This window comes from Lithobates pipiens, unplaced genomic scaffold (assembly GCF_037356315.1).
Source record: "Lithobates pipiens isolate NorthernLeopardFrog02 unplaced genomic scaffold, aLitPip1_a1.2 Scaffold_13, whole genome shotgun sequence".
NCBI lineage: Eukaryota > Metazoa > Chordata > Amphibia > Anura > Ranidae > Lithobates > Lithobates pipiens.
The window spans coordinates 165,964,783-166,208,575 of record NW_027507718.1 but is presented as its reverse complement, the minus strand read 5'-3'; the positions used below and the strand labels follow the sequence as shown (position 1 = coordinate 166,208,575).

The following is a 243,793-nucleotide window of genomic DNA, read 5'->3' as shown; positions in this document are numbered from 1 at the left end:
TGATAATTTTACAGCTTGGCTATAAATGTGCATGGTGGGGCTCCCTCCAGCGGCTGTCGTGCTGGCATCTGATGAGCCCGTTCGACCACGAATGTAGCGGAGAAGGCGTCTCTGCCGTATGTTTTAATCAGGAGTGTTTCCAAAAAGGAGGCCAGTTCTGTGCCCTCGGGGAGACCGATGAATCTAAGGTTGGACCTGCGGGCTCTGTTTTCGAGGTCGTCCTGCTTCTGGGCAAGTTGTTGGAGTCGCCAATGCATGTCCTCTTGGGAGTGTTGCAAGGGAAACAGGACGTCCTCAGCCTGACCGATATGGGTCTCGGTCTCCCTCACTTGGTCTGTAAGCTTGGTTAGGTCCTGGCGTATTAAGTATATGTCTACTTTGATCTCATCCATCTTAGAAGTCAGGGTAGATTGACAGGTAGATATTGCCTCTAGCACTTTAGCCGTGTCCGCCGCAGCGGGCTCCGTGATCGAGGACACAGGGTCGCCATGTCCCTCGTGTTCCCGGTCTTGCCGCCGATACTTGTCTAGCGCTGCAGCAGCCGTGTCGTTCCTCTTCGGCAGGGACATATCCACAGCTTTGGCAGAGTGCTTAAGGCCAAGATTATGCGGAAGGGTTGCCGGTGGGCACTCAGGATAGTCGAAGGAGGATAAGGTAAGAGCAAAGCTCAGCTCACGCATGTCTTACACCATCACCGGCCAGGTCACGCCCCATGTGACGGCTTTTTAATATGGTGGATGATGCGTTTCCTCTTTTAGGTGGGATGAGTCCTATCTCAGGCGCTTTATAGGAGCTATTTTTAGCACTAAAATGCCTGAAAACTGCCTCAGTGTGAAAGGTGCTTAAGTGGTGTCCCTTGTGCTGATTTATTTCTGTTATATATATTGTGGCTGCACTTAGGCCTGGTTCACACCTATGTAGGTTGCAGTTTGCATATTCCAGGTGCATTTTACATTTTTAATCCAATCCAACAGCAGTGTCATTTCTATGGGGGGGGATGGTGTCCATAATTTTTTATTTTATATTATTTTTTTACCCATCTTTATTTCTTATCAAACTTTTTTACAATTAAATTTCGTAATAAGTATTGCAATATTTTTTTTTATCAGCCCTGTTGGTGGGCGTTGGTTAGATATCAGGTTTCTAAACAGACCCCTGACATCTCCCCTTTTAGACAGGGAAAGAGACTGAGGACACTGATTCCCCAGTCCCTTTCTCAGCAGCTTCAGCCTTGAAAATGAATGGACAGGAGACAGAGGCACCAGTTCATTCATAAATTAAAGCAGAGTAACACAGTTTACTCTGCTCAGTTATCAAAGGACACCGGAGCAAACGCTCACTGTGTCCAATTCAGAAAAGGAAGGAAGCGGTAAATTACATATTTACCGTCTCCTTCCTCCACTCTCCATCCTGGCACATAGCCACCGCAGCCAGCGGGAGAGGAGGGAGCCGGCTGTGGGGGGAAGAGGGGGGGCAGAGGATAAGCAAACAGCGGGCCGAAGGAAGAGGATGCAGGGGTCCAGAGAACATGGGGGCTGAAGTAGGAGAACGACACAGCGGACATTGGGGGGGGGTGATTGGTGTGAAGGGGAAAAGTTGCAAGCACCCATCTCCCTGTATGGTATTTTAGCTAACAGCCGTGGGAGGGAGACGAGGTAAAGCTGCTGTCTGAAAAGCCATGCAGGGAGATCGGCGCTTTCAACTTTCCTCTGCCACACTGATCATCCCTGGCTGTCGAGGGACAATCTTCCATGTGTGCAGGGTGGGTCGCAGTGAACACCCTGCACGCATGGATGATATGCCACCACTGACAGATGAGGGTGCCCAGGGCCTCCGCACCTTTAGGCCACCCCCCTTTTGCTGGCCCTGCTTACTAGTACTTTTTCCCATGCAGCTGCTGCTGAGTCACACTTCACAACAATGAACAGCACGTTATTTTTTATGTAGTTGTGAAGTTCATTAACCCTATATACATTTTAAAGAGGAAGTAAACCCTGATGGGTTTACTTCCTCTTTCATTCCCTGCAAAGGCAAAGCATAATGGACTACTATGCATCGCATAGTAGTCCATTATGTGTCACTTACCTGCCACAGGAGCTAGCGATGTCACCGCTGTCCCCTGTAGTCCAGGGCATCCATCTTCTCGGTGGGGTCTCGCAGCTCCGCCGCTGTCATTCGGTGAAGCCGCGATGATGTCACTCCCGCGCATGCGCACAGGAGCCGGCACGCGCGGCATCTTCGTCGTTGACGATGCCGCGTTCAGTGCGCCTGCGCCTGTCTTCGGGCAAATATCTCCTAAACCATATAGGTTTAGGAGATATTTCTTGGACCTAATCTAGGCTTACCTGTAGGTCAAAGTGTGTTGTAAGGGTTTACAACCACGTTAAATAGGCAAAAATATGCTCAATTCATTAATCCATCAATGTAATAAAAAAAAAAAAGAAAAAGCGTTTATTTTTTCAGCTTATAAAGTTCAGGTCAAATTAATGCTTTTCCATCTTGAGTGATTCACAGACCTGCGGGGGGCATGGCTGGCTGATGAAGCTGCCATCAGTCAAGGGAGGAGGGATGGGCAGAAGCGTGGATTTACACTGACCACAGAAGATACGGGCACACTGTGCATGTGTACAGCCAGTCTGTATCTCTGAATGAGATGCCAGGGCACACTAGCATAGTTCAGCTTCTGTGCTTGGCGTGGTCAGTTTACTAATGGGAAGAAGGGAATGGACAGGAGCAGTCTGGTGATGAAGAAGTAATGAAGGACAATACATTTTTTTAATATAAACTTGGACATGTTAATACCCTAAAGAGACAGATAGATAGATTTTGATTCTGAAGGTTACACTTCAAAATCTACCTTAGTTTTTTCTCTTTTACATTAGCCACCCGCCACGTACTGCAAACGAGTGGCTGCTGTAGGCAAATCGACGTACCTGTAAGTTGCTGCCTACATTGTGGTTTAAAGAGCGCCCCCCCCCCCCCAACCCCTGCTGTGAGTGTATACAGCGGGAGCCTTCCAGCAAGTCCTGGCCCATGATTCACGCCAGGGACATACTGTTCAACTATGTAAATTCAAAACACAAAACCTACATCAGGGGTAGGCAACCTTTTGAGCACAGTGTGCCGAGAAATGTTTTCAGAGATTTTGAGCGTGCCGATTTTATAAAAAAAAAGTAAACTTAACACGCTCAATCACAACAAGGATTTTTTATAAAGTAAATGCTGTAATCTACTTTAGTAGCGAGAAATTTGCACTCACACCCTCAGATCAGCCCCAATTCCTGCAACTCTCACTTCAGATTATTCCCATTTCATGTACCCTGACACCTCAGATCACTGCCCCCCCTGCAAATCTGTTTCACCACTGTACCCCCCAGCTCATCTGCCCCACCACTGCTCATCTGCCCCACCACTGTACCCCCTGCTCATCTGCCCCACCACTGTACCCCCTGCTCATCTGCCCCACCACTGTACCCCCTGCTCATCTGCCCCACCACTGTACCACTCTGCTCTTCTGTCCCACCACTGTAGCTCCCTGCTCATCTGCCCCACCAATGTTCCCCCTTTCTCATCTGCCCCACCACTGTACCCCCATGCACATCTGCTCCACCACTGAACCATCATCTCATCTGTCCTAACACTGAACTTATCTGCTCATCTGCCCCACCACTGTAACCCCTTCTCATCTGCCTCATGACTGTACCTCCTGTACATCTGTCCCACCACTGTACCCCCTGCTCTTTTGCCCCACCACTGTAACCCTCTGCTCGTGTGTTCCGCTGATGTACCTTCTTTCTCCTCTGCTTCCCTCTGCACATCTGCCCCACCTCTGTACCCCCTGCTCATCTGTCCCACCAATGTACCTCCTTTCTCCTCTGCCTCACCACTGTAACACCCCCTGCCCATCTGCCCCAACACTGTACCCCCTGCTTTTCTGTCCCGCCGCTGAACCCCCCTTCTCATCCCTCCCACCACTGTAACCTCCCCATCAATGTACCCCTTTCCTCATCTGCCCCACCACTGTACCTCCCTGCACATCTGCTCCACCACCGCACAGTGGGGATCGAAAGTTTGTGCACCCCAGGTAAAAATGTGTATTAATGTGCATAACTAAGCCAAGGAAAGATGGAAAAAATCTCCAAATGGCATCAAATGACAGATTAGATATTCTTATAATATGTCAAAAAAAGTTAGATTTTATTTCCATCATTTTCACTTTCAAAATTACAGAAAACAAAAAAGGCGTCTTTATATATACACCATAGTTTGTAGGGAGTATAACTTTCAAGTAAACCAATCAATACACGCTTATTGGGTTTTTTTTTAATCAAAAGCATGCAGCAGAATACATTTCGGTCAAAGTTTATGAAGAGATTACATTTTTTTTATTGGATGTGTTTTATAGCAGAAAGAAAGAAATATTTGTTTTCTTTTTCAATATTTACGGTCTTTTTTCCGATATACAGTGCCTTGAAAAAGTATTCATACCCCTTGAAATTTTCCACATTTTGTAATGTTGCAACAAAAACATAAATGTATTTTATTAGGATTTTATGTGATAGACCAACACAAAGTGGCACATAATTGTCAAGTGGAAGGAAAGTGATAAATGGTTTTCAAACTTTTTTACAAAAAAAAATATGTGAAAAGTATGGCTTGCATTTGTATTCAGCCTCCCTAAGTCAATAATTTGAAGAACCACCTTTCACTGCAATTATAGCTGCAAGTCTTTTTGGGGATGTCTCTACCAGATTTGCACATCTAGAGAGTGATGTTTTTGTCCATTCTTCTTTGCAAAATATTGCAAGCTCTGTCAGATTGGGATGGTGTCTGTGAACAGCAATTTTCAAGTCTTGACACATATTCTCAATTGGATTTAGGTCTGGACTGGGCCATTCTGACATGAATATGCTTTCATCTAAATCATTCCATTGTAGCTCTGGCTGTATGTTTAGGATTGTTGTCCTGCTGGAAGGCGAACCTCCACCCCAGTCTCAAGTCTTTTGCAGACTCTTAACAGGTTTTCTTCTAAGATTGCACTGTATTTGGCTCCATCCATCTTCCCATCAACTCTGACCAGCTTCCCTGTCCCTGCTGAGGAAAAAGCATCCCCACAACATGATGCTGCCACAACCATGTTTCACAGTGGGCAGTGGTGTGTTCAGGGTGATGTGCAGTGTTAATTTTCTGCCACACATAGTGTTTTGCTTTTAGGCCAAAAAGTTCAATTTTGGTCACCTCTAACCAGAGCACCTTCTTCCACATGTTTGCTGTGTCTCCCACATTGCTTCTTGCAAGCTGCAAACGGGACTTCTTATAGCTTTCTTTCAATGGTGGGTTTTTTCTTGCCACTCTTCCATAAAGGCTAGATTTGTGGAGTGCACGACTAATAGTTGTCCTGTGGACAGATTCCACCACCTGTGCTGTGGATATCTGTAGCTCCTCCTAAGTTACCATCAGCCTCCTGGCTGCTTCTCTGATTTAATGCTCTCCTTGCCCAGCCTATCAGTGTAGGTGGATGGCCATATCTTGATAGCGTTGCAGTTGTGCCATACTCTTTCCATTTTCGGATGATGGATTGAACAGTGCTCCGTGAGATGTGCAAAGTTTGGGATATTTTTCTTTTTTTTATAACCACTCCCTGTTTTAAACTTCTCCACAAATTGAACACCTGAAAAACTAAATACCTGACCTGTCTGGTGTGTTCCTTGGCCTTCATTATGCTATTTGTTCACTAAGGTTTTCTTTGGCTGTTGTCACACTGAATCGCTTTACAGGCGCTAGAGCGCTAAAACTAGAGCCTGTAAAGAGCCTCTCCTGTCACTCCAGTATGAAAGCCTGAGTGCTTTCACACTGGAGCTGTGCGTTGGCAGGACGCCAAAAAAAGTCCTGCAAGCCACATCTTTGCAGCGATGTAGGAGCGGTGTTTACACCGCTCCTAAATCGCCCCTGCCCATTGAAATCAATGGACAGCGCCGCCGAACCGCCAGAATAGCAGCGATTCGTGGACAATTTTAACCCTTTTTCGGGCTGCTAGTAGGGGGTTAAAAGCACCCCGCTAGCAGGCGAAACTCTGCAAAAAAGACTAAGGCGCCACAAAAAATAGTGGTGCTTTACCGCTAACGCCCCAGTGTGAAAGTAGCCTAACAAACCTCTAAAGGGGCTTCACAGAACAGCTGTAGTTATAATGAGATTAGATTACACACAGGTGGACTCTACTAATTAAGTGATGGCAATTGGTTCCACTAGATTTTAGTTAGACCCCTTTCACACTGAGGTGCTTTTTAGGTGCTTTCACACAAAAAAAAAAAACGCCTGAAAAGCTCACGAAAACCTATTTTCATTAAAATCAATGAATGCTTTCCCACTGAGGCAGTGCGTTGGCAGGGTGGTGAAAAAAACACTCCTCTCCAATGAAATTAATATAAAGCGCCTGAAAAGCTCTTCAAAAGTGCTTAGTGTTTTACTGGCAGTTAAGGACGAGCTCTGGCGTGTTCATAGACTCCACGTGCAGAGCCCGCCTGGAAGTCGGCACGGCGCTGCGCTAATCACAGGCAGTGAGACGTTTCCCAATCTCTGCCACCACACATCGGGAAATGTCTCCCTGCCTGCAATTAGCTCAGCGCCGTGTCGACTACCTGGCGGGCTCTGCACGTGGAGTATATGAACACGTCGGATCTCATCCTTACTGGCGGTGAACAAGTGCCTCAGTGTGAAAGGGGCTTTAGGGGTATCAGGGTAAAGGGGGCTGAATACAAATGCATGCCACGCTTTTTACATTTTTATTTGTAAAAAAATTAGAAAACCATTTATAATTTTCCTTCCACTTCACAATTATGTGCCGCTTTGTGTTGGTCTGTCACTCTAGCACATAAAATCCCAATAAAATGCATTTAGGTTTTTGGTTGTAACATGACATAATATGGAAAATTTCAAGGGGTGTGAATACGTTTTCAGGGCGCTCTGCATGTATGTTTGTGTGTGTATGTGGGTGTATATATATATATATATATATATATATATCCCCACACACACACACACAGTGGGGACAAAGTATTCAGACCCCCCTTAAATTTTTCACTCTGTTATATTGCAGTCATTTGCTAAAATTATTTAAGTTAATTTTTTCCCTCATTAATGTACACACCACACCCCATATTGACAGAAAAACACAAAATTGTTGAAATTTTTGAAGATTTATTAAAAAAGAAAAACTGAAATATCACATGGTCCTAAGTATTTAGACCCTTTGCTTTGACACTCATATTTAACTAGGTGCTGTCCAATTCTTCTGATCATCCATGAGATGGTTCTACACCTTCATTTGAGTCCAACTGTGTTTTATTATACTGATTTTACTTAATTAGAAAAGCCACACACCTGTCTATATAAGACCTTACAGCTCACAGTGCATGTCAGAGCAAATGAGAATCATGAGGTCAAAGGAACTGCCTGAAGAGCTCAGAGATAGAATTGTGACAAGGGGCACATCTGGCCAAGGTTACAAAAAAAAATTCTGCTGCACTTAAGGTTCCTAAGAGCACAGTGGCCTCCATAATCCTTAAATGGAAGACGTTTGGGATGACCAGAACCCTTACTAGAGCTGTTCGTCTGGCCAAACTGAGCTATTGTGGGAGAAGAGCCTTGGTGAGAGATGTAAAGAAGAACCCAAAGATCACTGTGGCTGAGCTCCAGAGATGCAGTCGGGAGATGGGAGAAAGTTGTAGCAAGTCAACCATCACTGCAGCCCTCCACCAGTCGGGCTTTATGGCAGAGTGGCCCGACGGAAACCTCTCCTCCGTGCAAGACACATAAAAGCCTGCATGGAGTTTGCTAAAAAGAAAAAAAAAACACCTGAGGGACTCTAAGATGGTGAGAAAAAAGATTCTCTGAGACCAAAATAGAACTTTTTGGCCTTCATTTTACGTTCTGTGTGGAGAAAACCAGGCACTGCTCATCACCTGTCCAATACAGTCCCAACAGTGATGCATGGTGGTGGCAGTATCATGGGGGTGTTTTTCAGCTGCAGGGACAGGACGACTGGTTGCAATCGAGGGAAAGATGAATGCGGCCAAGTACAGGGATATCCTGGACGAAAATCTTCTCCAGAGTGCTCGGGACCTCAGACTGGGCCAAAGGTTTACCTTCCAACAAGACAATGACCCTAAGCACACAGCTAAAATAATCAAGGAGTGGTTTCACAATAACTCTGTGGCTGTTCTTGAATGGCCCAGCCAGAGCCCTGACTTAAACCCAATTGAGCATCTCTGGAGAGACCTAATAATGGCTGTTCACCAACGTTTACCATCCAACCTGACAGAACTGGAGAGGATCTGTAAGGAGGAATGGCAGATTATCCCCACATCCAGGTGTGAAAAACTTGTTGCATCTTTCCCAAAAAGACTCATGGCTGTATTAGATCAAAAGGGTACTTGTACTAAATACTGAGCAAAGGGTCTGAATACTTAGGACCATGTGATATTTCAGTTTTTCTTTTTTAATAGATCTGCAAAAATGTCAACAATTCTGTGTTTTTTTTGTCAATATGGGGTGCTGTGTGTACATTAATGAGGGAAAAAATTTACTTAAATGATTTTAGCAAATGGCTGCAATATAACAAACAGTGAAAAATGTAAGGGGGTCTTGAATACTTTCCGGCCCCACTATATATATATATATATATATATATATATATATATATATATATTCGCAAAAAAAAAAAAAACAGTGGGGGATATCAATTACCACTAGGGAAAGCTTTATCTACATTGTAAAGCGCTGCACACACTGTTTGGCGCTATATAAATCATGTATTAGAATAATAATTTGTGTGAGAAAAAGATAAAAAGATATACATTTTGTTTGACTAATGTGGCGACCGTACAGAATAGCAAAAAAAATGCCTTGGTCGTGAAGGGGGTAAAACCGCCCGGAGCTGAAGTGGTTAAAAAGAAAGTTGGCGAAAGTGATTGCACATGGTGGGCTGCAATCACCTGCTATACAAGATCGTGTCTGATTTGCAGTTGCTATTTAAATGACAAGGTGATAGCAAACTACAAGAGATGTATCAGCTCCTGAATCAAATACATGCTAATGTGTCTCTCCATGTCCCTCAGACTACCTGCTTCTCTCATTGAGAAGCTGAGCTCTTTCATGGAGGAAGGTGTCCCAATATATAAGTGTACTCCTTTCCCTCCCACCCCCTTGTCTCTCCCCCCACTCCCAGCTCCCAGTCTCCAGCTTTCCTTCGTCATTTCCAGCATGTTGTCATATCCGGAAGTCACACGATGAAAAGCAGACATCCCTGGCACTCCTTCGGCTGCGCATTCTTCCTATGAGAACGTCCATTGCCAGATAACGAAGAGCTGACAGATCAGGAAGCTGTATGTTTATCTATGTTTGTTTTCTATTTCTCTATGAAAACCCTTGTACAGTATTCCTATCTATAGATATTGCATAGTCTGCACTTTCAGGTTTGCATCAAATAATTGTTTAGCCATTGAAAGCATTGATAAGGTTGTGTGTTATACATAGGTGAATTATATACACTATGTGCAGTGTTCTGTGTTTTTTTTTTTGTGCACTGGATAAAAGCAGCTCACCACTAGGGCACATACAGAACAAATTATTATTATACAGGTCTTATATAGCGCCAACAGTTTGCTCAGCGCTTTACAACATGAGATAATATTAATGTGCTGCAGTGATGTGGTGCTGATTGGCACTGCACATAACTCCACAGCAGCACATTGCACCATGCTGCTGTGCAATGGCATGAAGGAAGTGTCACTATGTAACACTTTAAATAAAGTAAAAAAAAAAAAAAAGAAAGCAAGCAATACACTAAAGCTAGAACAGGATAAAATGCTGTATTATAATAACTGCCTTAAAGCTAGATTCGCAGGCTACTGTGAATCTAGCTTTAAAGCAATACTGTGGTGTAGTGGTTAGCACTTTCGCCTAGCAGTAAATAGAGTCACTGGTTCAAATCCCAACCAAGACCCTACCTGTCTGTAATTTGCTTGTTCTCCCTGTGCCTGTGTGGGTTTCCTCCGGGTACTCCCGGTTTCCTTCTGCACTCCAAAGACATTCTGGTAGGTTAATTGGCTTCTGTCCAAAATTGGCACTAGTATATGAATGGGGACCTTGGATTATGGGCTCCTTGAGGGTAGGGACCAATCTCAGTGTGCAATGTTACACACTCAGGTTGGACTGGTGTCTTTATTTAACCTTACTAACTAAGTACTGAACCACTAGGTGACCCCCACCCCTGACCAGGAAGGTAGCACATTATGTTAAACTTACCATGAAAATTAAGCCTTCGGACCCAGGCAAAAATGAAAGCGGCCTCCAGCGATGACAGTGCATCTCTGTAGGCCGCTTCCATCTTCACCCAGGTCCGCCAACTCAGACTGTGTGACTGGCCGGAGCCGCGTTGACGTCACTCCAGCACATGAGCGGGGGAGTCGCCGTTTACAGCACAGGATTCTGAAGGAATGCCCTGGATGTCATCAGCTGCATATATAGTAAATATCCCCTAAACGCAAGTTTAGGAGATATTTACAGTACCTATGGGTAAGCATTATTATAGGCTTACCTTTTTAGCTAAAATTCAAAAAAATTGAGTTTACAACCACTTTAACTACTTGCCGACCAGCTGCCATCATTCTACCGCGGCAGGTCGGCTCATTCCCACAAATTGCCGTAGCTGTATGTTGGTCCCTTTTTGACAGCCAAAGCAGGCGCGGGTGCCCGCTGCACAGTGGGGGAGCTGATGTGGGTGGCCAGCAGCTGCGATGTCTGCCGGCCAGATGCAATAGGTCCACAGAGCCATAACAGGAATCCGTTGATGTAAACAAACAGATCCCCCTTCTAACAGGGAAGTACAGAGTGATCGTCTGTTCCTAAATGTCACTGGTCCCAAAAAAATGTCTGATCTGTCTGCCGCAATGTAGCAGTCCCACTAAAAATCATTGATCACCGTCCTTACTAGTAAAAAAGAAAGAAAAAAATGAACAATAAAAATGCCATAAATCTATCCCCTTTTTGTAGACGCTATAACTTTTGTGCAAACCAATAAAGATATGCTTATTGCGATTTATTTTTATTTATTTATTTTTTCCCAAAAATATGTAGAAGAATACATATTGGCCTAAACTGTTGAAGAGTTTTTTTGGGTATATAATAGTGAAAAGCCTAAGGAAATCCCTTGGGGTCCCCCAGGTCACAGAACTAATGTCCTCATTTGAAGATTTCCCCTCTATTACTTTTCTGGGGACAACCCAAAATTTGTGATTTTCTTTTATTTTCAATTATAAATGATGAACAGAACAAATAGAAGGCGAATCTCCTTAACAGGGTCACAGACAGCAATAAAAACTGATGGTGGTTCTAATCCCTCTCTACCAAAAACTATTAGTTATACTTTAAACCACATGATGGCAAAACTGGGAGCACAGGGAGTAAGGTTTGTTTTTCAGGCAGATCTGATCGGAAGCTTCATGCAGCTCTGTGGATTGATCTATGGGTAGGTTGTTTACACCTGTCTGTCCAGGTCCAGAAAAAGAAAATGGAAAAGGACTGCGTTGTTTTCAGTTTTTCCAGATTGTGACAGATCAGAGGTAGCCTGATGTAAACAGACACCCATAGAGCCATCATGAGGAAGCCCATGTCTATTGTATGTGGATAAAGCCTAAACAGCACAGATGTAAAAAAAATATGACACCTGTCCTGTTTCAGTATTCAGCAGGGGATCTGCTCATGGATCCCGTGCTGAACAGAGTGGCTCCTTGTGAAAGAGCTCTTAAGGTGGTCAAAAATGTATCAAAATTTGGCTGGTTCAGCAGTGGCCAGCTTAATTTCAATCCATGTATCCATCCACTACAGTTGAACATAAGTTGTCCTACCGATCAACTCCTATTCACCTGTCCTGTACGATAAAAGCAGATTAATCGTCTGATCTGATAGCGGTTTCCCTGCAGTCAGAATACAATAGTGCAGCGTGTAGGATTCCCCCATCCACCTCGAATGTGTGGGTGTGAGAAACCGGGTATGGCCAGTTTTTGGGAGTGCTAGACATGGACTGTAAATTCAAGGAGCTGTGACATCACCGATAGGCTCCAATGGCCCATCTGTTGTTGGTGCTTCCTCCTCTCCCCTGCAGCAGCCGGAGCTGCTGGATCACTAGACTGGACCAGATTAAGGCTGGAGTCACACCTATGCATTTTTAGTGCTTTTTGCATTTTGCAGATTTGCACTACAGAACGTGTTCCATAGGAAACCATGTTAAATGGACTGTAGTGCAAATCTGCAAAATGAAAAAAGCATTAAAACTGCATAGGTGTGAATCCAGCCTAACAGAGTAGGTAAGTACACAGATCATTTTATATAGGCTATTCAGGATTGATGTTTTTAAGAATAGGTATATTATCTTCTGCTTTTTAATACCTTCTGGAGGCCCTTGAGTGCATATGGTATTTTTTTGAAAAAGTTGAACTTAACCTTTAAATTCCCTTTAAAAGTAAATAAGAAGTAAATCAGAAATTAAATCAGAAAAAGTAGATCACATGGAGAGGCGTAAATGGTACAAACTGAGGATATCCACCTAAGTGGAGTGCCCAGATCTCACAGGAAGATGTTTCAGTACTGCGCAAGAGAATCTTCTCATAAGATTTGGGATCCTCAGCTTTCCTAGGATCTAATGAAGTCCTAGTCTAGGCATCACAGGTGTTTGGACGTTCTTTTCTTGATACCAATGTGTATAGTTAACTTTTATGAGGGCTTATTTACACCAGTATGAACATGCAGTGATGGAAATACAAATGGTGTTTATTTTTTATTTTTATAGAAACATAGTTGGTAAGATAGTCTATATTTTATGAAAAAGAATGATACATTGGCACACTAAACCGTGCATGGTGCGTTACCACCTGTTTCACTGTGTGTTATTGCGGTCCATTAATGTGAACAAGCCCTAAGGGCCCATTCACACTAGTCTGTTTCCCCGTGGTGTATTAAATACACATGCTTTAACATGTTCTAGTTTATGATGGTTCATTCATTTCAAGCAAAAACGTTTTTTTCTTTTTATTTTGGATAGAGTAAAGGAGAGCTCTAACCCTTGTCAGGTTTATTTCTGTCATCTGTGTCCAATTGGGGAGATTTTCACTTCCTGCCCAATAGCCAAAACGGTAATTAAGTGGAAATCCCTGCAAAGTGAGCGAACATTTGCTTCTCACCGGAACCAGTGTCTCCATTTTCCACTTTATTCCTGTTTTGGTACCCACTCAAAATGTGCCATTTTCTTTCATTATCAGTGATAATTAGAGGAGTTGAATCTCCTAACAGGGACGCACAGCAATAAAAACCTGACAAGTGTTCTAATCCTTCTCCACTTTAGCTAAAAGTAAAGTTTGCAGTTTGTTATACTTTTTATTTTGATACATCTTGTAATAGTTGTGAACTAACAATTCCTTATTTATTTTTATTTTTTTTATGTATATTTTTCCTAGAAGTGGGCGCAGAAGAGTAACCAAGAACCTGTGAGAAAACTGATAACCAGCCTGCACAAGTCTACACAACCCAGAGCAAGGAACATGCACATATAAAGGAAGGCAGGGGATGCCTTTTCATGTAACACAAGCACCTGGAGGTAAACGGCCAGAGACATCCTGGAGGTGCACACGAAGGGAATTTCTCCTGTGAGTGCTAATCAGTGACTATTGCACTTCCTTATAACATTCCGTTCTGTCATATGGGCAGCGGACAAGCCAGGTTTTACCCTGACGGAGGCCATGTAGAACAACCGCGCACGGATTGCAATACTCCCTACCCTTTGGCTCTGCAGCACTCGGTTTTCTGGTTCCCCTGGAAAGGACATAGAACCATAAATAACACGACAAGGACAGCTTGATCATCTTGTTACTGGAAGTGCTTTTCTTCAGGGTTAAGAGACACATAAGTATTTTTCCTTGCGATCTGTGTATTGAGACTGTTCGGTCCACTAGACTCTTTCACTTACAGATTTTTGTTTGAATTCACATCTTATTACCATTTAACTTCAAGGCATTTTGAATGTGCGCTGAAGCTATAAAACATTGTTTCAAGAGATATGCCTACGCACACTTATATTTGTTTTGCTCATCAATTATATTTATTTTGTGAAAATGGTTCGAGCAAGCTGTGATCTAAATGTTGGCATGAAGTTATCTTACTTTGGATTTGTTTTTTATAATATGGTATGTTACGATCAATGCCTATTTTAACTGAAGAGCAAAAAAAATTAAATTTCCACCAGTTTTAACTGCTGTGCTTTTTTTCCTGTGAGATGAACGGATTTTCCATTAAGGAGTTGTGCTGCCTCTTTTGTTGTCCACCCTGTCCGGGCAGGATTGCTGCAAAATTGGCATTCTTGCCCCCGATACCGACCTATGCGGTGTTACCGGAACAAGATGCCTCCGTAAGGGTTGGTAATGGAAGAGGAGGAACAGGTTTCATGGGACGATGGAAACTTCACCTTACAGATCGTGCTGACTTTCAGTACAGTCAACGTGAGCTGGACACCATAGAAGTTTTTATGACCAAGAGTAGCCGTGGCAACAGAATTTCTTGCATGTATATCCGCTGTTCTCCTGGTGCAAGGTATTTTTTCCATTTATTTTTATTTTTTTTGTTTCAGCCAAACTGAAAATATATTGTTTTCCTATTCTATAGTAGATGTTTAGGTTTGCTGAATATAATACATATTGTATATAAGGCCTCGTGCACACTGGACTTTTTTTTACAGCTGCTTCTAGGGGCATCAGTCTCTAAACTCCCCTGCATGTTAGCCAATGTGTCCTTGCACATATAGGCTTTTAGCAGCATTTAGTGGTAGGAAAAAAAACGACTGTCAGTGCGTCCAGGAGCAGCAGCGTTTTTCCAGAAACAAATGCTTGACACTGCTAAACTCTAGGCGTGTTTAGCACTTTCAATAATTTCAATGGCCAGAATAAATTAAATGATTATTCTGGCCAATGAAATTAGTTAACACCCACAATCTTGATGCCTGTATCTGTATCAGCTTTAGACACTTTTACATGCATGAAGGATTTTTTTCATGCCAAAATGCTGCTGCCAGGAGGAAAATCTTCTAGGAAAGTTTGCAAAATGTCCTATTGTCCAAAGCAGGGGTCTCAAACTGGTGGCCCTCCAGCTGTTGCAGAACTACAATTCCCATGAGGCATTGCAAGACTGACAGTTACAAGCATGACTCCCATACCCAGAGGCATGATGAGACTTGTAGTTCTGCAACAGCTGGAGGGCCGCCAGTTTGAGACCCCTGGTCCAAAGGCTCTGTATTGTACAACTTTTTCAGCAAACCAATAAAAAGTATTTAAAATAAAAAATGCAGTTTGTACATGAGGCCTAAATCTTAATAGTTTATTGTATAAAAATGTTCATACTTAAGAGAGAAATGCGGCCAAAGCTTTTTTTTGGCCATTCTTTTCCTATGGGTCACAGGAGTCTTATTAATTTTGTGACCCATTTTCAACCAACGGCGAGCTAAAAACATATGGTCGGGATACACCCAGATGCCTGGATCTGCCAAGAGCCTGAGCCAGCCCCTCCTGCCCCCTTCACAGCCCTGCGCTCCAGTGAACGCTGGCGCAGAGAGCCACTCTCTGCTCAGAGTGGAGGGGTAGAGCTGAGTGATCAGTGGTGCTTGATTGCTTCGTTTTCACTGCAGAGCCGGCAGAGGACAGATGTAACCTAGGTGAGTATAATTGTTTTTTTGTTTTGTTTTTTAAATTCCGAGCTTCTCTTTTTTTAAATTTTTTAAACAATATAAAATTGTCCAAAACCATAAGGGCCCATTCACACCTATGGGTTGCAGTAGCCTCCTTTAAAATGATCTGTGTGTAACACTGCCATTTATTGCCACCAGCACCCAATCTCACTGTGCAGTGGCTGCCAGGGCACAGCAGTGCACCACAGGGAAAACACGACTATCATTGCGCTGCAGTGCGTGAGCAAAAAAGGTTCTTGTCTGTTAATTATAATGACCATAGGTTGTGAATGGGTCATAATAAATGCCCTTTAAAGAAGGAGGTTTCATTATTGGGTGTAAAAACAGATGTAAGAGTCATGTCACACTTCAGCTGTGTCACAGGACTGTAACTGATCATGTTTTGGATTTTGCTGACTTGAAGGGCAACATTCATATAGCGTCTGTGGCTCTGAAAGTTAAAACAGACAGATGACAAAGAACCAAATGAGACACATGGAACTATTAATAAAGTGCATGTAAAACCATACCTTTCTTTTTCTTTTTAATTCAGCTATAGTGGGGTTGGGATCATTGTCTCAAGTACAGAAAGTGTTGGGAAATCCAGAATTGTATAGTTGTCACCAGAACAGAAATAAAGGTGAACTCTTCCAATAGGGGACCCCTTCTCTGAAGACTTCAGACTGTGTGTTCTGTTAATGCAACATGTTTGTCAGTTAAAGCAGCCCATTCATATTGCACATTTCCTCTTACTCCCTTGTATTTCTGGGACAGATGGTAAAGGAAAACCTCCCAAATAAGACACAGAAGTCAAAAGGCCTTACAGGTTTCTTAACTATTCCCCACTCTATCCAATACTAAAAGTTTTGCCTTTACATAAACTTGAAAGCATTATGCATATAGATCAGCAGAGAGATGATTGGCTCCTCCCTCTGCAGGAATTGCAAGCTAAACCATGAAAAACGCCTCATATCCCCCCTGTTCCTCAGATTAAATTGTGTTTTTGTGTTTTAAATGTGTAACTCTTAAAACATGCTGGTAGGTTAATTGGCTTCTGTCCCAAAAAATAAAAATAAAAAAATTGGTTGGGGACCTTGGATTGTGGGCTCCTTGGGGGTAGGGACCGATGATACTCAGGTTGAACTGGATGGACTGGTGTCTTTACTCAACCTTATTATGTAATTTTATACAGTCCAGGTGCAGCACAACAGTTGTTGTTTTATACCAGGCATATCTTCATTGCTTTAACCACCTCGCGCCCGCCCTATAGCCGAATGACGGCTGTAGAGCAGGCGCTTTAGTCCGGGTGGCCGTCCCTGGACGCCCTAATGTTTAATTCCGCAATGCGCGCCGCCACGGGCGTGCATCGGGGAAGTTCTGTGTTTGCTGTGTCCCCCGGGGACAGGCAAACACAGATCGCTGTAAACGGCCAATCACAGCGGCCGTTTACAGCGCGATCGGCGTGTCCAATGGGAGATGATCTCATATGTAAACATATGAGATCATCTCTCAGCGCCGCTCTCCCTCCTCACACAGACAGCGTGTGAGAGGGGAGAGATGAACGGCTGCAGCAGCCGTCAGTGTAAAGAAGAAAAAAAATGTGCCATCCTGCCCCAGTGCCACCTGTTGTCAGTGCCACCTGTCCCCAGTGCCATTTGTCCCCAGTGCCACGTATTAGTGCCATCTGTCGTCAGTGCCACGTATTAGTGTCATTTGTCATCAGTGCCACCTGTCAGTGTCACGTGCCATCTGTTGTCAGTGTCTCATGTCATCAATGCCACGTATTAGTGCCATCTGTCATCCGTGGCACGTATTAGTGCCATCTGTCATCAGTGCCACATATTAGTGCCATCTGTCATCAGTGCCATCTGTCATCAGTGTCACGTATCAGTGCCATCTGTCATCAGTGTCACGTGTCATTGTCCTGGTGCTTCAAAAGTGTAATAAGTAGTCAACAAGTTAGATGTGTAATTTATGTTCCTAGAACACGTGATGGCGCTCCCTGCATGTTGGGCCTCTCTATGTGGCCAAGCTGTGAAAAAGTCCCACACATGTGGTATTGTAATACTCAAGAGGAGTAGCAGAATTTTTTTGGGGGTGTCATTTGTGGTATACACATGCCATGTGAGAGAAATAACCTATTACAATGACAATTTTGTGGAGAAAAATAAAAAAAATGAAAAATCTTAATTTTGCAAAGAATTGTGGGAAAAAAATGACAACATCAAAAAGCTCACCATGCCTCTTACTAAATACCTTGGAATGTCTACTTTGCAAAAAGGGGTCATTTGGGGGGTATTTGTACTTTCCTGACTTGTTCAGGTCACCAGAAGCGAGATAGTCCACCAGTACATCAAATGTGATCAATTTTGTGCGATTCGCACCACAGCTTGTAGACTCTATAACTTTCACAAAGACCAAATAATATCCACTAATTTGGGTTATTTTTTACCAAAGATATGTAGCAGTATAAATTGTGGCCAAATTTTATGAAGAAAAATTAATAATTTGCATAATTCTGTCACAGAAACAAATATGCGGGTTTTTTCTAAATTTTCAGTCTTTTTTCATTTATAGCGCAAAAAATAAAAACCCCAGAGGTGATCAAATACCACCAAAAGAAAGCTCTATTTGTGGGAAAAAAAAAGGACAACCATCCTCATGTCTCCCTCTTTCTGGTCTTGATCTCTGCCTCAGGTTAGGAATGCCACACGTGGACTTTCTGGGTTTCCAGGCTCAGCTATAAACTGACTAAGTTTGTCTCTTGCAGAATATGCTGTGGTGACTCAGTGGGGTCTGTTTGACTTGATCTATGCCTTCTTTTTACTTGGAAACTTCCTTAAAGGATACATCCAGCATAACGCAAAAATCGCTACATCTATAGACATCCAAGATCTAACACCAACCTATCTAGCCCTGTAAAGAAGAAATTGTTATAAATATCTTTTCTGAAGCTGATTTGACCTGATCTTACGCTGAGCTGTCAGATGTGGCTTCGTTGTGCAGGTGGGTGCAGAAGAGGCAGCCAACAGAAGCCCCATAGTAACTCTATAGGTGATGTCACTTCCTATTTATTTCACAGCCCTTGTCGGCTGTGTCCTCTGCAAAGTTTCTGCCGCCGGAGACCGTACTGGAGCAGCTTAAAAAAAGATATGTATACTGATTTCTTCGATAGGTTGGTGTTAGATCATGGATGTCTGTAGATGTAGTGATTTTAATTTTAGGGTGGAATTCCACTTTAAGTATGGGTCTGTTCTGTTTTTTTGTTATGCTTTGAAGTGATTGTAAACGATCACCTTGTAAAACAACCCATTCAGTTTAAAATAGAATTGAAAGGCAAAACATTTTTGTGTGTGTGAATATATATATATATATATTGTGAAGTTTGGGGATACTAGCTCCGCGGGATTAACTGCATAAACCGTTATAAGGTGAAACCAAAATATATTTATTTATAATCAAATCAAAAATAAAGCTTTTCTTCAGCATATAAAAAACATAAATCAAAGTCCGCTTATCTTCAGCACAAATAATACGAAAAGAAAAGCACCTACAGTTCTGTAGACAGGTCTTCACCAAAAAGTTTCTTTAGAGTCCTTGCAGAGATCTTTTTTGCAGCCTCCAAAACAGCAAAACAGCAAATACAACACAGCCAGAAAGCTCCTCAGACAGGTGTTCATCTCCTTCTCCTCCTCACCACCACCTCTCTACTACTTCCTGTCTTATAGGCTGTCTGTCTTCCTGGAGGCTGTTAACCCCCTGTGGGCTGAATCCCTGTGGTCAGGGAGGGAGGCTCTTTCCCACCCAAATGTCACTTCAGAGCCTCCCAAATTCCGGGTCCCAACTATCTCTCTTAAAATATAGAGAGGACCGCGAGTCCGTCTTCTCCCGAAACTATCCCCGGAATTTGTCACCCATTTGGGTGACCCCCTGAGGCCTACCATGATTCCCTTAAAGGGACCACATCCCCAATATAGGTGCCACATAGCACCTGTCCAGGACCCAACCTTGGCGTCCTGTACAATATATATATATATATATATATGTGTGTGTATATGCATTCGCAAAGTATTCACAGCGGAAAATAATGAATCTAATCAATTTTGAAATAAGGCTGTAACCTAACAAAATGTGGAAAAAGTGAGGCGCTGTCAATACTTTCCGGATGCGCTATACCTTCCCCCACCCCCTTTTTTTTATAAGTGATCACATTGTCTCTGTTCTTAACTGCATAAGAGCTGGGGGCAGGAGAAGCACCAGCACACTGAGCTTCCCAGTGAATGGCTGTGTAGCGGTGGCATGTCCACACAAGTCTGATCATTGGAGGAGAGCAGGCTGAGTTCCCAGCACGGCTAGAGAATTGACCTCGGTGTGCTCTCCTGCTTGGTGTTGTCAGTTTTTAATAGGAACACCAAGGATTTCACACAAAGGAAGAAATTCAAAGAGAACAGGCTACTTTCTCACACAAGTGCATGGTACAGCAGGCACATATCAGGAATATGAAGTGTTAACAAACAGGGGTAAAAAACACATTAAGCTTTTGTAAGTTAGGTAAATGACTTCTTGCATAGTATACCATTACCATCACACCTGGAAAGCATATTTCTCATGCAGCAAGGCAAAGGAATCCCATCCCAGGAAAAGCTTTATCGTCTTCATGTTCTTTTCAGCTGTCTAGACTGGTTTATTGCCTGGCTCAGTGTATCTTCAAGGTCCAGGTTTGGCCTTAACAATTCTCTTTTCTAGACTTCTTGTCCTTTTGCTTCAGAATTGCTGACTTTATTGGCACAGTTGGAAATCCACCTCTCCCAAGGTCTACCTTTTTGCTAATTAGACTAAGTTCTTCTGGCAGGGAATTCAAGATATTCTTGGACTCTACAGCTCTGGGCATCTTTTTTCCAGACAAATTCTAGAGCCAGATTCTATGCGTTTATCAGAGGTACTGCTTTGTTTTGCAGGATCCAGTAAGCTAAGAGAATGCTTCTTTCTTTAAACGTTTATGGATGCCTCGTCAGCTATTTGGACACTTTCAGAGATTTCAGAAGTTTTTACCATTTTTTTTGCTTTACAGTTGTGCTCATAGGTTTACATATCCTGGCAGAATTTGATTTCTTGGCCATTTTTCAGAGTATATGAATGATAACACAACACAAAAAACATTTTTCACTCACGGTTAGTGTTTGGCTGAAGCCATTTATTATCAATCAACTGTGTTTACTATTAAATCATTAAATCATAATGGCAACAGAAACTACCCAAATTACCCTGATCAAAATTTTCCATTCCCCAGTTCTTAATATTGTATATTGCCCTTTTTAACATCAATGACAGTTTGAAGTTTTTTGTGGTATTTGTGGATGAGGCTCTTTATCTTCTCAGATGGTAAAGTTGCCCATTCCTCTTGGCAAAAAGCCTCCAGTTCCTTTAACTTCTTGGGCTGTCTTGCATGAACTGCACGTTTGGGATCTCCCCAGAGTGTCTCAATGATATTGAGGTCAGGAGACTGAGATGGCCACTCCAGAACTTTCACTTTATTCTGCTGTAGCCAATGACAGGTCGACTTAGCCTTGTGTTTTGGATCATTGTCATGTTGGAATGTCCAAGTACGTCCCATGCACATCTTCCTGGCTGATGAATGCAAATGTATTTTTTGATAACGTACTGCATTCATCTTGCCAACCATTTTGACCAAATTTCCTGTGCCTTTGTTGCTCACACATCCCCAAAACATCAGCGATCCTCCTCCGTACCTGTCATCATAGGCCTTGTTGACTCGACTCCAAATGTAGTGTTTATGGTTGTGGCCAAAGTTATTTGTGGGCTTTTCTTTGCATCCCGAACAATTTTCCTGACAGTTATGGCTGAAATTTTAGTTGATCTACCTGACCATGGTTTGGTTTCAAAAGAACGCCTAATTCCCCACTTGGCACTGTTCCAATTGGTGCGACACCAATTTTGCGGCACTGCACAAATTTGCAAAAGTAATGCCTGTACTACTTTTGTCGATTTCAGGCGTTACTTCAATAGACATCTATGCATGAAGCCGAACAGATGTCTATCAAGTAGCACCTGAAATCACGCTGACCCTGCTACTTTTAATAGCCATTCAAACCCCTTTGTGTCAACTTTTGTGCATGTTATCGGGCCAAAATCACCAGGGTAAGTAAACTTTTGATCAGGGTGATTTGGGTATTTTCTGTTGCCATTATGATTTAACCACTACAATACAGGGCACTTTCGCCCCCTTCCTTCCCAGCCCAATTTTCAGCTTTCAGCGCTCTCACACTTTTAATGACAATTGCGCGGTCATGCTACACTGTACCCAAATACAATTTTTATCATTTTGTTCGCACAAATAGAGCTTTATTTTGGTGGTATTTATTCACGACTCCGTTTTTTATTTTTTGCGATATTAGCGCAAAAAAAGCGGAAATTTGGAAAAAAAACAATATTTTATTTTTTTCTATTTTAAAAGAAATCCAATAAAATCTAATTTTTGTCATAAATTTAAGCCAAAATGTATTCTGCTACATGTTTTTGCTAACAAAAATTCCTTTAAGTGTATAATAATTGGTTTGTGTGATCACGGACATATGTACGCAAATGATCATGTACAGATGTGTGCAGGTGATCACGTACATATGTGTGCATATAATCATTGGAACATGTGATTTTACATAGTTACATAGTTACATAGTTAGCCAGGTTGAAAAAAGACACAAGTCCATCCAGTTCAACCTTAAAAACAAATAAATAAAATAAAAAAATAATCGTACAATCCAGATACCCAATTTTATGCCCACAATTGATCCAGAGGAAGGCGAAAAAAAAACCCAGCAGAGCATGCTCCAATTTACTACAGCAGGGGAAAAAAATTCCTTCCTGATCCCCCAATAGGCGATCGGATTTTCCCTGGATCAACTTTACCTATGTTAGTACCTAGTTATATTATGTACCATCAGGAAAGTATCCAGGCCTTTCTTAAAGCAATCTACTGAACTGGCCAGAACCACCTCTGGTGGGAGTCTATTCCACATTTTCACTGCTCTAACTGTGAAGAAACCTTTCCGTACTTGAAGCTGAAATCTCTTTTCCTCTAGACGTAAAGAGTGCCCCCGTGTCCTCTGGGTTGACCGTACAGAGAACAACTCAACACCAAGTTCACTATATGGACCCCTAATATATTTGAACATGTTAATCATATCCCCCCTTAATCTCCTCTTCTCAAGAGTGAATAAATTTAGTTCCTCCAATCTCTCCTCATAGCTGAGTTCCTCCATGCCTCTTATCAGTTTGGTTGCCCTTCTCTGCACTTTCTCCAGTTCCCCGATATCCTTTTTGAGAACTGGTGCCCAAAACTGAACGGCATATTCCAGGTGAGGTCTTACTAATGATTTGAACAGGGGCAAAATTATATCTCTTTCTCTGGAGTCCATACCTCTCTTAATACAAGAAAGGACTTTGCTCGCTTTGCAAACAGCAGCTTGGCATTGCATGTTGTTATTGAGCTTATGGTCTACCAAAACCCCCAGATCCTTCTCCACTATGGATTCCCCCAGTTGTACTCCCCCTAGCATGTATGATGCATGCATATTCTTAGGCCCCAAGTGCATAACTTTACATTTATCAACATTAAACCTCATCTGCCACATAGTCGCCCAATTAGACAGTGTATTGAGGTCGACTTGTAAATTGGAGACATCCTGTAAAGACGTTATTCCACTGCATATCTTGGTGTCATCTGCAAAGACAGAAATATTACTTTTGATGCCAGACCCAATATCATTTATAAAGATGTTAAAAAGTAAGGGTCCCAACACTGAACCTTGGGGTACACCACTGATAACCTTAGACCATTCAGAGTAAGAGTCATTAACCACGACTCTTTGAATTCTGTCTTCTAGCCAATTTTCTATCCATTTACAAACTGATATTTCCAAACCTGTAGACTTTACCTTACACATGAGCCGTGTGTGCGGAACTGTATCGAATGCTTTTGCAAAATCCAAGTATACCACGTCCACCGCCACCCCTCTGTCCAAGGTTTTACTTACCTCCTCATAAAAAGAAATCAGATTTGTCTGACAACTTCTGTCTTTCATGAATCCATGCTGTCTGTTGCTTAAAGTGTTATTGTTCAGCAAGAACTCGTCTATGTGGTCTTTTATTAAACGCTCCAGTATCTTCCCAGCTATAGAAGTTAAGCTAACAGGTCTATAGTTACTTGGTAAAGACTTTGATCCCTTTTTAAATATAGGCACCACGTTCGCCCTGCGCCAATCCAGTGGGACTATTCCCGTCATTAATGAGTCCCTAAAAATTAGATACAATGGCTCTGAAATTACAGAGCTCAATTCTTTTAGGATCCGTGGGTGGATGCCATCAGGTCCAGGTGCTTTATCCACCTTTATTCTGTCTAAGTATTTCTGGACCATATCCCTTTTGAGCCATTGTGGATCATTTGGGGCTGTGTCACTACCACCCCCATTATTAACATGCGCTCCCCCATGCTCTTTTGTGTACACAGAGCTGAAGAAAGTGTTTAATAAATTAGCCTTCTCTTTGTCCCCAGTCACCAACTCTAGATTGTTTTGTAAAGGGCCTACATGCTCAGACTTGACCTTTTTACTATTAATATATTTGAAGAATTTTTTGGGGTTTGTCCTACTATCTTTTGCAATCTGTCGTTCGTTTTGAATTTTTGCATCCTTGATTTCCTTTTTACATATACTGTTAATTTCTTTGTAACATTTAAATGACACTAGTGATCCTTCATTTTTATATTTTTTAAAAGCTCTTCTCTTACAGTTTATAGCTTTTTTAACTTTGGCCGTGAGCCACATAGGTTTTGTTTTTAGCCTTTTAAACTTATTGCCCATGGGAATATACTTTGCAGTGAGGTCCCCAACAGTCTTTTTGAAGAATTCCCATTTCTGTTCTGTGCCCATTGAAGTGAATATTCTCTCCCAGTCTAAGTCCTGGAGAGTAGCCCTCATCCTTGGAAAATTAGCTCTCTTGAAGTTAAGTGTTTTTATCTTACCCGTATGTATTTCTTGTTTAGCGCTAACATCAAAGGAAATCATGTTATGATCACTGCTACCCAGGTGTTCCTTTATCTGGACATTAGTAATAAGCTCTGCATGGTTTGAGATTACCAGGTCCAACAGAGCTTCATTCCTAGTTGGGGCCTCAATAAACTGGACCATAAAATTGTCCTGTAATAGGTTTATCATTTTTTGCCCTTTAACTGTCCCAGCAGTGCCATTACTCCAGTCAATTTCTGGGTAGTTAAAATCCCCCATTATTATCACTGTCCCAGCCCTTGCAGCCCTTTCCATCTGTGCAAGGAGCTGAGTCTCCACCTCCTCATTTTAGTGGGACATATGTGGGGGACATGCGTATTGTGGTGACATGTGTGTTTACACTGTGTGGGGACATTGTGTTTACACTAGACTGGTGATCAGTTAGTAAAAAGCTGTAAAAACAGCTCATACTCACTGATCACCAGCCGGCTGCAGCGATCTGCTCTCCTCTCCTCAGCGATGACTTCTGTGTGAGGAGAGGAGGAGCCGATTGCCTAGCAACCGGCTGTTTGTTTACATCACATGAGGGCCGTGATTGGACACGGCCGTCATGTGATCAGGAGGGCCAATCACAGAGCTCCCCTGCCGATCCGAAATGCGCCGTGTCCGGGTGACACGAGCACACGGGATCGCGCCGCTGTGCGGGCACGCACACGATCCCCCTCCTTCTGAAGGACGTTCAGAAGTAGAGAGCTCCCACCTGGCCGTATATGTACATTGGCCGGGTGGGAAGTGGTTAAAGAGAGTAAACGCAGTTGATTGATGATAGATGGTTTCAGCCAAACACCATGAGTGAAAAATGTTTTTGTTATCATTCATATTCAATGAAAAATCATAAATTCTGCCAGGGCATGTAAACCAATGAGCACAACTGTTAAGTATAAGGGGGGGGAGCTGCCCCCAAAAGTGTTTTTTTTTTTTTTTTTACCTTCTGCTTTCAGAACCACTTTAACTTTCTCTCAGTATACTTTAGCCCCCATTCACACTGAGACGCTATAGTGCTAAAAATAGCGCCTGCAAAGCACCTCTCCTTTCACTTCAATGTGAAAGCCCGAGGGCTTTTACACTGGAATGCTGCACTGTTAGGACGGCGCTTTTAACCTTTTATTTTTTTTGCCCACTAGCGAGGGTTAAAAGTGCTGATTCCCGGGCACTGTGAGTGTGAAAGTGCCCTTATAGTCATAAGCAGATTGCATAGTACTGGCTCCTAGTTCTGTAGCTTTGTCAAGGCCTGAATTATTATCCCAATCAAAAAATCTTTTAGGGTCCATGTACACTGAGCATAAAAAAAGAGCTGCTTATACAGACTTTTTGCATTATATATAATTTTTTTTATTATTTTTTTTTTTCAGAGGCGCATTTTCACACGGAAAACAATCAGAATTGTGTTTTTGAGTGGCAGAAAAAAATGCTTGCTGCGCATCGACATGGCATTTAGGAGCATTAAGAGTTTCCAAGAGTAAATTTATTAAAGTGAAAAATGAGCAGAGGGGAATGTTTTGGAAAGAAATGCTTATAAAAACAAATGCCCATAAACGCTCAAACTCTGTGAAATCCGAGCCACTGAGAGCATTTTTTTTTTAGCCTGCTTTTTGTGCTAGAGGCTCTGGCATTTTTTCATTTGCATTGATCCTTGTGCAGGCCTTACAAATTTCTTTCCTGCAACCACAGACAGAGCTGACAAGAATCCCTTCCGCAGAGCCATTGTGTTTCCCAGCAGGAGGGGGAGCTGTCCCTGTCGGGAGAAGAGAGTGATTATTGCTTTGTCAGCTGCTAGCGATAATCGCATGCAAAATCCAGCAGGCTGGTTGTACCCAAGTTAATAGAGGGATCAACTAGGTACATTCAGCCTGCCCATACATGGTTTGAATCGCTGAACTGGCCAAGATTCACACTGTCTATGGCCCACCTTAATCTTTTACAGTAATCAGTTACCTTTCAGTTTAGAACCCCAATATCTACAGTTCAATCAGCAATCACCCTCGCTCAATCATTTTAGCATTGCTGCCAGTCTTTGGTCAATATACCATTCAAAAGTACAGTGCAGATCTAGCTATAGAATTAAATCTAGAGATGTTTTAAAGATGTCCATTTATCCTGTTATTTTCAATGAATACCATCCCACGTAAACCTGCCAGAAAATAAATGTAACCAATAGCGTTAACATCAGGGTTTAAACTATTGTGGGTGTAGGAGCATGTGTAAATCGCACCCGTTGTCACACGTGCAGTCAAAACATGCTTCTCTTTAGCAGATGCGTGGGGGTTCAGTTAATTCCTAATGGCGCCCCAATGCATCTGAAAAAGTAGTGTGTTTTGGGCTGCATGAAACGCATGATGCAGGAGCTTCATGCGGCTGCCCTCCGGAGGCATTTTGAGAAAGGGGTCAGGGACTTTTTTAGAGCTGCAACTAACGATTATTTTCATAATTGATTAGTTGGCCAATTATTGTTTCGATTAATCGGTTAATAACCTTAAAATACAAAAGTGGTGTATAATTTAGTTAATATGTAACGTTAAAAAAAAATAAAGCAATTTATTCTTAAATATCTCTGTGCAGTGGTAAATATAAATAACCAACTCTACTTCCTCTTTAACTTTCCTCAAGTTGCTGAATTTTTAACTTAACTGATATAATCTTTGCCTATTTATTTGCCATATTCTCCCACCAATATCACCTATGGTATGTAATTGTGTATTTTGTTACACTATACATCCATATCCGTTCTCACAAGAATCCTCCCCCGTCTCACCTGGCTTTTGTTTATCTCTTTTAATAATAAGGCAAACTGACACAATTCTTTCTCAGCTAAAAGGAATATATGTGCCTTTGGATTTAAGTATAGTTAACTATTACTCCCTTTTACTTTCTGCAGGTTCACACTCCTCTTCTCTCATGGCAATGCAGTGGATCTGGGCCAGATGAGCAGCTTTTACTTGGGTCTAGGAACACGTATCAATTGTAACATCTTCTCATACGATTATTCTGGGTACGGGGCTAGCTCAGGGCGTCCATCTGAAAAAAACCTATATGCAGACATTGATGCTGCTTGGCAAGCTTTACGTACAAGGTGAGTTATTGACGTAATTCGATTATTTTTGTGTAAGCTTACTAATTCTAGCAGAAATATAGTATATTAGTTGTTGCTTAGTTTAGATGAACTAAAGATTCATAAAAACATTTATTTTCATATTATCATTAACCAGCATGCCAGTATACTTCCACTTTAACAAATACATTTACTTTTGCCAATGGCCGCCTTTATTTTATTTTTATTTTTTCAGTAACCCTTCCTGATCCTGTAAGTGAATGTCTTTCCAGCAAGTTTTGCATTACAGAGGGGCTTTACATTCCTTGCTGCTGCACAGCGTCACACAATAGAGATCACTGCAACCATTTACAGTATCTTACAAAAGTTAGTACACACCTCTTATTTTTGTAAATATTTTATCATATCTTTTCATGTTTCAACACTGAAGAAATGACGCTTTGCTACAATGTAAAGTAGTGAGTGTGCAGGTTGTATAACAGTGTACATTTGCTGTTCCCTCAAAATAACTCAACACACAGTCATTAATGTCTAAACCGCTGGCAACAAAAGTGAGTACACTCCTAAGTGAAAATGTCCAAATTGGGCATAATTAGCTATTTTCTCTCCCTGGTGACATGTGACTCATTAGTGTAACAAGGTCTCAGGTGTGAATGGGGAAGCAGGTCTGTTAAATTTGGTGTTATTGCTCTCACTTTCTCATACTGGTCACTGGAAGTTCAACATGGCACCTCATGGCAAAGAACTCTGAGGATCTGAAAAAAAAATATTGCTCTACATAAAGATGGCCTAAGCTATAAGAAGATTGCCAAGACCCTGAAACTGAGCTGCAGCAACAGTGCCCAAGTCCAAGAGAACAGGCCTCGCCATGGTCGACCAAAGAAGTTGAGTGCACAGGCTCAGCGTCCTATCCAGAGCTTGATGAGTGCTGCCAGTATTGCTGCAGAGGTTGAAGGGGTGGGGGTTCAGCCTGTCTGTGCTCAGACCATACACCGCACACTGCATCAAATTGGTCTGCATGGCTGTTATACCAGAAGGACGCCTCTTCTAAAGATGATGCACAAGAAAGCCTGCAGACAGTTTGCTGAAGACAAACAGACTAAGGACATGGATCACTGGAACCATGTCCTGTGGTCTGATGAGACTAAGATAAACATATTTGGATCAGATGTTGTCAAGCGTGTGTGGCAGCAACAGGAGTGAGGAGTACAAAGACAAGTGTGTGTCTTGCCTAAAGTCAAGTATGGTGGTGGGAGTGTCATGGTCTGGGGCTGCATGAGTGCTGCCGGCACTGGGGAGCTACAGTTCATTGAGGGAACCATAAAAGCCAACATGTTCTGAGACATACTGAAGCAGAGCATGACCCCCCCCCCATTGGAGACTGGGCCACATGATAATGACCCCAAACACACCTCCAAGATGGCCACTGCCTTACTAAAGAAGCTGAGGGTAAAGGTGATGGACTGGCCAAGTATGTCTCCAGACCTAAACCCTATTGAGCATCTGTGGGGCATCCTCAATCAAAAGGTGGAGGAGCAGAAGGTCTCTAACATTCACCAGCTCCATGATGTCGTCATGGAGGAGTGGAAGAGGACTCCAGTGGCCACCTGTAAAGCTCTGGTGAACTCCATGCCCAAGAAGGTTATGGCAGTGCTAGAAAATAATGGTGGCCACACAATATATTAACACTTTGGGCCCAATTTGGGCATTTTCACTTAGGAGTTGTTTAGACATTAATGGCCGTGTGTTGATTTATTTTGAGGGGACAGCAAGTTTACACTGTTGTACAAGATTGTACGCTCACTCCTTTACATTGTAGCAAAGTGTCATTTCTTCACATGAAAAGATATAATAAAATATTTACAAAAATGTGAGGGGTGTACTCACTTTTGTGAGATACTGTAGATGTTCTAACCATTCCCTACTGTATCCAAAACAGAATAAAAGGTTTTTCCACAGTTGGACTTTAACTATTGTTACCATAAAGGAAACCCTTTGTAAGAGAATTGAGAATTCTTTCTTCCGTGTTACTGATGTCCTTGTCCTTTTGTATAATCTTTGAAATATAAACTTTCTTTGGTCATTATTGTGTTCCTGTGTACAAGTTGGCTTTATCGCCCTCACTAGCACACTTTTTTGAATAGTGTGAATCTCATTGGTTGGTTGTAGCATCTTTCGTACAGTTCTGTTTGAGCCCATTGCACCTAGACACTGGACGTAGAAGACGTGTGATGCATCAAAAATTAATTTTCAGCATCCATATATGGCTCTGGTGCCACATTTTCAGTAACAAGTCTCAAGCTACCTCGAACCTGAATAAGATCTGAAATTTTCTCACAGCCACCAGATTCAAATTTTAAGGGTAAATCTGATGCTGATTGTTGGGTGAAGAGGAGTAACTAGCTTTTAACTACTTGACCTCCGGAAGATTTACCTCCCTTCACGACTAGGCCTATATTTGCTATTACTTTAACTGACAATTGAATATGACAAGTCTATTTCCCAAACATTGAAAGGTATTGCCTCAATAAGTTTATTAGGGGAAGTAGGGGTGGGTACCATCATCCTATAATTTGTATAGGGAAGAATGGGGAGATTAGTCAAGGGCTACTCCAAAAATTGCCCTCGATCGCCAATAGGGACTTGGACTATCTCGGTACCCAAATAGGCAGTAGAATATTTATAAAAATAGCATTTATTACAAAATATACAAAAATATAAGTACACAAATTACAACAAAGACAACTCGGTAGTTGTTGCAAAGGTTCCATATGATTATAACATAAGGTAGTTTCGAAGCCCCCAAAGATAGGAGGAGCCACTGTGATGTAGATGTAGACGTAGTCCTCAACAAGTTTCGCAGCCAATGCCGCTTCTTCAGGAGGTGTCAAACAAAGATATCTTGTTTCTTGTTATCTTGTTCTATAGAAGATATAATTACATAGGTACAATATCATGTAAATCTGAAGTATGGCTATATTGCTATTAACACATTTGTATTCCAGTATTAAAGGAAACCAGCATGACTCACCAATTGAGGCCCAATTGGGCAACAGATGGCATAAATTGGTTCACCCGCCGACGGGTGATCACCTCCCGGGGGGCAGACACAGGGGGGGGGGGGCTATTGGGATGGACTGGAAAAGTATATGGAAAAAGATATCAGTTGATGGAACATAGGTTATGGCACAGGGCAAGTGCACTAGCAGAAAATGGGGGGGGGGGGGGGGGGCTGTGCAAGTGAAGGGGGGGGAAGGGGAAAGGAAACAAGAGGGGGGGAAAGGAGGAGGGTGGAAGGGGGAGGGGGGAGAAGGTAGGGGGAGGGGGGAAGGGTAAGGCTCAGGGCATTGACAAGGAGGTGAAGGTGGAAGAACAGGATTAAGAGAAAGGAGGAAAAAGGGGAATCAAGAAGGAGAGAGAGAGAGTGAAAGAACCAAGGACTAAAGTCACCCATGACCAGAGGGAAACCTAGTGCAAGGGCTAAGTTCTGAAAATAACCCACCCAATAGTGTAATTAAATTGATGTGACAACTGGGATAATGCTGGAAACCTCAGGAACGGTCCAAAAGAGCCGACTGCTGCATGGATCAAGTCAGCACTGCTGGTAGGGGCCAAATGGTAAATTGGGAAAAAAATGATCTAAGAAGAATCATTAACAAAGGTTAATCCATGTCAGATGGGGCGTGGCTTGGCTATGGCGCGGTAGAGACGTGCTTCCAGGGAGCTCTGTGCTGGGACCGGGCTGACCACCGCATACAGCCGGCGAATCCACGGACCAGCTTATGTCAGCAGCAGACCCCGCTCCCGGGACACCGACCGCCCGCAGACAGATAGATATCGCGGCATATTTCCTCCGCACTCCGGCTGCTTCACTACAGGCCGCAGCCGCCAACATGGCGCCGCCGCGCTCTTGCGCGGCGTCTGCAGCTCAAGGTAAAAAGAAGGGGACACAGCAGGCGCAGCTGGGACAGCGCTCCCCGGAGCTGAGCGCGGACTCGCCGATCCCCTCCCCGGACATCCCGAGCTCCGACGGACTGTGTGTGGTGCCCGGCTCCTCTTCACAGGGGCAACCCCCAGCGGAGGCCTGGAAAGAGCTCATGGCACTTCTCCCCACAAAGCAGGACATCGCTGAATCCACAGCCACAATAGTGAGTACTAGTGAGTACCCTGTCTAGAGAGATTAATGACCTGAAGCAACACATAGACTCTGTTGATACCAGGGTGACTGCGGTGGAGAATGTCACAGGCTCCCTTAAAGCTAGGGTGCTTGCACTGGAGAACACTCAGCTGTCCCATACACGGCGCCTGGTCTCCCTGCAGCTATCAGTGGACGATGGGGAGAACCGAAGCCGACGGAACAATGTGAGAATCCGTGGCCTCCCGGAGGCTACCACGAGCAGGGACTTAAAAGCTACGGTGACAGCCATTTTAAATACGTTTTGTGACAAACCCCCGACGGAGGAGCTGGAGTTGGACCGGGTCCATCGCGTGCAGGGCCCCAGAGGCGGAGACCCTGCAGCTCCAAGGGATGTGCTAGCCAGAGTACATTTTTACTCCATAAAAGAAGACATCCTGCGCCAGGCCTGGACGAAAGGTCAGATAGACTTTGATGGTGCCACAGTGCAAGTGTTTCTGGACCTGTCCCGTACCACATTGCGTATGCGAGGTGCATTGCGTCCGCTCTTAGACGCCATCAGGAGCGCAGGGGCCACATACAAGTGGGGCCATCCCTTCCATCTGATTATCCTTAAGGACAATGCCTCTTACATCTTGCGATGGCCAGAGCAACTCCCGGACTTGTTTGCTTTCCTGGGGGTGCCTGAGACTCCCGTCCCGAACTGGTTGGACTGTCTACCCCTGTCGGATAACCCCCTGATGTTGCCGTCCAGATCCCAGAGGATCAGTAGAAGACGCCGTCGTTCCGGATCTCGGCAGAAACCCAGGACCGACTTTGCCTCCCCCGAACCTTGACCCACCCCGGTTGGAGGAAGATACTCGGGATAGGTGAACTTTACGTGCCTCCCATCTAGGGAAGGGGTTCTGTTTTCACATATGAGACTTGTTCCAGTTCTTGGGGGGGAGGTGGGGACTCTTTTGGGTAATGTGTGTTCGGGCTATTTCTAGGGTTTGGGCTGATGGCTGGTGGCCTAGGGTACTCGGTCAGGCCCTTGCCTGAAGGGGTTGAGAGGAGACCTCTCGGCTTACTATGTGGGAATGATGCTCCCCGTTCTGTCCCCACTGGTGACATTTTGTGTGTTCAACTTGAACAGACACGTGCGACAGGTTGCTTGGTCGCCAGGGGGGAAGCAGGACCGGGGACTGCCTACTTGCCCGGGGACAAGCTGAAGACTGGATAAATAGCAGGTTGCTTTCTTTTCTTTTTTTTCTTTTTGAACTGACCCCCGTTCCCCCGGGAGCAGGGTATGGCAGACAGGAGTGGTAATGAGGAGAGATAGTGGGGTAGGGGTGGTCACACGGGTAGGTGAGGGTGGTTATTCTCCCTGAGCGGAATTGTTTTGATTAATGTTGGTTTATGGTTTTATTTAATGTGTATTTGTTTAACTTGGTGGGTCGGCCTGGCCCGCACGTCTCCCAACTTCTAGACTGAGCCAGCCTTTCACGTTCCACTACTAGATTGCGCTAACTTGCGCGTGCACGTTAGTGTTTTAGTAAGGCGCCTGCCTCTGCACTTCTTTGGTGCCAACTTCTCTCACTATTTTATTTCTCTTTCCTTTTTCTTTACCTGCACTTCGTCTCCTCTCTCTCCCCTCTCTTCCCCCCCCCTTTTTTTTCTTCCTGTCTTCTACCTAACTCCCCCTCCTTGACGCAACATTATGTCCGCAGCGACACATTCCACAGCGGGGGGACCCCCACAGGGGGTCAAATTCACCTCCTTAAATGTCTGGGGTCTCTCCACCCCCGAGAAGAGGTTCAGGCTCCTCTCCGATCTTAAAAAAATCAAACACCCAGATCGCGTTCCTACAAGAGACATACTTTAGGCAGCAGGCGGTCCCCAGGCTTGGTAACCGCGGCTTTCCCACAGTGTATCACGCTTCCTCCCCCATTGCTAAATCTAAAGGGGTCAGCATTTTAATAGCAAAATCAGTCCAGTGGACCTTATTGGAGACGAGAGCAGATCCCCAGGGTTGTTACTTACTGGTCAAGGGTAGGCTCAGGAACACTATTATCACTATGTTGAACGTATACTTCCCAAACACGGGCCACTTAGATTTCATGAGAACTTTGACCCCAATACTCCTGGAAGTGGGCAAGGGGGTTCTTTTGATGGGGGGGTGACTTCAATTATGCGCAGGAACCACTCCTGGACGTATCGAGAGGAGCATCCCACCTCACATACCCCTGCCTTAAAAATCCCAAGGCGGAGCTGCATGGCCTGAACTTGGTCGATCCTTGGAGGGTCCTGAATCCGGAGGAGAAGGACTTTACGTACTTTTTCCCAGTTCACCATACTTACTCCAAGGTCGACTTCTTTCAACTCCAACACAGGGACCTCCCCAGGGTGACTTCGGCTCAAATTGACCACATCTCTTTTTCTGACCATGCCCCAATCCACCTGACGCTGACGTGGGACTTGGACGCCCGCTCTCTCCCCATGTGGAAGCTTAATGAATCCCTCCTGCAGGACCCCGAGGTCCGAAAGGAGGTGGAGGAGGTGCTCAGACTTTACTTCAGGGACAATGTAGATCCAGCCCTCAGTCCCTCGTGTATCTGGGAGGCCCATAAGTGCGTGGTGAGAGGGACGTTTATCCGAATTGGGTCGCGGCGGAAGCGAGAGAGGGACAGACAGATCGAATCGTTGATGCGGGAGGTGCGCTCGCTCGCCTTCATAAAAGGTCCCTTGCGGCGTCTCACCTGGAGGCACTAATTGGCGCCAGGGGGAGGCTGCGGTTCTGCTATATCAGAAGACGGTTCATCGCCTTGCCTGGGCGAAGCGTTCGTTCTTTGAATTCTCAAATAAGCCTGGAGCGATGCTAGCGAGGGCCTTGCGGGGTCCGAGACAGCGCACCTTCATTCCATTTAACACCACTAGACAGGGTACCAAAGCCAACACATCGACAGAAATGGCACAGGAATTCCTACTACCATCAACTCTACAACCTTCAACCGGGGGCAAGTGCGGAGATCATAGCGTCTAAGAAAGCGGCGGCGGGGGAATACATCAGGGCTTCCGGTATGCCTACTTTGTCCGCGGAGGTTCGCGACGCTTTGGAAACGGACATTACAGCTGAGGAGTTCCAGGTGGCCCTTGCCCAAATGGAACCACGGAAGGCACTGGGGCCTGATGGCTTCACCTTGACATACTACCGTACCTACACAGAACTACTGACACGGCACTTCCTTAAAGCATTTAATATGGTGAAGGCAGGGGGTGACCTACAAGCTGACTCACTGCGGGTGTTCATATTCCTAATACCCAAGGAGGGGAAAGACCTATCACAGCGCTGGAATTTCCGCCCCATTGCACTTTTAAATGTGGACCTGAAACTTTTTGCTAAGATCCTTTCGAACAGATTAGCGCCGCACATCCCTAGCTTGATACACCTTGATCAAGTAGGGTTTGTCCCTATGCAGGAGGCACGGGATAATACGACCCGAGTTCTTAACCTGATACATGCTGCCCGTGGAGAGGGGAGGCCCTTCCTCCTTCTCTCCACGGACGCAGAAAAGGCCTTTGACAGGGTGGCCTGGCCTTTTTTACAGGCCACCCTGGCACATGTGGGCCTAGGCCCCAACATGCAGAGTTGGATCTCGGCGTTGTATTCTAAGCCTACAGCAGCGGTGCGGGTGAATGACTGGCGCTCGGACTACTTTGCGATCTCTAACGGGACACAGCAGGGGTGCCCCCTGTCCCCTTTAATTTTTATCCTGACACTGGAACCTTTTATGTGTCATGTACGCAAAGACCTAAACATAACGGTCCTCTGAAAATCCTCGGCTCACCACAAGCTCACAGCCTATGCGGACAATCTTATTTTTTTGTCTCCAACCCCGTCGTCTCCCTCCCAAATATTCTAGAGGCGCTGCGAGTATATGGGACTCTCTCCAACTATAAGGTCAATTGCGCCAAGTCCGCGGTTTTGAATGTCTCTGTCCCGAATGCCGAGGCCCAGGGCCTTCCCTCGGCTTTCACATTCCGTTGGGCAACCGACTCCATCAGATACCTGGGCATTAATCTCACCGCAGACTTGGCGCAGTTGTATCTACACAATTATGTCCCTCTGTTGCGGAAACTAAAATCAGACCTAGAGGGGTGGCACTCCCTGTCATTGACTTGGTTTGGGCGATGCAACGCCTTTAAGATGACGGCACTGCCGAGAATTCTATATGTCTATCAAGCCCTACCGATTTACGTCCCCCCAAAATTTTTTATACAATTGAAGTCCCTCCTTAGGAAATTCATATGGGCGCGGAGACCACCTAGGACAAAGCTTCAGACCCTTACCAAACCCAAGGATTGGGGTGGTGTGGGCCTGCCCGATATGCGTAGGTACTATAGGACGAACCTACTGACTAGAGTTGTGGACTGGCATTGTAATGCATCGCACAAACAGTGGGTGGAGATGGAAATTGAGGACGCATCTCTCCCCTTGTTGACATCCCCATGGCTCCTGACGTCCTTACCAAAAGACATGCGGGATCACCTGCTTATTGGGGCAACATTGTCCGTGACAAGGAGACTATTCCGCACCACCGATCTCTCGCCTCTTCCATCCCCCATGACCCCGATCATCGGGAATCCAGAATTTCCCCCAGGGTTTACCCACGCCAGACTTCTTCGGCTGGTGGGAATGGGGAAGCACAGACTGGGGGAGGTGTGGCCTTCTGGGACATTTCCAAGTTTACAGGCGGTGGGGGGGTTGGCGGAACCGCCACTTGACGTTTTCAGCGCTTACAAGCTTTGTCGTTTCTTGGTGGCGGTTCGGCGGGCCCCCTGCACGCTGAGGGCCTTGACCTCATTTGAGGCCATCTGCCATAAGACTGAGCCTGTACGCCATACTCTCTCTACTGTATAATCTCTTGTCGTCAATGGACGTTGCCCCCCCCCCCCCCCCAGCGTTCATTCGTCAGTGGGAAAGGGACCTGGGACTATGCTTTACCCCCCAACAGGTAGGGAAGATCTTCGCACTGACACAAGGCCTCACTCACAAACTGTTTCCAAGAATCTGGCTACAAAATAGTATCCCGTTGGTATAGGGTTCCTTATCTCCTACATAAGATGAACGACTCAATTTCGGATGAGTGTTGGTGTTGTCAGTCCGCGACGGGGTCCATGATCCACATCTTCTGGACGTGTCCTATGCTGGCTACATTCTGGAGGGATGTGGTGGAGACGATTAAGCAGCTTACCTCGGTGGATCTTCAGGGTAACCCTGCCGCATGCCTTCTTCATTTGACAGACCGGCCCGTCCAAAAGTATAAACAGACTCTGACGATGCAACTACTGAACGCGGCGCGCGTATGCATACCGGCGATGTGGAGGCAACCCCAACCCCCTACGAAAACCTTATGGTATTCTAAAGTTAATTATGGTCTCCGGATGGAGGAACTGACCGCCACCCTTTACAATACTGAGGAAAAGTTCTGTGAGAAGTGGAGACCCTGGAGGTACTTCACTGGCACTCAGACATACCTGCGCGAGGTTGCATCTGTGGCCGACCTGGCGCCCGCCTGATGCCTATGTTGGCGCGTTAATCTGGGAAGTTGGACGCGGGCCCTTGGCCATCTTCCATGGATGGAACTGGAGTCCCCCTGTGCGGTCCCTTCTGATGCCCACTCTCCTATCCCTCTCCCCCCCCTTTTTTTTTCTCTCTCTCTTTCTTCCCCTTTCCTCTTCCGCTTCTCTGTATCTATCTCCTCTTTCTTGGGCCACGGCCATGTGGGCCCGCGGTGCTGGTACGGACCTGCATGGACCGAATAGCTATGAAACAGCTGATCTATAATGCTGCCCTCTGGGGGGTGTCACTAGGATACTGGAGACCCCCTGGTTGCTAGCTCTCTTGCTAAGGATGACACGGTACGTCCATGCAGATTAGCACTTGTGTACGTTGTATAGGTGTCTAAACATTTTCAACATACGATTCCATATCTTTTACTGCTTGTACATTGAATTGAAAGTGTATGACTGAGCCAAATTGTTGTGTTTTTTGCGACTAAGTCGAGCGCCGACGTCACCGGGTCCGTCTCTCCCAGTGCGCACGTGTAATTGTCAATATGCGCAGAGTCCTCAAATGGATGACGCACAAAGCATCATAAGAGGAAAGGGAGGGGAGGACCAGACTCGATAGAGAGTCTGTCCCTACCTGGAGAGACGCACGTCTGCCACCGGGGGGAAAATGAATTCCTCAAGCCGCTGGCGCCATTGGAGAATCATGCTGAAAATATAATTGGTTAAACATTTTCGTCAAACTAGCACATTCCTCACGCTGCTAATTCTGTGATATTTTAATGCAGCGCATTCTTTTCTTTAGAATGCTGGAAGAATGAAGTTGTTTTGCTGCTCATATTCACACAGAGTTCTCACAAACTGATTTCTTCATTATTTATCCTCCTCTCATGACTAATATTCTATTTTTTAAAAGCCCGATCTCCATAATAATGTTTACAATTATTTTTTATACTCTATTATTTAATAATCCTCTTTTATAATTTTTTTATTTCATCAAGATTTATTTTACAATTACTTAAAAATTATTTTCTAGTGATCTCCATATAATTAGTTTTTTTGGAGTGTCAAGTTACCACAATAACATTATTATCTTATATTTTTTATTAACTTCAAGGAGATTGGTGTCCCTTGTTAATTTGACATTGTCTTTTTGAAATGTACGTGCCTACAAACTGTACTTTGAATAAAAACACATAGGAAAGTATTTTGTGAAAATAAAATATCCATTTATTCTGGGCAACAAAATAAAGAGGTAGTCAACGCTGGAATTTGCAAAGCCTTTTGGCCCCCCAGGGCACACATCAAGTCTGTGGAAAAGAAACTTGGTAGCTTGAGGAGTCCATATACTAGGGAGCCCAATCTGGTCCAAGAATTCCAGAGATCATGAAGAGCAGCAGATGACACATCTGTCCCCAGTTTGTGGTAATACAACAGCCTGCATCTTCTGTCAGACCAGACTGAACCCAGGCCATCACTTTCTTCTCTTCCCTGCAGCCTTCCTTGGAGGCTGTGGCTCTGGTGGTGGACTTGTGGCAGGAGGAGGATGGGCGAGCTCACATAATGTGGCTGTTCTCAGTCAGCTGGCCCCTCAACCCCTGAGGGGGGCTCCTGAGGAAATGGCTGGCTTCCCTAATGAGGCCCAGTGCTGCCTCCTCCATCATTGTTCCCTTCTTGGGCCTCTTGGTGGTAAGGCAGAGGGGAGGCACCTAGGATTGAGAGAGGCTCCTACTGGGAATGGCCTCCTCCTGGCTGCCACTGGCCACGGCCTCCTCCTGGCTATTGCTTTCCAGATCCTCCTCCTGGCTGAGCTTATCCTGTGTATAAAAAAGGGACATAGTTGTAGTTTTTGCTTCATCAATCGCACACAATTTTCAGCTCATGACTTGCAAATTGAATGTTAATAAATAGAAAAGACCATCATTCTGACCCCAGCATTTTTCAAGCTGGTCCCAAACATTTTTGGCCACTACTATCTAGTGATATGTATACCTAATTTTTTGGATAAAATCATTGATTTCTAATCAATTATAACATTTAGTTAACATCATTAATATTAGGACAATAAATATATCAAAAAATAATATTCATGGCTCCAGCTGGGCGCATCCACTTCTTCCAGGATGGAAGGCCCAGGTTGTTCCTGATCAGCCTCTGCTGGGTTTGAGGGTAGGGTGGAGGGAAGTCTGCAGGGAAGGGTCAAAAGAAATTCCTTGGCTTCAATCTGGTCATCCAGAAACCACAGTTTGTTGAAGTACCACAGCCTAGGGACATAAACATTCTCTGCTGATGCTCCTGATCGGAGTGATTTCTGGATCTTCTTATGCTCCTTCTTGTACATGTTCCTCAAGATCCCAATTTTATTTTCCAAAAAGGTCATGTTTGCTTCGGGGACCCGAGTCTTACAAATTCCAGGAGTTTCTCCAGCGATGACCTCCTAGATTGTTTATTATAATATAAGCTGTGTTTCATCTCCCTGTATGTGTCTATGAAACTACCCATGAATTCTGGGTCCTTAAACTGATTCATCTTTGCTATAAGACAATACAGAAGACCAAAACTCTGTCAGCCTAAACTCTCATTATCTTATCCCAATATAGGCCTCAATCTTGAAGCAGTATAGGCCACTGTGATGGGGCAAATTCAAATTTTACCTTCGTTTAGCACGCTCGCCACTTCCGTTCCTTCGTCCTACACACACAGATTGTACGTACGACACATGTGTGTTAGCTTTATATACACTGCGCGTGTGTGAAACTCCGCCCGCTTCACCCGCCCCTGACGTTCTTTTTCATGAATATTCCCCGCCCCTTCTCTCTTCGGTGCGCAGTAGGAGCAACATGGTTATGTGGGATAAGACACCGCTCAAACCGACCCAGTGGTTCAGATGTAGATATGGCTGTGTATGACCTCAGCCAGCGCTGCGTCGACCACCCCCCCTGGCATGTTTCACCCCACCTGCCGGGGCTTGGTCACAGAGTCTGAATTAGTGCCTGATGCCTGCTTCCACTTTCTGAATATCAGTAGGGACACCAGTTATCTTCCAGCTTTGAGTGGCGCTCCAAGTTTACACCTGATCACTGTGTGTGTGTAGTCACTTTTCCTGCCCATGCCTGTAAAAAATACATAAAACTACATACTGAATTTAAAGAGGCTACGTGGGAGTGTTTCTTGGAAACCTGTTTTGTTTTTATTTCTTGTAACTAAGTACCGTATGTACTGGAACTGGCCTCTGAACCTATATTTTCCCTATGTTTGCATCAAACGATGAATGTCTTTTGATATCATAGCAGCCTTTTGTGAACATTTTTACCCCACTGGAGCCCTTAAAATAGTTTCTAAAAACTATGCATTATCAGTAAGTTGTAGAAAATGGTGGTGTGCCTAGAGTATTTGACACCCAGGACAAAACATCTTTCTTTTGTATGTAAAGAATTATTTTCAGTATTCATCTTAAAATGTAACAAACAGTAGGAAATCAAATGTAGACAATGCAAATTGTGGCATCCCCTAACATTTGTGCTCAGTGTAGAAGCCATACAATGCTTACTTTTTGTAGTGTTGTGTTTTTTGTTTTGTTTTTTTCTTCCCTTTTTACCAGTAGATCAACATTTCTCTCATATTTTACACATTTCAGTTCCATCTTGAATTTACAGTTTAGAAATACTTGACATTGCTAGGTACTTGTTTCTGCTTGCTATCTTACCAGAGTTGAGAAAGTGAAATCCTGTCAAGTTTACAAATTAATATTTCCCTTTCACAATAAGCATGTTTTTTCCTGTTCACAGAGACAGAGCCATTTTATGCAGGATTTGAATAATTATTTTTAGTCTGCATTGCAGACATCCCCATCTAAAAAGATTAGTTATCTGGCTCTCATGTGGATCCTTTGGTTTCAGCGATTTCAGTAACTGACCCAGACTTAGGCCCCTTTCACACTGGGGCGGGAGCGGCGTCGGCGGTAAAACGCAGCCATTTTTAGCGCCGCTTTACCGTCATTTCAGTTGCGGTATTCGGCTGCTAGCGGGGCGGTTTTATCCCCCTGCTAGCAGCCAAGAAAGGGTTAAAACCACTGCAAAGCTTTGTCGGCCTCATAGCTGTGCTACGCCATTGATTTCAATGGGCAGGAGCAGTGTATACACCGCTCCAAAGATGCGCAGTAGTGCCTGCAAAATGACCCAGTGTGAAAGGGGTCTTGGTAAATATTGAAACCATAGACAGTCTGATAAATTGCATTTCTCCCACTGCTCAATGGGGGACACAGTCTTCTACACTCGGGTATATGCTCATGTCTTTGGGAGTGCACATGCTCAGCGTCATATCCAGAGGTTGTCTTTGGGAAATGGACGTATGAGTGTTACCAGCATTTCTGCAGAGGTTGAAGGGGTGGGGGATCAGCCTGTCAGTGCTTAGACCATACGCCACACACTGCAAATTGGTTTGCATGGCTGTGTTGCCTTATGAGTTTATATGAAGTCTCTGTTAATAGCTGTAAAATATTGTAATTAGGAATATAGTTCATTTAGCTTGTATCTATGTAGGGCATATCATTATCTTCATAGAAATCTCTGGTAGATCAAACAAGTTGACACCTAGGCTTGTGTATACAAACAGTGGGATCCAAACCTCATTGTTTTACACAAATTTACACTGTTATACAAGCAAGCTGTACATTCGCTACTTTTTTCCACCCTCATACCCCCTAATCGCTCCTCCATTTCACCCCCCCATTTCACCCCCCCCCTTTTACCCCCCATTTCACCAAGTACTTCCTTCCTCTAAGTGCTAGTCGTCTCGATATATCTCTTTGTCCGTTTAAACCTCTTCCATTTTTCCCATCTATTTATAAATCTTTCTCTATTTTCTTCACCACTATATCTCAAATATTCCATATTATATATTTCTTCTACTTTACTAAACCAATCACTTACTTTGGGGCTTTCTATTTCTTTAAACCTTTTTGGTATCTCGCTTTTAGCGGCGTTCATCATCAAATCTTTATATTGCTTTATTGGACACGGCCATGGCTCTTCGAGTATTCCTATGTTAGTAATCTCTTTTATGTATGATAAGATCTCCTTCCAGAATATCTTAATCTTGGGACAACCCCACCTCTTCACAACCTCGCCAACAATCTGAAGTTTGCCTTATTTGATATTTCCCTATTTTATCTGGGGTTCTATACCACCTAATTAAACATATATAGTTCATTTCAACCATTTTAATATCAATTGATGAACCATGTATGGGTGGTTGCCTAGTTACAAACATCCAACTTACAAACGACTCCTACTTACAAACGGATGGAGACAACAGGAAGTGAGAGGAAATCTACCCCTAGGAGGGGAAATTCACTCCTGTAAGCCCCTGTACACACGGTCGGAAATTCCGGCGGAAAAAGTCCGATTGGACCATGTTGTCGGATAATCCGACCCCATGTGGGCTACATCAGACTTTTTCCACTGGAATGTTCCGACCAACAAAGTTTGAGAGCTGGATATAAAGTTTTCTGACATGATCCGATCGGACTTTGTCCGATCGTTTGCAGAGAATTCCAATCGGACAAAGTGCCATGCATGCTCAGATCAAATTACGAGACCAAAGATATTGGATACTAGCCACAACATAGTCCTGTCGCAACAAACGAACACCATCACCTTCCAAACGATCGGATTTTCCGACAACTTCGTCCGACCGTGTGTATGCAACGGACTAAATCCGTCGGAAATTATCTGACGTATTTGGTGATCGGAATGTCTGACCGTGTGTACAAGGGCTAAGAGTTATCATGGGTAAAAGGTGTTTCCACTGATGCTTTGTCACCAAGGCTTGTTTCCACAACAACCCAAAATTTTCCAAATCCAATTGTCATTGGGACAGAAAGTGAGGTGAAATCTTCTGAACAGGGGCACAGACAGCAAAACAAATGTTACAGGAGTGTTAACCCTTTCCTATGCTATCCAAAAAACTTAAACATATTTTTTTTGGCTGAAGCTACAGTTAAAAAACGTACCTGTCCGGACTTGCAAACAGATTCAACTTAAAGTAGTGCCCCCCCCCCCAAAAAAAGTATGATTAAAATTCCTAAAAAAAAAATCCTTTAACTCACCTCTAAATGCCTGTTGCTAGGGGGTCCCTGGTAGTCTGCCTCCTTCAGTGCCCGGGCACCTGACGTCATTTCCCCTCGGTGCAGTCAGTCATCTGGGACACGTGACGGATCCCAGATGACTGCGCGGTGTATCACAGGACTCTGCGCCACTTGCGCATGCACAGTGGGTGCTCGGCTGTGAAGACACAGCCGGGTGCCCACAGTAAAAATGCCGGCACCGCCGAACGGGGCTTTGTTCCCCCGCATTGCTGGACCCTGGGACAGGTAAGTGACCGATTTATTAAAAGTCAGCAGCTGCAGTATTTGTAGCTGCTGACTTTTAATTTTTTCTTTAAGGGGCACCCCACTTTAAGAACAAAACTACAGTCCCTATCTTGTTTGTAACCCGGGGACCGCCTGTACAAGTTTCAAAATTGTTCCTACTTCCTGATTCTTTCCTCATATCCCCAGTTCGCTCTCCCATTTTTTTATATATATATGTCGAAATTTCCAACCCCCTTGCATCCAACAAGATCTTATATATCTGGGATATACTCCCACACGTTTTTTTTCCCCAATACATAGCCGTTCAAAAGATGCAAGTTCTTCTCTGTCTCTTATTGGTGGCCATAAGGCTGTTACATAATGCTTTAGTTTGAAAAACCGCCATTCATCAACCTCCATCAGGTCTTTTTTATACTTTATTTCTCGTAGTGAACAGATTTTCCCCTCTTGTGTTATATCACGCAATTGTGCATTGTCATTTTTTTATCCAATTCCCTCCCACCGACCTTTTCCCAGGTGCAAAATAATTATTATCTTAACGCAATTAACAGTGAATTGTATTTCCATTTTTTTCCAAGTCCCAAGTTTTAAATATGTTCCATGTCAGTGTATGTGTGTTTTTCTCCTAGTGCCCTGTATTGTGTCGGTATCCATATATTCTTACCTGTGTATTAAACATTGCGTGTTCTAATTTTACCCACCTCTTCTCGCTTTTTACATTCATTCAATTCACCATTCATGATAATAAGACTGCATCATAATATTTTTTTCAAATCTGTTACATTTAATCCCCCTTGTTTCTTATCTTTCCCTAATATTACAGAAGCAATTCTTGGTTTCTTATTTTGACAAATAAACGTAGTGATTAATACTTTAAAGTATCCCGAGGGGAAAAAATCCGGGGAGCATCTGAAACTTGTACATAATTTTAGGCAACAGTTACGTTAATTGGTCCCATCCATGAAAAAGGTCTTATTGCCATTTTTTTTTTATTTCACTTTTTATTTCCTCTAAAAGTGGAATATAATTTGTGTGATATATTTTCCCCAATGGTGTTGTTAATTTTATCCCTAAATAATTTATTTTGGTCTTCCTCCAAGGAAAGGGAAATTCCTGCTGTAAACTCTGTTCATCTTGTTGGCTTACATTTATATTTAATATCTTACTTTCTCGTAGAGCTGCATGATCTGGCCAAAATGAGAATCACTGTTTTTTTTCTTGGAATAAAAAGATCAGGATTCTTTCATGATTCTCGTGGCGTAAAATCTTTCACATTATACAAAAAAAATGGGCTAACTTTACTGTTTTTTTTTATTTTTTATTCATTAAAGTAATTTTTTTTTTTTTATTGCATTTGAAAGACCGCCGCGCAATACAGTGGGACATAAAATATTGCAACAACCACCATTTTATTCTCTAGGATGTCTACTAAAGATATATATATATATATATATATATATATATATATATATATATATATATATATACACACTGTTTGAGGATTCCAAGTAATTTTCTAGCGAAAAAAATGATTTTAACTTGAAACCAACAAGGTTAAACTTTTTTCACTTACACACAAAGTCTATTCCATTGACAAATTGTTACAATGTTTATACTTAAGTTCAACTGATAAAGAATGTTTTGATTCTTGGCAGACTGTTCAGTTTTTTTCTTCCTTTCTTTTGAAGGCTCTGGCTTCAGAAGAGCAGAGAGAATTCTTTGCATAGAAAGAATTATGAAACACTTTAGTCAAGATCGCAATAACGATTCTTGATTAATTGTGGAGCTCTACATCCCTAGGTTAATTTTGAAATTAGAGACTTCTCCATATTGCTTTAGTTCTTTTAAGAGTTTAGGCATTGAGATTCGAGGGTTTGATGTATAAAAAAAAATACATAATTTGCCAATGCAGCCAACTTGTGTTCATCTCCAATCCTAAAGCCTCCTATATCTGGATTCTTATGTATTATTGCCAGGAGGGGTTCTAATGCCAACGCAAACAAAAGCAGTGACAGGGGACACCCCTGCCTAGTCCCATTATACATTTTGAAGTGAGTGGACTCTTTTCCATTGACTTTTACAATTGCTGTTGGATGTTTGTTTAATGTTTGGATCCACTGCATCATCCTTGGACCTATTCCCATGCTTTCCAATGTATTCATCATAAATCCATAGTCTACTCTCTCAAATGCCATTTCGGCATCTATTGACAGAAGTAGACCCGGAATCTTTCCCTCCCAAATTTTTTGGAGTAAGAGCAATGCTCTCACCCCATTATCTCTCCCTTCTCTTCCCAGGACAAAACCTACTTGGTCAGCAAAGACCAGTTCAGTCATTAGATCTTTCTTCCTTATTGCCAAAACTTTAGCAAACTATTTCTCGGCTGCTGCCAGCGCCATTTTCGGTGAGGGAATCGAAGTGAAGCATTGTGGCTTCGTTTTCCGGTTCCCTACTGTGCATGCGGGAGCCACGCAGCGCAATGGGAATGGTCCACGCTGTCTCTGGGCCCCGTGTTTGTCCCAGCAGACAGCGCGCCGGGACAGGAATAGGCATAGACTCCCACGGGAGTCTATGCCTGGAAGTGGGTGCAAATACCTGTGTTTGACAGATATCTTCACCCCCCTCTCCCCTGAAAGGTGCCAAATGTGACACCCGAGGGGGGGGTTCCCGAAAAGCGGAGGTTAAATTTTTGTGTGAACCTCCGCTTTAACTGCTCTATTCTCGGCTATTCAGTGCTATCTTTGCTTTTTTTAATTATTCTTTTATCCTCTCTATTTTTCTCCACTTTCTATTGTCCCTTCTGGTTTACCGAATATAAAGACCCGTAATACTTTTGAAAAACGTTTAGCTATTTCTTTTGTCATATATATTGTTTCCCCTTTTTTTTTGTATTTTTTCTATATAGTTTGCTGATTTTTATTTTTTTTTCTCAGCATCCTTGCTAAGTATTTGCTATTTTTGTTTCCTCATTGGTATCGTTCTTTTGAGAGTCTGTTAAATGTCCTTCTCATCTCTTGTTCTATTCAGTCTTTTAATTAGTCTCTTTTTATTGCCAACTCTGGATATAGAGCCTGGTTTTGCCCTCTATATTTATTATGAGAAAAAAGAGAACTGCGCTAACCACGAATACCCAAAATGAGTAGGGTATATATATGTGCCAGACCCAAAAATGGGTCTTAGTATCTTAATGTCTCTGAGACCACCTCCAAAATATAGTGCAAAACGTATACAAATAAGTGAAATTAACTACAAAAGCAAACCATAAATGCGTGTCAATAATGTGAATTCCCCAAACACAATATGAGTATGTCAAACTCTGTGCATATACCCCTAAAAATTAAAAATAAGTAAGATATGAAAAGATATTTGCAATTTTTACATAAATGAACTATCAAAAAAATTCGTATTTAGAGACACTCTATATAATGTCCATATAATCATATATCAAAAGATAATAATAGAATGTCCATATGGTAAACGAACACCAGTGAGGTAAGACTTCAAGTGAAGTACAGCAGTGAAAAAAACTTCAAACAGCTGAGTTATAAGTGCACAAATTAAGAATCTTCTCCAAAGATGTAATGTGCTTTTCCCATCACCGAATGAGTGAATTGGCTCCTTACCAGATCCAAGCGACCCCCCGTTACAGAGGGTCACCACAGGCGACAACAGTCAAAGGAAATCCGGATAGCGCTTCCTCCTCAGACGATCCCGAATCTTTCACGCGATAGGGTTATGGCTGTTATTCCACATATCACTCCCAACTCAACGTAGTATCACATAGGGAAAAGACATAGGCTCCAGATAGTGTAAAACCAAGTGACTTTAATTTGCAAAAACGAACGTATACACTTACATAAAAGACTTTAAAAGCAGGTTCAAAACAGAAGCGTGCACCGGCCGGATACACGCCAACGCAAAGACCAACCCGTCCTTCCTGGTCCAAAAAGAACGAACACGACTGGGGTGACGTCGACACGTTCGCACCGCCCTACGCGTTTCGTAATAATTTACGTCGTCCAGGGGCACGGGCGGCGTGCGACGTCACCCCTTTTATAACCATCAACTTAACCAAGCCTCGCTTTGGGTCAGCGGCCATCTTAGATATCACATAAGCATTAAGAATCAATGACCATAGGCCAAGCCTCACTGTCAATCACGAACGTCAGACGTGCATATCCGCACCGAACGTCCTATGATTGTGGACCATGCCTCGTTTCCATACGAACGTCATATGGTCACAAACCAAGCCTCATTTCCAGGTAATAACCCTATTGGAAAAGAGACGTGGCAAATACCCTCATTTTAAAGTACCCTTCCCATGTCCAGAAACAGGGCATAGTGTAGGTCAAAAAGGAGGGTAAACTAAAATAAAAAATTAAAAAAATTCATAAATTAAAAAATAATAATAAATTGTAATAAAATAAAGCAAAAATAAAATGAAGTAAAATATCACAAATTGGTATAAAGATACACCAAAAATTATGCGTTTCTTGATGTATTTATATGTCCATCAAATTCAATTAGAAACTAGGGCTACTGTGAATATGTATTTCAAATACCTTACTGACTCGCGTATTCCCCAGGGATTAGCCTAGGGCATCCCAAACAAATATCAAGGAATGCAATTAAACATGAATCCCCAAATCTAGAGGGCCACCAAACCCAAAACCAGGCCTGCCATCCAAAGGGGGCCAAAAAAGGAGAAAAACAGGGATATGTTCTACAATAATATGTACCAAAAGAAACAGCAAGAAAAATACAGTAGAATGGTATTTCACAATAACTGATATAAGAACCGTGGTAAAGAAGAATTACATCAAACAGGTCACCTCAAGAGTTATTAATGAAGGCATTTACATCGGTGTCCACATTGAGGCCAAACGGAACATATGTTTTTAATTTATGGATCCAGGCCATTTCGAGCTTGGATATTTCCCTAACCAGGGACCCGACCAGCAATTTTATCGCCAGGACAGGGGTGTGGCCATGGGGGCAAAATATGCCCCCAGCTTGGCCAACCTTTTCATGGCCAAATGGGAGGAGGACGTCATCGATGCCCCTAGAAGGTCTGAGATAGTCCTGTGGGCGAGGTATATCGATGACGTCCTCCTCCTTTGGGAAGGGACAGAGCCAGATTTGCGGTCGTTTATGGCTAGTTTAAATGAAAACAATAGAGGGATCAAATTTAGCTTTGAGGCTAGCCAGGATGAGGTCAACTTCCTTGATCTTAACGTCAGGAGGGTTGGAGATGAGTTTATCACATCTACATATTTTAAATCCACCGATAGGAACTCGTACATCCCTATCGACAGTTGCCACTTTCAACCTTGGCTAAAAGCTGTTCCCCTGGGGCAATTTTTACGCCTCAGACGGAACTGTTCGGATATTGCAAAATATGATGAACAGGCAGCGATTTTGGCAGACAGATTTCTGGAAAAGGGATATGATCCCGTTTCCCTTGATGCAACCATGAAGACTGCCCGGACTAGAGATAGATCTTCACTACTGGCAGACAGACAAAGTGCTAGGGTTATCATACAGGGTGGCGTACCGTTTGTCACGACTTTCTCAGTCCAACATCGCGGTGTGAGAAATTTGATTCAAAAACACTGGCACTTACTCACTAGTGACCATGTTTTGAATCCAATTCTACCTGTTAAACCCCAAATAATTTTTAAAGGGGCCTCTTCACTGGGAAACAAGATTGCTCCCAGTGTACAAGACCCGCCTAGGGCCAACAGATGTTTCTTTCAAAATTTTATTGGTTACTATAAATGTAAGAACTGTCAGGTTTGTACCCTGAATTCACATAGGGGCTCTAAGATTTCTAGCATCGTATCCTCAAGCACTTCTAGAACATACGAAATAGAGTCTTTTATTACTTGCTCCTCGGAGGCTGTGGTTTACCTTTTACAGTGCCCTTGTGGCCTCCAGTATATAGGGCGGACCAAGAGGGCACTCCGCGTCAGGCTGAACGAACACATAGGCAACATCAGACGTGGGTTCGATAAACACCCTGTGTCCAGACACTATGACCAGACGCATAAGAGAGACCCATCAGGCACCCTATTTGTCGGTTTAGACAAATATAGGCCCCACTGGAGGGGAGGGTCCCTTGTTAGGGAAATATCCAAGCTCGAAATGGCCTGGATCCATAAATTAAAAACATATGTTCCGTTTGGCCTCAATGTGGACACCGATGTAAATGCCTTCATTAATAACTCTTGAGGTGACCTGTTTGATGTAATTCTTCTTTACCACGGTTCTTATATCAGTTATTGTGAAATACCATTCTACTGTATTTTTCTTGCTGTTTCTTTTGGTACATATTATTGTAGAACATATCCCTGTTTTTCTCCTTTTTTGGCCCCCTTTGGATGGCAGGCCTGGTTTTGGGTTTGGTGGCCCTCTAGATTTGGGGATTCATGTTTAATTGCATTCCTTGATATTTGTTTGGGATGCCCTAGGCTAATCCCTGGGGAACACGCGAGTCAGTAAGGTATTTGAAATACATATTCACAGTAGCCCTAGTTTCTAATTGAATTTGATGGACATATAAATACATCAAGAAACGCATCATTTTTGGTGTATCTTTATACCAATTTGTGATATTTTACTTCATTTTATTTTTGCTTTATTTTATTACAATTTATTATTATTTTTTAATTTATGAATTTTTTTAATTTTTTATTTTAGTTTACCCTCCTTTTTGACCTACACTATGCCCTGTTTCTGGACATGGGAAGGGTACTTTAAAATGAGGGTATTTGCCACGTCTCTTTTCCAATAGGGTTATTACCTGGAAATGAGGCTTGGTTTGTGACCATATGACGTTCGTATGGAAACGAGGCATGGTCCACAATCATAGGACGTTCGGTGCGGATATGCACGTCTGACGTTCGTGATTGACAGTGAGGCTTGGCCTATGGTCATTGATTCTTAATGCTTATGTGATATCTAAGATGGCCGCTGACCCAAAGCGAGGCTTGGTTAAGTTGATGGTTATAAAAGGGGTGACGTCGCACGCCGCCCGTGCCCCTGGACGACGTAAATTATTACGAAACGCGTAGGGCGGTGCGAACGTGTCGACGTCACCCCAGTCGTGTTCGTTCTTTTTGGACCAGGAAGGACGGGTTGGTCTTTGCGTTGGCGTGTATCCGGCCGGTGCACGCTTCTGTTTTGAACCTGCTTTTAAAGTCTTTTATGTAAGTGTATACGTTCGTTTTTGCAAATTAAAGTCACTTGGTTTTACACTATCTGGAGCCTATGTCTTTTCCCTATGTGATACTACGTTGAGTTGGGAGTGATATGTGGAATAACAGCCATAACCCTATCGCGTGAAAGATTCGGGATCGTCTGAGGAGGAAGCGCTATCCGGATTTCCTTTGACTGTTGTCGCCTGTGGTGACCCTCTGTAACGGGGGGTCGCTTGGATCTGGTAAGGAGCCAATTCACTCATTCGGTGATGGGAAAAGCACATTACATCTTTGGAGAAGATTCTTAATTTGTGCACTTATAACTCAGCTGTTTGAAGTTTTTTTCACTGCTGTACTTCACTTGAAGTCTTACCTCACTGGTGTTCGTTTACCATATGGACATTCTATTATTATCTTTTGATATATGATTATATGGACATTATATAGAGTGTCTCTAAATACGAATTTTTTTGATAGTTCATTTATGTAAAAATTGCAAATATCTTTTCATATCTTACTTATTTTTAATTTTTAGGGGTATATGCACAGAGTTTGACATACTCATATTGTGTTTGGGGAATTCACATTATTGACACGCATTTATGGTTTGCTTTTGTAGTTAATTTCACTTATTTGTATATGTTTTGCACTATATTTTGGAGGTGGTCTCAGAGACATTAAGATACTAAGACCCATTTTTGGGTCTGGCACATATATATACCCTACTCATTTTGGGTATTCGTGGTTAGCGCAGTTCTCTTTTTTCTCTATTTCTGTTTGGTGTATTCTTGGTGTACATTTGAATTGCAGCTTCCGTCCAATACCATTTGTATTCCGTAGCGCAGTTTTTTTCCCTTTTTTTCATTATATTTATTATGACCCTGCTCTAACTCAAATACTTCTTTTATTAGTCTTTCCATGTTCTTTTTTCTTTCACCTAGCTCCCAACGCGATCAGAATCCCCCTGTTATATAGGCTTTGTGTGCCTCCCACAGGGTGCCATCTGATACCTTGTTAAAGAGGAGCTGCACCTAAAAAAAAAAATATTAAAAGTAGAGGTCGACCGATATATCGGCCGATATTTGCCGTTTTTTAAATAATCGGCATCGGCCGATTTGTGCTGATAAAAAGCCGATTTAGAACTACAGCGGGACTTTGAAATGATTTCTGTATAGAATGGTCTAAGTTGCCTGAGTCGTCATAGCAACCCTTTCCTCTTCTCTGGGCAGGCTGCCAAGAAAAGAACAGAAAGATACAATGTTTACACTTGAATGAATTAAGTCATCTCAGTGTGTAGAAGTTCTCAGTTTAACCATTTAAAGACTAAATCTTTTCTGACACTTGTTGCTTACAAGTAAAAAATCCTGTATTTTCTGCCAGAAAATCACTTAGACCCCCCCAAAAAGGATATATATTTTTTTAGCAGAGATCCTAGGGAATAAAATAGCGGTTGTTGCAATATTTTATGTCACACGGCATTTGCACAGAGGTCTTTCAAATGCATTTTTTTGGGAAAAAAATACACCATTTAAAAAATAAAAATAAAATAAAAACAGTAAAGTTAGCCCATTTTTTTTTTTTTTGTCCAAAAGTTTTGACTACCTGTTTTTATTTAATATATATATATATATATATATATATATATATATATATATATATATATATATATATATATATATATATATATATAATTTTTTTTTTTTTATCTAAATCATACATACAAGTAAACTGATTGGAAGTTTGTTTTGTTTAATAAATGTTTAAGTGTAAGAAATTTTCTGTATCACGTATGAAGGCCGCTTTCACACTGGAGCGGACAGGCGTTGATGGTAAAACGCAAGTTTTAGCGGCTCTTTACCATCATTTTAGCGGTGCTATTTGGCTGCTAGTGGGGCACATATAACCCAGCTAGCGGCCAAGGAAGAGGTTAAATGCGCCCATGAAGCACCGCTGCCAAATTGCATTGCATGCGCTTCGGCAGTGGTGCCCATTCATATCAATGGGCAGGAGTGGTGGAGGAGCGGTATACACCACTCCAAACGTGCTGCTTGCAGGACTTTTTTTTAAGATCCTGCCAGTGCATCGCCTCAGTGTGAAAGCACTCTGTCTTTCACACAGACTGCAGGGGAGCCATTTTACAGGCACTTTACAGGCGCTATTTTTAGCCCAAAAGCGCCTTAAAACGCCCCAGTGGGAAAGGTGTGTTAGATCAAGGGGGATTAAAAATAAATAAATAAATAAATAAAATAAAATCGGCCTAACATATCGGCCCAAAAAAATCGGCATCATATATCGGCTATCGGCCGCCATGATTTCTAAATATCGGCATCGGCCAGAGAAAAACCCATATCGGTCGACCTCTAATTAAAAGCCAGAAGCTACTAATATTGCAGCTGCTGACTTTTAATAATATCACACTTACCTGTCTCAGGTTCCATCGATATCGGCGGCAGATAACGAGCGATCGCTCGTCTCGCTGCAGCCACCGCCGCCATCCTCTGTCAGGGAATCGGGAAGTGAAGCATGAGGGCTTCACTGCCCGGTTCCCTACTGCGCATGCGCGAGTTGCGCTGCGCTTCTCTTATGGTCCCCCGCTGTGTCTCTGGGAACTGTGTGTTTCCCAGAACACAACGGGGGGGGGGGGGGCGGAGCCATGCAGGGGTGGGCGGAGCCATGCGGCGGTCTGGCCGGAAGTGGGTGCAGATACCTGGATTATCCAGGTAACTGCACCCCCCTCCCCCCCGAAAGGTGCCGATTGTGGCACCGGAGGGGGGAGGGATAATACTAGCGGAACTTCCCCTTTAGGGTGAAGAACCGCTTTAATGTCGTTTAAACTAAAATATTGTTCAATTTCCTTTTTTATTGTTTCTTCCCCTTGTTTATACTGAATCAAATCCTAGTTTAACCTCCATGAGTAGGATTGTTTCTGAGCCCCTGGTACCCTAATTTTCATGGTCAGTGGTGCATGATCTGATAAAGTAGTTATTTCTGTGTTTGTTGCAGTTACCAGGTCCAAGAGCCTATGCTCTGCTATTATATAATCAATCCTGGAGTACATCCCATGCACAGGGGGAGTAGAACTTATAACTCGTATCTTAGGATCTTTTATTTGCCATACATCTATCATCTGACATTGATGTAATTTCTGTTTTATCGCTTTTAATTGAATGTTCCTAGTCCACTGTGCACGGGACGTACTAGCCAGGCCAATGTCCGTACAAAAATTCAAATCTCCAGCCATTATCACTTCCCCTTTTTTTAAATCCGTTAACTTTCCCATAACCTCTTTCAGGTAGTTTTTGGGGTTTCTCTTGGTGCAATATATATTTGCTAATGTGCAGTGGGGATCGAAAGTTTGGGCACCCCAGGTAAAAATGTGTATTAATGTGCATAACAAAGCCAAGGAAAGATGAAAACATCTCCAAATGTCATCAAATTACAGATTAGACATTCTTATAATATGTCAAAAAAAGTTAGATTTTATTTCCATCATTTACACTTTCAAAATTACAGAAAACAAAAAAATGGCGTCTGCAAAAGTTTGGGCGCCCTGCAGAATTTATAGCATGCACTGCCCCCTTTGCAAAGCTGAGACCTGCCAGTGTCATGGATTGTTCTCAATCATCGTTTGGGAAGACCAGGTGATGTCAATCTTAAAGGTTTTAAATGGCCAGATTCATCTGACCTTGCCCCAGCAATCCACACCATGGGTTCTTCTAAGCAGTTGTCTATAAAACTGAAACTGAAAATAGTTGACGCTCACAAAGCTGGAGAAGGCTATAAGAAGATAGCAAAGCGTTTTCAGATGTCAATATCCTCTGTTTGGAATGTAATTAAGAAATGGCAGTCATCAGGAACAGTGGAAGTTAAAGCAAGATCTGGAAGACCAAGGAAAATATCAGACAGAACAGCTCGCAGGATTGTGAGAAAAGCAATTCAAAACCCACGTTTGACTGCACGATCCCTCCAGAAAGATCTGGCAGACACTGGAGTTGTGGTACACTATTCCACTATAAAGAGATACTTGTACAAATATGGTCTTCATGGAAGAGTCATCAGAAGAAAACCTCTTCTACGTCCTCACCACAAAAATCAGCATTTGAACTTTGCAAATGAACATATAGACAGGCCTGAGGCATTTTGGAAACAAGTTCTGTGGACCGATGAGGTTTAACCTCCTCCCGCCCGCCCTATAGCCGAATGACGGCCTTAGAGCGGGCGGCTTCCTTCGCCTGGCCGTCCCTGGATGGCCTGGTGTTTACTTCCGCAATGCGCGCCGCCGGGGGCGCTCATTGCGGAAGTATTGTATTTGCCGTGTCTCCCGGAGACAGGCAAATAAAGATCGCCGTTAACGGCCAATCAAAGCGGCCGTTCACAGCGCGATCGCAGCTGCCAATGGGAGATGATCTCATATGTAAACATATGAGATCATCTCCCATTGCCGTGTCTCTCCCTCCTCACACAGAGACAGCATGTGAGGAGGGAGAGCGATCTATGTGTCAGCCCCAGTGCCAGTGTCAGCCCCAGTGCCAGTGCCATCTGTCAGCCCAGTGCCATCTGCCAGTAGTGCCAGTGCCACTTGCCAGCGCCTGCCGTCAGCCCCAGTGCCGCCAGTGCCACCTGCCAGTGCCGCCCGTCAGCCCCAGTGCCTGCCGTCAGCCCCAGTGCTGTCAGCCCCAGTGCCACCTGCCAGCACCAGTGCCACCTGCCAGTGCCATCCGTCAGCCCCAGTGCCGTCAGCCCCAGTGCCAGCGCCAGTGCCATCCGTCAGCCCCAGTGCCAGTGCCACCTGCCAGTGCCACCTGCCACCACCAGTGCTGCCAGTGCCACTTGCTAGTGCCACCTGCCAGTGCCACCTGCCAGCGCCAGTGCCATCCGCCAGCCCCAGTGCCGCCAGCCCCAGTGCCACCTGCCAGTGCCACCTGCCAGTGCCATCCGCCAGCCCCAGTGCCGCCAGCCCCAGTGCCACGTGCCAGTGCCACCTGCCAGTGCCAGCGCCAGTGCCATCCGTCAGCCCCAGTGCCGCCAGCCCCAGTGCCACGTGCCAGTGCCACCTGCCAGTGCCACCTGCCAGTGCCACCTGCCACCACCAGTGCTGCCAGTGCCACTTGCTAGTGCCACCTGCCAGTGCCACCTGCCAGCGCCAGTGCCATCCGCCAGCCCCAGTGCCGCCAGCCCCAGTGCCACCTGCCAGTGCCACCTGCCAGTGCCATCCGCCAGCCCCAGTGCCGCCAGCCCCAGTGCCACGTGCCAGTGCCACCTGCCAGTGCCAGCGCCAGTGCCATCCGTCAGCCCCAGTGCCACCTGCCAGTGCCACCTGCCAGTGCCACCTGCCAGTGCCACCTGCCAGCGCCAGTGCCATCCGTCAGCCCCAGTGCCACCAGCCCCAGTGCCACCTGCCAGTGCCACCTGCCAGCGCCAGTGCCATCTGCCAGCCGCAGTGCCATCTGCCAGCCCCATTTGCCAGAGCAATTAGCCAGAGCAAATAGCCAGCACCATCTGCCAGTGCCAGCCCCAGCCCTATCTGCCAGCGACATCTGCCAGCGACATCTGCCAGCCCCATCTGCCAGCCCCATCTGTCTCCAGTGCCATCTGCCTCCAGTGCCATCTGCCTCCAGTGCCATCTGTCAGTGCCACATGTCAGTGCCACGTGGGGTCACTTTGTGGGCATTTCCATTGTCCTGGTGCTCCAGGGCCTTCAAAACTGTAATAGGTGGTTGAGAAATAAGATGTGTAATTTATGCTCCTAGAACGCCTGATGGTGCTATTTCAATATTGGGCCTCTGTATGTGGTCAGGCTGTGTAAAAGTCTCACACATTTGGTATCGTTATACTCAGGAGGAGTAGTAGAACGTATTTTGGGGTGTCATTTTTGCTATGTACATGCTATGTGTTGGAAATATCTTATAAATGGACAACTTTGCGTAAAAAAAATGCGTTTTCATTTTTTTTCCACATTTTCCCAAAACTGGAAAAAAAATTAACCATTCAAACGACTCATTATGCGTTGGGGTGTTAGCTTTCCAAAATGGGGTCACTTTGTGGGCATTTCCATTGTCCTGGTGCTCCATGGCCTTCAAAACTGTAATAGGTGGTTGAGAAATGAAATGTGTAATTTATGCTCCTAGAACGCCTGATGGTGCTATTTCAATATTGGGCCTCTGTATGTGTCCAGGCTGTGTAAAAGTCTCACACATTTGGTATCGTAATACTCAGAAGGAGTAGCAGAACGTATTTTGTGGTGTCATTTGTGGTATACACATGCCATGTGAGAGAAATAACCTATTACATTGAAAATTTTGTGAGAAAAAAAAAAAAATCTTCATTTTGCAAAGAATTGTGGGAAAAAGATGACAACATCAAAAACCTCACCATGCATCTTAGTAAATACCTTGGAATGTCTACTTTCAAAAAAGGGGTCATTTGGGGGGTATTTGTACTTTCCTGACTTGTTCGGGTCGCAAGAAATGAGACAGGCCACCAGTACATCAGGTGTGATCAATTTTGTGCGATTCGCACCACAGATTGTAGACTCTCTAACTTTCACAAAGACCAAATAATATCCACTAATTTGGGTTATTTTTACCAAAGATATGTAGCAGTATAAATTGTGGCCAAAATTTATGAAAAAAAAATTATAATTTGCAAAATTTTATCACAGAAACAAAGAAATATGCGTTTTTTTTCAAAATTTTCGGTCTTTTTTCATTTATAGCGCAAAAAATAAAAACCCCAGAGGTGATCAAATACCACCAAAAGAAAGCTCTATTTGTGGGAAAAAAAGGACACAAAATTCATTTGGGTACAGTGTTGCATGACTGAGTAATTGTCATTCAAATTGTGAGAGCACCAAAAGCTGAAAATTGGTCTGGTCAGGAAGGGTGTTTAAGTGCCCAGTAAGCAAGTGGTTAAAATAGAACTTTTTGGCCGGAATGAGCAAAGGTACGTTTGGAGAAGAAAGGGCACAGAATTTAATGAAAAGAACCTCTGTCCAACTGTTAAGCATGGGGGTGGATCAATCATGCTTTGGGGTTGTATTGCAGCCAGTGGCACAGGGAACATTTCACGAGTAGAAGAAAAAATGTATTCAATAAAATTTCAGCAAATTTTGGATGGTAACTTGATGCCATCTGTGAAAAAGCTGAAGTTAAAGAGAGGATGGCTTCTACAAATGGATAATGATCCTAGACACACCTAAAAATCCACAGGGGATTACATCAAGAGGCGTAAACTGAAGGTTTTGTCATGGCCTTCACAATCTCCTGACCTCAACATTATTGAAAATCTATGGATAGACCTTAAAAGAGCAGTGCGTGACAGACAGCCCAGAAATCTCAAAGAACTGGAACACTTTTGTAAGGAAGAATGGGAAAAGATACCTCAAACAAGAATTGAAAGACTCTTGGCTGGCTACAAAAAGTGTTTGCAAGCTGTGATACTTGCCAAAGGGGGCAGTACAAGATATTAACTCTGCAGGGTGCCCAAACTTTTGCAGACGTCATTTTTTTGTTTTCTGTAATTTTGAAAGTGTAAATGATGGAAATAAAACTTTTTTTGACATATAAGAATGTCTAATCTGTAATTTGATGCCATTTGGAGGTTTTTTCCATCTTTCCTTGGCTTCGTTATGCACATTAATACACATTTTTACCTGGGGTGCCCAAACTTTCGATCCTCTCATATATCTCCCCAGATATCTTCCTTTCCGGGTCTGTCAACCTGTCACCCTTACCCATTTTCCAGTTGCAACTCCCTTTTCCCTTTTTGACATCGAATCTCCGTAATACCATATACCATTGCTTTGAATATAGCTTCATATTTGTTTCTTTGGATAAATGTGTCTGTTGGAGGAAGACCACTCCGGCCTTATAGTGCCCAATCTGCTTCAAAATTGTATTTCTTTTTGTTGGTGTATTTAATCCTCGTACATTATATGTCAAGAAATTAATTGATGTCATGATTTACTCTTTAAAGCCGCGTACACACGGGCGGACTGTATGGCCAACTTAGTCCGTCAGACAATCCGACGGACAGTCCGTCCTACTTTCGAATGAACGGACTTGACCACACACGGATGCAAAACAGTCCGTCGAAAGTTTGCGCGATGACGTGTACAGCACGTACAACGGGACTAGAAATAGGAAGTCCAATACACAGCAATGCAACCTTTCGCCGTGTATATCCTTTCTGAGCATGCGCCATACTTAGTCCGTCGAACTAGCCTACTCACGAGCGGATTGTCCGCTGAAACCAAAGTCTGACGGACAATATTACGGAAATTCCGAAATACTTAGTCCGCCAGACTGCACGCTGAAAAAGTCCGCTGAAGCCCACACACGAGCGGACTGTCCGCTGAAATGTGTTTCGACTGACTAAGTTGGCCAGACAGTCCGCCCGTGTGTACGCGGCTTAAGATTCCTACTCCTCTTTCTGAACGCTTCCACCATTATTCTTGGCCTACTCTTATAATAGTGGAATTCATCCCCATAAGTTCGGTCTTGCCACTGGAGAATCAAGGTTTTATCTTGGGTTACAACTATTCTGTCTTGTAGGGTAGTCCACCTCCCTCCCCTCTTCCACCCCCCCCCCCCCCCCCCGATGTACCTTTCCTCCCTTCCCCACCCCCTCCCCTTCCCCTGGCCACTCTCCGGCCCCAGAATCGCAGATGGAGTCCCTCTCCATTTCCTTCCTGTGAGTGTCCTATCCTAGGGTGTATCTCTGACCATGGCCATCCAGCTCTAAGCCCCCACCTCCCCCTCAAAAAGATGTTGATGTTTGCAGCTCTCTTTTCTTCCAGTAGCAGTTTTAGAAGTCTTCTGGCCAGTGTTTCTGCAGATAGGTCTGCAAAGATTTGGCAATTGAAATCTTACTATAACATCCTCTGGGGTATCTGCACTTAAGTTTGGAGGTTTCCTGATCATATGTACTCATTCAATCTTTAAGTCATCTTCCTCTCTTCTGTCTGATAGGGGGGTTAAATATTTTATTCATTATTTTTTCAGCTCTTCTCCCCTTTCTTCTGGGAGTGCCCAGGTCCTTAAGTTCTGACGTCTACTTCGATTCTCCTGATTTTCCAATTTATATAGCATTTCCCATTGGCCAGTTTCCAGGATTTTGACTTGTTTTTAACTCTTATTTCTTGGGCTTGCTTATAATTTTTTTCCTCTGTTTCTTCTACCCTCTTCAACAACTGGCCTCAATTTGCCTGCACTGTGGAGATTTCTGTCTTGATGGAATTCTCCAGTCTTGCAAACATCTCCTGTTATTTCCAGTTTGGTTGGCATTTGAGCGCTGATACTTTGTTCCTCCATTCTGCTTGTCTCTACGTCACTTTCTATCGTGATGGCTTCTCTGGATTTATCAGGTAGTTCTCCTTTCTTTTTCTTTGGTCCGCTGTTGCTGTTTTTCAGGTCCCAGACTTTTTGGACTTCCGTCTTTTTTGTTCATAGTTAGTAAGGTTGAATAAAGACATCAGTCCATCCAGTTCAACCTGAGTGAGTGTCTACCCCTATCCCTGTACATTGTACACTCACAGTGGTCCCTACCCCAAGTGGGGTAGGGACCCACATTGCTCCCTGCCCCAAGTGTTAAGTATTTCTGAATTGTGCTTGTCGTATTCAAGCTCTCTTTTGAAGTTTTGTGCCCTTTTAAAGTTCTACCTCTCATAATAGGTCTCTTGTTTACAATTTTTTTGCTCCCCAGGTTGATTTCCCTTTTTAAGTATAATATCTTCTTTCCAAAGTCTTTAAGTACTCTGTGTGCGGTACCTATGTGTTTCCACGTGTGTTAATATTACGTTCTTTTTATGTCCCTCTCTTGTTAGTAAGGAGTCTTATCTAGTTCTTTTCTGTATTTTTCTCCTCTCCTCCTGCAATATTTCAAGGGAGCAACAGAGGGGCGACTTTCATGCAAACCTGTAATCCCCTCCAAGGGGGCCTACACCTGGGAAGAGATCTAAACAGGCCTAAACTCAGAGATAGGAGGGGAGAGTGACAGTGGGTTTCAATCAGTCCAAAAGGCTCCTCATTATATTTGATAGGCTCCCAGATCTTATTTGCACTGTATTTATGTTGCAATAAATTTTCATCTATTTCTACCACTTTCCTGCTCCTCATCAATAGGTTTATTGGTCCGCTGCAATAGTTTATCTTATAACTCTGATACTTCTAATCACTGGGCAAACAGTAGATTGCAATTAACAAAGTGGTGTTAAATGATGGACGGACAGGTGAAGCACTTCAGGACTTGCTGAGGACCATCGACCTGGGAAAGCATGTTGACACGCATACAAGCTTTAGCGGAAACACTGCGTACCAAGCAATCCAAATGTATGTTTAATATACATCAAGGTCTTGTCAGCACATTTCCTCTTGCCCTCCAATCATGTATGATTTATACACCATTCAGAGAGCTACCTTTATATGCGTTTAAACAGCGACTTGTTGCGACTTTCTTTAGAGCTCACACATATATTGTAACCTTAGTCGCGTACACTTCCACTGCTTTCCTGCTATTTTCCATAACTTTAATTACATATTTTTATCAATTTCCTTGCCGCTCAAGTGCTGTTCCAAACTGATACAACTAGCAGTACATAATATGCAGATTAGTCTTTAAGGTACATAAAACGGGCAGTTAGGAGGCGGCTTAAGGCAGTTGCAGGTTTGCAAAATCTGTATGGTATGTTTAATTCAGTTAATGGTACCTTAATTCAGCTTATAGACGATTCATCACTTTTATATGCGTTTAAACAGCGACTTATTGCAACTTTATAGCCCTCACATATATTACAATCTAATCACATACACTTCCACCGCTTTCCTGCCCCCGGTTTTTTAGCTTTGTTACATATTTCCATACGTTTTTTTGGGGGTTTTTTTGCAACGCAAATGCTACTCTCATGCTGCTCCAAACCACATGTGGAATAGACAGTTTATCTAGTGCACTTCACCGCAAACACGGGTCCTTCAACCTGGGGAGGTGGACTAGAGCAGGTACAGGTTTGCATAGTCATTGAGGTATATTTAATTAATTTAATGGTACCTCTGGCTTTACTTCCATCTTTGCTCCTTGTTTTTGCTCACCTCTCCTCCTGCACATTTTCTCCTGGGTCCAGAGGGTCCGGGGATGGGGTGAAGGCAGATGGGCCGGCGGGAACAAACTTTTAAGCGTGCACCTCCGATCCACTCTCTGCACTTGGCGCTCCTATTGCTCCACCGATCCTGTGTCACATTCCTCCACTCCTGGCCTCCACACTCGTGTCCCATCATGTCTGCGTCTCAGAGGCCGTCACTCAGGGAGCTTGATACGGCCTCTCACGCTGTTTGTCTTCCACTGGTCCACACAGTGCTTCTCTCATGCGCTCTCATCCGGCATCATGGTCAGGCCCCTTCCCTAACTCAGCAGCATCACGTCCTCCCCAAAACATGCCTGTACGCGACGCGTTTGCAAGGGCTATGTGTATGTATATTTTTTTATATAAGAAGAACAGTATGGTGGTCTGAATTTATGGGAGGGGGGTATACCGGGGGGTATTTTAGCAGCCCACTTACCTGTGTTTATTGGTTCTGGTGCACGATACGTCACTAGGACAGCTCTTCCCAGCTCACTTTGTGTATGCGATTACCAGTGTGTTGTGGCTTCTCCATTCGTGACCTTCAGCGGTTCTCCCTTGCTGTTGCTGTTGCAGGTAGGATTCTAACCTTTTTTTTTGTAACATACGCATCATTGGGCACAAGCCTAGTACATTTGTAGGTTCTCTCTGCCTTGTTTGTCATCCCATCTACAAACATACAATTTGTTCGTAGATCCAAGCCACCGAGTTGCTGTTGATCATTGTACAACTTCACTCGGTATAGGATTCACAGTCTATGGCAGCCTTTCTCAAACTTTCCAACACAGAGGAACCCTTGAAATAGTTCTCCGGTCTCGGGGAACCCCCGGATAAAAATTTGAAATCTACAACTCATGCTATATTAGTGTGATGGTCAGTGGGAAGAATGCTCCCTACATTTGTGTTCATTGGGAAGAATTACCTCCTTACAGATAACTAAAAGATCAATGGTGTTGGTGGGAACTTATCCGAGAGGCAGAAATGGCCCAGTGCTGAAGGAACCCCTAGCAACCTCTGGAGGAACCCTGGTTGAGAATCACTGGTCTATGGGGTTGCCGCCTTGTCCCGTTGGAGCCGAGCATATATTAATGGCATAGATTCTGTGGCTGATTGAGGTGGTAATTAGACTCACTTGGTGTCTTGTCTGCATTTGATTAGCCTCGGGGGCTGGGTGGTTGGTATGTGTTCGGTTTTGGTGGGGTGAGGTGGCAACCTCAACACCCTATCACAGCCTGAATCGAATCCCGGTCGTGATGGCGACATAGCAATTCGAATCCTCGGTACAACATAACACGGTTTTATCTTTCACACACACCACAGCTTCCTGCAGCTCGGTCTCCCCCCTCAAGGCACCTGCCTCAAGCACACAGGCGTTACTCATACCTTTTTCATACGTACATTCACACTAATTTACAACTCGTACGATACACCAGGTTGGCTTCTCCGATACAAGTCGGCACAATTCTGTTCATTGCCACGATCACAACCTACAATTAAACATGATCATGGTTCATCCCAACACATGCTCCAATCTCCCTGCTGTCCTTGTTTTCGCCTCCCTTATGAGGCTACTGTCTTGCAACACGCAATTGCAAGCACGGCTCCAGTGGCACATGATTTGGCCACTCATCGTCTTAAGTGGCACACAACCCACTAGATTGGACTTGCTTTCTACAGGAAAAAATTTATAAATAAAAAAGACGATCCAAAAAAAAAGAAAAAACAGGGCCCGCACAAGTTCACCCATTGGGGAGGGGGTCAGTCACATTTAAGGGGGTGGGGCTGGGTTAGGCATCTATTCATGCCAGGATAAAAAAACCTGGACTCTCGTGTCATATTTTCCACAGGTTCCTGGTCGACTGAGTATTCTCGTACTCAACCCAGACTTTCGCAACCAGGGCAGAGAGTCAGGTGCGTAGTACACAGGTTCCACCCTTACATCACCCCGCAGCACCCTTTTCACCAGGTTGACTTCACTTACACGATTTGGGCTGCTCAAAACTTACTTTCTTGTTCATACATCATGAGACACAGAGCCTTAATTACATAGTGGGTTAGATAGGCACCTTCGGTGATTGGACACTGGTTAACCCTAATTAAGGAGAATTCCTCCCCTATATAATAACCCCTTCCATTTGGGAAGCACCTCAGTTTTTTCGCCAGTGTGTAAGGTGGTTGGTCATGTGAAATATGTGCTATGAAGAAAGCGCTATTCAGGTCTCTGCGGGGGCTTAGGGGCTATGCTTACCGGATCCATATGTTGAGCCGATATTTCGACTCCCAAGATCGTATGGTACCCGGGCCTCGTTATCTGAAGAAACAAGGTTTTGCCTGTAAGTCTCTCCTTGGAGGCCTGGTCTCTGGGAAAACCAGGCTTGGTGTACTATTAAAACAGTGGCACGAAAGTCTTTTATAGGTCCAGGTGGAAGGCTCAAGACAGATGGGTAGTCTCCTCAGTATCTCTGGGCTACAAGCTAGAGTTCCAAGAGCTTCCACCATCTCGATTCATAAGGTCAAAGGCCTGCAGAGATCCAGTAAACCGAAAGCCGCTTCTTCTGGCCTTAGATCGCCTACTATCCCAGAGGCTGATAGTAGAGGTGAAGATCAGGGTTTTATTCTAATCTCTTCACGGTTCCAAAACCAAATGGGGATGTCAGACCCATCCTAGATCTAAAAGACCTGAATAAATGCTCAGTGGTCTCCACCCTTCTCCATGTGACAATTTTTCCCGCTCATCAAAAATATCTAAGGTTCGTGGTAGGCCATTGCCACTTTCAATTTGTGGCCCTTCCTTTCGGTCTCGCTACAGCTCCTTGAGTTTTTACAAAAATTCTTAGCGAATCTAAGAGCCCAGGGCATAACCATAACCATGATAGCTTATCTGGACCTAAACCACAGTGTTTCCAAGACAGTGAAACATCTGGAAAGCCTAGGTTGGATTCTCAATCTAGAAAAGTCTTCCTTGCAACCGTTAGAGGTTGGAATATCTAGGCATGATCATAGACACCGCTCAAGGCAGGTGTTGCTGCCAGAGGCAAAAGCCAAAGCCATAAGAGCTCTGGTCTCCCTAGTATTAAGCAAAAAGAGTCCCTCCATTCGGCTATGTATGAAACTATTAGGAAAGATGGTCGCCTCTTTCGAGGCTGTTCCATTCACCCAGTTTCATTCAAGGCCTTTTCAGAGAAGTATCCTCGTGGCTTGGAACGCATGCTTCATGCCTTACTTCTTCCTATGTGCTTCTCCCTAAGGATACGCCAAAGCCTCGATTGGTGGTTACGGACCAAAAATCTTTTGAAAGGCAAGACCTTTCTTCCACTACCATGGAAAATCGTAACCACATATGACAGCCTGATAGGCTGGGGAGCAGTTCTGGAAGAAACATATACTCAGGGAAGATGGTCCGCGGCCGAAAGGCTCTTGCCCATCAATATCCTAGAACAGTGTTTCTCAACTCCAGTCCTCAAGGCGCCCCAACAGGTCATGTTTTCATGCTTTCCATTACTTTGCACAGGTGATTTGATCAGTTTCACCGCCTTAGTAATTACCAATTCGTCTGAGGGAAATCCTGAAACACGACCTGTTAGGGTGCCTTGAGGACTGGAGTTGACAAACACTGTCCTAGAAATTCGGGCAATTTATTTGGTTCTCATGAGCTGGTCTTTAAGACTACAATGTCTTCCTCTTCGGGTACAGTCCGACAATGCCACAGCAGTGGCTTACATCAATTACCAAGGTGGCACCAGAAGTCTGGATGCCCAAAAAGAAGTGAATTGCATTCTTGCATGGGCAAAAAGACATGTACCCTGCTTATCTGTGGCCCTCATTCCAGGGGTAGAAAATTGGCAAGGGGATTTTCTAAGCCGCCAGCAGCTTTTCCAGGGGATAGGTCTCTACACCCAGACATATTTCAGATCATATGTCAAAAGTGGGGAACCCCGAATGAAGACCTGTTCGCATCCAGATTCAACAGGAAACTGGACAACTTTGTGTCAAGAACAAGGGATGTACTTGCTTAGGGATCAGATGCTCTGACAATTTCATGGGATCAGTACAATCTAATCTATGCCTTCCCTCCAAATCCATTTTTTCTCTGCGGTTCCTGGGGAGAGTCAAAAGGGAAGCAAAGTCGGTCCTTTTAGTAGCTCCGTCTTGGCCCAGATGACCTTGGTATACAGAAATCGTAATGATGGCAGTAGGCAGGCCTTGGGTCCTTCCCCTCCAGCAAGAGCAACTCTCACAAGGTCCAATATACCATCCTGCCTTACGAAGTCTAAATTCGACGGTTTGGCTGCTGAGACCCACATTCTGAAAAACTGTGGGCTCTTGGATTCAGTCCTTTCCACTCTGGTTAATGCCAGAAAGCCGGCCTCCAGGCTTATTTACTATAGAATCTGGAAGGCATATGTTTCCTGGTGTGAACCCAGGGAATGGCATCCTAGAAAGTATGTCATTAGCAGGATCCTGGCCTTTCCCCAGTCAGGCTTAGAGATGAAATTGGCCTTGAGCACTATCAAGGTCCGCATTTCGGCCTTGTCCGTATTTTTTCAGAAGCCATTTGTTTCACATTCCCTTGTCCGGGCCTTTGTTCAGGGGTCACGGCGCCAATCAAACCTCTGTTGTGCCCATGGGATCTGAATTTAGTTTTGTCTGCATTACAGAGACAACCTTTTGAACCATTGTACCATTGTACTTCTTTAGCTCTTTTGACTAAGAAGTTGGACTTTTTGGTAGCTATATCTTCTGCTAGGAGAGTATCGGAGTTAGCAGCTCTTTCTTGCAAAGAGCCGTATAAGATTATTCACAAGGACAGAGTAGTGATGCGTCCGCATCAGTCTTTCTCACCCAAGAAGGTTTCAGGATTCCATTTGAATCAAGATGTGATCCTACTATCCTTTTTTCCAGATCCACAGGCTGCGGAAGAAGAATCTTTACACACTCTTGCTGTCGTAAGTGCAGTCAGTATTTATCTGCAGGAAACCGCTCAGATAAGGAAGACTGATTGATTGTTTATTCACAAGTTATTTTTGAGGCTTATGGTATAAAGAGGAAGACTCCTCTTTTTCAAGTTAAAGCGCACTCAACTAGGGCTGTTAGTGCTTCTTGGGCAGTGCATTACCAGGCCTCCATGGCTCAGATCTGCAAGGCTGCGACTTGGTCTTCAGTCTATACATTCACTATATTCTATCAGGTGGATGTAAAGGCAAGAGGATGCCGGCTTCCTGCGCAGTATACTGGAGGCTGCAGTTTAGTTCCTCTGGTCCATTTGCGGTCTATGTTTTTGATCTGTGTCTCCCTCCCCTCAAGTTGAGCATTGCTTTGGGACATCCCACTATGTAATGAAGGCTCTGTGTCTCGTGATGTAAGAAAAAGAAAATAGGATTTTTGAATACAGCTTACCTGTAAAATCCTTTTCTTGGGAATACATCACGGGACACAGAGCTCACGCCTTTCTACAGGTTTTTACATGGTTACTTATTGCTTTTCTACAAAACTGAGGTGCTCCCCAAACGGGAGGGGTTATATAAGGGAAGAATTCTCCTTAATTAGGATTAACCAGTGTCCAATCACCAAAGATGCTTATCTAACCCACTATGTAATGAAGGCTCTGTGTCCCATGATGTATTCCCAAGAAAAGGATTTTACAGATAAGCTGTATTGAAAAATCCTATTATTTTCGAAGGACATCACCTTAACTTACACAGACACGGTTGCTATACGGTGGACTTGTAGATGATGCAAGCGTTGGCATCCTGAACAAGCGTCGCATACTACAGAACGCAACATTCCTACTTGGGCCATACCATACTTCAGCTTCTCGTCCCTTTATGCCCTGGGACTCTGGTTTCACAGGTTTGTGTTTGACACAGACCAGACACCTAAGCTATCGGTTACCCAGCCAGTCACCTCTTGGCTCATCTTGGTTGCCCCACACTCTTTGGAGTTTTCCAAATTTCCACTCGTCAACGTTCATCGCCCAGAATGCAATCAGCTTCTTCACTGCGCCTTTCGTTTTTTTTCCCTTCATGTTCCTTCCTTACCTGTTCTTGTGTTCGCAACACTTTTCTTCCATTCTTATCTTTATGACTCTTAACACATACTCCCGCCCCTCTGTCACCCTCTGCGGGTCACACCTTGAGGGCATGGACCATCCCTAAACTTGCTGTGGAGCTGCAGCGTAGAAGGCCTCGTCACAGTCGGTGGGTCAATTCCGCTCACCCACCATAGCCTGATTCGAATCCTGGACGTATCTGAGACGGTTGTTATTTGAATCCAGGGCACAATTTGACATATCCTGTCTTACTCATACATTGCAAGCTTCTGCAGCTCGGCCTCCCTATGGAGGCACCTGCCACAAGCACCCAGTCGCTACTCATACCACTCATTCGCACGTTCGCGCTCACTCCCAACTCATACAATGCTTTGGTTCGCAGTTCCGACACAAGTCGGCATGTTCCGTTCTCATTTTACAAACATACGACCACGACAAACGATTAGTATGGTCTAGGGTTCCTTCCCAGACACATTCCGATTTTATCTGCTTTCTTGTTTCTTGCCTCCCTTATGAGGTTCCTTTTTGCAACACGTTATTGCAACTTGTGTTCCAGTGGCACGCGTTCACGACCACTCATCGTCTACCAGTGTCACACGTTCACGGCCATTCATTCGCATGTCTGTCTTTCCTCTCTCTTAGGTCAGTTGAGTGCCAGTAAACTGGTGTTCCAATGCGAATTCCAGACATTTCCTGGCCCTCCTCTCCACCTCTAGTACTGCCAAGGGCATGTCTGACCCCATTCAGCATTTTCAGGTGGATAAGTTGGGGCGGCCTGTCCAGTTGCTGGGGATAGCACAGATCTGCAACAATTATAACTACGGTACCTCTATGTACAGCCATTGCGGCCTGCTCTACAGCTGCATCATCTGCGACAAAGCAAATCCCAAGACCGCATGCACCCTCAAACACCCCAAAGCTTCATGACTAAACTGAGTGGACGTACAGTGGTTGGGGTTCTACCTCCCCCCTCACTTGCACCCCTCCTGGTGCGCAGATTCACCTTCGTGTTCTACACCGGGCTCATCACCCTGCCTCAAACCACCCATGAGTGCAGGAATCTTCTCTCTGCTTCCACCGATGAGCAAACCATAGACACTGCTACAGACCAGACCTGATCAGGGGTTTGTCATTGGCCCCTTTTTTGTGTCTCCATTCAGCACCTGGAGAGTCGGCTCTATTGGCCTGGTTAAGGGCAAGTTCTCAAAAAAAAGTTTGCTTGGTTCATGATTTGTCAGCACCTCATACATCCCACATTCCTAGGTTAAACTGCTTTCCATCTGAAGACTTCTCCCTTAAGTACGCATCTGTTGACCTAACCATGCAGGCCATCATTAGAAGGCACAGGTGCGTGGCTGTCCAAGGTGGACATTTGATGCTTTCAAACTGTTAACTGTCGAGTCGTCCTCATGGCAGTGACATGACATCACACTCTCGACACCCGCTCCATGCAGCCTACCTCCTGACAAATTGGCCCGAATCAGGTCGGTCATTCATGCCTTCACCATTTTCACAAGGTTGTACCAAGAGTCAGCTACAGTCCCTGTTAGGGATTCTTAATTTTGCTATGAAGATTGCCCCTCACATGCATTTCTTCATTTCACGCCTCCTAGTTTTCCTCTCCCAGGCACAGTACCCCGATCAAGTCCTCAGGCTGGACCAAGCCGCAGTTGCTGATCTGGCAATGTAAGCCCTTGTACACACGGTCGGACATTCTGACAACCAAATCCGTTGGACGGATTTTGTCCGAAACTGTTGCATACACACGGTCGGACAAAGTTGTCAGAAAATCCGATTGTTCATAACGTGATGACGTTATTTCGTTACGATGGGACTACGTTCAGGCTAGTAGCCAATAGCTTTGGTCTAGGAATTTGATCTGAGCATGCGTGGCACTTTGTCCGTCGGAGTAGGCTACACATGATCGGAGTATGTACGATCGGAGCATTTTGATGGAAAATTTTACAGGCAAGTTGGAAAACTTGGTCCGTCGGATACTCCGACGGAAACAGTCCGATGGAGACCACACACAGTCGGATTATCCGACAAAACAGTCCGATAGGACACATTCCGTTGGAATCTCCGACCGTGTGTACAAGGGCTTAGACGAGTTCCTCAAACTGGAATGGCGTGCCCATGTTTATCCCAGTAGCATTGGCTTTGTCGCCTCACGTAGTCAGACGCAGCAGTCTCCACAGGCTTTGCTGCAATTTTTGTCCCTCATCGCTTCGCAGGCCCATGGCCACAAGAGATTCTTCTGGTCCCCGGGTTTAGCGAGTCATCCTCCCTATTTGAGCTCTAATCCATCATTGCTGCAGCTCAGGTCTGGGGCCACACCTGGATAGGGCAGACGTGGTCTTCTCCATAGACAACCTAACCAGGGCCAAAAATGGCAACAAAGGCAGGTTCAGGTCCTTGGCCATCATGTCCTTCATACGCAGGCTGGTGCAGATATCCTATCAGTACAAATTCAATGTGCATTCCTGGCAATGCAACCTCGCAGTGTACGTGCTGCCCTGCCTTAACGTCCCATTGTTTCCTGCAGAAACCCGGAGCTGACCCGACCACTTCTCTTACCCCACTCTGGTCGCAGCTGACGATGGGCTGAAGGACCACCTTCACAACGCAAGCCAACAATAAACCGAACACGGTCTTGCAACACACTGAAGGCCTACCACACCGCCTGGAACACCTACTGCAGGTTTCTAGCCTTGTTCCCCGGGTCGGGGACAGGTGACATCAAGCACGTCCTGGCCTTCATGTCGTATTGTCACACGCAGCTGACTTTGCCCCACAACACAGTGGCCCCAGTTGCCAGGTTCTATACAGGTGCCACCTGGCCTGCCTCCAAGACCATTTCAGTCTACACCTAGCCATGTCCAAGACCCAACAGTCCGGCACCGGGGTCGACATCAAGTTCTTCCAGACCCACAACGATTGGTGCCCAGTAGCGATCCTTGACCAATTGTTGTCAAACATGCCTAACCAGTTTAGCTCCAGCCCGTTGTTTCCTTTTCCTACCAGCTCCCTGAGTGCTAGCCAATTCATTAGACGTGTTCGTATCCTCCTGGCTAAATTAGGCCTCAACCCCAGCCAGTTTTTCAGGCACTCCTTTTGTATTGGAACATCCTCAGACGCCTCTTACCACATCATCATAAGGTTTGGCAGGTGGAAGTCTGCCTGATTTGCCCGGTATATTCCGAACCCTCAGTATTTTTGCCCCTTTTTTTGGCATACCGATCAGCTGACCAGGGCACACCTTAAGTCTATTATGTTGTGAATCGTGTGGCATCTTTATGTGGTTCCACGTCTGTCTCGGTTGGAGGGCTTCGACTATATATATATATATATATATATATATATATATATATATATATATATATTAGTGGTGCACTAAAATGATCAGTAGAAAACTATTTCTTTATCATACATCATAGGACACAGAGCCTTAAGTATTTACTTAGTGGGTTATAGCTACCTTCAGGTGTTGACACTGGCACACCCAATACAGGAAGTTGACTCCCCTATATAACCCCTCCTTCCAGGAGTACCTCAGTTTTTTTCGCCAGTGTTTAAAGGTGTTGGCACGAGTGAAGATGTGCTATGTGGAGCTCCAGGAGTGATCCATGCTGCATTTAAAAAGCCTCCACAACCGGATCCATCCCGCCACTGCGGCTCCAGGATGGTACCCGGGCCTCGCATAGAAGAACAAGGTTTTCCCTATAACTCTCCTCTTTGAAGGCTGGACCCTAGGAGCCAGGACTCTCTTTGGTCTTGCTACATTACCTAAAGCTGTCCTGAGGGGTGCTATACATGGTCCAAAGGAGTGGAACCCCTATTAAAAGGGCCACAGTCTTTGAAGGTTTAACCACGCTGCCCACTGTGATGGGTGAAGTTTGGATCTGTCTGTTTACAGCAGTATCCTGCATCGAGGAAAATGTAAGAGGAAAGCATAGGAACTGCAAAGTCCACCTAATGACTTTGCTTTCAATTATATTGTAAAATATATGGCTGCCAATCCCCAGACGACGTCCTATCGTGATGAAACGCGTAGGGAGGCGCTTGTGGTACAGAGAGCATCACGTTTTCCTCTTCGGAGGTAATGGTTGACGGTGAGCAGAGGAAGTATTACGAGACTCCGCTACTGAGATTTTCTGTGATACACTACGCATAACAAGTTATATTCTGTAAGTGTAATCTTTTTGAGCATATTAAATTTTACTAAAATACTACACTATGGGAGCCTTTCTTATTTGATTTCTGAGTCTTACCGATCCAGGATTGTACATACACCGGTATAGGTTTTTGGGAGACCGAATTCCCTGGGCTTGGTGAGACCTGTTTGTTGGTCTTTTAAGTCAGTAAGGAGATTATTTGCTCACTTCGGGTGCTCTGTTGCTTGGAGAAGAGACTTCATTTCACGAATCTACGTTGGGAATTCACAGATGATTCAATATTATCACAATAGGACTGTTCATTTATCATTTTATCACTTGCGACTTTGCGTTCATTTTCCATTTTAGTATTTTTTCACCAATTATTTGAAACTTAAATTTTTGAGTTTTTTATAAGATCACTTATGAATAATTTAATTATTTATGCTTGTATTTCTAGTGTGATTTCAGCATCATTTAGAGCTGTTTTAGATCTATTAATTTAGCACACCTCATTTTTTCACCCATATTCATTCTTTTGGTAGTGTTTCACTCATATTTATATATTATGTCTTTTAAAGGCTGAGATTTCTATTATTTGATTTCATATTGGGATATTGTGTGTTTAGCGCTGCACCCGCTTTTTATTTTCACTATTGTGGGTTTTGTATTCTAAACTTTAGGTGCTGGCTACTTAAAGTGGAAGTAAACCCTCCTATCATTTTCAGCCAAGGAAGCTGCCATCTTGACTTCTGTTTAATCTTCAACTGCCATGTTGTTGCACATGTGATCAGTTAAGACACCAGCCATTGGATGGTTTAACAGTTTGGTTGAGAGCACAACCAATGTGACAGTTAGATTTCTGGCAGGCCGGGAATGTAACTGTTTTTTTAAAACTGTTAATTTAATGGGTTTACTTCCACTTTAATTTACCTGATTTTCTCGGGCTTTCAGATTTTTTTCTAGCGCAGCGTTTGGCCTCTGGCTGTTTACTATATGACTATTTGGAGATGATTTGGATAAATACATCCAGACAGTTTCCAGTGGAAAAATTACTCTTGCCAATCAAAAGAAAGTATAAACATCCTTCATTTAACCAGTTGCCGACCGCCGCACGACGATGTACGTCGACAGCATGGCACGGGCAGGCATATGGGCGTACCTGTACGTCCCTGCCTTCCCGCGGGTCGGGGGCCCGATCGGGCCCCCGCCCGGTGCCTGCAGCGGTCGGTTTTCGTCCGGGAGCGATCCGGGACGAGGGGGCGGCCATTCATTCATGGCCACCCCCTCGCGATCGCTCCCGACGAATAGAAATCCCCCGTGACATCACTTCCTCTCCTGTAATGTAAACACCGGAGAGGAAGTGATGTATTCTCTCCTCCGTGTCGGTATTTTTCGTTCCGACGCGGAGGAGAGCGGATCGGTGAGTTGCACCAACACTCTACACACACAGTAGAACATGCCAGGCACACTCACACCCCCCCCGATCACACCCCCAATTACCCCTGCCCCCCAGTCACAGTGACACCAATGTCATTTTTTTTTATTTTTATTTTTTGCATTGGTGTCATTTGTGACTGTAATAACTGTTAGGGCAGTTAGGGTTAGCCCCCTTTAGTTCTAATGTACCCCCCTAACCCCCCCAATAAAGGTTTAACCCCGTGATCACCCCCCGTCGCCAGTGTCACTAAGGCCCGCACACCGATCTCTGTGCGATTCGAGTTCAGCCATTCGCCGCACCCGCTGCACCCGCCGCAAATTCGCACGGGACCCTTTTTTTTGCCCGCAGCAGAATCGGATCGCATGGGTGTTCACACCATGCGATCCGAGTTTGCAGATCGCACTGCGATATGCGAACTGATCTGGGGGTGTCAGTAACATTTCACTGACACTCCCAGCAGTTCGCATAGGGCAGTGTGAACTGATGCCAGGAGGCATGCGATGCGGGAACCCGCCGCGGATTCGTGGCGTTTCCGCATCGCTCCAGTGTGAACCCAGCCTAATAAGCGATCATTTTTCTGATCGCCGTATTAGTGTCACAGGTGACGCTAGTTAGGCAGGTAGGTATTTTTGGCACCCGCCATTTATTACCTAATAAAGGTTTAACCCCCTGATCACCCGGCGGGTGTCATTTGTGACTAATAACTGTTAGGGCAGTTAGGGTTAGCCCCCTTTAGTTCTAAGGTACCCCCTAACCCCCCCAATAAAGGTTTAACCCCGTGATCACCCCCCGTCGCCAGTGTCACTAAGGCTGGGTTCACATTGCAGCGGTTTATGAGAACGGATGTGATTCGCACCGCACTGCAGTGCAAATCACATCCGATCTCTGTGCGATTCGAGTTCAGCTATACAGATAGTATGGCTGAATTCGTGTCGCACCCGCCGCAAACTCGCACGGGACCCTTTTTTTGGTCCGCAGCAGAATTGGATCGCATGGGTGTTCACACCATGCGATCCAAGTTTGCAGATCGCACTGCGATATGCGAACTGATCTGGGGGTGTCATTAACATTTCACTGACACTCCCAGCAGTTCGCATAGGGCAGTGTGAACTGGCGCCGGGAGGCATGCGATGCGGGAACCCGCCGCGCATTCGTGGCGTTCCCGCATCGCTCCAGTGTGAACCCAGCCTAATAAGCGATCGTTTTTCTGATCGCTGTATTAGTGTCACAGGTGACGCTAGTTAGGCAGGTAGGTATTTAGGTTCGCCGCAGCTTTTTATAGCGCCAGGGACCCCCATATACTACCGCATAAAGCCCCCTGATTGCCCCCTAGTTAACCCTTTCACCAGTGATCACCATATAACTGTTACAGGTGACGCTGGTTGGTTAGTTATTTTTTATAGTTTCAGGGCACCCGCCATTTATTACCTAGTGTCACTAGTGTACCCCTAAATTTAGGGGTGTCTACTTTCCAAAATGGGGTCATTTGGGGGGGGTTTGTGCCATCTTGGCATTTTATGGCCTTCAAAACTGTAACGCCCTTAGAAAGCCTGAAGGCGGTGCTTGGTTTTCGGGGCCCCGTACGCGGCTAGGCTCCCAAAAAGTCCCACATATGTGGTATCCCCGTACTCAGGAGAAGCAGCAGAATTTATTTTGGGGTGTTATTTCACATATGCCCATGGCATGCGTGAGCAATATATCATTTAGTGACAACTTTGTGAAAAAAAAAAAAAAAAAGTTTGTAATTTTCCCGCAACTTGTGGCAAAATATAAAATATTCCATGGACTCAACATGCCTCTCAGCAAATAGCTTGGGGTGTCTACTTTCTAAAATGGGGTCATTTGTGGGGGTTTTGTGCCATCTTGGCATTTTATGGCCTTCAAAACTGTAATAGGTAGTGAGAAGTGAACTCAAAAATTTACGCCCTTAGAAAGCCTGAAGGCGGTGCTTGGTTTTCGGGGCCCCGTACGCGGCTAGGCTCCCAAAAAGCCCCACATATGTGGTATCCCCGTACTCAGGAGAAGCAGCAGAATTTATTTTGGGGTGTCATTTCACATATGCCCATAGCATGTGTGAGTAATATATAATTTAGTGACAACTTTGTGTAAAAAAAAAAAAATATTTTTTTTTTGTCATTATTCAATCGCTTGAGGCAAAAAAATAAAATTCAATGGGCTCAACATGCCTCTTATCAATTTCCTTAGGGGGTCTACTTTCCAAAATGGGGTCATTTGGGGGGGTTTTGTACTGCCCTGCCAATTTAGCACCTCAAGAAATGAGATAGGCAGTCGTAAACTAAAAGCTGCGTAAATTCCAGAAAACGTACCTTAGTTTGTAGATGTGACAACTTTTGCGCAAACCAATAAATATACAATTATTGACTTTTTTTTTACCAAAGACATGGCTGAATACATTTTGGCCTAAATGTATGACTAAAATTGAGTTTATTGGATTTTTCTAATAACAAAAAGTAGAAAATATCATTTTTTTTCAAAATTTGCGGTCTTTTTACGTTTATATCGCAAAAAATAAAAATCGCAGAGGCAATCAAATACCATCAAAAGAAAGCTCTATTTGTGGGAAGAAAAGGACGCAAATTTTGTTTGGGTACAACATTGCATTTACCAGTTAAAGCAGCGCAGTGCCAAAGTGTAAAAAGACCTCTGGTCATTTACCAGCAAAATGGTCCGGTCTGAAAGTGGTTAAACTGACTTTCTCTCCTGTGCCAAGCGCAGTGGCGACGGCTTCCACCGTCAAATTCCAGAGGAAAATTGCAGGGTCAGGCCCAGGCTCAAAGGAAGACCTGGAGCCGCAAGACTACAAAGCAGAATACTAAGACCTCTTCATGAAGAGGCATCTCCCCTCACCAAGGTGGGGGGAAGACGTCTGCATTTCGCAGAAGTCTGGCAGAGGGAAACTCAGGACAGATGGACTCTCTCCACAGTGACTCTAGGATACAAACTAGACTTTTGGGAGTTTCCACTATCACTTTCTGAGATCAAACGTTCCCATGGATCCAGGGAAAAGACAATCCCTGTTTCAAGCATTAAACCGATTATTGACTCAAGGAGTAATCGTACAGATCCCCACAGAAGAACAAGGTTTAGGTAGACAGAAGATAGGAGAGGAAGGTAACGGGCCAAAAATGGGGGGGACTAAAGAGATAAGCCCCACTACACAAAGCTCAGCAAAAGGATGAGGAGAAGGGGAGAGTAATAGGAGAACTAGTGTCCGAGGATGAGATTTTGCGACCAATTCCCCAGGTAGAATCCTCCCTGATAAAGGAGATGCTTGGGGAAATGTTCGCAAAAATGGAGGCGGCACTAAAGATAGAAATAGCTGAAGTTCGGGCAGATATCGGTAGGGTGCTGGAGAGGGTGGAGGAGATAGAGGACAGAATGGATAATCAAGAGCTTGGGATAGATGAGATCGCAGAACAAGCACAGAGTCTCCAGAGAGCAAATAGGTCCCTCCTCTACAAATTAGAAGATCAGGAGAATAGGAGCAGGAGGAAGAACGTACGCATCAAAGGTCTCCCCGAAAAGTATGGTACCGCAGAGCTTGATAAAATAGTGCAGCAGGTTTTCAATCTGTTATTACAAAGGGAGTCCACTGAAAGCTTAAAGTTAGACAGAGTTCATAGGATTGCAGCTCGGGGGGCAGTAAGTCGAGAAGCCACACGTGACGTGATAGTCAGGTTCCACTATGCAGAAGAGAAAGGGCAAATAATGGAGAAATTAAGGACATTGTCGGAGATTTCGTTTGAGGGTGCAGAGCTACGGGTGTTCTCAGACTTAGCCCCGGAAACGTTGAGGAGAAGGAGACTATTAAAACCCTTAGCGGAAGTTATGAACGCCTCGGGAGTCCCCTACCAGTGGGGCTTCCCAGCATGCTTGAGGGGGAGAAGGGACGGCCGCTCCGCGGTGCTTCGTTTTCCTGAAGACTTGAGAGAGGGTTTTGTGAGAGTTTAGAGATTACTCCCCCTCCATTACCTGGTTGGCAGGAGGAAATCCAAACGAGTTTCCCCCAAAGGAAGCTTAGATGGCAGAGAGGGAGAAGTGCGGAGATGAATGATAGGGAAAGAGAAAATAGAGACAGGGTGTAGGAACGCTGAGGCTTAGAAGGGTCCGGGGAAGAAAGAGGGGGGAGGGGGCAGGGATGAGGGAGCCGCCGTTGGGTGGGCGCCACCAGGTGTGAACCCCAGGGTAAATATGAAGAACAGACGTTATCAGAGAGATAAAAGTCGGGTTCATATATTCACAAAAGAGAAAGGGAGGAAAAAAAAAGAAATGGGGGAGAGACCCCAACCAATGGCTGCAGATGCAGAGTTGGGAAGAAGGGAGGGTGGAGGGAGGAAGGGGGGAGAGAGGGTAATTTGGGTTTTTTATTTTTTTATTTTTTTATTGGTTGTTGTTCTGGTTCTTCGCGTCCTCTCTGTCCCCCGGAAAGGGAAAACCCCCTCTGGGTCAGCGCTCGTAGATCGACAGACCAATAAAGCAGCAGTAAATGGTACCTATTAACGTGATAACCTATAATGTGAGGGGTTTAAACACAAAAGAAAAAAGGTATAAAATTAACAAAGAACTCCAATTTATGGGGGGAAACGTCATATGCCTGCAAGAAACATACATTACCAATAACTCAGGGATTAAACTGACATCATCCCAATTCCCAGTTTGGTTCTATGGAGATTCACCCTCGGTCCATTCTAGAGGAGTAGCTATTGGTTTCGATAAATCAGTAAGGTTTGAACTCGAGGAACGATCGGCTGACCCGGAGGGGAGATATCTATTCTTAAAGGGTAAACTAGGAGTTATGTATTGTACTATTGTTAATGTATACGCACCAAACAGAAACCCAGATAAATTTTTAATGAGAGTATTAAGTAAACTGGTAGAGTTTAGAACAGGCAGGGTGATATTAACAGGAGATTTAAACTGGTGTATTGACCCCAAGATGGATTCCTCAGGGGCCAGTACACGAGTGGCGGAACAGAGATATAGAAAAATAAACATAGCATTGACTAGTGCCCAGTTACATGATTCATGGAGGATCAGCCACCAGAGAGAACGGGACTATACTCACTTCTCAACCCACAAAACCTTTACAAGATTAGACTATATACTTATAGGACAACAATTAGTGGCCAACTTAAAAAAATCTGAAATTAAATCCATTACCTTGTCCGATCACGCCCCTATGAAAACCCAACTAGAAATACAGGGCTACATGGGGACAGGAAGAACCTGGAAACTGAACGACTCACTCATTCAAGAACAGGACGCAAGCACAAAAATTTTACAGGAATTGAGCTATTTTTACGAGGTGAATGATATAGGAGAATGCTCAAAGGCTACTATCTGGGAGACACACAAGGTTGTTATTAGAGGGATCCTGATTGGGATTGGAGCAGGGAAAAAGAAAGAAAGGGAGAAGGAGAAGGTCCATCTTTATTCGGAGATTGCGGAATTAAAACAAATGACCAGACCCAGAGGAGACCCAGGATCTACAAAAAAAAAAGGGAGTTGGAAGAGTTCCTAGAGCAAGATAGGAGAACAGCTTTTTATAAAATAAATAGGGAGAGACATCAGTGGGGCAATAAGTCAAGTAAGTGGTTGGCAAGAAGAGTAAAGGAACAGAAAAATAGGACCTACATACCGAAGATCAGGAACAAAGGGGGGGAGATGAAGTTTGCAACCCCTGACATTGCAGAGAACTTCCATGCATATTATAGCGCCTTATATAATATAGGTACAAGAAGGGAGGATGGGGGGAAAAGGAAAAGAGCCATTCAGGAATATCTAGGGAAGCTCGACTTCCCAAAAGGAACACGCGACGAGATGAAGGAATTAGAGACCCCTATCTCAGTAATGGAAGTAGAAAGAGCAATCAAAGATACAGCCCTTGGGGGAAGCCCCGGTCCAGATGGCTACTCCATATTATACTATAAAAAATTTCGAAGCTTCTTGGCACCAAAACTCTGCGAATATTTCAATGAGGTGGTTGACGGGGGGGCCTTTCGTGAAGAGGCCCTGCTTGCACACATCTCACTGATTTTAAAGGAGGGTAAGGATTCAGCAGCACTGGAGAGTTATAGGCCGATATCATTATTGAATACGGACGTGAATATCTACGCAAAAATCTTGGCCGAGCGACTGAAAACACTCCTCCCCGATTGGGTTCACACCGATCAGGTGGGATTCGTTTGAGGACGGGAGGGGAGGGATAATTCCTTGAAGTCAATTACACTGATCCAGGAAGCAATTAGAAGAAAGACTCCCACTCTGCTCTTGTCTGTGGACGCCGAAAAGGCCTTTGATAGAGCAGACTGGGAGTTTATAAACGAAACCTTAAAACATATGGCCCTGGGCGAGAGAATAATGAGATGGGTAAAAGCGCTGAACACTAAGCCGACAGCCAGGATCAAGGTGAATGGATCCCTGTCTCGCCCCCTTGAACTGTTCAACGGGACGAGACAGGGATGCCCCTTATCTCCGATTCTCTTTGTGATTGCCTTGGAGCCGCTCCTCGCAGCGATTCGAGGCAACCGGGATTTGCGGGGAGTCGAGGTGGGAGGTAGAGAGTATAATGTCTCTGCATTCGCCGATGACCTGCTGCTTTATATTACAAATCCCAGAATTTCGATTCCGTCGGCACTTAAAGAAATGGATCGGTATGGGCGACTCTCAAATTTTAAAATCTATTTATCCAAGACAGAAATACTAAATTTGAATTTGTGCGAATCAGAACAGAGAGATCTGTCCGCTAGCCTACCTTTTAGGTGGAGTAGAGGGGAATTGAGCTATCTGGGGATAAAACTTACGGCACAAAGGGCTAATTTATATGAAGCTAACTATATGCCCCTGCTAAATAAAATTAAAATGCAAATGAAAAGTATGAAGTACAAAGCAATATCTTGGATGGGTAGAGTAAACGTAATAAAAATGTTTATACTACCCATGGTACTCTACACATTCCAAATGATCCCCATATCACTCCCGGGAAGCTTCTTATTAAAATTAAAATCTATGGTCCTCTCATTTATATGGTCCCCAAAAAAAACGCGCATTGCGTATAAGGTCCTAGTAAAGGAAAAGGAAAGAGGAGGAGTTGCACTCCCAGACTTCAAAAAATACCACGAAGCCATAGTATTATCTAGGATAGCAGACTGGATACATAACTCAAAGGAGAAGAGTTGGGCGGAGTTGGAAACCAGATTAAGTGGGACGGAATTAGCAAAAATGATTTGGATACCTGCTCAGGTGCAAGGCCCCTACGAACAAGTGCCACTATAATAACAGGACATACACTTAGAATGTGGGATAAAATAAATAAGATACACAATTGGACATGTAACTCCCCATTAATGTCACTATTAGACACAAAACATTTTTTGCCAGGGATGGAGGAGCGGTTGTACTACAGTAGCTGGGCACAGAAAGAAGAAGTAACATTAGGAGAGGTGATCAAAGGGGATAGGATACTTACGTATAGGGAAATCACTTTAAGAGTGGGGTCACAGACCATTAGATAGATGGAGACACTATCAATTGGCACACTTCACACAGGGGCTCCCACAGCCCTTACGAGGAATGAATTTGTTAAGGCCATTAGAGAAATAACTTAAAGCGGGAGTCCACCGGGACTCCGCGTTTTTTTTTTTTTTTTTAAAAGCCAGCAGCTACAAATACTGCAGCTGCTGACTTTTAAAATAGTGACACTTACCTGTCCAGCGCCCCCGCGATGTCGGCACCCGAAGCCGATCTGTAGATCGTCACTCGGGTGCTGCCGCCGCCATCTTGGGTATGGGAATCAGGAAATGGAGCCTTTCGGCTTCATTTCCCGGTTCCCTACTGCGCATGCGCGAGTTGCGCTGCGCAATAAGGACGGTCCCTGCTGCCTCTGGGATCTGTGTGTTTCCCAGCAGGCAGCGGGGCACTTGCGGAAGGGGGCGGGCACTTGGGGAAAGGGGCGTAATCTACGCCCCTTTCTGCAGAGAGCTATCCCGGAAGTGGGTGCAATTACCTGGATTATCCAGGTAACTGCACCCCCCTCCCCCCTGAAAGGTGCCAATTGTGGCGCCGGAGGGGGGGAGGATTCCGATGAGCGGAAGGTCCATTTTAGGGTGGACCTCCGCTTTAAGGACGCACAGTGTTTAGTGAAAAGGGTATCTAAATTATATAAAATATTAAGAGGGGAGGGAGGGAGTTACCTGCATACTTAGGGAAATGGGAAGGGGAACTGGGGACACTAAGAAATGATGAGCACAGAATGAAACTATTAAAAATGACATATTCACTTCCAAGAGACTCACGAACACAAGAAATGGCATACAAATTAATAGCGAGGTGGTATATGACGCCCATAAGAATGCAGAGGGGGAGAGGAACCAACCTGTTGGAGAGAATGCAAGGAACAAGGCTCTTTTAAACATATATGGTGGGATTGCCGGAAAATAATGCCTTTCTGGGACAAAATAATAGAAAATATATTTTTGATAACTGGAAGGAGGATTAGGAAATGCCCATGGGCTTGCATGTTTCACGACACAGACATGGGAGTAAGGCAATATAAAGCTACTCTTATCCCCTATCTTTTAAATGCAGCCAAAGCCTTAATCCCAAACCATTGGGGAGATCCACAGGCGCCGACAATTCTAGAATGGGTGAGGAGGGTGGAGCAGATCAGGCTGATGGAAGAGTCGATCGATAAAATTCAGGAGACAGAAGGGGAAATTCAAGGGAAATGGCAAAAATGGCTGACATTCTTAGAGATTGGGGACTGTCGTGATTGATTAGCAGGTAAGGGGGACAGAGGAGGACGAGGGACACGGGGGGAGATAGGGGGGCACATCTCCTCCTGCCCTCTTTTTTTTTTTTGCCCCGGGGGGGGGGGGGGGGGGTAAAGGTTTATATTGTATTTTGTAAGAAGAGGGGTGTAAGGAGACTATGTAACAAATTGTATAATCGCCTCCCTTTATTAATTGCACAAATGTATATGTATAATCTGTCAAAAAGAAAAATAAAGAATATATATAAAAAAAAAAAAAAAAAAAAAACAAGGTTTAGGTTTCTATTCAAACCTGTTTATGGTACCAAAACCAAATGGAGATGTCAGACCCATTCTGGATCTAAAAAATCTAAATCGGTTCTTAAAAATGAGCTCATTTTGAATGGAGTCGATCAGGTCAGTGGTCTCCATCCTACAAGGCGGAGAACTTCTCGCGTCCATCTACATCAAGGTTTCTGCGATTCAAAGTGGAACAACGTCACTTTCCGTTTGTGGCCTTACCCTTCGTGCTAGCCACAGCACCACGGTAATTCACAAAAATACTGGCCACACCTCTAGCCAGGTTAAGGGCACAGGGCATAACACTGTTGGCCTACCTAGACGATCTATTCTTAATAGACCAGTCAGTGACTTGCGTAAAGCAAAGCGTACCCATTACAACCAGTTACCTGGTAAGTCTCGACCTCAACCTAGAGAAGTCTTCCTATAAACCAGTAAGGAGGCTGGATTACTTAGGCCTGATCATAGATACAGCCCAGAAAAGGGTGTTCTTGCCCCCAGCAAAGATCAGCTACATACAAGAGTTGATACGGATGGTCAGGTCAAAAGCAAATCCTTCAATTCGGCTTTGCATGAGGTTGTTGGGAAAGATGGTAGCTTCATTCGAAGCAGACCCCTATGCCCAGTTCCATTCAAGACTGTTGCAAAACAGAATCCTCTCTGCTTGGAACAAGACAATCCAAGCTTTGGACTTGGCAATACGGTGCTCCCCAAGAGGGTCTCAAAGCCTCAGTTGGTGGTTACGAAGCCAGAATTTGCTGAAGGGGAAATCCTTCAGACCAATAATCTGGAAAGTCTCAGGCTGGGGAGCGGTACTAGAGGAGACGACTATCCAGGGACAGTGGTCAACACTCGAAAGAGCCATGCCCATCATCCTAGAGATTCGGGCAGCGTATTTTGGCTCTGAAAACCTGGACCTCCAGGTTAAAGACTTCTCCAGTCCAGATTCAATCTTACAATGCCATGGCTGGGGCCTATATCAATCACCAAGGGGGCGCCAAGAGTCTCTCAGCTCAGAGAGAGGTGAACCATATCCTAACTTGGGCAGAAATCAATGTCCCATCTCTATCGGCATTTTTCATTCTGGGAGTAGAAAATTGGCAGGCGGACTATTTAAGTTGCCAGCAGTTATTCCCAGTGAAGTGTTTCGGGCTGTTTACCAAAGATGGGGGACTCCAGACATAGCGTCCAGATGCAACATGAAGTTAGTCAACTTTGTGTCCAGAGCAAGGGATCCACTTGCATACGGAACAGATGCACTGGTAACTCCGTGGGATCAGTTTTCACTGATCTATGCTTTTCCCCAGATTCAGTTGGTGCCTCAACGACTTTGCAGGATCAAGCTGGAAAGAAAGCCGGTAATTCTAGTAGCACCAGCATGGCCCAGAAAGTCATGGTATGCAGAGATTGTAAAGATGGCAGTGGAGGGTCCTTGGCCTCTCCCACTAAGGCCACCCCTGCTATTGCAGGGGCCGATATTCCATCCTACTTTACGAACGCAAAATTTAACGGCTTGGCTATCGACACCCACATTCTGAAGAAGCGTGGGCTTTCCGTGTCTGTTATCTCAACTTTAATCAATGCAAGGAAACCAGTTTCCAGAGCTGTATATTAGAGTTTGGAAAGCTTGCGTTTCCTGGTGTGAATCCAAGGGTTGGCACCCTCTGAGATATATTATAGACAGAATCCTTGCCTTTCTACAATTGGGCGTAGAGATGAAGTTGACGGTAAGTACTATTAAGGGCCAAGTCTCAGACTTATTGGTTTTATTTCAGACCGCTTGCTATGCATTCTTTAGTCTGGGGTTTTATACAAGGAGTGATGTGGATTAATCTGCCAGTTAAATCACCTTTAACCCCTTGGGAATTGAATTTAATCTATTTAAAGAAAACTGCTCAGATTCGTAAGACTGATGTCTTATTTATTCTGCCAGAGGGTCCTAAAAAAAGGACGGGCAGCGTCGAAATCCACTGTTCCTAAGTGGATTCGGCAAGTTATAATTCAAACTTAATTTAAGGGGTAAGATTCCCCCTATTCAAGTTAAGGCACACTCTACCAGAGCAGTTAGTGCTTCTTGGGCAGTGTGTCACCAGGCCTCCTTTGCTCAGATCTGCAAGGCCGCAACTTGGTCTTCGATCCATACATTAACAAAATTTTACCAAGTGGATGTAAGAAGGAATGAGGATATCGCCTTCAGCACAGTGTGCTGCAGGCAGCAGTATAAGTCCTCAAGGTCTGGGGGTGCCCTATGGGTTGTGTCTCCCTCCCCTTAAGTAGCATTGCTATGGGACGTCCCACTAAGTAAATACTTAAGGCTCTGTGTCCTATAATGTACGATAAAGAAAATAGGATTTTTATAACAGCTTACCTGTAAAATCCTTTTCTTGGAGTACATCATAGGACACAGAGGTCCCGCCCCTCTTCTTTTATGGGGTTTAAGTATATTGCTTGACTACAAAAACTGAGGTACTCCTGGAAAGAGGGGGGGACCTGAAGGTAGCTATAACCCACTAAGTAAATACTTAAGGCTCTGTGTCCTATGATGTACTCCAAGAAAAGTGTGTGTAGACTTTTTATATCCACTGTGTGTGTGTGTGTGTGTGTGTGTGTGTGTGTGTGTGTGTGTGTGTGTGTGTATATATATATATATATATATACACATACACACACATACACATACACACACACACACACACACACACACAGTCATGGCTGAAATTGTTGGCACCCCAGATTTTTTCCCGGAAAAGAAAAGTATTGCAGTAACACATGTTTTGCTATACACATCTTTATTCCCTTTGTGTGTATTAGAACAAAACAAAAAAATGGAGAAAAAAGCAAATTGGACATAATTTCACACAAAACTCCAAAAATGGGCTGGTCAAAATTCCTGGCACCCTTAACTTAATATTTGGTTGCACACCTTTTGGAAAAAATAACTGAAATCAGTCGCTTCCTATAACCATCAATAAGCTTCTTGCACCTCTCGCCCGGAATTTTGGACCACTCTAACTTTGCAAAATGCTCCAGGTCTCTCTTATTGGATCGGCGCCTTTTCCCAACAGCAATTTTAAGATCTCTCCACAGGTGTTCAATGGGATTTAGATCTGGACCTATTGCTGGCCACTTTAGAACTCTTCAACGCTTTGTTGCCATCCATTTCTGGGTGCTTTTTGACGTATACCCTGTGTGAACAATGTCCTGTGTGACATTGTCCTGCTGGAAGACCCAAGATTTCGGACGCAAAACCAGCTTTCTGACACTGGGCTCTACAGTGCAACTCAAAATCTTTTGGTAAACCTCAGATTTAATGATGCCTTGCACACATTGAAGGCACCTAGTGCCAGAGGCAGCAAAACAACCCCAAAACATCATTGAACCTCCACCGTATTTCACTGTAGGTACTGTGTTCTTTTCTTTGTAGGCCTCATTCCTTTTTGGTAAACAGTAGAATGATGTGCTTTACCAAAAAGCTCTATTTTGGTCTCATCTGCCCACAAGACATTTTCCCAGAAGGATTTTGGCTTACTCAAGTACATTTTGGCAAACTGTAGTCTTGCTTTTTTATATCTCTGTATCAGCAGTGGGGTCCTCCTGGGTCTCCTGCCATAGCGTTTCATTTAATTTAAATGTCGATGGATAGTTTGCACTGACACTGATGTTCCCTGAGCCTGCAGGACAGATTGAATTTCTTTGGAGCTTGTTTGGGGCTGTGTATCCACCATCCGGACTATCCTGCATTGCAACCTTTCATTAATTTTTCTCTTCCGTACACGCCCAGAGAGATTAGCTACAATGCCATGGGTTGCAAACTTCTTGATAATGCTGCGCACTGTGGACAAAGGCAAATCTAGATCTCTGGATATGGACTTGTAACCTTGAGATTGTTAATATTTTTCCACAATTTTGGTTCTCAAGTCCTCAGACAGTTCTCTTCTCCTCTTTCTGCTGTCCATGCTTAGTGTGGCACACACAATGCAAAGACTAAGTGAACTTCTCTCCTTTTTATCTGCTTACAGGTGTGATTTTTTATATTTCCCACACCTGTTACTTGCCCCAGGTAAGTTTAACCACTTGCCGACCGCCGCACGACGATATACATCGGCAGAATGGCACGGGCAGGCATATGGGCGTATATATAAGTCCCTGCCTTCCCGCGGGTGGGGGGCCCGATCGGGCCCCCCCCCCGGTGCCTGCGGCGGTCGGCATTCGTTCGGGAGCGATCCGGGATGAGGGGACGGCCATTCATTCATGGCCACCCCCTCGCGATCGCTCCCGACGAATAGAAATGCTCCGTGACATCACTTCCTCTCCTCACAGGAGAGGAAGTGATGTGATCTCTCCTCCGTGTCGGTATTTTTCGTTCCGGCACCGAGGAGAGAGGATCGGTGAGTTGCACCAACACACCACACGTACAGTAGAACATGCCAGGCACACTCACACCCCCCCTTTACCCCCCGATCACCCCCCAATTACCCCTGCCCCCCCCCCAGTCAGTGACACCAATTGCATTTTTTTTTTTTTTTTTTTGCATTGGTGTCATTTGTGACTGTAATAACTGTTAGGGCAGTTAGGGTTAGCCCCCTTTAGTTCTAATGTGCCCCCCTAACCCCCCCAATAAAGGTTTAACCCCGTGATCACCCCCCGTCGCCAGTGTCACTAAGGCTGGGTTCACATTGCAGCGGTTTATGAGAACGAATGTGATTCGCACCGCACTGCAGTGCAAATCACATCCAATCTCTGTGCGATTCGAGTTCAGCCATACAGATAGTATGGCTGAATTCGTGTCGCGCCCGCCGCAAACTCGCACGGGACCCTTTTTTTGGTCCGCAGCAGAATCGGATCGCATGGGTGTTCACACCATGCGATCCGAGTTTGCAGATCGCACTGCGATATGCGAACTGATCTGGGGGTGTCATTAACATTTCACTGACACTCCCAGCAGTTCGCATAGGGCAGTGTGAACTGCCGCCGGGAGGCATGCGATGCGGGAACCCGCCGCAGATTTGTGGCGTTCCTGCATCGCTCCAGTGTGAACCCAGCCTAATAAGCGATCGTTTTTCTGATCGCTGTATTAGTGTCACAGGTGACGCTAGTTAGGCAGGTAGGTATTTAGGTTCGCCGCAGCTTTTTATAGCGCCAGGGACCCCCATATACTACCGCATAAAGCCCCCTGATTGCCCCCTAGTTAACCCTTTCACCAGTGATCACCATATAACGGTTACAGGTGACGCTGGTTGGTTAGTTATTTTTTTATAGTTTCAGGGCACCCGCCATTTATTACCTAGTCTCACTAGTGTACCCCTAAATTTAGGGGTGTCTACTTTCCAAAATGGGGTCATTTGGGGGGCGTTTGTGCCATCTTGGCATTTTATGGCCTTCAAAACTGTAACGCCCTTAGAAAGCCTGAAGGCGGTGCTTGGTTTTCGGGGCCCCGTACGCGGCTAGGCTCCCAAAAAGTCCCACATATGTGGTATCCCCGTACTCGGGAGAAGCAGCAGAATTTATTTTGGGGTGTCATTTCACATATGCCCATGGCATGCGTGAGCAATATATCATTTAGTGACAACTTTGTGAAAAAAAAAAAAAAAAAGTTTGTAATTTTCCCGCAACTTGTGGCAAAATATAAAATATTCCATGGACTCAACATGCCTCTCAGCAAATAGCTTGGGGTGTCTACTTTCTAAAATGGGGTCATTTGTGGGGGTTTTGTGCCATCTTGGCATTTTATGGCCTTCAAAACTGTAATAGGTAGTGAGGAGTGAAGTCAAATATTTACGCCCTTAGAAAACCTGAAGGCGGTTCTTGGCTTTCGGGGCCCCGTACGCGGCTAGGCTCCCAAAAAATCCCACATATGTGGTATCCCCGTACTCAGGAGAAGCAGCAGAATTTATTTTGGGGTGTCATTTCACATATGCCCATAGCATGTGTGAGCAATATATCAATTAGTGACAACTTTTTTAAAAAAAAATTAAAAATTTTTTTTGTCATTATTCAATCGCTTGAGGCAAAAAAATAAAATATTCAATGGGCTCAACATGCCACTTATCAATTTCCTTAGGGGGTCTACTTTCCAAAATGGGGTCATTTGGGGGGGTTTTGTACTGCCCTGCCATTTTAGCACCTCAAGAAATGAGATAGGCAGTCGTAAACTAAAAGCTGCGTAAATTCCAGAAAACGTACCTTAGTTTGTAGATGTGACAACTTTTGCGCAAACCAATAAATATACAGTTATTGACTTTTTTTTTACCAAAGACATGTGGCTGAATACATTTTGGCCTAAATGTATGACTAAAATTGAGTTTATTGGATTTTTCTAATAACAAAAAGTAGAAAATAAAAATTTTTTTCAAAATTTGCGGTCTTTTTCCATTTATATTGCAAAAAATAAAAATCGCAGAGGCAATCAAATACCATCAAAAGAAAGCTCTATTTGTGGGAAGAAAAGGACGCAAATTTTGTTTGGGTACAACATTGCATGACCGCGCAATTACCAGTTAAAGCAGCGCAGTGGCAAATTTTAAAAAGACCTCTGGTCATTTACCAGCAAAATGGTCCGGTCTGAAAGTGGTTAAAGGAGCAACACATGGTTGCAACAATCTTATTTATCCACAATTTTAAAAGGGTGCCAAGAATTTTGACTAGCCCATTTTTAGTTTTGTGACATTATGTCCAATTAGCTTTTTTCCTCCTTTTTTGTTTTGTTGCAATATACACAAAGGGAATAAACGTGTATAGCAAAACATGTGTTGCTGCAATGCTTTTCTGTGAGAAATACTTGATTTTCTGGAAAAATCTCTGCAGTGCCAACAATTTCGGCCATGATTGACAAAAGTGAGTACACCCCTTACACTTTTATGAATATTTTATTATATCTTTTCATGTGACAACACTGAAGAAATTACACTTTGCTACAATGTAAAACAGTAGGTGTACAGCTCGTATAACAGTGTAAATTTGCTGTCCCCTCAAAATAACTCAACATACTGACAGCTGATATATAGTAACCGTGAGTGTTACTATGTATCAGCCTGTAATTTTATGAATGAATGAAGAATTTCATTCATTCAAGTGCTGCAGAGAAAGGGACTTTCTCTGTCTCAAAAAAAGAGATTTGGGGATCTCTTTAGACCAAAGACCCCCCCCCCCCTCAAAAAAAATACAGAAATATTAAAAAATATAACTGTAAAAAAGATTTTAAAAGGAAAAAACAAAAAACCCATAGTGAGAACCACCCCTCCACGGTGAAGGTCTTCCACTGCACTCAAACCTCTTCTGCTTCCTCTGGAGAAGCCGCAAAAGGAAAGCGAATATTAGTTCACTATTGTCACAAGTGGGTGGGTTTGGGGTGCAATGCTCTGCGCCCCGAGCCCAACCTTTTTCAAACCAGTTAGAGTCTCAGGCTCAAATCATGTGGCTTTAAAAAACAAACTCGTACAAATGTGTGAGTCCGGCACACTGCAGGGGGGCAGTGCCCTAGCTCCCCTAATGGACCAGCCACTCCTGAGCTCACTGCATGTCCCTGAGCTCACAATGCCTGCGTTCAGGCTCATGTACCCACACGGATGTCAGATTGGGAACAGTAGCCTGTGCAGACATTGCATCCCAATTTGCATAAATGGGACTGCCTGTACGGGATGCACGAAACACCTGTGCGGGTAAACATGGCTCCCCATGGGCATACACTTTAGTATGCCAAAAATGCGAATAAGGCTTTATTAGTAATTTAGCAGGAATTTTGTTATGTTGTGATTTCTGTGCACTATTGATGAATTTAGTGTATTTTTTGTGAAAATGTTGTTTTGATAAACGTTTGTGCAAATATTGCACGTTTTATTCTACTGGCCATGTGTTTTCAGAAAATGTATGGTCTGGGGGGTCTTTTACAAATTCTGAAAGCTGTAAGTGAAAAAGGAAAACCTTAAGCTTTTATAATTAGTAGGAATTTACCAGGAATTTTGTCAAATCTGCTGCGTTTGTATCTGCTAATAATGATTTTAGTGCATTTTTAGCAAAAAATATTGCTTTGGTAAACCTTTGTGCAAATATCATGGGGCCTTAAAAGTCCAAAGCACCTTCTTTTTATTCTACTGGTCCTATGCTTTTAGAAAATATATGGTTTGGGGTGGTCTTTCACAAATTCTGAATACTGTAAGGGAAAAATTAAAACCTTCAGATTGAGAAATTTGGATATTTACACTTTTGCATCTGGTCGATTTTCACCATTTCGCAAAAGGTTGCAATTTAAAAGTTACAAATATTTGTTGCTTATTAACTCAATACAGGTTAGGTTTTTCTATTTAGTAGGATTTTTTTTTAATTTTCTGTGTATTTATCTGCTAATCATGTTTTAGTGAATTTTTAGCAAAAATATTGTTTTGATAAACATTTGTGCAAATATCATGGGACCTCAGAAATCAGTAGAACCTTCTTTTTATTCTACTGGCCATGTGCTTTCAGAAAATGTATATGGTTTGGGGGGGGGGGGGGGTTATTTTTACAAACTCTAAAAGCTATAAGTGAAAAATATAAAAAAAAGCAAAGATTGAAAAAATAGGTTTAATGGCATCCCAGTTGAACTAGATGGACTTCTATCTTTTTTCAACCTAAACCTTTCAACTGACTATGGAAGTCTTAGTCCGTGGAGTTCAATATTGAGTTGGCCCACCCTTTGCAGCAATAACAGCTTCAACTCTTCTGGGAAGGCTGCAAGCCAGGTCTTCTCATCTGACATCAGTGCCTGACCTCACAAATGTGCTTCTGGAAGAATGGTCAAACATTCCCATACACTCCTAAACTTTGTGGACAGCCTTCACAGAAGAGTTGAAGTGTCAGAGTTGGCCTGGTAGGCAAGTGGTTAATCTCAGTATAAATACAGCTGTTCTGCGAAGCCCTCAGAGGTTTTTTAAAGAACCTTAGTAAACAAATAGCATTATGAAGGCCAAGGAACACATCGGACAGGTCAAGGATAAAGCTGGAGAGGTTTAAAGCAGGGTTAAGTTATAAAAAAATCCAAGCTTTGAACATCTCACAGAGCACTGTTTCAATCCATCATCCGAAAATGGAAAGAGTATGGCACAACTGCAAACCTACCAAGATATGGTTATCCAATTAAAACCAGGGGTAGGCAACCTCGGCCCTCCAGCTGTGGTGAAACTACAAATCCTATCATGCCTCTGTCTCTAGGAGTCATGCCTGTGATTGTCAGGGTCTTGCAATGTCTCTTGGGACTTGTAGTTTCAAAACAGCTGGAGGGCCAAGGTTGCCTACCCCTGACCTAAACTGACAGCCTGGGCAAGGAGAGCATTAAAGAAAAAGTAAACCCTGCAAAGGTAAATCATAATGGACTACTATGCATCGCATAGTAGTCCATTATGTGTCACTTACCTGGCACAGGAGCCAGCAAAGTCACCTCTGTCCCCTGTAGTTCCAAGCGTCCATCTTCTTGGTGGGTCTCGCTGCTCCGGCGCTGTGATTTGCCGGAGAATGCGCACGGGAGCCGACACTCGCGGCATATCGCAGCGATCTACGGCTTACCCAGTGCGCCTGCGCGCCGCTGTCTACGGCGCATGTGCCATAGACAGCGGTGGCCGTCTTCAGGTAAATATCTCCTAAACCGTATAGGTTTAGGAGATATTTCTTGGACCTACAGGTAAGCCTTAATCTAGGTTTACCTGTAGGTCAAAGTGGTTTGTAAGGGTTTACAACCACTTTAATCAGAAGCAGCCAAAGGGTCCATGGTTATGCTGGAGAAGCTGCAGAGATCCACAGCACAGGTGGGAGAATCTGTCTACAGGACACTCCACACTCCAGGATCTTCTTGAAGAGTGGCAAGAAGTAAGCCATTGTTGAGCGAAAGCCTCTTATGCAGTCATATTTGCAGTTTGCGAGAAGCCATGTGAGGGACCCAGCAAACGTGGAAAAAGGGACTCTGGTCAGATGAGACCAAAATTGAACCTTTTGGCCTAAAAGCAAAACGCTATGTGTAGTGTAAAACTAACTCTGCACATCATCCTGAACACACCATCCCCAAATCATCCTGTGAAACATGGTGGTGGCAGCATCATGTTGCGGTTATGCTTTTCTTTAGCAGGGACAGGGAAACTGGTCAGAGTTGATGGGAAGATGGATGGAGTCAAATACAGGGCAATCTTAGAAGAAAACTTGTTAGTGTACGAAAGACAAAATTGGGAAGGCGTTACACCTTCTAACAGGACAAAAATCCTAAACATATAGCCACAACTAAAATGGAATGGTTTAGGCCAAAGCATATTCATGTGTTAGAATGGCCCAGTCAAATTCCAGACCTAAATCCAATTGAGAATCTGTGGCAAGACTTCAAACTCGCTGTTCAGACGCTCTCCATCCAATCTTACAGAGCTTGAGCTGTTTTGCAAAGAAGAATGAGCATGAATGTTACTCTCTAGATGTGCAAAGCTGGTAGAGACATCTCCAAAAAGATTTGCAGCTGTAGTTGCTGCCAAAGGTGGTTCTACAAAGCATTGACCCAGGGGGTCTGAATGCAAATGCACACCACACTTTTTAGATTTATTTGTAAAAAAAAATTGAAAACCATTTATCATTTTCTTTCCACTTCACAATTATGTGCCACTTTGTGTTGGTCTTATACATAAAATCCCAATAAAATACATTTACGTTTTTTGTTGTAAGATGACAAAATGTGTAAAATGTCAATGGGTATAAATACTTTTTCAAAGCACTGTAACTCTGCACTTGTACTAGTAAAGCCACTAAAATGGTGGCAGCTTTAACTATACATAGAAGAATGTATCCTGTGCCCCCCAGTGAACTACTATAGATTTTTTCAAGGCCCAGCTACTTTGTAGACTTAAGAGGGAAAATGTGTAAACATTAAATGGTCTGATGAGATCACCACTATTCAATCCATCATCCGAAAATGGAAATAGTATGGCAAAACTGCAAACCTACCAAGACATGGCTGTCCACCTAAACCAGGGGTAGGCAACCTCAGGCCCTCCAGCTGTAGTGAAACTACAAGAAGAATTTTAAGTTGGGCAGAAATAATAATTTGGCTGTGAAGAAAGGGGGGGGGGGGTGGTGTTGCGCTCCTTATAATGTATTTTTCTTGTGATGTGTTACCACAATATTGCCAAAATATCAATTGTATACCCGACTGTTCTTTATCACAATTATCGGTAAGGTGCATAAGTGCAAAATCAATAAATAAACCAAATTACTTGGCAAATATGTTAAAAGAGCATAGTAGTTTTTCACTTGTGCAAAAACAATAAAAAACTAAATAAACAATATCTAAGTGATATAAATATTATCAACGTAAACAGTGTAGCTATAGGTGGTTATATCGCTGTGCAATATATATAGAACATAGGTGAATGGTTCATACAATGACTGGTATATAAACGAATAAAGCAAAACAAAATATAGTTAAAAATATATAAATGGCGTATACAAAAACTATTTTAAATCATCTAACTAAACAAATGTTCAGTGCGGTATTGGACTTTTGATCCTTAGTCCAATGCAATATTAGTGCAAACGTGCAAAGTGTTTCACTGGAACACTGTGTATAACTGTCTTGGCATTAAAGTGACACTGTGCCTTTAAGTGCAAAAATTAGGATCAATCTTCAGTGTCACTGACACCCGTGGTAAAAGTAAATGATTACCTTACTGCTGTAAGGTAAACAGCATGTAGCAGAATAATTAAAGGAGGAGGGGGGGTCCCTTCAACTCGATCCTTTCCTAGGCATTCGTTCACTTTTAAGTGGAGCCAGGAGAATGGGGGGGGGGGGAGAGGTATGGATGATCCTTTTCTTCCTCTCTTTCCACTGGGTGCTTCAGATCATAGGGTTCTCAATGTACGTTTAAAAGAGATAAAAGAGGCCCACCATAGTGTAGTATTTTTGAATGGAAATAAAACTTTTATTTGCATATATAAAAAAAACACTCACATTTTGTGGGGTTATGATGGCGTTGTAAAAACGAGCGCCGAGCTTGTGTCTCAATGTCTGAGCGTCTGTTCCGGTATCTGATTAGCCTCGGGTCCTACGCGTTGCGTCACACACGTGACTTCAACTGGGATGAGGCTTGTGGGAAATGTAGTGTGTTTAAATAGGCTCAGCTCGTTATATTTAATTTCCTCCGGCGGCCATTTTGTTGTAGATCGTGTAGGAATGAATGGGGCGGCCATGTTTTTGTAGACCATATATACAACAGTTGTAGTGATCTTTGCTCTTTCGTCAGCATTTTCGATCATGATCAACTCCCTTCGTTGGAGTATATTTAATTCTAATAGTGTGGAAAAGTACTTTCGATTTGCATAACACAATGAAGTTTGTACTGCCGGCAGAGTATGTTGCACTGCTGGTGACTGGGAAAGAAGGCAGTATGTAGCCTTGGATAACTCAGCACAATTTGTAGTGTCAGCAGGGTATGTTACGCTGCTGATAGAGAGGGGAATATAGGCAGTATATAACCGCAATCCTTTATGGCCAAAAGATGTTTTTATTGGATAGTGGGAAGTGCACTAAAAAAAATACGATGTGAGGTATTTATATTGTATTGAAAGACCAATAACTACAAAGATGTTTGTATACATATATGTGTATTAAATTACAGGTATATATGCACCAAAAAAAAATTTGTAACCACTATTCAGAGATGTTAAATCAAAAAATTAAAAATATATTTAGAAGAGTTTTTATAGAGAGATATTCTTTACTAAGTAAGGGGAATTTTTTGGATATCAAACCAGTATATAAAAAAAATTTCAAGAATGATCAGGTATTCAAGTGGCAAAGCAAACTTGACCAACTTGGCCCTATTTCCACTTATTCCACACCAGAAAAAGTAATACGGCCACAAAACACGATCAGACCAAAAGATACAGCCCCTAACCGGAATGTTACATATAAACCCATTCCACCATAAGAACAAACAAACGGGAAGAGAAACGAATCCCCTCGACGACTTAGAACTAATGACGGGAATACCAACCCCAAACACTCTACACCCCAAGCAGAAAGGAAAGGGACCCAATATAACCAATATAACCAAACACCACGTAATGGCTGGAAGAAACCATATTGGAAAAACAATAAAAAACCTTATTATGGGACAAATTGGAACAGACCACCATATGAACAGAGAGGACCCCATCACACTACACAAGGCCCTCAAACTAGAAACAATGTACCTTACCATGAGAATAACTACAGGGATAGAGACTATTGGGGCCCACCACAAACATATAATCGTCCATATGAACAAGGCCCACCACAAGCCTACAGTCGTCCACATGATCAATATCATATACCTACACATAACTACTACGCCCCATTACGAGACTACCCCGAAGAGGACAGAGATGATAGATATTTCCAGACCTACCACCCAGACCCTGAGGACAACAGGGCTTTTTTAGGCAGAGGAGCAGAACACTATCCAACAAGACGGATGGAAGAACAGAGAGAAACAAGGAGGAGCCCAAAACGAACGGAAGAACCCAGAGAAATAAGAAGTCCAGGAAGAAAAGAGGTAGAAGAGGAGGAAAGAGAGAACAAGAGAAAAAGAGAATGAAGGGAGAAGGAATTTTTAACCTCAGTGGAATACCGTTGACAACAGAAGAAATTGGTGTACTTGACAAAGGATTGAAATATGCCCCTATTACGAATCTGGATAAATTCCAGACCTATATAGGTATTCAAAAATATGTTAGGAATCTCAATATTAAAAAATATATCGCAAGTAACCCAATCAAGACCCGGAGCACTACAACTGAACAAGGAATCATACACCGCACACTGAGGAACAGATCTGTTTTTAACCCCCAAATTAGTAACAACAAATTTATAGATGTTTTTAAAAAAACTATAGTCGAAGATCTAAAATCACTTAAAATCAAGAAACAAGAAGAACCGAAATTTATGAGATGTGGCATCAAAAAACTGAGTAAAAGACATCGTAATACGTCCCGCAGACAAGGGGGGAGGGATAGTGATTTTATCTAAAAAACAATATAACGATGGAATGGAGAATCTACTCTACTCAACATACCCATCTTAAACTTTTAAGCAATCTAGTTTTTAAATGCAGGAAAGAACTTGAACTCGTCGTACATCTTGGCCTAAAGAAAAATATTTTAAATAAAAAAGAAGCACAATACCTGATCCCAGAGGCATGTCGCACGCCTGTGATCTATGCCCTCCCAAAAATTCATAAAAATAAAGAGAATCCCCCCATATAGACCAATTGTCAACGGAATAGACTCTCTTACTGCAAGAATTGGGGCCTACATTGATAATTTCTTGCAACCGACAGTAAAAAATACTAAGGCATACCTACGGGACACAAAACAGATATTACAAATCTTGGAGGATCTACCCAATCATGAAGAATCATTGATTCTAGCAACGGCCGATGTGGCATCACTTTATACAATTATCCAGCATCATCAAGCATGTGAAGCTACTAAATGGGGTTTGAGGAAACACTCTGAGTTACCATGCTCACAGAGGAAATATTTAATTAAATGTTTGGACTTCTGTCTCAAGAATAGCTACTTTTGGCATAGTAAGAACTACTGCCATCAAAAAACAGGCGTAGCAATGGGCGCAAAATTCGCACCCAGTGTAGCTGGCCTGTTCATGGTGAAATGGGAAGATGAAACAGTGTTTACAAACACACCTATTGAACTAGTAGTGTACAAAAGATATATCGATGACATCTTCATCATATGGAAAGGAGAAAAAGAAGACTTGATTAATTTTCTGAAAAAACTAAATACAAACGATCGTAACATAACCCTTAACTGGGATATTAGTCAGAAACAAGTAACCTTCCTAGACCTAGATATCATACAAGATGATAATATCCTAAGCACCAAAACACACTTTAAAAACGTTGACAGAAATAGCTATCTTCCCATGACGAGCTGCCATCACCTTAATTGGCTATGGAACATACCAAAGGGGCAACTACTAAGACTTAGAAGAAACTGCAGTAAAAAAGAGACGTTCCTTGACCAAGCCAAAATAATAGGGAACAGATTCATAGAAAAGGCCTACAAGACTAACCACGTTGAAGACAGAATCCGCGAAGTGAGCGAAATCGACCGAAAAGAGCTAATTAAAGATAAAAGTAAAACAGATATGAAACATAATAATGCAGCCATTATTCTGGATTACAATGCACAATATAAAAAAGTCGAAAGCATTGTCAAGAAACACTGGCACATCTTACTGAATAATATACACCTCAAATCCATTCTTCCGTCTGTACCGAAATTTATTTACAAACGCGCCCCGACACTAAGAGACAGAATAGTAAAAAACGTACCAGATCCTCCAACTAAAAACTTTACCTTCTTTACAGGGAAAGGCTTTTATCCGTGCAAACGTTGTTTTGCATGTGTTAAAACAAAAAAGCCAGTACAAAAAATATTCAAGTTCACGTCCACGAGCACTGGAAACACATACGAGATCAATGATTTTGTCAGCTGCAACTCTGAAGGCGCAGTATATGCGCTGGAATGCAGTTGCGGTTTGCAATACATCGGTCGTATGAAAAGAACCCTCAGAATTAGAATTAAAGAACACATACAAAATATTATAAAAGGCTTCGACAAGCACAGTGTTTCTAAACACTTCACGACACACCACAATAAGGATCCCACACAATTGAAATTTTGGGGCATTGAGCCGTACAAGAAACACTGGCGAGGTGGACACAAGGTTAGGACCCTCAGCCAGATGGAATCAAAATGGATCTTCACTCTCGATACACTTACCCCTCGGGGGTTAAACATAGAATTTGATCTTAACTGTTTTATTAACGATTTTTAATGTGTAATTTTTTTCCGTGTTGGTTGCTTAGACCTCCACTGCCTGAACGTCTCTTCCGGAGTCTGTTTACACTGAACATTTTACATATTTTAATCATTTTAAATTAATGAATTAAAATTCCTTTTAAAAATATATTTTTTTATATAAATATTTTTTCTCTATTTTTCATTATGTACGTAATGTAAATTATACAGTCTTTTATATATGTGTATATATTTTTCTACAGTCTTTTATATATATATATATATATATATATATATATATATATATATATATATATATATATATATGAACAAATATACACCTTTGCTTTGGGTAACCTCCGCCCGTTGGCCAAGCAAACAAAAAGCGCTAGCACTAAATGGTGTGCTTCCTGACTGGGAGCTGTGGAATTTAAGCAGCTGTATTAAAAGGCATTAAATAAATAAAACCACTGAAAACGTCAAACAAACATCTACAAGATAAATGAATAAATCAATTCACCCATAGAAACAACAGCGCATATTAATCTATAGAAGAAAAATTGTTCTGGTGCAAACTCTAATTCTACGGAAAACATATATATACTCCAAAAATTAGTCATACAAAATTGTTATTGTCCATAATGACTATCCATATGTCCAGATTATGCTAAATAATCAAGATGGTTTCAGTGAAAAAGGGACTGAAACAAAGTTATCTATTCCAGTCCATAGAAAGCATAAGAAACAAAGCTGAAACAAAGTTTTCTGTCACAGATCATAAGGGGTATATAATGCAATCCTTCCTTAATGTGATTAAACTTCCAGCAGTGAAATAAAGTGATCCCAAATTTGCTGGGGGGTAATCCCAAGCGCGAGGCGACCCCCTTTAGTTATATTCTTACCAGATCTGCCTGGTTACACGAGCTTTCAGATATCACTCCTCATCAGCTGGATCTCATCCGCTTCATGAGTGCCGGGTAATTCAAGATCTCGGAAAAAAGCAATTGCGGAAAACACACATAGCGTAATACTGTCTCGTAAAAACACAATTTATTTAAATGAAAAATATTGCACTCACAAAAAACAATCCTTTAAAAACATTGGTTCACTCAACGTGCATAGTTCTTTATAATAGTCTGGTACAGGGAGAAATATTAGCATCAGCCGCTACTGGTTGTCACCATATAATAGCTCACGGTTTTAGCTGTGCGTCTTTTCCTCCCTCCTGTCAGTTCCTCTATGCTGCTAACGTGTACTACCACCCTGACGCGTTTCGTCGTATTGACATCATCTGAGGGTGGAGGCAATCAGTCCTGACCACTTTTTTATATGTATGCTATTAACCCTTCATAGACATATATAAATGTATAGTGATTTATCAACCTTTATTCTATACGCAGCTCTCTTTGCAGACCACCTATCAAAGGTTTTTACGAATGCTTTTTTAAAAAACTACACTTCATTTATCAGAGGAATTAAAAAATCAGAAGAATTAAAAAAACTACAAAAAAAATTTTAAAATCGTATTCCCCTCACACACTACACCGATGCGGGAATGTCAGATCACTAATAATATACTATCATTCTCAGTACCCATAGTATCCGGCGAATATATCATAATTTCTTTCATTTATTTGCCAGAAGGAATCTCAATCCTGCTGATCCAGGTGCTCCGAGTTTAGACTGTCATTTTCATTATAAAGAGTATTAATAAAGAAACCGGATCCACAACACTTTATGACCTGTCTCCTGTTTCTCCCTGCTAGTAGACTCAAGAAACAGCCTCCGCTAAAACTAGCATATGTTCTCACGCTTCTCTTACAGACATAGCCACAGCGTCCACCAAATCGCTCCCATTGAGCACGTCGCTGTTTCAATGAATGGACCATACACGACCCGATCTCCGTAATACGACGGGGATTTTTAGTAACTATCTTTGGCTGCTTTGAATACCGCTATTCTCAATCTACCTTACATGCGATGTTGTGGCTTATACACTGTGCAAACTTAAACTCTTTGATTGTTTAGACATCCAATTATTAGGTATGAGTGAAAAAACTAATATAGCGGTTATATAAAACCTAAAGTTGTATTCAATATTCAGCTGACTAAGCAACTGAACCTCCCAATAACTTAAATTTAAACATGCCGATACCTCTCATATATAAGCCAGATACTGAAATTAGAACTAAAATACAATTAAAAGTAAATCAAAGTTACTGCCCATCTCCACTAATTAACTCGTGGTAAAAATACCGCATTACAGAGGGCAATTGCATCAAAGAAACACAACCTTATGTGTTTATCGGACAGTCTACATCAACCTACACATTTAAATGTTCATGATGTTTTTTTTAAAAAATATTTCCCAAAAATATCTTTATTAAAAATTATTTTAAAAAACTACTATACTCAGCATAGATGTATGATTCTACCTATATTTGCACCACCATAACTGGATCTCTATTTCATATATGAATATCTGCAAAACTATTCTTACTCACTCTCCTATTGTAGTCTAGCTTCCCCATATAATGACAACCTACATAAAATAATACTTCCCACTTGATGACTACGTATATATAAAATATAACTGATCCCCTCTCTTCACATACGACTACTATTTTCTTAAAAGAATATACATTTACCACTTATAAACTCCATATATAGTGACCTGCCACAATTATTCCGTTGTAATACTCAAGAATACCCAATAAAACCCAATATTTCCAATTAAAACTGTAATAAAAAAGTCACTCTTCGAGTAATCTGGCTACTGGAACCCCTACTGCATCAATCCTAAAAATCACTAATGAAACAGTTTACGTCTAATTCGACGTTTAACCCATTGGGAGTCAGAGTGTTCATCCGATATATCCATTGGGATTCTTTTTTAGAAATTTCCCGGACCATGTTCGATCCCCGCCAATTGGGGTACACTCTGTCCACTCCCCAAAACTTTAATAAAGATGAGTCTCTATTGTGATGTTTCTTGAAGTGGAGGGACACGCTATGATCACTAAATCCGATTTCTATGTTATACATGTGTTCGGATATGCGCTTCCTCAAGGTCCTTTTTGTTCTTCCCACATACATGAGCCCGCATGGGCACTGTAACACGTATACCACATGCGTAGAGCTACATGTGATCAATTCTTTTATTTCCATTTTCCTATTATTGCCTGTGGATATAAACTCCGTTAAGCCTCTAATTGGGTTATTTTGTTTCATACAGGGTTGGCACCTTCTACATGAAAAAAATCCGTCCCTATTCCAAAAGGTTTCTGTTTTTTTGGGGGGGTTTAGCAATTTCTTTACTACCTGATCTCCAAAATTCGGGGCTTTTCTGTATATAAATGCAGGACGAGGTGGAAGGACCTCTCCCAGCACTTTATCTAGACGCAATACATGCCAGTGGCGATTTAGTATTGTTTCCACTTCTTTATACTGGGCATGAAAGTCTGAAATGAATCCCCATTCTTGATTAGGGGCCTTGTCTTGCAATTTATTTTCCAGACATTCGTCTCGGGGAATTTTTGCTATTTCCGATACTGTTTTATTCAAAGCTACTTCATTATACCCTTTTTCTATGAAACGTTTCTTAATAATGTCTGATTGTGGGTAAAAGTCACTATCTAAAGTACAATTACGCCGTATACGCATAATTTGGCCTTTAGGGATATTTTTTAGCCACAGTGGATGATGTCCACTTTTTATAGGTAAATAACTGAGATCCAGCTGATGAGGAGTGATATCTGAAAGCTCGTGTAACCAGGCAGATCTGGTAAGAATATAACTAAAGGGGGTCGCCTCGCGCTTGGGATTACGCCCCAGCTAATTTGGGATCACTTTATTTCACTGCTGGAAGTTTAATCACATTAAGGAAGGATTGCATTGTATACCCCTTATGATCTGTGACAGAAAACTTTGTTTCAGCTTTGTTTCTTATGCTTTCTATGGACTGGAATAGATAACTTTGTTTCAGTCCCTTTTTCACTGAAACCATCTTGATTATTTAGCATAATCTGGACATATGGATAGTCATTATGGACAATAACAATTTTGTATGACTAATTTTTGGAGTATATATATGTTTTCCGTAGAATTAGAGTTTGCACCAGAACAATTTTTCTTCTATAGATTAATATGCACTGTTGTTTCTATGGGTGAATTGATTTATTCATTTATCTTGTAGATGTTTGTTTGACATATATATATATATATATATATATATATATATATTTAAAAAAAAATTAAATATATATTTTAAGTATCTCATATGAAATTTTTTTTATATACTGGTTTGATATCCAAAAAATTCCCCTTACTTAGTAAAGAATATCCATAAAGGATTGCGGTTATATACTGCCTATATTCCCCTCTCTATCAGCAGCGTAACATACCCTGCTGACACTACAAATTGTGCTGAGTTATCCAAGGCTACATACTGCCTTCTTTCCCAGTCACCAGCAGTGCAACATACTCTGCCAGCAGTACAAACTTCATTGTGTTATGCAAATCGAAAGTACTTTTGCACACTATTAGAATTAAATATACTCCAACGAAGGGAGTTGATCATGATCGAAAATGCTGACGAAAGAGCAAAGATCACTACAACTGTTGTATATATGGTCTACAAAAACATGGCCGCCCCATTCATTCCTACACGATCTACAACAAAATGGCCGTCGGAGGAAAAAAATATAACGAGCTGAGCCTATTTAAACACACTACATTTCCCACAAGCCTCATCCCAGTTGAAGTGACGTGTGTGACGTAACGCGTAGGACCCGAGGCTAATCAGATACCGGAACAGACGCTCAGACATTGAGACACGAGCTCGGCGCTCGTTTTTACAACGCCATCATAACCCCACAAAATGTGAGTGTTTTTTTATATATGCAAATAAAAGTTTTATTTCCATTCAAAAATACTACACTATGGTGGGCCTCTTTTATCTCTTTTAAACGTACATTGAGAACCCTATGATCTGAAGCACCCAGTGGAAAGAGAGGAAGAAAAGGATCATCTATACCTCTCCCCCCCCCCCATTCTCTTGGCTCCACTTAAAAGTGAACGAATGCCTAGGAAAGGATCGAGTTGAAGGGACCCCCCCCCCTCCTTTAATTATTCTGCTACATGCTGTTTACCTTACAGCAGTAAGGTAATCATTTACTTTTACCACGGGTGTCAGTGACACTGAAGATTGATCCTAATTTTTGCACTTAAAAGCACAGTGTCACTTTAATGCCAAGACAGTTATACACAGTGTTCCAGTGAAACACTTTGCACGTTTGCACTAATATTGCACATTGGACTAAGGATCAAAAGTCCAATACCGCACTGAACATTTTTTTAGTTAGATGATTTAAAATAGTTTTTGTAGGGGCGTGGCCTGACGCGAGTTCCGGATGGTCGCATAATCCCGGAGCTCCGGAGACAGGGGATCTAAGCGGCTAAAAGCGACATCATCCGTGCCCTTTGGAAGCCTCACCTGGCAGCGGAAGACCTTCCCAACACTCTGGGACCATGCCCGGTAAGCGCCGAGGCGCGGGAAAACCGCAACGGCTCATGGACTTCTATACTAGGCTCCCTGACAGGGAGGCCCAAGATGGCGCCCGGGCCTACTCTCCGCAGAGAGCTTCACCATGCACGAGGGGAGCAGAAGCAGGTAACCGGCGACACAAACAGACCCCCACCAATGGCCAGCACTCCTACCCTTCCTCCCTTTCTACTAGCAGCCCGGTTAAATCGAAACCCCAGCTGGATGGCAGCGGATTGAGTGGGGAGGGCAGCCCATCCGCAGACTCAGGGGATGACACCCGGGAGTTACCCGAACCCATCGAATCCTATCCCACTCAGAATCAACCGGTGGTTGATACTGTTCTGAAAGACATGTTGTTATCGCTCCGCAGCACCATTCAGTCGGATATGGCAGCCTGTATGCACGGTTTTCATAAAGATCTTAATGCTATTGGAGTTAGAGTGGATCACATAGAAACTAAGATGGGAGAATATGCTCGGACTATAAACGATCTAGTGGATGCACATGAGGAGAGAGAAGGGGAGGTGGAGAAACTTAAGGAGAAATTAGCGGACCTGGAAGATAGATCACGAAGAAATAATATCAAAATTAGGGGTATCCCCGAAACGATCGTACAGGCCGACCTACACACACACGTGGTGACGGTGTTTAAACAAATACTCCCAGAGGCGTCGGATCTTGATGTGACGATCGACAGGATCCATCGTCTTCCCAAACCGACTCACTTGTCTGATCAGGTCCCGAGAGATGTACTTTTAAGGCTACACTTCTTCCATGTGAAAGAGGACCTTATGGCAGCCATGCGTCAAAAAGAACGTATTCCGCCACAACTTCAGCACTTGCAGTTTTTCACAGACCTTTCGCAATACACTCTTCAGAAGAGGAGAAACCTGAATACCATTACCAAAGCTTTGAGAAACCATAAGATTGTATACAAGTGGGGATTCCCTACGAAACTGTCTGTGACTAAGGATAATCGCACATACCACATTACCTCGTTGGAAAAAGGCATTACCCTCTTACGAGAGTGGGGTATACTTTCAGACTTGGAAGTAAGCGCAGCACTGTCTTCTGCTCCGAAAATGGTTGACCAGGATTGGAAAACCGTCACCTCAAAGAACGCCAAATCGCATTCGTGAGGCGGGACGGATGTATCCCTTTAAACTTGGGTTCCCATGGTCTCAGTTACTGAGGAGCCTCAGGCTGAACTCTTCCCCCCAGTTACCTTTGCAGCACCCGCTGCCCACGGTTGTTCTTTGTTAGACCTGCTCTAGAACTCATAGAGCGGCCGTTACTAATTCGTTCACTAATTAATGTGCTCTTTTAATTTCTTCTGTTACGTTCTCTTGTTTTTTTTTCTTTTTTTTTTTGGATGCTATACCACTTGCCCAACCGTAGCCTACTCACCATATGGAGGATGGGGGCTTCGACGGACATCACAGGTTGCTTCATGGACAGAATCATAGAACCTACAAGGCACCAGGATCGGATCATTCCTCCTCGCAATAGTGATTACTGTTTACCTAACAGCCCTTGTGGCATACTTGAAGGGGACTTGGACCCCCCATGGAGAGGAGAGCTCATTTATGGTGGGGCTGATCAGCACACTTCTCGGCATCCCTTGCACCCACTCCCTCTATGGCTCTAAATATCTTATCTATTAACGCTAAGGGGCTCAATCACCCCGTGAAACGTCACTCGCTCTGGAAAGAAGCGGAATCGCACAAATGCGACATTGTCTGTGCCCAGGAGACTCACTTCGTGACTGCCAAAGCTCCCAAATGTTCACACAAAAATTTTCCGCACATATTCACAGCTAACGCAACCACCAAAAGGAAAGGGGTCCTAACGGCTATCAGGGACTCTGTGGCTTTTCAATTGCACGAAGCTATTAGTGATCCCCATGGCAGATTCTTGATACTAATCTGTGATGTGAACTTAACTACCTACACGATTGTAAACGTATATTCCCCTAACAATCACCAGGTGAGATTTTTTAACAGCCTGATGCGAAAAATACGGCAAATTCAAAGGGGAATGCTGTTAATGTGTGGGGATTTCAATTTGACCCCGGACCCTGCTTCGGATTCTACATCTCAGTCCACACGACTGCGCCCAGCTATGCAGCCCGCTATACATCAATACGGCCTATATGACGCTTGGAGATGCCTGCACGCAAACGAGCGGGACTATACCTACTTTTCCCCTCCACACCAAGTTTATTCCAGAATAGACCTGTTTTTGGTTGACCAGCAGTCTGTTGCGGACATCTTCGGTGGCTATCAAGCCAATGACTTGGTCTGATCATGCACCGGTGGTGCTATCCATGGAGGGCTCGGCAACTGTTAATGCGAGCCCGCTATGGAGAATCAACACCTATGTGCTTCAGAGAGAGGAGTGCAGGGAGGTCCTCCAGAAGCATCTGACTGAATTTTTTACTGATAATGTTAATTCCGTTACAGATCCATTTGTGTTATGGAATGCCCATAAGGCGTTTATGAGGGGAATTTGTATTCAAATGGGAGCGAGGTTAAAGAGGCAGAGGCAAAGCAAACTTACAGGCTTATTGTCGGACATCGAGAAACTAGAATCGCTTAATAAGGCTAAACCGACAGTCCTTCTTTCCCAGAAACTAGCTCAGCATAGACATGACTTGCGTGTACTGCTACTCGAAAACTTTGAGAAATACAGCAAACGTAGGAAAATGACGTTTTATACCTCTGACAATAAGGCTGGTAAACTCCTAGCCCATAAAATCAAGGGCCACAGATATAAATCTAAAATTCCATTTATCTTCCACCCCACTTCTAACATAAAAGAAACCCACCCTAAGAAAATTGCGGACGCTTTTAGCTCCTATTATAGCGCGCTATATAACCTTAAAGACGACCCCTCGATTCACCAGCCAAATCAGGAACACATTGTGGACTTCCTTTCCCGACTACCAATCCCACGACTTACCCAGGAGCAAGTGGATTTGCTCAATGCCTCATTTACTGATGCTGAAATTCAGTCATCAATTAATTCCTTACCGCCCAATAAATCCCCTGGACCGGACGGCTTTAGCGGTGAATACTATAAACTGTTTAAAAACACTCTCACCCCACACCTTACTACAATTTTCAATAAAGCTGCTGCCTCTGCTTCTTTCCCGCCAGAGATGCTGGAAGCTCTGATCATAGCTTTGCCTAAGCCAGGGAAGGATCCGATTTCTCCGCCAAACTTTAGACCAATTTCTTTACTCAATAGTGATTTGAAGCTATATGCCAAAATAATTGCCGCTCGTATGATGGATATACTACCTACGATCATTCATCCCGATCAGACGGGCTTCACAAAAAATAGACAGGCCTCAGATGCGACCCGTAGACTTGTTAACTTAATTCACCTGGCCGAGACGGAGGGGTGGCCTTCTCTGCTTCTATCTCTAGACGCAGAGAAGGCCTTTGACCGCATTCATTGGCAGTATCTCGGTGAGGTTCTGAGGGCCTTTGGATTTGAAGGCGGCATCGATTCGGCTATTAAGGCATTGTATTCTAAACCATCGGCGAGAGTTTTTGTATCAGGGGTTATGTCCTCCCCATTTTCTATTTCGAATGAAACACGGCAGGGGTGCCCTCTCTCTCCATTGATATTTAATCTACTGATGGAACCTCTGGCAATCCACATTAGATCTCATCCACGTATAGTGGGCTTCGGAGTTGGGTCAGGGAGTCCTAGTATCAGCCTGTTTGCTGATGATGTGATATTGATGTTGACTAATGTGGAGACTTCCCTGGCTGAGGCACATGAATCTTTAACACTGTTCAATAGGGTTTCGTATTATAAGGTAAACGAAGGAAAATCCCAGATACTGGGACTGGGGATAGATGGTGGAACTAAATCCAGAATACAGCGATCCTTCCCTTATGCTTGGAGCTCTACTGGTATCAAATACTTGGGTATAGTGCTCTCTGAGAGAATAGGTAAATTGTACAACGACAACTATGTGCCATTCCTGGAGGATCTAGAATTCAAACTGTTGTCTATTTCTAAAAAAGAATTGACTTGGTCAGGTAGGTTGGCTGCTTTTAAGATGCTGATATTACCCCAAATATTATATATATTTAGGACCCTTCCTATTCCGGTTCCAAACGACTTTTTCGCTAAAGCACAATCTAAGATGAACTCCTTTTTATGGCAAGGTAAAAAAGCTAGGTGCGCCTTCAAGAAACTGATTCAGACGAAAAGAGCGGGAGGGGTGGGACATGTTCTGCTGCGGGATTACTATCTGGCGGCTATTTTGGCTCAGGCAAGGTACTGGTTTGTTCAGGGCAAGGGTACTAGATGGTTAGAAATAGAACAAGCTCAATGCCCACAGCATTCCATGGCAGATTTATTATTAACAAGCTCACTCTCCCCGAGGTTGGGGGGTATCCTGTCTCCTTCTTTGAAAGCCACGCTGATGGCCTGGAAAATACTTCTAGACAATGCCACCCCAGATCAACCCACCAAGGCAATCCCTTTAACACTATCAAGTTTAAGACTCCTTATTCCTCAGATATCCGTTGGAAGATGGTAGAGGAGGGGGATTCTATCAGTGCAAGATATTATGTTAGGCCCAGCTATTAAAACATTCAGAGCATTACAACTAGAGTTTGGGTTGGAGACTAGGGACCAATACACTTACATGCAGATAGCACATCTCCTTAGTACAATCCCTACAACCGAAATACCCCTCCCGGTGAGATATATATATTTGTATTACCGAAATGATCAGACAAAAATTAAAGGCATATCATTGTTTTATAACCTCTTAAACCACAAGTCGGAGTTCCGGAGGTCTCCGTCTATGAGATCTTGGGAACTAGAGTTGGGGTCTTCCTATTCTCAGGAACAATGGGAGGAATCTATAAAGGTCGTGTACTTGGCGACTAAATCAGCAAATCTGTGGGAACTTTGTACTAAAATCTTGCTAAGATGGTATCTAACTCCGGTGAGGCTGGTGGGTTTTCATCCCCGAGCCTCACCGCTATGTTGGAGACTTTGCGGTTATAGGGGGTCGTTGGGCCACATACTTTGGATGTGCCCAAAACTGAATACGGTGTGGCGCCAGGTGTTCAACCTGATTTCCACAATAACTGGTATCCTCACGAGTGGAGATCCTGGCCTAGCGGTGTTATCACTAGGGATTGATAGATTTCCGAAAAAGTACAGACTGGTAGTTTTTCATATATTGGCGAGCACTAGACTAGCGATACTAAGACGATGGAGGACCGTTGACGTACCTCAGATAGGGGAGATCATTAGAGAGGTGGACTTACACATACGGTATGAATTGATGTTCGCAGCATCTCAGAGCAACCTAGCAACCAAACGAGTCTTATGGAAGCCCTGGTTAGATTGGCATAAATCTGCTTCTTACTAATACCATTGCATATATCTGGGTTAAACTATTTTCTTACAATTCTTGTGGTAATGTTTTTGCTGATATCATATGTTTATACGCACATACACTAAATATAGTATATATTTCTTGAGAGGAAACAAAACAAACTTAAGAGAAACAACACAAAACTAATTATGCATCCGGTTTTCTTATCTTCTTTTATTTTAATTTTTCTTGACTTTCTTTTCAAAGTTTTTGTGTTACTGCACATCACTGATTGCTACCCCATGATGGGTTCTTGTAAACTTTGAATGTATAAACATCTGACTTTTGTATTATACTGTGACTTTGTGACATTCAATAAAAATCGATTGAAATTAAAATAGTTTTTGTATACGCCATTTATATATTTTTAACTATATTTTGTTTTGCTTTATTTGTTTATATACCAGTCACTGTATGAACCATTCACCTATGTTCTATATATATTGCACAGCGATATAACCACCTATAGCTACACTGTTTACGTTGATAATATTTATATCACTTAGATATTGTTTATTTTGTTTTTTATTGTTTTTGCACAAGTGAAAAACTACTATGCTCTTTTAACATATTTGCCAAGTAATTTAGTTTATTTATTGATTTTGCACTTATGCACCTTACCGATAATTGTGATAAAGAACAGTCGGGTATATAATTGATATTTTGGCAATATTGTGGTAACACATCACAAGAAAAATACATTATAAGGAGCGCAACACCACCCCCCCTTTCTTCACAATTTACACAAATTTGGACACGAGTTTGGTCCATACCGTGTATGCAGCACACACTATTTGAATATATCATAAATTCCTTTTAGCGCAGGAGTACCTACCTTACATTAATTTGGCTGTGCTGCCATGCTCATCTAACCGTGCTAATGGTAACTCCATAACTTGCAATAAGTAAATAAGTATAACCCTTTATTTTTATACTCCCAAGGTATGGAATATGCCCTGAAAACATACTCCTTTATGGACAGAGTATTGGCACTGTACCAACCGTGGACTTGGCATCTCGTTATGAATGTGCAGCTGTCATCTTACACTCCCCGCTGACCTCTGGGATGAGAGTGGCATTTCCAGACACGAAGAAAACATACTGTTTTGATGCGTTTCCCAAGTAAGTGTCTCAAGAAGTCATCCTAATGTTATGTAGTCCTCTTAGGATGGAGTTATGGCAAAATAAAAAATGATGTATAAGATGTAGTCAATAGCATTAACACAACAATCTTTGTTTTTTCTGCATCCCCCAGTAACAGAGTTGTATTACCTGTTGGTCATGTGAAAATGCTGGCTATATACTGATTCCTCCACCCATGCTATATAGTGGATATCTCCTGGTGTGGCTGCTATATTTTGAGAGCTGTCCTCACTGGCAGCAGCTGGATCTGACTAGATGCAGCTGTTGTTCAATTGAACATTTTAAAGTGAGCACCTTCTACAAAAGACAATGGAACAATCAACATTTGAGAAAGGATGCATGGCCACATGCTGAGCAAATTACAGCCAGTTCCTCAGGAATTGTCCAAGATTCACACTGTATACGGATAGCTTAAAGCGGAGCTCCACCCAAATTCCTACTCCTATGCCTATGGGATTATCTTGTTCTGTAATCGCTGGATATCCCCCTTACCTAGCTGCTGTCATCTTCTCTTTTTTTCTTTTTTTAAATCTCCTGCTCCTGGAGATTCCGGAAAGGGGCGGTGCTTCAACGGCAGGTCAACTCTTCCTGTTGGCTGCACGGGCTCCTGGGATCGTTTTTTCAATTTCCCAGGAGTCTGTGCGGCGCCCAGGAGATCGGAGATTATACGGGCGATGCATGCTGGAACATTACCAGCACAGTGTCCTGGAAGACAATGCCTGTGGGCTTCACATGCCCACAGGCAAAATGGAAAACATCGGGAGACATTTTTATAAAGCCTTTCTAATACCGAAAAATGGCAGGAAGACACTTAGCAAAAATAAAAAAGTAAGTAACATAATTCTTGCAATTAACCAGAAAAAAAAAAACACGACGGTGGAACCCCGCTTTAAGCCTGTTATTTTTCAACTTCCGCAGAGGTGCGTACAAAAGTCACATTTTATTCATCACTAAAACTTTTATCCCAAAAGGAAAAACAATGTTTCTCTAGCTACTTAAGAAGTATTACCTGGATTTGGCCTTTAATTTGTTTGTCTTCTATGTAAGTTCTTCTAACATTACCCTCTCCTTGGGTTAACCATGCTGCTGTCCAAATGTGACTACGTTGCTCCTTCCGCCCTAAAGCAGGCAGAAGGTTATTGGCTGAATCACTAGATGGAAATATTTAAAAAATTGTTGTATTCCGCGCTTAGGGTTAAGATAGGCTGCTGCCTCCCCTGGAATGCTTTGATTTAAAGATCCCGAATTAGAGGTTGTGTGTATGTAGGGGTGGGTGGCGCTGCCCGAAGAGTGATCCTCTACAGTGAATCACTCCTCCCAGGTGAGTATGCAATAGGTGGTTTATAATTGCTACAGGTAGCTTTTCGTCACCTGAAGAGTGATTCTCAACAGTGAATCACTCCACCCAGGTGAATATGCAATGAATGGGTGGTAGTTATATCAGTCACCTCAAGGGTGATTCTCCAATGGGACACTCTTCTCAAATGGGTAATGATTCCCCAATAGTAAGATAAGTCATAGGGAATGTGTTCATCTTGTTACCTATATTGGGTAGTGTACTATTGTTGCTCTGTTAATTGTGCTTTTTGCAACCATATACCCAACAACCAGTTGAAAATAAATGTGCAAAAAGTGGTGAGCTCATCAGATCATGTACAGCACCAAATTTCATCCTTAATAATTCATCCCAAACAGTATATGATGCTTGTGCAAATTCCTCTATAATAAATTAAAGAAAAAATTATTATCATAAAAAAATAAAAAATAAACAAAAGTCCAGTGAAAAAAAAAGTGTCAAAATTTGAAAAGATGTAAAAGATAAATAAAGTCAACATTAAAGTTCAATCTCAAGTAGTGCAAAAATAGCAACATTTTAGGTGAGGTGCTTGTCCAAAGTGACTCGTGCCTGGGTTTAGCCGCAGGCGTGCAATTAACCACTTCCCAACCAGCGAATGCTGATGTACGTCGGCAGAATGGCATTGACTTTTAAATGTGTAATGTAAATAAGCATCTGCCCGTTTGGCCTAGTGACAGTGTCACTGATCTCTGCTCCCTGTCTCTTCCGAACGCTGTTCCAGCAGGAGCTCCGCCTCTTCATACACTGTGTATGGAACAGCGGTCGAGGTGTCTGCTCCAGATACAGCCAGTATACTCATCACAGATGTTTTACCCCTTCAGGGGTGCAAGAATCTGGTGAGTGGGGAACTGAAGGGGAGCATGGACGTCACTTGATTGCACACCTGTGGCTAAACCCAGGCACGAGTCACTTTGGACAAGCACAAGTCACCTGAAATGTTGCTATTTTTGTACTTGTTGATTTTATTTATCTTTTACATCTTTTCCATTTTTTTTACACTTTTTTCACTGGACTTTTGTTTAATTTTTTTTTATGATAATCAATTTTTCATTTATTATAGAGGAATTTGCACAAGCATCTTATACTGTTTGGGATGAATTATTAACCACTTCCCGACCAGCGCACGACCATGTACGTCGACAGAATGGCACGGGCAGGCACATTGGCGTACAGGTACGTCCAATATTCAATGCCGCCCTACCATCGGGAGCGCGCCGCGGACTCGATCGCCGCGGGCATCCCCGCGATCGTCTCACGGAGCGGCCGAATGGAGGAAATGCTGTGTAAACAACATTTCTCCATTCTGCCTAGCAACTAGTGACGCTGATCTCTGCTCCATGTGATTGGAGCAGAGATCAGTGTTCACTAAATGAAAGCCCAACCCCCCCACAGTTAGTAACACACCCCTAGGAACACTTAACCCCTACACTGCCACCCACTGGTTAATCCTTTCACTGCCAGTGTCATTTACACAGGAATCACTGCATTTATATAGCAGTGATTACTGTATAAATGACAATGGTCCCAAAAATGTGTCAAAAATGTCCGATGGGTCCCCCACAATGTCGCAGTCACAATAAAAATCGCTGATCGCCGCCATTACTAGTAAAAAAAAAAAATAATAAAAAATTATTAATAAAAATGCTATAAAACTATCCCTATTTTGTAAACGCTATAACTTTTGCGCAAACCAATCAATAATCGCTTATTGCGATTTTTTTTTACCAAAAATATGTAGAAGAATACGTATCGGCCTAAACTGAGGGAAAAAAATGTTTTTTTATATATTTTTGGGGGATATTTATTATAACAAAAAGTAAAAAATAATGTGTTTTTTTCAAAATTGTCGCTCTATTTTTGGTTATAGCGCAAAAAATAAAAACAGCAGGGGTGATCAAATACCACCAAAAGAAAGCTCTATTTGTGGGAAAAAAAGGACGTAAATTTTGTTTGGGAGCCACGTCGCACGACCGCGCAATTGTCAGTTAAAGCTTTTGACCAGCAAATTGGTCCGGTCTGCAAGTGGTTAAGAATGAAATTTGGTATTTTAGATGATCTGAGATTACCACTACTTTTTGCACTCTTTGCATTTATTTTAGGACTGGGTGTTGGATATATGGTTGAAAAAAGCACAATTAACCACTTAAGCCCTGGACCATTTGGCTGGCCAAAGACCAGAGTACTTTTTGCAATTCGGCACTGAGTCGCTTTAACTGACACTTGTGCGGTCGTGCGACGTGGCTCCTAAACAAAATTCACGTCCTTTTTTTCCCACAAATAGAGCTTTCTTTTGGTGGTATTTGTTCACCCCTGCGGTGTTTATTTTTGCTCTATAATCAAAAAAAATAACGACAATTTTGGAAAAAACGCATAATTTTTTTACTTTTTTCTATAATATATATCCCCCAAAAATATATAAAAAAAAAAAATTTTCCTCAGTTTAGGCTGTTACATATTCTTCTACATATTTTTGGTTAAAGAAATCGCAATAAGCGTATATTGACTGGTTTGCACAAAAGTTATAGCGTTTGCTAAATAGGGGATAGTTATATGGCATTTTTATTAATAATTTTTTTTTATTAGTAATGGCGGCGATCAACGATTTTTATCATGACTGTTAAATTATGACGGACAGATTGGATACTTTTGGCGCGATTTTGGGACCATTCAAATTTATTCAGATATCAGCCCAATTTCATTTAAGACTGCTACAACACATCATCTTGTTGGCATGGAACAAGCAAGATCCCATCTATGCTTCTGTCCAGCCAAACAAGAAATTCCCTAGCTTGGTGGATCTCCAGCCCAGTCTTAAAGCGGTAGTAAACCGCTTTTTTTTTTTATTTGAACCACTTCAGCCCCGGAAGGATTTGCCTACTTCCTAACCAGGCCATTTTTTGCGATATGTCACTGCGTCACTTTAACTGACAATTACGGGGTTGTGCAATGCTGTAAACAAACAAAATGTATGTCTTTTTTTTCCCCACAAATAGAGCTTTCTTTTGGTGATATTTGATCACCTCTGCGTTTTTTTTTTTTTTTTTGCGCAATAAACAAAAAAAGAGTGACCGTTTTTGGAAAAAAAACACAATATTTTGTACTTTTTAAAATGTAAAAAAAACTAAATTCTTCATCGGCTTAGGCCGATATGTATTCACAATAAGCATATAGTGACTGGTTTGCACAAAAGTTATAGCGTCTACAAAATAGGGGATACATTTATGGCATTATTTGTTTTATAACTGTGGGGGGAATGTGGCTGACAACTTACAGCGCGACTTTGCAAGGCAATTTGGAGGCGACTTTAGCCTGACACTATATTGAAGTCGCTTCAATATAGATGGAGATCCGACTTGGAGGCAACTTCCATTGAAATCTGTGGGTACAAGTTGCCTAGAAGTCGCCTTGAAGTAGTACAGTAACCTTTTCTGAAGTCAGAACAACTTCAGTTGTGCACATTAAGACAGCTCTCATTCACTTCAATGGAATTTCTTGTGTCCAGCGACTTGGCGCAACTTGAGGTCTGACTAGTCAGATCCCAAGTTGCTGTAGGGTGAACCGGCACTTACTGTGTTGTTTATTATATCCCACCTTTTTGTTGTTAGCAAAAGAACAGTTGCCTGCTCCCTGTCATATGTGGCCAACTTCTATTTATCATTTTTTTTTTTAAACTCTCCTTAGCAGTGTGTCTCTCCTGTCCAAATTGTGCTTTCGTATTTCTTAGTTGAATCTTATTTTATTAGACGATAAAGCAAAATAGGACAACATTACACAATAGTGTTGTCATGTATACGTATTTTATGAAGGATAACTGATGCAAAAAAAAATCTTTAAAAAAAAAAAAAAAATTTGTGTTAGATTTGAGTTCTCTAGTAAGGCACAGTAAAAAAACATATGAGAACGAACATCTTGAGTAAAGGTAGGGTAATTTTCAACATTTCTTTGATAAAAGTTTAACCATAATGGTAATCAGTGAAGCATCATATACTAACTCATTCTCTAAGAGTGGAATCCACATGGCAACAATGATGCTGTAAATCCTTAGACCCCATTCACGTGATTTTACTGCTTTTTTGCGGCATCTCTACCGCATTTTTTGCCATGATTTTGTGCAGGGCAAAAAGTCTCCAATGTAAAAATAAGAAAAACGCCCATATCTGCCAAATTTGAGTGTCAAAAAAGGGTCCAGAACTTGTTTGAACTTCAGGCGTTCGGCTGGCTTCAGGCAACATGGAGTGGAGATGTGAACCATCTCCATTGAGAATAATAGATTTTTTTCCCCTCCAGCGTTTTGTAGCTTCAGGCTTCAAGCTACAAAACGCTCAGGTGTGAATGGGGCCTTAGAGTGAATGAGTATATCGTCCCAAGTAGACAACAAAAGTATTGAGTAGATCCCTGAAAAGGTCATTTATGAACTCTTGGAACACAGCGGGGACTTTGCAAACACCGAATGGATCATGCGACACTCATAATGCTCAGTACGAGTATTGAAAGCTGTCTTCCATTTGCCCCCTACTTTGATTCTGACGAGATTGTAGGCAGAATGAAGATCCAGTTTGATAAAGATCTTAGATCCTTGAACACGGTCAATCAGCTCAGTAATTAAAGGGAGAGGATACCGATTTTTTTTTTTTTTTTTTTTACAGTAATTCGATTAAGAGCCCTGACTTAGGGGTGTCCAAACTTTTTTTTAAAGAGAGCCAGATTTGATGAAGTGAACTTGCGTGAGGGCCAACCATTTTGCCTGACATTCTTTGAGCCATTAAAATTCGGTCTAAGTGTGTTCGTCCGAGCACTAATACACTGCCCAACAAGTGTATGGTGAAGGTGTGTGTGTGGTGAAGAGATGAGCTTGGACGTGTTATTTGGATATACTGTATTTATTGACATATAACGCGCATGTTCAATTTTAGAGGGAAGTTTCAGGAAAAAACTTACATTTTAAATAAAGAACTGTGAGGCAAAATAAGGGTCAGTTCCCATTTGCAGTCTCACAAGTGCCATCAGTGCAGTACCCCATTGCCAGGAATGCAGACTCACCATTGCTATCAGTGAAGCCTGATTGATGCCCATCCATCTACAGCCTCGGAGGGGACAGGGAGGGGGCGGGACGAGTGCCAAAATATTACATACAGGAAAAACTCCTGTTTTCTCAGAGGTCTCTTTAATACCAAGTCCCATCTCCTATGATGGAAAGAACAGTCGTCCAGTGGCAGCGCAAGAGACGGGACTTCCCACAGCAAGCAGCTTGATATGAGGGCACCCAAGATGAGCCGCAGCTCTGTGTGTCCATTCACGCACAGAGTAGCGATTCGGCACCGCCCCCTCGCTCTGCTCATTGGCTCACTAACGCTGATTGACAGCAGTGGGAGCCAATGGTGCCCACTGTGTGTCTCAGCCAGTGGAGAGTCACCATGTTCACCAGGAGCCTGGCGGACAAGATGGGTGAACTAGAGATACTGTTGAAAGAGGAGGATTTAGATTTTGTCAGGATTTCAGAGACCTGGTTCAACAACTCATGATTGGCTGGCAACCATTCAAGGGTATTCCCTTTATCGCAGGGATAGAGAGGGTAAAAAAAGGGGGTTGGGTATGCCTATATATCAAGAATAATGTACAAGTGAATGTGAGAGATTACATCAATATGGGAGCTAGGGAGGAGAGGCAATCTCCAAAGGGATGAAGCTAAGGGGGAAATAATACTGGGAGTATGCTATAAGCCCCCTAATCTGAGGGAGCAGGGAGAGACGGATCTCCTATCACAATTTGGATTAGCCGCAAGGATGGGAAGTGTTATCATAATGGGGTATTTTAATTATCCAGACAGACTGGACGGAGGGAACCACGCATTCGTGTAAGGCTCGCCAGTTCCTAATTGTCTTGCAGGACAATTTCATGATTCAGATGGTAGATGCACCAGCTATAAACAAGGCTAGATCTACTGATTACCAATAATACAGACCTGATCACGGATGTGGAAATACGGGGCAATTTAGGAAACAGCGATCACAGGTCAATTGGCTTCAGTATAAATAACACAATTCGGAAACACAAGGGGAACACAAAGACACTGAATTTCTAAAGAACCAACTTCCCTAAACTACAAACCTTGCTAGAAGATATAAATTGGGATAAAATCTTAGAAACAAAGGAGAGATGGGTTTGCTTTAAGCGCATATTAACCACTTTAGCCCCAGACCAATCTTCAGCCTAAGGACCAGAGGTCTTTTTACAATTTCGCACTGCACTGCTTTAACTGGTAATTGCGCGGTCATGCAATGTTGTACCCAAACGAAATTTGCGTCCTTTTCTTCCCACAAATAGAGCTTTCTTTTGATGGTATTTGCTTGCCTCTGCGATTTTTATTTTTTGCGATATAAATGGAAAAAGACCGAAACTTTGGAGAAAAAAATATGTTTTCTACTTTTTGTTATAAGAAATATCGAATAAACTCAATTTTAGTCATACATTTAGGGCAAAATTTATTCAGCCACATGTCTTTAGTAAAAAAAAATTCAATAAGCGTATATTTATTGGTTTGCGCAAAAGTTATAGCGTCTACAAACTAGAGTACATTTTCTGGAATTTACACAGCTTTTAATTTACGACTGCCTACTATATCATTTCTTGAGGTGCTAAAATGGCAGGGCAGTACAACCCCCCCCCCCCCCCCCCCAAATGACCTCATTTTGGAAAGTAGACACCCAAGGAAATTGCTGAGGGGCATGTTGAGCCCATTGAATATTTTTTTTTTTGTCCCAAGTGATTGAATAATGACACAAAAAAAAAAAAAGTTTACAAAAAGTTGTCACTAAATAATATATTGCTCACAGATGCCATAGTTATATGTGGAATTGCACCCCAAAATATATTCTGCTACTTCTGAGTACGAGGATACCACATATGTGGGACTTTTTGGGAGTCTAGCTGCGCACGGCACCCCGAAAACCAATCACTGCCTTCAGGGTTTCTAAGGGTGCAAATTTTTGATTTCACTCCTCACTACCTATCACAGTTTCGAAGGCCATAAAATGCCAAAATAGCACAAACCCCCCCCCCCAAATGACCCCATTTTGGAAAGTAGACGCCCCAAGCTATTTACTGAGAGGCATGTTGAGTCCATGAAATATTTTATATTTTGCCACAAGTTGCAGGAATATTACAATTTTTTTGTCACTAAAGTTGTCACTAAATGATATATTGCTCACACATGCTATGGGCATAAGTCAAATTACACCCCAAAATAAATTCTGCTGCTTCTCCCAAGTATGGGGATACCACATGTGGGGGACTTTTTGGGAGCCTAGCCACGTACGGGACCCTGAAAACCAAGCACTGCCTTCTGGATTTAAATATAAAACGCTACCAAAAGAAACTGTTAGCGATCGCAGGGATCAGGCCTGACTCTGCGATCGCTGCAGTTATGTGTTTAGTAAGTGACAGTGATTGATCGATATTGCACTTGGGTGGGCTGGGCGGAGGGGCAAATGCAGGTGCTAGCAGGTATCTGGGCTGATCCTGCTAACAATGCGTTTTTTTGGAACCCTAAACTGCTGGGGACGCTAGTATAGATCTGATCAGATCAGATATTGATCTGTTCAGATTCTATACCACTACGGGAGGTTTATGCTTTGCGCGTGGGTGTTAGTGGTGCTGGCACTAACCTAGCGCTGCCTGGGGCGACGCAGACCCTGACCCTAAAACCTAATTGATATCACCCGCCGGGTGATCTGGGGTTAAACCTTTATTGGGTAATAAATGGTGGGTGCCCTGATGCTATAAAAAGCAAACTAACCAGAGTCACCCGTAACACTTACACAGTGATCACTGGTGAAAGGATTAACTAGGGGCAATCAGGGGGTTCAATTTTTTATTAGGTAGTATATGGGGGTCCCTGGCGCTATATAAAAACCTGACGGGGAACCTAAATAACTAACTGGCTAACCAGCGTCACCAGTGACACTTATTCTGTGATCGCTGGTGAAAGGGTTAACTAGGGGCAATCAGGGGGTTAAAACCATTATTGGGTAGTATATTAGGGTACCTAGCGCTATAAAAACCTGGCGGTGAACCTAAAAAAATAACTAGCTACCTAGCGACACTAATGCAGCGATCAGAAAAACGATCGCTTAGTGACACTGACAAAAGGGGGTGAAAGGGTTAACTAGGGGCAATCGGGGTTTAAACCATTATTGGGTAGTATATCGGGGTACCTAGCGCTATAAAAACCTGGCGTTGAACCTAAAAAAATAACTAGCTACCTAACGACACCAGTGACACTAATGCAGCGATCAGAAAAATTATCGCTTAGTGACACTGGCAAAAGGGGGTGAAAGGGTTAATTAGGGGCTATCAGGGGGTTAAAACCATTATTCGGTAGTATATTGGGGTACCTAGCGCTATAAAAACCTGGCGGTGAACCTAAAATAATAACTAGCTACCTAGCGACACTAATGCAGCAATCAGAAAAATGATCGCTTAGTGACACTGGCAAAAGGGGGTGAAAGGGTTAACTCTAGGGGCAATCAGGGGGTTAAACCTTTATTGGGGGGTGGTAGGGGGCTACCCTGGACCTAACACTAACTGCCCTGACAGTTTTTACTGTCACAACTGACACTGAATGCAGGGATCAGTAAATAAATGATCACTGCAATCAGTGACACTGTGACTGGGGGCGGGGGGGCGAGGGGCGATCGGGGGAGTGATCGAGGGGGTTTGTGTGCCTGTGTGTGCCTACGTGTTAGTGTAGTGTTGGTGCACACTTACTTTCACTTCTCCTCGTAGTCCGGTCAAAAAGACCGCCCCGAGGAGAATGACATCACTTCCTCCCTGCCTGTGTTTACTATACACAGCGGGAGGAAGCTTCTCATTCGCCAGGAGCGATCGAGAGGGGATGGCCAGAAACCAACGGCCATCCCCTCATCCCGGATCGCTCCTGCAGCGAAACGGACAGCCGCATCCAGTGGGAGGGGGTCCGATCGGACCCCCACCCACTGGAAGGCAAGGGCGTACATGTACGTGCTTGTGCCTGTACATGCCATTGTGATGACGTACATTGGCATGCGGCGGTCCTTAAGTGGTTAAATAAGGGCATTAGCCAGTGCATCCTATTGGGAAATAAATTTAAAAGAGCGAACAAAAGTCCTGGATGGCTTAACTGTAATGTAAAAATGCATATAAAAGCAAAGGAGAAGGCCTTCAAAAAAATACAAGGCTGAAAGATCATAATCAGCATTCAGACTTTACAAAGAATGCAGCAATATATGTAAGGGTACAATTAGGGCAGCTAAGATAGAACACAAAAGACACATAGCGGAAGAGAGCAAAAAAAAAATCCCCAAAAATTCTTTAAATATATAAACGCTAAAAAAGGGATGACAGACCATATTGGCCCCATAAAGAATGAGGAAGGACATCTGGACAACCATAAAGGATGGGTAGATGACGAAGGTATTGAATTTGTTCTTCACAGGAAGCACCATCATGGCTAACAGAGTACAGAATTAGAAATAGACTTGGGAAACTTAACATTAGTCACCGGGACCAGATGGCTTGCACTCAAGGGTACTTAGGGAACTCAGTCAAGTAATTGCCAGACCATTGTTCCTAATTTTTACTGACAGTCTACTGACTGAAATTGTACCAGCTGATTGGAGAAAAGCCAATGTAACACCAATAATTAGAAATGGGCCAAAATACATCCCTGGGAATTAGACCAGTTAGCCTAACATCAATAGTATGCAAGCTCTTGGAGGGGATTATAAGGGACGATATACAAGATTTTAGGAATGAAAACTGTATCATTAGCAGTATTCAGCATGGATTCATGAAGAATCGTTCTTACCAGCCTTCTATGAGGAGATGAGCTGCAATCTAGATAAAGGAAGGCCTGTAGATGTGGTGTATCTGGATTTTGCAAAAGCATTTGACACAGTTCCCCGTAAACATTTATTGTACAAAGTAAGGCCGCGTACACACGCGCGGACTGTTCGCCCAACTTTGTCCGCTGAACAGTGTTTGGGCGGACAGTCCGCTCGTGTGTGGGCTTTCAGCGGACAGTTTCAGCGGACAGTTGGACGGACAAGATTTTTCGGAAATTCCGTAAAACTGTCCGCTGAAACCTTGTTTCAGCGAACAGTCCGCTCGTGTGTAGGCTTGTTCGTCAAACAAAGTTGCGCGCATGCTCAGAAAGGATTTTCACGCCGAAAGCTATAATGCAGTGTATAGGACGTCGTATTTTTCGTCCCGTCGTGCGTGCCGTTCACGTCATCGCGCACGGTTTCAGCAAACTGTTCGTCCGTCGTGTGTGGCCATGTCCGTCCATGCTAAGTTTGAGCGGACTGTTTGCCGAAACTGTTGGACGGACAAAGTTGGGCGAACAGTCCGCGCGTGTGTACGCGGCCTAAGATCCATTGTCATGGACCATAGGGTGAATACATGGATTGAAAACTGGCGAGTTCAGAGGGTGGTGATAAATGGGGAAAACTCAGAATAGTCAGGGGTGGGAAGGGGGTCCTCCAGGGTTCTCTGCTGGGACAAATCTTGTTTAATTTGTTCATAAAAGACCCCGGAGGATGGGATAAACAGCTCAGTCTGTATTTGCGGACGGCACTAAGCTAAGCAGGGCAATAACTTTTCCACAGGATGTGAAACTCTTGCAAGAAGATCTGAACAAATTAATGGGGTTGGCAACTACATGGCAAATGAGGTTTAATGTAGAAAAATGTAAAATAATGCATTTTTGTGGCAAAAATATGAATGCAATCTACCCACTTGGGGGTGAACTAGGGGGTCCTAGTGGATGATAGGCTCAGCAATAGCATGCAATGCCAAGCTGCTGCTAACAAAGCAAAAATATTGGCATGCATTAAAAAAGGGGATTAACTCCAGGGATAGAGTGATAATTCTCCCTCTCTACAAGACTTTGGTCAGGCTTCACCTGGCGTATGCTGTCCAGTTCTGGGCACCAGTCCTCAGGAAGGATGTACTGGAAATAGAGCGAGTATAAAGAAGGGCAACAAAGCTAATAAAGGGTCTGGAGGATATAAGTTATAAAGAAAGTTTTGCGAGCACTGATCTTATTCTCTCTGGAGAAGAGGCGCTTGAGAGGGGATTTGATTTCCAATTACAAATAGCATACTGGTGACCCCACAATAGGGATAAAACTTTTTCAAGGGAGGGAGTTCATTAAGACACGTGACCACTCACTAAAATTAGAAGTAAAGAGGTTTAACCTTAAACTGTTTAGAGGGTTCTTTACTGTAAGAGCGGCAAGGATGTTAATTCCCTTCCAGTGGGGGGGCATCGATAGTTTCAAAAAAACTATTTGATAAGCACCTGAACGACCGTAACATGCAGGGATATACAATGTAATACTGACATAATCACACACATAGGTTGGACTTGATGGACTTTTTTCAACCTCACCTACTATGTTACATTAGCCACCCAGGTTTAACTTTTGTTCTTTTATATTTGTTATCCAGTGAGATGTACTGTTTGTTTATTATGTCCTTAAAGCACTTCCACTTTTCTTCAGTGCTCTTTGTTTCAAGAACTTTATTCTGTTTAGTATCATGTAGTGTAGACCACAGCTTAGTAGCGTTGACAGTTTGAAAATCTAGTGTACTTCTCCTTTCCTCCTGTGTCCCTTTCCTATAATTTACGGTTTACATGTATCCATTGCGTCAAAGCATGCATGTCAACGTGTTTTATTGCAACCCACTCCATTGTGGTCAACACCACACCATCACCCTTCTTTGTAACTAGAATGCACAGTAGCTCATTTAATGCAAATTTAGTCTAGGTGAAGGTTAAAGAAAAAGGAACACTTTACCTTGTTCTCGGCACCCTCAGCAGCTAGTGCTCTGCTCATGCTATGTAGGCAAGCCATTGATGTCCTCTTGTACTATGCTTAGGGTGGGTGGCCACAAGACAGGCAAAGAGGAGGGCTTTGTGGACAGTATATATATATATATATATATATATATATATATATATATATATATATATATATACACTATAGAAGCTGACTGCGAACTTAAATACTTACAGTGGGGATCGAAAGTTTGGGCACCCCAGATAAAAATGTGTATTAATGTGCATAACGAAGCCAAGGAAAGATGGAAAAATCTCCAAATGGCATCAAATTACAGATTAGACATTCTTATAATATGTCAAAAAAAAGTTAGATTTTATTTCCATCATTTACACTTTCAAAATTACAGAAAACAAAAAAATGGCATCTGCAAAAGTTTGGGCACCCTGCAGAATTTATAGCATGCACTGCTCCCTTTGCAAAGCTGAGACCTGCCAGTGTCATGGATTGTTCTCAATCGTTGTCTGGGAAGACCAGGTGATGTCAATCTCAAAGGTTTTAAAAGACTCCTCTGACCTTGCCCCAACAATCAGCACCATGGGTTCGTCTAAGCCAGGGGTGCTCAACCTGTGGATCTCCAGCTGTTGCAGAACTACAAGTCCCATCATGCTTCTGCTTTCGGGAGTCATGCTTGTGTAACTGTCAGCCTTGCAATGCCTCATGGGACTTGTAGTTCCTCAACAGCTGGAGAGCCACAGGTTGAGCACCCCTGTTCTAAGCAGTTGTCTAGAAAACTGAAACTGAAAATGGTTGACGCTCACAAAGCTTGAGAAGGCTATAAGAAGATAGCAAAGTGTTTTCAGATGTCAATATCCTCTGTTCGGAATGTAATTAAGAAATGGCAGTCATCAGGAACAGTGGAAGTTAAAGCAAGATCTGGAAGACCAAGAAAAATATCAGACAGAACAGCTCGCAGAATTTTGAGAAAAGTAATTCAAAACCCACGTTTGACTGCACGATCCCTCCAGAAAGATCTGGCAGACACTGGAGTTGTGGTACACTATTCCACTATAAAGAGATACTTGTACAAATATGGTCTTCATGGAAGAGTCATCAGAAGAAAACCTCTTCTACGTTCTCACCACAAAAATCAGCGTTTGGACTTTGCAAATGAACATATAGACAGGCCTGAGGCATTTTGGAAACAAGTTCTGTGGACCGATGAGGTTAAAATAGAACTTTTTGGCCGGAATGAGCAAAGGTACGTTTGGAGAAGAAAGGGCACAGAATTTAATGAAAAGAACCTCTGTCCAACTGTTAAGCATGGGGGTGGATTAATCATGCTTTGGGGTTGTATTGCAGCCAGTGGCACAGGGAACATTTCACGAGTAGAAGGAAAAATGGATTTAATAAAATTTCAGCAAATTTTGGATGGTAATTTGATGCCATCTGTGAAAAAGCTGAAGTTAAAGAGAGGGTGGCTTCTACAAATGGATAATGATCCTAAACACACCTCAAAATCCACAGGGGGATTACATCAAGAGGCGTAAACTGAAGGTTTTGTCATGGCCTTCACAATCTCCTGACCTCAACATTATTGAAAATCTATGGATAGATCTTAAAAGAGCAGTGCGTGACAGACAGCCCAGAAATCTCAAGGAACTGGAACACTTTTGTAAGGAAGAATGGGCAAACATACCTCAAACAAGAATTGAAAGACTCTTGGCTGGCTACAAAAAGCGTTTACAAGCTGTAATACTTGCCAAAGGGGGCAGTACAAGATATTAACTCTGCAGGGTGCCCAAACTTTTGCAGACGCCATTTTTTTGTTTTCTGTAATTTTGAAAATGTAAATGATGGAAATAAAATCTAACTTTTTTTGACATATAAGAATGTCTAATCTGTAATTTGATGCCATTTGGAGATTTTTCCATCTTTCCTTGGCTTCGTTATGCACATTAATACACATTTTTACCTGGGGTGCCCAAACTTTCGATCCCCACTGTGTGTGTGTGTGTATATGTGTGTATATATATATATATATATATATATATATGTGTGTGTGTATATATAATATATATATGTGTGTATATATATATATATATATATATATCTATACATATACAGTGGGGAAAATACTTATTTGATCACTTGCAGATTTTGTAAGTTTGCCCACTTACAAAGAAATGAAGGGTCTATAATTTTGTATCAGGTGTTTTTGAAATGGTAGAGACAGTATATTACAAAAAAAAATCCAGAAAAAACACGATACAACTGTTATAAATTGAGTTGCAGTTTAGAGACTAAAATAAGTATTTAATCCCTAAGCAAAACATGTCTTGGTACTTGCTGGAGAAACCCTTGTTGGCAAGCGCAGAGGTAAGCCGTTTCTTGTAGTTTCATAGTTTCATAGTTAGGTTGAATAAAGACACCAGTTGATCCAGTTCAACCTGAGTGAGTGTCTACACTATCCTTGTACACTCACTTTGGTCCCTACCCTCAAGGAGCTCACAATCCAAGGTCCCCATTCATATACTAGGGCCAATTTTGGACAGAAGCCAATTAACCTACCTGCATGTCTTTGGAGTGTGGGAGGAAACCGGAGTACCCGGAGGAAACCCACGCAGGCACAGGGAGAACATGCAAGCTCCAGGCAGGTAGTGTCATGGTTGGGATTTGAACCAGACCCTTCTTACTGCTAGGTGAGAGTGCTAACCACTACACCACTGTGCTGCCCTGGTTGATTACCAGGTTTGCACACATCTCAGAGGGAGTTTGATCCACGCTTCTCTAAATCATTAAGATTTCTTGGCTATCACTTGGCAACTTGAGGTTTCAGCTCCCTCCATAAATTTTCTATAGGATTAAAATCTGGAGACTGGCTAGGGCACTTCATGACCTTAATGTGCTTCTCCTTAAGTCACTCTTTTGTTGCCACTGTTTTGGGTCATTGTCCTGCTGGAAGACTCATCCACAAACCATCTTCATTGTTCTGGCTGAGGGAAGTAGGCGTAAGTGGTTAAAATACACCTGTGATAAAAAATTATAGACCCTTCATTTCTTTGTAAGTGGCCAAACTTACAAAATCGGGGGCGTGGCTATCTGGCAACTATCTTTTGACACACTAAGGAGTAAAGCTAAGGCGGAGGGAGGAGGAGACACAGGAGAGAGGACTGGACGTGATTGTTTGGCGCTGATTTCAATTTGATGTCCTGCTGTCAGGTACCACACAGCAATCATTAATAGAGACAGTGTTCATACTGTTAATTCTGCCAGTATCCAGTGTGCTCACCGATGCCTCTGAGGAAAGGAAGCTGTTGTTGAGAAGTGAAGTGTTTTTTTGAAGTGCCTTCTTTCAAGTTTGGTTCATGTGAGTGTAATAATGATTTGTTTTTATTGAGATTAAAAGAGTTTTACAGTATTACACTATGGAAAGTCTTTCTGTCTCCCCGAGGTATTTTGAGATGAAATTCTATTAATATCTGATGGGAATTATACTGCAAGCGATTGCTCGATACTGATCAAACATCATTCATAAGATCTTAAAAACGCTTTTCTGGCTCAACACGAGAGTGCTGAGCAGTACAGCTGGTGAGTGCTCCAAACGAGGGGGGTCACGAACACCAAGGGTGTGGTGAAGGCTTTTTGATATATGGACACTTTATTTTTCACATAAAAGAGAGTTTTCCGTATTCTGGATTTTTTGTGGACTATATATATATTCTTTGCTTTTTATTTAGTTCACTATTTTTTCACATTTGCATTGTATTACAGTATAACTTAATACTATTGAATCATTGATTATGCACATGTGAAGGTACATAATTTTGGGGTTGATATAGTTTTGCAATTAATGTGCACAACTCTTGTCTATTCTAGTAGTAGTTAAGCACTACAAGGTGATTATTTTTGATTTCTCTGATTCATTGTATTTTTGTATTCACCTTCTGATTTATATATTTACACTTTTAAGTAGCAGCTGGAGGGAGGGTTTGTTGAGCGCTGTGATGATACACTAAGGGGGCGGTTTCGTAAAGTGTGTATCCAGGTTTTTACATCTTCATTGTTCTGGCTGAGGGAAGTAGGCGTAAGTGGTTAAAATACACCTGTGATAAAAAATTATAGACCCTTCATTTCTTTGTAAGTGGCCAAACTTACAAAATCTGAAGGGGATCAAATGTGTATGTGTGTGCGTATATATATTAAATATACTTTTGTGAACCAAGTATTTTGAAATTTGAATGAGCTGTACAAAATAATTTGATATTTTGACTCATTTGCATTCTGTATCCTTTTCTTTTTCTGGTAGCATTGAAAAGGTTTCCAAGATAACCTCGCCAGTGTTGATCATTCATGGAACAGAAGATGAAGTGATTGATTTCTCCCATGGTCTGGCCCTTTTTGAACGTTGTCCCAAAACCGTTGAACCTCTTTGGGTAGAAGGTGCTGGGCATAACGACATTGAGTTGTACAGCCAATATTTGGAACGTCTGAAACGATTCATCGCTCAAGAGTTGACTCCACAAAACAGTAACTGACAATGAGGAAAGTAGTCTATACTCATATCTTCCACTGATCTTAGAAACTTCAAAAATAGAAAGGATATACTTGTTTTTACATTTTGCAAATGACTCATGGCCAATGATGTTTCCATTTTTTAAGTTTATATGAAAATTTTTGCTATTTTGTGGCACAACTGACTCTGTAAGCATATTTGTTCTGTGTTGACTGCAAAGTAAAAATAATGTAGCAGGTTAGTCAGAAAATCCCACAAAAAGACGACAAGCAGTTTAGATTTATAGTTACAAATTATGTAAAATATGTCATGATTTATGATAATAGCTCCTTCTGGCTAAGGAGAATCTTTTGAAAACAAATATATACTCCTCTATATTAACTGTATAGAAAATAATTGAATTACGTACAAATATGAGATGAAAATACAGAGGGGCATTTTATTTACTAAAGGTGGGGGACAGGAAATATTAGAGGAATTCAGTAAAGTCTTTGAAACAGTTTTTTGTGATATGGACCCTTTAAAATGGCCTATGCAAATTTCAAGAAAGTCTTGCAACTGCTTTGGTAATTTTAGCAACACTTTCAGAAGATTCAGGTAGTTTTTAGTAGCGGTGCTTTAAGAAATTCTTAAAGTAGCACTAAACCCTTCTATAGTTCGCTTCTGTTTGATCAGCAGCAGTAATTTGGCCTGACAGGTCGGTTGAGAGTACAAGCAACTGTGACAAACTGTTATCGTTCCTGGCATGCCTTCAATGTAACTGCATTGAAACTTTTAAACTTGTGGGTTTAGTTCTGCCATAAGGAATTTCCTCTAATTTGTGGATTAGCGAAAGTACAGACGTACCTCGGTACTAAAAGTGAGGCATTTTGTGCTAGTATGCTGTCCGCAATGTTGGCCAGCATCATAGCAATCGATAACGCATCCCTAACCTCATTCAATATGCTGGCCGGAAGACTCCCCAGCTAACAGCTGAAAGTAAACAAAATGGGTGCCTCCAAATAAAGTAAAAATAAAACACAAAGTGATAATTTAGCACTTCTCCTGTATGTCAGCATCTGTCACTCAACTGCTGCTGCAGTGTTCCCTGTGTTCAGTGTTGTTTTTCTTTACTCATTCTTTTCCAATACAGATCTGTGACTTCTGAGTAGGAGCGATGTACTAATTATTGCACAGCAGTCAAGATTTGCTGGGAGACAGTGGGATTAAAGCTAAGGCTGAGTGGGGAGAAGCCACAACGAGCACAAGGAAGACTGCAGCGCTATGAGATAGATACAGAAATGTCTGGCATAGAAAAGGGTGAATTATCACTTTTTGTTTGATATTTTTTAAATTTGGATCATCGTCCCTTTGTTTATTTTCAGCTGTCAGCCAGGGAATCTCCCACCCAGTAGCTGACTAGGGCTGGGAATGAGTCATTGGTTGCTATGTGTGGTTGGCTGTACAGACCACGTCGTCTTAGCAACCAATGCTGCTAAACCCTGCGGTGGGGTCGGAAGACCAGTCCAGTATGGACAAACTGGCCTCCGTGCCAGCACCCACCAGGCCTTCATGCAACAGATTCAGGTACCTGTTTCTGACAGGTACCAGAATTTGTCACTGGCACTGACATTTGTTGTTTTGAAGGCACAACCAAATTTTTAAGAGTGTCCATGACACATTTAATTGCATAGCTGCAGCCCATTAAAGGGACATTCCTGCTTATATAATGCTATAAAGGTACCCGAAATAGCTCATTAGTGTTTGTGTAATTGTATGGATATATTAGATGCATTACATGGCATTATGGCTTTCAACTGCCTTCAAAATCAAAGCTTTTACTTAAAGCAGAACTTAACTGCATCTGAGCGCCACTGAAAACGCTATGTAATTAATTTATAACATTCAAAGTAAAGTCATCCATGTCTCCATGCTTTATTTTGTTGGGTAATCCCTTTGAAAAACACTCCCTTGCATTTCTAGCCATGGTCATCCTGAGTAGGAACGATTCATGTAGCATTTACTTCCTGCAATTCATCTGCCCTTACCTCAGGCAGGAGGTGTGCTTAGATGAGAAAACCAATTCTCCCCCCCCCCCTCCATACATATTCCTGGGATATATGACATAATTTTGGCCTAGACCAAAAACCAGCAAGCAGCTAAAGAAATGTGTTTTAAAGAAAAAAAAAAAACCTTTTTGTAAAACCAGTAAATTTACTATAATTTCCTATTTACTAAGGCTAGTAGCATAAGGATTAAAATAGTTAATGTTGATTAACCACTTCAATACCGCCCATTGTCATATGATATCGGCAGATGGGATCTGCCATCCTGGGCGGGCATCATATGGCATCCTCGGCTTCCCGGCGGAATAGGGGTCACCGAGGAGCCGATACGTGTGCCCGGCGGTCGCGATGTCCCCTGGGTACTCGCGATCACTCGTGACAGAGCAGAATGTGGATCTGTGTGTATAAATACATAGATCCACACCCTGTCAGAGGAGAGGAGACAGATCGTGTGTTCCTAGTATATAGGAACACCGATCGGTCTCCTCCCCTAGTCAGACCCATCCACCCACAGTTAGAATCATTCCCTAGGTAACATTTAACCCCTTGATCGCCCCCTAGTGTTAACTCCTTCCCTGCCAGTGACATTTATACAGTAATCAGTGCATATTTATAGCACTGATCGCTGTATAAATGTCAATGGTGTTAAAAGTGTCTGATATGTCCACCGTAATGTCGTAATCTATCCCCTATTTTGTAGGCGCTATAACTTTTGCGCAAACCAATCAATATACGCTTATTGCGATTTTTTTGTTTGTTTTGTTTTTACCAAAAATATGTAGACTACATATTGGCCTAAACTGAGGAAAAAAAATGTTTTTGTTTTTTAAAAAATTTTTTTTTTTTCTAGCAAAATGTAAAAAATATTGTTTTTTTTGTTTTGTTTTTTTTGTTGTTTTTTTCAAACTTGTCACTCTTTCTGCTTAAAGAGCAAAAAGGAAAAACAGCAGAGGTGATCAAATACCACCAAAAGAAAGCATTTGGGTACAGTGTTGCATGACTGTGCAATTGTCATTCAAAATGTTACAGCTCTGAAAGCTGAAAATGCCCTGTATTGAAGTGGTTAAGAGTAAAGTTCTGCTTTAACAGCAACATTGCCTAAAGCCATAAAGGTCATCTTCTGAAAACAACAAAAACAACCATTATTTATGGCATCCTATGCTTCAGCCGCCTGCCCCATAATTTTGAAGTAGAATCTTAGTGTGCAAACCCTATCTGTACAACATTTAGTTTGCTAAAACACTTTGTTTTAAACTCAATTGCACTTTTCTTCTTAATACTTTGTTTTTTCATCCTTTGCACCTCTGTGCTGCTGATATAGCAGCCCTTAGCCCTTTTGGAACCACTTTTGTCTATATGCATACCCCTAAGCAATGGCTGCATGGTAGGGTGGGTCTCCTTATGGTGGAAACAGTAGACTATGCCTTTGCAATGTTTGCTGTAATAGTCTGCAGTGAAAGTCCATGAAACAGAGTGATAATGCAGGATGGGGTTTGGAAAACGGGGACAATATGTTGTCAACCCCTGACAGAAAACGCAAACAAGAACCTTTAATGATAAGGTCACCAGGTATTATTTTCATGAAATCTGCACATTTTTAAAATATTGAGAAATTACTATTGAAATGAACATGTTAAAGCTTATGTGAGACTTCAGTGATTGGGTTTACATACAGTATACTTTAAAAAGATAGTAAGTCTTCTAGATTGATTACAATTTGGGAACCTTGTACCTGTACAGAAAGAAATCATTTACGAGACATTTTTGATGATGGGATAAATCTAGGGTTAAAATGGAAAAACTCCCTTAATGTGAGATCGGAAGTCTGAAATTGGGTCTTGTCTGTATTTGGATAGTGTTGGAAATGCAATTATAGTTAGTGTATCTGGGGCAATTCTTAATTAAATGAAACATGCTCACCTGCTTATCTTGGTATCTACAGATCAGCATTTAAAAAAAAAACAGAATTATGTTGTGTTTTTGTTTTTGTTTTTTAAATCTGGATGCATTTTTCATTCTTTGGTTTACTTCATATCTAATCTTATGGTAACAGGTTAATATGTTTGTTTTTTTTTCTTAAAAAAATGCTGAGGACTGTTGAGCAAGGACTGTGTATAGTCAATAAAAGATAAAACCTGAAGAGCAATAAATAAAGACATGTCTGTATTTATTATCCTAAGGGAAACTGTTTTGGGTCAATTTTATTTTTCTCTTCATACATTTTAAACTAATGCATTAATATACAGTATATGTTCCAGGTAAGTTGTCATGGATATAAAAGAAATGTATGCAGAATGCACTCTGGACTTCTGATTCCTCAAACACTATGGGAGAGAGCACATCAGAAGTTGTCACCTTGTAACTGCACTGCTAATTCTAGGGAATGCATTTTCACTTAAGCTATACTGAAATTTTCAAGGAAGCAAAGGCATTTACCAAACAAACGTAGCAATTACAGAACGTTATGTAGTGTAAAAGTGTTTAGTAAAAATCTAATATACACATATAGATTGGGTCAAACGAAAAAATATCTATACCCTGCTCAAAGTATCTAATAAAGCAACATTTATCCACACTTTTAGTACTTAAAGCGGAGTTCCACTCTGGTGCCACTTTTGGCACCTTTCGAGGGGGAGGGGGTAAAACGGGTACCAGTTTTTGACAGGTACTCTTCCCCACTTCTGGGAGATGAAACTACAGCCCCGTCCCTCGGAAGTTCCAGCCCCTTCTTCCACCAGACTAATTAGAAAGCACAGTGTGCTCCGCACATGTGCACTAGGGAACTGCTTCACTGCTGGGTTCCCTTACCAGGAATGATGGTGGCTGCACCCGACAGCCGATCAAAGATCTGCCGGGGTGCCGACATTGCGGGCTCCCTGGACAGGTAAGTGCCCATATATTAAAATTACAGCCCCCACCACATTTGGGAGGGGGGGCTGGGCCTCCTCTTTAACTTTGTGAATTAAAAATTTTCCTTTGCAGTGTGGCTCCCTCCACACTGCAGGAGTTAAATGCTTGTTTAAGCCTAGGCGACAGGAAAAGCAGCTTTACTTATACAATCTCCTGCTCCCCTATACTCCTGTGGAAGACTGTTCCTTAGTGTCCCCTCTGAATGGTGATTCTAGCATAGGGCAAAAACTATTCAGTCTTGGGTCACTTAAGAAGTCACGCGGCCACTCAATGAAGTTGAATGAGGAGCAGTTTAACTTAAAATTGTGTAAGGGGCTCTTTACTGTTAGAGCAGTAAGGATGAAAAGCAGTAATGACTCCCTTTCACAGTTGGTGTCAGCGGGGAGTATCTATAATTTCAGGAAACTTTTAGCATTTTAGCGAAGGCAATATACAGGGATATGGGATCTGTAGTGACATAAACATATATATATACACACACACCCAGGTTGAACTGGATGGACTGGTGTCTTTATTCAACCCTTGTGTCAACTATGTAACCTTGGCGTGCTGGGGCTGCCCGACTACATGGGAGAATTTTTACTTTCCCAGAGTTGAGCTTTAACTTAAATCAGCAAATTTGGAGTTCTAATGGCTGATGAATGATGATCGATGGTCATAATGGTGTCTTCTCCCCCAGAAAACGCACAGCGACTTGTTCTTCTCTTCCTCTCCTTGCTTTGTTTTGCTCCCCTTCTCCTTTTCTTTTGTTTTCCCTCTTACCCGCCCCCTCCTTCCCCACGCCCTTCATGTCTACATACTCTAATGGTGCATCAAAAACTTCAATAGAATTTAAATAGATGGAAAATGAAACTTGCTGAAAACATTTTTAACTCCTTAACCCTTTCACTGCCAAGTCCGTAAGCTGCACAGACTTACAGAAGTGCCCGCAGGTGGCCAGGTCAGTACAGCGTACGGGCCTCCTTTCTCCCTCTCCTATAAGCTTATGGTCACTTCAATGACCATAAGCCTATATCAGAATTGTTCAGCAGACTCTGAAAAAAGTAAAAAAAACAACCAAAAAACACAAACTTAGTAAGACCCCCCCCCAGGTCCACCCACACTCACCCCTCCAAGGTGACGGTACCTCAGCTTCTTCTCCCGGCCAACCCGATCCATCCTGATTGGCCAGGAGGAGAAGCCAGAAGACTAATCATGTGGCTTGAAAAGAAAAAAACCTTACAAACTTATGAGTTTTTTTTTTCTGGCACCTCTAAAAGCTCCTGGTAAGACAAGAAGTCATGGAGCGGACTCTGTCAAGCAGATCCGCCTGCTCAGCAGGGGATCTGTCTGCTGATCCCCGCTGAGTGGGCGGATGACAGGTCTGTGTCCGCTCTGCTGATTGGACACACACATCTCACTATTCTCTATGGGATGGTTGAATGGAAACAGACCACCTATCCAGTTCCATCGGATACCATCCGATCCGATCTGCTGGATGGATGGGGAATGGAATCCCCATCCGTCTGTTTTTAGCTGACTGGATCGGATGCAGGCAGGTATATTACATCAGCCTCTCCATAGAGAACAATGGGTGGTCCCAATTGGGCCCACCTGAAAAACAGACAGCCAGACCCGAACGGTGTGCTTGTGTGAAAGGCACCTAAGGCCTTGTTCACACAGGGCATACACAGCGTACCTTTACAGGTATGCACAGGTTTTCCATGCATCTCTGTGCGGGCAGTCCCAAAGGATGACATTTGGGATGTAGCAACTGCACAAACAGAGCCGTCACTCCCAATTTTACATCCATGCAGGTCTGCATGCATGTCCCTGAGCTTATACTGCCTACATTCGGGGTCATAAACCCACAGATGTCAGATTGGGAACAGCGGCTATGCCTATACAGCCGTTGCATCCCAATTCACATAAGTGGGATTGCTTGTACGGGGATGCACGGAACACCTGTGCAGATAAACCTGGCCCCGCCATGGGCGGCGTACACTTTAGTATGCCACATGTGAACGATGCTTTAGTACCAATTTAGCAGGAATTTTGTAAGTTACTTTGTGTTTATGTGCAATCTTAATGATTTTAGTGAAAATAGCTATATGATGAACATTTTTCGCAATTATTGTGGCGCCCAAAAAATCTGTAGCACTTTTTTTATTACTCTACAGGTCATGTGCTTTTAGAAAATGCCTAGTTTGAGGGGTCTTTTCAAATTCTGAAAGCTGTAAGTGAAAAATGAAAACCTCCAGATTTTTGGAGAAATTTTTGGGTACGTTTTGATTTTCACCATTTTGCAAAAAGGCACAATTTAAAATGTACAAATATTTGTTTTTTATTAACTCCATACAGATTAAGCTTTTATATTTAGTAGGGATTTAGCAAGAATTTTGTAAAATTAACTATGTTTTGATCTGCTAATAATAATGGGGTTTTAGTGTATTTTTTGCAAATATATTGGTTTGATAAACATTTGCGCAAATACCAAAGGGCTAAAAAAAAAATCAGTAGCACCTTTTTATTCTACTGATCCTGTGCTTTCCGAAATATATGGTTTGGGGATCTTTTGCAAATTCTGAAAGCTATAAGTGAAAAATAAAAAAGCAAAGGAAATATTGCAAAAATGGTTTGGCCACCTGAGTGTACAAAACGGGGAGCACAGAGCCTGGCAGCAAAAGGGTTAAAGGAGTTTTCCAATTTCAATTTATTATTGCAAAAAGAATAGCCATACAATCTCTGCCTCTGAAACTTCAGACACCACCGACCAAAGTGGCACAGATTGAGAGATGGAGAAGAACCAAGCAGATGTTTGTAAATTTCCATTCTATCTACTGTTCTTTTTTTAACTATAAACTGTTTACAACAGCAGGTACAGCTAAACAAAAAATTGCAAAAAAAAAAAAAAAGTAATCTCAAGCATCACATACTGGTTGGAAATGAGCATATAAAAATATATATATGGTATAATTGTAGTCGGAGTCTTCATTTGGAAATGCGATACCCTAAATACCAAGACCTGAGGTGTGCTTTGGCCTAGCTGGTCAGTACGCCTAAAAGAGGGCATACCCTGAATGTATGAATATAAAATATACGATGTTTATAAGTATATATGAAGGTTTGGGGGAAACGGGAGGGTGGGAACCATGAAGACGAGCCAAAGCAGGATCAGAGGAGGAGGGATATATATCCAGACTCCTCCTACAAATGCAGGCTAGCATCCGGCCAGCCTTCTTACTTGTAGTCAGGGTATCGCATTTCCAAGTGCCTACTACCAAGACCTAAGGTGTGCCTTGGCCTAGCTGGTCAGTACGCCTAAAAGAGGGCAAAAAGACACAAAAATAGGTGTGATAGGAAAGCTTGATGAAGGGTAGGTAACAATCAGTCTAGTAAAGTAGCGAATGTCCGAATGGCTTCAGTATACAGATCCGGTATGTATCAGCTATAACAGGAGGAATTCCAGCGTCCCATGAATTTGATAAGAAGGGTCCCCCTGTTTGGAACCTGTGAAACTGCCCAGATCCCAAATAAATGTCCCGCAAGGATTTGGATTAAGCCTAATTTCCGAGTAAACAGTCATGATAACGAACTGCTTGTAGTGAGAGGATACATGGGGGAAAAGGAGCAAGTGCTGACCCGAGAAGCCCCTGCAAATTAATTGCAGAGAAGTTCGAGCATTTCAAAACGGACACCAGTTAAAGTAGTACTGTAAAATTCTCACGAACCTCTGTCTATTCTTGGTATAAGGAAGTTTTGAGAGGGTGAGCCTCAAAAAATAGACAAAATTTCAGAAATTTGCAGGGGTCTGAAGTGCTGGACACCTGATAGATATGCTTGATAGTGTTAGTGCAAGGCCAAAACGCTTTGGCAATATGCATCGAAAGCCAGAATCAGGAGCCTGAAAAATCAACACCCTGATCCACCTTATTAAAATTATGGCTGAAACCAACTGAGTCAGCGGTGACTGAGACACTCCGAGAGCCCCGCTTATGGTTGTGGAATAAACATGGACAAACCATACCAGACACAGAAAACTGGTCCCACATGATTTAAGTTGGGTTGTGCTTCTGGTTGTAATCTGACAACCGAGTCGGAGTTCTGAAACAGGGGAAGGAGGGCCCGACTCCATCCTGAGGAATAATTCTCATGGCATGATTCAGCATACCCAAATTGACTGTAAGCCCCCCTTGGAACAGGCTGGGGTTGCAGCCAAAAGATGAATGATCTGATGTATCTGACCAGTTCTGCAGGCAAAGAGATTAGAGCCGATAGTGCAACCCAAAATAATGATGACTTGTGGCCCGGACCTACCACTTTGTGAAAAAGTTTGGGAAATTACTGCTCTAAACCAATCATGTGCAAAGCTGCTAACACTAAAAGTAAAAAATAATGTAAAAACACAGTGTTGCGTTAAAAAAAAAACATCAAAGAAACAGCATAATATAGTGCATTAAAAATGTAAGAAACAAAGAATAATGATGTATACTGAAAAAATTATATTAATACAGTCCAGTGACTATAAATGAGTGAAAATGTGAATTCACCACTGTAGTGAGCTTATTAAAGCAAATGTCCATAAATGTGAAGGACTTATGATGCACTCTTCAAGTGACACTTGAAAATGGAAAAAAATGGCTGGCCGTTAGAACGCCAGAGATAGTATATCTTCCGCCAAGGAAATGGGATATGTACTCTTATCGTATTCACAGTGTCAATCAATCAGGAGTCAATCACGCTTGTATTGGTCAAAGCCTGGGAGTCCAACGCTTCACGGGACTTGGATGGAACTGAAACTCAATTGGAGATCGATCCGGACATGCATGGTGGGTAAAAAAATGCTCTCACCAGGACCTGGTCTTTTTCATGCTTGGCCCACAGCTGAATACCTGCCCCAATGCCTCCTTCACAGATCTTGCAGAGATTGTGTTTGGGATTGAACGGTCCACTTTGTGGGCTGTCAAGGGGACGTTGGCTCAACACACACTATGAGAGAAACTGCAGATCCGTGGGTGGGTCTACACGCAAGAGGAAATCAACTAAATTATCCCTGACCCCCTGCAGGTACCCAAGATCCAATAGAATTCTTGGCACAGGTGTCAAAGCAAGGACTGCTTTTGACCCAAAGGTTAACCCAGTAGTGAAATGACTGCACCATTTATCATGCCCTACCAACGGGCAGGTCTGATGGAAGTAGCTTCAAAGCATTGGTGATATCAGCTTTGATAGCCATTACCCCCCTAACTGTAGAAAATGCTTAATTGCCAGATCCACGATGAGCACTTCGATTAAAATTAAGTAAATACTGTTGCGCACAACCTAGCCAGACGGGACCAAATAAAAACTTTGATTAAAATACTTTTGCAAGAAACAGGGCAGCCAAAATGTAACAAACGATACTGCAAATTTGCCACTGGACACCCTGGTGGGCCGACCCACCGCCTTCAGAACGAAGGTGAGGAACCAGACCAAGCACTGCCTCCAGTAACTTATTGACAAGGAAAGCATGACTGCTGAAGCCAAGAATATTACATATGAAAGACTCCTCCGTGATAGTGATGAGACCCGCATGCAGGCCTGAACATTCCTCCAGCAGGAAGACCAGGGATGGGAGATTCCAACACAGCACCTGACAAAGAAACATTACATGGCTCAGACATATTTAACCAGAAGGCTTGACAATATCGGTGCACTAAGTTGATGCTGACCTTGCCTGCAGAACTGTAGGAAGAGCAGGAGCTGGGGGTGCATTGACACCCCGCCTCTGACCAAGCGAGCTTCCATCACGCAGAGAGCATATTTAGCTCACAGTTAAAGAATAATGCCCATAAAATGTTCCATGCTGGTGGATGCTAGTAGCTGGGATGGAATTGGAAACCACAATTTTGCCTTCCTGGCTGTGGCGGGGAAAGGAAAACCCCTGTGACGAAGCTCCACTGTGTGCTTAGGTATAGACCAACTCTTTAATGATGGAGTGCCACCATGCTCTGAACCCCCCACATGAAGTTGAAGGGATGAATGTCAATTAGTCGCTTCCGAAATGTGCGGCATGTCCAAACCCAAGGAAACACAAACTAGAGAAAGTAACAACAGAGAACAACACCTCTCTGCCTACCTAAGTATAAGGATTTAAGCAGAAATGACAAGTCCACAGCGTGTGAATAACCCTGAATGATGACCCCCACCCTAGTGTATGTAGTAAGTGAGCCCAAGTAACTTGCAGCTCAAAGACAGGTAATTAAAACTGAATACTCAGGGCTAGTGTACCCACAGACCATGGTGGGTAGTCGTACAGGTGTAATGAAATGAACATGCATTGTATGACGTATGGTATACAGGTGAGAAGATTGTGGTCAACAATCATTTAAAAACAAAACCTCAGCCCGTATGGCTCTGTAGACTTGACAGATCCTGATATATGAGCACTAGCTAAATAAACCCAGGTATACAAAGAAACCTGAACGAAAGGTATGAGACATGGAAACAAACAAAGATGAAACGGCTATTGGTGTATGCCGTAACTGCATGGCACCGACATGCTATGACAAAACGCGCTGTGGCAGAAACACGCTGTAACAGAACCACTATGCCAGAACATGCTATGACAGAACCGCTGTCACTAAACGTTATGAGCGAAAACGCTATGACAGAACGCTAATGTGACAGATCAAGCAAGTCTCAGCCCCCCGCAGACCAGCTGGTTTGCTCTCCCTGCTCCAAGACTATGCCAGGACAGGTGGCATGCTGTGGCCCCCTACCCCCCGGCCCGTACATACCAGGACTGAATAGGTATGATGCCATCGTGAGCACTGGGAGAAGTGAGTGAAGAACCGGGCATTGGACACCGGGCATTTTATTCTGGGATATGGGGGTGTGCCTAAAGTATGTTGCCCGGGGGATACCATGCTCTGTTGCATCCTAATTTTAAGAGATGAAGAGTACCTTACCATGTGTGAATCAAGCACAGCTTCACTCTTAACAGTCATATGTTTCTATTAAAAGAAAAATGATCTGCGCAATTTCTTAAAGTGATAGAATCCATAATTCCGCTGAATAAAATAATGAAGAGTACAATAATGTAAGAATGTTATTGAACCCCCTCCAACTAGAGGCTACACTTTTTTTCAATGGCAAATGATTTTATCCTTGTAAATATTGTTTTGCATGTCAACATTCCAAGAAGCCACAATTGAAACGCACAGAGTTTACATCTATAAATACTGGACAAAAACATCCCATTAAAGATTTTATCAGTTGTCACACTGAAGGGGTAGTTTGTCATTTAATGCAGCTGTGATTTACAGTATGTGGGCAGAAGTAAGAGACCCCTCATGGTTAGGATTAGGGAACATGTTCAGAACATTATAAAAGGCGCCCCGCTCGGCACCTCCGGGGGAGGAGTCTGTAATGGTGCGTGTCTGCACCTAGCGTCCTGGTGTGCTCCATGGCCCCCACCGCACGGATAATGCCGCTGATTGCGGTTACCTTTTGATCTTCCCCCTCCGACCCGTACCCCTGGCTGTCCCCCTCCGTTAGGAGCATCTCCCCTACCTTCCCCCTTCGTCTCTCTCCCTCGGACCGGGACGCATGACAACGGGCTGAGCGGTTCCCTCGGTGGTGACTTGGACCCCCCTGTGAGTCTTCGGAGATCCCAGTGTTGGAGCGCACGTACACCGGCGTGGCCGGTCTATTGGTATTGCGGGCAGTGCAGGGCTGCGCTCGGTAAACTTCGGTAAGCCTCGGAAGGTTTGCTTAGAGCTCCGGACGCCATCTACTGGATAAAGTAAGATACTGCTCATTGAATATATAAGAGTGTATTGTGCTTAGAAAAAGGGAAAAAAAAAAAAAAAAAACTGAATCTGCTGAATCTTGGATAGAACCAAAATAGGAAGATAAGCCATACTCCAAGTAATCACGGGGTAAGTGGATATACAAATATAAAGTATTAAAAGTACTCCGTATCATATTCTCTGTCAAATATTGGGACTGTCTGGAAAATCTGCTAGACCAATGTTAACATATAACCAGGAACATACATTTTCTGTGGCGTAAATGTATTGGCAAGCAATTAAAGCGGCAAAGTAAAATTAAGTGATCTACCTTAATAAAAGGGAAATTTTGATGCCATGCGATTTCGCTAGATCATCAGTAAAAAAAAAAAAAAAAAAACTGTGTGGAAAAATGAGTATGTAGAGGCTGAAATAAGGGTTCATTTGGGCCATACCGAAGGTAATGCAAAAACACAGTGATAAAAAGAAACTTTAAAACCATATCGCAGTGGCTAAGGAAGATCGCTGATATCCGTGGATAATAAATAAAATATAAAAAAAGGAGTAAGAAGGGGGAAGAGGCACACTTAACAAAAGCAATAGAGGCGTTTAACTATTGCTGTGCTAGATGAAGGGAAAAACGGCAAAAGCAGGGGCTACCCCGAAATCCCCACGCCGGAGCTTAGTGGCCAGCCCAGGTGCTATGAATAAATATGTTACACAGACGGCAGTCACAGAGAAGCAGCATGCAGAAAAACCTCAATCCCAATACATAAAAACCCAACAGACAGAAAGCACCGAAAAAAGGGAAAGAGAAAAGAGCAGAAAAGAGAAAAGAAAACTTCAAACGCAAAATATCTCCACACAAGATATGGAAGTATTACTTGACGTTCCATCAGAGGAAGGAACAGGCTTAATAACTGAACCTGATCATAGTGTTGAATTTTTAACATCCCAACAGACACAACAAGATAACCTTCAAGTATTGCCCACTAAAAATGAGATAATCTCTGTTTGCAGCTCTGGAAAATACCATGAAAGCTGAAATGGAAAGACTACATAAGAACCTCGGACATATACTTGAAAGGGTGGTAGAGGTGGAAAAAAATGTGGAAAAAGACACGAATACAATAAAGAACTTGGAAGCAGAAATACAAAGTTTAAAAATGACACAACAAGATCAAGCATATAAGATCGAAAATCAAGAAAATAGACACAGAAGAAAAAAATCTAAGAATACGTGGTGTCCCAGACGCACAACAACGAGAGGATCTGACGGATATAATTAGGAAGATTTGCAATCCCTTAATGAACAAAGAAAGTACTAATGAGATAAAAATAGAAAGGGTGCATAGAGTAAGGAAACCTAAAGGTCTCCCACAAGAAACGCCACGAGGCATTATAGTGCGATTCCAAAATGAAGAAGAAAAATACCAAATATGGAAGAACATAAGATCAAAAGCACCACTAAGATATGAAGGAAATGGTATTCAGATATTTCAAGATATCTCACAGGAAACTTTGAAGAGGAGAAGAGCCCTAAAACCGTTATTGACAGTACTGGTCGAGAACGAAGTGCAATATAATTGGGGCTTTCCTGCAAGTCTAATAGGGAGAAAAGATGGCCGGACAGCAAGACTAAGATTTTTAGAAGAAACCGCAGAATTTTGTGGAAAATTGGGGATCCCGGTTCCGGGGGGAGGGGTTGAGGGGAGGGGATGGAGTAGAGACGAAAATTAGTCCCGCCCCTTGTTGTGAGGAGATAGGGGGGAGGCGAGAAAGATAGAGACGTAAATTAGAGAGAGGGGGGAGTTCCACTTCCAGCAGGGTGGGACGTTTTCCTCTCTGGTCGGAGAGGGGGAGGGAGGGTGCGGTGGGGGTAGGGGAGCCCCTAGTATGCGGAATAACCACCCCGCCAAAGAAAGACGGGATGGGTGATGGCACCATTGAGCAGAATTCCACCCTAGGGCCAAGGGATAACTGGAACGAGGGCGTTCCAGATAAAAGGTCCCGGACCAGTTGGTCAAATATACATCTAATGGGGGGACAGGGAGGGGGGCGGGATGGGAGGGTAAAGGGGGAGAGGGTGGTGGGCAGAGGGAGGGGGGGAGGGTTAAATCTGTTGACAAGAAACCACTACTCCTAGTAAAAAATGATAGAAAAAATGTTAAATATGTATAATGTCAGAAATCAAAATAGCAACATACAATGTCAGAGGAATGAATTCTCCAAAAAAAAAGGTACAATATACTAAGGGAGTTGGAGGGTTATTCAGTAGACATCGTGTTTTTAAAAGAAACGCATTTGGCTCTAGACTTAAGTATTAGATTAAATACACAGAATTTTCCAACGTGGTATTATGCAGACACCCCAGCCAGGGGCTCTAGGGGAGTGGCAATTGGGATCTCTAAAAAAGTCAATTGGAAAGTGGAAGAAATAAAAACGGATCCACGGGAGGTTTCTATTCGTAAAAGGACTAATAGAAAGAATTAGATATACATTGGTAAATATATATTGTCCCAATAAAGGCCCAAAGAAATATCTAAACAAAATTCTGAACATACTAGAAACATGCAAACAGGGCCATATAATCTTGGGTGGGGATCTAAATTTTGCCATGGATCCGTATACAGATAGCACTTCACTGGGTATGGTACACGAAATCAAACAACATAGAACCCTAAAAAAGAAGATGCTGCAGCATCAATTAATGGATACTTGGCGAATATTCAATTTAAGGAAAAAGGATTACACATACTATTCCATAGTACATGACATGTATGTTAGATTGGACTATATATTTGTAGATCATGAACTATTAGAAAATATATTAGAAGTTAAAATAGGATCTATAACCCTCTCGGATCACGCACCTGTAATAATAAAATTAAAAGATCTAGGAAGAGAATATAGTAAAGGGTTATGGAGACTAAATGAGTCCCTCCTGGAAAATGTGGAAACAGAAAATACCATTAAAAACGAAATTGAACAATATTTTTTAGTCAATGACTCAGAGGAGATCCCAAGGGCTACACTCTGGGAGGCCCATAAAGCCCTAATTAGGGGGAAATTAATATCCATAGGATCCTGGGTAAAAAAGGAGAGTGAAAAGAAGCTAAACGATTTAAAAAAAGAATTTTATTTATTAGAACAAAAACACAAGTGTCAACTCGATAAAAACATATATAAAGAAATAATACATAAACGTACTCAACTAAACAATAGATTGGAACAAGAAGCAAGAAAAACCTATAAACATGTAGCTAAAGAAAGATACATGTGGGGTAATAAGCCGGGGAAACAATTGGCCAGAGTAGTAAGGGATAAAAAAGCTATTAATTATATAGAAAAGATCAAAAACGCGAAAGGTGAAATAAAATATAGAACATCAGAAATAGCAAACGCGTTCAAAACATATTATAGCGCCCTATACTCAATTAGGAACAAGGAGACTGAAAGTCAGAAGGAGACTAGGAAAATTAAAATACAAGAATACCTGAGGGAGGCAGACCTACCAAAGATAACCCCCGAAATGTCTAAAAGCTTAGAGGACCCGATTACTCCAGAGGAAATTGAGCATGCAATAAAGGACATGCCCAATGGGAAAAGCCCAGGACCAGATGGTTTCACCATCAGGTATTATAAAAAATTCAAACAGCAGTTGGTCCCACAGTTATGTAAACTTTGGAATAAACTGCCAGAGGATGAGCTCCTGAGGAAAGAATCACGCCTAGCAAATATTATACTAATCCCAAAACCTGGTAAAGATTGCTCGAGTTGCTCTAATTACCGTCCAATTGCATTGTTGAATACAGACATTAAATTGTATGCAAAAGTGTTGGCAACGAGGATAAAAAATCTACTCCCAGAATTGATTAACGGAGATCAAGCAGGATTTGTACCAGGGAGGGAGGGCCGAGATAACAGTCTGCGAACGCTGTTGTTAATGGGGAAGGATAAGGAAACCAATCCTCCAATGATTTTGGTCTCGATCGACGCAGAAAAAGCTTTTGACCGAGTGGATTGGAGCTTTATAATGGAAACATTACAGACATTGGGACTTGGCCCAAAAATGCTGAAATGGGTAAATAATCTATATACGTATCCATCAGCTAGAGTGGGGGTAAATGGGAGTATGTCGTCCGCCTTTGACATGCAAAATGGTACAAGACAGGGGTGTCCCCTCTCGCCATTGCTATACGTGCTAGCTTTGGAACCCTTATTAGCAAAAATTCGTAACAATCCAGTCATAGAAGGAATAAGAATGGGGGGGGAAGAACATAAAGTGGCGGCATACGCGGACGACATACTCCTATATTTGATCAACCCCCAAACATCTTTACCAGATATGATGAAGGAGATCAGAGACTATGGGGCCCTTTCTAATTTTAAAATAAACCCAATTAAAACAGTTATCCTGAATAACGGACTAGATTCGTACGAAGAAGAAAAGATACGGCACAAATTCCCTTTCACATGGGAAAAAAAAGAAATAACATATCTAGGGATAAAAATAACAGACAATTCGGGGATTATATCAGGCTAATTATATCCCGTTGATAAACAAAGTCAAAGCGTTATTAATGAAGATGAATAAAAGAATAATATCTTGGATGGGTAGAATCAATGTGTTGAAGATGGTGGTATTACCAAAAATTATATATAAAATGCAAATGCTTCCGATAAATATCCCAATAGGTTTTTTTAATATATTAAGAACATTATTTTTAAAATTCATATAGCAAAATAAAAATTCACAGGATAAAATTAAATTTATTAACTAGGAAAAAAAATAGGGGAGGAATGGCACTACCAGATATTCACAGATATTACTTAGCAATTATTTTTACGAGATTGGTTGAATGGACAAATCAAAACACGAAAAAGAAATGGGTAAAAATGGAGGAGATATTGACTGGGTCACAATAAAAAAAAAACATATGGATTCCACCAAAATTTAGAGCAATTAGTAGTAGGACGCACGAAATCACTTTAACGGCACTGAAAAAATGGGACACAATACAGCGTAAAAATAAATGGCAATATAATTCACCATTAATCCCTCTCGAGTGAACGAGTTTTTTTACACCAGGTCACGACACACCATTAGGGAAACGAATGAGGGATTTACAATTAAAAGACATCATAAGGGAGGGGAAGTTAATGTCAAAACAAGATTTAATGACGAAGCATAATTGGCAAATATTAAAGGACTGGGAATACCTCCAGATTCAGCACTTCGTTAATTCCATCCCAAAACCAATAAGAAATGAAAAAAGGTTAACAGCAATGGAAAAATTATGTATAAAGAAAACAGCAGTTAAGCATTGTGTCTCACAGCTATATGATTGTTTATCGGAAATAGAAGGCCAAGGAAATATCCCATTTATAGCTAAATGGGAGAAGGACTTGGGCTATAAAGTCGATGAGACCCAAATGATTAACTCAGTATATGATTCCGTATTTGATATAAGATCAATGGAAGTAAATTATAAATGCCTAACGAGATGGCACTTAACACCAGATAAATTACATAGAATGGATCTATCCAACTCCAAGTTATGTTGGAGAGAATGTAGGATACCAGGAACGATATTCCATTTCTGGTGAGAATGCCCAGTAATAAACCAATATTGGAGTAAAATAACAGAATATATAGAGAAAATAACAGGGCAAAAAATACCTTTAACCCCAGGGGAATGTTTGTTTTTAGGGGTAGATGTAAAAACGAGTAAGCATTTCAAAAGAAGAATACAAAACTCATTAATACCCGTTTTACTTAACGCCGCAAAAGCTATAATACCAAAAAATTGGTTACAGGTGAAAAAACCCCAATTCTGCCACAATGATGTTAAGAATAAAGGAAAAGATTCTGACAGTTAATCTGATTAGAATCCATTAATAACAAATCTTACTGAGTGGAAAAAAAAAAAAAAAAAGAACATTATAAAAGGCTTCCCTAAACACAATGGGGGTTATTTACTAAAGGCAAATCCACTTTGCAAAGTAAAGTCACTGTAGATCCGAGGGGGATATGCAAGGAAATAAAAAACAGCATTTTAGCTTGCAAATGATTGGATGCTAAAATCGGCAGAGTTTCCACTCGTTTCAGATCAACCCCTTAGATTTAGAGCGACTGCACTTTCAGTGCAAAGTGGATTTGCCTTTCGTAAAATAACCCCCAATGTCTCTAGACATTTAGAACAGGTACACAACAATGACCCCAAACATTTACAATTTTGGGGAATTCAGAGATATAATAAACCATGGAGGAGGGCACACAAGGTTAGAACCATTGGTCAAAAGGAATCTTTATGGATACACATTCTACATACTCTCACACCTGATGGCCTCAATGTTGAATTTGATTTGAATTGTTTTTTAAGTAATTTTTAATTTTAGTATCGGTACTTATTTTAATTACATCCCTTTATGAATATAGTCCACTCCTTGGCTTGCTTAATCAATGATATTTCTATCATTATCCATGTATTATTAGTCGCCTTGTATTAATATGCATTTTTTCACTATTATCCATCCATATATTCATTACATTTTTATATGAATGATTTTATATAGATAGACAGATCGTGTGGTTCATTGTCTTATTGTGGTGACTGGTCCATGTTTATATTATTGTTTCCCATTGATTTATATATTAATTAATCTATACCTTATATACTGACTGCCTGAACAGTGCAGCCAAGTATTACAATTTATCACCGTTTTTAATTTCACTTTTCCCACCTATCTAATGGCTATAGTAGTGGAGATGTTTTCTCCAATAAAATGACCGCCAACATTTACTTAGTATCATTGTTTTAGCCTATTTTTCCTACCCATAATATGGCTGCCACTGTGTTGAAGACAACTTATCAGAATCACTGCAGTAGTCTATTTTATCCTACCTATAAAATGGCTGCCGCCATGTTGGAGACTATTTCTCCAACAAGATGGCCGTGACTACACTTCCTGTTTCTGGGCATAAATAGAATCGCCTGACAACCAATCCATTACCCCTGATAATGTCATGAGCCATGACACAACGCGTAGGGCATGGTCAGATTTTGAAACTAACTGGAAGTGACATAAATATCATATTTTATTGCAATTGCCTTCTTTTCACGGTTTTTATGTAAGGATCCACTTGGAATTTGAATAAACCAATTTGTTTTACATACTGCACTATGGGAGGCTTACCTTTTATCTTTTTTTTAAACGGTCGGAACCGGAGTGGCATCCAGTTACTGTAGGGTCTGAAGGAGCAGCGGACCATCAATGTAGCGAGACTACAACCTGGCTGAACACCACTGGCACCTTGAAATACCTCCCAGTACAGCCATCAACCGGAGTCCTACTGCGGTGTACCCACCCCCACCACAGGATACTCAAGGCTTGTTATACTCCTAATGGAGGTAAGCGCTCTGTGAGCATTTAGCTTTTTGCAAAGATCCACATATTAAGAAGAATTTGTTATTACCTTTCAGAAGAACAATTGTACTTTCACTTGCTTGAACATTTTGGTTGCATTTCACTTTATTGGACTTTTTTATTGTATTCATCGGAATTTCGGATTCTATCGCTTTAAGAAAGATCGCTTTTCTTTTAGTTATATCATTTTGTGCATTGTGTTCACTTTAGATCTAGCAGCATTTTCACGTAATTAGTAGCGTTAGGGACCAGGTTTTATATACATATGTTTCTATTCCATTGGGTAAAAAATACCCTAATGTCACATGTTTGGTTTGAGGCCCCTTTCAGCAAAGTTTAACCACTTCAATATCAGGCACTTAGACACCTTCCTGCCCAAGCCAATTTTCAGCTTTCAGCGCTGTAGCAATTTGAATGATAATTGCGCGGTCATGCTACACTGTACCCAAACACATTTTTTATCATTTTGTTCCCACAAATAGAGCTTTCTTTTGGTGGTATTTGATCACTTCTGCGATCTTTATTTTTTGCGCAACAAATAAAAACAGACTGAAGACAGAAATTTTTTGAAAAAAAACGTTTTTCTTTGTTTCTGTTAAAACTTTTTGTAAATAAGTACGTTTTCTTCTTCAATGATGGGCACTGATATGGCTGCACTGATGGGCACTGATAAGCTCCAATGGGCACCAATGAGGTGGCACTGATGGGCACTCATAGGCGGCACTGATGGGTACTTATGGGTGGCATTGCTGGGTATCATTGTTTATTTTTGCTACATGATGGTGCCAGTCAGTGCCCATTTGTGGGCACTGACTGGCACAGATTCGGCATCATTTGCACATGTGGATAGCCATCGGGTACATATCTGGCCATCCACATGTTGCCCACTTCTCTGGTGGTCCAGACGGCTTCCCTGGTGGTCTAGTGTGGGCATCTGAGGGGGGCTGCGCTGATAAACAAATCAGCGCAAACCCCCCCTGTCAGGAGAGCCACCGATCGGCTCTACTTGCGTCTGTCAGACACGAGTGAGGAAAAGCCGATAAACGGCAACCGCCGGAGGCTCTTTACCAAGATCATTGTAGCGGTGTGTCAGACTCACATTGCTCCACCAATCACCATGATACGTGCCCCCGCGGGTGCGCGGCGGCATGTTATCCTGAAGGACATCATATGATGCCCAGTCAGGATAACAGAACCACTTCCCGGATATCAATTTGCTATTGACTGGGCGGGAAGTGGTTAAAGAATATCTAAACCCAAAAACAAATATGATATATTGCAGCTTACAAATCCTTAAATATGGTGGATGCATTTGTTTTCTTTTTTGGGGTTTTTTACATAGTGATTTGAACAATAACACATTTCCTGTCTTTAGTGGCTCTGCTCTATGGAGGAGCAACAGAGCAACAGACAGCAGCTTTGTCAATCTGGGGAGAGGGTAGTGTTAGAGGTGCACTAGCAGATTTATAAGAAATTGACTAACAAATAAAAGCTGAATGCTACTTTTTAAGCAGTCACAGCAAATGTTTTTGTTCCTTTTGTGATAAAGGTTTTATGGAAATGAAGAAAAACTGAAATGAAGAAAAACTGAACCCTCTAACTGCCACTCTTGTGGACAGCTTGGTCAGTTATAGGAATGTGAAAAATGTTTGGCTCATCAAGTGAAAATGATGGTAACAAGCTTAAAAAAAAAAAAAGAAAGAAAGAAAATGAATGCAGCCATCACATTTGAAGATTAGTAAGCTGCAATATATTAAATTTTTGCTTTTAGTTTTAGAGACATTATGTTACCAAAACAATTTGGACGCCTGCTTTTACATGCACATGAACTTTAATGGCATCCTAGTCTTAGTCCGTAGGGTTCAATAGTGGATTGGCCCACCCTTTGCAGCTATAACAGCTTCAACTGTTCTGGGAAGGCTGTCCACAAGGTTTAGGAGCGTGTCTATGGGAATGTTTGACCATTCTTCGAGAAGCACATTTGTGAGGTCAGGCACTGATGTGGATGAGAAGACCTGGCTCGCTGTCTCCGCTCTAATTCATCCCAAAGGTGTTCTATCTAGGTTGAGGCCAGTCAAGTTCCTCCACCCCAAACTTGCTCATTCATTACTTTATGGACCTTTTTGTGCACTGGTGCACGGTTATGTTGGAACAGGAAGGGGCCATCCCCAAACTGTTCCCACAAAGTTGGGAGCATGAAATTGTCCAAAATGTTTTAGTATGCTGACGCCTTAAGAGTTCCCTTCACTGGAACTAAGGGACCAAGCCCAACCCCTGACAAACAACCCCACACCATAATCCCCCCCTCCACCAAATGATTTGGACAAGTGCAAATTTGTAACTAAGATGGCAGGATCCACTACCGAAAGACACCATTTTTTTCATAAATTCCTTTTCCATAGCTAAGAGTTTGAAAACTACATGAAAAACTGAGGAAACTCCTTTTGCAAAGCATAGTTGAAATTGCAAATGAGGGGAGGTCTTTTTAGATTTCGCCGGCTGTTTTTGTTTAAGATGCTGAGCTACAAGGACTGGGATGCCACCTTGTCTCAGGCCAGAACCAAAGGGAATCTTATGAAAATTGATAACGCCTGCATATCATTCTACCCAGATTTCTCTGTGGAGCTACAACGCAGGAGGGCTAAATTTACCAAAGTAAAACAACGCCTCTGAAAATAAGCTTAGAATCGCAGCAAACAGTGAAACACAATTTTTTGATAATCCTGCAAATGCATCTCACTGGTTGGATAGAGCGGAACATACCCTTAAGAAGGATACAGCACCTATGGACTGATTGTGTTCTACATATTGTTATTGTTCCTGCTGGCCGCGCTCCTCCCAAGGAACCAAGGAAATCTTTACATTTCCTATTTCTTCCTGTAAGGCAGAGAGATAGATGTACCTTTGTTTGCACCATACTTCACCAATAAGTAAGTCGTAAGTCCTTCTGAATCAGTTGAACTGAAACATTGCCCCCCCTCATAACAGTCCTGTGTGGACATGCTCACTATAGTTGAGCTCATTAATTGTCACCAGGATACAAACTCCTTTTTCTTTTTTTTTTAACCTTTTTTTTCTACCCTGGTCCTTTTTTACGTTACTTCATGTTGTGGTTATACTCTCTAAAACCTGACCCCTGCCGGTTGCAGGGAATATGATGTTTTTTCTCTCATCTGCTGGTAACTCTAATGGAGAAATGCGGATTAGACGAACCCCACCCTATGCCTCCCTGAGTCTCAACTGGAAAAACAGATTTCATGGTCACACTATATGGGAATGTGGAGAATCTTTTGACATGCCCATATACCTGTATAGGCTCCTGGCAGCTACATGCCAACTTGTTAATAGATGTCTACTGAATGTACTTTATGTACTTTTATGTCTACTGAATGTACTTTAGTGTCCTGGAACGTAAGAGGGCTGGGTGATGGAGTGAAAAGGGTAGCCTTTTTTTAAACGGTAAATGCTCACAAGCCCTCTGTGGTGTGTTTACAAGAAACTCACCTACCGGCTGCCTCTATACCCACACTTAAGAGTCGTAGTTATCCCACTCAGTTTAACTCAACCCACGCAACCTACTCCAGGGGAGTCAGCACACTTATCTCACAAAATGTCTCTCTTCAGTTGCTGCAATCACTGATTGATGACCAGGGGAGGTACATTTTCTTGTTATGTAAATTGTCAGGTCTGACGTGTATTATTGCTAATGTATACGTCCCTCCAACTTTCTCCTTTGATAGCCTGAAATGTTTGGCACAATTTATAGCACTCCACCCTAACACCCCTGTTTGGGTGTTGGGTGATTACAATAACTTAATAGACAAATTTAAATCTGGAGCTAGCGGCAGTCCCACGCCGGGGGGCCCTACCCCCTTTGCTAGATTCCTTGTAGAAATTGGCCTACGAGATGTGTGGAGGTACGTGAATCCCATGGTGTTATTCCTGCTACTCAATATCGTATAAATGTTTATCACAAATTGATCTGTCTGGTAAATGGCCTGGCGCACTCACTACTTCTGTGGTGTATGCGCGACGTAACATTTCAGACCACTCTCCCCTATGTGTTAAGGTCATTACTGCCCCCAGGCTTTGGAAGGTAAATCCTTTTTGGTTCACAATTTTTCCAGAGTCTGATCCATCTCCCAAAGCCTTGAATGAGTTTCTGGGTTTTAACCGGAGCCCGGCAGGGTCTGCAGCGATTTGGAACGCTATGAAGGCCCACTTAAGGGGTTTAATTATTACACAGATTACCTTCATCAAAACTAAAACTAAAGAATGGGAGAACTTAGTGATGAGTGAGGCTGCCAAGGCTGAGGAAAGGTATATCTCTGCCCCTAGTTCTGATTCAGAACGTAAATGGCAGGAGGCACAGGTCCTGTATCAGCAGGTTTCCATTACTGCTGCGGAAAATAAACACTTCTTTCTTCATCAAAAATACTTTAACAAAGGGGAAAACACAGGTAATTTAGTTGCCGTCATAGCCTAGGATACTACACACATTGATGCTATCCGGAACGCAGCAGGTGACACAGTTACAGATCAGACTTGTGTCCCTGGTGTAGGCTCAGATTTTTAAAAATATTTGTACATGTCTAAGGTACACTCCACGAAAGAGGAGCTGGACCAATTTTTGGACCAGTGCTCTATCCCCCAGTTATCGCAACAGGGCCTTGCTGCCCTCAACAAACCATTAACTTTAGAGGAACTTACTTTGGCGGTGGCACAAATGGCTAACAAATCTCCGGGAGCCGACGGTCTGCCCACAGAAACATATGGAAAATATGGCGATATCCTTTTACCCACCCTAACAACCCTGAATGATGCCCTCCAGGTAGGTGCTCTCCCTGTCTCCGTGAACAAGGCTATCATAGTTTTCATCCCAAAGCCCGGTAAAGATCTGTTACAACCTGACTCATACAGACTTATTTCACTTCTTAATACAGATGTGAAATTACTAGCTAGGGTACTAGCCACTAGACGGTGGGAAGTTGTGGCGGACCTGGTTAATGCTGACCAGTCTGGTTTTATCCCCACCCGCTCTACGGCACTGAATATCCTTTGATTATTTCTTAATACTCAGATTCCAGTCGACAACTCCAATAATAGAGCCGTCTTTTCCCTCGACACTGCCAAAGCTTTTGACAGCTTGGAGTGGAATTATTTGTGGGAGGTGCTGTGTCGTTTCAGACTAGGGGACAAATTTATTTCCTGGGTAAATTTGTTGTACGCTTCCCCCACAGCAAGGGTGGGGATTAACGACACTCTTTCTGAGGCATTTCCTTTGTTCCCGAGGCACACGGCAGGGGTGACCATTGTCTCCCCTGCTGTTTACACTTGCATTGGAGCCTCTTGCGGCTATGGTAAGGGCCTCCCTTAACATTGCTGGCTTCCGGCATGGACAAACTGAGGAAAAAATCTCATTGTACGCAGATGATTGACTGCTGTACTTGGGAGATACTGGGGAGTCTTTGAGGGCAGTTATGTCCCTCATCGATCAATTCGGGCAGCTCTCTGGCTTTGCCATTAACTGGCGTAAATCGGTTCTCTTACCATTAGACCCTTTATTAACCCCTCTATTGGAAGATCTCTCACATATAACAGTTGTTACCTCCTTCAAATATTTGGGTATTGTAGTGACCAAAGAACCAGGAGACTATATTACACCGAACCTAAGACCGATCTTGCAGAAATTTCAACAAAAACAAGCTAGTTGGAGTAGGCTACCACTATCAGTTACTGGGCGTGTAAATCTTATCAAGATGATCTGGGCAACACAATTATTATACATTTTACATAACACACCAACCTGGATACCACAATATTGGTTCAGACGGATTGACTCGCAATTCAGGGCCACCCTTATTTGGAGAGGTGGAGTGGCATGTATTAAGCTTTCCACTCTACAGCTCCCAAAAGATCAAGGTAGAATGGCTGTTCTGCATCCGCAAATGTATTACTTTGCAGCGCAGTTACAGCACTTTATGGGGTGGGAACTGGCAGCTGTCAGAGACCCCTCCAGGAACCTTCTTGTTGGCATGGATGTAGCTTACACAGCCCTGTCTCACATAGAAATGGGATTCCTTAAACCCCCTTTAATTGCCCCACAACCCAACTACTAATGAAAATATGGAAGGGAGTTAGGAGTACACTTATAGTGACAGGATATATGCGTCAAACCCCCATCTGGCGCAATCGTCTCTACACGGACCTTGCTAAGGTTCCCAAACACCCAATTTGGGGGAGAGCGGGGATTAGATTCCTTTATCAAATTCTGAATGGCTCCATACTAAAGCCATACTCTCAATTGCTAGAGGAATTCCCTGTGCTCATAGGCCACCACTTTTTAATATGTTCAGCTACACTATGCTGTCAGATGCCAAGGTAGACACTCTAATTTGAAACTAGACCACTCGGCATTGCTGGATTCTATATTCTCTGAACCTGAGAAGACAATAGAGTTCACGGGACCCGCGACCGGACTCATGCAATGGCACGGCGGCAATTTTAAATGGACGTACCTGTACGCCAATTTGCCTGCCCGTGCCATTCTGCCGATGTACATCGTCATGCGCCGGTTGGGAATTGGTTAATGAACTCAGAGAAATGGATTTTACGATAAGTCAAAAATCCTATTATTTCAGTAATTCACTTCTGAAACTCCTATATTTTATATAGATGCGTTACACACAGAGTGATATATTTCAAGCAATTCTTTCTTTTAATTTTGATGAATATGGCTTAGAGCTAGTGAAAACACAAAATTCAATATCTCAGAAAATCAGAATATTACATATGACCAATAAAAAAAATAAAAGATTTTTAATAGCAAAAGAGGTTGGCTTACTGAAAAGTATGTCCATGTATAGTATGCACTCAATATTTGGTCAGGGCTTTTTCTTTTGCATGAATTACTGCATCAATGCGGCTTGACATGGAGGCGATCAGCCTGTAACATTGCTGAGGTGTTATGGAAACCCAGATTGCTTTGATAGTGGCCTTCAGCTCATCTGTATTGTTGGGTCTGATGCCTCTCATCTTCCTCTTGACAGTACCCCTCAGATTCTTTGTGGGGTGTAGGGCAGGCAGTTTGCTGGCCAATGAAGCACAGTGATACCGTGATCAATTAACCAGGGATTGGTACTTTTGGCAGTGTGGGCAGGTGGCAAGTTCTGCTGGAAAATGAAATCAGAATCTCCATAAAGCTGGCCAGCAGAGGGAAGCATGAAGTGCTCTAGACTTTGCTGTCAAGGGTCTGTGCGGACTTTGGACTTGATAAAACACACGGACCAACACCAGATGATCATCATGAACTGTGGAACATTTTGAATTTAATTTGGAAATCAAGGTCCTAGAGTCTGGAGGAAAAGTGGAGACACACAGAATCCAAAAAAGTTGCAAGAGGTCCAGTGTAAAGTTTCCACTGTCAGTGATGATGTGGGGAACCATGTTATCTGCTGGTGTTGGTCCACAGTTGTTTAAAAATTTCTACAGGTTACCAGTTTTGAGTTGCAGAAGAGGTATTTTGCTAGAATTATTGCTCTCGCGCTAATGATCGGGACAATATCTCACATGTGTAGTTTGAACACATTCCACATATGCAGGTGCTACTTACGTAGAAGCCCAGGTTGCTTTGATAGTGGCCTTCAGATCATCTGTATTGTTGGGTCTGGTGCCTCTCATAGTATTTTACTTTTACACTGTCCCTTTAAAAAAAAATGTGGATCACTTGTATTCCTATTTTGAAATGTAGTGTTAATCACTTACCCACCACCGGCTGTCATATGACGTCCCTGACTTTGTGGGGGTATATCTGAATGATGCCTGTAGCTACAGGCATCATTCAGATATCGGCTTTTTCAGCTGTTCCGCCCCTTGATCATTCTTACGGGTGGCAAGAGGGGACGGGGACTCCCCTCCCTCCCGCTGCCCTCCATTGCTTCTTCCGACTCACTGCTTCCATTAGTGAGTTGGTGACAGGATCTGCCAGCCCCAGATGGTGACCATAGAGATTTCTGACAGACCAGATGGTCGCCAGAGTCTCTATGATTGTTCGAAGGCCGGACGCGATGTTATGACATCACGCCTGGCCTCTGCATTCAAACAAACGGCGCCGCCTCGGCTGGGAAGCCGAGATCGTTTCATTTATTTTTTGAATTTCAGTCTTCCCAGCCTAGAGGTGAGATGTGGGGTCTTATTGACCCCATATCTCACTGTAAAGAGGGTCGATCATGTAATTTTCCTATTACAGGGGATGTTTACATTCCTTGTAATAGGAATAAAAGTGATCAAAAAAATTTTTTTTTTAAAAAGTGTCAAACTAAAAAAAAAAGTAAAATTAACAACAATAAAAAAAAAAATTAAAGCTCCCCTGTCCCACTGTGCTTGCCCGCAGAAGTGAATGCATATGCAAGTCCCGCCCACATATGAAAACGGTGTTCAAACCACACGTGTGGTATCGCTGCGAACGTTGGAGCGAGAGCAATAATTATAGCCATAGACCTCCTCTGTAACTCTAAACTGGTAACCAGTAAAAAAAAATGAAAATGAAAGAGTCACCTATGTGGATTTTTAAGTACCGAAGTTTAGCGCCATTCCATGAGCGTTTGCAATTTTGAAGCATGACATGTTGGGTATCTATCTACGTGGCGTAACTTAATCTTTCACAAAAATTCAGCAGTTTTTTTTTTTTAAAGCACATAAGTTTTTTTTTTTTTTTTTTTAAACATGTTGAAAAAATTGTTGCGCAAATATCATGCGAGACAAAAAGTTGCCACTACCGTCGTATTCTCTAGGGTCTTTTCTAAAAAAACATAAATAATGTTTGGGGGTTCTATGTAATTTTCTAGCAAAAAAATTGTGCTTTTTACATGTGGGAGAGAAATGTCAGAATTGGCCTGGTTGGCAAGTGGTTAATAAAAAATAAAAAAATGTCCCTTTAAGGCCGTTGGGCGGACGTGATGTTTGACGTTGCTTCTGTCATTGGGTAGTCAACTCCCTCATTGGGCCATAATTCCCTCACTCAGAGTGCCTCAGAGGGGAAAGGATCGGATCATCTCTGCCGTTACTGACGGCTCTGGTAAGGTGGCGGAGGTGACCGCAACTTGGCAGGAGGGGTGGGAGCGTGGGCACTTCTCCCACCGCCGAGACCATTTTTAGCTGAAAATGGACTGCCCGCCATTCAAGAATATACCGGGGTCCGGGGTCATGGCAGCTATCTGCTGCCATAACAATGGTGTTCAACATCAAGGCACGTATAACGACTGCGAGCAGTTCGGAAGTGGTTAAAAAAAAATTTTTTCTTTTTGATCTTCTGTAATAATAACATTTTCGGAGATACAGAATTTTGGGTTTTCACTAGCTATAAGCCTTAATTATTAAAATTAAAAGAAAGAAATGCTTGAAATCTATCACTCTGTGTGTAACACATCTATATAAAATATAAGAGTTTTACTTTTTGTTCTGTAATAAATTAACTTTTTGATGATATTCTAGTTTTATGAGATGCACCTATATGTATGTGTATATATATATAATCTAAAATATAGAAAATCGGGTGCAAATAGCGTGTGCGTGTTATACGCCAATACTTCCATTTTAGCTGCCTTGGAGGGGACAGGGAGGGGGGGGGGGGGGGGCAGGACGAAAGCTGTCAGATTACATAAAGTGAGTACCTCCTCTTTACTTGGCGGCCTTGGCAATAGGAAGTCTTGTCTCCTGGGCTGCCATTGGACCACTGTTCTGTCTATCATAAGAGATTCTCACTGTATGTAATCTGTTGCCGTTCATCCCGCCCCCCCCCCCCTCCCTGTCCCCTCTAGGTTGCAGATGGGCATTGATCAGGCTGCACTGATGGCAATGGTGAGGCTGCTGCATTGATGGCAATGGTGAGGCTGCTGCATTGATGAGCCTACAGATGGGCATTGATCAGGCTGCATTGATGGCAATGTTGAGGCTGCAGACCCTTATTTTGCTTCAAATTTCCTTTTCAAATTTAATTTTTTTTCCTGAAAACTTCCCTCTTAAAATTAATGTGCGTTTTATACGCCGATAAATACGGTATATATCTCAGGGATATGCAGTTAGCGGACCTCCAGCTTTTGCAGAACTACAATTTCCATGAGGCATGGGAGTTGCCAAGCAAGACTCTGAGAGCCACAAGCATGACACCCAGAGGCAGAGGCATGATGGGACTTATTGTTTAGCAACAGCTGGAGGTCCGCTTATTGCATATCCCTGATATATATATATATAAATATACATATCTATATAGACAGTGGGGAAAAATCATTATTTGATCCCCTGAAGATTTTGTAAGTTTACCCACTTACAAAGAAAGGAAGGGTAAATAATTTAGTATCATAGGTGTATTTGAAATGATGGAGACAGAATATCAACCAAAAATCAAAAAATATATACAAATGTTATAAATTGAGTTCAGGGAGTAAAATAAGTATTTGATCCCCAATCAAAACATGACTTGTTACTTGGTGGAGAAACCCTTGTTGGCAAGCACAGAGGTAAGCCGTTTCTTGTAGTTGGTTACCAGGTTTGCACACATCATAGGAGGGATTTTGGTCCACAATTCTTTACAGATCTTCTCTAAATCCTTAAGGTTTCTTGGCTGTTGCTTGGCAACTCGAAGTTTCAGTTCCCTCCATAAAGTTTGCATTAACTAAGGTCTCGTAACTGGCTAGGCCACTCCATGGCCCTAATGTGCTTCTTCCTGAGCCACTCCTTTGTTTCTTTGGCGGTATGTTTTGGGTCATTGTCATGCTGGAAGACTCACCCACCACCCATTTTCAGTGTTCTGGCTGAGGGAAGAAGGTTCTCATCCAAGAACTTAAAGTCAGCCTGTATCGTTAGCAGAGAAACAGTCCAAAAGCATAATGTTTCCACCTCTTTGCTTGACTGTAGGGATTGTGTTCTTAGGGTCATAGTCAGCATTTTTCTTCATCCAAACACAGCGAGACGAGTTAATGCCAAAGAGCTCAAATTTGGTCTCATCTGACCACAGAACTTTCCAATAATCCTTCTCTGAGTAATTTAGATGTCAGATGGGCCTGTACATGTGCCTTTTTAACCACTTGCTTACTGGGCACTTAAACACCCTTCCTGCCCAGACCAATTTTCAGCTTTTGGTGCTCTCACACTTTGAATGACAATTACTCAGTCATGCAACACTGTACCCAAATTAATTTTGTGTCCTTTTTTTCCCACAAATAGAGCTTTCTTTTGGTGGTATTTGATCACCTCTGGGGTTTTTATTTTTTGCGCTATAAAAGAAAAAAGACCGAAAATTTTGAACAAAAACGCATTTTTCTTTGTTTCTGTGATAAAATTTTGCAAATTATACATTTTTTTTCATAAATTTTGGCCACAATTTATACTGCTACATATCTTTGGTAAAAATAACCCAAATTAGTGGATATTATTTGGTCTTTGTGAAAGTTAGAGAGTCTACAAGCTGTGGTGCGAATCATAAAAAATTGATCACATCTGATGTACTGGTGGCCTATCTCATTTCTTGCGACCCGAACAAGTCAGGAAAGTACAAATACCCCCCAAATGACCCCTTTTTTGAAAGTAGACATTCCAAGGTATTTACTAAGATGCATGGTGAGGTTTTTGATGTTGTCATCTTTTTCCCACAATTCTTTGCAAAATGAAGATTTTTTTTTTCCTCACAAAATTTTCAATGTAATAGGTTATTTCTCTCACATGGCATGTGTATACCACAAATGACACCCCAAAATACGTTCTGCTACTCCTTCTGAGTATAACGATACCAAATGTGTGAGACTTTTACACAGCCTGGCCACATACAGAGGCCCAATATTGAAATAGCACCATCAGGCGTTCTAGGAGCATAAATTACACATTTCATTTCTCAACCACCTATTACACTTTTGAAGGCCCTGGAGCACCAGGACAATGGAAATGCCCACAAAGTGACCCCATTTTGGAAAGCTCATACCCCAACGTATAATCTATGAGGCATAATGAGTCGTTTGAATGGTTCATTTTTTTTCCAGAAGTTTTGGGAAAATGTGGAAAAAAAATGAAAACGCATTTTTTTTACGCAAAGTTGTAAATTTATAAGATATTTCCAACACATAGCATGTACATAGCAAAAATGACACCCCCAAAATACGTTCTACTACTCCTCCTGAGTATAACGATACCAAATGTGTGAGACTTTTACACAGCCTGGCCACATACAGAGGCCCAATATTGAAATAGCACCATCAGGCGTTCTAGGAGCATAAATTACACATTTCATTTCTCAACCACCTATTACAGTTTTGAAGGCCCTGGAGCACCAGGACAATGGAAATGCCCACAAAGTGGCCCCATTTTGGAAAGCTAACACCCCAACGTATAATCTATGAGGCATATTGAGTCGTTTGAATGGTTCATTTTTTTTCCAGAAGTTTTGGGAAAATGTGGAAAAAATATGAAAACGCATTATTTTTACGCAAAGTTGTCAATTTATAAGATATTTCCAACACATCGCATTTACATAGCAAAAATGACACCCCAAAATACGTTCTACTACTCCTCCTGAGTATAACGATACCAAATGTGTGAGACTTTTACACAGCTTGGCCACATACAGAGGCCCAACATGCAAGGAACACCATCAGGTGTTCCAGGGACACATAGCCTGCACATACCAAGAATTACACCCCAAAATACATTCTGCCGAGAAAAGAGTAAACAAAAGATTACCTGTGGTTTTAGCAGCGCAGTTGTCCACAGGATGATAGCACTGGTCCAGGCAGCAGACAGGGACTTGGTCAGCAAAAGTGAACACAATTTTCCAGGCAACAGGCAGGTATACTGTCCATAGTCAATATTGGCAGCAGGCAGGGAATACTGTCCATATACATTCCAAGGTCAGTGCAGGCAGAGATCGTCAGCATTGCCAAAATATTGGTCCTGGTTGTAGGCAGGAACATGGTCCATCCATGTGGTGTGGTCAGTTCATGCGACAGGCAAAGGCATTATGGTATAGGTCCTACAGGCAGCAGGCAGAAGTAGGGCCTTGTTCAGGACAGAATGGGGATAGGGGTAGAGGCTTCTCCCACCCAAATCTCTTTGAAGCCTCCGAGTCTCCAGACCCTAATCTAGGAATGAGAAAACAAAGGAAATTGTCTTCTTCATCCAAAAAATCTATTCTGGAGCCCCTCACATATGTGAGACCCCTGTTATGAATCCCACTAGGCCACTGAGAGGGTACAAGATCAGTCCAAGAGGCAGGCAAAAGGCATGGTCAAACAGTCCAAGGTCAGTTCCAGATCAGGCAGAGGCATAAACAGAATCAGTAGGCAGAAGCGTGGTTGAATAACAAGCCAGGGTCAGTTCCAGATCAGGCAGAGGTATGTACAAAATCAGTAGGCAGAAGCGTGGTCGAATAACAAGCCAGGGTCAGTTACAGAGCAAGCAGAGGCATAAGGGGTTTGAAGGTAAATGGCAGGAAGTGAGGGTTAGGGTTACCATACTTCACTAATAATTCACTAAAGTATGGTAACGGCGGAAACAGTCACCTATGCAGAGGCCTGGTTGGGAAGGGCATTGGGCACAATGATAAGTGGTGTCTCTTCTCACTCCTCGTTTGCTGCACACCCGACATTTTTTCTGATGTCTTCGGCCTGTTGGTTTGGGAGGGATTTTGTCAGGAAAGTGGCGTTCAGAGAGTCTGCTAATTACATCGGATCGAATGTTTTGTGGCGGGCCGTTGGGGTATATAAGGGCAGTGGTGATTTCCTCCTGGTAGCCAAGGAAGGGTATGGGTCTTTCTGTGGACTTACGATAAATGACATATGTGTTGTATATGGCCAAATTAAAGAAATAAATTGAAATTTTTTTATACCACTTGTATATTCTTCTCATGGCAAGATAGGGTTCGAGCATCTGGTCGTTCAAGTCGACACCCCCCATGAACATGTTGTACTCATGGATACAAGTGGGTTTTTGTATTGGGCCATCCCTCCTGGTGATCTCAACAAAAGTGTTGTTGTGGATCGAAGAAAGCATATAGACATCCCTTCTGTCCCTCCACTTCACAGCCAAAATTTCCTCATTCCGTAAACTCGCCGCTTCGCCTTTTCTTAGCCTTTTGTTGACGAGGCTTTGAGGATAGCCCTTCCGGTTCGTTCTTACGGTGCCACATGCTGGAGTTTGCATTCTATGGAGGTTGCGGAACAGGGGTAAACTTGTATAAAAATTGTCCACATACAGATGGTAGCCTTTCTCAAGGAGTGGGTTTATGAGTTCCCAAACAACTTTTCCACTCGATCCGATGTATTCGGGGCAATTAGGGGGATGTAGCTGGCAGTCCTTCCATTTGTATACCATGAAGGAATATGTATACCCTGTGGCTCGGTCACACAACTTATACATCTTCACTCCATAGCGGGCCCTTTTGGAGGGAATAAATTGCTTTAGCCCCAGCCTGCCAGAAAATTTTATCAGGGACTCATCCACACAAATGTGTTGGTCTGGGGTAAACAACTGGGGGAAAATCTGAGAAAAATAATTTATTAGTGGCCGAATTTTGTAAAGTTTATCAAAATTTGGGTCATTCCGGGGAAGGCACTGGGTATTGTCATTAAAGTGTAGGAATCTCATTATCGTTAGATATCTGGTCCGGGACATTATTGAGGAAAAGATGGGCATGTGATAGATGGGGTGGGATGACCAATATGCACGTATTTCATTTTTATTGTTTAGTCCCATACAAAATGTGAGGCCCAAAAATTTTTTAAACTCCTCCACTGTTAGGGCTCTCCACTCGTAGGGACGGGCATAAGAGGACGTTGGGTTGCTTGCAATAAATTGTTGGGCATATAGGTTGGACTGGACCACAATGGATTCAAGCAAGTCCTCTGTAAAAATTAGGTGGAAAAAGTCCATCAGGGAAAAATTTTGTGTGTCCACCTGGACTCCTGGGTTGGCAGTGAAAGGGGGAACGTTGGCTTCTCCTGAGTTAGGAGGAAGCCACAAGGGGTTCTGGAGGGAATAGGGAAAGCTGGCATGGGACCTAACCCTTTGGGGCCGAGTTGACACCCCACTGGTACGTGGCCTTTGCCGAGGTACTGTGGTGCCGGTGGATGGCACTGGGTTGCTGGTGGATGGCTCTGCGGTGCTGGTGGATGGTACCGCCTCCTCACCAGTGCGCCTTCGTCTGACGGGCGGACTATCATCTTCCTCCTCTGAGGCTGTCATGGTACCGCTGCTGAGGACAGGCTCGTAGTCCACGTCAGAGTCACAATCTGAATATGAGGAGGAATCCGAAGCGGAAACCTCCCCGTTGCTCTCGTCGGCTGCAAGGATATCATATGCCTCCTCAGCTGAATACAATCTTTGTGACATTTTTTTGATCACAAATGGCACTGACAGGCGACGCTGATGTGGCAGGTGACACTGACAGCACTGATCACAGGTGACACTGACGACACGTGGCACTGACGACACGTGGCACTGACAACACGTGGCACTGACAACACGTGGCACTGGAGGCAGATGGCACTGGAGGCAGATGGGGCTGACAGATGAGACTGACAGATGTGGCTGGCAGATGTGGCTGGCAGATGTGGCTGGCAGATGTGGCTGGCAGATGTGGCTGGCTGACAGATGTGGCTGGCTGACAGATGTGGCTGGCAGATGTGGCTGGCAGATGTGGCTGGCAGATGGCACTGGGGCTGGCACTGGCAGATGGCACTGGCTATTTGCTCTGGCTAATTGCTCTGGCAAATGGGGCTGGCAGATGGCACTGCGGCTGGCAGATGGCACTGGCGCTGGCACTGGCAAGTGGCACTGGCAGGTGGCACTGGCACTGGCGGCACTGGCGCTGACGGCACTGGCGCTGATGGCACTGGGGCTGACGGCACTGGCGCTGACGGATGGCACTGGCGCTGGCAGGTGGCACTGGCGCTGGCAGGTGGCACTGGCGCTGGCAGGTGGCACTGGCACTGGCGGCACTGTGGCTGGCGGCACTGGGGCTGACGGCACTGGGGCTGACGGCACTGGGGCTGACGGCACTGGCAGGTGGCACTGGCGCGTGGGACTGGGGCTGACGGCACTGGCGGCACTGGGGCTGACGGCACTGGCGGCACTAGGGCTGACGGCACTGGGGCTGGCAGGTGGCGCTGGCGCTGGCACTGGCAGGTGGCAGGTGGCACTGGCGCTGGCACTGGCGGCACTGGCACTACTGGCAGATGGTACTACTGGCAGATGGTACTACTGGCAGATGGCACTGCTGACAGATGGCACTGGGCTGACAGATGGCACTGGGCTGACAGATGGCACTGGGCTGACAGTTGGCACTGGCACTGGGGCTGACAGATGGCACTGGGGCTGACAGATGTTAGTCACAGTATAATTCACAGTGTTACACTCACAGATCCTCTCTCTCCTCACACGCTGTCTCTGTGTGAGAAGAGAGAGACACGGCAATGGGAGATGATCTCATTTGTTTACATTTGAGATCATCTCCTATTGGTAGCTGTGATCGCTCTGTGAAGGGCCGCTTTGATTGGCCGTTCACGGCGATCTGTATTCGCCTGTCTCCGGGAGACACGGCGGATACAAAACTTCCGCGATGCGCGCCCCCGGCGGCGCGCATTGCGGAAGTAAACACAAAGCCGTCCAGGGACGACCGCCCGGACGAACCCGCCTGCTCTACGGCCGTCATTCGGCTATAGGGCGGGCGGGAGGAGGTTAAGGAGGGGGACCTTGCAGGCACTGCAGGATTTCAAACCATGGCAGCATATTGTGTTATGAAATGGTTTGTTTGGTGACTGTGGTTCCAACTGCCTTGAGATGATGCACAAACTTCTTCCCTGTAGTTCTGGGCCAATATCTCTCTTTTCTCATGATCATCCTTACCTCATGAGGCAAAATCTTGCATGGAACTCCAGACCAAGGGCGATTGATGGTTATTTTGTATTTCTTCCATTTGCGAAAAATTGCTTCTTGCTTGTGCAGGTCTACAATCTTGTCCCTGACATCCTTTGAAAGCTCTTTGGTCTTGCCCATTATGGTGAAGTGTGACTGGAAGAAAGAGATTCTGTGGACAGGCTTATATACACATAACGAGTTGTCGTTAGGAGCATCTTAAATTGACAGGACTAATCTGTGTACCACATGAGCACATACTGTACTCAGTCTGTGGGAAATAGAAGTATTGTTGGTTGGTAGGGGATCAAATACCTATTATACTCACTGAACTTCAATTCAATGTATAACATTTGTATTATGTTTTTTTTCTGGATTTTTGGTTGATATTCTGTCTCTATCATTTAAAATACATCTGTGCTAAACATTATAGACCCTTCTTTTCTTTGAAAGTGGGCAAACTTACAAAATCTGCAGGGGAGAAAATAATTATTTCCCCCACTGTGTATATAGATACATACAGTGTATATATATATATATATTTATATATATATATATATATATATATATATATATATATATTATTTTTAATTAAATGTACATCTTTTTGCCCAAAAAAATAATCACAATTCTTTTTGTGTTGGGAGCCTGCAAAGCCTTGTCAGGCCCCTGGACACACTGGCTAGAGCTCGCTGCCTGTACCTCTGTACAAGCAGACAGTTTCTGAGCTGTAGACAGTGTGAATGAACTATGAGTGTGCTGGTCAGCATGCTTAGTTCATTGATACTACAAGTCCATCTGCCACTTTCGGATGGGACTTGTAGTTTATTCATTCACAGATTCCTGTAAATGAATGAGGCAGCTGTGTGGGCGAAGCTGTGTTGTATTCAAAAGGTGACAGCAGTTGTTGGGAGAAAAACAGCCACCCACTGTCATAGGGGAGTGAGGAAAAGGATGCTGCATAGGAATGTTACATCCTAAATATATAAAATTATTAATATTGCACAGACACAACGTAACTTACAAAATTCCTACTAAAGCCTCTTTCACGTGTGGCATACTAAAGTGTACGCCCATGGGTGTTCCGGGCATCCCCGTACAGGCAGTCCCATTTATGTCAATTGGGATGCAACGGCTGCACAGGCTGCTGTTCCCAATCTGACATCCGTGTGGCTACATGACCCCAAACACAGACAGTGTGAGCTCAGGTACATGCATTTGGACCTAAATGGGTGTAAAATTGGAAGCAATGGCTCTGTTCGTGCAATTGCTACATCTCAAATCACATCAATGGGACTGTCTGCACAGATATGCATGCAATACCTGTGCATTCCTGTAAAGGTACGCTGTGTATGCCCTGTGTGAACAAGGCCTTAGGCCCCTTTCAAACAAGCACACCGATCGGGTCTGCCTGTCAATTTTTCATTGTTCTGTATGGAGAAACTGATGTAAATGGACATGTGTCCATTTACACCCGCCTGCATCTTATCCACTCCGCTAAAAACAGACGGATTCCATTCCCCATCCATCTAGCAGATCGGATCGGATGGCATCAGATGGAAATGGACAGACAGTCCGTTTCCATCCGACCATCCCATAGAGAGTAGTGAGCTTTGTACGCTCTGCATCAGCGGAGCGGACACGGACCCATCAGCCACCTGCTTAGCGGGGATCAGCAGACAGATCCCTCACTGATCAGACGGATCTGCTTTTTCAATCCACGTGATCCACCGGGTTCTTACCAGGAGCCGCCGGTCCATTAGGGACGCCACTCCCCCGTTTGAGTTTTTTTTTTTAAGCCACACGATTAGAGCCTGAGGCTCTAATTGACTTGAAAAAGGTTGGGCTCGGGTGCAAAGCATTCTACCCCGAACCCATCCACTTGGGACAATAGCGAATTAATATTCAATATCATCTTCTGGCTTCTCCTCTTGGCCAATCGGGACGGATCGGGTTGGCCAGGAGAAGTTGAGGTATCTGTGGAGGGGTGATTGCGGACTGTCACCATGGAGGGTCTTACTGGGATTGTTTTTTATTTATTTTTTACTATTTTTTTTTACAGTCATTTAATTTTTTTTATTTTTTGGAGAGACAGAAATCTCTTTTTTTGAGACAGAGAAAGGGACTGAAGATAGTCCCATTTCTCAGAGAAAGGGACTGAAGATAGTCCCATTTCTCTGCAGCACTTTACTTTTATCTGTATAGAGATTCCATTCATTCAGAAAATGGCAGTTTGGTACATTGTAACACTCGAGGTTACAATATATCAGCTGTCAGAGGGCACATAGCAGCGATCAGTAGTGATCGCTGCATGTGCCCTCTCTTCTACAGGGGGGAGCTTGGTAAACACATGTTTACTAAATCCCCCCCCCCTGCCCCAACTTTGCCCGCACTGCTCCCCCGCTGCAATCCCCAGCCTGACAGATCACGGACATCTGTGCAGGGAGAAGCTGCAGGCGGAGGGAGGGGAAGGAGAGATGCTGCTCAGAGCTGCCATAGATGGGGGGGTGCGGGGGCAGTTCGGGGCAATCTGACTGGCGGGGGGACACATCTGGGCCCCCCCAAGCCAGCGGGAGTGGAAGAGGAGGGATGCCAGCTAATGATGGAAGCTGTGGGGAGCGGGTTTGCAAGGGCCAGATCGGGTGGAGGGGGCATAAACAATGCTGGGGATGAAGAAGAGAGTGAAGGGGATAGGAGAGTGGGGGGCAGTTTTAGATGGAAGAGTGCGGTGGGGGTGGAAAGGCAGGGGACAGGGAGGTGGTGGCGTGGGTTGGGGGGGTGGTCACATTATCAGTGGGTTGTAATCCGCTGATCATAGTTATATCGGAATTGCTCAGCAGACTCTGCTGAACAATTCTATAAGCTTATGATCACTGGAGTGACCATAAGCTTAAGGGCCAGGGAGAAATGAAGTCTGTACGCCGTACTGCCATGGCCACCTGCAGGCCCTTCTGTACATCTGCACGATGTACAGACCTGGCTGTGAAAGGGTTAACACAGCTCAGGCCTTCCAATTCTAGCTCCTTTTAAAGTATAGGTTCACCTTTAGTAACCTGTTACACCCATATTTAGGATATTTTTAGTGAAAATTGCGATATGTTGAACATTTGCACAATTCTTGCAGGGCCCAAAATAACTTTTTTTTTATTTTACTGGCTATGTGCTTTTAGAAAATGTCTAGTTTGAGGGGTCTTTTCAGATTTTGAAAGCTATAAGTGAAAAATGAAAACCTCCAGATTTTTTGAGAAACTTTTGGATACTTCGATTTTCACCATTTTGCAAAAAGGCGCAATTTAAAATTTACAAATGTTTGTTATTTATTAACTCCATACAAATTAAGCTTTTATATTTAGTAGGGATTTATTAGGAATTTTGTAAAATTAACTGTGTTTTTATCTGCTAATAATGGTTTTAGTGTATTTTTTGGCAATATATTGGTTCAATAAACATTTGCGCAAATACCCCAGGGTCTAAAAAATCAGTAGCACCTTATTTTTATTCTAGAGGTCATATGGTTTCAGAAAATATATGGTTTTGGGGGTCTTTCACAAATTCTGAAAGCGAAAAATTAAAACCTTTCGTTTTTTTGAGAAATTTGGATTTTTACACTTTTGCATTCAATTTTCACAATTTCTCAAAAAGATGCAATTTAAAAGTTACAAATATTTGTTATTTATTCACTCAATACAGGTTAAGCTTTTATATTTAATAGGAATTTTGCTGTGTTTGTATCTGCTAATAATGGTTTTATGCCGTGTACACACGGCCCGACTTTTCGACAGCAAAGGTCTGACGGAACGAATCCGTCTGACAATTCCACCGTGTGTGGGCTTCATCAGACCTTTGCTGTCGAAAAATCAGACGGACTTTAGATTTAGAACATGTTTCAAATCTTTCTGACGGACTCGAGTCCAGTCGAAAAATCCGTTCGTCTGTATGCTAGTCCGACGGACGAAAACCGACGCTAGGACAGCTATTGGCTACTGGCTATGAACTTCTTTATTCTAATCCGGTCATACATCATTACGGTCAAATCCGTCGGACGTTGGTGTGACTGTGTGTAGACAAGTCCGAATCGACGGAAGTCCGTTGAAAAGTCTGATGGAATTCAGTCCTTCGAAAAAAAGTCCGGTCGTGTGTACACGGCATTAGTGTATTTTTTGCAAATATATTAGTTTGATAAACATTTGCACAAATACCGCAAGGTCTAAAAAATTAGTAGCACCTTCATTTTTATTCACTTATCATGTGCTTTTGGAAAATATATGGTTTGGGGGGTCTTTCACAATTATAAGTGAAAAATAGAAAACAAAGGAAAAATTGCAAAAATGGTCAGGCCACCTGAGTGTAAATAGGGTTAATATGACCTTTTTTTAAATATCACCTTAAGAGATTTTCTGCTTTTCCTCAGTGTCAGCTATAGCCTGAGTGGTATTGGGTCCCCGCAGCTCCTGTGTACATTGTCTCTGCCATTGCTAATTGAGATCCTCTGTGGGGTATTCATGAAAAATATGTGGAGGGGGCAATTTGCGTGTCTGGGCAGGAAACCCCTATAACCCAGACCAATTTCTTGTGTCCCTGGAGAAGTAGGTTAGTGCACAGCAGATGTGCTTCTTGCATTCTCAGTGAAAATGATAGGTAGGTGTTCACAACTATGTCACCACACTGACACGAATATTTTTAAAAAAGTAAGCGTTACCTTTAAAAAGAATTGGTGTAAAAATTTCTTCAGAGAAGAGGTCCATCACCTAAGAATACTAGCAAAAAACTTGAGTCCCTTGAGTCCCCTAGTGAAATAGGGGTTTAAATTCAGCCATTGCCTTCATCTGGCAAGTGTGTTTAACCACTTCAGCCCCAGAAGGATTTACCCCCTTCCTGACCAGAGCACTTTTTGCAATTCGGCACTGCGTCGCTTTAACTGACAATTGCGTGGTCGTGCGATGACATACCCAAGCCAATTTGACAGGTTTTTTTTCCTCACAAATAGAGCTTTCTTTTGGTGGTATTTGATCGCCCCTCTGCGTTTTTTATTTTTTGCGCTATGAACAAAAAATTATTGACAATTTTGAAAAAAAAAAAAATTTTTTTTCACTTTTTGCTATAATAAATATCCCCCAAAAATATATATAAAAAAATATTTTTTCCCTCAGTTTAGCCCGATATAAATTCTTCTACATATTTTTGGTAAAAAAAAATTGCAATAAGCGTATATTGAAAAAAAATTAAATTATAGGGTCTACAAAATAGGGGATAGATTTATAGCATTTTTATTATTGATTGTTTTTTATTAGTAATGGCGATGATCTGCAATTTTTATGGGGACTGCAACATTATGGTAGACAGATCGGACACTTTTGACACTATTTTGAGACCATTGTCATTTATACAGTGATCAGTGCTATAAAAATGCATTGATTACTGTGTAAATGACACTGGCAGTGAAGGGGTTAACCCCTAGGGGGCGGTGAAGGGGTTAGGTGTGTCCTAGGGTGTGATTCTAACTGTGGGGGGAGAGGGGCTACACCTCACATGACAGCGATCACTGCTTTCGATGCTCTGTCACTAGGCAGAACGCATTACAAAAGCATCTCCTCGTTCTACCTCTACCTCTCCCCGCAGCACTGCTTCTTAAAGGGGACGTACCTGTACACCCTTTTGCTCACCAGTGCCATTCTGCTGATGTAATTTTTCGATTGTAATTGATCTACTGAACTGTGTAATTCACCTAACCCCTGTATTTTATGCACTCCTGACCCCAACATGTTATACATATTTTTGCTAGACGCATTTTGCGGAGGTGTGCTGCACACCTATTTATTTATTTTTTAACTCTAGGTCCCCATACCCCCAGGAAAGAAAATGATCTATGTTTCTGAGGATAGCAAAGCCTTTTCTGCCCGTGTCCACTCACCTGAAGGTAACAGAAAATAAATCATGGTCTATGATAACATAGATCAGCATCCTGTGTTCATCTGCAATGTATGATTAAGGTATAGCATTATATTACGCATACATAGCTCCCAACTGTCCCTGATTTGGAGCAATGTCCCTCTTTCCCCTTCATTTTGGTCTGATCTATATAGTTGTATATAAAATGCACTTTTTATCTTTCAGAAAGTGTTTCCAGTGCTAAACCTTTCATTCAAATTCTAAATGTCTGTATTTGTAAATTGTGGTAAAGAAGCCTCTGTGGATTTAATTAACCTTTTTTTTTTTTTTTGGTTAATTCTCCTTTAAGGGGGTTTGGCAGGAAGCGTGTCCCATGCCTACATACGTTTGCTAGTAGGTGACCCTCATTCTCATCTCAAAATGTTGGGAAGTATGATTATAGTATCTTTTTTCAGATATAGGTGTGCAACACAGTTACATAACAAGGGCTGTAATTAAACAACTGGTTCCTGAATGAAGCCATGTTCCTCAATTAACAAAAAAACAAGAAATTGTCAATGTACAACTCTCTTCACTTTTGTCTATTGGGCTTCTTTCAGGAACTAGTTTTATCCTACAATCCTCTTCATGATGGTTCCTTAATCTGGCTATGTCACTGAATTGGCATGAAAGAGAACATAATTTGTAATGAATGCATAATGGTATTAGCTGTTTTTTGTTATATCTCACTGCAGCTTAGTTTAAAACCAAAAGAAAATTAATATGGCAATTGTACAAACTGAAAAACAAAATGACACACTGTACAATTGACCATGTTCTAGGGATTCCTGTCTGAGCCATTCCTTTGACTGGCAAGCAGGGCCAGACTGGCCTACCGGGATAACGGGAAATTTCCTGGTAGGCCGCCAGCCCTGGGGCCACTTTGAGCGGCGACTGCAGCGCTCTCCCCCCTCTGTCCTCCAGTGCTTGTATATCACAGAGCTGGGTCTGTGTGCAAGGTCCCGCCCCCCTAGACTGGCTCGTGTGAGAGTAGATTGAATCAGTGTTCCACCTATCACACGAGCCGGTCTAGGGGGCCGGGACCTTGCACACAGACCCAGCTCCGTGATATATGAGTGCCGGAGGACAGATGGAGGGTAGCGCTGTTATCCAGAAAATGGTGAGGCTGACAGTGATCACAGAGGCTGCAATTGGTGGGCAGAGAGGCTGCAATTGGTGGATACAGAGGCTGCAATTGGTGGACGGCAGAGAGGCTGCAATTGGTGGACGGCAGAGAGGCTGCAATTGGTGGGCAAGGCGAGCCTGCATAGGTGGGCACAGAGAACCTGCATAGGTGGGCACAGTGAGCTTGCAATGAAGTGAAGCTGCATCGGTGAGCACAGCGAGGCTGCATTGGTGGCCATGGTGAAGCTGCGTTGGTGGGCACAGAGAGGCTGCAATTGGTGGCCATGGTGAAGCTGCGTTGGTGGGCACAGAGAGGCTGCAATTGGTGGCCATGGTGAAGCTGCATTGGTGGGCACAGAGAGGCTGCAATTGGTGGGCACAGAGAGGCTGCAATTGGTGGGCACAGAGAGGCTGCAATTAGTTGACACAGAGGCTGCAATTGGTGGGCAAAGTGAGGCTGCAATTGGTGGGCAAAGTGAGGCTGCAATTGGTGGGCAAAGTGAGGCTGCAATTGGTGGGCACAGAGAGCCTGCATAGGTGGGCACAGAGAGCCTGCATAGGTGGGCACAGAGAGGCTGCATAGGTGGGCACAGAGAGGCTGCATAGGTGGGCACATAGAGGCTGCATTGGTGGTCACAGTGAGGCTGCAATGAAGTGAAGCTGCATCAATGGGCACAGCGAAGTTGCATTGATGAGCACAGCGAGGCTGCATTGGTGGGCACAGTGAGGCTGCATTGGTGGGCACAGCGAGGCTGCATTGGTGGGCACAGCGAGGCTGCAATTGGTGGGCACAGAGAGGCTGCAATTGGTGGCCATGCAGAGGCTGCAATTGGTGGCCATGCAGAGGCTGCAATTGGTGGCCATGCAGAGGCTGCAATTGCTAGGCACACATAGGCTGCAATTGCTAGGCACACATAGGCTTCAATTGTGGGTACACATAGGCTGCAATTGTGGGTACACATATGCTGCAATTGGTGGGCACAGAGGCTGCATTCATGGGCACAGAGAAACTACAGTGGGTGGCACAGCAAAGCTGCATTGGTGGGCACAGCAAGGCCGCATTGGTTTGGCACAGTGAGGCCACATTGATGTGCACCATGAAGTTCTGATGATGGGCACAGTGAGGCTGCACTGATGGGCACAGTGAGGCTGCATTGATGTACACCATGAAGCTACGATGATGGGCACAGTGAGGCTGCGTTGATGGGCACAGTGAGGCTGCGTTGATGGGCACAGTGAGGCTGCGTTGATGGACACAGTGAGGCTGCGTTGATGGGCACAGTGACGCTGCATTGGTGGGTACAGGGAGACTGCATTCATGGGTATGGTAAAGCTGCCTTTGATGGGCACAGTGAGGCTGCATTGATGGGCAGAGTGAGGCTGCATTTGATGGGCACTGATGAGGCTGCATTGATCTCTTGTATCATGTCTGCAGTCTCTGGCCATCTCTTGCACTATATCTGCAGTCTATGACCATCTTTAGTATGATGTCCTCGGTCTCTAACCATCTCCTGTACCATGCCCGCAGCCTCTTGACACCTCCTGTATCATGTTTGCAGTCTCTGACATCTACTGTATCATGCCTGCAGCCTCTAGCCATCTCTTGTATCATGTCCGCAGGCTCTGACCATCTCTTGTATCATGTTCTCAGTCTCTACCAATCTCTTGTATCCTATCTTCAGTCTATACCCATCTCTTGTATCCTGTCCTTAGTCTCTAGCCATCTCTCTTGTATCATGTCCTCAGTTTCTAGCTATCTCTTGTATCCTGTCCCCAGTCTCTAGCTATCTCTTATATCCTGTCCCCAGTCTCTAGCTATCTCTTGTATCATGTCCTCAGTCTCTAACCATCTCTTGTATCATGTCCTCAGTCTCTAACCATCTCTTGTATCATGTCCTCAGTCTCTAACCATCTCTTGTATCATGTTCTCAGTCTCTAACCATCTCTTGTAACATGTCCTCAGTCTCTAGCCACCTCTTGTATTCTGTCCCCAGTCTGTAAACATCACTTGTATCATGTTCCCAACCTCTGACCATCTCTTGTCTTATATCATGTCTGCAGTCTCTGGAGGGGAGTCTGGAGAGGAGTTAAGAGTGGGAGTGCTGCCAGGATGGGAGTCATGGGAGAAGTCAGATGTGTGTGGACTGTGGAGAGGAGACTATAGGATAAAACCAGAGCCACCAACCTGGAGCAGTCTAACTAAGCCCTACGCAGTGCACCTGAGAGGAGGTCAGTGACAGTGCCACCAGGCAAGTCTGAGGGGGTCACTGATGTAAGGGGGGAGTGAATACAATAATATAAAGGGGCACTGATATAAAGGTTTCCCCCTTATATCAGTAAACCCGCCCATTCTTTCTGCAGAAGGTGGTCTCTGGAAACCAGAGCCCCCCCCCTCACTTTTAACTGGAATTTGCTTATATATATATATATATATATATATATATATATATATATATATATATATATATATATATATACCTTTTCCTTTGATGAATAAGGAAATAATGACGTTATGATGTTGGGCTGGTATAATAATGCTATGGGGCTGGTATGATATTTTTTCCAGGGCTGTTTTTTATTCCCAGTCCGGCCCAGCTGGCAAGTGTGCATGCATCAAGAAGGGTAGATCTGTATAAAGTAATTCTATTGAGAGTTGTATAGAAGTGCTAACCACTAAGCCACTGTGCAGCACAAACCCACTGGTGTTTCCAAATACTTAGGATACTTGTGTATCAAATTGTTGTAAGCCATTTTGGTGAATGCTGCTAAACCATAAGCTCATGCATATAGGCCATTAAAGTATACAGCAAGCCCAAGGTTAATTTAGGAGTAAAATATAATTACCACAATGATGGGTAATGCCTTCCTCTTGGATTCAGGCATTCAATGAGATCACTTCTGGGTACCCTCAGTGTCAATGACACACCAGCTACATGAAAAAGAAGCCCAACAACTGATCAAAAAGGCTGCAGTGAGAAATATTTTCACAGACAATGCGATTTTACCCCACATAGTAGCTCCATGGTGCAAAAAGTTTAGGCAGGTGTGAAAAATGCTTTAAATTAAAAATGCTTTCAGAAATAGAAGTGTTAATTTTTTTGTTTATCAATAAACAAAACTAAGTAAATGAATAGAAGAGAAATCCAAATATTTGGTGTGACCATCCTTTGTCTTCAAAACAGCATCAATTCTTCTAAGTACAGTTGTGCACAGTTTTTGAAGGCAGGTAGGTTGATCCAAAGATCTTGGAGAACTAACTAAAGATCTTCTGTGGATGCAAGCTGCCTCAAAACTTTGTCTCTTCATGTAATTGCAGTCAGACCCGATGATCCTGAGATCAGGGCTCTGTGGGGGCCAAACCATAACTTGGCTACATGTGTGGGGTCGTTGTCCTGCTGCAAAAAATACATGTGGGACCAATTACAAGCCTCCCTGATGGGATGGCATGATGGATAAAGTATCTGTATTTCCTGGCCCACCTCACGTCAGCACACAACGAGTTAACACCTCCTCTGGAGCCCCACATGACTATTTGTTTCTAGCTAAATAAGACAGTCCCTCCCCCGACCAAGGTGATATATTTTGGTCATGCTTCAGGCCACCTGTTGATTGCAGTTGGTAAGTAAGAAAGACCTTGAATGTTGGATGGCAAAGCCTCCTAAAAATTGGGTGCAATTTGTGCCAGGGCCATGGACAAAATTAGAGTTAAACAGCATTTATATTGTACAGATGTCGTATTATAAAAACTCTGCAATGTCTTCATTGCCTCTCCCTTGTATTTTTTTTTCTGTTTTTTTTTTTATATGCAGCTCGTCACACTGCTCTCCTGGCTTTATTGTCAGTCTGAGAGTGGCTGTGAATGATGTCACAGGGGGTGGGGAGATGAGCAGCACAGGATGCTAACCACCAGTTGCCATGCAATAGCATAAATGATCTTGGAGGTCTGCAGTTGAGAGGGCTTCTCTCCCTCTCTCTGCAGTCCTGCCAAGTAAAGGACTTACCTCAGATTCTGACAGAGTCCCATCTGTCTCTGCATTTGCTGTCCTGGCTCCCCTGCTATGCTGTGTACTTCTGTGGGTTTGACAGTCTAAATGTTGCCCGAGCTCACCTGTTGCTAATTCTGAAGTGAGTGGGTTATGGCAGATGGGTCTTAGGCTGGGTTCACACCGCTGCGGCTGGGAGACCCGGATGTGATTCGCACCGCACTGCAGTGCAAATCACATCCGATCTATGTGCGATGCGAGTTCAGCCATACAGATAGTATGGCTGAATTCGCATCGCACCCGCCGCAAACTGGCACAGGACCCTTTTTTTGGTCCGCAGCAGAATCGGATCGCATGGGTGTTCACACCATGCGATCCGATTCCTGTCCGAGTTTGCAGATCGCACTGCGATATGCAAACTGATCTGGGGGTGTCATTAAGGTTTCACTGACACTCCCAGCAGTCTGCATAGGGCAGTGTGAACTGCCGGCGGGAGGCATGCGATGCGGGAACCCGCCGCGGATTTGCGGCGCTCCCGCATCGCTCCAGTGTGAACCCAGCCTTAAAAAGTCAGTGTACCTGTTTTTTGGTGAGAAGTATGATTTTCACCATATATTTTGTGCAAATATGAGCTTGCCACACCTGTTAGTGGCACGGAAGATTAGCAAAGGTAGGAGGGGGCAATATGGGACATGCTTTTTAAAATAGTGCTTAAGGAAATGATGCAAATTAAGGTGTTTTGCATTATTTTAGGAGCAGAAACCCTGAACTCAAATGCTCCAAAAAACGATGATACCTAACAGGTTGTCATATTCATTAAGCATGTGGTCAATACACTGTAAAGGAGTCATTTCCACTTACCCTGTGAAGGGACAGGATCCAGAAAATTGGCCAAGCACCCCATGTGGCACTGGCTCATATTTCATGATATGAAATGCCTCGCCCAACTTGGTGCATGTTGGGCCTGCATGCAGTCTGCAGTGGCAGAAAAATTACATTGCACAGGTTGCCTCACAAGGATGTGGTTGTGCAAAACCCTATTAACCACTTGCCGACCACCTCACGACAATATACGTCTGCAGAATGGCACGGGCAGGCAAAGTAACATACGGGTACGTTACTTGCGTCCTGTGGGCGGGGGGCACATTGCACACCCCCCCTCCCAGGTGCCCGAGGTGGTTGGCATCATTCTGGGAGCAATCCGTTCTAAGGGGGAGGCCACTGATTCATGGCCACCCCCTCGCGATCGCTCCCAGCAGATGGGAAACTTCCCCAGCTTCTGTAATGTAAACAGAAGCAGAGGAAGGGATGTAATCACTCCTCGTGGAGCCTTTTCATTCCGGCTCCCGAGGAGAAAAGACATCAAGTAAGTTTGCACCAACGCTATACATACAGTAGAACACGCAGGCACACTTTTCACCCCCTGTCATAGTGACACCAATAGCAGTTTTTTTTTTACTGATTACTGCATTGGTGTCATTTGTGACTGTTATAAGTGGTAGGGCAGTTAGTGGTAGGCCCTTTTATGTCTAGGGTACCCCCCCAATAAAGGTTTAACCCTGTGATCACCCCCCGTCACCAGTGTCACTAAGCGATCCTTTTTCTGATCGCTGTATTAGTGCCACAGGTGACGCTAGTTAGGCAGGTACATTGGAGATCGAAAGTTTGGGCACCCCAGGTAAAAATGTGTATTAATGTGCATAATGAAGCCAAGGAAAGATGGAAAAATCTCCAAATGGCATCAAATTACAGATTAGACATTCTTATATGTCAAAAAAAGTTAGATTTTATTTCCATCATTTACACTTTCAAAATTACAGAAAACAAAAAAATGGCACCTGCAAAAGTTTGGGCACCCTGCAGAGTTAATATCTTGCACTGCCCCCGTTGGCAAGTATCACAGCTTGTAAACGCTTTTTGTAGCCAGCCAAGAGTCTTTCAATTCTTGTTTGAGGTATCTTTGCCCATTCTTCCTTACAAAAGTGTTCCAGTTCTTTGAGATTTCTGGGCTGTCTGTCACGCACTGCTCTTTTAAGGTCTATCCATAGATTTTCAATAATGTTGAAGTCAGGAGATTGTGAAGGCCATGGCAAAACCTTCAGTTTACACCTCTTGATGTAATCCCCCATGGATTTTGAGGTGTGTTTAGGATCATTATCCATTTGTAGAAGCTATCCTCTCTTTAACTTCAGCTTTTTCACAGATGGCATCAAGTTACCATACAAAATTTGCTGAAATTTTATTGAATCCATTTTTTCTTCTACTCGTGAAATGTTCCCTGTGCCACTGGCTGCAATACAACCCCAAAGCATGATTGATCCACCCCCATGCTTAACAGTTGGACAGAGGTTTCATAGTTTCATAGTTAGTAAGGTTGAATAAAGACACCAGTCCATCCAGTTCAACCTGAGTGAGTGTCTACCCCTATCCCTGTACATTGCACACTCACATTGGTCCCTACCCTCAAGGAGCCCACAATCCAAAGTCCCCATTCATATACTAGGGCCAATTTTGGACAGAAGCCAATTAACCTACCTGCATGTCTTTGGAATGTGGGAGGAAACCGGAGTACCCGGAGGAAACCCACGCAGGCACAGGGAGAACATGCAAACTCCGGGCAGGTAGTGTCGAGGTTGGGATACGAACCAGTGACCCTTTTTACTGCTAGGTGAGAGTGTTAACCACTACACCACTGTGCAGGTTCTTTTCATTAAATTCTGTGCCCTTTCTTCTCCAAACGTACCTTTGCTCATTCCGGCCAAAAGGTTCTATTTTAACCTCATCAGTTCACAGAACTTGTTTCCAAAATGCCTCAAGCTTGTCTATATGTTCATTTGCAAAGTTCAAACGCTGATTTTTGTGGTGAGGACGTAGAAGAGGTTTTCTTCTGATGACTCTTCCATGAAGACCATATTTGTACAAGTACCTCTTTATAGTGGAATTGTGACCCACAACTCCAGTGTCTGCCAGATCTTTCTGGAGGGATTGTGCAGTCAAACGTGGGTTTTGAATTGCTTTTCTCACAATCCTGCGAACTGTTCTGTCTGATATTTTTCTTGGTCTTCCAGATCTTGCTTTAACTTCCACTGTTCCTGATGACTGCCATTTCTTAATTACATTCCAAACAGAGGATATTGACATCTGAAAATGCTTTGCTATCTTCTTATAGCCTTCTTCAGCTTTGTGAGCGTCAACTATTTTCAGTTTCAGTTTTCTAGACAACTGCTTAGAAGAACCCATGGTGCTGATTGTTGGGGCAAGGTCAGATGAGTCTGGCCATTTAAAACTTTTGAGATTGACATCACCCGGTCTTCCCAGACGATGACTGAGAACAATCCATGACACTGGCAGGTGTCAGCTTTGCAAAGGGGGCAGTGTATGCTATAAATTCTGCAGGGTGCCCAAACTTTTGCAGACGCCATTTTTTTGTTTTCTGTAATTTTGAAAGTGTAAATGATGGAAATAAAATCTAACTTTTTTTGACATATTATAAGAATGTCTAATCTGTAATTTGATGCCATTTGGAGATTTTTCCATCTTTCCTTGGCTTCGTTATGCACATTAATACACATTTTTATCTGGGGTGCCCAAACTTTCGATCCCCACTGTAAGTACTTAAGTTCGCAGTCAGCTTCTATAGTGTCAGGTACCCCCATATACTACCTAATAAAGGTTTTAACCCCCTGATTGCCCCCTTGTTAGCCCTTTAACCAGTAATCGCAGTATAACTGTTACGGGGGATGCTGGTTAGTTAGTTAGTTTGTTTTTTATAGTGTCAGGGTACCCGCTGTTTATTACCTAATAAAGGTTTAACCCCCTAATCACCCGGCGGGTGATATAAGTTTTAGGGCCTGCGTCGCCACAGGCAGCGTCAGGTTAATGCCAGTACCACTAATACCCATGCATGCAGCATTCACCTCCCTTAGTGGTATAGTATCTGAACGGATCAATATCTGATCTGATCAGATCTATACTAGCGTCCCCAGCAGTTTAGGGTTCCCAAAAAACGCAGTGTTAACGGAATCAGCCCAAATACCTGCTAGCACCTGCATTTTGCCCCTCTGCCCAGCCCACCCAAGTGCAGTATCGATCGATCACTGTCACTTACAAAACACTAAGCACATAACTGCAGCGTTCGCAGAGTCAGGCCTGATCCCTGCGATCGATAACAGTTTTTTTGGTAGCATTTTGATACAGTCGCTAACAGTCAGGAGCTTTTACCTGTGAGTCTCACTAGTGTACCACTAAATTTCGAGCCCAAAATGGCAAATCGAAGGTACACTAGTAAAGAGGCCTACACATTTCTGAGAATCACAGAGAGAGAAGTGGAAGTCACTCATCTGTCAGATTTAGGCTCCGAATACGATCCTGTAGACGACAGCGGCTCCATGACAGATAGCTCTGCCGATGGATTTGTGGTCCCTGCCAAGGTCAGGCGTACCAGACTCTGATTTTCTTCTTCTGTTGTTGAGGTGCAAGAACCGCAGGGCTCTCATATGGAGCAGAGAAGTACTAGTGCCGCTATTCCTTCTGGTGAACTGGTCAAACCAGCACTGCAGTAACACGTGGTGACGTGGCGAGTCCCATAAGTGCAGTTCAAGCTGGTGAGGTAGCAAGCACAAGTAGTATCCCACTGCTACCAAGAAAAAGACAAACACAGGCCCATAGTGCCCTTCCTGCTGCATTCGCCAATCCTAATTGGGAACCCACCACTTCTGCAGTACCTGTACTTCCCCCATTCACTGGCCAACCCGGCATTCAAGTGGAAAAAGTTGATTTTATGTCATTTGATTTTTATTTGCTGTTTTCCACTGAATGCATTCGCCAATCCTAATTGGGAACCCACCACTTCTGCAGTACCTGTACTTCCCCCATTCACTGGCCAACCCGGCATTCAAGTGGAAAAAGTTGATTTTATGTCATTTGATTTTTATTTGCTGTTTTCCACTGAAGATCTCTATAGATCTATTGTGGTTTGGACCAAAGCAATTTGTATGCTGGTCAATACATCGCCACTATTCCCCAGTCCTCCCTTGCCAGAGATTGGAAACCAATCACGGTTTCCGAATTTATGATCTTTCTGGGCCTATCGCTCCTCAGGGGCATAACTAAAAAGAGTGTGCGTGGTCATATTGCTCCACTGACCCAATTCACCATATGCCCTTGTTCTCTACCTCCATGACCAGGGCACAATACGAGCAGATCTTGCGTTTCATGCATTCCAATGACAATGAACCCTGTTGGAGACCCTGGCTACGATCGGCTTTACAAAATTCGGCCCCTCGTAAACCACTTCAACCAATGTTTGGCAGACTTGTTTACTCCCCATCAAGTTGTCTGCATTGATGAGTCCTTGATTACGTTTTCTGGCCGCTTGTCATTCAATAAGTACCTTCCCAGCAAGCGTACCAGATACGGGGTCAAGATGTATAAGCTCTGTGACAGGGCCACAGGCTATACATGTAGTTTTATGGTTTACGAGGGCAATGATAGTCACGTAGAACAGACAAACTGCCCTGACTACATAGGAAGCACTGGCAAGCTTGTATGGGACTTGGTGTCACCCTTATTCGGAAATGGGTACCACTTGTATGTGGACAATTATTCCATGAACGTGCCACTTTTTAGTCACTAGTTTGATCATCAGATTGGAGCATGTGGCACCGTGAGATCTAATTGCCGGGGCTCTCCCCAGCGGCTTGTACATTCCTGTCTTAGGCTGGGGGAGAGAGCCTGCTTGAAGTGTAATAACTTGCTCTACGTGATCGTCAGAGCCCTTCTGTTTCCAAACGGTGCTTCACCTTACTTTCACCAACCAAATGCAGTAAGCCGGCTGCATGAGAGGAATTTTCCTTATGTTCTCCCGAGTACCCCTACCCAACGAACCCCCCAAAGAAGATGTCGTGTCTGCAGCAAGCGCGGATATAGGTGAGACACCCGCTATTATTGTCCCTCCTGTCCTGACAATCCTGGTCTTTGCATTGGTGAATGTTTTGAATGCTACCATACACTAGTTAAGTTTTAGCGTAAGGTACAGCACTGCACAGACTAGGCACACTTTCACAGGGTCTCCCAAGATGCCATCGCATTTTGAGAGACCCGAACCTGGAACCGGTTACAACAGTTACAGTTCCAAAAAACAGTGTAAAAAAAAAAGAAATTGTCGTTTTATTGTTCTCTCTCTCGTTCTGCTCTTTTTTTTATACTTTGTTTACTATGTTTTATTTTTAACCATTTTTTTTGCTTTCAGGTACTCTATTCAGCTGCAGTGCAGATTTTTTTATCTTGACAGCAACATCGTTTGCTCCCACAATACCTAAAGCCGTGACTCCAGCGCTGTAGGAGGTGACTTCACCGCCACAGTTAAAAAAAGAGCATATATGCTGAAGCATGGGGGCAACAGGGGTGGAGGAGCAATTTGCTCCTACCTTTTGGGGCGGATGCCCCCATGCTTCGGCATATATATATATATATATTAGGCACAGATTGCGTTAAAAAATGTTTTATTTTTTAAAAAAAATTTGCATTCGCTTTGCAGGTATGGCAAGTCTTACTGTTATACTCTAATGTTACTTTGTTTTATTGTTAACCATCATTTGCTTAGCAGGTACGCCATTCAGTTGCAGCGCGCATTTATTTATCTTGACAGCAATAGCATTTGCTCCCACGATACATAAAGCTGTGAGTCCAGCGCTGTAGGAGGTGATTTCAACACCACAGTTAAAAAAAAAAAAAAAAAAGACCATATATGCTGAAGCATTGGGGCAGCAGGGGTGAAGGAGTGATTTGCTACTACCTTTTGGGGCAGATGCCCCCTTGCTTCGGCATATATAAATGGAGCATGTATGCCCATCATTAGAAGTGGGTGGATGAAGGGAGGTATTCTAATGGTGGGCATACCCACCGATCAATCTCTTTTTTTCATTCAGCCCACAGGCTGCATGAAAAAAAATTACAATATATTCCCAACAAGGACCAGCAACGTACTGGTATGTTGCTGGATTTTGAGTGGTTATACCAGAAGGATGCCTGCAGGTTTAGGTATCATCTTGGTATCATTCTTTTCAGCCAGCGTTCGGCTTTCATGTAAAAGCAATCCTAGAGGCTTATTAGCTTCTAGACTGCTTTTACAAGCAGTGGGAGGGAATGTCCCCCCCCCACCATCTTCCATGTATTTCTCTGGCTCTCCTGCCCCAAAAGGGAACCTGAGAATGCAGCCGGTGATTCGACCAGCTGACCATAGAGCTGATCAGAGACCAGAATGGCTCCAATCATCTCTATGGCCTAAGAAACCGGAAGCTACGAGCATTTCATGACTTCGATTTCGCCGGATGTAAACAGCTCCATTGGGAAATTGGGAAAGCATTTTATCACACCAATCTTGGTGTGGTCAGATGCTTTGAGGGCAGAGGAGAAATCTAAGTACCTGTCACTACCTATTGCTATCATAGGGGATATTTACATTCCCTAAGATAACAATAAAAATGATTAAAAAATAAATAAAATGAAAAGAACAGTTTAAAAATAAGATAAAAAAGCAAAGAAAAAGCACCACTGCCCCCCCTGTTCTCGCGCAGAGGTGAACGCAAGCGTCGGTCTGGCGTCAGAAATTGCACCATGCATGTGAGGTATCTCCGCAAAGGTAAGATCGTTGGCAGTAATTTTAGCAGTAGACCTCCTCTGTAAATCTAAAGTGGTAACCTGTAAAGGCTTTTAAAAATGTATGTAGTTTGTCGCCACTGCACTTTTGTGCGCAAATTTAAAGCATGGCATGTTTGATATCAATGTACTCGGCCTAAGATCATCTTTTTTATTTCATCAAACATTTGGGCAATATAGTGTGTTTTAGTGCATTAAAATTTAAAAATGTGTGTTTTTTCCCCAAAAAAATGTGTTTGAAAAATCACTGCGCAAATACTGTGTGAAAAAAAACATGAAACACCCACCATTTTAATCTGTAGGGCCTTTTCTTTAAAAAGATATATAATGTTTGGGGGTTCAAATTCATTTTCTTGCAAAAAAAAAAATGTTTTCATGTAAACAAAAAGTGTCAGAAAAGGCTTTGTCTTCAAGTGGTTAGAAGAGTGGGTGATGTGTGACATAAGCTTCTAAATGTTGTGCATAAAATGCCAGGAAAGTTCAACCCCTCCCCCCAAATGACCCCATTTTGGAAAGTAGACACTAAATGATATATTGCTCAAACGCCATGGGCATATGTGGAATTACACCCATGGCATACCATGTCTGAGACTTTATGGGAGCCTAGCCCTTGTATGGGACCCCAAAAACCAAGCACCGCCTTCACGCTTTCTAATGTTGAATTTTTTTTTCACTCTTCACTGCCTAATCACAGTTTCAGAGGCCATGGAATGCCCAGATGGCACAAAAACCCCCCAAATGACCCCATTTTGGAAAGTAGACACCCCAAGCTATTTGAGAGGTATGGTGAGTATTTTGCAGACCTCGCTTTTTGTCATAAAGTTTTGAAAATTGAAAAAATAATAAAAAAAGTTTCTTTCTTTACTTTCTTTATTTTCAAAAACGAGAGCTGTAAAATACTCACCATGACTCTCAGCAAATAGCTTGGGGTGTCTACTTTCCAAAATGGGGTCATTTGGAGGGGGGGGTTGTGCTATCTTGGCATTCTAAATGGCACACATGTGGTATCCCCATACTCAGTAGAAGCAGCAGAATGTATTTTGGGGTGTCATTCCACATAGGCCCATGGCCTGTGTGAGCAACATATCATTTAGTGACATCTTTGTGCAAAAAAAAAGTTTGTAATTTTCCTGCAACTTGTGGCAAAATTTAGAATATTCCATGGACTCAACATGCCTCTCAGCAAATAGCTTGGGGTGTCTACTTTCGAAAATGGGTCATTTGGGGGGGGGGGGGGGTGGAAGTAAACCCATCAATTTAACAATTTCAAAAAACAGTTACATTCCCGGCATGCCGGGAATGCTAACTGCACATTGGTTGTGCTCTCAGTCAAACTGTCAAACCATCCAATGGCTGGTGTCATAACTGATCACATGTGCAGCACCATGGCAGTTGAAGATTAAACAGGGTAAAATGGCAGCTTCCATGGCTAAAAAAGATAGGAGGGTTTCATAGTTAGTAAGGTTGAATAAAGACACCAGTCCATCCAGTTCAGCCTTTGTGAGTGTCTACAATTGTCCCTATCCCTGTATGTTGCACACTCACATTGGTCCCTACCCTCAAGGAGCCCACAATCCAAGGTCTCCATTCATATGCTAGGGCCAATTTTTTGGACAGAAGCCAATTAACCTACCTGCATGTCTTTGGATTGTGGGAGGAAACCGGAGTACCCGGAGGAAACCCACGCAGGCACAGGGAGAACATACAAACTCCAGGCAGGTAGTGTCGTGGTTGGGATTTGAACCAGCGACCCTTCTTACTGCTAGGTGAGAGTGCTAACCACTACACCACTGTGCTGCCCACACTTTAACTTCCACTTTAACTTCCACTTTAACTTCCACTTTAACTTCCACTTTAACTTCCACTTTAACTTAACTTAAAAAACACGTGGTATCCCCGTACTCAGAAGCGGAAAAATGTATTTGGGTGCAATTCCACATATAACCATGGCATGTGTGAGCAACCTATCATTTAGTGACAACTTTTTGTACATTTTTTTTTATATTTTTTGTCATTATTCAATCACTTGGGGGGGGGGGGGGAATTAAATATTCAATGGGCTCAGCATGCCTCTCAGCAATTTCCTTGGGGTGTCTACCTTCCAAAATGGGGTCATTTGGGGGGGGGGATTGTACTGCCTTGCCATTTTAAGCACCTCATGAAATGAGATAGGCAGTCATAAAATAAAAGCTGTGTAAATTCCAGAAAATGTACCTTAGATCGTAGACGCTATAACTTTTGCGCAAACCAATAAATATACGCTTATTGACTTTTTTTTTACCAAAGACATGTGGCTGAATACATTTTGGCCTAAATGTATGACTAAAATTGAGTTTATTGGACTTTTTTAGCAGAAAATATAATTATTTTTTCAATATTTTCGGTCTTTTTCAGTTTATATCGCTAAAAAGAAAAATCTGAGGCAATCAAATACCATCAAAAGAAAGATCCATTTGTGGGGAAAAAAGAATGCAAATTTTGTTTGGTTACAGCATTGCATGACCGTGCAATTAGCAGTTAAAGCGACACAGTGCCAACTTGTAAAAAGTGCTCTGGTCAGGAAGGGGGTAAAACCTTCCGGGGCTGAAGTGGTTAAGGCAGCTATAGCAGAAAGTATGCTGCAAATATCCACACCAAAATCAACACCAATAATGAGAGAGTGTAAATTGCTCTTTGATGAAGGATGGCAGACACCTCATCAGAAGACCAACTTACAGTAACAGGTTCTCTAAAGCCGCGTACACACGGGCGGATTGTATGGCCTACTTAGTCCGTCATACAATCCGACGGACAGTCCGTCATACTTTCGAATGAACGGACTTGACCACACACGGATGCACAAACAGTCCGTCGAAAGCTTGCGCGATGACGTGTACAGCACGTACGACGGGACTAGAAATAGGACGTCGAATACACAGCAATGCAACCTTCCGCCGTGTAAATCCTTTCTGAGCATGCGCCATTCTTAGTCCGTCGAACTAGCCTACTCACGAGCGGATTGTCCGCTGAAACCAAAGTATGACGGACAGTATTACGGAAATTCCGAAATACTTAGTACGCCAGACTTGCACGCTGAAAAAGTCCGCTGAAGCCCACACACGAGCGGACTGTCTGCTGAAATGTGTTTAGACGGACTAAGTTGGCCATACAGTCCGCCCGTGTGTACGCGGCTTAAGCCTTATCCATATAAGATGAATGATTTATGTTTATGCACTGCACTTCCAGGGGTGGATGCTGCCTTCTAGCATCTGGCACATCAAGTCTTTTTGCCTTTTTAGAACTCAGTTGCCTTCAGAGATCCTATGCATGAGAAAGGCCATCATGTCTTTCTAGTACCTAAGGCAGGAGCCTTCTGGCCTGTTTCAGTTTGAAGGAATTGAATGTGTTCATACAAACCAAGAGCAGGGGCGTACCTAGAGCATTTGGCACCCGGGGCGGATCCTATATCTGGCACCCCCCCCACCATAAAATGTAAAAACACCCACCGTGTCCCCTGCATACCTCTGCATCCTTCAATATCTTTTTGTCACTACTGTGTACCCCCCCCCTCTCCACAACTGCACCTCTGGACCCCTTTAAATTACACATCACCCTGCACCTCTGGACCCCTTTACATTACACAGCAGCCTACACCTCTGGACCCCTTTACATTACACAGCAGCCTGCACCTCTGGACCCCTTTACATTACACAGCAGCCTGCACCTCTGGACCCCTTTACATTACACAGCAGCCTGCACCTCTGGACCCCTTTACATTACACAGCAGCCTGCACCTCTGGACCCCTTTACATTACACAGCTCTTGTACCTCCGGACCCCTTTACATTACACAGCGCCCTGCACCTCTGGACCCCTTTACATTACACAGCACCCTGTACCTCTGGACCCCTTTACATTACACAGGACCTTGTACCTAAGGACCTCTTTATATTACACAGCAGCCTGCACCTCTGGACCCCTTTACATTACACAACTCTTGTACCTCTGGACCCCTTTACATAACATAGCACCCTGAACCTCCTGACCCCTTTACATTACACAGCCCTTGTACCTATGGATCTCTTTACATTACACAGCACCCTGAACCACTGGACCCCTTTACATTACACAGCCCTTGTACCTCTGGACCCCTTTACATTACACAGCACCCTGCACCTCTGCACCCCTTTACATTACACAGCCCCTCACAGCTCTGGACCCTCTGCATGTTACACAGATCCCCTACAGTGCAGACCCCCCTCCCTACCATACAGACCCCCATCTACAGTGTAGACCCCCCTACAGTACAGAATCCTCCCCTACAGTGCAGACCCTCCTACAGTACAGACCCCCCCCCCCACAGTGCAGACCCTCCTACAGTACAGACCCCTCCCCCTACAGCGCAGACCCCCCTACAGTACAGACTCCCCTACAGACCCTCCTACAGTGCCGAATCTTCCCCTACAGTACAGGCCCCCCCTACAGTGCAGGACCCCCCTACAGTGCAGGACCCCTACAGTGCAGGACCCCCCTACAGTGCAGGGCCCCTTCTACAGTGCAGGACCCCTTCTACAGTGCAGGACCCCCTACAGTGCAGGACCCCCCCCTACAGTGCAGGACCCCCCTACAGTGCAGAACCCCCCTACAGTGCAGGACCCCTTCTACAGTGCAGGACCCCCCCCTACAGTGCAGGACCCCTTCTACAGTGCAGACCCCCTACAGTGCAGGACCCCCCTACAGTGCAGGACCCCCCACAGTGCAGGACCCCCCTACAGTGCAGGACCCCTTCTACAGTGCAGGACCCCCCTACAGTGCAGGACCCCTTCTACAGTGCAGGACCCCCCCTACAGTGCAGACCCCCCTACAGTGCAGGACCCACCACAGTAAAGAACCCCCCTACAGTGCACAGCCTCCCCTAAGGACCCATAGTGTACCTCGAGCCCAAGGCAGCGGCATTGCAGGGGGGAGGTGTCACCTGTCGGCTCAGTGATCCGGGACCCGGCGCAATAATCCCCTTCTCTCTGTGGCCGCGTGACTCGCGTTGTGCCGTTCTGATCAGTCTCGGGCAGTGGCTGTCACTCACAGCCGAGCAGAGTGAAGCCGCCTCCCCCTCCTTGTCTACACAGTGCTGTGCATAGAGGAGGGGGAGGAGGCTTCACTCTGCTCGGCTGTGAGTGACAGCCGCTGCCCGAGACTGATCAGAACGGCCGCGCAACGCGACCACAGAGAGAAGGGGATTATTGTGCCGGGTCACTGAGCCAGCTGATGTCACTCCACTCGGGTGCTGCTCGCACCCCCCCCCCCCTGCAATGCCGCCCACTGCCAGTGCCTCAGGCTCTCTCTGTGTGGGCTGCGAACCGTAGGCACGGCGCTGTCTGACACTTCAGTTCCGGGGGGGGGGGGGCGCTGGCCTGACACCCCCCCAGTGTGTGGCACCCGGGGTGGCACGCCCCCCGCCCCCCCACTTAGTACGCCCCTGACCAAGAGGTTAAAGATGGAGTCCATTCAGACAGGCACGGTTCAGCAGGAGGACCAGTTGGTATCAATCGACCTGCCAACTCATACTTCCATGTACTTATCAATGCCAAGCACCAGAGGCGTGTGAGCTTTTGTAGTGGCCAGAGGTCATACAAAATAGGTTCACAGTGCCATGGAATTTTCTGCTTGATCTTTGTCTATCTCCGGTGTCCTTGAATATAAAGGTGCTTCTGAAAATTTGGACAGAACAGGCCCTTTTCACCTACTGAGAAGCCTTGGCTTTCACTGCTCCCCCAGATGTCATCAGCACCACCAAATCAAATGTCAAATGAAATCTTTTATGGCAAGGTCATTTACAGCACCCCAATCCAATGAGACTACTTTAAATAGGTTAGACTAGAGGTGCAGCGATTCTCATCCAAGGTTGTTTAGACCTTGGTGACCAGAAGATCATCCATAAACGCTACATAGATTAGATACATAGATATGAAAGGAGTTTGTGTTGTTTGCTCAGCAAAAGTTTTCTCTCCTGTGTTTCCTGCTCTAGTCAATATCCTGGACATTTTACAGTCAGCGCTAGAGGTTGGTCTGGCATACAACTCCATTTAGGGTATAGCTCTCTACTGTATCTTTCACAGGCTGCAGATGTGTGAAAACGCCAGTGACCAAAAACGTCTTGGGCAGCACAGTGGTGTAGTGGTTAGCACTCTCACCTAGCAGTAAGAAGGGTTGCTGGTTCGAATCCCAACCACGACACTACCTGCCTGGAGTTTGCATGTTCTCCCTGTGCCTGCGTGGGTTTCCCCCGGGTACTCCGGTTTCCTCCCACAATCCAAAGACATGCAGGTAGGTTAATTGGCTTCTGTCCAAAATTGGCCCTAGCATATGAATGGGGACCTTGGATTGTGGGCTCCTTGAGGGTAGGGACCAATGTGAGTGTGCAATGTACAGGGATAGGGACAACTATGACAATCTATATATGACCTTGAGGGAAATCCTTGTTCCCTCTGTGGGACTTTGGCTTGGATCTGAGAGCACCTTATTCTCCAATGGTTTCATTCCCATTGAAGTACCTCACGGTAAAGCTAGTTCTTCTGACAGCAACTACTTCAGACAAAAGCATGATGAAGATTGCAACCCTTTCCTGCAAGGGCCCTTTGTTTTTTTGTTTTTTTTTTACTAGAGATTATTTAATTAGGAACATGTGATCATACCATGTCTGTCTCCAAAGTTCAATTTTAAAGTGTTATGCGGTTTCTGGCAGAACTGGGGTTACCAGGGTGATTAGATTGGTATGCAGAAAGTAGAACTTTCTGCTCTGAAACAATTGCAAGCTTAATTGACTAGAGGGGTGGTAGCCTTTGGGGCAGTTATGCCAGGGTTGCTTGAAAGATATATCTAAGGGCTAGCTTGAAGATCTTTTGCGGCTTCCATTCAACCTTACAAACTAAATGTGTGGTCAGCAAGTTTGGGACAAGAGATATCAATTATTTTTGGCTTTAGCAGCTTTTCTTTGATTGCCAGTGTCTCCTCTTTTTATTTGTTGTCTCCCACACATTTAATCAGCTATGGTATACCTCGTTGTGTGCTGACGTAAGGTGGGACAGGAAAATGGAAAATTGTTATCAAATACTTACCGTAATTTTCCTTTCCTGGCCCATCCTCACGTCAGCACAGGACTCTCTCCCTAGTGGCCTTTCGCAGGCTAGGTTATCGAACACCTTAGTTGGGGGAGGGGCTGTCTTTTATTTAATTAGGAACATGTGAGGCTCCAGAGGAGCTGTTAACCCATTGTGTGCTGACGTGATGGGCCAGGAAAGGAAAATGACGGTATTTGATAACAATTTTCTGTTTTCTAAGCATTGAGGACACCATTAATCATGACCAAATCTCCAACTCAATTTGCAGCAATGCAACCCAAAACTTGAAACCACCACCATGCTTCACTGTTGCCTGCAGTCCCCCATTATTGTACTGCTTCCAACCCTTTGGCAAAAAACTGCTAAGGCCAAATTTTGGCTCATCAGTCAAGAGTACCTAAAGCCATTTATTTGCACCCCAGTTCCTGTATTTTTTGTGCATAATTGCGTCACTTAGCCTTGTTTCCACAGCAGAGAGGTGGCTTTTTGGCAGCAACTCTTCCATGAAGACCAGACTTCCAGGCAGCAGATGGGCATACCTGGTTTCCACCAGTTCTGTGCTGATGGCACTGCTTGACATCTTCCAATGTCAAAAGGAAGGTATGTAGGATGTGTTTTTCATCTGTTGAATTAAGTTTCCTTGGCTTACCACTGCATCTACAGTCCTCAACGTTGCCTGTTTTTGTGCTTCTTCAAAAGAGCTTTAACAGCACATACTGAAATCCCAGTCTGCTTTCAAATCTTTGGCTGAAGGAGACCTTGCTGATGCAGGACTACTTTGTGTCCTGCCTCTGTGCCAGTCTTGCCATGGTGTATGATCTGTGGCGTGAAACCGTCTTCAGCAACCTCACCTTAGTAGCAGAGTTTGGCGGTTCCAGACTCAGTTTGAAGCCTCCTACATTTTCTACCCGTTTTGATTCCAGTTAATGGCTGTGTTTACACCTATATATGAAATTGGTGATACGGGTAGTCAAGCCAATTATTGGTTTGTATTTTGTAAATCGATAAAAAATAAACAATTATATATTTTGGAAAGCATTCTTACTTTCCAACATTTCTTTACACTTGCCCAAAACGTTTGCACAGTACTGTATATGCTTCAGAAGCCTCTGTGCCATGACATTTCATGAGCATTTCTGTGCTTGAGACAGGAAAAAAATAAAGCAGGGTTTAAAACCTTGAGGTTTTTTTCGCTCATTGAACACTGGTTTTCCAGAAAAGCGGATTAACAGAATAGTTATTAGACTGGCTTCTGTTGAACAGACAGGGGTACACACAGAGCAAAGTTTGGCCAGTTCCTGCTGAACTGTGCTTTTAGTTTCTCTGTACTTCAGTCAGTTGTGAGAGAAGAAAGTGAATTTCTTTTGACAAACATGACACAACACACATTGTCAAATAATTAACAAATTTTATTGCTTTACAGAGAAAAAAAAATACAAAATTATATGGAACTGTTGAGAACAAAAACAAACTTAGCTGCATCAGAAATATATAATGGCCTCCAGCATCATTTTTCAACATGGAGTTGGCATATATTTGTTAATCACCTGGTCTGATCTACTTTTTTTTTTTTTTATTCAAATTTATAGGTTGAACTAAAAAAATGTGTTTTTCAACCTTAAACCTTATATGTAAACTATGTAAATCCAAAAGAAAAGCCAAAACACATGAAGATCAGGGTACTGTGGTATACTTATCACAACTGTCCTGCTATCAGCTTACATGCCCTTTAAAAACTCAGGAACAACAACTTTATATATAGATAAAAAAAAGTGCTGTCAACGGAAGATTAAAGTAGAATTCCAGCAAACTATTTCCTTTACATAACTATGTGGCCGGCTTGCCGGGTTGTAACTTTAGCTACATACATTGCCTTGAAAAAGTATTCATACCCCTTGAAGTGATCCACATTTTTTCATGTTACAACCAAAAACGTTAATCTATTTTATTGGGATTTTAAGACCAACACAAAGTGGCACATAATTGTGAAGTGGAAGAAAATGATAAATGGTTTTAAATTTTTTTTTATAAATATCTGAAAAGTGTGGCGTGCATTTGTATTCAGCCACGTGTCAATACTTTGTAAAACCACCTTTCACTGCAATTACAGCTGCAAGTCTCTACCAGCTTTGCACATCTAGAGAGCAAAATTTTTGCCTATTCTTCTTTGCAAAATAGCTCAAGCTCTGTCCGATTGGATGGAGAGCATCTGTGAACAGCAATTTTCAAGTCTTGATTCAAAAAGGAAGCAAACAATTCTAATAAGTCTTTCAAGCTTCAGCAGAGCTAGAACATTTAAATTATACTAAAATATTGGTGATCTGTGCATCCAAATGGGATAGGTTCAGAAAATCAGTGTGACAGTTCATATAAACCGAATCAGATGTTTGGACGATCGACCATCACCACACCAAGTGTTTCCACTCTCTATAGGAATTGCACTCACCAGATTCCCAATGAATAAAAGCCTCTGTGTGTATGTTAAGTCTCTGCAAACACTTCCATATTGGCATCCATCCGAAACTCAATTCGATCAGCCAGAAGGGTGGCGGTCGCAAGTCTGGTACTCTGTTTTTCCCAAACAAAGCCAGCTACAAACTTTCCATAAAACTCAGGCAAAGGGAATAGGCATCTGACTTATATCAGGAAACACGTCTAGGTGTACCCCACAGCTTGCTGCATCTGCCATTGGCTCCAATCTCCTCCTGGGAACCACTACGGACAATCACAGCTCCGTGAGAGGTGGTGAGATTAATGGACCCGAACATACAGTACAATAACTATGTTAAAACGCTTCTTTTAAAACAGTTGTTTGTAAGTGCAATGTATAAGGGAAGGGGTTTTTTACTGGAATAAAAGCGTTTACAGATTCACACTTTGAGGCTTTTTTTCCTTCCTTTTGCCTGAGTTTTATGGAAAGTTTGTAGCTGGCATTTTTTTTTGGGGAGAAACAGAGGACCAGAGTTGCAACAGCCCCCTTTTCTGGCTGATCGAATTGCGTTTCTGATGGATGCCAATATGGGAGTGGTTGCAGCCACTTAACAGACATATAGAGCAGGGATATTCAATTAGCGGACCTACAGCTGTTGTAGAACTACAATTCCCATAAGGCATAGTAAGTCTCTGACAGCCACGAGCATGACACCCAGAGGCAGAGGCATGATGGGCCTTGTAGTTTGGCAACAGCTGGAGGTCCGCTAATTGCATATCCCTGATATAGAGGTTTTATTCATTGGGAAATCTGGTGCAATTCCTATAGGGAGTGAAAACACTTGGTGTGGTGATGGTCAAACATCTGATTTGTTTATATGAACGGTCACACTGATTTTCTGGACCTATCCCTTTTGAATGCACAGATCACCAATATTTTTGTATAATTTAAATGTTCTAGCGCTGCTGAAGCTTGAAGGACTTATTATTCAAATTTTTTGCTTCCTTTTTGAATCATGTTTTATAGTATAGTAGCTGCTTAATTAGATTAGGATTATTATTATTTTTTATCTAAGCGCCGGATAAGTGACGGCTGTGTACTTTTTTTTTTTGTAATTTTAAAGTCTTGCCACAGATTCTCAATTGAATTTAGGTCTGGACTTTGACTGGGCCATTCTAACATGAACATGTTTTTATCAAAACCATTCCATTTTAGCCCTGGCTGTATGTTTAGGGTCATTGTCCTGCTGCAAGGTGAACCTCCTCCCCAGTCTCAAGTCTTTTGCAGACTCTAATGCCGCGTACACGCAACCGGTTTTCCTGTCGGAATAAACTCCGAAGGTTTTTCCGACAGAGTTCCGCTGAAACTGTCGTGCGTACACACAATCACACCAAAGTCCGATCATTAAGAACGCAGTGACGTACAACGGGACTAGAAAAAGGAAGTTCGATAGCCAGTAGCCAATAACTCCCGTCTCATACTTGCTTCAGAGCATGTGCCGTTTTTGGTCCATCGGAACAGCATACAGACGAACGGTTTTTACCAATAGGAATTGGTTCAGTCGGAAAGATTTAAAACATGTTCTATTTCTAGGTCTGTCAGAATTTTCATTAAAAAAAAGTCTGATGAGGCATACACACGATCGGAATATACAATGAAAAGGTTCTGTCTGTCTTTTTCTGTCGGGCATTCCGCTCATGTATACGCGGGATAACAGGTTTTCTTCTAAGATTGCCTTGTATTTGGCTCCATCCATCTTCCCATGAACTCTGACCAGCTTCCCTGTCCCTGATGAGGAAAAGCATCCCCACAATATGATGCTGCCACCGCCATGTTTCATGGTGGGGATGGAGTGTTCAGGGTGATGTGCAGCGTTAGATTTCTACCACACGTAGCGTTTTGCTTTTAGGCTACAAAGTTCAATTTTGATCTCATCTGACTAGAGCACTTTCTTCCACAGGTTTGCTGTGTCCTTCACATGGCTTCTTGCAAACTGCAAACGGGAATTCTTATGGCTTTCTGTAAACAATGGCTTTTTTCTTGCCACTCTTCCAAAAGTCCAGATTTGTGGAGTGCACGACTAATAGTTGCCCCGTGGACAGATTCTCCCACCTGAGCTGTGGATCTCTGATGTGTTTCTTGGCCTTCATGATGCTGTTTTTTCACTAGTGTTCTTCTAAAGGCAATTGGTTCCACCAATTGCCTTTAGAAGAACAGGCAATTGGTCTCAAAGTAAAGAGAGCTGAATTACAAATTGCATGGTACACTTTTCACATGTTTATTTGTAAAAAAAAAAAAAAAAATTGAAAACCATTTATAATTTTCCTTCCACTTCACAATTCTGTGCCACTTTGGGTTGGTCTATCACATAAAATTCCAGTAAAATACATTACGTTATTGGTTGTAACATGACAAAATGTGGACAATTTCAAGGAGGTATGAATACGTTTTCAAGGCACTGTACAGTATGTGGCATAGCATTCTGGCAGCAGTACGAGCGACATCCCGTCTGCTACTGGTACTAAAGAGAATTGACCTAAATGTGTCTCCGCCATTCAGGAGAAGCCTTGTATTTTTATTGATGTATGTAAAACTTCCTCTGATTGGTCGAAGTGGAAATAGTGATATTATCTGCCTGCCTCTCCAACTCAGTCAATCAAAGGAGGAATGCACATCAGGCTGTTATTGGGGGGGGGGGGAAGAACTGTTCCACAATTATGGTGTTGAAGGACACATACGCAGATATCAGCTTGGCATAAGGTCTATACTCTTACCGCCAAGGGGATACCTACCAATCCTGTATGTCATGGGGTACCAAGTAGATATAATTTAGTTGCATCACTCAAAGTTGATTTTCTTTAAAAAAGAAAAAAAAAATCCATATATTGTATCTAATTGTTTTTGCTGTAGAAATATAATTTCCTCGTACTGTTAGAATGCTTGTTCTCTACATGTTTATGGTTTCAGGTTTGCCCATGTATCTCTTCTAATAGCCAATGATTTAATCTTCATGGTAGTCACAATTTCAAAGCACATTAAACTATATATTGTGCATAAGCACCTTAAATGAAATGCACATAAAACTTGTATGCTATACAGAGGCAGAACAGTGCATACCAGTGAACAGTAACTCAAAATTACCAAAGCGAATTCAAAACACAAAAAAGAAAAATTATTAAAGAGAACTGCAAAAATATTGAATTTATTAATTCACGCTATACAAGACTTGAATATATTCCCCCATCCAAATATACTGAATACTTCTGGTCTTAAATAGTCAAGTCTTGCACCTTTTTTTTTCTTTTTGCTTTGAAATATATTGTTCATATGCCTTTTGCAGTTTACATTCTTCTTAGAAAGCATCACAATCTTTTATAATTCAAAGTCATTCAGTCACATCCAAAAAATTGTGTATTGGTATTCCACTAGTCTTATTGATTGCAAATTAACAGGTATACAATATGTACTTACAACTTTGTAGTTATACATATAACTATAAGAATCAAGATGCATTTTAAAGTGTATCCTTTGAAAAAAAAAAAAAGAAAAGTCTGATCAAGTTTACTTTGTATGTCCTTTTCCAGTTCGTCTCAGAGAAGAGGTATTTGTTCTATTAATAAAATTAATATGCTTCTTGTAGACAGAAAAGCAGGAAAAAAAAGCTTTTAATGTTCTTTTATCATACTATTACTACTATGCTGTCACAAAATTGCAAACAATATAAATGAAGAGGTTAACACTGACAAAATAATGGGTTTGTAAGACAGCTTGCACAATTAAAGCTAATGCACCAGGATTCCCATTTTCAGTTATTTTTAGGCAATTACAACATATTAATCACATGGCTGACAATATAGATCCTTATCCTAGCCTAAAAGTGTGACCTAAAACGAAAGAGTTTGGTCCCCTTTCACGCAAACATTCCAATCAGGTCTGCCTGTTATTTTCTTTAGGCAGACCTGATTGGACGGTCCATTCACCCCTATGGACCGCCAGGTGTAAATGGACTTGTGTCTGTTTACACCCATCTACCTCCATTCTGATCCGGTCCACTAAAAACAAATGGAGGAGGATCCATTCACTTCCATGTAGGTAGATCTGATCATAGGTAGTCAGGTATCAATGGACAGCAGAATCCATTTATACCCAGCCATCCTTAGAGAAGACTGGGCTTGGTTTGTGTCCACTTTGCATAAACTGAGCAGACATGAACCTGTCATCTGCCCACTCTGCTAAGATCAGCAGGGGATCAGCCTGCTGATTGAAAAGGAAGGCACACATGTGAAAGGGACTAAAATGTATGTTTTTTGGTGGTATAAGGGCTCTTTCATATGGGGTGGATCAGCGATGATCCGCCCCGTGGACACCCGCTTGTTCAGCGGTGATCGCTTCGTCGATCCCCGCTGAGTAGGAAGATGACAGGTCCGTCTCTGCACACTGTCCAGGGACAGACCTGTCAGTGCGCCGCTCTCCCCTATGGCAGATCTGATGACGACGGACCGTAGAGTCTGTCGTCACCCAATCCAATGATGGATGGAAAAGTAGATTTTCTTCCGTCACACTTTTTCGGATTGGAGTGGGTCGGATGTCAGTAGACATCCGATGCTCCATAGATCTCTATAGAGCATCCATTCAGGTACGCCTGAAAAACTGACAGGCGGACCTGAACGGATCCTTCGTCTGAAAGAAGCCTAACAGTCTCTCCCTGACATTTAAAACATTGCACCATGACTTATCTCAGCCAATAATTTGGAACACTTGGCTGCACAGGAAAAATACAATTACAGTTCTGTCAAGGATGAGAGATTTTTACATACTTATCTAAATAAATTAAAACAATAATTTCAGGGACTTAGGTTGAGTGGCTAGTTACACAAGTTTAAACCTTGCAGCACAGTTTTTTTTGTTTTGTTTTTTAAATTATAGCAAACATTTTCTATGCGATTGACTATTGGGCATTGCCCTTAAAACTTGAGAGGTTCTGATTCCACTAGGTCAAAAACTAAAAATGATTTTAGCAAGAGTAAACGTCTATTCTCCACATCTGTTATGCTATCCTACAAACTTTAACAGCATCAATCACACTTTCTATAATTACGTTAAAGTGTACCTGTGGCCAGAATGCAAACATTCAGGTCAGTAAAAAACAAACCTTCTCTGACCTCTGTAGCAATTTACCCTCAAAATTCAGCTCAACTTGCCCCTGCTGTCCCCACTCAAGCTCATGCTCTGTTTAGATTTGAGCCTAGAATTCTTGAAAACTGCCAAGTTACTGCTGGAAAGGGGAATCACAGCTACTAATAGAAATACTTCAGTGCCTCTGCTGTGAAATATATAGGAGGAATTGCTGCAAAGTGCCTGCAGCTAAAGAGGTCAGTGAGGGCTTTTTTTGCAGCAACTCGAATCAAAACAAAAGCGGCCCTCCACTTGTGCTCTGTGGTTAATCCTGCTGGCCCTAGAGGATAGAGTAAGGATGTAAGGGATAGTCAACTGAACCACTGCAGTAGGGTACCAGAAATTTTACAACCTTGTAAGTGTCAGATTTTAAAGATTTTTTTGATGTGGCAAATTTTCTTAAATACAGCAGACTGGTGGCGGGGGGTGGTGAGAAAGGCATTAACTATTTATTTTCATACATCAGGGAACACAGAGCCATAGTAGTTACTATGTGTGTTAATAGGCCACCTTTAGGTGATGGACACTGGCACGCCCTAAGACAAGAAGTGCACTCCCTATATAACCCCTCCCGCTACTGGGAGTACCTCTATTTTTTTGCCAGTGTCAAAGGTGTTGGTTGCGAGTAAAGATGTGCTGAGCTCCACTGGAATAACCCTTGCTGGGGCTAGCCACACTGACCAGATCCATTCAAAGTGTCCTTTTTTGAGCCTAATGGAATGGTACCCGGGCCTCGTATCCGAAGAAACAAGATTGTGCCTGCGAATGCTTCTCCTTTTAGAGAGCTGGACCCTGGGATCCAGTACTTTTTGGTAGTAAGGCCATAAAGTTTTACTGGCAGGGTGCTGTTGCAGGTCCAGGATTGTGGGTTAACTCTAGGTTCCCCTGCTCCTGAAGGATATAGAGCCCACCGTGAATGGTGAAGATTGGGTTTACCTCAGAAAACCCTGCGGCTGGAAGGTAGGTGGAGTTTCTAAGAAATATCTTTGAATTTTCTTATCAATATCTCCTTTAAGTAAATAATGTTGTCATGCCTATGGGTCACCACTGGGGGCTGTATTGAGCACTCACCGCCTCATGCTGGAAACAGCACTGTGTCAGGAGCCAATCACTTCCTCCTTCTCTGGCCAAAGCAGCAGATCCTCCGGTAAGCAAGAGGGGGGACTTGTCTCCCCGCCTGTGGCCCCCTATGCTGGCACTCCCCCCGGGGGGTTTTGAAAGCCCAAATTCACTTTTTAAAAAAATGCAGCAGCCGCTCATCATTTTTTTTTCGATCCGCCATGTTAGCTCTGTATGCTAGGCATCTATAGTTCGCCACTCGCCTGGGGAAAAAACCTACTTTTAAAAAGAGGGGTGGGGCCGTAGACAGCGCGGGGGCTGGGCTAACGCCATCAGCGTTCTCTGACGCCAGATGCACGTGGAGGAAGCTTTTAAAAGCACACTGTGTGCTGCTGCTGGCTGTGGAGGGACACAAGAGGTGGCATTACTTCATGTTTGGTGGCACAGGCATTTTCCCTTGACACATTATTACGGTTTCAGGCTGGGCATTAATAGCAGCATTATAGTGCTGTACTATAGCTTAGCTGTGTGCATTATTCTGGTAGTGCCTCTGCTTTGTGCTTCAGGCTATGAGTGGAAGAGGGACCAGGAACTCATCAAAGAGTTCTAGGGGTTCGACTGTTTTACAACAACCTAAATCCATTTCCAAAAGAATCTCATCTTCCTCTGAGAGGGATGCGGCCAGTCAGATTGAGCCGTCGGGGGAGACTGATGTTGCAGCAGCGCTGGACACTTCAGCCCCTATATTATATTATATCATATCACACAGGGGTCTCCATAGTGGGTCCAAGAATAGCAGATCCCAGTGCTCAGGACCCTCATATTGAGGTGAAAGGGGCAGGGGATCAGGAAGGTCTTCCAAAGGATCTGGAAGATACTAATATAGCCTCTTCTGAGGATCCCAATATGGAGGGAGTAGTGTCACAAGACAGATTGCGTGTACACCCCCTTACTAAATTGGTTCGTTCAACCTTTTTTGCTGCCTGTAACGCAGTCTTTTGATGAACCCACCTCTGGTTTGGGCTCACTAAAGCCTCCCCCATTCATGGCAAAAAAAAAAAAAAAACACAATATATTCGGAATGGGAACACCCGGATAAACCGTTTTTTCCTCCTAAAAAGTTTACTACTCTGTATCCTATGGGGAGGAATTCTATAAGAAATAGGGGGTTCCAGCAATTGATGCTGCAATCGCCTCAGCGAACAAAAATCTCACTTGTCCCGTGGATAACGCGCAGAGGATTCAACAGATAAAAAGTTGGAATTTCTTTTTAAGAACAACATGTCAAGTTCAGAAGCGCAGCCGGTTCTTGCTGCAATTGGTGTATCTCAGTCCATAAAGGATCAGTTTGTTTAGATACTTAAGATTCTTCCTGATCAGCAGGTCCAGCAATGGGCTGGTGTATCAGATGCACTATGTTTTACAGTAGATGCTATGAGAGATTCTATCATTCAAGCCTCACGGCTTATGCTAGGACTAGTGCATTCTCGCAGTCCTCATCCTGTGGCTGAAGAATTGATCAGCCGAAGCACAGTGTAAGAAACTTTTGGCTAGTTTCCCTTTTCATGGTGAACGGTTATTTGGGGACGATCTGGATAAATGCATCCAAAAGAATCTCTAAAGGGAAAAGCTTTCTTTTACCAGTGAAGTTTAAACATTTCTCTTTTAAGCATGCTTCCTCTCCAGTACCAGGGGCATCTGCCTCTAGGCAGTCTCAACGGCCTCCACCATCAGGTTCAAGAGGAAGACCTCAAGGGCAGCCCCAGACCCAAAAGAGGACTTGGGGGCAGAAAGCCCGCAAAACAGAATGCTAAAGCCTCCTTATGAAGGGGCGCCCCCGCTCACTCGGGTGGGGGAAGGCTTTGCAATTTTCAAACATCTGGCAGGAACAATGTCAAGACAGATGGGTGGCTTCCTCAGTTTCTCTAGGTTACAAACTAGAGTTCCGAGAATTTCCGTTTCCACATTTCAAATGTTTCCAGGGATCCAGAGAAAAGGAAGTCTCTGTTTCTAGCTCTGGATCATCTCTTATCCCAGGCGGTCATAACAGAGGTTCCCTTAGAAGAACAGGGCTCAGGGTTTTAGTCAAACCTTTTCACGGTTCCAAAATCAAATGTAGAGGTAAGACCCATTCTAGATCTCAAAGATCTGAAACGGCACTTAAATATCCGGTCCTTTCACATGGAGTCAATCCGATTGGTTGTTTTCATTTTGCAAGGAGGGTTTTTGGAATCGATCGATATCAAGGATGCATATCTCCACATGCCGATATTTCCTGCTCATCAGAAATTTCTAAGCTTGGAGATTGAAAATAATAATTTTCAATTTGTGGCTCTGCCATTCGGTCTAGCCACCGCACCGTGGGTGTTCTCAAAGATTCTGGTACCTCCTTTAGCCAGGTTAAGGGCTCAGGGCATAACTGTCCTAGTAGATCAATCTGGAATCTCTAGGTTGGATACTCAACCTAGAAAAATCCTCCTTAAAACCATCAAGGAGATTACAGTACTTGGGGCTAGTCATAGATACCGTACAAAAGAAGGTATTCTTACCCCAGACAAGAATCAGCTCCATAATGGGACTGATTCAACTTGTCAAAGCAAAGAGAAATCCTTCCATTCGGCTGTGCATGAAGTTGTTAGGGAAGATGGTGGCCTCCTTTATGCGCAGTTTCATTCGCAGTCAGCCAGGAAAAAGAAGGTTCAGGCTTTGGGACTTTACAATGCGCTTATCCCCCGAGGTGCATCAGAGCCTCAATTGGTGGTTGATATCCAGCAACCTCCAAAAAGGCAAATTCTTTTTACCATTATCCTGGAAAGTGATAACAACGGCAGTACGTCTGGCCTAGAATCCTGGATGCTCAGGCTATGGGATTGTCCTGTCAGGATTCAATCAGACAATGCCACGGGTGTGGCTTACATCAATCACCAAGGGAGCACGAGAAGTTGTGCAGCCCAAAAAGAGGTGAATCATGTTCTAGCGTTGGCAGAAAGCAACATTCCTTGCCTATCAGCGATTTTCATTCCAGGAATAGAAAATTGGCAGGCGGACTACTTGAGTCACCAACAATTCTTTCCGGGAGAATGGTCCCTTCGTCCCGACATCTTTCTAGCGATATGCCAAAGTTGGGGTATTCCAGACGTGGATCTGTTCGCATCCAGATTCAACAATAAAGTCGACAACTTTGTGTCAAGGATGAGGGATCCCCTAGCATGCGGAATAGATGCCTTGGTCTTCCCATGGGATCAGTTTTCACTGATCTATGCGTTTCCTCCGCTTCTGCTACTTCCGCACCTTCTCTGCAGGATTAAGCAGGAACAAAAGGAGGTGATTCTGGTGGCCCCAGAAGATCCTGGTTTGCCGAGATTATAAAGATGGCGGTAGGAGTCCCTTGGACCCTGCCATTGTGGCCAGACCTTCTCGTGCAAGGTCCAGTATTCCATTCTACCTTACAGATGCTAAATTTAACAGTTTGATTATTGAAACCCACATTCTAAAGGGCCGTGGGTTATCCCCTTCCGTAGTGTCTACTTTGGTTAATGCTAGGAAGCCGGCCTCCAGAGTCATTTACTACAGAGTCTGGAAGGCATATGTTTTCTGGTGTGGATCCAGGGGTTGGCACCCCAGGAAGTATGTCATAGTTAGGATCCTTAAATTACTGCAAATGGGATTGGAAATAAAGCTGGCCTTGAGTACTGTCAAGGACCAGGTCTCAGCCTTATCAGTGTTTTTTCAACGGCCTCTTGCTTCTCACTCTCTGGTGCGTAGTTTTATTCAGGCGTTAACACAGATCAATCCCCCTGATAGGGCACCTCTAAATCCTTAGGATTTGAATGTAGTCTTATCGATTTTACAGAATCAGCCTTTTGAGCCTATATGGGAGATTCTCTTGATTCATTTGACAAGGAAAATAGTCTTTTTGGTTGCCATATCTTCTGCTAGTAGAGTATTGGAATTGGCAGCTCTGTCTTGTAAAGAGACATATTTGATCATGTAAGGATATGGTGATATTGCGTCCTCATCCTGAATTCCTAACAAAGATGGTGACAGGTTTTCATTTGAACCAGGATATTATTCTACCTTCTTTCTTCCCAGAGCCTCGATCTAGGGAAGAGAAGGCACTACATTCCCTTGATGTAGTAAGAGCGATCAAAGTCTATTTAAAGGTGACCACTCAGGTTCGCAAAACAGATGTTTTGTTTGTACTGCCAGAAGGGCCCAAAAAAGAGGACAGGCAACTTGGTCTTCAGTCCATACATTTAACGATTCTATCAAATCGATGTTAAAGGTCATGAGGATATTGCCTTTGAGCATAGTGTACTGCAGGCTGCAGTATGAGTCCTCTAGCTTCTTAATGCCCTACTTTTTTGTTGTGTCTCCCTCTCTTCAGTTGCCATTGCTATGGGACATCCCACATAGTAACTACTATCGATCTGTGTCCCCTGATGTATAAAAAGAAAACAGGATTTTTAAAACACTTACCCCTGATATACTTCAAAGAAAATTATTTTACAGGTAAGCTGTTTTAAAAATCCTGTTTTTACAGGGGATGCTTTTTGCAATGTTAGAGACTGAGGTGCTTTAAAGCGCAAATATATCGCTATCTGTAAAAACAAAAAATGAAGTAGTCATAAAAACATTTTCTCTTTGAGAGTCACTTCTAGTGACTCAGCCAACACAATCATTCCTTAAAGTTGTGCATTGAAGTGCTTGGTAGCCTTGCAAATTTGAGCTATAAAATGCAATTACCTTTAGTTATGCTTCTGAGTGAAAAGATACCTGCCAGCCTATAGGTATTAAGCAACAAATGGTGTCAGAGTTTGATTTAAAAAAATGAAACGTCACACCTAATCCCTTAAAAAGCTCTGAGTTCTTTACTATAAAGAAAGGATAAAATAATTAACTTATTTTATACGCCTCAGCCAAAAACAAATCAGATTATCTATAGCCAGCCATAGATGGGATTTTCTTTCCTACAGCCTGTGAAAATCACTAAATTGGCTGCTATGGAAAAGAAGCGGGTGACACGGTGGTGTAGTGGTTAGCACTCTCGCCTAGCAGTAAACAAGGTCGCTGGTTCATATGCCAACCACAACACCACCTGCCTGGAGTTTGCATGCTCTCCCTGTACTTGCGTGGGTTTCCTCTGGGTACTCCGGTTTCCTCCCACACTCCAAAGACATGCAGATAGGTTAATTGGCCCTAGTATATGAATGGGGACCTTGGATTGTGGCCTCCTTGAGGGTAGGGACCAATGTGAGTGTGCAATGTACAGGGATAGGCACAATTCTAGACACTCACTTAGGTTGGACTGGTGTCTTTATTCAACCTTACTAACTATGTAACTATGATGGGATTTTGTTTCCTGCAGCCCATGAAAATCACCAAATTGGCTGCAATGGAAAAGAAGGGAATTTTGTACTTTGTTATAGCCCAACTTATTTTATATACATCTTTTCAGTGGGACAAGAGAATTTAGCAAAAGTTCTGGCATCAACAACATGCAAATACTGACAAAGTGTTGTAAAAGCAGCTTAGATGCATCATGCTTCCCTGATCTTATATCTTTACATGTTAGCACATCCAGTCCAAGTCCTGCCCCACTTAAGTAATTGGACATTTTTCAATATGAAAAGCACCTTGCAACAGTGTTGTGACTGCAAAGTTAATTGGTGCACAAATTAATTATTAGAAAACTCACAAAAGACTGCAAAATAGCCCATTTGTAAATTGTTTAAAGACAAGCAAAATTAAAAACTTTTCAATTATAAAAATGTATTCTTTGATCAGACAAACATAAATTGAAGTGAACCCTTTGCCTCCACCATGTTCAACCAGAGAACCCCTTGTATACACTGAAAATAATAGATGTTTTCTGATTAGAGGAGGTGCAGGGCAAGTGTCTCTCTGAAGCATGGAAAGAAAATCAAGGCTCTCACTGTTTGTGGCAAAGAATACAACTGAAAGCAGCCCCTTAGGATGTTACATACTGATCATTATATGTAACAAGGCTGCACCAATCTAGCCTTTAGATATGTATAGTTTCTTTTCCACCACTTATGCTTCCATATACCTGTGCTCCACTCTCTCTTGTATTGTGAGAACTCCTGCAAGAATCCTGACAGCAAGAACAGTGGTGCACAGGTGTAAAAGTGCACAATTTTCCCTATGCTACTTTACTGCTCTAGTTATGTAGATGTATGAAATTATCTGGATATCACAGTGCATTTAACGCTTTGCATTATTTGTGGGTAAAACCTTAATAGCAAAACCTGCATATAAAAAAAAGAGGTAACAATCATACACAATTTAGTGCTGGTAATGGAATGTTTAAAGAAAGACACAATAACGCACAGAGAATTCGGCAGATAAAAAAAAAAAAGGTTGATTTACTAAAGGCAATAAATGGGCTGTTAACACTGCAAGGGAACTTTCACTTTGCTTAGTGAATACATTGAAAATTCACTTTGCAAAGAACCCCCAATCAAATGCAAGTTAAATAATAAAAATGTTGCTTGCACATTATTGTATTATGGAAGTCGGCAAAGCTTTATAATAGGACTGTTGTATTTTAGATAACTTTTTGCAATTCTCAATCCATGTATGCAAGAAAAAACTATGCACAAATGTAGTTGTGGAGCCACTCTTAGAAAGTTATATGGCAGAAATATTTACCAGCGGGTTCAGCTGCCAGGATAAAAGGCACTTGTATTTATTATAATGTCAGGAAGCATGATATAACACTTATGGTTATCCCTGTCCTGCATATATAACAGATGTATTGCTATGCATTTCTCACAATTAAATAATTGGTAAAAATGATTTACTTGGTGAGGCAACCATGTTTCACACCATACACTGTTAGAAAAGAATTGGGCAAAGAGACAAAGAAAAAAAATATTAAATTCTTCAAAGAGTGTCATTTTACACCAATTAAAATAAAAAAATGCATGTACATGCATGCAATGTGAAAGATTGCATATCAAAATTAAGAGGTTCAGTTCATTTACATCTTAAAAGAGAAGTATGGGAATTATTTTTTCTTTCAAGAATCATACTTACCTAGGTGGATGCTGCATTTGTCCCCCCTGCCGGCTCAAACACCGCTGACCACTCGAGTTTCCGAGACCTATGTGAGCAGAGAGCTGGTGACTGTCAGTCACAGCTTTCTGCACAACCCCCCCCCCCCTCTCTCTCTCGCTCTCACTGGAATGCTGAGCTGTGGAGGGGGGTGGGAGCAGCTGGCTCAGGCTCTCAGCGGCCCGCCGAGAGGCTGAGCCAAGTGACGGTTCAGGGTTTTGGGTGGATGTCAACCATATTGTCACAATCTTTCCACTGCCTGGACTGGCTCTGTGACGTCAGCCAACAGCAGGTTTTTCCACATGAGCTTTGGCTGTACCTCGCCTTTAATGCTAGTAGACTTTAAAAACTCCTCATATCTTTGGGGATTTTAGTGGCTAGCTGAGATATTTCTGCAGATTATGAGATATGCATGTACACATGAATCATGTACATGTTTGCCCACTATACAGTGTTTTCTTCATTGGTAGAAGGGTGAACTTCTGCTGGCCAATGAAGAGCAGAGTCAGTATTGTAAATTTAAAACAAATTAAAGGCTGCTATTGCAGCGGCAAAACTTGTTTACACCCCGTTACTGCCTGCCATGGTATTTCTGGAAAGGCAGTAAAGGGACTTAGGGGGGAAAGAAAAGTAGAATGACAAATCAGTGTTAATATAGGTCCCTTAAACACATGGCAGAACAGGTTTTAGCAGTAAGCCAATCTCTTTTCCCTGTAGTAAAACTGCTGCAGCACCCATGCAGTAAAACACAAAAGGAGGCGCTAATAACGGGGCAGATCTTCCTTCTATCCCTCCCAGAAACAACATCATATTGCTTATTTGCATGATATGCAACAGTACAGCTTTCTCTTTGTTCAAAAAATCCAGTTAAACGAGTTTGATGGCTCAAAATTGTTTAAGTACTATAGCATCTTAGGGAGTCACAGTGTCTCAGAAGTAGAAGATATCCCAACTTTGCTGAGATATGTTGCTGTCATCAATTTTAAAATTACCTCAATAAATGGTAATTTTCTCAATTTATACATTTGATACATTTTTGATTTTATATTGTGAATAATATGGGTTTATGAGATTTGCAAATCATTGCATTCTGCTTTCTATGTAGATTTTACACAGCGCCTCAACTATTTTGGAATTCGGGTTGTACATAAATATAAGTCGACCATTATAATCACCCCTCTCAGTGGTTGAGGTGTGTCTCAACTTTCTAACTGCTACTATGTGTGGCAGCTTGGTCTGTCAAAGTAAGTTGGAAAATAACACACCCACTGCCATGATCACCAGGTGAAAATACAGACAAAAAAAGCTGAAAGAAAAGAAAAAAATTATTCTGCCACATCTAAAAATTAATAAACTGCAATTTAATGAACCTTGGTTTTTGGGTTTTACACAACTCTTTAGGCTGGGTTCACACTAGTGTGAATTGGATGCAGGTTTCTCTCCATCCAATTCGCATGAAAGGAGCTTGTGACTGGCTATCTATGGAGCTGGTTCACATATCTCCATAGTGGCTGCGGAGCGGATTGCACAGGGGGCCCCGTACGTCTTTGGCTCAGTTTCAGGGCCAAATTCAGGCAAAAATTCGTCCCCGATTCTTCCCTGTAATGGATAACAGGGACACACCGGATCCCTGCTGCGAGCCGCATCCATCAAAGGTGTGAACCCAGCCTTAAGGCTGTTATTCAACTTCCTTTAACAGACCGAGCTTTCTGATAAAGATAGCAGTTAAAAGGTTGAGACAAACCATTTAATACTGATAGTAGTGCTTACAATGGTCAGCTTTTATTAATGTAAAACCTTCACCACAAAAAAAAATAGCTGTAAGTGCTTAATAAAAGTGTTAGACTGTATGTTACATATGTAAAGTCCATCTATCACAAAGCTCTCCACTGACTGACAATGCTGCTGTCCATAAGTGGTTACATTGCTCCATCACAGATACAGTGAAGGAGGGAATGTAGTCTCAACTCAAGACAAGTAGTGTTATTTGCTAACTGCCAGATGATAAAAAAAAGCTAATGCAGCCACCACATCCAGTGATTTATAAGCTACAACATATTGATTCAGTGTGTTTGGGTTTAGTTTTGCTTTTGACTTTTAATGTGAAAGGGTCAATATTTATAGACCTAAGGGGTACTAGATCAGACCTTAACCACTTGCCGACCGCTGTTGGAAAATATACGGCGGCAGAATGGCACGGCTGGGCAAAGTAATATACCTGTACGTTACTTTGAATTTCCAGGTGGGCGCGCACCTATCACGAGCTCCGTGACCGTGGGACCCGCGGACTATCGCCACGGGGAGACCCATGATTGTGTCGCAGAGCTGAAGAATGGGGATATGCCAATGTAAACAGCATCTCCCTGTTCTGCCTAATGACAGGAAACTGGTCTTCTGCTCCCTGTCATCGGGAGCAGCGATCAGTGTCATGTCACACACAGCCCATCCCCCAGACAGTTAGAAACACTCCCCTAGGACACACTTAACCCCTCCCCGCCCCCTAATGCTTAACCCCTTCACTGCCAGTGACATTTTTACAGTAATCAATGAAATTTTATAGCATTGATCGCTGTATTAATGCCAATGGTCCCAAAAATGTGTCCACCATACTGTTGTACTCATGCTGAAAATCGCTGATCGCCGCCATTACTAGTAAAAAAAAAAAAAAATTATTAATAAAAATGCCATAAAAACATCCCCTATTTTGTAGACGCTATAACTTTTGCACAAACCAATTAATAAACGCTTATTGTGATTTTTTATTTTTTTTTACCAAACATATGTAGAAGAATATGTATCGGCCTAAACTGAGGAAAAAAAATATTTTTTTATATATTTTTGGGGGTTATTTATTATAGCAAAAAGTAAAAAATAATGCTTTTTTTTTCCAAAATTGTAGCTCTTTTTGTTTATAGCGCAAAAAATAAACCACAGAGGTGATCAAATACCACCAAAAGACAGCTCTATTTTAATCTTGTTTGGGAGCCACGCCGCACAACTGCGCAATTGTCCGTTAAAGAGGGCGCAGTGCCGAACTGCAAAAAGTGCTCTGGTCAGGAAGGGGGTAAATCCTTCCGGGGCTGAAGTGGTTAAAAAAGAAATCACAGAAAAAAAATCTGTGGTCTGACATTAGGACTAATTTGGCAAACAACCAATTTTAGGCCAGTAAGGAACAATTTTGAATATTCTTAACCTGAAATGTTCAGGGAAGAGGAAAAAATGCCTAAACTCTTGCAAGGCTAAAGAAAAGGGAAATTAATAGTTTATCAATAGGGGCCTTGCAAAAATAAAAAATACATTTTTTCTTCTTGCATCGACAAAAAAAATCTAAAAGACTCAACATGGTAAAATGCATGTTAATAGAACTCTCTCTTTTAATTTTCCTTTCCGTCTGCGTATGCTGGTGTATTTAATACAATTGTTTTTCTTTTTACAAAGGAACTGGGACCCATCAGCTACATCCATAAATCAGTTTTTGCAGTCCAGAGTACTTAAATTGAGGAGTTTTGTTGCTGCTAGCACTACATATGCATTCTTGCTCTCAAGAGCCAACTCGCGGTACTTGACAACCATTTTTGGAAATATATCCCATTTTACTTTTTTCTAACTATGATGGGGGAAGGCACTATATGGGATGACTAGCAGCAAGAATATACCCCCAAAAAAAAAACAGCCTGCAGGCACTACATATAGATGGGATGACAAAGAAACCCACATCTGATTAACATTAGTCACCTATCATTGGTGGGGAAAGCAATCCAATTATATAATAATTGCAATTGCATGCCTGCGGTCTTCATATAGCCAACTTTTATTCCCTGCATCTACTGGAAGTTTAGCTCATGTTCTAAACATCCAGTTAGATTTTGTCAGAAACATTAATGCTGTAATCTGAAAATATAACATAAGTAAAATGAGACCCAAGCAGGAGGCCCAACTTATGACCAGTTTTAGAACCACAGTATGAAAGGTACAGTTTACAAAATATTTTCCCCTTTGTTCGTGGTTTTGTTTCCTGTACTGTGCCTATCCTGTAAACTTTGTACAAATGTCCCATTGACGTGTATGTGCTCCAGCAGCACCTGAACTTCACAGTTTTACTTAAATGGCTATGGCAGAATGTGCTAGCACACTGTGTCAGTGGGCTGCTTGTAGTCCAACTCAGGAACACACAGGAAGAGGTGAGAAAATGGCAACTGAATTAAGTGCGTGTTGTCAACCTAGGAAAGGAAGTGTCAGAGTATACACCATGCTGGTAGAATCACCTGGTATGATTGCAGACAACATGAAAAAATATAAAATGTAGTTTTTTGACATTAAAAGGAAGTGCAACAGCATCTGTGGTTTAAATAAACCTAACTAGATCAATTCTATAACTTGGTCAAATGCCATTTCATTCACAGTTTTACCCCCACGAACTTCCAAACAACCATCTTTTCCAATGTTTTGGAAAATAACCATTGCAAAAAATATTCAGCTTTCAGAAACATTCATTATGCATACAAGTAAAGACTTTGATTATAAAATATGTTCAAGTCTTTGTACAAATTACAATACATTCATAAAACACCCTCTAACAAGCCAATCGGTACCAGGTGCTCATATAGCTGTGCAAAATAAAACCTGACTTGCATTCAATCACTGACAATAAGAAGAAGTGCTATACTTCGAGGAGAAACTCTTCCCTTGCTGTCGCCTCCTGGCCAACATAGAATCAGAAGGAGGCGAGAGGTGCATGGAGCCAGATGAAGCTTTCACCACAGTGGGGCATGCCACAGAACAGTCTGCAATCTGCTGCTCTTCTTCTTGCTCCATTAACTGACGATTCATTGCTATAGCTTCTGCAGCAAACGAGGTCAGATCTTTGGCACTACTGTTCCTGCAAGAATTCAGACTTTTAATGACATGCTAGGAAGTAAATGTATACAACTATAAAATACTTAAAAAGCATTAGGTAAAACATTACAATCAAAAATAACAAGTTGTACCGGCGCTCAACCTCCCCCTTACTGTGCTTGAGGGTCCGCTGCAATCCCAGTCTTAGCCCCCCCCCCCCCCCAGAAAAACCAGGGTAAGTGGAGGATGTATATGTATATCTTTAGGGGATTGCGCCTCCCACTCACTATTTATAATACCCCCTTCTCAATAGAATATGCTTAATAATACTTATATTCAATAAATAATCATTGTGCCCCCATATTATCCAAAATATATAATTGCAAAAAATATAGCGTCCTTATTGTGCGATATTTTAATTCGCTTGCTCCAATTGTGCCGTCTTAATCACCGATCATCTTCTAATCAAAAGTCCTCTTGTGTCAACTAAAATAACCAAAACTGTGCCACCGTCACCAAGCAGAATGGCCACTCACCAGATGTCCCCAATCAGTAAGCCTTCGGTTCATTCAACGGATAACCAATCCACAACGCATTCCTCCCGTTAGCAATTCCTCAACGTCCATATATTCATACAAAATTAAATGGAACCAATATAGTGTAAAATCGTTTTAACTTTAATGGAAAAATCAATAAAAAACGTATTGCACTCACATTTCAATGTGTCTATTGGCCGACACCAAGCCTTTCCAGCAATGAGAAAACCGCTCTAAAATCTCAGGAAGCCGACGCTCAAATGCGAAACACGTAGGAGTTGTGGGAGACATACGGTCCTTGAATACAAGCCAGGAACAGGTCGGTCCAGTGGAGGGAGATTAACACCACCTGCGGAACATCAGTGGCTTGCCTGATTTTAGAGCGGTTTTCTCATTGCTGGAAAGGCTTGGTGTTGGCCAATAGACACATTGAAATGTGAGTGCAATACGTTTTTTATTGATTTTTCCATTAAAGTTAAAACGATTTTACACTATATTGGTTCCATTTAATTTTGTATGAATATATGGACGTTGAGGAATTGCTAACGGGAGGAATGCGTTGTGGATTGGTTATCCGTTGAATGAACCGAAGGCTTACTGATTGGGGACATCTGGTGAGTGGCCATTCTGCTTGGTGACGGTGGCACAGTTTTGGTTATTTTAGTTGACACAAGTGGACTTTTGATTAGAAGATGATCGGTGATTAAGACGGCACAATTGGAGCAAGCGAATTAAAATATCGCACAATAAGGACGCTATATTTTTTGCAATTATATATTTTGGATAATATGGGGGCACAATGATTATTTAGTGAATATAAGTATTATTAAGCATATTCTATTGAGAAGGGGGTAGTATAAATAGTGAGTGGGAGGCGCAATCCCCTAAAGATATACAAAACATTACAATAGACCAAAATCCTCTCCTATTCTTAAACGGATTTTACACCCTTCACCTAAAGGGCAACACTGTCCTACTGTCAATACCTACTCCCTTCAACTGTCAGTCCAAAGCAAGACAGCAATAGTGGGTGACATACTGTGGATGTTGTTAAAAAGGTAAGGGATCCAGTCAGAGGCTCTGCCTGAACATAGATAACTAGGTGTCCCACACCCCAAACTGATACTCGGAACTCACTGTTGCTGTCAGGTATTTCATTTTGCTAAATAGTGTTGACAACTGGTGGAGCAAGTGTGTCACTAAAAATAGATTAGATGACAGAAGGTTCTTGTCCACTTTGAAGAAAAATTTTAGCAAAATAGTGGGAAATGCACCTTCCAGTCAATGCCAAGTTGCTCAAATACTTTCCTCAAGATACAATATGCAGAACCATGTTATCGGTAAAACTTGTTTGATTAAGAACTGTTAAAAACATTATTTGTATGTCTACTAACCATAACCCAATTCATTTTCTTTTTCCCCTTTCGTTTCCATTTGTTAATCCTGCGAATAACACATCTCCTGTCCATTTATGTCTGTTTTTTTTTCCCTCCACTGCATCTATGGGGGCAGTCATTCAACTTCAAACATGTTTACCATTGTTATTTTAGTACATTACACCAATAATTTAAGGATGTTTATTCTTTGAATCTTATAGTAAATGAGAAGGACTGAAAAAACGAAATAAATGCAGCTGCTAGATCAAAGGACTGTTGTTATATTGCTATGCAATATATCAAATTTTAGATATGCTTTTCAATTTAAAGATGCAGTTCTTTAACCACTTCAATATCAGGTACTCCAAACCCCCCCCCCCCCCGCCCAAGCCAATTTTCAGCTTTCAGCGTTGTCACTTTTTAAAAATAATGACAAATGCACGGTCATGCTGCACTGTAGCCAAACAAATTTTTGTCACCACAAATAGAGCTTTCTTTTGGTGGTATTTGATCACCTCTGCGTTTTTTTTTTTTTTTTTTTTAGTTAAATAAAAAATAAAAAAAGACCAACATTTTTAGTTTTTCTTTGTTTCTGCACTGAAAGGCTGCACTGATGGGCACTTATGGGTGCCACCAATAGGCAGCACTGATGGACATAACTTATGGTACTGGCAAGCTTTGCTGATGGGCACTGATTGGCATCTGTATGGGCACTGATCGTCATCCCCGGCAGTCCGGTCCAGGGTGGCATCCCTGGTGGTCCAGTATGGGAATCCATGGGGGGGGGGGGGGGGGGCTGTGCTGATAAACAATCAGCACAGACTCCCCCCGTCAGGAGAGCCGCCGATTGGCTCTCTTCTACCCGTGTCTGTCGATAAACGGCTCTTCCTGTTTGCACCGTGATTGGACACGACTAATCACGTGATAAAGTCGCTGCCAGAGACTCTTTACCGAGAACTGTGTTGCGGAGTGACAGTCTGACATCCTGCACCACAGATAGGCATGCGCCAGCATTTATCCTGAAAGACGTCATATGATGTCCGTGGATGTGAAGGAAGGCTGTCTAGGTGGCTCGAGCGGAAGTTCGTCTTTCTGCCTGCAATCTTCTGGGACACGTCACAGGTCCTGGAAGATTGCCTGGCCATTGAGGAGGCCCATCGCAACTCACACATGTGCAGTGTGCACCAGGCTGTGAAGCCACAAGCTGTCACAGCCGGGTGACCACACTTGCAATACTGGCGATGGGGAGAAAGCCGAGGGTTCAGGCAGCCGCATTGCTGGATCCTGCGAGTGTGTGTGTGTGTTTTTTTTTTTTTTTTGTAAGTCAGCGGCTGCGCTGGAATTCCACTTTAAGCCAACCATAGACTGTTGGAATCTTTGCCAGTTCAGCAGGAACCAGCCATGATTCGAACCATGTATGGGCAGGCTGAATGTACTCAAGCTGATCAATCAACTCAGGTACAACCGGCCTGCCGTCGCATGTAAAATTGCATTTTACATGCAATTACTGCTAGCGGCTGTTGTTCCCCAGCCTGGAGAACACAATTGCTCCACAGGAGTGATTCGCCCATCACTGACTGTGTTAATGGGGGAATCAAGTAGTTGTAGGAAAGCAAAATCGCTCCATTTATGGCTGGCTTTAGGATTAACCCTTTCCCGCCGAGCGTACGCAGATGTGCGTACTCGGCTTCCGGGGGTTATACCGGGATGATGCCCGCACCTGCAGGCATCATCCTGGTACCGTTTTTTGCAGCAGGCGATTGGCTATCCAGGCATAACAACCGATGCGGCTAAAAGCCACTCGGCTGTTATGCCGGAGGAGCGGGAGGGGACGTCCCCCCCCTCCCGCCGCCTCTCGCCACTGTTACCGGTGCTCCCGCTCGATCGGGAGCACCGATCAGAGATCCGACGCCTCCGGCTGTTGCGGAGGAACTGGAACGAAGCCGTAATCAGCTTCGTTCCATTCTCCTCATTGTAAACACGGAAGCGACGTCATGACGTCACTTCCCGTTTACTCGGCTGCCAATGGCGCCGGTTTAAAAAAAATATCCGGTATTCAGAATCGCAGTTTTCGGCGATCTGAATACATTGAAGTGTAAAGGAGGGGTGGGGGGTCTTTTAGACCCCCGATTCCTCCATAAAGAGGACCTGTCACCACCTATTACTGTCACAAGGGATGTTTACATTCCTTGTGACAGCAATAAAAGTGATCAATTTTATTTTATTTTTTAAAAACAATTTAGTCATTTTAAAATAAATAAAATAAATAAATAAAAAAATTTTAACGCGCCCGCCGTCCCCGCGAGCTCGCGAAGCAAAGAAAACGCATACGGAAGTCGCGCCCGCGTATGTAAACGGTGTTCAAATTACACATGTGAGGTATCGCCGCGATCGTCAGAGCGAGAGCAATAATTCTTGCACTAGACCTCCTCTGTAACGCTAACCTGGTAACCGTAAAAAATTTTTAAAGCGTCGTCTATTGAGATTTTTAGGTACCGTACTTTGTCATCAATCTACAAGTGCGCGCAATTATAAAGTGTGACATGTTTGGTATCTATTTACTCGGCGTAACATTATCTTTCACATTACGCAAAAAAATTGGGCTAATTTTACTGTTTTTTTTTTTTTTATTCATGAAAGTGTCCCTTTTCCCAAAAAGTTGCGTTTAAAACATCACTGTGCAAATACCGTGTGACATAAAATATTGCAACAATCACCGTTTTATTCTCTAGAGTCTCTGCTAAAAAAATATATATAATGTTTGGGGGTTCCAAGTAATTTTCTAGCAAAAAATATGGATTTTAACTTGTAAACACCAAATTCCAAAAATAGGCTTAGTCATGAAAGGGTTAAGATGCAACTATACATGTTCCTAAAAGACATCCCACAAAAGAAAGCACCTGATTAAATACTAATAAAACGATCAAAGAAAATGCAAATACTACCTTTGAAGTATGCTTGGGGTGGGGAGTGTATTATCTGGTGCACACTGTGATAAAGGAGAAAGAAAAATTTTAAACAAAACAATCAGATCATCTAATAGAAGGTACTTATCATGGAAACGTTCATACTAGTGAAGCAAATTACAGTGCAGGTTAACAGCTATTCTACAGCTACTGAACATACATATACATTATATATACATATACACACACAAATAAAATTTTTTATATATATATATATATATATATATATATATATATATATATATATATATATATATATAGTGGGGGCAGAAAGTATTCAGACCCCCTTCAATTCTTCACTCTGTTATATTGCAGCCATTTGCTAAAATCATTTAATTCAGGTTAAATTTTTTTCCTCATTAATTTACACACAGCACTTCATATTGACAGAAAAACACAGAATTGTTGACATTTTTGCAGATTTATTAAAAAAGAAAAACTGAAATATCACATGGTCCTAAGTATTCAGACCCTTTGCTATGACACTCATATTTAACTCAGGTGCTGTCCATTTCTTCCTTGAGATGGTTCTACACCTTCGAGTCCAGCTGTGTTTGATCATACTATTGGACTTGATTAGGAAAGCCACACACTTGTCTATATAAGACCTTACAGCTCACAGTGCATGTCAGAGCAAATGAGAATCATGAGGTCAAAAGGAACTGCCTGAAGAGCTCAAAGACAGAATTGTGGCAAGGCACACATCTGGCCAAGGTTACAAAAAAATTCTGCTGCACTTAAGGTTCCTAAGAGCACAGTGGCCTCCATAATCCTTAAATGGAAGACGTTTGGGGTGACCAGAACCCTTCCTAGAGCTGGCCTTCCGGCCAAACTGAGCTATCGGGGGGAGAAGAGCCTTGGTGAGAGAGGTAAAGAAGAACCCAAAGATCACTGTGGCTGAGCTCCAGAGATGCAGTCGGGAGATGGGAGAAGTTGTAGAAAGTCAACTAACACTGCAGCCCTCCACCAGTCGGGGCTTTATGGCAGAGTTGCCCGGTGCAAGACACATGAAAGCCCACATGGACTTTGCTAAAAAAAAAAAAAAACAAACAAACAAAAAAAAACACTTGAAGGACTCCAAGATGGTGAGAAATAAGATTCTCTGGTCTGATGAGACACTGATGACCTATACAGGACTTTTACAGCGTCACTAGAAAATATAAGCTGTTGAAGTTTGTCGCTATTTCACAGGTGAACACAAATTTAAGGTTTGGCATGTTTGGTATTTATTTACACAGTGCAACCTCGGATTTTATATTCCAAAATAAAATTGGGTAATATTTAGCGTTTTTGTGCCCCCTAAAATGAGATATGACATAAAAATGGTGGTAGTTACAATTTTTTATATGCTAGGGTGTCTGCTTTCAGAAAATATATAATGTTTTGGGGGCTTTATGTAATCTTCGGGCCTAAAATGATTTTTGAAACGTGTACCATAAACCCCCCCCCCCCCACAAAAACAGCTCAGGCTGCAAAAGGGTTAAAGGATAAAATAGATAGAATTGGCATTAATTCTAAGCGGTATGTGTGGAGAAAGCCAGGCACTGCTCATTACCTGTCCAATACAGTCCCAACAGTGAAGTGGTGGTGGCCGCATCATGCTGTGGGGTTGTTTTTCAGCTGCAGGGACAGGACGGCTGATTGCAATCGAGGAAAGTTGAATGCGGCCAAGTACAGAGAAGATATCCTGGACAAAAACCTTCTCCAGAGTGCTCAGGACCTTAGACTGGGCTGAAGCTTTACCTTCCAACAAGACAATGACCCTAAGCACACAGCTTAAATAATGGAGTGGCTTCACAACTCAGTAATTGTTCTTGAATGGCCCAGCCAGAGCCCTGACTTAGACCCAATTGACCATCTCTGGAGAGACCTAAAAATGGCTGTCCACCAATGTTTACCATCCAACCTGATAGAACTAGAGAAGATCTGCAAGGAGGAATGGCAGATTATCCCCACATCCAGGTGTGAAAAACTTGTTGCATCTTTCCCAAAAAGGCTCATGGCTGTATTAGATCAAAAGGGTGCTTCTACTATATACTGAGCAAAGAGTCTGAATACTTAGGACCAAGTGATATTTCAGGTTTTTTTTAAATAAATCTGCAAAAATGTAAACAATTCTGTGTTTTTCTGTCAATATGCTGTGCGTACATTAATGAGGAAAAAAAATGAACTTAAATGATTTTAGCAAATGGCTGAATTATAACAAAGAGTAAAAATGTATATAACATTTTTGATACACACATACAATGTTTAGACAATGATGATTTTAACTGTTGCCAGGGATACAAAATTCATATTGCCCAGGACATGCAGTTCCCTGCAGCAGGCAGGCAGGTTTTTGAGCAAGCAGCAGAGTTTGTCAGTTTGAAGTATTCAGGCATCTACACTGTGCTTCCACAGACCCCAGTACCCCCCCCCCCCCCATGTATCTGGGCGCCGCTCGCTTATCTGTGGGCCTGGGACCGGCATTTGCGGGTGCTGCTGGCTAGAGGGGAGGAAGGTGTCCCATCTTGTTCCTGACCCATAAGCGATGTGTATGTCGTTTCCCCGGCCATGGAGGCTGGGAAAATAGGATTTTTATAACAGCTTACATGTAAAATCCTTTTCTTGGAGTACATCATGGGACACAGAGCCTTAAGTAATTACTTAAAGTGGTTGTAAACCCTTACAAACCACTTTGACCTACAGGTAAGCTTAGATTAAGGCTTACCTGTAGGTCCAAGAAATATCTCCTAAACCTATACGGTTTAGGAGATATTTACCTGAAGACAGCCACCACTGTCTACGGTGCATGCGCACTGGGTAAGTAGCAGATCACGGCAATATGCCGCGAGTGTTGGCTCCAGTGCGCATGCGCGGGAGTGACTTCATCGCTGCTCCGGTGAATCACAGCGCTGGAGCAGCGAGACCCACCAAGAATATGGACGCTCGGAACTACAGGGGACAGCGGTGACTGCGCTGGCTCCTGCGTCAGGTAAGTGACACATAATGGACTACTATGCGATGCATAGTAGTCCATTATGCTTTACCTTTGCAGGGTTTACTTTCTCTTTAATGCTCTCCTTGCCCAGGCTGTCAGTTTAGGTCAGGGGTAGGCAACCTTGGCCCTCCAGCTGTTTTGAAACTACAAGTCCCAAGAGACATTGCAAGACCCTGACAATCACAGGCATGACTCCTAGAGACAGAGGCATGATGGGATTTGTAGTTTCACCACAGCTGGAGAGCCGAGGTTGCCTACCCCTGGTTTTAATTGGATGGCCATATCTTGGTAGGTTTGCAGTTGTGCCATACTCTTTCCATTTTCGGATGATGGATTGAAACAGTGCTCTGTGAGATGTTCAAAGCTTGGATATTTTTTTATAACTTAACCCTGCTTTAAACTTCTCCAGCTTTATCCCTGACCTGTCCGATGTGTTCCTTGGCCTTCATAATGCTATTTGTTTACTAAGCTTCTTTAAAAAACCTCTGAGGGCTTCGCAGAACAGCTGTATTTATACTGTGAGCACCCTGATGTTATACCTTAATAAAAATAGCTTTTGCTGAAATACTACACTATGGATTATCATCTCTGTATTTTGTGAGGTATACCCATTCTAAGGTCTCAGAACTGGAGCGATAGGATATATACACCTATACTATAATAAGGCTGTAACCTCTCAGCCGTGAGGTAAGGGCACATCCTCTCACCTATTGGATAAAAGAAAGAAACAACCACTGCACTTATGTGTTTGCATTATAACACCAACACTTGAGTTTGAAACAAAGAACTCTTATTTTGCAGATTTTTGCACGTTTATTTTTCAATATTCCAGGACTTATTAATTAGCATCATTAGCACTTTACTCCCCCCCCTTTTTTTTCCACTTGCAATGTTTACACAGAGTTATGCACAGTTTTTTTGCTGCTAGCAGTTTTTGCACAAGGTAATGCACTGTATGAACTAGTAGTCCATGCTTTATATATATATATATAACTTTTTTCTCTTTAGTTAATTTATCTGATTCATTCAGATTTGTTTTATATTTTGCACATTCACTTGGCATGCTATATTGCATTTTTGCACAGTTGTGTTTACTATCACCAGAGTGAACGCATATAGATTCCTGTTGTCTAGATATTGGCCTATGATTGCTATTACTATTTATTTATTTACTTGGCATGCTATATTGCATTTTTTGCACAGTTGCGTTTACTATCACTAGAGTGAACGCATATAGATTTCTGTTGTCCAGATATTGGCCTATGATTGCTATTACTATTTATTTACCTAGCTCATTATGCAATATATAAGTTAATATAAAAGTACCTTTTAAGTCCATATCCATTTATATAGTTCTCTTCCATTACCTTTCATCTATAGCTCCATTACCTACCCCCCTGTTCACTCCCCCCCCCCCCCCCCCCACCCTGTCCCTTCTTTTCTTTTCCCTTTTTCTCCTTTTCTATTTCTATCTTGGCTCATACTGCGCGACACTATCATTTACAATTGAGATTAACCACTTGCCTACCAGGCCAACTCTGACACTTAAACTCTTCTGTGAAGGCTGTCCACAAAGTTTAGGAGTGTATGGGAATGTTTGACCATTCTTCCAGAAGCACATTTGTGAGGTCAGGCACTGATGTTGGATGAGAAGACCTGGCTTGCAGCCTTCCCAGAAGAGTTGAAGCTGTTATTGCTGCAAAGGGTGGGCCAACTCAATATTGAACTCCACGGACTAAGACTTACATAGTCAGTTGAAAGGTTTAGGTTGAAAAAAGATACAAGTCCATCTAGTTCAACTGGGATGCCATTAAACCTATTTTTTCAATCTTTGCTTTTTTTATTTAATGGGTTATAGACCACCTTCAGGTGTTGACACTGGTATACCCAATCAAGGAAGTTCACTCCCTATATAACCCCTCCTCCTTCCAGGAGCACATACATTTTTGTAGCAAAACAATATACTTAAATCATGTCTTTTCTTCCCTGGAACATGGTTTTGGAAAAAACGATGGCAGGACAATATCTTGGTTCGGGTGAAAACCTGAAATATCTTTTGGCAAAAAGTCTGGACGAGGGCATAACACCACTCTGTCCTCATGAGAAATCAAATATGGCTCTTTATAAAAAAGAGCAGCCAATTCTGAAACCCTCCTTGCGGATATAGCAACCAAAAATACCAACTTCCTTGTCAGGCGGACTAGGGGAATATGTTGTATTGGTTCAAATGGCTGTTTTTTATAATGCAGACAAAACTAATTTCAAGTCCCAAGGGTGGATGACGGGCGGATTAACCACTTGCCGCCCGCCCTATTACAAATTGACGGCGGCAAAGTGGTTTCATAATCCTGATCGGCCGTCATATGACGTCCTCAGGATTATGAGCCGCCGCTGCGCGCCCCCCGGGGCGCGCATCGCGGCGATCGTTGTTGCGGGGTGTCAGTCTGACACCCTGCAACTACGATCTCGGTAAAGAGTCTCTGACGGAGACTCTTTACCACGTGATCAGCCGTGTCCAATCACGGCTGATCACAGTGTAAATAGGAAGAGCCGGTGATTGGCTTTTCCTCGCTCGCGTCTGTCAGACGCGAGTAGAGGAGAGCCAATCGGCTGCTCCTCTGACAGGGGTGGCCTGTGCTGATGGATTATCAGCACAGCCCCCCCGAGGATGCCCACACTGGACCACCAGGGATGCCACCAGACCACCAGGGATGTCCAGGATAAGGTATGCCACCCTAGACCACCAGGGATTCCAGTCAGTGCCACAATGGATGCCAATCAGTGCCCATAATGGATACCAATCAGTGCCCACAATGGGCATCACTGATTGGCATGCATTATTGTTGGGCACTGATTGGCATCCATTAGTACAGTATATTATAATACAATGCCGCCTATCAGTTCCTATCCGTGCCGCCTATCAGTGCCCATCCATGCCACCTATCAGTGCCCATCCATGCCCACCTGTGCCGCCTACCCATGCCCACCTGTGCCGCCTACCCATGCCCACTTGTGCCGACTACCCATGCCCACCTGTACCGCCTATCCATGCCGCCCATCCATGCCAGCTATCAGTGCCCATCCGTGTCACCCATCAGTGCCGCCTATCAGTGCCACATATCAGTGTCCATCAGTGCCACTTCATTGGTGCCACCTCATCGGTGCCCATCAGTGAAGGAGAAAATTTACTTATTTACAAAGTTTTGAAACTGAAACAAAAAAAAAACATTTTTTGTTTTTCAAAATTTTCTGTATTTTTTTATTTGTTTAGCAAAAAATAAAAACCGCAGAGGTGATCAAATACCACCAAAAGAAAGCTCTATTTGTGGGAAAAAAAATGACAAAAATTCATTTGGGTACAGTATAGCATGACCGCGCAATTGTCATTCAAAGTGCGACAGCGCTGAAAGCTTAAAATTGGTCTGGGCAGGAAGGTGTTTAAGTGCCCGGTATTGAAGTGGTTAAACAGTGTTACCCCTTGTATAAAACCCCAGACTAAAGAATGAGTAGCAAGTGGTCTTTGAAATAAAACCGATAAAGCTGAGACTTGGCCTTTAATAGTACTTTAATAGGCCAATTTAATTTCTACCACTAATTGTAGAAAGGCAAGAATTCTGCCTATGATATATCGAGGGTGCCAAACCTTGGATTCACACCAGGTAACATAAGCCCTCCAGACTCTATAATATATAGTTCTGGAAGCTGGCATTAATCAGGGTAGAGATAACTGACCCAGAAAGCCCATGTTTCTTCAGAATCTGGATTTCAATAGCCAAGCCATTAAATCTAGAGACCGTAAGGAAGGATGGAATATCAGTCCCTGTGAGAGCAGATCTGGCCATAGTGGGAGGGACAATGGGCCCTCCACTGCCATCTTTACAATTTTCTGTATACCATGACCTTCTGGGCCATGCTGGGCCCACCAGAAATACCAGCTTTCTTTCCAGCTTTATCCTGCAAAGAAGTCGAGGCAGCAACTGAATTGGGGGGAATGCATAGATCAGTAAGAACTGATCCCATGGGGTCACCAACACATCCATTCCCCATGTGAGTGGATCCCTTGTTCTGGCCACAAAGTTGACTAACTTCATGTTGAACCTGGACGCTAGGAGATCTACATCCGGAGTCCCCCAGCCCGAAATATGTCAGGTGAAGAGACCATTCCCCTGGGAATAACTGCTGGTGACTCAATTAGTCCGCCTGACAATTCTCTACTCCAGGAATGAAGACTGCCGATGGGCAGAAAAGAATGTTCCGTGCCGAAGAATGAATATGGTTCACCCCTCTCTCTGTGCTGCGAGACTTTTTGTGCTCCCTTGGTGATTGATATAGGCCACAGCTGTGGCATTGTCAGATTGAATCCTGACAGGACAATCCCGTAACCTGAAAGTCCAGGCCTTTAGAGCCAGATGCACTGCCCGAATCTTGATAGGCAAGGTTCCTTTGGTTCTTGACCACTGTCCTTGGACAGTTGTCTTTTCTAGTACTGCTCCCCAGCCTGAAAGGCTGGCATCCATCATTACCACTTTCCAGATGACTGAAGGATTTTCCTTTCAAGAGATTCTGGGTTAGTAACCACCAAGCGAGGCTTTTGCCCCATACACACTATCAGTTTTTCTGCAGAGTTTTTCCTTCAGATTTACCAAAACCATATAATATGGAGGTCAAACCTTAGGAGTTTCAATGTGTATGCAATCAGGCAGGCCCTTCCACTACATGGTTTTGGTAAACCTGAAGGAGAAACTCAGCAGAAAAACGGACAGTGTGTATGGGGCTTTAGGGACACTTTTGGAGGCAGCTGCATTGGCAAGGCTAAAGCTTGAATTGTTTTGTTCCAAACAGACAGGATACTGTTTTGCACCAGTCTTGAATGAATCTGGGCATAGGGAACTGCTTCGAATGAAGCCACCATGGTTCCTAGCAACCTCATGCAAAGGCGAATGGAGGGATCGCCATTTGACCTGACCATCCGCAACAGCTCTTTTATAGAGTTGATCTTTGCCTGAGGCAAGAACACCCTTTCCTGGGCTGTGTCTATGATCAGACCAAAGTACTCCAGCCTCTTTAGCGGTATTAATGAAGATTTCCCTAGGTTGAGAATCCAACCCAAACTTTCCAGATAATTGGTTGTAGTGAGTATGCTTTGCTCCAAACGAGCCTCTGACTGATCTATTAGCAATAGATCATCTAGGCACGCTATGACTGTTATGCCCTGTGCCCTTAACCTGGCTACAGGTGGGGCCAGCACTTTGGTGAACACCGGGGTGCTGTGGCTAGCCCAATGGGCAGGGCTACAAACTGGAAATGCTGCATTTCTAACTCGAACCGCAGAAACTTTTGAAGAGCGGGAAAAATAGGGACATGCAGATATGCATCCCTGATGTCGATTGATTCTCCTCCTAGAAGGATAGAAACTACTGACCTGATTGTTTCCATGCAAAAGGAGCGGATCTTCAGGAACTGATTTAGATTTCTTAGATCTAGAATGGGTCGGATATCTCCATTTGGTTTTAGTACTATGAAAAGATTTGAATAAAACCCCAGACCTTGCTCTTTTGTGGGGATCTGTATGATCACCCCTTAAGATATTAATCGGTCTAGTGTCTGAAACAGAGGTTGTCTTTGGGGAGCTTGAATTAAGGAAGTGAGATGGTGCAAAGTCCCGAAATTCCAGCTTGTACCCCATCATTACCGTGGAGATGGCCCATCTGTCCTGAATTTCCTCTTGCCAGACTTCTGAAAACTGCAGAAGTCTTCCCCCCCACCCCACCTTGGTGAGGGGCTTGCCTCTTCATGATGAGGCTTTAGGAGTCTGCTTTGCAGGTTTCCGACCCCAGTACTTCTTTTGAGCCTGGGTCTGACCCTGAGGTATTACTCTAGAGTCTGACAGCGGAGGCCGTCGCCACTGCCTAGGAGGCGGAAGACCTTGGTGCAGAGGAAAGAGCCCGTTTAAATGAAGGTCGTTTATAACTTTCTTTTGACTGGCAAAAAGAGTACTTTTCCCACTAAAAATGGTTTGGATATATTTGTCCAAGTCTTCTCCAAATAGTCGCTCCCCATGAAAAGGGAATCCAGTTAGAAGGTTTTTACATGGTGCTTCAGCTAACCAATTTTTTAACCACAGGATTCCACGCATATGTATAAGCATAAGGTGGGACGCCTGGTGAATAGAATCTTTAATGGCATCTATGGCAAAGCATAATGCTTTTGGTAGTTCAGCCAAATCCCCAGCTTGTTGTGAAGGAAACTCTCTAAGGGCCTGTTTAAATTGGTCCTTTAGGGATTGACAGAATCCTGTTGCAGCGACTGCAGGCTGAGTAACAGCACAGTAACAGAAAAAGAAGATTAACAGGGATTGCAACTTTTTATCTGTTGGATCCTTAAAGCGGGGTTCCACCCTAAAGTGAACCCTCCGGTGTCACATTTGACACCTTTCAGGGGGGAGGGGGGTGCAAATACCTGTCTAACGCTTCACTTCCTGATCCATCACCGAGAATGGCGACGGCAGCAGCCGAGAGCCGATTGATCAATCAGCCTCGGCTGCCGACATCGCTGGACCCTGGGAAAGGTGAGTGTCCATTTATTAAAAGTCAGCAGCTGTAGTATTTATAGCTGCTGGCTTTTAATATTTTTTTGTAGGTGGAATCCCTCTTTAAGCATCTGTGCATTGTCTACAGGGCAAGTTAGAACTTTATTCATATTGGAAATCACAGCATCAACTGCTGGCATTTTCTATCTTTTGGAGAATTTCCTCTCCAGGGGATAGAGAATTGAAAATCTCTTTAGGAGGGAGAAAATGCTTATCCGGGTGATCCCATTCAACAAAAATAAACAGTTCTAGTAATGCATGTACAGGAAACGTGCAAAGGCTGAGAAGGTTTTAAGGACCCCAAGAAAGAAACCGAGCCTTTAGGAGACTGCGTTAGGGGCAGCATGAAAGTGGAACTTACCATCTCCGTAAGAGTTTGTATCAGCAATTTCTCAGATTGTGAGGCTGAAAAAAGGTTCATCTACCGTTGTTTCCTCCACAGAGAAATCATTGGTTTGTTTTTCCTCCTGATCAACTGAGCGTAACACCTCATCCTGAGCCCACTGTTCTCCTTGCAAAGGTTCTGAAGTGGGGGAGGGGGATCTAGCACGCTTTCTTTCCATTTGAATGGAGGATGCAATTAAAGCTGCTAATCTCCCTTCCATACCCTGCAGGGAGGAGGAAAGGACATCTTCAGTCACGTATACAGGGGCTGAGATGTGAGAAGCAGCTGCACCACCAATTGGTTATTCAGGTGAGGATGACAGCATGGAAATGCGACTCGAGATCCTAACGCCTGGGGGTAAAACCCTTACGTTTTTGTGGTGTCTTTTTTGGTAGGCATGGTCAAAAAACACTATACAAATTGCACTTAATTGCTGAAAATAGTCATGACATTTAAAGCCGCTATAAAGTTCAGCCTAGTGCTGGGGAAAAAAAAAGTGTCCTTCCTGTATCAGTAATGACAGTTTTGCAACTCATACATGTCCCCCTGCTCTTGTGTCCCTGTGTTGCAGGCTGCTTGTTTCTTCCTCATCAGCTGATGAAAGACTGTCACAGCTGTAGCTTTATCTGCACCGTGTTGAGGCCCCACCCCCCTCCGAGAACAAATCCGCCCCTTTTATGTTTAAAAATATTCCCGCGGACGCAACACGAGGGTGGGGGGTGGTGGGGGCAGAGACCCATCCAGCAGTAGGCAGACAACAGTAAAATCAGCCACAGTAAAACAATTAACAGTACCAGCAGGACCTCGGCACCCCCCCCCCCATGGGGTAATGTAAGGGGGATACAGCACTGATGTACCCCTAACCCTCTGGTTCCATTGGGGGGGGCAAAAGAAAATATTTTTGCAGATTTCTTTTTACCTTTAAAAATCCCCTTGCACGCGCTGCTGCAACTACACACAGACTGAGCTTTACAGTGAAGACAATAGAGTAAGGTATGTGCATAGACTCCCTCTAGTCGAGAATTAAGGCATGACAAAAAAAATCCCTAATGGAAGAATATCTATTTTTTTTTGTGTTTTTAATACCCAAGTTTCTTCCCTTACCTTATCCCCGCTGCAGGATTTGCTGAACAGACAATCCAACCTTCACCCATCACGCCGGACTGCGTTTAACAAACCTTCAAGGTCCCTAAAATGGGGGTTCTAACTCCCTTGGACCTGTAAAAGCACTCCACCAGGAAAGCTAGGTAATGTAACAAGACCAAATCCCTTCAAACAGAGGTGTTACAAGCAAAACTTTGTGCTTCGGGTACGAGGCCCCAGGTACCATCCTTTTAGGCCTTAGTGGCACTTTCGATGGATCTGGTCTTTATGCAGGCTATTTAAATCCAGCATGGATCTCTCCTGGAGCTCCTCAGAGCACATGTTCACTCGTGATCAACACCTTAGACACTGGCAAAAAAACTGATGTGCTCCTGGAAGGAGGAGGGGTTATATAGGGAGTGAAATTCCTTGATTGGGTATACCAGTGACAACACCTGAAGGTGGCCTATCACCCATTAATTACTTAAGGCTCTGTGTCCCATGATGTACAATAAAGGAAGAATGTTATGCACTGCCATCTGCATTACATTAATAGAGCACAAAGGAGACATGCAGGTTATTTTAGACCATGATGTCTCATTAAAGAGAACCTGTCACTTAAAAAAAAAAAAAAAAACGGTTAATGTAACCACACGCATAGGTTGGACTTGATGGACTTGTCTTTTTTTCAACTTCGCCCACTATGTAACCCGTCTGGATAATATAACTGGTGAGGACATCAGCCATCCTCAATTATTTGTGAAACTAACTCTACTCTCATTATCCGAAGTAACTTACCCAGTTTCCTCAAATTGTCATTCTCTATACCCTCAATTGTTCATACCACATGTCACCCGCTACTCCTTGAATGTTCACTTACAAAATATTTTATGTGGGTCCAGCCTTTGCCTTTTCCCTCCACCCTTCCCTTCACAACCTAGCTGGACATTTGAGGTTTATCTTATTCCTCTATACAGGATTGAATTATAGTCATAAAATGTTTAATGTCATTGTTTTCAATGCTTTATCTAACACACCATAGTGGGCTGCGTACCAGTTTAATTGGTGCACTATCATGCATGTTGTTTTGCCTCTGGGTTATTTTGCAAGAGTTCTATGCTTTGCATGTTATTTATTTTTTGCATCAATAAAAATATTTGAATAAAGGAAAAAAAAAAAAAGTTACACCCAAGCACATAAAAAAAACATTTTTGGAGCACCCCCACATATACGCATGTACAAATGTATGCATGAGTTGGGGCTCCTACTCATGAAAACGTCAATTGTGATACAGATTACAAATCACCAAGCATGGCAGAATGAGAGCAATATTTCTAGTACCAGACCTCCTCCGTAACACTTATGACCTATACAGGACTTTTACAGCGTCACTAGAAAATATAAGCTGTTGAAGTTTGTCGCTATTTCACAGGTGAACACAAATTTAAGGTTTGACATGTTTGGTATTTATTTACACAGTGCAACCTCGGATTTTATATTCCAACATAAAATTGGGTAATATTTAGCGTTTTTGTGCCCCCTAAAATGAGATATGACATAAAAAATTGTAACTACCACCATTTTATATGCTAGGGTGTCTGCTTTCAGAAAATATATAATGTTTTGGGGGCTTTATGTAATCTTCGGGCCTAAAATGATTTTTGAAACGTGTACCATAACCCCCCCCCGCAAAAACAGCAAAAGGGTTAAAGGATAAAATTCACCTTTGGGAACTTGATACATATTCCATCCATTTTTAGGGTGGAACATGTGACATGTTCCTGCTCCTGCAGTGGCTTGGCAATCCAGGCCCTCTGTGTGACAGTAGTACAGGGACAAGTTCCCCTTACCAGCTGTCCCTTTTTGAAAAAAAGCTCCGCCCACACAGCGGCATTATTCATTCACAGAGTTTTGTCAATGAATCAACTACAAGTACCTTTGCGGATGTCAGCTTGTAGTTCTCAATAAACTACCACAGTGCTGTTGAGCGCTTTGGTAGTTTATTGATTATTCCTGTCAGTGTGAAACTGCCTGTCCTATGGACAGACAGATTACATTGATGGTCTGCAGAGGTCCTACATTGCACCAGCAATCTGCTGATTGTTGGTGCAACGCTTTCCAGGCTCCTTAAAAAAAAAATATATATATAGTAAATGCGCATTTATTTATTTTTTAAAGCTGAACTTACCCTTTAATGGCATGGACACCGAAGCTTGATTTGGCTGCTCAATTATCCCTCTAAAAGTACACCCCCTTCCACCCCCATTCTTTCAGGTTTCCAAACATAGCTTAAAACTGGGAAGTAGCTGTTATATGATACTTTTATTTCCTATTTGAGATCAGTGCATCCTAGCACAAAGAACCAAAAGGACTTACCCCCTGTACCCATGGGTGTTGTAACACCTGTGCTGCACTTAGTCTCTTTTTGGCATCTCGAAGTAACAATTTGGAGATCAGATCTTTGGCACCAGATGAAATGTGAGCCCAGTCTTTATCTGGAAATTCGTACTTTCCTTCTTGAATACTTACAAACAGCATGTTCTGTTGAAGTTGTGAGCAAAAAGAATAAAAAATGAGCGATCTGAGTAAGAGGAAAGGTAGATACTAACATTTTAATTTGAAAACCTGGCAAATATTACCTGACAAGCTGGGCAGGCCTCTCCTCTATCCCAACCACAGTCACTGCCACAACGCCCTACAAATGGTGGATAGCCACTCAGCATAATGTACAAGATCACCCCAAGACTCCACAAGTCACAGCGCTTGTCATATATTGATGCTTCTTCATTAAATGCCTCGACTACTTCAGGAGCCATATACTCCGCTGACCCACACTGAAGGGACCAAATGATCAAATACCAAAATATTACTTTCACAGCATTAAGATTTATGCAGTCACATACAGAATATCTTTATAACAAAAGTGAAAGAAGGAGCCAACACTATAATGGGACTAGATACTTTTTTTATGCTGTACCACATTTATTTAATTACTACAACAGATCTTCAAAAAAAGAAGAAAATATTTATTGGTAAAGATAAGCTCTAGGCAGAGATAAAAGACATAACCTAATGCAGCCCTGTAATCAATAATGCATCAATTTACATTATATATATAAAAGTAAGAAGTACAAGTACATACATTTTACCTAGTATCGGCCTCTTGCATGCCCTAAACAGAAAAATTAAGTGGGGTGGGAGGAAGCTACACAAGGACCCTGTCAGTTTATGTGTGGATAAGAAGCAAGGTGATAAGAGAAAGCAGGCTAACAGAAACAAATGCTCATTACTGTGCCACTTTTCGTTCAATAGGTCCTTACTGGGTTTTAAACAATACAAATAATAATAAACATCAGGTGAATAAACATAAGGTCCGACCAGTAAAAGGATTTGTAGAATTGGGAGGGATGGACAGTGTAAGAGAGAAGAGGGGTATATGACTAGGGAGGAGAGAGGGGGTGGGAAGAGGGAAGGGAAAGGGGTAGATGAAAAAGTGGATGGGGTGTGACCCCTGACTGGGCTGGGGGCAAGTGAAATCAGCATAACCAATGAGGCAAATCAGCACCTAGATACTGAACATTTGGGGTGGGACAACTATGGGGACCACAGTGCCAGAAAGTTCTTCAGGTGTAGGTTTATACAAGCTAGAATTTTCTCCATATCACATTGGAAATTTAGGTCACTAATCATGTTCCTGATAGAAAGTGGGGTCAAAGAGCACTACAGTCGGGTAACGACAGTCGGGTGGAAGGGTCTCTGTTCTGATGTGCAATAGCGGTAGGGCAGGGTTAAGTGCAATAGGGATTCCTGTTATGTCAGAAATGAGGGAAAAGATTTGATGTCAATAGGACCTCAGAGCTTTACAGTACCAAAGGGCATGGGCCAGAGTTCCTTTATCACCACATTGTCTCCAACTGGCCTGTATTTAAGCAAACTTGAAGGGCGTTAAATACCAAAGATGTAAAGTCTTCAGGAAAAATTCTAAGTGGTCGGAGCAGTGGGAGGCAGCGCAAGAAGCTGGAAATGCTTTTTGCCACATTGGTGCAAACAAGGATTCTCCCAGATCAGCTCCCATTTATGGAGTGATGTAATCTGGGAGTATGTTCGATCATCATTGCGGCAAGTGTAAAAACTAGCAATATACCTTTCCTAGGGTGTTTAGGACTGCAGAAGAACTGGTGTACACGTGTTGGTAAGTAGGCAGTGACTGGTAGTGCATTTGAATAGAGGAAATTAGAAATTCAAGCGTAGGTAAAAGTCTCTGAGACACTTAGGTTATAGTCATTACATTGGGCATCAAAGGATCGGATTGCTGATCAGAGTAAATGTTTCAGAGGTGAGAAATATTGTGACTACGCCAGGGTCGTATGTCAAGGTCAGGTAAGTAGTGGTTTAGTAGTTCAATAGGTAATCGGGTTTTAGACCAGGGGTGTTGAGAAGTGGTGCAAGTAGAAAGCACTTGCCAGGCCTTAAAGGATGCTGCATGCATTAAGTAGTCAGAAGAGGGAGTAGGGAGGCCAGTAGAGAGAGTTATCCATGATAGACCACAATTTTGTCTTTGGTAGGGTGCCACCAATACTAGGTTTGGTCCAACAGCGTTGTGTAATAAGAGCTTATGTGTGGTAGTCCTGCACCACCTTTTTTTCGTAGGATCTAGTTAATACTGTATATAGTTTGTGCATCTAGGGTGACCGGAGTTCTATACATAGAGTGAGTGGGTGCTGAATAGAAGTAAAAAAGTGGGAGGAGAGAGGAATCATTAGTGTTCTTAACAAAATAGAGAATCATAAGTAGTATCAGCATTTATAGTTTAGTTTAAAAAGTAGGGATGTGGAAGAGCAGAGTCGAATACCTAGGTAGGGAATTGATTTATCAGCCCAATTGAAGGGAAAGATAGCTTGTATTTGGGTAGACAGTTGGAGATATGTAGACCTAATACTAGGGATTTTGCTTAAAATAGGTAACTGAGCTAAAAGGTAGTAAATATTGATTGCATTGAATGAAGGGATTAGAAAGGATTTGTAATCATAAGGATTACATCATCAGCAGTGAATAGGCTGATTTTACAATCGGATCCGTGGAAGGGAATGCCTAATATTGGTGGGTCCAAGCAAATTTTAGCTGCAAGGGGTTCCATTAAAAGGGCAAATATCAGTGGTAATAGAGGACAGCCCTGTCGGTACCATTAGTAATAGTGAATGGGAACAAGAGGGTGTCAGCAGTGAGTACTTTGACAGATGGGTTGGAATAGAGGGAGAATTGCCAATTGTAACCATCCAGTAAAGCCAAATTTGTTCAGCACTGCCTTAAGGCAGTGAACATAATCAAACACCTTCTCTGTATCCAAGTAGAGGAGCAGAGAGCGAGTTTTCGATATATTGCAGTGGTGGGCCAGATTAAATAATTGTCTCATTGCATCTGGGGCTTAAACCCCACTTGGTCAGGATGGACTAGTGAGGGTAGGAGGGGCATGAGTCAGTGGGCTGCTACCTTGGCAAAAATCTTTATGTCTGTATTTAGGAGAGATGGGTCTATAGCTAGCGAAAAATAATGCGTCTTTGCCTGGCTTTGGATTTGTCGTGATAACTGATTTTAACATATCAGAGGAAGAAGCCAGAGGATGAGGCACAATTGAAGAGGCTGGTAAGACTAGGTGAGAGAAGATCACAAAATTACTTGTAATATTAACAAAACCATTCTCTCCTGGGGATCAGTGGGCAGGTAGGGTCTTAATAGCATCTGCAATTTCCACGCTTGTAAAAGGTTGAGATAACATCTCCTACTGAGTACGTTAAAGAGTTGGGAGCTCAAGTAACTCCAAAAAAGCATCTATAGCTGATTCAGTAGGTTGGGGCATGGAGGAGTCGGTGGTCAAGTTGAACAGCAACTAAAAGCATTAGCTATGTCTTGTGGATTGGGGAGGATGGCTTTAGAGTTAGGGTGAAGTAGTGAAGCAATTTTGCCTTTGACCCGCTATGTCTTTACTTGACTTGCAAGCAGCTCTCCAGTTTTGTTACTTAGTGCATAATAGTTAGCGTTAGTGAATTTTAGGTTAGTTTCATATTTGCATAATAGCGGAGAGTGCAGCCTTTGTCTATCCTCCAATAGTGCAGAGGCCAAAGAGGCGGAAGGGGGCAATTTGTTACGGTCCTCTTTTTGTTTTATAGAAGCTAGTATCTTGTCAATTTGCCTGCTCCTTTGGCATTTATCAAAAGCATTCAACTGAAGAATACCTTGCATATATGCCTTATATGTTGACCACAGAACAAATGTATCAGTTCCAGGGATTCAGCTTGAAGAACTGATTATGGGCTTGTGCTATTTGTTAGGGTCTGTCAGGAGCAAGGAGTTGAATCTCCACAGGCTTGGAGCACGAGCGTTATGGGGTCCGACTTCAATCAGAATTGGTGCATAGTCCAACCAAGTAATGTTCTATATAAAGGACGAGTGAATATTCAAAATTGTCCATTTCACTGATGAAAAGGTCAATTCGGGAATATGAGGTCTGTGAGGGTGAGAAGTAGTTGAAGTCTCTATCAGAGCCGTGTTGGCAGTGCCAAACGTATAAATCATTCCAGTGAAGAAGGGAAATTTGCGGTTTGATTAGGTAAACATTTCCTTGTGGATGTGTCCATGGATGGGTCCCCGACTGTGTTAAAATCACCTCCAATAATTAGGTGGCCCTTACTATGGACAGTCGCCAGACTCTTACAGTACCTCAATTGTTTAACATTAGGTGTGAAGGAGTTGACAAGAGTATAGGTATCTTGATTGATGTCGCAGATGATTATGAGGTATCTCCCTTGGGGATCCACTATCTCCTTAAATGCAGTGAACTGAAGGGCGCTACATACTGCGATTAATATTTCATTCTTCTTCCTTTCAGCTGACGCTAGGAAGAGACAATTACAGTTTTTGAATTTGGCTGGTGGTGTCTTAGAAGTGGCAAAATGCATTTCTTGCAGAAAGATATCTCCATTTAGCTTGGTAGATTCCTTCAGAAGTGCAGTCCTTTTGTAGGAGCTGTTAAGGCCTCTAGCATTTATAGAAAGGGCTTTAAAGGCCATCTCCAAAAGGGTAAAGTCGTGGGTAACAAAGTCTGTTACAGTAGTTCACGAAGGTACTTGTCTATCGCTCACTTAGAGGCAGAATTACTCTTGCCACTGGTAGCGACTCAGTTGGGGAATAGTTAACAAAGGAGGTAAGGAGTGATGCTGGTTCAGTGCCAAGAGAGTAGCCTTGTAAGAAAATTAGTAGGAAAGGCAAGGTCACCAGAGTTGAGTTTAGAGGGTGTCCAAAGGTTATAGGAGGGTGGGATAAAAAAAAAAGTATTGTATGAACTTGAGAACTAGGGGCAGAAAACAAAAAAACTGCTTAATGATTTGAGGGCGAAAGAACAGCCCATGTATTGTTTTCAGTACAACAGAATGTCTCCCTTTTATCACAGTCTATGGAAAGTTATCTGCCCCTTGTATTTGCATTATAAAAGGAACTTAGTAGAGAGGTGTACTGTTGTACCGTCACAAAAACCTCTCTCAGGTTGGGTTTCCTCTCCCCCAATGTTGTGCAGGCCAATAGGTGAATGTAAGCCCTTGTACACACAGTCGGACATTTCGACAACCAAATCCGTCAGATTTTGTCCGAAACTGTTGCATACACACAGCCGGACAAAGTTGTCAGAAAATCCGATCGTACTTAACGTGATGAAGTTATTTTGTCAGAATGTTGTCAGAAAATTTTATAGACAAGTTGGAAAACTTGGTCCGTTGGATACTCTGATACTCTGAACAGTCCAATGGAGCCCACACACTGTCGGATTATCCGACAACACGGTACTATTGGACATTGTCCATCGGAATATCCGACCATGTGTACAAGGGCTAAGAGTATTCACAGGGGTGGATAAAACTGTTGATCTCAATCCTATCAGAATGGAAACCACATACACTGTTAGTAACACTGTCATTTTTTTATCATACTCCTTTAAATTTTCTCATCACTGCAGTCAAAAATTAATATAAATTTGACACCACTAACCATAAAAAAAAAAAAAAAAATAATAAAAAAGGAGCATTCTTAAAACAAAAATTTTAAACAAAATGAAATCGATGAATGAATTGATAATGTAACAGAATGCAATATAAATTAACCCTAAGGGAAACAGCCAACAATGAATATTACTCTACAAAGAAAAAGAGAATGCTAAGAGTTAGAAGTAACCTCTGAATTAGATAAAGTTAATATTTTTTCCTCACCGGAGTTAAAAGTTCTGGGGTGGATATAGGTGAGCAGTCACTGTTAAGTTTGATTCCACTACCAAGGTCAAAATCGCAGATCTTCACTGGTGATACCTAGTAAACAGCAGATACATTTATACATACAAATGGTGTGCATCAGTTTGTCTGAATTGAGTTTTTGCATGCATTTCATTCTGATATGTTGACTTTTAGTTCTAGCAGTTTTACAATGCATCACTCTGCTGAATGTAGTTAGAGTAGAACTAAAAGGCCAAACTTTTTTTTTCCTAGTTTTGGATAGAGAGTGTAGAGGGAACGTCTGTCAGGTTTTTTTTTTTTTGCTTTCTGTGCCCCCATTCACCCTTTCTATATGTTCTGTTTACCATTATCAGTGAAAGTGAAAGTAAAAGAAAATTATACATTTTGGGATGTCCCCCAAAAAAATTTAATAGAGGGGAAATCTTCCAATGAGGGCACTAGTTCTGTTAATCTGGGGGTCCCCAAGGAATTCCCTTAATTTTCAGGGATTTCCTATCACTTCCTGTTTGGCTGTGGGACAAGAAGTGAAGGGGAATATCTGCCATGGGGCACAGATGGTGAAAAATACCTGACAGGGGTTATAACCCTCTTTAATATATACAAAATGAAAAAAATACAATTTTGCCAATAGTTCTACTTTAAGTAGAACACCAGGCAGACAGCTGAAGTATGCATACAGTACGTGGACTTTTTTAGCTGCCAAAAGACTCATAACCTTGTTTACTCACTCATGATTTACATATCTCTGGCATATTCCATAGATCCCCAACAATCTTGTTTAAAGAGGAAGTAAACCCTGATGAGTTTACTTCCGCTTTCATTCCCTGCAAAGGCAAAGCATAATGGACTACTATGCATCGCATAGTAGTCCATTATGTGTCACTTACCTGACACAGGAGCCAGCGAAGTCACCGCTGTCCCCTGTAGTCCACCGCATCCATCTTCTTGGTGGGGTCTCGCAGCTCCGCCGCTGTCATTCAGCGAAGCCGCGATCACGTCACTCCCGCGCATGCGCATGGGAGCTGACACGCGCGGCAGCTCCGTCGTTGAGAATGCCGCGCTCAGTGCGCCTGCGCGCCGCTGTCTACGGCGCAGACAGCAGTGCCTGTTTTCGGGCAAATATCTCCTAAACCATATAGGTTTAGGAGATATTTCTTGGACCTACAGGTAAGCCTTAATCTAGGCTTACCTGTAGGTCAAAGTGGTTTGTAAGGGTTTACAACCACTTTAAATAGGTTCAATGATTCATCACAAGAATTAAAAATAATAATTAACAAGTTAAAAAAAAAATTATTAAAAACTTCAAAAGAAATAAATAGCAAAAACGAAATCCAGAAACTTAACAGCCAAGCATACATTTTACTACAAATACCAATTTTTTCAAACACATTTAAAAGCCATGGTAAAAGGGCCCTCAATAAACATACATGCATATAAAATCAACTCCAGTACATATAAAGACGATGTAGGTAAAAAAAATCTGTCATCACATCAACATATCCAACTTGTGATCTGCTTACAGAATTTTAGCCTAATTGAATGTTTGGGTATAAAAGTAAGTGTGGCTGCAGTGGAGTATTACCCCAGATGATGTCTACGAGGACGAAACGCGTCGGAACTCTACTGCAGCCGTGTTTTTATTGAAAAGCGCTTGATTTATTGTACACATGTGAGTTCATTACCTTTATTAAATTTTCTTTTAAAACGGAATTACGCTATTTGGCCCCTATTTCCTTTTGCATGTATTCGACAATTTGAGCTGGATTACATTGCTGGAGATAATTTATTGCCCAGTACATGAATGGAATGGTTATGTTTGAAATTTCCCTGGAGAGTTCATCTTTGAAAAATCTACATAAAAGTGCATAAGCCTTTGTGATCCTTCGAATATATATTCGTTTGGATCCAGTATATCTGGTAAGCCTACATCATGATTGGTGATGGGAACGCCACGTGGTGTCTGCATGTCTTTTTTATACAAAGAAGGTGGACGGTGATTTCTACCACACACGTGGATTGGATTATTATATATAAGAGACTCTGTACCTCTTTTGGACTTTTTTTGTATCACTTTATATTTTTTACACACTTGTGCACACACTGTGTATATTGATGGGCATTATTCTTTATATGAATGTTATGTAATCCTTTTTTTGATATTTATATACCATGAGAATATCGATAGGTGGTAGATAAGGTCACCTTGTTTCTTTTAGCGCTACACTATTGTATAGTATTTGTGATCTGCTTAGCTCACCATTATTTAGTAAAGTATTTCTTAAACTTTTTTCTTAAGGTATTTCTTAAGGCACCATTTAAAATCAAGGCACCCAATTATAAAATTTATAAAAGTAAACTAATGTAGTTTTACATAACGCAGCAACATCCACACATGTATGCCGCCCAACGTTAGATGTGATTTATTCTTGTAAAGCAAATACACCTTTATTCTGGTACTTAAACCATAATAGAAAACACACTGGCAGGTATAGAGTTTTAACTGCTGGTAAGAAATGATCAGACAAATGACATAATAATAAACAACTTGCCACACTGAATGAGATTATGTGCAAACCTAAAGAAGTGGGGCTGTGTACATGGAGGGATCTGGGCTCAGGGCTGAGATGTCCCCTCTCCCTTAATGACTTGTCACAGGAGGCTGAACCTCATGAACTATATGGCTGCCATTGATGCTGCATACTGGAGAGTGGGACACACTAGAGAATCCTAATGAGCAGTGTGATTCGATTGTCATTTATATGTGGATGTGACTCTTCAGTGAGGTCCATTTGTTCTGGAAAGAACCCTTATCTCATGGATGGTGATGGTCCACGGGGTGATTGCAAGATTTGATCAATTCATTTCTCCTACTATTAACACAGAAGTGATTTGGAAAGAGATCAGTTGGGACTTTTATCACATTACTTTATTATATACGTCTAATGGACTTTATGATTTTGTACTTTTTCTTTTTTTAAATATCTCTTTATTAGTATTTTTTTTACATTTCCATTATACATTTCACCATTTACATTCATCGCTCTCTTCTGAGCTTCCATAAAATCCATTCATAGTCATTTCCTCAAATACTACAAACTTATAGATTCATATCCCTCTTTTGGTGTGGCTTGCTCCATTTCCATGCTGTTTTATCCTGATGCCGTTATGGAATTTTCTGTCCAGCTTGCCCATACTCTCATATTTCTCTCCAAGTCCTCTACTCCAATATGTTTCCCTATATAATGGTAGATTACTATTTACTAAATGTTTCCACTGTGTTAACGTTGGGGCTTCCGCCCTCTTCCAATTCAGCACTATTGTCTTTCTAGCATAAAACAGCAACAGCAACAGACCCACCTCTATTCTCTCGATCTTTGGACAAGACCAGAAAACGTGGATGAAATTTCCTGGGGTACCTGCACATCTCCAGCAGTTTTGAGAGTTAGCTGGAAATATTTTGTATACTTTGTATGGCGTATAATAACTTCTATGTATTTTAAATTGTATTAATTTATCTCTCAGAGATACTAGTATTTGGATTGGAGATCTCCATATCTTCTCCCAGTTTTTATCTACTAATGCTGGAACATCTCTTGCCCAGCTTTCACATAGCTTGCTTATATCTGAAAATGTAGTTTTGGATAAGTAGCTATATAAAATTGAAATTTGCTTTTTTTTTTTGGTCTTTTTCCTTACCATTTGCTCTAATTCTGTTTCTATCAATTGTGGGATCCCCTCCGGGAACTGAGCCAATAAAGCATGGACCAACTGCATGCATCTAAAAGTGTAGTTCCCAGGTATGTTTCAACATTTTCTTATTTCGGCAAATGAAATAATTCTCCCTTCGGGTACAACTTGTGATAGTTTTTTAATCCCAATTCTAGTCCATGCCCCTGGATCTTGGATGGATCCAAATGTGGGAGTTCTGGATTTCTCCATAGTGGAGTGTTTGGGGATAAATCCCCTCTCAAATGGTCCTCTTTTGCCATGGCTGCTCTCCATATTTTTACTGTCATAATCATCGAGGGAGTCAGATCTGGCCTATATTTTAATCCACGGAATGGCAATGACTGCAGTGCCTCCTGTGACTGGACCACTGCAGCCTCTACCATTGTGGCAGAGTCAAAGCCATCTGGATTCAGCCATCTCCCTATCGTGACCAGCTGTGTAGCCATATAATATTTATAAAGGTCTGGGAAAGCCAATCCCCCCTGTACCACCGGACGCATAAGTACGCTTATTTTAATTCTAGCTGGTTTGCCTTTCCATATAAATGTAGAAAACATACAGTGTAGCTGTGTAAAAAACTTCTTAGGCAACCACTGCAGAGAATTTCTAAATAAATACAGAAATTTAGGAAGAATCTTTATCTTTATTAAATGTATACATCCCAGCAGTGACAGCGATTGCCAGATCCTCAACTTTTTCTTACACTCCTGTATTACTGGATCTAAATTCAGCATTTTAAAAGTCTTTCACCTGTCGAGATATTATTATGCCTAAATACTTAAATTCTGGTATCTTGTGCCCCTTTGTCAATAGAGAATAAATTCCCAATTCACTTTAGGCCCTGTAAACATTGAAATCATATTCAATAGTTCTAGAGCTCCTTTCAATGAAGGACCTGCATCTCTCAAAAATAGCAACATATCATCGGCATACAGGGCTACCCTCTCCTCCAGCCCCCCAATTCGAAGTCCCTGAATATTCGGTGAGGTCCCAAGAGCCTCTGCCACTGGATCTATTGCAATCGCAAAGAGTGCTGGAGAGAGATGGCAGCCCTGCCTCGTGCCTCTATGCAACTGAAATGGGGACAAGAGCCTTCCTCCCAATTTTACCAATGACATGGGTTTTTTATATATAAAAACAAAACAAAAATTGCAGTGCTAAATAATGTGAAATACTAGTGACAATACACACAAGACAAATATCAAAAGAAATATTGTGATAAAAAAATCTGTGAGAGTAAACTCACTGAAATCAGCGAGCCACAACAATAGTAGTGAAACAAATATTAATAAAAAGCAAATGAATATCAAATCCAAAATGCATAACATTAATTTATAAAAAGTAATTTGTGCAGTTCATAAAAAAATAAAAATAATCGCAGAGAATGGGAAAATGCTATGCACATATAAAAATCCTCATGAGAGGGCAAAACTACAACATCAATGAATCAGTCCTTCATATAACCCCACCCAATTCTTATATAGGGGACTTCAAATATATGCGGTAGTATGGAAATGTGATACTTGACGTCCAAATTCCACCAATAGCAAACTTCTAAGAAGATAGCAGGTGCACTTTTCATAGAACAATAATGGGTACTTTTACCCTAAGGTGTGGACCCACACACCGTAATGGTGGGTCAATCGTGCATCAAAGTGAATCCACCGCAAATGGTCCTCCAAAAGGAACAATCGAACTCCCGGCTCTCGATCGAGATATCCGATGCAGGTTGTCTGTCTCAAACTCCCGAAAGTGCAATCATGAAGGTAGGTATAATGAGAAAAAATAGAAAAAAATGGCTCCACATAGAGTAGATCACTCCAGTACAAAAAAAAAAAAAACATAATATATTAAAGGTACAAGCCATCAAGAGAAATTATGCATAGGCATAATAATCAATAAAAAGTCTGGTATATCTGGCCGACAGGCTATGTACCCAACATGTTTCGCACCATAGTGCATCAACTGGGGCATAGTTGATGCACTATGGTGCGAAACATGTCGGGTACATAGCCTGTCGGCCAGATATACCACACTTTTTATTGATTATTCTGCCTATGAATAATTTCTCTTGATGGCTTGTACCTTCATTAATTATGTTTTTAATATTTAAAAATTTTAACCTGTAGAGATCCGCGCTATAGCCCGAATGACGGCTATAGCGCGGACCTGCTTTGCCAGGACTACGTCTATTGACGTTGTCCCGTGCAAGAGCGGCCTGCGCGCTCCCTGAGGGGCGCATGCGGCGCACTGTGATCAGCGATTCTATGAGACTCGCCTGATCAAAAATCGGAGCAAGGGGTCAATCCCGACCCCTTACCACGTGATCAGCTGTCAGCCAATGACAGCTGATCATGTGATCACAACAACGCCTGTAATCAGCTGTCAGCGCAAGGAGAGAAAAAAAAAGCCGATCACTGGCGGCTGTGAGAGGGACTTCAGTCAGGATCACAGCCAGCTCATCAATGCCCACCTGCCCCCTGCCAGTGCAACCTAAATATGGAAAAAAGTGCCACCCATTAGTGCCCATAGTGCCACCCATCAGTGCCCACAGTGCCACCTATCAGTGCCCACAATCTGCCTCAATAACAGTGCTGCACCTCAGTGCCACATATCCGTGCCCATCAGTGTCATCTACCAGTGCCCATCAGTGACACCCATCAGTGCCACCTATCAGTGCCACCTATCAGTGCCCATCCGTGCCATCTTATCTGTGCCCATCTTTGCCCATCAGTGCCGCCTTATCTGTGCCTATCAGTGCCCACCAGTGCAGCCTATCAGTGCCCACCAGTGCAGCCTCATCGGCGCATTTCAATGAAGGAGAAAAATGACCTGTTTGAAAAATTTTATAACAAACTATTTAACGTGATTTTTTATTTTATTTTATCTTGCATTTTTTTTTGTTTGTTTAGCAAAAAATAAAACTCCCAGCTGTAATTAACCACTTCCCGACCAGCGCACGACGATGTACGTCGACAGAATGGCACGGGCAGGCATATTGGCGTACAGGTACGTCCAATATTCAATGCCGCCCTGCCATCGGGAGCGCGCCACCGCTGGCACGCTCCCGCGCTGGTCGGGACCCCCGTGAGTCCGGTCACGGGACCCGCAGACTCGATCGCCGCGGGCATCCCTGCGATCGTCTCACGGAGCGGCCGAATGGAGGAAATGCCGTGTAAACAGCATTTCTCCATTCTGCCTAGCAACTAGTGGCGCTGATCTCTGCTCCATGTGATTGGAGCAGAGATCAGTGTTCACTAAATGAAAGCCCAACCCCCCTACAGTTAGTAACACACCCCTAGGAACACTTAACCCCTACACTGCCACCCACTGGTTAACCCCTTCACTGCCAGTGTCATTTACACAGGAATCACTGCATTTATATAGCAGTGATTACTGTATAAATGACAATGGTCCCAAAATGTGTCAAAAATGTCCGATGGGTCCCCCACAATGTCGCAGTCACAATAAAAATCGCTGATCGCCGCCATTACTAGTAAAAAAAAAAAATAATTAAAAATTATTAATAAAAATGCTATAAAACTATCCCTATTTTGTAAACGCTATAACTTTTACGCAAACCAATTAATAATCGCTTATTGCGATTTTTTTTACCAAAAATATGTAGAAGAATACGTATCGGCCTAAACTGAGGGAAAAAAATGTTTTTTTATATATTTTTGGGGGATATTTATTATAACAAAAAGTAAAAAATAATGTGTTTTTTTCAAAATTGTCGCTCTATTTTTGTTTATAGCGCAAAAAATAAAAACCGCAGGGGTGATCAAATACCACCAAAAGAAAGCTCTATTTGTGGGAAAAAAAGGACATCAAATTTGTTTGGGAGCCACGTCGCAGGACCGCGCAATTGTCAGTTAAAGCGACGC

General features: G+C 42.8%; 2 protein-coding genes across 3 annotated transcripts in view; one reads left to right on the top strand and one right to left on the bottom strand.

Moving 5' to 3' along the window:
• Positions 1-9,241: 9,241 nt before the first annotated feature.
• Positions 9,242-132,805, top strand: LOC143974430 (alpha/beta hydrolase domain-containing protein 17A). 2 transcript variants are annotated; one of them, XM_077475807.1, is made up of 5 exons: positions 9,242-9,383; positions 13,512-14,640; positions 27,725-27,919; positions 110,690-110,869; positions 128,375-132,805. In XM_077475807.1, the coding sequence occupies exons 2-5, from the start codon at positions 14,327-14,329 to the stop codon at positions 128,601-128,603; spliced, it is 918 nt and encodes a 305-aa protein (XP_077331933.1). In that variant the 5' UTR covers positions 9,242-9,383; positions 13,512-14,326; the 3' UTR covers positions 128,604-132,805. The 2 variants fall into 2 exon arrangements, with proteins under 2 accessions (XP_077331933.1, XP_077331934.1); XM_077475808.1 differs by having other exon boundaries at positions 9,277-9,383; positions 13,515-14,640.
• Positions 132,806-192,796: 59,991 nt separating this feature from the next.
• LOC143974429 (MAP kinase-interacting serine/threonine-protein kinase 2-like) overlaps positions 192,797-243,793 on the bottom strand; it is a 182,846-nt gene continuing 131,849 nt past the window's right edge. Inside the window, 6 exon segments of the mRNA XM_077475806.1 lie at positions 192,797-211,842; positions 211,844-212,029; positions 216,844-216,887; positions 230,278-230,442; positions 230,541-230,735; positions 236,157-236,252. Coding sequence (XP_077331932.1) covers positions 211,785-211,842; positions 211,844-212,029; positions 216,844-216,887; positions 230,278-230,442; positions 230,541-230,735; positions 236,157-236,252 — 744 coding nt within the window. The 3' untranslated portion in view covers positions 192,797-211,784.

Excerpts from the sequence above, each read along its gene's own strand:
- LOC143974430 (XM_077475807.1), top strand. The coding sequence starts at position 14,327 with ATGAACGGATTTTCCATTAAGGAGTTGTGCTGCCTCTTTTGTTGTCCA. Across the intron at positions 14,641-27,724 it reads CGCTGTTCTCCTGGTGCAAG|GTTCACACTCCTCTTCTCTC; the intron begins GTATTTTTTCCA and ends TACTTTCTGCAG. Across the intron at positions 110,870-128,374 it reads TGTTTTGATGCGTTTCCCAA|CATTGAAAAGGTTTCCAAGA; the intron begins GTAAGTGTCTCA and ends TTTTTCTGGTAG.